Source organism: Tinamus guttatus, unplaced genomic scaffold (assembly GCF_059628265.1).
Source record: "Tinamus guttatus ecotype Peru unplaced genomic scaffold, ASM5962826v1 Tinamus_guttatus_pri_ptg000307l, whole genome shotgun sequence".
In the NCBI taxonomy this organism is placed as follows: domain Eukaryota; kingdom Metazoa; phylum Chordata; class Aves; order Tinamiformes; family Tinamidae; genus Tinamus; species Tinamus guttatus.
Window position 1 is genome coordinate 5,814,921 of NW_028288841.1, and position 237,874 is coordinate 6,052,794.

General features: G+C 44.8%; 6 protein-coding genes across 11 annotated transcripts; 1 reads left to right on the forward strand and 5 right to left on the reverse strand.

Annotated features, from left to right (window-relative positions):
• Positions 1 to 6,715: 6,715 nt before the first annotated feature.
• EOGT (EGF domain specific O-linked N-acetylglucosamine transferase) lies at positions 6,716 to 23,108 on the reverse strand. Its single transcript, XM_010212781.2, has 15 exons — positions 22,867 to 23,108; positions 22,068 to 22,168; positions 21,398 to 21,506; positions 21,212 to 21,306; positions 20,033 to 20,137; positions 18,708 to 18,814; positions 16,846 to 16,949; positions 14,785 to 14,877; positions 13,975 to 14,046; positions 12,948 to 13,034; positions 11,796 to 11,864; positions 10,333 to 10,394; positions 8,635 to 8,754; positions 7,510 to 7,612; positions 6,716 to 7,140 (listed from the first exon to the last, which is right to left on the reverse strand). Exons 1-15 carry the CDS (start codon positions 23,074 to 23,076, stop codon positions 6,994 to 6,996), a joined length of 1,584 nt encoding a protein of 527 aa, XP_010211083.1. The 5' UTR covers positions 23,077 to 23,108; the 3' UTR covers positions 6,716 to 6,993.
• Positions 23,109 to 27,759: 4,651 nt separating this feature from the next.
• Positions 27,760 to 42,644, reverse strand: TMF1 (TATA element modulatory factor 1). Of its 2 annotated transcripts, XM_010212785.2 has the most exons (17): positions 42,486 to 42,644; positions 38,928 to 40,171; positions 37,205 to 37,308; positions 36,360 to 36,486; positions 35,636 to 35,741; positions 34,969 to 35,111; positions 34,156 to 34,322; positions 33,857 to 34,013; positions 33,259 to 33,351; positions 32,259 to 32,415; positions 31,340 to 31,532; positions 30,959 to 31,028; positions 30,783 to 30,875; positions 30,103 to 30,213; positions 29,443 to 29,589; positions 28,928 to 29,053; positions 27,760 to 28,126 (listed from the first exon to the last, which is right to left on the reverse strand). In XM_010212785.2, exons 1-17 carry the CDS (start codon positions 42,625 to 42,627, stop codon positions 27,983 to 27,985), a joined length of 3,324 nt encoding a protein of 1,107 aa, XP_010211087.2. In that variant the 5' UTR covers positions 42,628 to 42,644; the 3' UTR covers positions 27,760 to 27,982. The 2 variants fall into 2 exon arrangements, with proteins under 2 accessions (XP_010211087.2, XP_088384431.1); XM_088528305.1 differs by lacking the exon at positions 29,443 to 29,589.
• Positions 42,645 to 43,339: 695 nt separating this feature from the next.
• On the reverse strand, positions 43,340 to 56,434 carry UBA3 (ubiquitin like modifier activating enzyme 3). 4 transcript variants are annotated; one of them, XM_010212780.2, is made up of 18 exons: positions 56,368 to 56,434; positions 56,195 to 56,236; positions 53,546 to 53,666; positions 52,462 to 52,542; positions 50,913 to 50,995; positions 50,343 to 50,423; positions 49,703 to 49,746; positions 49,359 to 49,423; positions 48,455 to 48,610; positions 48,214 to 48,316; positions 47,478 to 47,591; positions 46,429 to 46,482; positions 45,903 to 45,939; positions 45,742 to 45,823; positions 44,768 to 44,868; positions 44,595 to 44,658; positions 44,435 to 44,489; positions 43,340 to 43,840 (listed from the first exon to the last, which is right to left on the reverse strand). In XM_010212780.2, the coding sequence occupies exons 1-18, from the start codon at positions 56,385 to 56,387 to the stop codon at positions 43,752 to 43,754; spliced, it is 1,392 nt and encodes a 463-aa protein (XP_010211082.1). In that variant the 5' UTR covers positions 56,388 to 56,434; the 3' UTR covers positions 43,340 to 43,751. The 4 variants fall into 4 exon arrangements, with proteins under 4 accessions (XP_010211082.1, XP_010211081.1, XP_010211080.1 ...); XM_010212779.2 differs by having other exon boundaries at positions 56,357 to 56,382; XM_010212778.2 differs by lacking the exon at positions 56,195 to 56,236 and having other exon boundaries at positions 56,368 to 56,418.
• Positions 56,435 to 57,285: 851 nt separating this feature from the next.
• On the forward strand, positions 57,286 to 66,642 carry ARL6IP5 (ARF like GTPase 6 interacting protein 5). The gene is made up of 3 exons (XM_010212784.2): positions 57,286 to 57,494; positions 64,295 to 64,512; positions 64,882 to 66,642. Exons 1-3 carry the CDS (start codon positions 57,319 to 57,321, stop codon positions 65,052 to 65,054), a joined length of 567 nt encoding a protein of 188 aa, XP_010211086.2. The 5' UTR covers positions 57,286 to 57,318; the 3' UTR covers positions 65,055 to 66,642.
• Positions 66,643 to 69,059: 2,417 nt separating this feature from the next.
• On the reverse strand, positions 69,060 to 75,040 carry LMOD3 (leiomodin 3). 2 transcript variants are annotated; one of them, XM_010212776.2, is made up of 3 exons: positions 74,700 to 75,040; positions 72,101 to 73,492; positions 69,060 to 69,132 (listed from the first exon to the last, which is right to left on the reverse strand). In XM_010212776.2, the coding sequence occupies exons 1-3, from the start codon at positions 74,988 to 74,990 to the stop codon at positions 69,106 to 69,108; spliced, it is 1,710 nt and encodes a 569-aa protein (XP_010211078.2). In that variant the 5' UTR covers positions 74,991 to 75,040; the 3' UTR covers positions 69,060 to 69,105. The 2 variants fall into 2 exon arrangements, 1 of the variants encoding a protein (XP_010211078.2); XR_015913588.1 differs by lacking the exons at positions 72,101 to 73,492; positions 74,700 to 75,040 and adding an exon at positions 69,763 to 69,804.
• Positions 75,041 to 84,500: 9,460 nt separating this feature from the next.
• Positions 84,501 to 158,468, reverse strand: FRMD4B (FERM domain containing 4B). The gene is made up of 23 exons (XM_088528306.1): positions 158,307 to 158,468; positions 141,882 to 141,947; positions 141,280 to 141,374; positions 139,298 to 139,390; positions 133,380 to 133,464; positions 121,986 to 122,042; positions 120,960 to 120,982; positions 108,962 to 109,045; positions 107,787 to 107,852; positions 106,660 to 106,717; positions 105,618 to 105,704; positions 99,196 to 99,272; positions 98,637 to 98,775; positions 97,964 to 98,105; positions 96,968 to 97,101; positions 96,761 to 96,880; positions 95,318 to 95,546; positions 92,007 to 92,063; positions 90,551 to 90,698; positions 89,255 to 89,380; positions 87,558 to 88,363; positions 86,254 to 86,386; positions 84,501 to 85,385 (listed from the first exon to the last, which is right to left on the reverse strand). The coding sequence occupies exons 1-23, from the start codon at positions 158,466 to 158,468 to the stop codon at positions 85,274 to 85,276; spliced, it is 3,099 nt and encodes a 1,032-aa protein (XP_088384432.1). The 3' UTR covers positions 84,501 to 85,273.
• Between the last annotated feature and the right edge of the window lie 79,406 nt (positions 158,469 to 237,874).

Sequence of the window (237,874 nt, forward strand, 5' to 3'; positions counted from 1 at the left end):
CCACGAGGGGCTGGGCGCCGAACACGCGGCGCAGGCGATGAGTGTCCTCTGAGCTGTGGTTTGGTAAATAGTTTCTCCTGCGTTAGGGGTCATGATGTCTTCAGCTCTGGCTGTCACGTGTGGTTCCCCAAGAGCCCATATGGGCACATTTGCCCAGGTGCTCATGGAGAAAAGGAAAAAGCAGGTTTGGGTAAGGTACACACTGCAGGGCCTCAGGAATGGTTTTGTGTGGGTGCTGCTTGCTGAAGGTACCAAAAAGTGAAGGGTCACCTTAGCTGCAAAGAGGGAGGGAAACTACCAAGATTTAGTGCATGAAGGGCATTAAAATGAAAGCTGAGGAGAAGGTGAAGAGGGACTTGGGCCAGGCAGGCAGCACTGGGCATGCAAGCGATGCCCAGAGATCTTGTGGGGAAAGGTTGGGACAGGAGTAAGAGCTGCCCTGAGGAAACAGCAGTTTGGGATCCAAAACCCTGTTTGAAAACCCAGCAGTTCCACCCGTAACAAAGCCCAGTCGGAGCAGGCTGGCAGAAGGAGCACACGCGATACCAATACGCACTGGTTCACTGCAGCATCCCACAAGGAGTGGGACGGCACACACCTAGGGAAACAATGTGTTTCTGTAGAGGAAAACTTCACCTCTTTCTGCAAGCTAATGTGAAAAATAACAGGAAAGGCAGCTCTGAAACATAGGATCCTTGAAAAGGTCTTGGGCAAAGTAACTAGCAAGAATCTGTTGATGACCCTAAACATTCCAGAGAGATGGAGCATTGCCATGGCTCAAACACCAGGAAGAAACAGACATGGCTGGTTTGCAAGAGACCTGCATCACCGTTCAATTAACTGGAACCAGAGAGGTTCAGGAAGTCTGCATGACCAGACATATAGAATTAAAAAAGAGAAGCACACCCAGGGAATGACACAGCTCTGCTCACCTGGAGGCATGAGTTCATTAATTCACTGAAAACTATTTCCAGTAATAATAAATAGTGAGAAAGGACAAAAAGAACTGGAGCTATGTAGAGTGATCCTGGCCAAAACCTTTCTCTGGAAAGTATCAGCCGGAAAAATAGCAGGCAAGAACAGTGCTGTTATAAAAATGATGTTCATCTGCACCTTCCTGTCTGACAGACACCAAAGCCCAAAGCAGGACAACACCAGAAGGAAAGGACCAGGTCTGGCTGGCTCCAAGAGGAGATGAGCAACAGTGGGAAGACACGGGCACCTTCCCAAGTCAGAGAAACTTGGGCATCACTTCTTAAGGAGGGACAAAACGGAAGAGGACTGAGAAAATTAAATGCCAGCAAGTAGAAGTGCAGTGGGAAGATGCTGTGGGGGAACAAGGAAGCCTGCGGTGAACACGCAGCATTGACCCCATGAGGGGTCCGTGCCCACGGCTGGGTTTGCACAAGAACTCCACGAGATCCAGCATTTTGGGGGTCTTATCCCTCTTCCCGCCAGAGCGGTGCCCAAGGGGCTCTCCGAGGAGCCGAGCGCTCGGCACCGTTATCGCTGCCCTGCGGCGCAGCGCCCGCCTCCCCAAGGAAGGTGCTCAACAAACTGCTCTATTAAATGAAGAATAAATGATGCAGCTACCAGAAGAGCATGGGCTGCATAAATACAATGCTGGAGAGCTGTTAAGAAGTAAATACGAGAACAAATAAACACAGTCTTATCAGGAGGGGACTAACCACAGAAAGCCTTAAAAATTAGCGAAACTGATGTCGTTGCACAAAGCCGATATTTAAAAAAAACACATTAAATGACCAGAAAGCTGACAATCCTAGTCTTTCTCATAAGTCCCTTAATGCTAGGAGAAAATATTATGGTTATTAAGCAGTAATTCCAAAGCATTCAGAAATGTTTTCTTTGCAGCACTCATTGCAAGGGCTAATAACCCCCCAATTTATTCTTAGGACTGGGTGCTAAAACCATTGCATAGATGACATCCAAGCCACTTTAGCATGCAAGGGCATCAGGAGGAGGTTTGCAGCATCTGAACTCCTTTTGATTTACTTAAATTAATTACAGAGACCTTTTGTCACGGCAAAGCAGCACCACGAACAGCTTCGACCCCTTCTGGGGTTACCGTGTCCCAAGGAGACGTGTCCCAGGAAAGGAACATTTCCTGGGAACACAGGGCCGAGGAACAGGACCCCAGGTCAGGCCCTTCCTGCTGCAGAGCCGCCGGCACAGCCGAGCTGCGAGGAGGAAGCCAAGGCTCCCTAAATAATGAATTGAGAGGCATCGAAACCCACGTGCGCAGCAGGACGGAGGGGGAAGGCCCACTGTTTTAGACTACGTAGGGTCACAATAAATAAAGCATGAGGAAAGGCTGAATATTTTACCAGGTGTAAGGATGTCTAGCCGAAGAAAATGTCCTCTGCTTCCCGCTCCCCACCCGCTCCAACCTGGAAAGAGCCAAGGGCTCTGGCAGCCCCTGTGTGTTTTTGTGCTCATTTTCACCTGGAATGGGGCATCTTGGCTTACAGGGGCATCCTGCCTTTTGTGGTGCCTATGAAGCTACTTAACTGTATTAACTTTCAAAACTTACTATTTTCCAAAGATGCTGAAACCAGTAGGTCACGCAGGAGGCAGAGAAATCAACTCCATCAGCTTCAGCCAACAACCGCATCCCTCCTGGGGCAGCCGAGGCCCCGGGTCGGCTCGCAGGTTTTCAAAGCTGCATAGGAAGAAGGTAAATCACCCACTTTGCTCTTAATGCAGCTTCTCCACTGCCTTTGGGATAAGGTTGGTATAGGGTTAATCCACAAAGCTAATCTACTCTGAGATCTTTTTTTTCCAAAAAAAAGAGAGGCATTCACAAGATTTTTTAAAAACAAACGATACTGTTCTTCAGTATTTTCTAAATGTCAGTGGTCGGCATTTCCAGCAACACCAGATGTGCATGCACACACACAGCCTCCCCAGTGAACTAAATGGGAGAAGTAATTAGGTAGTGGAAGGTGCTTAATGCACTGCATGACTGGGGTAGATTGTTGCATTAGTGAAAATCAGGCCTTTGCAGCAGAGCAGGAATTATTTTAACTGCAAAAAAAGGGATGGCTCTGCTCAAGGTGTTCCTTCACAAGGAAACAAGAAGCAACATTTTGCTGCAAATGATGAACATTTGAAATTGAAGCTATTTCCCTGCACCAATTAAGTTGCTGAACTGGAAGCTACTCAGAAAATATTCGGATGTTACAGAATCTGAGTAACCTTCCACTAAAACCTAAAGCTTTCCTGGGTTATTTTTTTTCCAAGTATTTCCTTCTACAGACAGGAAGGGGATAAAGAATAAAAATCATCATCTACAGGAGCTGCTGCTTTACTGGGCTCCTCTGCGAGCTGCTTCTTTGCACCTCAAGTTACGTTTGCCTCGAGTAGCCAAGGGACAACATTTGACAGGGCACTAGTGCCACCTACTGCCCTATGGTAAAACAGGAGGAAACACTCTGGCCTTACACCAAGGCTGAACTAAATCTCATGTCCTGCTAAATTATCGAATATAAAAATCCTCAGGAATCCCTAAACTCAGCTTCCAATCTAGAACAGTGGGATTGAGCTGATCTTGTTGCCATCCTCTCCCTGTGCCCAGCTCAGATCCGGAGGAATCGGGAAGGCTCTTTCTATTCCCCACCTCCACCTGGTCGACACTTCTTGCCGATGATGACGACGTCACTTTCTCTGCCTTCGGCTTTGGCTTTTTTCCCCGTTAGATTTCAACATACTTCACTGTATTACAAAAACAACCAGTTCTTTAGACACAAAGAAGCCCATTCCGTGAGAAAGGTGTGTTCAAATGCATAGCAATGAGAGCTCAACATCAGCACTAACACTTCAAATTGAAACATTTCTTCAGGGTTGAAATCAAATAAAATGATCCCCTCACACTTTGCCCCTCTGAGCAGATAAAAAGCTCTCAAGGAGAATGTTTCCTTCACTTTCTCTCCTGCTTAAAAATAAAGAAAAGATTAAGAGACATTCTAAACCCTCAGTTATCTCATTAATGATACAACCACTAAGATTAACAGCAAGAATTAAACAACTTCATTATTATTTAATTGGCTTTTAAAATGTATTGCCTTAATATTTATAACTGTGCTCTTAAGATGAATAACTCTGATTTGCCACCTTCCCCACCACAAACCATTTCTCACACTTACCCAACTTCCTCAGAACCACATGAACAAAAATTTAAAACACCAGCACACCTTTCAACACTTTTGAAGTAAAAAGGAAAGAGACAGTGCACATCCACTTGTTATTTCTTTTATTTCAAAAACAGGTTTCAGTTTAAATTGTACATGAACCACAAGCAATCCTGGAAGTACTCAGAATTGGCAACATTCATCAAGTGTCAGCTAAACTGATTGTGCTGATGCCAATGTGCCATTTGAACACAGACTCTAGACTTAAAGCAGTGAGAAGGAACCACCACAACCCTGGAGAGACAAAAGTCAGAAGCAGCAAGGAACAAAATTCCCACAGTCTAGTAGGAAAATGCAATCCAAGGCTCTACCATACCTAAAGCAACAGTGGCCTGGAAATCCTCATGGATTCCATCAAATTCTGATTCTGAGATGACCCAGGCCCTCTTGAAAAGGTCATGTGAACGGAACCTTTGCTGCTGCCAAGTCCTCTCTGGGGATCTGGGGCAAAATTCCTCCAGCCCAACCAAATGTCTTCCTACTGCCAAGATACTTGTGTAACTATTTGTAAAGCGAATTAACCAAAATACTCTTTTCATCCCAGTAACTCTTCAGCCTTTATGGGTTAGTATATGTTAGTGATCAAATATTGACATTGTACTCGAGTTTGCTCAAATGGGAGAGTGTTGGCAGAATATTTTGCCCCTGGATTAAGTCCCCGCAGCCTCTCACCCAGGTATTCAGGCACAGCCTAACACAGCCTGAAAGAGAAACTCCTCAGCAGCAAGGGGGATGCTCCTGCTGCAAAGATTCACCATGTGCTTGCATTCATCCTGGCTTCAACAGCATCACCTGCAGCGTGGACACATAAATATGCAGACACATTTTCCTCAAAACTCAACAGATTTTAAAATGCCAGGTAACAGCCTTCAGTGCAAGATGACAGCATGATCCATGAATGATTCCCAAATAAATTAATTTGAATGTCAGTTTGGACAGCTGAACATCACGTTGTCATGGCAGAAAGACAGACATGACACTATGCAATTAGGAGTATTTAGAATATTTGCCTCTAAAACCTGGCAAATGACGATCAAAAATTCTACAATATATTTTGTCCTAAGAAGTTCTTTATCAAATATATCTGTGTGCAATTCATAATTAAACGTCTTCTTTATTTGGAATTATTTCTTTCAAACTCAGATACTTTACTGACTTAAGTTTATACATTTTTTCATTAAAAATCCCACAAGGTTAAAAAAAATAAAATAAAAAAGACAAAACACACACACACGAACAAGTACAGAAAACCGCATTTCTCAAAGAAAGCATTTTTTTCATGTCAAGAAGTGCAATTTTGCTTCCATGATTCTTTAAAGCGAAACACTTTTACCATCAGTTATGCAATGCACTAAGCTAAGAATTGCACCAAATAGATCCTGCGTGTCAGCTCTATTCGACTTTTCCTATGCACTGCTTAAGGTCATGGGAGATCTATATGCAAGTCGCACTTACAATAACTCATCTTTACCAGTGTAGGCAGGTCAGTAAATATACCTACAATCTGTGAAATTGCCTATGACTGCTAGAGAATGGAAGTCAATAATATCTACAATCATACCAGTGAAGTGTTTACGTTTACTGTAACACTGTCTTGCTTTTGCATACACACACTGGCTTTGCTTCCAGTCACTGAAACTGGGTATGATTATGCTGCAAGTGTCAGGGGAATACATAGCCAAAAAATCCATAGCATAACACAGAACTCTTGCTTTTTATCTCATTGAACTTGATTTTTCCACACATCCTTCTGGTCCCATTTAAGACAACAGAACTACTGCTGTTTGTTTCACTATCACCAGGATGTCAGCTCTGCAGGGAAATTTTATAGAGAACTCAGCTTTGGCTTGATATTGTCTTTACTGAAGAGAGTGAGCTATGCTGCTGGTTTCAGAAAGATTTTCAGAAGGTTAATACTGAGATTAGGCTTTTAATGTTACATTTAAACAACTTTTAAAAGGAGAAGAGGGAAAGAGTCGTAAGGTTCAATTTTTTAAAGGTGAAAACGTAAGACATGCTGCTCTCTACCTCAAAAACACTTCTAAATTTGAAATAGGAGGCTGTAGTGTCTCCGTGTTAAATGACAAAAGTTAAAGCTCGCTTAAACACTTCCTTCTTAAAACCACTGTTTTATGAAGCAAATCTTCGAATCTAGCAGTGACATAGGGCCAAGCACTGCAGGATGGTGATGGGAAGGAACCAATGGGCCATACTGAAACTATTGGGTCACGTAACCTGACCACAAATGATACACTGGCCAGGGCCTCTTAACAGCAAGCCAAGTCCCCTGCAGATTTTTACTTGCAGGTTTAGTATTATAGTATAAAACCTTATAGCTCTTAAAAAGACGAGCTGAAGAACTCTGTGCCAGGATTATGTAATTCTCACGGAGACTATACTGAGAAATCAATCTGTACTACGGCATCCTCCGGTATTTCCCCACCTTGCATAAAAAGTGTAAGTCACTGCAAGATGAATACCTACCCCCAAATAAACATTACATGAAATGCATGGACTATGTTTGTATGAAGCAGTAGTTCAGAATTTGGGATGCAAAAATACAGTGCAGAAAAAAATCCTGATAGCTTTTACATATGGAAAACTCCTAAAATTAAAGGAGAGGAATATAAAGATACAGTACGGTGTTATGAACTGGTTTGACAAGTTAAAAACAGATTGTTTCCCTCCTAGAGGTTTACATGTTTCATACCAGCATTTTGCTTGATGTTGTTACAATATTTTTATGTAACATTATTTAAAATAATATTTCAGTCTAAAGTCTGATCTAGAATTCATCATGTTTTACCCTAAACGGCCACTTGGAATGCTGTGAAACATGATTTGCAGCCAGAAGCACTAAGTACATAAATTCTTCCACATCAAAGGAGTAGTTTGTAAATTTTGGATGTTCTCCCAGCGTTGGGTGGTGCCCCTAAAACAAAAACAACAACAAAAAAGCATAAAAGCATTTAGACAACAAAAATTCAGCACATCTTCCATAAAAAGTAGTAAGTTTTAACTTATATCTTATCCACTGATGTGCTCTGAGGCAAGAAAAACAAGGAAACTGCACAATGATGTTAGAGAGAGCTTGGATTAACAGTCCAATAATTTATTTTCTCTTCTTCTCTTGGCCAATAATATCCAAAGATTTCTTAATCTAACAAGGAAGTTGATTTCAAATAAAGACAGAAAATCATATTTCAAAGATCAGAACACAGGTAAAGCAAGCTAACTTTAAACAAATGAAGTTATAATAGGAAAATCATCCCCACCCTTCCACCAGTGCAGCTATCATTACCTGATCTTGAGGGAATACTTTATTCTTTTTTTGCCAAGTGATGTAGTGAATGCCTCTCAGCCTTGCTAAATCCAGGTAACAACGCTCATCTTCACAATTATATCTAGGGACAGGCAGAAGATCATATTTAATCACAGAAATTATGCTGAAGTCCATCAGGCAGAAAGAGGGGAGGAGGAAGGGAGGAAAAACAACATTTTTAAATTTAATTAGACATTTGTTATCCAGTTCTAAGGCAGTGAAACTATGGACCAGGTTCAGCTCTGCTGAAAGACAAGAATAAGGGCTGTCCATCTGTTCTTGAAGTGTGGTCGAACAGGCAATTTGAGACACGTGTGCAGGTCTGTCACACCCCTGTTCAGCTGCAGCAGCTTAGGGACACAGTAAATCCCTCAGTTTCTGTGCAGTTCTCATCTGGAGACAGGGGGAAATGCTCTCAGACAGGCCTATCCTCTAAAGCACCAGCTCCACAGCCTTGCCCCACTGCAGGGACTTTAAGCAGAGTCTTAAAGCAGGGACTTTAAACTGCCCAAGGGGAGGATTCAGTGCTCTTCTGGCAAGTGTAAGGCATTTTTGTTCAGTTCTATAGAACTAGATTATCTATTAGCAACACTTCATGACAAAATGCATTTAAATAAAGCTACTGGAGAAGTTTAAGGAAGGTAGAAAATGCCCAGCTGAGCTGGGCTGGGCAGCTGCTGCTTGTGTCCTGCACAAGGAAAACTATGGGAAAGAGGATATAAATAACCTTTTGGGAGAATCTTTAACAGCCTAGACAAACATTTGTTGTAATCAATTCATCTAGATTACCAGAGTACCATTAGTAGAGGTCAGTGCCCCCACGCAGAATGAGTCTCTTTCTATCATATTCCTCAAGCAATTACTTGCCAGGCTGCCTCTTGCTTATACCACGACATTGTAGGAAACCAAAGGCCAAGGCTGCATGATAATCACATTTTGTATGTTGTGATGAAAGCTGCCTTACTTTGCCCAAAAATGAAGCCTAGAGGAGGATGCTACAGAAACATTCACAAATACCAGCAAAGGAGAGTACTTCTTTGGCACACACGAACAGACACTAGCAGTTATGTTTATAATAAGGAGAGGAGATAAAAGCAGACTTACAGTTCAAAAACAACAGCCCAGTCTGGTAGAAAAAGCAAATGGGTAAGTCCAGCTCCATGCATCCCAATGAATATATCAGAATTGTGCGTAATTCTCAATTGCTCTGAAAATTCAAGCTCCCTGCAGACGACATAATGCAGAGCGGTGATCTGGCATGCCTATCCATCTCGGCACAAATTAGTTACATGTAGAAAGCACTAAATTAACTTAAGGGAATTCTGAAAGAGGGAATTGATTTTTAAAGGAACCGTACTAAAAAATCAAAATGCTGCAACCAGCAATAACTCAGCATGGAATTAAATGAAATGAAGACAGATTTCAGAACTTCATATTAACAGGAGTTTGCTCCAAAAATTTGATTTTCTTTGGTTAAGTCATTCTACGTTTTTGTAAACATTTTTTTTTACTTGCTATTTTTTAAAAAATAGACATCCTTTAAAAAAGGCAAAGAAACCTAAAGCATTTTGAATTAATTGCAGAAATACACAGCTCCCTCATAAAAGTGCAGATACCCAACCTGAACTTATACACAGGGAATCAAGCAGAAATAAGGAGACCAGACTGTGTTTCAGCTCCCAAAACTTCTTCAGCTTCACCCCGTCACTTCTCTCCTACCTTTTAACTGCAAGTTCCACATCAAGTGTTTTTAAAGCTAAAGGTGTTCCCTGAGCACATGACGAAAAGAATGGACTGAAAGTATTTAGTCATAAGGGGAAGAAAATGAAATGAATTGCAGTAGGCTTTAATCTTGTAAAAACAGTTCATAACAATACAAAGAGATAGTAACTTTCTGAAAGCTCTGCAGAGAAAAAAGCTCAACCAGCTTAAATTGCAACAAGAAAGCTTAGAGTGTTTAAGCTGCAGCAGGGGCAGACATCAGAGAAGGCCCCACTATGAGGACAGTGATGCAGCAGGAGAGCTGAGGCAATCTCCAGTGCTGAACAGTACTACAAATGGTTTGGAAAAGCACCAATAATTGCAGAGTACCACGGCTCCTGCTTTCAAACAGTGGGATGGTCCTCTCCTGAGTATCTAGCCTCTTTCCTAATGGCTGCTTAAGTGCTATCTTAAGTGATGGAAGCAGAAACAACACTTGACACCCACCCTGTCTCAGCTTTGGTCGATACTGAGCTCTCAGCACTGCTTCAGCTCCCTGCTCTTCCTGCATTACGGTCCATGACAGAGCCAGGGATGGGAAACTGCTGCCATTGACACAGTCACATACCACCTGGGAGTGTTTTCTATTGGCACAGTGCCTACCTCAGCTGGACATAATAAATTGACCTCAGTGGTGTCTCCAGGGACAAATAAGTTATGAATTATTTTTCACTACTAAGCTAATAGTCATAAAATAAGACATCAGCATCACACAACATAAATTCTTGTTGACCCACGGGAGAGCAATAGCAAATCCACAAAAGTGATGGGAACATGCTGTGTCTGAGAGAGAGGAGTAAACACCGAAAGGAAAGAAATTCCAAAACTTGCTCATATAATAGTTTTAACATGAGCCTAACTGTAGAAATTCATTCCTAAGTAATTAACCACTGGATGGGAATCCTAAACTATTAACTATAGTCTTCCTTGCCTTAGCAGTTCTTGTATTTCACAAGCTGCATGTAGCTTCATCTGCCAACGGCTCAGCACCAGCCACAGGCAGCATGAAACCACACCAGCTTTCTCTACCAAAATACCTACTTGTACTTGTAGTCTACCACTCGGACCTCCAACGTCGATACTGTTTTCAAAGCATTCACAAGCTAAGGAGGAAAATAAAAAGGACTATGATTTAATGCTTTGCTTCAGTTGATTCCTCCCCACACTGCTGACCATTTTACACACTCCTTCCTCACCAGGGAATTACACAGAGAAGAAAAGAACAGATTGTCACTGCCATATAAAGGAGCTATGTCCCTAGTCTCTCTGTGACCCTAATGCCAGCATGCAGGATTCTGGGTTAAACCTGTTTTCTAATACTGAGATCCTTCTCCATACTTTACTCCTGGCAGAGCAGTCACAGCAGAAGGGACTTGGTTCTCCTGCACCATCACAGACCACACTGCTACCTTTTACATGGCCTAAACCTAAGCCACCAAAACTAGCAGGAATTTTGCCAAAAATAAAAGGTGCATATGACATTTCGGGCTTGTTTTCAAAAGAAGAATATTCCAATATTTAAAAAAAAAAAAAAAAAACAAAAAAACAAATTGGTAGCTAGATTAATTTTCAAGAACACCTTACCAGGCCAGATTCCAACTCACATGAGAAGTGAAACCAACATTTGCCATCAGACTTCTACCAGAAAAGGCTTTTTTGCAAGACTCCTATTCACAGCCAGCAGGAGAGGGAAAGAAATCAACGTATTTTCCTCTATAAAAGCATTGTCAAGAGAAGATCAACTTCTCATTTCCTGTCATGTGCTAATTATCTAAAAACAACTAGATGTAGCAGTGCAGGCAGGCACTGTGGACTGTCTAGCAAATCAGGCACTGGTGATCTCGGCTCTATCTATTCTGCCACTGAGATACTGCATCAAACAAGCTTCAGTTCCTCCTACATAAAATGGAAATAATAACGTCTATCCGTTTTTTGTCAGGCAGTAACAACTAGGAATGAAGAGAAGTATAAAAACATTCAATGTTATCATTTTATCACAAAGGCAGCTTCACCGTGAGACCATCAAGGTGTACGATTTGAAAATGTGGATCAACATGAAAATTCATTAAGTTTTGAATGTTCGTACTCAGATTCAACTGCCTATGTATTTTGTTCTGCAGGCATGACAAAGCTTTTCATTAGAGCCTCCAACAATGGGGCTTCTAGAAATCAGAGAGAATAATATGAGAGCCAAATAATTTAATTTTATTAGAAGGTTCTACAATATCTTTTTGTTAAGAGGAAATACTTTTAGTATTACACCTGTAGTCTGCCACCGAATATCTACAAAAGGCAGCAAGGTTCAGTGCCTGGTGTACAGAAACAAAGACTGCCCACATGACATATTGGAAAAAATTTAGTACTGCACATATTCACATTTGTTTAGTACTGCACAATTCAAAATTTGTCAGTGGGCGGATGTCTTGGATTGCTGAAAACCAAATCAATGAGGAAAATTCAGCTTCTGGTTAATTTACTTGTTTCAAAAATATGAAGGACCACACCTCATTCTGGTTTAATATTTTCCGGTAATCTGTACTGCGTGCAAGTATTGTGACTCGAATTTTCCCATCCTAAAAAAGGAAAGAAACAGCAATAAATTAGCTGTGAGGCAGACCTTACTAAAAGAAAAAAACTTCCATGTTTATTTTAGCAATTATCTGGGCAGCTAAGTATGTTCCCTCCCCATATAACAGATGATGTAACCACCTTAAAATTCATACTGAATTTCCCAATAGATTAAATTGTCAAAAACTTTGTGAAAGTCCTGCTATTAACAAAGAATAGAATGCTTTCCAAATGATTTATTTTTATTCAGTACAAACGAGTCTTTATATTACACATTATTTGGCAGTTCTTGAAAGCAGGGAAGATGCTTTCTGGATGGTTTGTGCACAGAATCCTTAAAAAAACCACCTCTACAGCAGTTCCTCCTTTTACCTCTTCAAATTAATTGGACTCACAGGGGTAAATGCTCCAAGTGAAATAAAAAGATTTAACTGCATGACTCCCATTAGTGTCAGCAGGAGAAGTGTGACTAAATGCTTGTGCAGCATGTGTCCCTCAGCAATATGTAGGCTATTCTCCAGCAAACACTTCAAGAAGCCCCATACTGCTGCATCCATCAACGCAGACATTGCAACAGTTTGCAAAAAACACCAGTGTGTACAACAAAGCAGCCCAGGGTCGGACACACGGTAGCAGGAAGGGACTGGGAGGACCAGCTCCAATCATTCCCTTCTCTACCTGAGCTCTGCAGTAGCTGTGAGGGTTGGTAAATAGGACACATGCAGAGAGGAAGCCCACTGCTTTGTAGGATCCTCTTATGTATCCAGTTTAACTAGAAAGAATCTAAAAGCCCTGGGAACACAGGAAGGGATGTGGAAGAACAGCTCCCTAGGGTTCAAAGGAGAATGTCCTAAAGTCTGTCCTACAGAGATTACACGTGGGGTCAACTTCTACACACGTACATAAAATCTGCTGAAGGCCTTTATGGAACTGATGGGTTTATCGGAAGAAAATCTTGAGCACCCTAACAAAGGACAAGAAATGTAATATTTGCTCTTATTTCCCACTGGGTCCAGTTATTTGCAGCTTCTTTTTATCCAGATAAGAACTGCAAGCTCCACACCAGTTTTATCTTTCTTTTACCATACCTTAGGTCCTTCTTGTGTGATATTTAATCTGTGTAACACATGCTGAGAGAATGCTCTAAACAGCCCTGTGCCATGACAGCCAGAGATCTGAAATTAGAAAAGCAATTAATAATACAAAAGTTACTTTGCTCAGCACACCTCACTTTGTGATCAGTCTCTCACCATTCATGCAGAACAAAACCCCACTATCTTGCACTGCATTAAGCACGTCACTATTCAGTGCAACACAAGCAGCACTTTCATTTGGAAGGAAGTAGGACTCGCTCTGCAGCCTCAAGCTAACGCCCCAGGAATGAAAGCTTTTGCAGGAAGGCAGTGCCCAGCAGCAAAAACACTCTCACAAAGCTTCTTAGTGACAGCAGAATGGGCAATTCTGCCTTTCAAGGGGTTGCCCTCCATCCCCACAAGCCATAACCCCAAGCTCTGGCTTCCAAACTTCTCTTCTGCAGAGTCTGACTTCCCCAAGCCTGGGCTCCTTCCCTTCTCAGGCTCCCATCACACACCCTCAGCCACGAGACCCTGCTCCATCAATCCCAGGAAAATGCCACAAAGGAAGCAAATTAAGGAAGTATGGTCCAAGTTATCACATGAATGCAGGGCAGTAATCACCCACATTCAGAATTTATTCTCCATGGAATATGCAAAGTGACAGTCCCAAGATAAAAGCCCACATAAAAGCTGCTTCCTTGGCTTCCAGCAACAATGCCAATTTACAAGCTTTTGTGCTCTGCAAGTACACCAGTAAATTCACAGTACCTCCCATTTAAGAGAAATAATCTGCTTCTCATGAGCTGCAAAGTAGAAGCCTGTACACGAGCACTTACCACCAACCAGTTTAAGTACAATGATCAAGTGCCCTTTGAAATCCTAATCCTTAAAATCATTTCATTTGGAGTTGCACAGTGCTTCCAATACAGAATATTTCAAAATAACTCACTTAAATGCTTGGGAGATTCATTAGTTAAGATTTTATAACGTCATACACACACCCCCCAGCAAACACACTGGATGGATAAAAAGCACTCACCAAGGGTGTGTTATAGAACAAGCCATATCGCATTCGAGGCAGTAATGAGAAGACTGCTTCTTTAAAGCACACCTGCAAAGGAAGATCACAAGGAGTTACACTGCACTGCTACCTTCTCACATCCCCTGCTCATTCCCTGCAATTACTGCTTATAATGAGGTAGCAATTAGGTGCTCCTGTCAAGAACAACCTCACTTCCCTATCAACTGTGCAAATGAAGAGAACAAAGACAATTCCGGTCCCAAAAGAGTTCTCAAGACGCTGCATATACAAAAGAGGAAAGTGGAGGCACCAAAAAACAGCAGAGCAGACATTACCTAAGTAGGAGAAAATCAGGTAAATAGTAGAGAGCATTTAAGAGAGAGTTTAAAGGATTTATGCGATTTGAGTGAGCTCTGAATGAATGCATATATAATAAAAATATCAGTTTATCATAAACAGTAGGCATATTAACATTTATAGGGGAAGAGATATACCTCCACCACAATTGGGTAATTTAGAATAACAGCATTTGAAAACCCTTAGCTTCAGAGGGTGCTGCCAAAGTGAAACTAATACATAAACACCACCTTTCAGAAGACACAAAATTTTGTCTATCTACACAACGTGTAGACAAACCAGAGAAACAGGCAACTGCAGCTACCACTATGTGTCTCTGGTTTGTAAGATAATGTATAAATATCACCTAAATTAAACGTACACTTAAAATATGAATGCCTTCCTCTGGAACACCCATATCAAAGTGGCTTGAGAAGCAGTCACACTTACTGTGTAGCCTCTATGAGTGAAAGCAAATATACAATTCCATACCCTTTTAGAGTCAAAAGTTTTCAAGTGTATTATTTCATAGTCAGTAAATGCCTTCCATGTCTCGCTGAACAAATCGCCATAGCCATAGGAGCTCTAGGAGAAGAAAAACATTTTGCATTATGATTACAGAAGTGCATATAAAAGTTTTCCTAATTATTTACAAGCCTGTATGACTTTTAACACACATCCTACATGCATATCCACACCAGCCTTAAAACTGCCTTCCACAGAAGGCAGACATTACAGAATGTCTAACCTACTGATTACATGGGTGGTTAACTCAAATCACCTGGCATGTTAATTAGTTTTCAAGAAAACAGTTCTACAAACCAGCAACCTAGACAAATCCTTCGGCAACAGATCACAGTCTGAGAGCTGGGAGCAAGGATTACCTACTACTTATGTCAGAGACAACAGATGTATGTCAAATTTGAAGTAAGTGAAAGGTGAGGAGGGTAGATGGCATGAACCTAGACTCCTGAAACTAACAACCACCTGGGCATCCAAGTGCAGCAGTAATGTTTGAAAATAAAAACACACAATCAGCCCATTTCACGTTTGCCTCTATTTATTTGCATATAACATGTATCACAGGTTGAAGATAAATTTCCCTGTTAATTCTTTCATCAGATCAGATGTCTAGCATTACTTGAAGTTTCTCTAATGGACAGAATAAGAAAGTCCCCTATAGCAGCAGGGATCTGTGCTACCTTTTGGCTTTTCAGTCATTCTTGCCTTCAGGTCCATAACAGTTCCTGCACATCTGAGGGCTAAAGAGTCACTACATCTTACTCTATGAATGCAGTTAAATATGACCTCACTAACTCCGGTGCGGATTTCTGCTTAAATGTTCCTTTCGGTTTGGATCTGCATCATCCTCCCCGGAAAGTTACATGGAAACATTCTCAAAAATACATCTCTAAATGACCACAGAAGAGAGCAGACAGGTAATAAATCGAAAAGAATCTAAAGGTTGCCAGATTTATTTAAGATTAAGTGGTGCTTTCTCTCCCTCTTCTGCCATTAAGTTTTAATGAATTTCATAATCCATACCACTTTCTGGCAGCCTGTCTTATGACAACTGCTCCTCCAGATTAGAAGTAGAGAGCTGATCTTCAAAGCTGGAAGTACTGCTTTCTAACCCTGTGTCCTCTCCTTAAAAGTGCTTTATAAACATTATTTTCCTGCATTCACAGAGGCATTCTGCAAATCAACGCCCAGTGGATTTCCCACTCATTTTCTGCTTTGTTTAACCTACATCTGAGGGCATTACTGTTTAATAAGAACAGTGTGCCAATTTTACAGTAGATAGAGAATATGCCCAAATCCAATTACATCAGAGAAAAAAAAAAAAAAGAGAGAGAGAGAGAGAATGACGAATAAATTCAAGTCTATCTTTGATAAGTGTGGAGACAGCTTATCAGCAGTTACTTGGTGCCATCATCTGGCTGTTCACGGCAACAAATTTAAGCAGAAGGAACAGTTAGATACTTTTAAAGCTGCTGAATTATAGCACTGCTGATTGCAACACTTAAGAGTTATTTGATTTGATGATGTCATATAAGGAGTTACTTTTCAAAGTAATTTACAGTGATACTTAACACATGTTCTTTTTAGAAGGCCACTAGTGCTGGATTAACTACATAATATCTGGTAGTTTGTTTATCTGGCAAGAGATTTGTTTCAGCTTTCAATATACAAGGGAACTAGAAAAACTGTTTTCTTCTAGCTATAAGGTTGATTTCTCATTAAATAGCAAGGAATTAATATTGGTAGTTCTCTGGTAAATATTAGCTGTTGGAGCAGTGAATACACAAAGTATTACAAAGCAAATTACAGAGCAAAATAATAGGCAGACTTGGGACAACAGCATAGTCAAAAGGTATGTTAGTTTTGGACTGCGTTTTAAATTTTACACGACACACTACAAGCTTAAATAAAAAATGAAATCAGCAGCCCATGGGAAAATTTAAATTTAAATCACTTATTAAAAGCTTCAAGGTCTCTATAAATTTGAACTATAACCCATTACAAAGTATGACAAATGCACTACAGACTTACTGTATCCCACATGACTATTTTGACATCAGTACTGAAGGAATTATTGATATGCTGCGTAATATAAAGATTGACAAAGTCACAGAAGTGATGGTACATATTAACACCTGAGAAAGAGAAAGAATTGTTAGCAGGATATTCATTCTCTCCTTCATTCACCCATTATTCACTCCATTTATTCCACTTTATGGATTTTTCCTTAGCAGTGAATAAATTCTGTCTATATATAAATGCACACACACTTATAAAAATAAAGCACATATTTATATGAACATACACATACATATGTATAAATAAAGTCTGCATTTCTCACTAGCTTTCCTTTGCTTCTAACTGAAAGTTTCTCGTGTACTCCAGAAAACCAAACATTTAAAAAGGAGGACATCCAGGTAAGAAATCTGCAGGAAAGCACACTTCAAGAAAAGTTCAGAGAAATCAGTGCTCATAAAGGTGGCAGGAAAAAAAAAATCTTTTACTTGCTCCTTCTCATTACAGTGTGCAACTGCTTTCTGCAGTGTATGAAAGTAACTGCTGCACTAACAGTAACTACGTAGACATACAGAAAACATTAAAAGGGTTTTTGGCCATGCTCTTCATTTTGTTTTGTTTTTGTAAGCATTCAGAGCAGCTCTGTCTGGAGGACTTCAAGACAGAACTTGTATTAACACCCAAGCCAAAGCCCAAGTAATTCATCAGCTTCTCTCTCAGAGCACTCTTGCTGATTCCTGGTTTCTTAAATTAATACCTAAGATCAGGGCACATAGAAAGCTACAATAGCTAAAGGAAGTAAGGTAATCCAGTGTCTTTGCTAGTGCAGACTAGACACTAGCTTCTAAACTTCTCCTGAACAGCAATTTCCTTCTCTCTTGTAAAACAAAGTCAAGTGGAGAGGGACAGTTTTGTCTCCTGGACACAGCTACTACCCCACTCAAAGGGTACAAGGTGACAACAGGGCAAAATGCTCAGGTGCCTTGCTGCAAAAACAAGACATTGGCCCACAGGGGAAGAAGAGCGACCCCGCTGGAATGCGCCATGCGGCCAAAATACAGCAAATACCTAGTTTAAACCATAGCCCACCCCACCACAGCTTGTTTTTAATGTCTACATCCTGAAAATCCTTCACTAACATTTGTTTTCAAAACACACCATGAGCAAAAAGGCCGATGAATTTAAAGAACGTCAGATAGATATCACTGGATGCTTCACCTTCCTAAAGATCTTTTGGTGCTACTCCTCACATGAATTTTGGAATACTGTAGACCAGCAATCACCACAGCTCTCTGTAATAAAATAACCAATTTCTCCCTGCATGGACTTTTTAACCTGAATTTGAAGGTTTATGATTAAAACAGCATTATCAGGTTTTTTAATCCACTAACATTTTGTCTTTGAACACCACTTCCTCTTCCCTATCATTCAATATGTGTAGAAACCTCATTTACCTAACAGACACTGCAAGACATGTATATGCACATACCTCGTGTTTATGCAACAGATAGGAAAACTGAAAACTATCATCCAGAAACAGAGCCAAAAATCAAAGACTCTGTAAAGAATAGTCTTTGACTTTGTGCCAAAGGCTTTGTCAAAACACAGTCAGGAGTCAAAGACTCTGTGCAGATGTGTGGCAGGAAATCTCTCTGATTTTTTTAAATTTGTAAGAAAATGTAAGGTTTTAAAATTAAATTTGTGAGATCATTAATAGAACTACAGAAAAACAGGAATAGAATTGTCACACCTTTTTCAAAAGAAAAAATACAAGTAAATCTGACAGTCACAAAGGTATAACATAGTTGAGTACGATGGATACGGGCTCTCTTCATTGCAGTATTACAGGACAAGTCTACAGTAAAAACACCAGTTACCTGCATCTAATTTCATGAAGTATGTTGGCTTCTCAATAACGATATCACATTTGCCATCTTCTATGGGCCTGAAGTTTAATGGGGTAAATGTCTGGAGTTCTGCAAACCTAGGAATATTCAACCACAGAGAAGATGTTTTGTCGTTAACATACTTAAGACCACGTACCTCATATCTAAGATGAGACAAATGGTCACCCACTGCATTTGATTTAACAAGGTTGCTGAAGTCTGATAAAGTCTGACGACTAAAATTGTTTGTAATTGTAATGGAAAGTTCTCAGGTTATGAGCTCCAAGAGGTTAAACACTGCCTTTGATCTCAGCAGGGAAGTGCATCTTTGATCTACAAATCAAAGTAGTTGAGATCTAACAAAGAGCCTTAGAGCCCAGATCTGTGGGTCTATCCAACCTGACCTGCATTGCCAGCGATGCTTCAGCAAGATCTTCATATTTTGGTCAGAATAATGAATTCAGATGAGATATTTATACTGGGAACTAAGAAGGGATGAGCATCTAAGAGGACAATAAGCGTAGGGAAGAAATAAGTCGTGTCTTGCTCTGCAGTTATTCTTAACTTAAAGTGACCATTAATGCAAAATGAGAAGAATAACTGGAAACATGAGAAAAGTATAAAATGGAAGGGGGGAAAAAAAAATAAAAAAGACTTCATATAGGAAGTGATGATGGCTCCAGTTCCTTCATGCTTCATCCGTTAACTGCAATGCTACTTTGAAGTACTAACATTCAACCCTGAGAGGAAACCACGTAGCACAAAGCATCCTCTGCTGTTCCTGCTCAGCCTGCAGACTGCTGCCTGCTCCTTACCCCAACACAGGCTCCCTGGGCAGGGCACATGAATACGCAGAGCAGGCTCTGCACTGGCCCCAGCACCACGAGGATGGTGTCCACGAGGGCACAAACACAAACTTCAGGGCATTTAATAACAAAGGGGGATCGTCTCAGTCCACTGGCAGGGTAGGCACAGAGCCAGCATCATCTCCAGAAAACATCTGAATGTGAGACCTTCAGGTTAAAAGACACATCCAAAGCTTCTGTCTCTGTAAATTAGTCAGGAATGACACAATTCCATTCGGCATAGTTCAGAACAGCACTCTGAATAGATTCCCCTAGTAACTACATCTATTATGAACTCTTAAATTGACCTTAGAAAGGAGCAACTATTTCCCCATTATGAAATACCCAGCACAGACTGTTAGTGCCAATAGGAGGCAAAAACTAAAGACGGAAACAAAAAGTTGAAAAAAAATCCCCCACAAACTAAAAGAACTTGGAATCAGCCAAGCAGCCATGACAAGGGACTCTTACCAGGACTGCAGAGGGCTCTTGCGCTGACCCTCAGCCAAAAATGCTTGAACATCAAGGGTGCAATGACCTCCAATTTCTCCTTTCTGAAAAAAGTCTTCTTTGAATCTAATATAAATTAATAAAAACCTATCAGATTTTGTGCAATCGTATTGGAAATGCTTAAATACTTAAATGTTTAATTACTTAAAACTTGGGTATTTTTTTTTAGCATAATTGCAACATTTTCCACTACTTCTCAAATAAAGATAACAGTGCCCTCAGAGCTTGAAATATTAACCAAGAAGATAACATTACTCTGCCAGAACATTTTAAGTACCATTTTCATGTATCCAAATGAATAATTTAATGAGATTTTGCTTCATGATTACTTACAGGGATATCTATTTTTTTCAACAATCTCTCAGTGAATTTCACCTCAGATTTTATAATCCATTTAGTCACTCAATAATTTTATAAATATTGGAAGAATGAGGTCTAAGAACAGGTTTCACAAAGTTAGTTTAACAACCAAAGGTGCTGTCTAAATTAGCTCTTAGGATAGGCTGAGGAGACGACAACCCATTCTGAGGGGTCCTGCTGTCACAGTCATGAAACAGCTTTTTCGAGTCAGATTCCCTGACATTAACTTCAAAGATAAGATAGAAGGAAAGAGGGATGATGCCATCCCCTTTTCAGAGAGTAGTCCAATGCATAGCATTTTAATCTGGGATACAAGAGATGCCAATTTAGAGTCTTCTTCAGACTTACTGTATCTGAGAATGCAATTCCTGTTTCATGTATCAAGGCACAATAACCAGTCCATTAAAACCTATCAGAGGGAATGTCTTCTTAGCATGACATTTTTCATGTCATTCTTTCCCTGTCATCTGACCAAGGAAGGATATCTCTGAAAATACAGAAAATCTACCTCTCTACTCTCCACTCAGAAGAGGGAAGAATCACTGCAAGAAACTGAGAGCTTAGCATGCCAAGAACCTAAATACCCAGTAGTGCTGAGAGAGGCAACCAGCAATCATCAGAAACTAGGATCTTCACAGGACTTCAGTGACAAGCCTTTGATCAACTGCAAATCCCACGGCAAAAAGCACACCAGCTGTACGTATGGATTTGTTAAACAAATTTGGAAGCGTTTCTCCCTGCCTTATTTTGGTTTTACTGTAACATAAGCAAATCAGAGACCTGTCATGGTTTCTCTTTGCAGTTCTTAAGTCAATGTACAAGTTTGTTGCTCTGCAGTGCTGAAGGTACTGAGAACAGGTCAAAGATGAATCTCCCTGTTAACAGAAGAGCAAGCAAGACTTGATCAATAACAAGAATGATGTTTAGAAGCAAGTGAAAGCTGTATTACCTATCAAAAACACCCACCATTGCTGCAGGCTTGCAATGGGTTTTCATTTCGTTCAGCCTCTCGCGAACATAACCAAAGTCAGCTTGTTTCCAGAATATCTGTTGGGCTGTGTCAATGTCACTTGCCCTGATGGATGAAGGGGAGAGGAAAATTGAGGGCTTTTTGCTCAGCTCTAGTAATAACTTAAGCAGATAATATTTTTGTTCCACCAGAAGTGGAACAAAAAGGCCAGCCAGTTACTTTACTGGCATTCGACATGCAAAACAGGAAGCAACTTATCAGCTGCATTTAAGAAAAGACTCCAATGACAGTTTAAAGCTATTCTCCCCTAAAAGGGTATAAAAATCTTTTCTAACATTTTCTCCTCTGTTTTTAAAGCTAAGAAAGGAACTCCAGAGTTATTTTAGGAGTCTGAATTCAAGACTAAACCAGAATAAAGAAAACACTGTAGCCTGATGCATTTCAAACAGTGTTTTCTTCCTTAAAATGCTTAATTTTTATAATGCCAAAAGAAATATGCATGGACACACACACATACAGGCACATCACACCACCAAGAATCATAACCATCCTTTATCACAGTAACCATCCAAATATCACAGTAATGGTAACTGCAAAGCTGATAGAAAACTGAGCACTATACATTTTATGACCTAGTGCACGTTATAAATTTTAGATGGAACTTACCATCCAGTTTCAACATAATCACACACTGGGTAACTGAACCTGTAATCCGATTTGCAGGACTTCTCATAACCCCAGCAGGATTTTAGTTTCTTCAAGTATTTCTGTAACACAAAATTCACTGAGTATGGCTCCTGACCAGGTTATGCTGCAGCAAAATTTAAATTACTTCAGGTAATTGTTAGTTTATACACTACATTTTGATAGTGCATTGAATATACATGGAATAGAAGGCTTTCTGTTTGGTGTCTTTTCAAATCGTTTCAGAAAGAAGGCTTGAATTTGTTAGGCACGGGCATATATCCAAAATAGGATATACGTACACAGAAATATTATTCTTGTCTTTAATATATCCTGTTCAATTTTCCTGACTCAATGTGTAGCATCCCAAAATTTTCACCCTGCTGAGAGCTGCAGATAATGAACAAACCTTAAAGGCAGCACAGTGCACAGGGCAAGATCGTTTCACTGGTTTCCCTCTACTCTTGGCGCTTGAGCAAAGGTGCTCCAGCACCCTGAGAGCCACAGGCCTAGAAATTACTAACTCTGCTCAGATCAGACATCTTCCACATGTGCAAAAGTGCCATTCAGAATATGAGGATCACTTCTGCTCTGTAGCAATTAAAGGAGAAAAAGAAGAAGCTTGCAAAAGCTTGCATTGTTTCATAAATCTAGCTTGTTATTCTTAAAACTAAGAAAAAAAACTCATTAGCATCTTTAATTACTAAAACTCCAAGTATAAACCACCCCAGACTACTTCTGAATGAAAACATAAAAAAGCAAAAACAAAAAGCAAACCTACTTTGTATGGGCAATGAGGGTCCTGCTTACAGGTGCTGGCAACGTGCTGATTGTTGTGCAGAAAGTAAGGAATATGCTCCTCTGGCAAGTTGATAGTTTTGTAGCTATCCAACGGCTGTTCCACGATGTTTTTGAATTCGGCAAGATTGTCATCTTGGGAATTTGCCAGGATTTCTTGCAGTAGCAATCCAAAAGCAAGCAGCATTAACATGGCAACCTGCAAATTCTGTACTTATTAAAAAAAAAAAGAGAGAGAAAGAAAAAAGAAAAAGCTTAGCACACGTGTGCTGTAGCACATTTCAAGCATACTGGGTAACATTCAGCCAAATTAAGTCACGTACTCAAAGAATTCACATCCGATTTTTATTTTTCCTGATACAGAATAAACTTCCGCCGGGAGAGCGGCCTCAGGAATCTCCGTGAGCCGTTAGCCGCTCTATCCCGCGCGCAGCCAGGCCCACGAGGGGGTGTTGACTTTGACTGGATCCCACGGGATGCCTGGGAGGGTAAATCTGGAAACCGAGCAGACAGTACGTAACAGGCAGAGGGCAGGAAGAATGTTTCAAGCATTCAGCCGGGAGGGAATCAGAAGTATTTTTAAAGTATTCTGGGAAACAGTAAGAAATTTGACGTTTATATAGAGGCACATGTGTGTATGTGCATGCATTTTAATTTACATTACAGCATATAATATATAAACATGAAGATATAAAACACACATACGCATATAAAAAGCTGTATGGGAAAAAAACCTTCTCCACTTCACAAGAAATTAACCATAAGTCGAAGGGAAAATCATGCAATTGTGAATAAGCAGCCAAAGCGAAACGCGCCAGCAAGGCAGGAGCGAGCACCGCGTTAAAGAAAAGTTTTGATGGGTGAGTTGCATGCAGTAAGTTAGCTATAGACATCTCTATATATGTGCATATACACACATATATGCATGTGTATATACGTGCACCATATAAGGACACATAAACACCATATATAGACATATAGATACATGCATACACACCAAATGCAGACGACATATACACGCACGCTGCCCCTCCATACACACCATTCGTGCTCTGCACGCAGCAGCCCCCGGCCATACCTGCGCGGCGGCTCCGCCGGCGCCTCCGAGCGGCACCTGCGCGCCGGGCCGGGCCGGGCCGGGCCGGGCCGGGCGGCTCCGCAGCCGGGGCAGGGCGGGCCCGGCGCCGCCGCCTCAGAGGCGCAGGCCGCGGGGCGCCCGGCCGCGCATGGCAGCGGCGGCGGCTCCGGCCGTTACGGGGGCGGCGCCGGCTCCCCGCGCCTGAGGCGGCCGGGAGCGCCCGCACCGCGAGGAGGGAGGGAGGGAAGAAGAGAGGGAAGGAGGGCGGCGCCGCAGCCACCTGAAGGCGGTGGCGACCCGCAGCAGCAGGAGGAGAAGGAGGAGGCGGCCGGAAGCCCCGCGGCGCGGGGGGAGCGGGACAGCCGCCGCTCCGGGCGGTTCTTCCTCCCGCCGCCCTGAGGAGGAGGCGGCGGCGGCGGCTGCGCGCCCGCCGCGGTGCTGCCAGGATGCGCGGGGGGAAAAACCAGCGGAAAAGGCAAATCGAGGCCCTTTCCTCCCGGCGCTGGCAGGAAGCGGCGCCGCTTAGCGCCATTGTTCGCTTTCCTTGGCCCCCGCCGCCTCAGGGCCCGCTAGGAGGGAAGGGATGATTACCAGGGGCGGAATGTCCGGTCTCCCTCGGGAAAGCTGCAGGGATCAGGGCTCTCCCTGCTCCCACACATACATGAGTGGCTGAACAGGCCTTCATCGCACCGCAGTGACATAAGGATACCAGATACAGCTATTCTACAAATAAAGGAAACCTGCTTTAATCCCATTACTGCAGGGAACTTACGACTAAATCGAGCCCCTGCAATTAAACACCCACAAAATATGCAGCGTAACTTCAGTTAGATTTTAAGTATATTCATACAGCCAACAGCCCTTCCCAACCACAGCAAGGCTAAGTTTACACACAAAAGCACAACAAAACACCCTCCAATGATCTCCTGATCTGTGTTAAAAGAAAAGCAGAGCACACTATTAGCATAAAAGTTTATTTTACCCTGACCCATGCTTTATACAGTTTATACACATTTTACAACTAGAAACACCAAGGATTCCATTTTCACTGTGCAATAATCCATTTTGCTTCATATTCAACTAGCTAAAGCCCTTAGCAAAACATACTTACACAAATTGTAACAAACCTGTCTAACAAGACCAAAAAAAAAATCGATAAAAACTGTTCCTTTCATGTGCAGTTATGTGGGATTTTGAACTCTGGCTCCTTTGATCATAAAGCAGCCAACCCAATACCCAAAGAAGTGAGCGTGCAAGTAGCCCAACTCATCCAAAACCCATCAACATTAATGGCAGATTTTCATTTCCCACCATCTTCCCTAGAATATAGAATATGCCTCATTTGACCAAGACACTTGGAGTAGGCCTTAAAATGATATTTCTTCCTATTTTTAGGAAGAAATTTGCCTCTGCAAAGGAAGGCAAATAGGAAGCTATTTGCCTCTGCAGTGAAAATAAGGTATAAATTAGGTGCTTGAAACGAGAGAGTATTTTAAAATAATAAATCCAAGTGGAAGTGGGCATCACTTTTCTGAGTTAAACCCTTCCCTTCTGCACCTATCACTTTTCTAGGCCATTTCAGTAACAGCAAAGAACTTAAAGTGTCCTACACATGTTAATGTTTCTTCAAAACAAGCATACCAGAAGTATAATGAAAGATAATCAAAACAGAGAATAATTAGAAGTCTAGGCTACTTTCCAACAGCTACTTTGTTTTCTAAGGCTTTGATGATTAAGATGCAATAAGCCACTTGATTCTGATGCACTAGTAAAAAGGCTGCACTGAAAGGGAATAAAGAATTGAAAAATAGTCAATTTATGTATCTACATCTTCTTCTTCAGTGTTTAAAAATCTATTATATCCAACAAGTGCTTTTATATCTAAAACGGTTAATGCAGTTTCTAATTTACCTAAGCTCTTCCTGAAAAACCAAATACATTTGCATAAATTGAAAACTGTGTCTCTATCAGCCTTTCAAAAAGTGCCTACGCATACACCTGAAACACCATCTTCAGAAACCACTGGCAGTATTATATTTAAATAAAAGTTTCCTTATTTTTTTTTGTAATCTTCCCTTTTTCTTTCAAGATTGTATTTTTTTCCACAAACCAACAAAACAAACCAAAACCTACAGTGAAGAACAATTTATTGATTCACTGCAATAGAAAACTGCTTAACTTTTTTCCAAAAAAATAAACTATTTGGCACCCTAAAATTCAACCTTCCTAAAATGTTGCTTTATTAAAAATTAATTTCTAACACCTGCATGTCATAATCTAGCCTGTTTTAATTCAAAACTATTAAGTTCCAACAAGTAGAGCTTACTTTGTTTTGCACATTTTTTAAACTTAAAGCAAACAAGAAAACTTCAATATGAAAGGGTTAATTTTTAGTCTTTGAGAAAAAAAAATTTCAGCTTAGTTTCCAAAATGAAACTAAAATTCTTTCCTACCTTCCAATAGAGGAAAAAAAAAAAGAGAGAGAGAGAGAGAGAAGGGAAAGAAAAAAGCCTGTATTTTAGTATTTAATAAAGCAATTAAAATTTCTGATACAGACTGGGAGTTAAGACTATTTTTAGTGTTCTTATTCTATTGTTTTACTGAAATACTCAAAGTATTTGTCTGAATCTGACATTACCTTGCCTGTGAAACTCCAGACATTAACCTTTCTAACAAGCAGAGATAAACTCCTCACCTATACAGAAACGTGGTATTAGGTTTTCCTGTGTTCCCATTCTTCCTCTCTTTCAATCCACTGAACACCAGGCAGGAACAGAGTTCTCTAACACAAACTACACTGCACACAGATGCAAAAGAAACCTCTCTCAATGGAGATAATGGTACGATAAGCAAAAAATTTCAACTACAAAATATTTCATGTCTACCAGTCTACCGCTGCTAAAATTCCAAGATGTAGTGAAATCTTCGTGGTCTGGAATGCCGAGAGGAAGAAGCAAGCTGCTTCCTCTGATTCTCAGCATTCCCAAGGGTCCAATTCAAAAGCTTCCTCTAACATGACCCAAAACGTAGCTGAATGTCAAGCTATGTGGATGATCTTTGACCAATACCTTACTTTAGGAACAGCATGAGAAATACTTAGCAGCCACTGGAGACCAGCTTGAGAGCTATATTAAGTCACAGTACATTTTTCAGAAGTCTATAAATCTTTTTCTTTACAAGGAATGACTTACAGGACAGCAGAAGCAATTATTTAATTTCAAAAAAATTGAATTTTTCTACATTCTTTTCACCTACTGCTTTAACTACTCTATCTGACCCTAGAACAAACATTGAAGAGTTCATAAACACATTTAGTGTTACAAGCAGGCCTGCTGTTTCTAGACAACTCATGAGACAATATGCAAGATGAAGCTGTAATTATAAACTTTCAGCTCACAGTCTCACATTGCTTCAAGGACCTGGTGTCAAACAGTCATTATACTAATGTAAGTTGGTGTAAGAAGAGAGAATTATCATCCTAACATGTTCAGAACTTGAAAGTACAAATCTGAGATTTTCCCTTCATAAAAATATCTACTAATTAGGCTTCAGACAGAAAGCTACTGCTATTTTCTGTTATTGAAAATTATTTGATAAGATTTTAGAAAAAAAACATTCAAAACATTTTAAAAAAGACTTCTAATGTCATTTTTATGAATAAAGAGATTATAAATCAAGGGCTGCTTAATAAAACTCATGCCTTCCAATGCTGTCTCATAAGGTAACATTCAACCATCCACTCTGCTGCTGTTTACGAGTAAAATGGTCCACTGTTTAGTAAAAACTTAAATAACTGGATGATTTTAAAAAGAAAACTTTTAAATATTGCACAAATAATTTAACCGCAGACAGTACAAGACACTGTAAAGCACTGATTTTTGTCAACGTATGAACTCTATAATATATAGTCACATTTTCTATAATACAATCATCATCTTTACAAGATATTTAAATTCAGCATTTACATAAACAACTATCTTTACAGTTTATCATATAATAAAGTTAAGAGTTCCATCAGGGGTTAATTTTGTCTTTGTTTTAAAAGTTCATCTATCTGAGTCTTGTACATGTTTTTCACATCTTCAAGATCTAGTCGGAGTTCTTCAGCCTCCTCTGCTTTCTCTCCATACATCTGAAGAATTGTATTGTACCTTTGATCCAAATCCTGCAACAACATGCAGTCTGTTATTTGACTGTTACTTTCAATTTAGGACAACATATTATACCACTAAGGGAAATAAGCAGAGCATTATTTTATCAAAGTAAAAAGTTCCATAAGAAAACACACAGAAATGCTAAAAATACTTTATGCTTTGACTCTCTGAATACAGCTAATTTATGAACAGGAAGAGACTCCAAAGGCAAAGATCCTTGACTAAACCAATGCTCCTTTCAAACAGCCTACTGAAGTGCTTTGGAGTTCAACTGCTAGAGCCATTAAGAAATGTGTTAGCAAATTGCACAGAGTTTTATTACGGGAAGAAACGCAGTTTGTGAAATGTTTCGCTTGGAAGTATTACACTCTGTACTTATAGAGCAAAGATAATTTCCAAAACTAGTTCCAGTATGTTATTTGTAACTTAAGCATTCAGAGGATTAAAACTTATTTGTCCTATTATCTTTACACTTGCACAGACACTCAGCTTCTGTGAGCTCTCAATAAATCTGTCACATGTATCAAGATATCTGCTTTACTGAAGAGACAAGCCTTCCAGCCCATTCTTTTCATTTAAACAAACACAAAAGTGTGTTCTCCCTGATTTAGTGTGCAATCCTATGTACAGCACAAATTCTTATATTTTGAACTGACTAGGCAGTTATGGAGTAGGCATCCTATTCTGTTATGTATATTTAGAAAAAAGATGCTTGATCATTTATAATGAGGGACACATTTCAATATAATCCTAAACTGATAAAGATGATATTAAGCATGTCCACTTTACACCAAATTTATGATGGTGATTACCTTTAACTGTGTACGTAATTTTGGTATTTCCTTCACTTTCTCTTCAAGTTCATCATTCTGATTTGTTAATTTAACAAGCTCTTCTGCCATTATTGATCGTGTTCTTTCAAGGTTTCCAATTTCCAGCTAAGGTAAACACATAAAATAATTAGGAGTAGGAAAGAATCTACCATACTTGTAATCTAAAGATAAACATATTTTGATACACTACTTAAAGACAAAAGCCTTTCATAGACCAGACTACAAGACAGCATCCAATTTCTCAATTGTGATCAGTGTTTTTTAGGCAAGTTAAACATGCTCTTTCCTACACACTGCTCCAGCAGCTATCTTAATTAGCTACCTTAATTAGTAGAAATGTCATGGAAAGGGAAGAGTGAATGCACAGCACAGTGAAGAACGGTGACCAGACATGGACCGGGCTTTTAAAATTTTTTAAAAAAGAGAAAAACCGATTGCATTAATCATTCCACTGTCAAGTCCTGCATTCAGTTACATCTGAGTGACTACAGTACCTGAAGATGCGAAATCTCTCCTTCTCTTAGTTTTAACTGTGACTGAAGGTTTTCAATTATACTTGAACCCGCTCCCATCCTTATAGCATCATAAAGATTGCTCCCACTAGTAGATATTGGTCCAAATGAGTGATCATGAGGATCATCCTACAAACAAAAGTTAAAGAACCTTAAGATTAGACAAAAACCAAAACAACACTCTACACTTTGAAATTGTCACATCATATACACGACTAATACTTAGTTTGGGCACTGATAAGCCTACCTACAGGAAAGCAGCAGAAGCAAAAGACTTTTCACAGATCACAACAGTCAATGGCACTGCCTAGGGAGTGGGGGTGTGCATTAAACCAGGACTGCTGGTAAAAAACAAAAAGTCAAGTTGATTTGACATCCTCTGATCTATCAGTGTTACTTCATTCTGCTAGCTAAAATCAGTCATATGAATTTAGCACTTTGTACATATTATGATGCAGTAAACACTGTAGGTTTATGCTATCTTATACAAATGCTCTATAATCATAGATATCTTGTAAGCTTTGGATGTCTCTGCACAGGAATTAACTAGTCTAAAACCAATATGCCCTTGAAAGGGTTTTCTTTTCTAACTGAAGAAACCTCCTTGAAAAGAAAGTAGCCTATCAAAAAAGCTGAAAATACCTGTGAGAGGAAGGATGTCTGAAGACCTGCCATGTCAACTCCACTTATGGAACTAGAGCGTGAAATACTTGGAGTACTTGGAACAGTTTCAACTGTAAATGACTTCCGATCCTTCAAAAAAAAAATCACCAATTAGAGCAGTAAAGAAAAAAGTTTATTGTAGGTGGTGAAGAAAAAGACAATATCCTTCACTACCACTAAGTACAGAACATAGTCTTATAAGTAGCATCTTTTCCCCGCCTAAATTACATGCAAGTTCATACAATAAAGAATTACTTATACTACCAATAACCTAGCGAGCCTGCATTGAACGCAGTAGATTTTTCAGGAAACAAAGAAAAAGAAGTTGCAAACTATGCCAAAGGAGACGCCTACATAGTGCTGCATGCCTGCATGTTAGGAAGGATGTCCTAATGGAAGGATGCCTCTTTCTGACGGCATGTTAATTAAAACTTTTTTTAAAAAAGTGTTATGAATTCAGCTTCAAAATTTCTCTCATTTTACTGAAAGTAAAAAGCAGTCACAATAAAGAAAGAAATCCCTAACATCTAGGTTATACAGATATATCTACTGTATTGTTCCAAGCCTGTTTTACTCTTCCGAAAGTTCTAGGTACCTAGAATCTAGGTAGAATCACCATAGCACCAATAAGATTAAACAGAAACATCAGGTGTTGGTACCTTCTCCTTTGCTGCTTCTTGCACAAAAATTGCCTTCTTTCTTTCCTGTTCAACTTTCATTTTCTCCATTTCTAACTGAGTAGCTAACAGCATCTACAGAAACAAACACAGTTTGTTAAGTACATGTCAGTCCAGGCTGCAATGCTAGCATAGTCTAAAACTGAAGTAGAAAATACCTTTTCCCTTCTTGCCTCCTCAAGGGTTTTTGCATACTCAACTTTGAGACCTTCTAGTTCAACCTCATATCTATATCGAGGAAAGAAAGAAAAGTCAACACATAGCTTTTATTATTTTAGGTTCATGTACTTTTAAAATAAAGTGAGCTGCAATATGTGAAAATAATATGAAAGTAACATGCTTCAGACAACCTTGAGTATAAGTTTTGTTAAGTTGGGCAGCTATATGAATTGTTGTCCACATTTTGAATGTTGATATTACTGCACAAAAAGTCTCCCAATTTGAGGCCAAAGAAACTTGCTGACATTGGTTTTGTGAGATGGCATATTCTGTTTTACTACAATTCTAGAGGAACACCCTTAACCAAGAACTCAACTCACCTACTGTTCTCATTTTCCATTTTCTTCAGTCTGTTTCTCTCCCCTTCTAGTTGAGCCTGGAGACGAGCATTTTCTTGCCTTAAAAGACTATTCTGAGATTCAGTAGAAGACATCTGAACTTTAGTAGAAAGAAGTTCTTCTGTTGCAGCCCGTTCTCTTTCGGCAGCTGCTGCCAAAAGGGCTTGAGATTCACCTTAAACCAAGTAAGGAAAAACACAGACTTTACTTTTTGACCAAAAATCTTTAACTCAGATCAATTATTCACTCATCAAAATGAAATTCGGGCATTCTTGTGAGCCATGTAAGATGCAATTGATTTTTTTCTTGATTTGGAAAAAAAGATTCTGTTTTCTGTTGCAAAGGAAATGAAATATTTTCTTCCACATAGTGGTACAAAGCAACGCAGAATGAGGAGACTTCACATTATAAGAATGTGATATATAACAATGGAGAACAGAACAGAACAAAGGTGGAACCTTCTTTGGCTCCACCTTTTTAATTTTTTTTTTTATTCATTTAAAATAATAGATTGCTACTGGGTCAACATATTTCATTGCCTATGAAATTACAAGTAAACTATTACACTTCAACTTTTACAACAAGGAATCTAAGCGCCAAGTTTGACAACAGAAAGTGCAGATTTATTACTAGCATATCGGGGACCAATCTTTTAAATGCTGTAAGGAAACATAAGCTTTACCATCTCTGCTCTGTGTTTTAAAGAGAATCAATGAATTACCTGTTCAAAAACCATGGCAGAATACCCAAAGTACAAAGGTTCCTCTAGCACAAAAGCATTTTGGGCTCACCTCTCTTGACTGCCAGCTATACCCTTTGGACAAATAACTACCACTATTTCATGTCTTAAAACAAGAGTCCCACAGTTTGGTAAAAGATAAATAAATGAATAAAACCTTACCAAGTCTGTCAGAAAGATTCTTTTCCAATTTTTCCCACGAGGAGGTTTGCGCTCCCAGCGTGGCTTGCAAATTTTCTATCTGCCGGAGCAGCGGCCGTGTAGCAGATGTAACACTTTGACTCAGTTCTTGGTTCCGACTCTCCTCTTCTTGCAGTCTCTAAAATCACAAATGAAATATGATTAGACTTTAAAAACCATATGATGAATTAAAATGTTACCACAGAATTTAGCCATTTGCTTTATATTTTAACAACCTCTGTGTTCAAACCAGTGGTAAAGCACAACATCCCAAAATATAACATTTTTAGATATATCAGAGTAACAGATGAAAGCGTTACATTTCAGAAGAAGGAGGGAAATGTATCCGATATCACTGTTCAGTGCTGATGAAGTTTTCCAGATTAAGCAAATTTAATCCTGACTTTGCAAGTTATCAGTTCATCGCTAACTGTTCACTAAAGATTAAAATAAGCCTAATAGTGTCCCTAAACTGGAGGACTTCTCTTGGTGATGTTTTCCTCCCAACACAACATTCAAGTGTTATCTTCTTCACTTCCAATCCCAGACAAACTCTTCTGTGCTCTAACATGTTCTCCTTTTCAGCTTACTTTTCCTTCTGGACACCAGGCAAAGCATTTTGCCAACTGGTTATTCTCTGGACTCTAATATCAAAAGAGACTAAAAGCTAAAGAAACATTCAAATCAAAGAAATTTTAAAGGATTATCACGATACTAATGGTTTCACTTTCTCTCATACTACAAGGACAGCAATACGTTTAAAAAGCACCGTGAAAATTCTGATTTTATATTCAATATGTAATTTTTTAAAAAAAATATTCTTTCCACACCACACATATATCAAAGGTAACAAGTAGATAAAAACAACCCCCCTCAAAACCCCACACTTTATCTTTTGGATTATTAAATTCAAGCTCACATTTTATAACAATTTTTTGACATTCTCCTTGCAGTTATGAGCTGGTATGATCTGCTACAGTACCTGTTGTAGTTCACTGATTTCCTGACGTAAGTAGTCCTCTCTTCTTGCTGCCTGTTGTTCTGCACGTTGCAGAGCTAGCCTCAGATCTGCCACCTAAATAAATAAGGCAGATTTTTAGCAAGATATGAGCATCAATTACAGTATCATCAGTAGATGGTACATTTCAAGAGACTTACACCATTTTTAAACTCCATTAGACAGGATAGACTTGTTAGAAGTTGAAGGCTTAGTTTGCAGACATAGTTTTGCACACATAGAGTAATTTTTCCATCACTGGACAACATTTTCCAAGTCTATTTTTTTCAAAATATGCATCATAACACTATTAACATATAGTCTGACAAGAGTCGTTTTATTTAGACAAGCAAAATTAAAAAAAAAAGATTCAAAATACATTTTTAATGTTTAGTACAACTACCACTAGAGAACAAATTAATTAACAGAAAAAAAATCCATTGGGTATTGCTAACTAAAACAAGATGGAACTAAAACAAGTCCCATCTTATGCTGAATTTGATTCATTGAGGCAGATGGACACACCATCAAAGCACATTCATCTGTTCAAACAGAAAGCTTTATTCACCACATTCAGACCCACCTGAATTGCCAAAGTTTCTTGTTGCTGCCGTGCCTCATCCTGGGCCTTCTCCAAAGCTAAACCAAGTTCTTCCTTTGCCTTCATTTCCCGACTTAGGGCTGCCTCTTGTGCCTCACTGTCCTTTGTGGCATTAGCTTTATGAAGATCTGCAAGTTCCCTGGGGAGTAAAAAAAATGCAATGCTTCTTACAGTTTATATAGTATTAATAACAACTTTGTGACATCTTGCAAGCACTGCATGAGGAATAGATACAACAGCTGAAGGTGCACTTGAAGACAAGCACACACACATCTTCTTACTTGTAAGCACTGTCAAGTGCTGCCTGGACACTTCTGTTTCTTTCTTCAAGATCTTCCACCTCTGCCTGGAGCTTATTAAGATCCTTTTCTTGTCGCTCTACAACACTGTTCAGTTGTTTAATACTGTCTCGATGCTGCTTCTCAAGATCCTCTTTGCCATCAAGTACCTATTAGAACACAAAAAAAGAAGTGTCAAACTAACCACAGTATTTGGGGTAGTCCACACCATCTGAGCAAGGACAATGCTAACTGTGATAGCTGATTCATGATGATGTTACACAAAAATCACTAACCGATTCTACACTTTCCCAAAACAGAGAGTTTTTGCTACCCCATCCCCTCCAAGGAGGAATAACACCTGATTTCACATATTTCCTCATGCAGATACTGCTCCTTGCAAGATCTTGATTCAACTTACTCAGCCAGCAAAAATCCTGCCCAAAATTTTCTGGGATGGATTTTGATTATTTGAGTTAGTGAGTTGAATTGAATGTGGTCAGCCCATTGCCTAGCACAAGTACAAGTGAACACCAGTGCAACTGCAAACAAGCAGCAGGATAAGATGGGGCTGCAGTTCTGGAAGGAGAAAGCTGTTAGTTTGGCTCAGTCAACGCTAAGGTAACTTAAAAATCAGTCTAAACTGCTTTGAAATTGCTCTCTGGGAAAAGGCACCTGGAAATCGTATCCCCAAAATTCTGAGAATCTCAATTTGAAGTCTCCAAACAACAACAAAAAGAAGTTATGCTATCTAAAACCTCCTCCAAAAAACTGCTCTGCAGCTAATCTACAATGTTTTTTAAGAAAAAATCTCACCTGTTTTAAATTCTGCAATTCCTCTTCCAGTTCCTTAATCCTTTTGTTCTGTTTTGTGTTAGTATTTTCTCTCTCTTTCTCCTTTGCTCTTAGCTTCTTAATAATGTTGGAATTGTGCAGCTGCTGTTTAGAAAGCTTTTCTCCTATAAAGAAAATGCACATAAGGTTAGTGCATCCTAGCTATCACTAATACAGCTAACCTTGAAATGACCTCACTACATTAAATTATTACAAGATAAGCCATGAAAGGCTTCGAAAGTGAAAAAATTTAGTTCACCGTAGCATCAGAAAAAGCATGTTATGTCAATTCATTTAGTAATTATATTTTACTTCCAAAATTAAACAGTAGTAAGGGAGATACTGTAGAAGTGCCCTGAATAATACTCGTCCCATTTCATCTAAATGGTGCCTAGATAACTGCATCGTATCCTGGTTTTAATTTACGGCAGTTTTAATAAACGCTGTAGAAAATACACCTCTAGCCATCTACGTTTGACTAATTCTTCCTGACCAGCTTTGCTGTAAATAGAAATTTAAACATTATCTAATATGTCTTAATTAATGTATTTTTCTCCACATAAAGAAGGCTTAATATGTGAAGAAAGTACTTTTCAGCAAACTTATTCTACAAACTTTTTTTTTTATAATTAAAATCTTTAATTCCCACCTTCTTCCATTAATCCTTTGATTTGCTCATCTTTTTCTTTCAGTAATTCAGCTGTTTCATTACAATTAAGTCTAGTAGCCAATTCTTCTTTAACATTCTTTACTTCCTGAATAACAGAACAAAATATTTATGACTATTTTTTCATATAGACACACATAAAACTACGTATATGCATACATCAATAAATACTAGGTTACACTGATCACCTTTTCATTTGCCCTCCTCCCCATAAAAGCTGTTATTAGAGCCAAAGAAAAATTTAGCTCCGCAAACTTTGCTGTTGCCGAGTCCTTTGTTCATCCCACACAAACCCTCCCTCAGCACTTAGCTCTCCGACCAGTGAATCATCCAAAGAAACCATCCCATTCCTTGCCTTGCCACCTCACTACATCCTGCAGCCATTTCTGTCCCTCAAGCCAAAATGAACACATATGTGGACACAGAGTAAAAGAGATCAGAGGATTTTTTTTCCTCTTAAAGAGACTGAGTACCTGTAACTTGAGTAATTTCCTCACTCAATTCATGACGTGGCTGAAGAATACACGGCAACGCAAGGAAGTAATAAGCAGCTTGGGGAGTCAGATCAGCTTGTGTCAGTTTACAGTTCCTTGAAAGAGCTACCTGCAAATCTCTTGTCTTTTCCTAGCTTAGTTTTCATGCGTTTCCCCCAAGAAATTCCACTTTCATCTGACATGAACATTAATGCACTGAAAAATTTGTTTACCTTTTTTGCTGCATCCCTTTCTTTGCATGCAAGCTGGAGCTTCTTTTCAGCATCTGCTATTCGCTGAGTGAACTCCTCTTTAAGGGATGAAATGCTATTGCTCTCTTCCTTCATTCTAAGGATTTCACTAATGCAAAATTAACATTTCAGAACAGCTTCATGGTTTATCTGGCATTTTAAACAGCTTGTAATAGATTGCCTTAAATGCTTTTAAAATAAATGAGTATTTTTATATGCTAAATCACAAATTCTAAATATTAGAAGTCCATATTAAAAGAATCAAAGCTCCTCATTATTTCAACAATTTACCTGTGAAAATAATGAAATGCTAAATCTACCAAAAATATTCTACCAATTATTCAAGTTCTTTCAAATTAACCTATATCATATCAAGGGCAAAATTCTTCTCCCCCTCCCTCTAAAAACACCATTTTATCATACTTTCAGAGCCTACTACAATTAAAATACAAAGACCTGCTTGTCAGAAAATTACTTTGTAAATTAAGTTCATCTGTCTGTATCAGAGAACAGTTTCCCTTAAGAGACCATTTCCAGTGTTACAACAAAGATTATATATAAATTAACACTGCAACTCTGTTTCTCACTCTTACTGCTTACTCAATGAAACCTCTCAACAATCTTCCAAAGAAAGATTCAGGCCCAAAGAAATAATGCCATTAAAAAAAATAATAATAATAGTGGCACACACAACATTTACTTCTATTTTTCCCAAATGGCAAACATGCTTTGCAAGTTTTGTTCTGGTTATAAAAAGTACTTATGTTTCCATACTTTCTGCCATTTCTGTTATGGTCACACCCAATACATATTTTTTTCATACTTACTCTTTAAGGTTATCATAAGCTTCCTCCAGCCGTGCCTTTTCTTTACTAGTACTCAATAACTGTGTTTCCCTCTTCTCTAGTTTCTCAGTCAATGAATCAATCACCTGGAGGTTTTTAACAGATATAACGATTAGATGAAATTAAATGGACAAGACAATTAAATCACAAGAGAGGAAGACTTTTCCTCTCTCCCCACCTCCCCTCCCCACAATTTCTTCCCCAAACTATTTTAGAGCTGAAGCTCTTCACTTTTTTAGTGAATTAAAATCAGTGAAGTACACCATATTTCTGCTGTAATACTTTAGAAGTAAACAATATCTGAAAATAAAGTATCAGCTTTCTAGGGCTTTAAGAAGAAATCCTACTAAGTAAGCACACATGGCTCCGCTGAATTCCTTGACACAAATCAATGGCTATATTCAATCATAAGGGTTTTAAACATAGCCTATAAAATGATAATTAACATTAAGACTTTCTTTGGTTCTTCATACCACTCTTTACAGAGTCAAATAGTTTATGTTGCAGGAGGTTTCTTCTGTGACATGTTAGCAGAAAGCAGATCACCAGTGAAAGAGGAAAGTAAACTTTCAGGCATGGTCGGGAACACTTAACTTACATCAGTCAACATGATCTCTTCATATCAAATTTTGAGGAGCATACAGAAACAAAGCAAACATAGAAATACACACACATTAAACATTCTGTAAACATGTAGCTCAAAAATGGCCACTGCTGTAGTCTGTTATCACTATCTACAATGTTAAAAAATCTACTTATAATAGTCCATTACCATGCAGATCCTAAGGAATTTACATTGACATTCTGTATAATTCACACAAAAATAAATGATTTCCTTAAAACACAAATTAAATTGGGGATTTTATGAATTCTCATAAGCAATTGCTTTCTCCTGCTAGTATCAGTAACAGAATCACTACTTCAAATATTCCTACAGGGCAGGCCCAACCTTAGGGCCCAGCTATATCACATACTATACAAACATCTTATAAGCAAAACAAACAAAGCAGAACATGTCACAGAAGCTCAGTTTAAGACAAATAGGAAAGTGATAGAACAAAAAGAAGTTCACACAATACTGGCAGAATCGGGGCGGGGGGGTGGAACTTCCTCAAAAGTGTTCAGCACTCTCTGCACTGGGGCATCCTTCCCCTCACCACATTTCTGGCCTTGCCATCTATTTGAACCAACCACCCACAATTCATTTCAACTATTCTCCACGCTTCTCGCTATGCTTCCTCACTTCATTAAAAAGCATGGCATACCTCCTCTTTCAAAGGAAGGTTTCTTCTAATAACAAGCATTAAATCACCTAGAAAAGAGGACTTGTTTGCATTAAGCTAATACTGTTTTATATGTTCTCTCCAATGAACAAAATAACCATTTTAGCATGATTAAAAAAAACCTCTTATTTCAAAAGATGACTCCTAAAATTCTAGCTATTACAAGGCCCGTAGTGTATGCAAACACACAAGCGCAGAAAATATTTGCAAGACCTTACAAATGCACAGTCAAACCTTGAGTTTGTAAGCCTGTGGGGGGGAAAAAAAGGGGACTCAAGTGTTCTTCCACTGCAGAACACTAAAGACATTACTATTATTATTTTAAACAAAGGAAGTTAATTCAGCATCAATTTATTCAAGCAAGGTGAAGTTAACCCCTCATGAGCTAATCCCTATGTAATTGCCTAACATTTTACAGTTACCTTTTTAAGCTCTTGCTTTTCAGAGTTGTCTTCTTCAAGCAGGTTTTCTACAACATCCTGCTGCAGCACAGTCTCCTCTTGCAAAGCCTGTTCTTCTTCAGCTTGCACAGTAGCAACCAAAACATCTGGCTGCTCAGAATTAACAGGGGTTGCACTTCTTCCACTTTCTTCCATCTCAGCTTCTTCAGCATGTAAAACAGGCATGTCATTCAATTCTTCACATTTACTTTTTACAGGATCAATCATTTCTGTCTTTGGCGCAGGAGGAATGACAGTGACAGATGCTGAAGCACAAGCCTTGCCTGATAATTCATCATCTGAATTTATTTCACTTACACTTCTGCTATCCAAAGATTGTACACTAAATGAATCAATTCTTTCAAAAGCATCAGAGGAGCCACAGCTTTCAGTCAGTTTTTGAAAGTCATCCAAACGGTTATAATCGGCACAGGCAGATGTAGATAAAAGCTGAAACGATGTCTGCATTAGATGAAGACTGGATTTTGAATCTGCAGTTTCTTGTCTTGAGCTTGCTGAGCTCTCACTTATTACACTTTCATGGTCCAGAACTTCAATATCGCTAGTTGTGGATGTCCCTGAGGAGAAGGTGCTGATTGGAGGTGAAGGTGTATTGCTTTGCCGGTCCTCAGTTTTTTGTTCCTTTGTTTCCAAGCCCATGTCTTTTGTACCTGTATTAAGGGATGGTGAAGTGCTATCCAGCGCACCTCCTGCTCCATGACTTCCAGCACTGGATTTCTCACCAACAGCCTCTTCCGGTACTTTCAGATTTAGAGCAGATACCTTTTTATCAGTAACTTCATTTGTGCTTGCTTCATGTTTGGCATTAGACTTTAGCACAGAATTTTCTTCTGATTTCTCCTCGGGAATCTCAAAGTTTTTCAAGTCCACTAGGTCAGCTACAGAGGAATCTTTCACACCTGCCTCTGTTGTCACTGGTGCTTCCAGCTGACTGGGGTGTATAGACTCCTTTGAAGTGCTTTTCACTTCCTCTTTGGGTCGCTGGGATTTGGCTGGAGGTTTGGACACCACTGGATTTTTCTGTATACTCTGAACATCAGTTGGAGAGAGAAAGGCACTGAAGAAGTTTTCAGATTCATCTACTACAGTTCTTCTTACTGGCTTGGTGATTGCTGTCGGAGATATCGTCTGAGTCTGTGGCTCTGTATTGGAATTTAAACCCCAGGAAGACGTATCCCATCCTCCACTTATAAGAGAATTTGTTCCTAAAACAAGAAAGACATGCCAACAACACTTAAAATGTGTTATTTTCAATATTTGTCTTTTCAGATGCAGCATTTCAGAAGAAAAGCATTCAATACCACATAACTTAAGTAAATACTAGCACAATCAAGTAGTGCATCTGTTTTGTAACTATTTTGTTACAATGTTTAGAATGATTTTTAGACAAAGCAAAACAAGTTTCTTAAGAGACATGAAATAGTTCAGGCACAAGATGGACAAAAACAACTTCAGAAAACAGGAATATCTGAATGAAAACAATTTCCTTCCGGGTAAACACTAACTTATGCAGAGGCAAAAAGGAACCATAAACAAATTACACCAGAAATTCCAAGACTGACGATTGCAGAAAAAAGATGCACAGAAGTTTCCAGGAAGCTGAAATTAGCCAATGCACCATTTTGAAAGCCAGTTCTGACAAGAAGCCTATTCAGACACAAAAAAAGGAAACACATTTTGTTTGCCAAAGGAACACCAGGGAGGGAATGTGGAGTCCTGCTTCCTGTACTGATCGGAGGCCAGTCAAAACAATCTCACAAAATGATTGAGGTTGGAAGAGACCTCTAGAGATGATCTAGTTTGACCCCTCTGCTCAAGCAGGGACAAGTTTAGAAATAAAAAAAATATAAACATTAGAAAGGTAGGAAAGGCTTAAAAGTTATATGGCAGTACTGAACAGAGAAGAGAAAACAAACAAACAGACAACCCCTATACACTATTACTGAACGCAAGGAAAGAAAAAAAAAAGAGAGAAAAGAAATCTTTAAATATTTGCAAAATTTGGACCATACTAAAACCCTTACAACTTCTGACAATCTTCCAAATGCCAACTGCAGTATCATTTTCCCCAGGCCATAGAAGAAACAGTTCTACTGCTGTTCATGTTTTTCCTCAAACAGCAACAGGGTAAAAATTGACATTCTGAATTTTAATTTGCTGTCACGTCTGGTTTGCAGCAGCAAAACTAAGACGATAATGTCACTTCTCCCCTGTGGGAAAACACTGAACTGAGAAGCTCTGAAGCCACCCTAAAGCTCTGTTAACACTTAGTTACTGTTACATATTTCTTGCAAGCTTTCCAAAACATGTCAGCAGCACAAGGATAACAAGAATTACAGCATCAATTTCAGTCACTCCCTAACACTGTAGCCACAGAGTAAGAAAGATTAATCAGTCTGGTATTCAAAAATAACTGCCAAATTGATTTTGGCAAACATAACTATTTCAGGCTACTTAAAAACAAGATTATTTTACACAGTATCTGTTTGTTCATATTAACACATCACTACAAAATCCCTAAGTTATAACACAACAACTACCACTCTAAGAAAGCATGAATACCTATCTGACTCAAAAACTGAAAAGGAGATAAGTACTACAGCAAATTTATTACAAACTTCTCCCTGATTCAATAGCTCAGAAAAAGATAACTTGAGGAAAGCGTAATACTCAGAAAATATTCTGGTTTCTTTTAAAGTAACCAAACCATTTCCACCTGAGAAATAGAAGTGGTCTGGTCTTTGCCACATTATTATGAATTCTACTGCAAGCACTCAGAGATACAAGTAAATCTAAAAGTGATTTCGACAATTTTAAAATATTAGGAAACTAAAGGCTATATATCCTTCTATACAAGATTCCTGTAATTTAACAAGGTGCCAGACAACATAAGCGACCAAAGTCCCCTTGCTCTATTAAGTAAGGAAGACCCGCAACTGAGCCCACCCTTTTGCTAAGGAACTGACCTAGAAAACACTTTCCCTTGATGCAGGACTTGATTCTTGAGTCTCTGCTGGGACCCCCCGAAATGCTCCTCCTTTTGCTAACATACAAAGTTCTCTTGTCACTAAGGGCACTGACACCAGGTGACCTCATTTCTCTGCCTTTTTCTTGTCCATTCCTACCTTAAAGGCAGTTATTAATAACAGGAAAGCTCGTATTAAATTGCGGGGGGCGGACTTCTTTTTGCTAGATGATCCCAGAACAGCAATTCCGGCTTAACTTCTCTCCCAAGTTCCACGCTGACAAACCACCCACAGGGAGGAGATGCTTTTCCCCACTTACATGCTCCTTTTGGGTTAAAGGTCGACACCACAAGAAGCAGAAGCCTCTGGCTCAACCCACCTGGCAGCAAAAGGCTCCTTTGGGTGTTTTCCCCCCCTTTTTCCCATTTTAATTAACTAGACTGCCTTATTTCCTCGCGGCCCAAGGCAGCTCCGAGGGGCGATAACCACCCCCAAATCACCACACGCAGACGGCGGGAAGAGGGAGGGCAAGGCAGGCCGCGCCCGCTCCTACCGTCGCCGTAGTCGGGGATGACGGCGTCGGCCCAGGGCCCCTCCTCGGCCTGGATGTCGAGCACCCTGTCGATGGACTTCTGCGCCTGCGACAGCGCCTGCTTGGCGAAGCTCGAGAGCTGCGACGCGTTGAACCAGCTCATGGCCGCCCGCAGGCCTCGGCTCCGCGGCGCGCGGCCACGCGCCCGCGCGCATGCGCCGCGCTCCACGTCGCCCGCGGCGCCGCGCGCAGCCGCGGAACCGCCCCTTCCGGGCACGCGGAGGGGCTTCCGCCTCGGTAGCCGTCATGGCGGGGCACCGCTTCCGCCTCGGTAGCCGTCATGGCGGTGGGGCTCCCGTCTCGTTGTACGCCACGGTTTTCCCGTCACATTCGGAAACGACAAATTCGGTTCCCGTTTTTTAATGCTGCTTCAGCTGGCGGTTACAAAAGTAACACACAAGCATAGAGCCCCCAATAACTAAAAATCTTCATTTTAAGTCCCCTCACAGGAGAGTGTAGTATTTCCAACACTTCTACACACTTGTGAATTCCCCACCAACATGCCACAAACTAAGTTATTTTTACGTTATTTTTATTATTATTTATTTATTTATTTATTAATAAATAGCTTAACAGCACCAATGATACCTGAACATAACCTGCAATTCTATGCATGGCTGTCGTTCGCAGTTTGCAAATATACATGAGCGGGTCTTCATGTACAGTAGTTTTGTCTTTTTTTTTTTTTTTTTTTTTTTTTTGTATTTTCTTGTAAACAAAGCAATCTCTTCCCTATTTAACACCCTTTTAAAGACTGATCAAATAAAAGTAAACAGTGCTTAATCTACTGACCCTGTTTGGTTTTAAGGTGACTCTGTGAATGTACAGGAGTGCTAAAAAATCAAATCTAGATCACTGTGGTTCCTTTTAAAGGGTATCCTCTTTGCTTGCATGCATGTCTCCAAATTCAATACGAAAACAAGTCTTTTGGCCACCTTAAAATTTCCATGTGTGTGAATGTGTTAACATTTTGACAACAAAAACTGGAAAAGTGTATTCCTATACACCAGAGTTCTGTACATTAATAAGCATTTATACAAATATAATCCACCAAATATTGGCTTCTACGTACAATTCTGAAATATGGTGATTCATCTGGATTATCTAACCTTCAACAATGCTAGTACTAAAATGGACATTTCAGGTTACTCTTAACACACACACTGTGCATTTGTTTTACAAGGTGGATAGAGATTTATCTGCATAAGTAGTATACTTATGTATGAATTAAGCAGTAAAGTGAAGTTTGAACAGCATAGTTTGTGGTGTAGTAACATCAGCAACCGCAAGTTCCTGGCCATCCACAAGCCCCAGTTCTGAAACAGAAATAAAAGTTCAACTACAGCAACCCATGATTAAAAGAAAAAATAAGCATATCAATCACTAATGATGTTATATGTCATATGTATGAACATCAATTATGTTTCATTATTAAAATCAATTACCAGACTGCTTTTTCATAAAGGTTTTCTTCACCAGAAGACATTCATATTTCAACAATTCAATGCTCATGCCCAAACAAACTAAGAAAGCTATATTGCATGATAAAATTTTTGCTACTGCAAAATTTTGAAAAGGTCATTCTGGCCTCTGAAGTTTGCTTTCCTGCCACAGAAATGAATGATATAAGAGATATTTGTCCTCCTCTTAAGTTTCTCTTTCAGAATAATTCTATTTTCAAACCTAGTTTGCAGAGGAATGGTGATCAGTGACATCACATAAATAATTATTTTTCCCCACATACCTCAATAGCTAAATATGTACTGCATTTTTTTCATTTATACACAATTTTACTCTTCTATAGGGGCAAAATAAAGCTAAATATGACATAAAGAGGCAAAAACTGAAAAAACAGATCTTTCTGTTTAGCGGAGGACATTGAAAACCTGCATGTGACAAGTGGATTATACCTTTCAGTGTCTTGGAAAGATTCGGCCTTGTTCGTTCTTCAATTGAAGCTACAGTCTAGAGCAAAAAGAAAACAGAGCATTCCATTTCAAATCAAGTCAGGAAACTTTTTTTTTTTTTTTTAATAAGAGTATTAAACAAAATTAAGCAAGTTCAGAGTACCTGTAGGTAAAGTGTTTTATTCCCCCCATACATAGTTGCTGTGATTGCTGGAGATTTCATTTGCCTATATTTAAAACACATTAAAAAAAAAGATATAAATGAATTTAGAAACATCTTTTTTGAGACACTAAACTAATAAAAACATCAAGTAATTCAGATTAGTTCACACTTACAGTGAAGCATTATTTGTCAAGTAATCCAAGATCTCCTGCAATTTAGCTGATGGGGAAATTTCTATGTTTTGGGGAAGCTGGCTGCAGGCTGGACAGTTCTCCTACAAAAAAGCAGCACAGTAGTGAAGGTTATGTAAAGTATGCTTTTTAAACTGCTAATAAAGTTCTTGCAAGTATTTGCCTTTAAAAAAAATCTGCAGAACGGTTAAAACTGCTGCAAAAATTTTATGGACAATTGCAGTTCCCAGTGAAGTTGTTCATTCTTTGACTAACTGGCTGCCAGTATCAGCTCTGTATTTATGAACTACAGATTTCACTTGCACTCAGAGAAGAGTACTGCAAAATTGGAAACCACTGTCATCACAACCTCTTTCTGCTTCTGCATTTTATTCTGTAAAATGCATTTCCTTATGTTACAGGTAAATCTTTTTGATTCCCTTTCCCCAAAATTGAGTATCCTTTCCCTCCATATCTAGCCCAAGAAAAGGAACAATGTTTAAATATCAGTGTTCTAGAAGCAGTCAGTCAGCACTAGCTGTCTCAAAAACCTCCCCACATCAAGAGCTACTTTCTAAATACAAGAAACGGGTTCCACACACAAAACATTACATACGCCCTTAAGCATTCTATATAATTTGGGGGGAGAGGGCGGGGCAAAACTGATGGTCAGAAGAATAGATTTTAGCACAGTCTCAAGGGCATCAAAAGCTTTCCTTAAATAAGATATCTTGATCTGGAGGTTTATCTTGTCCAGTTATGATGAGTCCTGGATAGGCCCTCACCGTCATCACTGTTAGACCTCATCCACACAAGTTCAAAGGAGTAGCTTGACAACTTTCTGCTTTTAAAATTTAAGAAGTATTTAAACATAGTGCCAGAAAGGTTGGATTCTGGGTTTCAGAAATACGCAGAAACTGCAGTAAGTACATTCAACATCAAGAAAACCAACCCTGCAAAACTTAAGTGGTACCAACCTTTCGTTCAGCTTCAAATGTGTATGTGTATAATCCATCCACATCATTGAACACCAAGTAGTTGTTAAGAGGAATGTATGCACTGTAAGGACAAACACATTAGTGCCAATACAACTCATTGTGTTGGAAATCATGTGTTTTATTGATAAGAAATGAAATACCTTGTGGCTATTTTAAAAACTTCTGTGGCGCAGACAGCTGGAAGGAGGAAAACAAAACAACAAAAAAACACAATTATGTTGCTTTTCTGTCTCAGAACATATAGATATTAGTGCATAAGTTTATATCAAAGAAGTAAAAGCATTTTAAATACAGCAGTTTGGAAAGAGAAAAATAAACAAATACCTAAGGTAGCTGGTATTACTATGAATTAATACAAAAGACTCATCACAAATCCAAGACCATGTTAATCATATATATTGCATTTCCACTTAGTATTTTTTCAGTCACAAATGCAGTTGCACACTGCCTCAGTCACACATGAGTTTAAAATTCATGCAGTCACAACCGCATGCAATTTCTCCATGGAAGACAGAAATGAGACAGTAAGAATAAATTAGACTCACTTAAAATGTACTATTTGCCCCTGCAAGGTCTTCAATTCCAACTATTGCCTCATGAAAATCTAAAATCTATATACCGGAGGTGACATGAGTTAGAAAGCATATTGTGGTTCTTTCAGCATACCTGCAATTACTGCATTCGTAGAAGCTACCGCTGGAATAATTCGTTTAACAACGCCTGTAGAAAAAAAAACATTTAACTTTATCTTTTCCAGGACCTACGCTACGAGATGACTTTCAGCCAGAATAATTACAGAAGGCTGCACTCTAAGCTACTTTAAACACTCTCCTAGAACTTTGCTAATTACAAAGTAAAATGCCATGCTTCCAAGAACTTTGGAAGACATAAAGCAAGTTGAGGTATCATGCAAGGTATCACGCAAAGAGAACCAGCAAATCCAATACAAAAACAAGTTTTCTGTATTTCACCTAAGTTACTTTAAAACTTAATTCTATTCCCAGCTAACTGGAGAAATGTATAAAGAGGCTTGCTTTTGGTATTCCTTGTCCAAAAAGAGGCTTGCTAAACTGAATTGGCACCTTCATCCTGTTGTTTTTACTGAACCCTTCCAGGCAAACAGGACAGTACCTATGTGGATGAAACGCAAGTTCCTATGTCTAAAGTTAGTGACATCAGCAACAAGGAGGATTCACTCCTTTCTCAGGCCTGCCAAAAAGACAGTGACTTCCTAGGAAGTCTTAAGTTCCTTTGGCTTCTCAGTATTACTGCATTCCTTCAGACCCAATAAAGCTATGCACACCAGTATAAAAACTTTAACATCTTCAGCTTCCTTCTGCTGAACACTTTATTATGAAGCCATCTATAAATACTGAAAACTGTGCACTTTTGTATGAACTCTTTGAGAGAGCAAAAGCAGTCACAGTAAAAGCAAACTGTGGAGCTGCTCCAGGTTAAAACTAACAAGAACAACATTCAGTTTTGTCCTACACAAGCTCCCCAACCTGATTCATTAAGAATGCCTAAACATCTGACACATTGTGAAACACCTCGTGGGGGCAGAGGAAAAAAAGCTACTTGTTTTTCTTTTAAGTTGTCTAGCGAAAAGGCACTACTTCTTTCTCAGCAGAGCTGCCAGTTTAGTCATAGTAAGTACAAAGAATGTCAATTCAGTCTGCAAATTGCTACAAACAGTGAAATGCTCATCCACTTACCTTGGGTGAGTCTATATGTAACACCTTTAATATTAAATTGCGATGCTCTTTCTAAAGACTTCTGGTAAATCCACTGTATATGTTCAGGGTCATCCCCATCCAAAGGCACATCTTCTATGGGAAAGTTAATTTACAAGTAAGTAACAGTTGCAGTAGTTCCTCAGAAGCACAATGCCTTTTTTTTTAATTTTGGGCTATAAATAATTCTTTTGTTTTAAATATGGTAAAAATGAATATCCCATTTAACTATTAAAACTTGACCCTTTTGCACTTAAAGAAAAAAACATCAATATATGATTTCTACATAAATCTTAAATTCTAAAACACTATAATCTTAAATCTATAAATCTATATTTATCTATATCTATCTATAAAACTATATAGACATCTATAGACATCTATCTATCTATAAATCTTAAATTCTAAAACATATTCTAAATAAATATATACGTTATCCTAACTCTGTAGCTTTATAGAGGGGTTATGGTTTACATTTTGGCTCAGGAAATACTGTGTAGTGAGAGAAAGATAAATATACAAATATGTGACTCTAAGGCCAGCCTGAGGAGACAGAAGCAACTACCAACCCAGAGGCTTCAATTCAGTATATGACAATGAGCCACAAAAGTTTAATCAAAGGTAAGAGGATTGTTTGATTAAACAGGAGTGTACGCCTAAGTTGAAACAAATTGACATGATAAATGTTAATTAACCACTAAAGCAATAGACTAATTACCTCCAAAAGGTTGTTCCTTTGGCCACTGCAATATCCTGACATACTCAATACAATGCTCTGGTAGTCTGGGCATAGATGCAATAGTACACATGGGAAAATTGACCTGGTGGGGGAAGAAAAGAAACACAAAACAAGCAAAAAAAAAAAAAAAAAAAAAGCATTTAGTACAGTTCTAGGAAGAGAAAGAAGCAAATCAGAGTGGAATATAAAAACAAAAGGAAATATCAAAAGTTTTAATTACCTGAGGTGGATAGAGTTCAAGTGTGCATTCAACACATGCCGTCATACCAGGAATAATCACACGAGCATTTCCTTTAAAACCTTCTGTCCCTCCATCTATTAAAGGTATGATGGAACTTGGATCCAGGACACCATCTTCATAATGTAAAAATGACATCTAACAAAAAAAGATATTTTTGTTTGCTTGTTTTATTTTTTTGGTGCAAGTTATAGGAATCAAAAATAAATCATCTTAGAAATTTTATTCTTAATGGTACCCCAAAGATCTCACGCTTAAGATACAGGGTATTTTAAGGATACATAACATATATATAACACTTCTTATTTGTCAGTGCAAGAAAACTTCAGCTACCATCTCCTCCCTCTCTCCTCCCTCCCAATTAAAAGCTGTTATTTCCTCATAATATACTGGAGTAATTGCTTGGTTTCTTTGGAGGTTTTTTTTTTTTGTAATGTTGGTAAACAGTCAAGATTACTACTTTTTAAAACAAATCCACAATGTTGAAATTACAATATATAGCATGCTATTCCCTTGTAGCAGCAGGATTCCAGAAGGCAATACTGACAATTTGCAGCAAGGCAGTTCTGCCTGGCTGCAAGGAAAAAGCACTTTTTAAAATGGGAGCACCCAGACAGGTTGTGGAACCTCCATTCTTAGTAATTTTAGAAACTGACCTCACAGGGACATGAACATGTGCTCTGAAATTAGCCCTGCAGGACACTGAACAAACATAAAAATAGCATGCAATTTATTCTCTTTTTCAAAAGGCAGGGAAAAAATATAGAAAGTTGTGAATTTCAACATCTCTCATTTCATTTTGATTTTACATTTTGCACAAAACTGTTTAATTTTTGTTAACTATATTCAAGAAATAACCAGGCTTTAAAAAGATTGAAGACTTTACCAGCATGCCATTTATCCATCTTCTTGCAATTATAGAGTCCAGCCCACAAACAATAATATGAAATTCTAGGAAAAAAAATGTTATTTAAAGTCTATATTAATGCATATTTCTTAAGACAACCAACATATTCTGTCCATAGATTTTTTCACAGGAACTCACTGTAGTTCAACCATCTCCCCTTGGTTATCTATAAGACAGTTGCATTTAAGCCTTCTCTATTTGTTTACTATATTTCCAGTATACTGTAGAAGACTAAAAATCTAACTAGCAGAAAAAAAACACCAAGCAACAACTGCAACACTCTAGAAGTACAAGCGGGTGCTTTGCAAACAGACACCACTTACGTCGGTAGAAGCTTTCATCCATGTCTTGAATCTTTTTAAAGTATCTGAATGCACACATAACTAAGGAATACATTTAAAACAGCTGAGTTCACTATTTGCTGACCTGAAGGCAAAAGATTGTATAATTTACCACTGTAATTTTAATATTTTTTTTCTAAAATAACGTTGTCAGAAGACTCAAAATTTCCATAGCTGAAGCTGCATGATCTAATGCAACAAGCAAACGGACATGCCGAAGAAACCTCGGCAGAAAACCACTTTGGGAGCTCAGAACGTGTTCTCACAAAGCTCTTTATCAGCAGTGCTTTATGCTTTTAATCTAATGTATCTTATCACTATGTACTCAAGACACTCTGGTGAATAAACCAGACAATTAGGATACTTTACTCAAATAAAGCGGACTCAGTGGAAACACAAGTAATGATTTCTTAAAGCTTAGGTTTCTTTCCAGATGTACATTTCCTGTAACTCCATTCTGAGAAACAGTTCTCAATCATCAACTGAATCAAACTGTTTTTTTTACTGTATAAAAGAAAAAAAATAAAACTGCAACAAAACATTTTAGGTAGTCCTACTATCTACAGACTTTTCTGGGCTTTAGGAGGCCTTCCAAGGCTACTACTACTCTATAAAAGGATACGCTACAACAGCACAGTTAGGAATGCGGCTATTAAGGAATTCTGCTGCAACTTCTGCTTTAGGTCGTCCAACATCCTTGGGTCTGGAGAAAAAAAAAGGCAATTTCAAAACCATAATCTTAGTAACATTCGCTGTCTGGAGAATCTATGTCTTACAAATACTGAATTAAGTAACTAGTAGTCTCAGCAGGGCAATTTACTGATATGAATGATACTAAGATATTCTCTCAAAACATCAGATATGACAAGCCCAGAGTTACGCAACTGAAAGGAAAGGGTATCAGAGAAACTAAAAACTCAATCTGTGTGTATTACGACATTCTCTCTTTGTTATTAACTCTATTTGAACAGTAAGAAATGTATGTAAATTTTCTCAAGGATCAAACCATGAAACCACAGATCTCAAAACAGAAACAACTAACATGTAACATTCAGTTAAATGTGATTACTATTCTGATATGAAAGTTTAGAAATCTTTATGACATTTTGTTCAACGACATAACAACTGTATGCATACATTTTGTTTAGTTTTGTGTAAAAATGAAGTCACATCACAAATATGATCCACTTACCGAAACAGAAATTGTCGATTAAGATTAGAAACATCTATAGTATCCATATCAATGACATGGATCTGTCTAAAACCGGACAATGCCTGTGGAAAGAGATGCTGTCTCACTTAACAGCAAATAAAATGTTCACAGTACTTCTAAATTCATTGTAAATGCTGAAGAGCATTTTCTTTGGGAGAAGACCACAAAAAGAAAAATTTGCTCTTTACTCCATCTGCAAGTAGACATGCTTTTATTAGTTTCTTAAATTGTTGGGAGCACTAATGCTGATATTTGGATAGGTGGAATTAGTAACATTTCAACAGTTAAAGAAAGCACCCTACTGAATGCAATATTGCTTTAGCCTACAATATCATAGCACAGGGAGGGCAACATTGGGCTTATTTCAAATACAGACTGTTTTCTCTTAAAACTAGAGTAAATCGAAAGTTTTATCAGAAAAAAAAAAAGCAAGACCTGAAGAAATACCATGGGCATTCCTGTTTCCAGAGGGCAGGAACAGGCAAACCAGTTTAATTTTCCCAAAGTTTTGTATTTGCTGAGCATCCACAGCTTTCAGAGTTGAGATAAATGGCAGTGGCATTTCCACCCTTAAATCACAGTTCAAAATGTGACAGTATTCCTTACTGTATTCATTGCTGAGACAGAATGTAAACAAAGAAAGTCACCTCACTGTCTAAGAACACGCAGAATCTCCGGTAGAAGTTCTACCTGATGTCTGTCCACAGACAGTTCATCATTAGACCGGGCAAACAACAACATTAAAGCAAAATTATGGGTCTGAACTGATGAAGTCACAACATCTTTCACGTACAAAGGAATAAACTCAATTTTGGTTAGACAGAATTGAATACTGTAATAAAAAACAGATGGAAATGTTTTGTGGCATCCCGCAGTGCTTTTTATCTGCACTCAAAGGGAGTATTCAGTCTTTGGAGATAATTTCAATTTAATGGATCTTGAGGAATCAGAAAACCTGAAATCCACTGCTCAGGAAAGCAAAACAGACTTTGATGACTATTAATCCTTTTTGTTTTTTTTTTTTTGTTGTTGTTGTTTTGTTTTTTTTTTGTAGTGGTAATCGCTATCTTTCTCACTTGAAATTATGACTTTTCATATGAAAGCATCATTGTCTTCCAAACAGCACTTATCCCCGTAGTTATGTGCAGAATTTATTCTTAAATTTACTCCTTTCCTTAGAATTTCACAGCTAAAGAAAATTCCCTAACCGGACTATATTTGAGGTTGCAAGTGAATTTTTGTCTATACTTCACAGTCTCATGCTGTTCTTCATGATGAGCTTTGAGATGGCTAAAAGATAATACACAACATAGCCAACTATCATCTTGCAAGCTTATTAGCATAGTGCATTCTCCAATATATACGCAGTTTGTCTGTATAGTCACATATTTTATAAATTTTGATTACACACTAGAAACAAAACAGTGATATAGAGTCAAAGTAGTCAAACCAGTGAAGTAGAAAGGATGTTTTTCTCAGAAAAAATATAAGAAATATAAGAAACAAAAGATGAAAACCAAGTAATTACCAGATTTTTCAGGAGTTCGCATCCTAATCCTCCTGCTCCAATAACCAGTACTTTACATGTGTTTAACAAAAACTCTAGAGCCTGCAGAAAACAACAAAACAGGAAAATTAATACTCTGAATAGTAAAAGTATGATTTGTCCTTTGCTTCATAAAACTTACAGGAACATATTTACAAGGCTTAACTGTCTAATAATCTTCGCATTAAATAAATAAAATTGCTTGTACTTGCAAGAGTAATTAGATGCTGGCCTTCAATCAGTTGCTTAGTTATGCAGTTCCCATAACCCAACTTAAGAAAAGGAAGATCTTTGTTGATATTTTATTTATATAAATTTTTACCATGAAAACACCAAGGTCTCCCTTTATCATTATAATTCGGTTTAAAAAGAGTCTGTTTCTCTCTCCAAAAATTTAGTTGATGTATAATACAAATAAAAGTGTAAACAGACAAAAAAAACCATTGCCAATCAGAAAAAACTTAAAATTCTTAATCAGATAACTTCCTTCTGCAAACAGTTCTACTTGATCTCAACCTCGAATTCGTAAATATCAGAACAGGGCATTAAAAAGTTAACAGAAAGTTAAGAGTAAAGTATCTTCAACTGTAAACTCTGCAACAACAACAACAACAACAAAAGAGCAAAGCAGAAGAAATGATTATAAACACTAAATTTTGCTTTATGCTACTAAACACCCTTGCAAATTCTGTAGGCATTCATATTAGGCATACTATAGACTTAATTCCTTCTCTACATATAAGAAATACCTTATTGCGTCCAGTTTCTCCAAAATTGAGAGAAATGTTGCTATTTTTAACATGGACACACAAGACAGCATAACACGTGTGCAGTGCAGATATATGATGAGAGAGAGCTTGTAGATGACAGCACACAATTAAGAGATACAAGCTTATACACCGAGTACAATATGTTCTTCCAGAATATAAATGTTCAATTGACTAAAACATATGCTTTTCATGCAGTTTTAGTAATCATACATTGCTGATGGTCAATTAATGAAACTGTTTACATTAGCTTGCAACACACGCTATAATTTTTTTTATTTAAAATAAGTGTTTCTCACTTGAGTGCCTGGCTCGAAATCAGGATGTGTGAATGGTCCAGATCGCTCGAGGAACTTCTTTACATGGTTCCAGCGACCTTCCCAGTCTCCAGTGTCCCCACACCCACCATCAACAGCCATTCTGCACAGAACATAGTAAATTCAGCTGCAAAATCGTAGAGAAAAAGCCACACCTCTAAAACTTACTTTTATCTTCATATATAATGTTAAAAATACTTTGACTATTCCTGCAAAAGCATCTGCATATTCTTTATGCATGTTTATGTGCATGAACATATGCATGAGTGGGATTTCTTTGTGCAGCTAGAAAGCAGTAGTATAAACACACGGAGAAAACAAAAACTGGCACTTCAATAGGTTCCTCTGATTTAGTTGTGACTGGCAAAAGTTGACCTGAAGTGGAAAAAAAGGGTCTATTTCCTTTACTTTAATTTCCCTCATATTTAAAAAGGGCACAGAAAAGAGGTTGTTCCTTTAGAGGCTGCTGGTTTGTTTCCTTCAGCGTCAAGGCTTGTATTCCTTTTCTGACAGACTTTAGAGAGTTCACAGTTCTTATTTACGTAACTGCAATTCTGAAGCACTGAACAAACAATATGTCCCAATGCTGAATATTCTCAATCTCCAAAGCACATCTAAAGGAGGGTTAACAAAAAGAAAAAAAAAAACTTGAATGCGCTTTACCCTCAGTAAAGAGCATTTACCCTTAGTACCATTTAGTTTAGAAACTCAAGTTTACAGTCATCTCCCGAGTCTGTCAGTGCTCGTAATCTGAATTACATTTGTAATTATCTTCTTCTATATTGTAAATACATGCTTTTTCATCAGATATTCCACTTCCTTTTTTTCCTCCTTTGCAGGTCACTTTTAATAGTTTGTAACTATATACTGTCAAGAAACTTACTGAAATAGTTCAAAACTAGCTAACTCACTCATAAATTTTTCTAACGTCAAGATCATCAATAGCAATTCCTCTTTAAGACTTCCCTTTTCAAACAGGAGTTGCACTCAGTAGAAATGATAAAGTTTTCTGTTAATAAAAAACCTAAGCTCATTATAAAAGACCTTTGGAATCCTGAGTATGAAAGACTGATAAGATCACTGATAAGAAGTTTTATATACTTCCTCCTATGAGAAATAATAAGAATGCTTTATGTCAATAATTCTTGTTGAGTTCAAATTTATTGTTACTTCCCCTTGTTTCATCTCAAAATAGAAAGCAAATCTAGTTAAAACTACAAGATGGTTCTCAGGGAACTCAGACAATGAGCAGCAAAGTGTATCCTTATTGACTGTGATGTACAGGCAGTAATTTTGTAAAAGATGGTCAAAAACAGGCAATAACTTCACTGAAGATATAAACTGCATCAAAATCTGCCTGTATTTTGATTGCAGACTGAATGCATTCCTGGCTAGCTGTTGACTTTAGATAAGTTAACAGTTCAACAAAATCTAAAAAGTTTCTTTGAATTCATACAGGCTCTCTTGACCTCGGGCTTCAACTTTTGTATCTCTTCCAGTTTTTACAATTTCTATCAAAAATAATTATTTTACAAAGGTGTATAACCTCCCTCCTCCGAACCTTGAAGTTGGATGCTATATACAGTTTCAGTATGTGTAAGCATCAAAAAATGGCTTATGCAAACAAAATGGATCAAAATACTTAAAAGTAATTGCTTCTATGGATTGTATTAGCCTTTGTAAATTGTTCTGGAAACAAGCTCAGAAGCTATTTTTGGTGATGCTCTGAACCATCTTTTTCTGCTTTTATACAGACTATAAACAGCCATTGATCAGCAGCACCCTTTCTCCGTTCAGATCAGTATTTTTCTTTTCATATGTAAGTCAGTAAGATTTAGTTTACTTTTGTAATTATTCCATAGATTAGATTTTATAAGGTTGGATAATTTGGAGATCTGAAAAAACATCAATACTTCAACCTGAGACTTCATGTTTCGCTTTAGAGATGACTTTTAAAGTGTTTCATTTGGAATATTGACACAGTTTTACCTGGCACTTGTATTATATGGCTTTAACAGAAACCTTACTTATTTTCTTATTTTGATTTTAAAATGAAAACTTTCTGAACGCTGGCTTAGCAGAGCCCTTACACAGGTTCAGACCCTCGAAGCTTTTCCTGGCCCTTCACATCTCCAAAGCTCCATGCTTTTGAGGGACTCGGCATGCACCCCTCACCCCAACATGCCCAAGGGGGTTTTGTGACCCTCAGCCCAATCCTGCTTGGTGATTTGGGGGAAGAGGGCCACAGGTAGGGTAGGGAAGCGTTACGGGAGCACAACAGGTTAAAGAATTTAGCGTGTTATCAGTGCTATTATTTTTCTAAGGGTGTTAGGACAGACGCGCAGAATCTAGGGGCACAACAAGCGCAAGCAGTGGCCCCGCAGCCCGGATTTTGGAACCTCCAGCTCCTGCCAGCCAAGCTGCAAGCCCCGAGCTCCCTCCCCGCTCCGCTCGGGCCGAGACCCTCGTCCCTCTCCCCGGCAGCTCCCTCGTCCCCGGGCCTCGTCCCTCGGTTCGCAGCGGGGGCCGGTCCAGGCCCGGCGCCGCCTCCCTCCATCCCGCCCCGCACGTCGCTGCGGGGGCTGCGGCCTCGCCGTGACCTACGGGCCGCCCCGCGCGCCCGCAGCTAACCCATCCGCCAGCAGCTCCTCTAGCCTCCTTCTTTTCTTCTCCCTAAAAGAGAGAGAATAAAAGAAGGGTCAGTCCCGCGCCACAGACGCCGGGGAGGAGGGAGAGGGGCCCCAGGGCCCGCCCGGGGAGTGGGGCGAGGGCCGCGGCCGAGCGCGCACATACAGGGCACTTACGGTTCCTCACCATCCGCCATAGCTCCCTCTGCTTCCCACAATGCACCTCTGTGGGCGGTGGTTGGCTGGGGCGGCACCATAGAGGTGGCGGGAGGGGGGGCGCAGAGCGGCGCTCGCGGGGGTAATCTCCATGGCAACTGGAGGGATAATCTCCATGGCAACCCAAGGGCTGCAGCTGCTGCTTCCCCCCGTTCCCCCACCCCGGGGCCGCCATCACGTTCAAGGCCGGGTCCCTCGAGGGCCAGAGCCGCAACGGCCACTGCAGGGACCCCTGGGTGCGGGGATCCCGTGAACACACACACACCGGGGCCCCTCTGCGCTTCCCTGTGAGCCCACAGAGCCATTGATGTTGCCCAAGCCTCTCGCGAGGGCAAGGGACAAGCCCTGTGTGCAATGGGCTCCAAGCGCCTCTCACTGTCCCACAGCCGGGAGGCCGCTACCCAGAGGCCGAGTGTTCAAGTGCTTTCCGATAAGGAAGTGTCGCAGGTTCTTAATGATTGCGGGTTCAGGGCGCTCAGGCTCCCCAAACCCCATCTTGAGCGCTGAGGCAGAGGCAGCCACTGTGTGACTTGCCACCACCAGCCTCCATTTTGTGCCAGGACTCTGCATACTGCCACACAACCGGGCACAGGCACCTGGTGCCAGCATCAGTGCCCAGACCAGCCACAAAACAGGGGCCGAAATTAGCGCAGCAACTGGAAATAGCAGGGCACAGCCTTCAACAACCCCTCCCCTGCATCCAGCACAGCATTTCCTCTCCATCCGCCGCTTTAATCCCGCAGATTAGGGGACTAGGACGGACGCGCCCGCCCGCGCCGCTGCGCCCGCCGCCGCCGCCGCCAACCAGCGAGCCGCTCCGGGGCGGCGCCGCGGCCGCGCTCTTAGTGCGTGCGCGGCGCCGCCGCAGCCGCAGCCGCAGCCGCGGCGGGGAAGGTGGCGGCGGTGGCGGCCATGGAGGTGCAGGTGGCGCCGCTGCGGGCCTGGGACGACTTCTTCCCCGGCTCGGACCGCTTCGCGCGGCCCGACTTCAAGGACATCTCCAAATGGAACAACAGGGTGGTCAGCAACCTCCTCTACTACCAGACCAACTACCTGATGGTGGCCGCCACCGTCGTCTCCATCGTGGGGTCAGTGGAGCCGCGGGCGCTGAGGGGAAGCGGGGACTTCGCGGGGTCTCGAAGGGACCTCGTGGGGTTTAAGGGCGATGGGGTGTCCAAGGGGACCTCGCGGGGGGTCTAAGGAGGATGGCGGGTTCGGGGGAGGGGGCTTTTCCCCATCCTCCTCACGGGGAGTGTGCTGAGAGCAACACCCTGCTTGTGCTTTTATTTATTTATTTATTCTTTCCCTCTTCCCCCCCTCCCCCTTCCTGTTTCTGGATTACTGAGCATATCTACCAGGCTTTAGGGTATTTTTTTTTGTTTATTTTTGTTTGTTTGTTTTTCGGGGTGGGGGGAGGGAGATGCTAACAGATCCGACAACAATCTTCCCTTAAGGCTGCTCGGGAGGGCTGCAGATACGGAGGGTTTTGCTTTGCTTGGCTATTGTTACTGTTTATTTCCATCGATTCTTTTCATCAATTCCGAAGGGAAGGCGTAGGCGGTGGCGGGATGTCGCTGCCTTCTGAGAAGCTAAAGAGCATCATCCTCCGCAGGGGCCTGACGCTCCCTGCTTAAACCTGCCGCTGGGCACGCGGAGACAGACTGCGCTCCGAATCAAAACAGGGGCGTTTTGATCTTATAGCTTTTTAGTTACCTAAAGCAGACAGTCAGCTTCTTTTACTCCTGTCCTAACTTATGCTGGAGAGCCTTAAGTATAAAATATATTAGGAAACCTACTCATGCTGGTATTTTTCTTTCACCAGGCCCAGTTTTCCTGAAGAGAATTGGGAAATAGCTTTTTAACCTCCTTTTGAATTACTTCAGCTACATGAATTGACTTTTATTTATTTATTTACTTATTTATTCTGACCCAGCATCTTAAGCAAGAGATGCAGCAGAGGTTGTGATGATTAAGTTTTTAATATGGGTGTAGGAATACATTTCCTTTGCTCTCCACAATGGGCAAACGCTTAAATTGGAGGATTGCCCAGGCACTGGGCTGAAGTGGCTTTGGCAGCAGAGTGTCTTGTCTGTTGCAAAGGCTTAAAATGCTTCTTCTAAATCAGATTTTTTGTTGTTTTTATTAAGCAAGTTGTATCTAGTTGGGGTTTTTGAAGTGATTAACCCAGGCTCTCAGTTAAGATACCTTAGGTTGCAGAGAGTTTTGGACTATGTTTTGTGAAAGGCCCCCTAAATACTGCATTTTCTTCCTGTTTTTGGTGGAGTATTGTGTACTCAACTTGTTAGACTGGCAAAAAGTGACTTCTCTTGGCATTCCTGTGCTGCTGTGGTTAAATTCCTGTGTTCATCAGCCCTCGTTTAGCAGCGTGGTGTTGTGCCAGGTCTAAATGACTAGGCAAATCAAAGTGGAAAGGAAAGCAAGGAAAAAGAGAGATGGGGAGGAGGAGGGAGGAGAGTTTTGATATCCCTGGCTGGAAAACTGAAATGGCAACAACTCTTAATTTCCTAAATCCCTTTCCCCTTCTGTGCTCTCACTTCTCCTGTTCAGATCAAGTGTGATGCCTCTGCCACCTACTTCAGATTCAATATTTCTATCTCGCTTGGAGCGAGGGAGGGAAAGGAAGGAGGAAGGGACTCATAGATCACAATATGAGAGCAACTAGTTCTTCCTTTTGAGTGGTGACCCACCGAGCTAAAAATTCTGGACAAGGACAGATGGATTGGGATTTTAATGTTTTGTTTTATTTTATTTTTATTGTACCTCTTGTAGACCTTGATCTATGGCAAATTTGGTTCTTCTAACCTTGAGGGAAAAGGGAAAGGGTGAGGAACCCTGAAGGCATCAGTGTAACTCTTCATTTGAGGAAAAACTATCCACGTCTAGTAAACAGTTTCCACTTGGCAACTTTGTAGCTTTGTGAGAAAGGCAAAGAAAGTTCTCCCGGTAAATTTATATTGATGACTAAGTGGCAATCTTGTTTCATTCTGTCCTGCACAGGAATCCCCTAGTGATACGTGATGAATCATGGCTTTTTAGGAACTCCAGAGCACCATGCAGGCCTGGGGGCAGGACTGTGCAAACAGCCAATGCAGGGGTCATTCTGTGATCAAAACTAAACTCAGCTCACAACCAACTCTACCTGCTCCTACACCATCTAATCAGAAAGCCAGGTGTGCAATGCAGAGACAACAACACTTAAGCTATAGTTTCCATTTACCCCCTCTTGTACACACAAAAAAGCAGACTCTCCAGCCTGTCACCATTTCTTTACAGGGTATGGAGTAACCTTACCATGCACGTAGTGGCATCTACTGGGTGGTTCCCTTGTCCCCTCCTCCAGCCACTTTCTCTGATAGCTACTGTTATATGTAAATGATGTTCAGTGCTTGGCCATCACGTATCTTGTTTTCAGCCTACGGAAGGAAGCAGGGAATAATAATACTGTGAACAAGGAACTAAAACTATCTAATGAGTGCTAATCTACTTAAAAAGGCTAGTGACAGCAGCCTGGTCTCCTTGCTTCCTAAAAAAAAAAAAAAAAAAAAAAAAAATGTTAAGAATGAGTAAGGACTTGTGTGCTCAATTTTGCTGTGGCTCTTTTGCAACTGAAGGAAAAAAAAAATCCTGAATAAAACTGTGTCCCTTCTACCAGATGTAGCGACACTGGGCATTGCAGCCCCTTCTTGAGGGCAGAGCCTTGTCATTGTAAGTGATTTACTGTTTTCTCTGGTTTTAATATTATTATTATTTATTAAAAGCAGTGCCTCCTGCACTGTTCTCCCTACCTAAAACAACCAGTGTATTTAACAGGTGTCATTTGTCTTTGCTCTCACCCACTCTTAAGCAACTTCTCTGTCTTGATGTTCAGACTACTTGAATTCATGTTTTTATGCTGTTATTGCCAGGTGGTTGCCAGAGATTAGTTTTAATCTGATAGTATGCAAAAAGTGTGATGGATTCCAGAGTGCCTCATACGAGAGACTCCTCATCCTCATGTGACTTAGCACCGCTCAGCAGCCCCAACTCCCCCCTGCCCTGAACATCTGCTGCCCTCCCTGCCAGCAGCCAGCAAGGGGCTGTCTCCCCACACCTCCACTTTAGCTGACTGACTTGCTGTGGAGAGTCCCCTTGCCACATCAGAGACTCCAGGACAGCAAAACGCTTAGTTTTCCTAATGCCTAATGAAAGACTACGAAGGAGTTAGCAATGCACAGTGCTCCAAAACATATGTTGCATACTATAGAACTGGCAATTTGGCAGAAAGGCATCTGGCTCCTGTTCTCAAAGCAACACAAATGAAAGGCAGTAAGTAAAGAAGCATTGCTAACTATTTAGATGCTGACGTCTATCACCTGGCTATGACCAGACTTGTTACAATGTGCATTCATATTATTTACAGCTATATCGCCTCACTGGAGTGAGGACAAAACTTTGATACACAACTTGTTCTGTACTGCAATGTCACTAAGTTAATTAATGAACTTAAACTTAAATAATCACACTGAGCCGATCTTCCAAAGTGGAAATATTTAAGGATGTGTATAACTTGTTCTTGCTTTGTACATAGACTGTCCCTTTTCTCAGCTCATGTTGCCAGAAACTTTTTGTCTTGCCCCATTTTCCTATGCTATAGTCATATCTTCTTAAAATAAAACAACAATCTCTTCTGCTATGTATGCACACTTATATGCAGATCTACAAAATAATCTACCACAAACAGTGTGGTAAGTCACTAAAAATCTAGGTTTGGGAATTTTCCTCTAAGCTGTTCTGTGAAACATGTAGGGTAGAGTCTGGCAATGTGAATCTGTGTGTGAGGCACTAACTCGTCTCAAAATATTTTTGCTGGTCAGAGGTATCTGCTTAGCTGCCAGTGCTTCCTCCCACACAGCTACGCTCCGAGCTGCAGGGATCTCTGCTCTTCTTGGATACTGCCCCAACAAATACTGGGAGCCACACTGCACAGGACAGTGTCTGTGACCCTGCTGGCCTTCATCAGCCTGAAGCCAGGCAAATTGCTTTCCTGTTGTTATATATTTTTTTTTCTCTCTTTTCTTTGTATGGAAGCAGATGCTGAGGCAAGTGCAGTCTCTGAAGGGCGGCAGCAGCAAACTGCAAGTGGCTGCTGTAGCCCTGAGAAAAAGCTGTAGGTGATGGTCCCCCCTAATCAGTGTGTCCTAGCTGTAGTGCAGGCTGCAGCATCCTATTTTGGTTGTTTCTGCTTACCCCAGAGAGCAATGCAGCATCCAGAAAGGCTGTGCCATCTGTTCTGGGCTCTTGTCACCTCTACATGGAGTTTAGTCCTGCTGTTTTGGCTTCTTTTAGGGTAGCAAGAACCAGTTGTCCGTCTTCCAACTTCCCTTTGGGCTTTTTTCCCTTCATGTCATCTGAGCAGCATGAACTCAAGTTACCACAACACTGCCATGCTTCTAGGTCTGTGTGTTACTTATTTAAATACTTGAGAGGTCCAATAAATCCTTCCTAAAGAAAATTACATTTAGAGAGTAGCTTGTAACATAATTAATGGCTGGTCACTTACTTTGTCTCTGCAGCTTTGAAAGACTTCCATCCTTCTTGTTTGAGCATGAACGTAACTTATGCTTTTTATCTGGATATAAATATCAGTATTAATAGTTCATTTATAAGGTGATTTCTAGGACTTCTTGTGCAGCACTGCTTTCCCCAGACACTGATATTCTGAAGTAATTTGCTTCTGTTTTTTCTTTCTAGTGCTTAGCTATTGTGCTGCTGCCAGCTGATCTGGCTAAATGGATAATGAAGGTTTTGCCTTCCTTTCAAATGCCATTGGCAGAGAAGAAGTTCTTATAGAGTAATATTTGTTTAAATCTTTGGTGGCACTGTGAATTACACTGCATCTGTGGGCAATTCAAGAAGCAAAGGAGAGCCTGGCATATGAAACACTATCCAGTTACTGTATTCAGGAGCCCTTGAGTCTGTGGACACATGGCTAATAATCCAAATACCAATTCCCAGTGGCAACTGCTATCCCCATCTGTTCTCATGTGGTTCTGAATAACCTCATTTCATACTTACGTTCACTGTTTCTTTGTATGCGTTGGAATGCAGCCCACTTCAGAAAACATGTAATTCAATTAACTTTACCCGGGAAAGTGGAATCCTTTGAATTTGTGTGTGTGTGGGAGGAGTGTGTTGTAGTTTCCCCTATGGGTCCCTTACAGCCAGCCAGCAGTGCAGAACCTGTGACCATAGAGCAGATCAGTCTCCAGCCCTTTGATTTCAAACCCAGGAATGTTGCACTTCTCCATCAGATTCTGAATTCTGCAGTAGAGAATGGGTGGAGAAGACAGAACTTGGAGAGGAAAACATGGCAGAGGGGAACTTTGCCCTACCCTTCATTCCATCCAGGATGATCTTGTCGGATCTGGGGCATGAGAAACGGAGCTGCTGCAAGTTGTCTGAGTTTGGCTACTTCTATTCAAAACTAGCTGGGAAGTGGAGATGACTCCTGTCTCAATCTTGTACATGTGGTAGTATTTAGATACACCGGACACCAGTGTAGTCCAGTCATGGGTCACCTCTTCCTGCTGCAGGGGAGTGTGGATGAAACCAGCTTCTTTCCAGAGCAAAGCTGTTCACTTTTTCCAGCCTGGAAACTTAAGATTGACAGTTCAGAGCTAAATATAACCTGGCTGGCGGCAGGGAGTGACTCAGATGCGACGAGCAGGGCTGCCCTATCACCATTTCCCCAAGGCCGTCCTGGCGCTCCAGCATGAGTAGCAGAAGCAGGTGGGGATCCAGCTTGAATTTTAATCTATTTCCATCCTGTTGTCCTGTCTTCTGTTGGCACAACCAACTTAACGAATCAAGAGGCCGTCTCTATTTTAAAATAATTCTCTCCCTTCTCTGGGAGAGCACTTTCTGGCAGGGCTGGTGTCTGCTTACCAGCCCAAGTACAGATTTCATCTGCTTCTGCAGGATGTCAAGCAGAGACCACAAACCATAGCATCCTTTTCAGCAGTGTTGCAGAGCAATGACTCATTTTTATCTGCTAGCTTTGGAAAAGACCAGTTCTAAAGCCTAAAAGAGTAAATCTTGATGACATTTGGCTTTGTCTGAGCAGCATCATACCGCTGTGATAGTTGCAGCATCTCAGAGCATAACTGCAACAATATGGTTAGATCAGCACACATACAAGTGCATAAATCCATTCTCATGAAATCACAAGGCTTATTAATATATAACTGAAATAGCAGAGCCTGGGTTTTGTGCAAAGTATGTGAACGAGCTAAGAGAAGTCACAGCTGAAAACTAAGGACAAAACAACCTCTGAAATACTTGGGAAAGTGCTTTGAGCATGTGAAGTTCTTACCCTGGTCCAAAAAAAGGGACACATGCTGCTGATAGTCCAAAGCTATTCCCACCCAGTGGCTGGGTTTACTTGGTAACTCTCACAGCAACCACAGAACACAAACCTCAGCAGTGGCCCTCTTGCCAAGCCTGGCTCTTCTCGTGCTTCCTGTGAGATATTTACCCTGTTCCCCCTAATCCTTGAGCAGGGTATAAAGAGGTATAGACACTGAAGAGGAAGCACTCGGAACAGCAAAGTGGAAGTTAAAGAAATAAGAGGTGAAAGTCCATGTTCTAACCCTTGTTCTCAATCATTATCTCCTGGAATTATAATTGTTGGGAAAACCTTCCCTACCCTCTGCTGTTGGGATTTGCCAACTCTGGGTCAGAAGTCAAGCGAGTGCATTGAACAGAAGCAAGCGTTCTGGTGGCAAAGGTGCTACAGGAACTCATCCCAAGCTATGCTCACAGAGAAAACAAATAACCAAGCTACTCAAACATACCTTTTTTTTTGTTTGTTTCCTCTTTCTCTCTCCAGATTCCTGAGCCCCCTGAACATGCTTATTGGTGGCACTGTGGTGGTGCTGGTGTTCATGGGCTTCGTGTGGATGTCGCACAACAAGGACATACTCCGCAAGCTGAAGAAGCAGTACCCAACCACCTTTGTAGTCGCCATTATGCTGTCCAGCTACTTCCTGATCTCCTATCTGGGAGATGTCATGGTGTTCATGTTTGGGATCACTCTTCCTCTGCTCCGTAAGTGCTTTTAGCTTCTCTGCAGGGGCTGGGGAGCAGGAGACTTGAGCCTTCCCAAGCCTGAAAAGTCTAAATTTGCTCTTGGTTTTACTGTCTCCTTACCTAAATTTCCCCCACCACCACCAAAAAATGGGGGAGAGGAGAAGGGAAAGGGAAAACACAGAACAGCACAAACTATTTTAAATGATAGAACGGTTTCAGAGATAAGTAAAGAATATTAAACGGGTACTTACAGTTATTTAAGTCATCTTTTGGACTTCAGCTTCTTCAAATTACGTTGTAGCCTTTGAAATTGTCTTAAGGTGGATGCTGTAAGAATTACATACTCATTGAGCATTAACAATTAAATGGTGCTTTTCTATTATGCAGTGATGTTTGTCCATGCTTCCCTGAGGCTCCGGAACATAAAGAACAAACTGGAGAACAAAATGGAAGGAATTGGTTTGAAGAAGACCCCTATGGGCATCATACTGGATGCTCTAGAACAACAGGAGGAAAGCATCAACAAACTGGCTGACTACATATCTAAAGTGAAGGAATAAACAACTGTAACATGGCATTTTTTCCTGTTGCAGGAGTGTAGTTGCTATTTACTATTGTTCACGCTTGCTTTCAGTTGGTGTACAAAGCAGGGAATGCACATGTGGCACAGATTAATACTTGCAGGATACAGGTATTCAGGGCTCCTCTAAGAATAAGGAGAGTAACTTTTCTATTGTATAGCAAAATGTTTTGGTGTTTACACAAATACATACTAACTTAAACCTATTTGCTTGTCTCTTCTTGCTGGGGGGGAAGGGGCAAGAGATGGAATCCCTGTGGAACGCAGTCTTTCCAAATGTCTTTGTAGTAGACTTGTCTGTTAATAAGAGGAATGTCCCTTTTGTTCCCATGCTCTGCAATGACAGTTCAGCCAGTTTATTATGCCATGCAGCACCTTTAAGCTGGCAAACCCCAAGGGGAGCTGGAATGTATCAAGTGTAGGCATCTCTTGCATCCCTAAAACCCCTAACTGAAGCAGTCTGGAGCGGGATCACAGTGTTAGCTCTAGTGGCAGATGGTGAAACTGCAACTCCTCTCTTGCAATGGTTATAGGCTCTTGATCTCTCACCTCACATTCCTCCTTTAGCAGACTGAAACAGTCTACATAGATTTAAGCATGAACAGAAATGGTAACACACATCTATCATTTCCAGTAAAAGGCACCTTTTTCTCTGAAATCTTGATCCTGTTGATATCTGTAGAAAATGTTTTTGTTCACAGGAGAGCCAGAACTTCTTCTCAGACACCTAAACTACAGCTGAACACAGGAAGAAAGAGCATTTGCAGATAAACTAGACTAGCTATGACTCTACCCTATTGATGTTTTTTAACCACTGCTACTTTAGGACTTAGCTTGTTCTGCTTTAGTCTCTAAGGCTGTTTTGTAGATGAAGGTGTATGTGTGTGTGGTGACTTTGTGCATGGGTCTCTTTTTCATGTTAACCAGAATGCAAAGATGCAAGCTAAAAAATACATCTTGCCCTCTCTTTCTGGCACTCTTCAAAGGAAGAAACTGGATTTCAGGTTTACAAGTAAAAGCAATAAATCTCAAGATAAAATTTTGGAAAACCATTCCCAATTTATTAAGATATCTCTGCTTGCAACAATTCTTGAAAGTGGTTTAGGGGATTTTTTTAAAAAATATATATATTTTAACTGCCAGCTTTGATGGAATTGCCTTGATAATAGGTACCAAAAATAAGTGGGGAAATCTCCAGATGACACTCCATTTCAAATATCCTTGCATTTCTTTTTTCTAATAATAGTAGTTTAATAAATGATAAAGCAAATCTCCTTAAATTTGAGGCTTTTATGCAACTTACCCATGTTGTTTTCATAATGAATTGTGTAGAAATTTGAAAATGTCATTCCATTTAAATGTTATAATGTGATCAGTATTTATTGAAAGTGTCTGTGTATATTCCAGCTAAAGATTCAATTCTTCACTTGTAGCGCATGGTCTTTGTTTTATGAAAACTGTTACCACACCTAGAGAAGGTAAGGTAGTAGCCTATTACTCGATCATACTGTTGAATTTTAAAAACTGCACAGTTATGAAGAAAAATAAACTGTAATGGTGATTACTGAGTGCATTTGTTTCAGGTCATGAGAACAGACCATACCCTGATGTTTGCATGTTCAGTTCCTACTGCTGGTACAGGTGTCTATGGTGTTGATAGAGGTACAGTCATGCTGCAGCTGCTGGCACAAGGTTATGGTTGTGGTGAACCCCTGGTCGAGTGCTCCGAGTTCTGCATGCCATAATTTTGGTGAATGAGAGGCCTCTGTGCTGCAGGAAAGTTACTGCAGAACGTCTGCATCCTCACAAAGGCTTCTCCTCAGCAGCAGAGTATTCGAGCACTGTCTCAGTCTTACATAACAAGGATTTTATTTTAACTAAGGTATTGTTAAGTGCCTTAGAGGTATTTCTCCCTACTTCAGGATTACTGAGAGCCATGGTTTGAATGCAGCTATGACAGTAGCTTTGTGTTGCAGTCAAGCTGCCCGTGTGGTCTCTAGGCCAGGCTCTTTTTGTCCTCTGATTAAGTTCCTGCTCAACAAGACTCTGTATCGAACTAGAGCTTAGCACGGCCTGCTCTAAACACCCTCCAGATACTGGTCAGGGCTGAAGGCTCCGAACAGGCACCGCTTGGGGTGGAGCCGTGATTTGTTCTGAGCTGCCTGATTTAGAAATTCTCAAGCATTGCTTGATTTTCACTTCCACTTCCTTGTCCCACCTGCTACTTCTCCGCTATGCACAGAAGCCAGGAGGGAGAGAGTGCTCTGGCAGTGCCCTGCAGAACTGCCTTTTTGCATTCCGTTCAGACAGAAGCAGCCTAAACCCCAGGTTACTTCCTCTTCTCAAAGGGAGCAGACTGTCCTGTCTTTACAGAAGAGGCCTGTGAGAAGCAGAGGTGAAGTAAAAACACGACTTCCTTTTCACTCTCCCCCTTATACAACACTGTCATGTCTTAAAAATTGCTTGTCGAGTTTTAAACAACTCATCAACCAGGTTGCTGCATGGAAGTGCAGCAGAGAAGGAGCTTTTAGAAGTTTGGAGGCAGATGTTCTAGTGAGGGATTTGAAAGAAAACAGCTTAACAGACACAGAAAGGCCAAGGATAAAAGCTTGAGCTAAAGATAGCAGAGAGGTCTGATAAAACAAGAATGAAAGCAATATAGTGATACCAAGAATGCTGGGGCGGGAAGAGGAGTGCACAATGCACCCTTGGTCCTAAACACGACTGAGCTTTAGCTGCTAGAGGAAGGCAGCTGAGAGGGGTGGAAGGAACAACAAGGAATCACCCACCTGAAGGCAACACACTGAAGAGCTGAGCATGTTAAGAGCACGTGTCAGCTACAAGGTGGCAGGGGATACGCTAAAGGAAAGGCTTTGCTGTGAGAAGGAAGAACACAGAAAATGACATGGTTAGGAGACTACGCAACACAGCTTTAAATTACTAAAAAAAAATAGATCTTCTGCACATGTATTCCTCAGGGATGTCACTTTTCTATAGCTGCTTTAGAAGGGAGGCTTGCAACAAGAATATTAAGGCAATTAAAAATGAAAAAACCCCACAATACTAAGCAAAACCAAAGCTACATGGAAGGACTGCAGCTGGTTAAGCCACCATCTCCAGCCCTTCTCCCACCATGGCTGGGGGCAAGACGTGCTCTTGGCATCCCCCCTGGGAGGAATACTCAGTTCCTCAAGCTCATGACAGGAAAGGGCAGGAGGCCAGTTAGGAAGCCGTGCAGAGAGTGAGGTGCAATAGCACTGAGGTGCCTGCAGTGCAGAGTGGGGAAGAGGATTAAGGGTTACATCAGACAGAGATGCATCAGGAGAAATGAAAATTACAGCTCTCAACAGATCATCTTTCGTACACTGACTGAGTACAATACCAGCTAGAATATGTTCTGCAGTATACATAGCTTGAAACCATCAGGCCTTTGCATTCCACATCCCATGCCTTGAAGTGTTCTCCTTGGCTCTACAGACAGCAGTTCTGCTGTGTAGACCTATCAGCCATAGAAGTGCTGCACACATCTTACATAGAGAACTTTTATTTCATTTCTGTTTCCTCAGCCTTAAAAATAAAGCTGTTTACACAGAAACCAAATGCGTTTCTCATGGACAGGAGAGTAAAGCAAGGAGCATGTTGTGAAAAGCAGGATAAGATAAAGCACAACATGTTCCTGGAAAGAAAATGTGAACATAGGAGGACAACATGGAAGAGTTGTTTACTGACAAACCACACAGATTTAAGGTTATCGATGCCTCTGAGAAAATAACTCCCACAGCAAACTGGAGCCTCCGGTCCATGGGGCAGACGGACGGCACCGTGATTGTGCAGTAGCTGGTGGAAACCCTTAACATCGACTTCTGTTCCAGCCTTTTTCATCACGCTTACAAAAGTGCCTTTTGCAAGCTTTGTTCCCAAAGAGTCACATACACCACCTGGCTGCTGAAGAAGACATCTGGTGAAAAAATTGTCAGCAAAACTCGCACAGTCCTTATTCCAAGGTGTTTTCTTCAGGTCCGTCTGGTCTGTTACTCCAACTGCTTTGGCAATGGCACCTAGACAAGAAAGATAAAGAAATATTACAAGGAGGAAATTTCCCAGTCTTATTTCCGTACCAGCTTAGGCTAACATAAACCTCCTGCAATATGGTCAAAAATAAAACAGTTAAGACCCTGAAGGATATCAGGTCAGGAATTTACTTTTGTTTCTATTTCCACGCTCAATATTTGCAGGTTAAAGGATTTGGTTGAATGAAAAAAAGATATCAGTAAGTGCATAGCATTTTATCTTCCTACAAGGTATAATAACAACTGTTGAGAATTGCCCCATTAAAAACAGCTCATGAATCCACCTTTTTATCCTATAGCCTCATCGCTATGTCAGGATTGCTAACCAGGGGCACCCAGGCTGACAGGGTTTGCAGGGATCTGCCCGGAGGCTGCCAGGAAGCTCTTTACAAAACTTTGCATTTTCTGTAACAGAAAAGGCCCAAAACCTCGTACTGAGCAGTCCCATGGGGAACAGCTGTGAGCCATACCCAAGGACACAGAGTTTAAGCTTACTCTGTTTTTTAGATGCGCTGCCTCCCACCCTTTTATCTTCTCCAAATGTCCGTGAACCTCAACAAGCACAAGTGCAAAGTACCAGCTTCTTTATCTCATGAAGAAGTAAATAAATCCAAGCACCTGGCTGACCTCAGGGATTAACAGAGACCAACTGCAAGTGGGCTGAGCCCTGCAGGCTGCCTATGGACACGGCTCCCTGCAAACCCTCATCCCTGACCAGCCGAGTCGCAGAGACCTGGGATTTGCCTGGAAACACCTTCTGCTGCTTCCAGGCAGGAGCCACTGGAAAAGAGAAACGATCACAGCAACAAACCTGACTGTTATTTATAAAATCCTGCTGGGGTTTTGAGGAGGAGTTAACAAATGGGGACCAGCTGGGATTAGCAACACTGCTCGGTGGCACCTGCTAGCACAGGTTTCCTAATCCTCACCTTGCAAAGGGCTGTGCTCTGCCCGAAGGCAAGAACAGCATCATCTTCCCTTTTCCTGGGAGAAGGGTAGAGGAAAAGAAATAACGCAGCAGCAGTGAGGTTTTCATGGGTGGGAAAGTCCTCTACCCCAATGTGCAAATGCAAACACCTTTTTGGGGTGATCTAGCCAAAAAGCAGCCTTTTGGTTATACATATACAAAAGCAGCTCTTTTTCAGACCCAAAATACAAAATACAAACTGAGGTCTAGAAAGACAGGAAACTGCTCAGAGGCTAGGTCCTGGCTAGCATGCAATTGTTCCTGCCATTAAAAACCCAGACAAAAGAAAAAAAAAAAAAGTGATTGGGGGAAGATGGTGGGGTTAAATCCACACAGGGAGGCAGAGGTCCCTGCGGGAGCTGTCCCTTTAAAAGTTACAGGACAAATTTCTCTCTCCAAAATTACAGAGCAGATAATTACCTGTTTTTAGATATAAATGAAAGCAAAATGTGACTCATCATGCAAAAAAGTCAGTATGAAAATGTGAATTATGAAACACAATTTGACCATTTCTATTTATACAAAGGATCTCCTGCCTTCTTTCTCTAGTGTGAGCAACACAACCAGCTATATTGACACCACCCACTTCCAACACATCCATTGGCTTTTTGTATTCCTTGGAGAATGGCACAAGGCAAGGAAATAAAACATTTTAAAAAAGCAAAAGATTACATATGATGGACAACATTTTGAAAAGTGTCTTGTGAGCATCTTAGGGCTGCATTTGAGATGTTATGAGCTCTTTCACTGAAACATTTACATGTAAGGGAATGTAAAGACATCCTTTGCTCCATCTTTGCTGCTGATGAATCTACTTGTTTCCTCATTAGCTATAAAATTTTGGTTTTGATTTAGAAAAGAGAACTCCAAAAATCTGGTAGCAGAGAGTGTCCCTAAATAAGGCAGTCCTTCTTATGGCCTCATGAAGCCAGAGGCAGATGTACAGATTGGGCATCACGACTAGATTCCAGTGCAGCTCTGGTAAGTTTGGCCCTTGATCCTCCTTGCATATTTTTATCAGCTTATCAACAATCGTTTAAACCTGATCATGGAAAACAAGAACAAAATTTACACCTTCTAAAGCAGATTAATGTATTAGAGGAACAACTATTTTAGTTGAAATATTTTAAGGCAATTGCAAAAACATGATACATGGTCAGGTAGTCAAGAAAACACATCTTTTACGTATCCTATAGGTAGAAGTCAAAAGGCAATTCATAGGCTCAAACACATGGAACAAAATATTGCAGCAAGGGTTTTTGCTGCATCACCGCTATAGCCCCTCATAAAAAAAATAACTCCTTATAAAGTATATTTTCCTCACACTACAGCTTAATTTCATATCAAAAATCCTTCTTACTTCCCTAAAGTCTTTCCTCAGGTTTGCCACAGCATTTTTAGGGTGCCAGAGCTGCACAGTGCTGGCCAGGATTCCCACCAAGGGTCCTGGGAGCCCCAGGAGCCGGGGCCTGGTTGTTATCTAACAGGCCAGGAGACAGCAGAAAAGTGCTACCAAAATGAGAATGCCATCACCCTGCAGACGTTTGGATGATCAGACTCTTTATTAAGGTCTGAAGTGTGGTGTAAGAATTATTAGTAAAATAGTTCCTGCTGCCCTCCTGCAACAGATATTATCATAAAATTTTCATATCATGATAATGACTAGACCATCACTGCTATTAACACTGGATTTCTGTCTACCCCTCGAGTGGATTTCTTTTCCTTCACCTCCATGAGTGTGGTGCAGAAGAGGTTGAAGTTTCCCTCTGGCTCCTCATCATCTGCTTCACTGATCTCTCTAAGCGGAGTTTTTCGTTCACCTCAGGATGGTGGGGCCATGCAGAAGGCCTCAGTGCCAGGACAGGGGGTCACCTCCTGAAGTCATTAGCACCCAATGGGTTCCACGTTTTGGAGGTGGTCATGGGCTGGTGTGGAGCTGGGTGCCTCAGCACGGTGAAACCCCCCAAACCCGCCGCTCTCCACACCTACCGGCTTCAGATAAGCCACGTTGCTCTGCCGGATGTCGTTGAGGAGCTGATCCCTCGGGGTGATTTCGACCAACGGGGGCGGCCTCCTCCGGGGAATTGGTTTGAGGGTTTTGATGACGTCCTTGAGGTTGGTTTTCTCTGCGGGCTCCACGTACTCGGGCACAGCGGGCTTGCGCTGCGTCTTCTTGAGCTTGATGACGCGGAAGGAGACGGGCTGTGTGGCGGGCGGCTGCGCGGGCGCCGGCGGCCTCGCGCTCTCCCTCCTCTTGCTCGGCGGCATGGCGGGGGGAGCGGGTGGCTTGGGCGCTGGTGGAGGCTCCTGTGGCATTGCCTGTGGCACGGGCCCCCCCAGCATCTCCCACATGCCCGGCGGCAGCCCCAGTCCGTTCTCCAGCATGGCTATGAGCTCCCGCTGCTCCTTCATCTGCTGCTGACGCTGCTCCTGCTGCCTCTTCTGCCGCTGCTTGTCCAGGTTCCTGCTCAGCAGGTTGGTGACCACCATGCGGGGCCCCGGCAGCTCGAAGTGGTAGCCCATCTTGAGCAGCGTGGGGTTGGCCTTCAGCAGCCGCGCGATCTCCATCTCAGCCTGGTGGCCCAGCAGGCTGCGCTGGTTGTGGAAGCGCAGCTCCGTGAGGCTCTCGTTGTACTGCAGGCACCTCATGATGGCCACGATGCCCTTGCCCGAGATGAAGTTGGAGTCAATGTTCAAAGTGGCGATGCTCCGGTTTTCACGCAGCATGTTGGCCAGCGCGAAGGCAACGTTGTCGTCGGCGCCCACGTTGGCCAGACTGAACGTCTTGACATTCTTGTTCTTCTTCATGGCATTTACAAAGTCTATCAGCATTTCTTTGGGGATGTTTTCGATGTTGTTCAGGTTGACTTCTTTCACGTCCGGATTGTTTTTACGAACTTTCTCCAAACTCTCTTCTAAATTGGTTTGATTTCCTGAGGGTCTGGCACTCAACTTTATGAAGCTGGCATCCAGTGCCAACTTTTTGGGTATGTTTAATTTTGATACTTTCTTTTCATTTTCCTCTTGCTTTTCAGTGAGCTCCCCTGAGTCTGTACCTGACTCCTTACTTATCTGATCTCTGTGACTGTTTTCATTGGTGTCAGTCTCTGTTGTTTGCAATTCTTTCTCATCATGCTCTTCCCTCTCCTCCTCCTCCTCCTCCTCTTCCTCATATTCCTCTTCTCCTTCTTCTTCTTCTTCCTCCTCCTCTTCCTCTACCTCCTTATCACTTGCGTCTTTGCTTGTTTCTGCAGTCGGCGCTAGTGAGTTGGACACGTGCTCATTTTGGTAATGTCTCTCCTTCTCCACCTCAGGCCACCTCCTGCTCTCAGCGCTGTCGGCGTCGCCTGCATCTCCTCCTGCCTCTTCTGCAGCGGTTCTCTGGGGAAGGCAAAAACCCAGAGCTGACACAACTGTATATTTGCTTTACGTGAAAGTCAGACTCTTAGATACCTCTACATCCCAACACAAAGGAATATTTCACCTAAAGCACCATGTCGACGCTGCCCCGCAAAGTTGGCTTCTTTATTTTGTGTAAGTTTTGTTGTTTCCCTGAAGAGAGAGGAAGCTTGCTTTGTATTCCACAAGCACCAGGACTGGATGGGGCCCGTGTCCATGGCCTCAGGAAGACCGTGGAGGGGATGCTGGACTGCCAGTGAATAGTACTAGGGCTCTGAGTGCCTCTCTAGAGCATCACATTTAAGGAGAAATTGCTAAAGATGAAGCAAAATATGAGCCCAATTTGCATGTATGTCTGGAGTTGGTCTATCTGGGGAAGGTGGACATTTCTACAACGGGACAATTAGGCATTTTTGGCGGTGAACTCCCCATCACTAAGAAATGCTGTGCTAATGCAGATCAAAACATTTTCCTGTAACTAGTTACATTAGGGCACTTTCATGGCCTGTGTTTCACAGAAAGTCAGATAAAATGGTCATAATACCACTCTTGCCCCTAGAGCAAAGAGTTCTAATAGCTTTTTTTTTTTTTGTAAAATTCTAAGCATGACCTTAGCTGGAAGACATAAGGGCACTGGCATAATTTAAGAACAGCACTGAAAAAGGCTGAGCTCGTCCCTGGAGTTTGACACTTGGTCAGCAGTGAATGTTGCACGCCATAAAAACATGGGCTTTTTTTTAACAGTGTGACATTAATTTCCATTAATTATTACATTCACTTTTTGCTTATTAAAGCAAATTTTCTAGGGAAAAGCGGACTAGCACTACTAAATCTGCAAAAAGTCAAGCAGATCTGAGCTGCTCTTGCTGAAGCAATTTTATGACAATCTCTCAGTCATTTGCTCTGGTGAAAGAAAACGAGGATTTACTTATGTGAGAAAAAATATAACAAAAGATTTAGAAAATAATCATAATAAAAGAATGCTGGTAACAGCCCGAGCTGGATCCTGTCACTACTGGTCTTTTAGGGAAGATTTAAGTTCATAGTTTGTGCTGTACGTAAGAACCAGAAATAGAGGTAGGAGATATCGTTAAAGCTATTTAACAGAAGCAAAATCTCTAGCACTGCACTCTCAAAATACAGCCTTCAGCAGACGCCTCATAGATATTTGTGGTTTTTTGCTCTTTACCTCTGAGGGCAGGAGGGTGACGGGAACTCTCTCGTCCTCGAGCATGCGCCGGGACGCCTTCTGCCAGTACAGGTAGTCGACGAGAGAACGGTGGTCGAAGCTCCCAGTCGGTGCTTTCTCGGTCTGGTCTTTCTGTATCATCCCGACGGGGACCTGGGGGTCCGGAGCCATCACTTCCATTTCACACTGTAGCTCCTTGAGCTCTTCGGGAGAGAGATTCGCCAGGATTTCGTCCTCGTCGATGTCCTCGGGACATACCTCCTCCTCGGAGTTTTGGCTGGGTTCAGACATGCTCTCCTTCCTCTACTATCAGTTTAAATCTAACGAAGAAGAACAATTTAAAAGCAGGTTTTCCCACTAGCAGCAGTTCACTCAGTTAAATCGACAACTTAATGTTTTGGTCATGAGCTGCGGCGGCTCCCGATCTCAGTGTGGGAGACGGGCAGGGAGACCAAGTCTATATTAAGCCGCACTTGGCTGGATAAAGAGAATTTATGGAGATGCTGCCATGCTCCATTTTCAGCAACTTGTCAGCTGTGCAAACTCCTCTGACATTTCAGTGCAGCTGGTGCGTCCCCATTGAGTAACGCAGAAGATGGCCCTTTTCTAGAGGATTCCCGTGGCCTCATGCCTTGCGTGCTTCGCCCTAGGCACGAACCACCTTGGGTCCATCCGGGGAAACCAACAGCACCTGCGACGCTTGTGGCGTGGAATATTATACTGCAAGAGGAGTCGGCACAAGGTCTGTGTATCGATGTCGCAAAATGGCTTTAACGGTGATTTTTGGGCAGCTCTGTTGACAGTGTGTGATTTTCCTCTGGTTTTATGGCCCTCAGTGAGTTAAAGCCTAGCTGAATACTGAAGGTGGGTTTGATTTGAGTTTATCTGTCCCACAGCTTATCGAGCTCCCCAAACGTGAGCTCTTGTTTAAGAAAAAACATCCAAGATGTGAAAAGGCAGGTGAAAAGTCAGTACGAAGAATGATCTGTGCTCAGTGCAAGAGACCCCTGGTGTGTGGTGGGGCCTGAAGGATGACAGGGGCTCTGAGAAGCACTACCTAGCATGAAGCAGGGCTTGCTGCATGATCACAGGGCAGCTCGTGCCACAAAGCTAGGACAGATGCCTCCTGCATTTGCTGTAGCACTTCTCACCACCAGCTCAATGGCCCCACCAGGCAGGGATCTCAATCACGGCAGGCTTCCAAGTACGTGTTGTCCCTGCTCCTTAGGTGCAAGGGAATATTTGATTCTTTTTTTCCCCCCTTCTATTTCACAGTGTGCTGAAGGTCTGAAGATGTCTCTGCCACCTCACGCTGCAGCTGACCCAGCAGTGCCTGGAGCCCTGATCAACGCACTGCCCGGGAGCAACGTTGATACCTTCTGTCCATCTTGGCCATGGCAAATGGAGGTGAAACCAGCCCAAGGTCTGGGAGGGAGCAGGGTCCTTGGTAACGCTGTTTTTAGTGGAGATCCCTGTTGGGCTTGGTCGGTCATGCACGATCGGATTCTGCCTCCAGGGAGATAACACCAGGACAGCGACAAGGATTTGTGGGCATTTTGCTCCACGCCTATTTTTAGTATTTCAACCCCATATTAATGGGCCAGGGTCTTTGGGCTCCTCATCCTAGCAAAGGTCTTCAAGGACTCCAGATAAATGAATAGTTTCTACCTGAAGTCACTAATATGAGACTCTGTTAATAGATTCAGACTTGCATAAATACCTCTGGTTGGACTCTACCATGTACATGATCTGCATCCTCAACAGGTCATAGCTGGCACTTCATCTGAGATTCATCTTTTTCCTACTTGTTATCTTTTTAAAGAATTAGTGAGTACAAACATACCCATTATTATGTATATTCACGTGCTCTATTCATAGAACTGATAGAACTATAGAAATTATTTTAAATTGTTTTTCTTTTTTAAGTCTCTGTTCTAGATTAAAAGGTCTTCTTTCCTTAAAATATTCGTATGCTGCTAAATTTACGAGACAAACCAGCAGGCTGCATCATTGACATTTGTGTTCATGGCTGTTTTGTAAAAGCTAAGCAGCATGAGCTGGTAATTTCTCTACTACAGCACAGCTTCAGTATGACACAGTTTGAACTGTTCATTTGATTAGGAAGATTTTGCTTTGTTATTTCAGATATTCTTTACAGAGGGTATCAAATCAAATCCTCACCTTGCAATTGTGAATGCATTTTCCATAGCAGAAAAAAATGCACATAATAGACCGTGAAACCAAGTTCCACCAAAAATTATGCTATATCCCTCATTGCAGTCTAAATCATGCTCTGCTGGAGTCTTCCAGCAGCAAAACAGCCTCCACATGATGGTTGTCTCTGCTCAGTTTAGTAACAACAAGAATTACAGTGTTCGGAGCCCTATTATCCTCTATTAAAATGCGGTAAACCCAAGGTCTTCATTTAACTAATGTTGTTACATGGAAATTAAGAGGGCAGAAAATTGAGAACAAAATAAATGGCAGAGGAAAAGATAGCAAAAAAAAAAAAAAAAAAAAAAAAAAGGCAAGTCAAAAGAGTAATGCCTCTTTTTGACCCTTCAATATTTCAAGGGACACCCTTATTTTATTTCATGCAGTAGCAAGCACAACAGCAGACCCACACATCAATCTGTCTGGTCTAGCAACTTTAACCCCCAGCAATTGCTGTCCATAATAGAGTCCATAAATGGTTTCCTGATGTTATCAAATAAATCAATGCTCTTCTGTGGCTGGTATGTTATTCTCCCAGATGATGCTGTTTGGGTCATCGAAACTGTCTATTCAGTGGTTACGAATCGCTTGCTGATTTCTTGACAGTAAATAAAGCCCCTGGCCACCTTCTTATATTTCCGTGATCTTCAGCCAGGCCATCTTGGGCTGTGATCTTGTTAGAGCTCCTAAGTTAAGCAGGGTCAAACTCATGAAGTCCTTCGGGAGGGAAAATAGGGATACTGAGAAAACTACCAGGGCTTAAAAAGTCAGGTTTTCTTCTAAGTAGAGATATATCTCTTGTTCTATATTGCAATTAGGAAATACTACACTTCTGGGAGTGTTATCTTTTATGTCAGACGCAAAACGAAGGCCTGACCCGTGACACCTCTCCCAATTACACGGGTGCTAATCCCAGAGCATCACAAGGTGGGTATCACATTTTGCCTACTTTAGGTCTCCTCCATAAATTAGTTCGAGAACAGGATTCACTTCCTTTTCTAACACGTTGCTTAATGCAACTGGAAACGGGTGCACTGGAACCAGGCACGTTACGGGGACAAACGACACCCTCCATGCTGAACACACATGTGGCCAAATCTAAAGGTCTTCTCCAAGGAAAAACTCCCACCTTCTTCCCAGTAACCTTTGCAAGGATTTGTCTCAGAGTTTTCTAAAATAATCACTAATTCTGTCTTCTCTCTTCAGACAAAGTGGTTTGCATGGCCGGTCCTCCACCAGTTGTGGGGACCTTAGAGAAGTCAAAGCTCTCGTGTGGCATCCCCCGAGCGGCAGGAGCGATCACGGGGCTGCTCCGTGCGGGCCGGAGCCTGCGCCCGTCTTGGCACGGGAACGGGCAGACTGAGACCGCAGGCGCCGTCAGCGTCGAAATCAGCATTTATTTTAGGTCTCTGTTTTATTTTGTTTTGTTCATTATTCCTTGGTATCAGGCAACCTTTTGAACATGGTCTTCAGATGGGAACAAAAACTCAGAAATTTGGACCGCCCGGGTCCAGCTGTGGTATCTGTACAAAATCATTCCTGTGGGTAGGAGCTCACCATTCACGCTAAGTAAGTAGTTAACAAGTGCTAAATAAAAGCTCTACACAAAAAAGTCTTGCCTTTAATAGTGAAGAATTTGCATTTATTGCTGTTTCTAAGGCAAGCGCTTATGTGTGAATGAACCTTTCTATGAAAGCCGGCAGAGTTGAGAGTAGGGCTGCTTTTTTTAATTAATTTTTCTCATCTGTGCATTTCCTTCAAAAATTCCAACCCATCTGTCTTGAAGGCAAAAGGGCTGACAGGTTTTAAAGTCAAATATCAAGAGGGGTAGGCTCTGGTGTCACTTTGACTCTAAGCAGGCCATCAAAACATGCTTCAAGTGCCTAAAATGTGTTCTATTTTTAAGGTAATTGATGGGGCACAGGCTGATGCCAAATACTTCACAGCAGTATCTATAGCTTTCATTTTTTTTGCTGACAAAACCCACACATTTGTTTTCCTTTATTACCAATCTATGCCATCTCCAAGTGCCAAGGCATTAACTGGAATGAGTCCGAAAATGCGCCCATGTAACATAACCTTGCATCACTTTCCAGTTACTTGCAAACTTCATGGCACAGGCTAAAATTGACAAACAGTAGCATAGAGCAAGTATGTCCTGCAATCCCTGTAACGCAATAGAGGGATTATAAAGGGTCAGATGATGGTCCTCTTAATAATCATAACACTAAGTAACGATAGCAATCGGAGAGAGACACCCTGTGGGAAAACATATATATATTTATATATATATCACCCTGTCCTGCAGTCGCTAAATCACTGCATGTCACTGAGACAGTCTAGAGCTTTCCTGGTGCTCACACAGGAGCAAACGGGGCTGCACCACGACTCATCTGCATGAGACCCGCGTGAGCCGGGTTGGGCCCCACAGGCTAAAGAACAGATCTGTTTTCTGTTTGTTCTTGTTTTTCTTTTCAATTGTCTTTTTAGAGAAGTCTAAGAACACACTGGAGAGAGGAGAGAAAATGTTAGGCTGTGGCAAGGCAATGCAAAATAAGGCAGCAAGAAAAGGCACAGGGAAGTCAAAGGCATATGTCTTGCTTTATGTTGAGTATGGTTAAGATGGTTAACTGATGGGTTTTTAAACCATCTAAATGGCTTTAAACCATTTTTAAAATCCATGATTCTTGGGAGCAGTCTGAACGTTGGTGGCTGCTGTGGGGGACCGAGGGCAGCAGACGAAGCCCCTGGTGCCCTGGGTAGTCCCGGACAGTCAGTGACCTCCTCGGAGCCAGGCGGGCCCCACGTCTCGCCCCGGGGGTCGCGTGTTGGGGCCACACGCGTTTGCGAGGAGCCTCCCCGCTCTCCCTTCCCGCCCCCGGCACCCCCGGCCTCTCGGGCACGCGAGGCCTCTCGTGGCGGCGCTCACCACAGCGAAGGGCTCTGCGGCGCCAGGAGAGCTCCCAGGCCTGATTCACCGTGCGGGCGCAGGCAAAATGCCGACACAGTCCGTGCTACTTGTCTCCTACTGCCTTGAGATATTACATACCCACCTCCTGTGTTTTACTGGACATCTGTAAAGCATTTCAAAATACCTGAACATTTTCATCTCCACGGCTCATATTCCAAAATACAGAGATAAGAGCTTACAAATAAATGAAAACAAACCTGTGATGAGTGAAAATGGGTCTGTGGGAGACTTCAAACGATTCCTTTATTTTACAGGAAAGAGCTGATTCAAGACCCTCAGTAGGGAATATTGAACATGTCACCACCATTGCCCAGACCTAGCTGTGGACCAACCCGGAACTTTTCATTTGCCTTAGAGCAGAAGGTGCCTCCTGGCTGGGCATGGGACGGAACATTCAAGCCCCAAAATGTGGGTTTGCAACCCAAGCTGGAGCTTTCCAAAGGCAGGTTGCAGCATGGTTTCGATAGCAGTTTCACCCCTTGCCACCAAACAGCGGGTAAGGTAGTAGCTGTCAGAGGTGCTCTCAGCCGCCTCTCTGCTCTCTGGGTTTGCACGGCAGCGTCTCAAGCACAGCAAAAGTCTCCTGCTGAAATCAATAGCTAGAAATAAATTTTAAAGTGTCCCCTTCGTTCGTCATCCAAATTCACAGGTTCCCTCCAAACGCTGCAGGCCAGTACTAGTGAATCAGAACTGATACAGCACAAGGCTAAGGGCTCTTTGGGGAGTGACATTCATCATCATAACCCCGCAAATGAACAATCCCCTCCATGTTTGTGGCAAGCACTCCTAATTCGACGTGACAGACAGAAAATAATGAAGCCAAAGGATTAGTCACAAGTGAAAATTGCTTCCCTCTGGGAACCATCACTCGCAGCATTAAACATGGGGGTGCCTCTTTATAACGCTCAAACCCAGCAAAAGCTGAATGCGGCGCCGCTGGAACGCGGCCGCTGGGGCTGACACAGGCAGGGCCTGTGCGCGGGGCTCGTCCTGCCCTCACCCTCCCCGGGGACAGGTGGCCGCAGCCCCGGCTCCAGTTACGGCCGTCCGGCCCCGCTGGCTGCAGGGTTTCCTTGCTCCGTGTCTCCTCGATGACACTCTAACGATTAAATGTAAATTGAGGCTCCTGCTCTTGCCTCAGAGACGGGCAGGAGACGCCCAGGGAGACGGGGCGCATCGCTCCGCGGCCAAGGGCTCGCTGAAGGATTTACGGCAGCTCCCTCCGCGAGGGAAGGGTTTGGAAAATAAAGCTGGATGGGCGGCAAAGGAGATCGTCTGGGGATCCGGTTACTCTCCTGCTGAGGCCTTGACATCCCTCCCTGTGCTCTGTCCTCCTGTGCTGCCAGCACCAACCCCTGCCTGCTCTGTCCCTTTTCCCAAGCAGGACGTGTTGCGCCATATCAGAAACAGATAATCTGACCTATTAAATTAATAGCCAATAATAACTTTTTTAAAACAAAATTTTATAAAAAATTAGAAGTTTTTCTATCTGCTTTACCCTGACGGTCTTCAACGTTTGTGTCAAGCCCTAGTAAAACTGAAGCCCTCAGCTTCTTGCTTTCGAAATGAATTAAATATTTAGAAACCTGCAGAGGGCATTAAGGAGTAGTGTAGGGAATGGAAATCCTCCCAGGAGAGGCCCCGGCTCCTCCGGCAGGCGGCGGGCCCGGCCGGGCGAGCAGCTCTCCTGCACCGAGCACCGGGGCCGGGAGATGGAGCAAAGCGCAGCCCCGGGGCCGCTCCTGCCGCGGGGCCACCGCCTGCAAAGCGCCGCCCGCCGCCCGCACGGAGGGCCCCCGAAACCACCGGGGTGATAAAGCCAAGCTCAGCGAGAGCCTGCGAGTAACATCACGTCCTGGTCGTGTTGGCCACCCCATTGCACAGAACAGGTGAGCTTTAAAGCTCTGTGAACTTCCGAGGTCCTGCAGTGAAACATGTCGAAAATAATCCTGAATTCAAGCAGGTTCTGCTTCACAAAGCAGAACTAATGGCATAAAAAAATCAGGCAGCAATTAAAAATACCAAACATTGCTAGATTTAGCACAGTGCCCAACAACTTTTTGATGATTCCTGGTGAGGATTATTCCTCCTTCTTCAGCCCTCACCATTTATAAAGCAGAGCTCAAATGCTCCCCTTTGCATGGTTCTGTGCAGGTTTCCATCTCCTTTCCACGCTCTCATCTCTCCAGCAGCATCTTCCACTTTCTGAAATAAATGCAACCCTGAGGACCTGCAGCTGTTTCACCTTTGCTGCATGATGGGCATATCCTGGCTTTGTTCAGTATCCTGTTAAATAAGGACTTCTAAGTATTCCTTCAAACTGCAAAGGGCAGAAGGGATCTGACCAGAACACAGGAGCTCCTCAGTGGTGCTGGTTGGTCACTAGGTGTCCTCACGATTCCTGATGACGAAAGGCTGAAGGGAAAAGATGTTTATATAGCTGAAAATAGAGATGAAGTGGCAATTCAGACAAGCCAGGGAATTTGTATTTCAGCTCGGAACAAATATGCTAGTAATGACAACCATGTCGTTATTCCCTTTTCGGCTGCATTGTGTAGGCCTGGTCTCCCCGAAGACCAAAATATCACCCCGAAACACAGTGCAATAAAGAAAGAAACTCGAGATTTACAAAAACCACCATTAAGCAAAATCTTAGCCCTTTGGTGCTCCAGGGATTGTGTAATGCAATGAGCACTCAAGAGCAGAGCAGGCAGGACAGGAATTGCTGGAAATGGGCAGCTCTTGGCAAAGGAGTAGCACGGCCAGGCCCCCAGCTCGGACACGGGTTTTGCACCATTCCTCTCTCCTTCCCTGCTAGATGAGCAATTGGTTTGATGTCCAATATCCCCAAACTGAGCAAGTTGGCCTCAACATCCCCCCCAGATTCCCATGCTCTCAGCCTGATCATCCCAGATTATGCTGGGGACATCAGAGCTCCTCCAGAGCCTGGCTTGATGCCGGCATCAGCCCAGACAGATGTGTTGGACTGAGCTGCATCCTGAGCAAGAATGGAAGAGCCAGTACAAAACCCGACGGACAGCACGTTAAAACAAGGGAATGGAAACGATGCTTTAAATGGGAGCGGGGTCTCCTCACACATCTCATCTCCTTTCCCAAATGAAACTATTGACAAAAGCAGCTGTGAGCATGCGCCGATATCGCTAGTTCTCTGCAAGGTGCTGGACTTTGCACCACACAACGTCCCATGAAACCCGCCAACATTCCCGGCCGGCAGCAGGGCGCACGGAGGCCCTGCTGAGCGAGCCCAGCACCCGGCAGGCAGACAGGCAGGAAGAGAGGGAGTGCTTGGAGCAGATCCTTCTGGCTGGCACTTCCACCCGCAGTGTAGAAACAAGCACAAAACACAGCACTGCCGTGGGTGCCACAAATCGCTGGGAATGAGAAACAGCCGGGAAGAGAATGATCCCGAGTGACCTGGGCTGCGTGGCCACGAGGGCCAAACAGGGTTGCAGAGCTGGGCTGCTCCTCAGGACGGGCTGCGGGCACGAGCTTGGAAGGACCCGTGGGCCGGCGTGGAGGCACAAGGGGCCCTCCCGGCTCGGCCCCTGGCCCGTGTGGGAAGACAGGAGACAGCGGAGCTGCACGTGGGGCCTCGGTGCTGACTGGGGAGACCAACCCACCCTCAGCCATCGCTCCGCTCCGCAGTCGCTCCTGCTCCATCACCGAGACCCTCCATCCAGCGGGCGAGGGCAAGGGCTTTCCATAGAGCCGAGCAGTGTCACACACGGCTCCCTTCCAAACACCCAGAGAGAAACAGCAGGAATACCGAGAGGCTTTGGATAGCACACTTTGTAGTTTATTGACCTATACAAAATAATAGGTCTAAAAAATTCAGAAGTAGTAAAAGAATAGGCAAAAAGAGCTTTCGCATTTCTAAAAGGCTATACAAATATGCCAAAAAAAAAAGAAATAAGTTATTTTTTTATTTTGCTTTTGTTCGTTTAATTCCAAATCGCGGCCCTAATAATACAAACGACTAAGTACCAGCTTAACAATTGTGTCCTTCTGTATATATTACATGCTCTAGAATATTGGTAAAAAATGTCAAAAAAGGTTTATCAGAAACTTTTCTATTCACAATATGAACAAGGAGTAGCTAACCCTTTGTATAAAAGAAAAAAAGAGAGCACCATTTTATGGAATCTTGAAGCACGTTACAGCTGAGAAACGAGAGATAATTTACAGTATGCAGCAACTTGCTGCAAGTTACACAAGACAACCCATGCTAATTTGTTCCTACAGATGGATGATATGAGGTAGGTTTCTCTCTCCTAGGCCAAAACTGCAGTCGCACTATTTTGTTTCTCGAAACGAATGGTTTTGTGAAAATGCTGTTTTGTCCCTTAGTGACTTTGCAATGCACCTGGCAGCTCAGCCGGCTCGGGTACAGCTCTAATGCCCTTAATTTTAAGGCACCCGCTTGGTCGGTTGGTTCCGTTTGCCTCCACCTGACAATACTGGCCATTACAATCAAACTGTTGGGTGTGTGATCGCTAGAGCGCTCCATTCCCATCCTCAACTCACTATGGCAGAGCAAAATGCAACTGTTACCCAATTAATAGCTCATTGTGCACCCAGCGTGGACATCTGCACAATGATATTGTACCATGGAAAGTTCACTCAATGCGAGGTTATTAATTACACTTTATCACGGAAGAGAGTTCAAAGTTTACTGCTTCTGTTTCCAAAAATCCACAACCACCTATAGTTTTACATGACATTTTGTGACAGCAAATACCTTTCTTTCCAGAACTTGCTTGTGGTGCTAACAAACACTCTTAACAAAATACCCCAAATATGGATAATCTCATTCAAACCTCCATAAAAAAAAAAAAATCCAGCCTTCCTTCAAGTAATGATCCAATACTGATTAAGTCCTTTGCCTCGTTCACACATACAGTATCTATCCTTCATAGGCTTATGAAAGTCCTTCCAGGTCATCATAAGCCATGGGAGAAGAAACTTTCATTTCCTCTTCTTTCAGACATGGAAATTGTGCTCCTAAAATTCCTGGTTTTCCATAAGAGTTTCCTTTTCACATTTTTTTGAGGTTTGCCTTCAACATCTTCCAATCTTCCCAAAAGTGCTTGCTAAGTACAAATACTTCAACCAAGTGCTGCATCTTGTCATAGATTAACTTGTGGCTTGCCCTTGCTCACGCTGGCCATCTGGATTCAGAAAGAAACACCACTGTGGGTAAGACTTGCTAGTTTTTGCTGTAGTCCCTCTTAATGCTGAATTTCCATCTTCCCCAGCCAAACAGAACGCTTCCTGCTAGCTTGATTTGGAAGCTCCACCCGAGATCCTCTTCGAGGAGCAGCATTTTGTGCAAGGCACGCAAGGGTACGAACGCAGGGCTGCGAGCGGTCTACACGAGAGTCCCAGGCTTTGAATCCTCGTGCCAAAACAACCTCTGCTCGTTGCTGTGCAGGTCGTCTCCCGGGCGGCTCTCTGCGTCGCCACCCAGCTCGGCACAAGCTCTGCAAAAGAGAGAGGGCATCAGCGCCGAGACGGAGCCCAGGGGATTCCCAGGCTCCTGCCTACTGGAGAGGCCGAGTCCCATCCCACCGTGTCCCGTCCCGTGTCCCGTCCCATTCGTGTGCAATCCACACGAATCCCAAACTTGAGAGTTTGACCCCAGGGTAATGCAGATCCCCAAACAACCCCAGGCTTTGTGCTCTAGTTCCTCAGAGCAACCGGATCCCAGGAGCTTGGTGCTGTTAAGACTGCAGAATGTATCACATTAAGACAAAACAGAAGAGATAAATGAGGTATTCAGAATACGGAAAATTAATAGCTAAAATACCTCATATAGATAGAGCTGTCGAAATAAGCAGACCTTTTCGAAGCCTAATTATAGCAAGTTAAGAAATTAGTAGGAATGCTGTTTTAAAACACTGTTACTGTCACTGCAATAGAGAAAGCCTGAGGTGTGTAGTCAGAAAATTCTCCTAGAATCTAGGAGAAGCTTTCATATTCTTTCCTTACACTTTATTTTAAAACAAATAGGTGACAATCGCCAGCGTGGCGGAGGCACAGGGTGCAGGCCGCTGTGTCCCCAGCACAGAAAGCCACTGTGCTCACTGCAAACAGGTGGCGTCGGAGGGGGGACAGAAAACCCCAAATAGAAGAAACAAGAGGAAACGACCATGCAGCAGAGGACATCAGCCTTCACCATGCTCCTTTCCCCCTTCCCTGAATGCTGTTGGCACAACCAGGCTGCCCTGCTCTCTTCATGCTGGTTTTATTGCTCTTCATACCGGCCCTCCGAACCCCGGGCTTTCCTCAGAAGGTTTTATGGTTTATAAAGGGCGAGGAGGGGCAGGAATCCTGACACCCCCCACTCACCTGCTCTGCAAAGGAAGGCTGCTGTAAACGTTCCCATAACAGCTGGCGTAGGAGGAATGAGACAACGTGTCGTAGTCGGAGAGCCCCAGCGCGAGCGGGTTCCGCCAGTTCCCTGCAGTGTTTGCAGAAGATGCTACAATTAAAAAAAAAAAGCACCACCAAATTAGATCCTTCTCCAGCTAAACCAGCTGAAGGAAGAGGATGGTTCTCATTAGTGATCTCTACAGGTTTCTGCAGGGGACAAGAGCAGAAAACATAAACACAAAATATGATTTATAAGCACCGGGAGGAGCAAAGCACTGAGTGTGCAGTATTTTTGCATTATGCAATATCTCTTTAAAAAGACTTTATGGCCCATTCAGGGATGCTTATTTTGGAAACCACCAGAGTAACCGCATGTACACCACAAAGTCTTGCACACTGCTTGTATTTGCTAAACACGCCTGCTTGAAACCTATACGACCCTTACATTTGCATTTACAAAGAGCAAAACAGATAACATGAGAAGGCAACAAGTAGCCTAGAGTGCTCTGCGTACAGCTCCCATCTCAGACTCCTCTTGGCAATGAGCTCTGCCCCAACTGCAGAGCAAAGAAGTCCTCTGCTCCTGACCGCAGCACCAGGCTGGTGGCCCATGGTCTGACAGCTTCTCTTCCCCTGAGGTCCCTCAGCTGAAAAGTTGCTGTTGGCTCCCACTCAACAATTCCTGGGAATTCTGTATTGCTCTTGAAAAGTCTTTAGACTGTGCAGGGGCTTGGGCTATCAGCACATGGACCTACTTGATCCCCAGGCAGGTGATAGCCCTGATAGATCATAAAAACAGTGCGGTATTTCTACTGTAGTTTCTACTGAAGGGCATCAGGTACACTCTCAGTAAAGCATGAAAACAAACCAGACTATAAAGAGTATCTGGTTGTGTTAGTTGCCACGGGGTTTGCAGAAAATGCTCCTCTCCGAGTCTGTGACCTTTGAACATGCTGTGTGCACGACCTGTACGTGGGTGAGTGCTCGGGACGCTTCTCCCTGAAGCTCAGGGTGCAGTAGGAGCTCTGCAGTGCCAACCAGGTCAGGGACAATTCTGAGCTCTGGGCTGCCACCTCACCCAGCGAGGGGGACTTTGTTGCCTCCAGCAGGTAGATCTGCAGAGAGGCTCTCCTCCAAACACCCACAACAGAAATCCCAGCTGAGTGCACGTCTACCTTTCAGGACGGAGCTCTAGCATCAGGTAGGCTCCGCTGACTTCACTGAGAAAGAAGAAAGGATGCACAGAAGGAACACACAAAACAGAGCAAATCAGGCCTTACCTGAGGAAAAAGAAGAAACCCGACTGCTAGGAGAGCAGGGAACTTGCAGAGCAGCAAAGCCCAAACTCCTCTGGGACCCTCTGTCAGACTCAAAGCCTGCCTGCAGGCCGTGACCCTGTTCCTTTTGACTGGAGGCACGTTGGTACCAACCGCGGAGATGCTCTGCAACTAAGGCCTTGTGAATGTTTTTGGTTATATGCTCTGTTTTAGCAACTTGCTTCCTCGGAAGCCGTAGGGTTGCATACGGGTTGTGCGGTACTCGGTCCACCTCGTCCTCGTGGTAAGACCTGAATTCCCTGTAACGGTCATATCCATAATGTGCCGACGAGCGATAGGAAGGATTGACACTGTACTGTCCCTCGGTATCGCTCTCGTAAACATACCCTCCGTTGTAATAAACATCAGGTTCAGTGTAAGGGCAATATCCAGAAATATAGTAGCTGGAGGAAGGCTGTTCCTGACTTTTGTGGTAGACACCATTCCGGACATCCTTCTGGGCAAGATTTGGCATACTTCCTGAACTTGCAGCAGAAATATTTTGTTTCTTGGACCGCCTTCGACCCCTGGTCCTGTTGTCAAGTGTCTGTGTAGTGTAGTACGTGCTGGGAGTAGGTGTCACGCAGTAATATTCTGTGCTGGACTGGCTAGTGTAGGATGACCCATCATCCAGGATTTCCGTGCTGCTGCTTCGCTGCGATTTTGAGAGGGAGAAGGCTGGTTTTTCGCCAGGGGGGTCGGACAGCAGGTGGGTTTGGGACTCCAGACTTCCACTGCGCTGCCTGCAATGGTGGGGGGAGGCGTCTGGCCTGAAACGACACGGGTGTAGCAGGTTAAAACAGTCCCATGCACACGTGCAAAGCGTGCGTGTGCACGGAGAGTTTGCTCCCCAAGCAAAGCACAACACACATGCGGTGTTGCCATTAGATAAAAGTATCCACATTGCAAGAAATTCAGCTTGGTTGAATTTTACACTTGCTGCAACAGTAGGAGATTTCCCAAATAAAAAACTATCATGATGACCAAGTCAATCTGTGATGGTAAAAGAATCTAAAATCACATTTTAGCAATGATTTACTACAAGGGATCTCCCTGACTTTAAGAATGATGTAGGTATCCAAGCAAGGAGCAAAACATAGGAAGCTGGGTTTCCTGTGGCTCTGTGTCTCATGGTTGGATTACTCCAACTAAGTAAAGCGTGAGCCCTTTATAATATTATAACATCTATAGCAGCTTTCCTCCCCTGGATGGATTCTTGACTGCCTGATAAGGCAGTTGAACTTGTACGTATCCGAATAAGTATGGGGACTGACTTGGATCTCCTCTATCTCTCCTCTTATTTTTCAGAGGCCTTATAGGAACTTCATCCATAGAAGATGCTGGTCATCTCGTGAGCAAGTTTTGGGGTTATTTTTGTAGAAGCGGGGAGGGTGGAGTGGGGACAGAGACCACTGATGGTGTTTGGACTTGTGCACATGCTCTCCCTTGCCTGTCACAAAGCTGGTGCAAGACTGTGCCAGCAGACAGTGGCTGATTGACATTACCCTGTGCTTCAGATATCCCAGGCAGAGCTTTTGAGAGGCTGACCCTGCTACACGGAGATGCACAGCACAGGACCCCTCCTCCTCCTCCCCACACCCTTCATTTTTGTTGTTTGGCAGCCCAAGGCGGACACGGGGCCCCAACCCAAGCGTCCTTACTGCAGGTGGCTGCTGCTGTAGGCGTTGCGGGTGAGCACGGGGGTGCTGGGCATGCTCCTGCCGCCGGGCGCCTGCGGCGGCCGCTCCAGCGCGCGGTAGGGGCTGCTGTGAGTCGAGAGCGGGTCCCTGCGGGGAGAGCGGGGACACCCGCGGGGTTAACGCAGCGCACACGGACACCACCCCAGGCCTCGAGAAAGACACAAAAACCAAAGGCAGAAACAGACGGGGAAAGAGGAACTGAATACACTGCCCATGTAAACCACGGTATTTTTGAAACAAGAAGAAATTAACCCTTCTGGTAGTTCAAGAGGATGGCAGAGCAGAAAAGGTCCTCACAGCCTGATCTGTAGGCTAAAGGATGAAGTGGAAGAGTCAGAAAAGGTAACAGACACAATTCAAAAATAAACCACAGATAATATATAATTGAACTATAATTCAATTTCTGGGCTGAATGCCGAGGATTATCTTGAGGGACTGCTGAGAAAAATGCAAAGGCCCATGACATTGCCCAAAATGTCAATACTTTTTAAGCCTGCCTTCAAAGGCCTGATCTTGCACTTCATGAAAGATACATTTCAAGAGACACTGAGATCAGCAGGAATCTTTACACTGAGAACAACTAGCACTAAATCAGGCCCATATGATATGTTCATTCTTCAGTAGATCTTCTGCTAACCACATGCTCTCCAGAACTGCTCTTTGAGCACAGGAAAAGTCCTGTCCTGTGGGTTACCAGGCACTTCAGCCACTTACTGCAGCTGGTGCTAATGAGGGCAGTTGGCCAAACCCCAGTAACTCTATTCTGACACGGAGAAATTGCCGTCCAGGCTTATGTGAATTCTGTCTGCTTTGACAATGCACCCACTGGAGTAGTGATGCAATCAGCAGGGATGGATATGGTTCAGTGTTACCTAAAGCAATTAAAGTCACCAGGAAAATTACAGGCTGTTTAATTAATACTGAAAACAAACCACAAAAATGCAGGGAAAGGGTTCAAGTACCAGTACCATGAGTAATTCTTTAAAGGCAACCCTTGATACTAAATTTCTCACTTATCCCACACTTCTTCACACAGCCTACACTACTCTGCTTTCACAGAGACCCAAAGTCTACCTGTGCTCCTGTATCAGCTGTAATCCTAAGGAGAAAACTGAGCCACTTCCACAAAATTCTTTCTCAGAGAGGAGTGCAAAGGCAGCAGGCTCCTCTGGAGCACTCGTCACAATGCTGGACATGGACAAAGCCAAGCTCATGCCAACTGTGCAGAGAGCACAGGGACACTAAGACATACGGTACCTGGTGTGTCTGGTTTCGAAGAGCTGCTCATTTATGGATGATTTTCTGAGATGAATTCTCTCCACCCCGAGGGACTTGGGTGGAGGGAGCCTTGGGGAGAGCTGTGCAGAGCTGCTTCTTTGTGCTGGCACAGAAAGAGATTCACTGCCTGTTAGAAAGGAACATGTATTTTGTTAGCAAAGTCTTACCCATTTTTGCCCCTGTGTGCAAACCCATGGCCTCTGAGCAGAAATGTGCTGCACTGTGAAGAGAAGGACAAAAGCTCTGACTCCAGAGAGGTTCTCCTGAGATGCCTGCGCCAAGATCTCCTCCAAGCAGAAGCGGCATCGTGGAGGCTCACGCAGATTTGAGCAGGATTAACTGCTGCAGAGATTTCTGCTCGGAGCTTTGCCAGATCACCAAGCGGAACTTCCTTGGGAAAGCACCTGTTTGCAGCTCCATCCCTCCCAGAGCTGAGCAGGCACAGGCAGCTTCTGCAAAAGCCAATTCCCTTCCCTCACCGTGCAGCACTTCAGTTGAAAATGACATTTTAAGAATCAGTTCTGAAATACAACCTTTGCTTATAAGCAAAGACTCTGACAGACAAATTTGGCTGAAAGCAACAGTGAAGTGGTCGGTTTAATCCTTGTTCTAACTTTGCTTAGGGCACAATCCAGATCCTATCAAAGTCGACAGGAAACTCCAGCAAATACAAATAATGCAGGCCAAGCACCACAGAGAATGTGTTCACAAGGCAAAGCCCTGGCATTTCTACTTGCACCAGTGAAAAACAGCTCTATCTCCATTTTAAAGGGTCAGACGGTTTATACAAGTCTAAAACTGGGACAAAGCAAGATCAGAATCAGGCCCTAACTGAAAAGTGAGTAATAATTTAGTTAATGTTTGTCCCCAAATGATGATTAGCCAGTGAAGGGAGAGGCAAGCCAAGTCCTTTCCACCTTGAAGAACAGGGCGTGCGTGTGTGTGCCCGTGGGTGTGCGACATGAGTAAGCGGAGCAAACACCGACCCAGGCAAGACGCAGCTCACTGGGGAACAGACGAATGCAAACACATCATGAATGTCTCTGCGTATCCTCATTTTTATAAGTTTTAGTAAGAGCGAGGACAGATGGGTCAGGCATTTCCTGTCATCTTGTAACTCTCCAGCCCTTTATTTACCTCTGCTCAGGTACCAGAGACAAACTACTCGCAAAGGCTCAGTGTGCTCATCTCAAGTTAATCACATTAAAGCTATCCATCTCCTCTGAAGAAGGCCCAAATCAGCTGATGAAGCAGAAGCTTTCAATAACTAACCCATTACAAAGACAGGTTTGTATCTAAGCTCTCTCTTTTTTTTTTCCTCTCTGCTATAAAACAATTAGTCACGAAAGACACACCAAAAGGCTAAAGGATATTAACTCAAAATAATACATCTGCACAGATGCACTCCATAAAACGAAAAGGATAACGAACATACCCTCATCGTAGGTTGTTGTATCAGACAAGGAGCTGCTTTCAGATGGAATTATATCATCTGCAAAAGAAAACAAAGGCTTTAAACATAGAAGACTCATCACTAACTCCCAAATATCACACAGAGTTTATTTTCTAAAACTTAGAGACAGCAGATACTCGAAATGCCCCAAGCTGAATGCTGTGGCCCTGGCCAGCCTGCTGGGCAGCGCTGTGGGGCCTGTTTGTTTCCGCGGCAGCTCAGCAGGCTACCTGCATATCAAAGCTGCCTCCACCATCAAAGGAGGCTTTTCAGCTGCACTGGGAGTGAGGCCAATATTCCCAAAGGTGTTTTCCACCCAACTTCCAAGAGATCTCACAGGGAGTTTGCGTGCTTCAGTAGGAATTAGGAGCCTATGCAGACAGGCGGATCTTGGCTGCATCTAACCTCCTCAGGTAGGCCTGAAATCCCACCAGGTAGGTACTAAATGCCTTTTGAAATTTGGCAATAAACTCTTTTTTCTTTTTTTCTTTTTTTTTTTGTATGTTTTATCAGCATACAAATTCTGTTTCAACTAAATTAATATAAATCTGGAATAATTCCACTGATTTCAATCAAGTTATTCCAAACTCCAGCAACACAGACAGTGGTATCTGTTAGATAGATATTGAATTTTTTTCCCTTTCTTTTATATTTATTTGTAGGGCTTTTTGTAAGTGTCTGTCCTTTCACCTTGACATTGAAAGTTACCACTTATGCTCAGGAATGACCTGTCCTTGCAAAGGTTTGGAAGACCAGAGGAAGAGAAACGAGGCTGGTGACAAACAGGAATGCCACAGTTAGAGGGAATTTACCTGGAGCAAAATCTTCTAGGCAGTTACTAGCAAGAAGCTGATGGGATAAAAAGTCTATAGGAACTTCCACCTATGAGAGAGAAAAGCTACCAAAGAGAGTGGCAGCCGCCGCCGCTTGATTTTCCCTCAGTCATGATGCACATGCACAACACACTGCTGCTCCTTGCTGTGGTGCTTTTTTGCAAGGAAAGTTCTGGTTACAAGAATTCGTCAAATAAAGAAGTTCTTCAAGAAGAAGGTAACACCACGGCTGGCCCCTGCCCCAGGGGCGCCTGTCAGACCATGCACGATGGGCTGCAGCTCCACTTGCAGCCTGACACTGGGGGAAAGAAGTTTCTGGGGAGCTTATTCACCTGAATTTGATCAAGTGATGGAAGAATATGGAACTGGTCTTACTGTTCTCCATGTTCCCTCCATGTTCTTCCAGGGAAGAAGAAAACTACCTAAATAGAAAAGAATAAAACACCCCAGCCTACAGCTACACTGATGGATTCACAGGGGCTCTGCCCTGCATGGGTGCTCCAAACTGAAATGCTAAATCTGTGCAATTTCCATTGCGCGATTGGCAAAGAAAGCCTTTGAGGTGCAGAGGATACGAGGCAAAGCAGGAGAGGAATATGGAAAGCAGGAGAGAGCCCAGTGTGTGCTTCATCTCCCATGCCCCGAGGGCTGGGATGGAAACAGCCATAGCTTGATAAATCAGTGTTACTATTTCACATGTCATTTCCAACAAGCCATTGCCCAAGTTCACAGCTGCAGCTGCCTCCCCACTGCTCAGCTTTCTGAAACCCTCCTCCCCAAGCCTGTGAGCACAGGCAGCTCTGGTCAAAGGACTACAAGGAAAAGCAGTTGTCAAAGCAGGTGACAGCTCTGCTTTGGGATGTATTAACAAATATACAGGAGTCGGAAGGTGGAAGGGAATGCAGCTAAATATACGCTCCCTTGCAGGCCTTACCAACAGCCAGAGACCCTCCTGAGACACAGAGCCCAGCACCTCCTGGCTCTGCACCCTTCTCAGAAAGCAAACAAGGATGTCATGAATCAGATGGTGCAAACTGATGGGCCAAGTGGTACTTGCACAAGGACTGACGATTGCAAACCCAACTCCCAAGTTCCTTGTTTTGCACAATGGCACAAAAACCTCTGTGCAAACAGATTGTACAGACCGTGTCTCACGGGTTCTTACTACTTATTGTCCTTCAGTAACTTCCTGTGCTGTTGCTGCACAGCCTAGGGACTGCAGGCACTCCCACGACTAATGCCTGGATTGGTGAGCAAGAGGCTGGAAACACATTTGTTTTCCTCATCTCTGTCAATCAGCAGCTAGCTAGGCCACGTTAAAGAGCAATTATCAATGGTTTAGAATAAGCACTTTGTGACAGTGGATAGTCCCGTGTCGCTGCATTTTATGCTTGATGAGAAGTCAAACCCAATGCTGAAAGGGAAGTGGACACGGGTTTCCCAACAGATACACAGATCGTGCACAGAAAATATCGGCAAGAGCTCTCAGCTCAAAGCCCAAGAGGTAGAACAAATGCTCCATCCCACAAGGGTCACTGAGACGGTGTCAGTAAACACTGCAGAAAAATCTTGCATCTTCTTTCCCACTTGGCAGTTCCCAGGAAAACCCCTCCAACCACCTCATGGAAGAGCATTTCCTCTAGGCCGGAGGATGCAAAAAGAAATCAGTTAACAATTATCCATATATATTTTCCCTGAGTGGGGAAAGTAAAACATGTTCTGAAACCATTAAGCTCAACAGAAACTAGGAGAGCATGCAACACCTGTGGATTTTTACTATTCCCAAATTCCTTCACTCAGTTTGGATACTAGCAAGTTTCTGGGCTTTATCCTATGAAGAAACAGTCACACTTCCCTCGGGAAAAGCACTTTTTCAGAATGGAAGGCCCAGGCTCTTTTCATTGCAATCATCACCGGCAAAAACATATAGCAAAAAATCTGTATGCCACAGTTTGCATTCCTCATGTCTTGACCTTTTCTAATGTCTTCTTGGAAATAAGTAATTTCCAATCACGAAAAAGTCTTTGATCCTTATTTCCTTGATCTTATAGAAAAACTCATGCATTCTACTTTTGTTTGGACTGCAGCATTGTGGAAGGAAAGCTCTTGCATGTGACAGGCTAGGAATACAATCACATTCAATACGCTAGGAATTAAGATACCACACCAGTTTCGACTGAGATGCTGCTGCCAATCTTTCTATGTGTGGCATTCTTTGGCCAGCACCTGATGCTGCAACATGTCTGCACTTGTTTCTAAAGCTCTAGACTATTCTGCCCACAGCCTATAAACAGTGCACTTCTTGTGTCAGATGCAGCAATTGCACCTTTTTCTTATTTAACTGCCACAGAAGAGATAAAAATCATATAGAGGAGGTATAAACAAAACTTGTAAGTGAACCAAATAACTTTCTTTTTTTGTTCTTTTTTTCAACTGAGTATGGGGAATTCTCTTGTTTACCTGGCAGAGTAAAAGTTGATTTCTGGGTTGGTTTCTTGCCACACTTGATTCTATATTCATTTATGGAATTTTCTATCTCTTGGAGCTTTTTTACAGCATCAGCATATTCTTGCTTTCTTTTCTTCTTTACATTTTTGCACAGGTCTGGCTCACTGGCAAGTTTCTTTGCAGCTTCCACCAACTTTTGCTGTATGATGAAATTGCTCTCCAATTCCTGCAGAGCGGGATCCTGCAAATTCATGAGATCAGTTACTTGCTTGTACTGAAGGTAGAAATAATCTAAGGTCATTGAAAGACTTATCTCTGTGATAAGGAAATGAAATCTTTAGAAATTCCAAAGTTTATACACAAACTCAGATCATGATATGAAATCCTTAGGTCTCATTTCTACAACACCCACATTATTATGAGATCTTCTGAGAAATGTCCAAAGCTCTTGAGCTGTGTGACATAAGTTAGACATCTAAATTCCAGCTTAGGTCCATCTGTTAAACAAGACACGTGGCAGGCTGCTAAACCTGCTCCAAGTCAAAGTCTGAAAATGTCTGTTGGAAATCTTTCTTTACTTTCCAAAAATAAAATGAAAATTGAAATCATCATAGTTACATAACAGGGAGCTGGACTTTAATTGTTTGTAAACAGTTTTGAGTTGCTCAAATAAAAGGCACTGCAGAGGTGATAAGCAATGCACTCATGTCTTGTCAGTAGGATTGTTTTCAGGAGCATTTAGCAGTTGCTGCAGTGAGTTCTGGTAGAAGACAGCCTGCCACTTACTTAACACTTGGATAACAGAGCTAGTGAACAGATCTCCTAAGGAATGAGAGGGAATGGGATGTGTCCAGACACTGCATATGTCTGAATTAGCCTATCTCCTGAGCCAGTCCCTGCCAGAGAACATCCCATTAGCTTCTTGAGCAAGAGAGCTTTTACTTAGGTGGAACTTGAATTAACCAGAGATAAATCTCCTCCTACCGTCACGTGGAGTTATCTCCTGTGCTCATGGAGAGATGGTTTTGTAAGGGAACAGCACACCCAGGCCACATACTTGGATCAAGCACGACCTCAACACTCCACAAATCAGCATTTTAGAAGAAAAACAAGCTCATAAGCCCTATGTTGCCAAACTGCATTATAAACCTGCCTTTCTCTAATTAGCAGCAAAATTTCCATTAACACTCGAGTGGCAGAGTCAAATCAAGGGGTCAAGTGGAGGGATATTTGGGCTTTTTGATACAGTCATCTTCCTGGTGTATTCAAAGAGAGCACAGCTGAACGAAGGATGGTACTCTACGTTTCCCTGCGTATGCATGCGACTGTCCTAGCTGCCTCTTAGATAAAATCAGAGATCCAAACAATCAGGAAAGAGTTTATTTAGAAGTGGCTTTGGTCATGGGTCTGGCTACCCCACCTTCAATGAAAGAAAACATCAAGTGCAGTACCCACCTCTTCGCTAGGGAGCAGGTTGTCATCCAGTTTGAATGCAGTGCCCATACGTCTCCTGACCTGGGGAGGCTCCTCTCCAGCACTCAGAGGATACTCCTTTGGCATCTTGCCTGTCAGCTCCTGGGGAATAGACCAGGCTCTAGGTGATGGTCTGGAAGGAGAAGGGCTCTAACCCACCTCCACCATAGCGCACGGTGCAGGTCTTACCGCCTCTCGCAGGCAAATTTTCTTCAGCTCCTCAACTTTCTCAAGCAGCTTTTCTTGAAGGAGTTTTTCTTTCTTCTTTAGTTCCATAATTTTCTCCTTCTTTTGTTCTTCACTGACCTCTGAATCCTGAGAACCTGCAAAATACACTGTTATTAGACAATTTGCAGGTAAAAGTCATTTTGTTTCTTCTTGCAAGGAAGAACTGGCCAGGTAGGCTATTTTTCCAAAGGAGTCTAACGTAACAAAACTGCATGTCATTCAAAATGCACCATCCAACTCCTGTGCCATCCAGCAAGCAAGGTTTTATAAAGACTGCACTTATTCAATACCCTGGGAATAAAAACAGGCACTTAAATCTCAAGCATAAGACCTCAAAACCCATTATACAGAATATAAAGCAAATCATTAGGCATGATGATCTTCATATATATGAACTAATAGCTTTGATTTTGCATTCCATGCAGACACAGAGGCTCCTCACTTAACTATAGCCATGTCTATGTGGCAAGCTAAGCTTTTATTTTCTCCTAGGCTTCCTTCATAGTCAAGGTAGAGATCTAAAGTCCCCTCCAGATCTGAATTTTATTTGGAAGCATTTCTCCTTCTCTGCCCGTTACTTAGGGAGCTCAGGGCAATTCAATGCCTAGCACAGGAGGTTAAAGTCAGCTAGCATCAGATTTCCCTTGGACTTTGATGAGACTTGAACTTAATTCAAGGATTGATGATTCCATAAATTGGTATCAAATTAATCATGGATCAAAAGTATACGGATGCCTGTCTTTAATATCATTTCACCTCCTTATTTAGGCTTTGGGGAGATGGGAGGGAGGGGTATCAGCAGTTATATAACTGTTATTATTATTTCAGGTATGTAACTAAGTCAAGCTGTCACATATAACGCGGAATTTATGGTCAGCTGGCCTTGTTTTCCCCTTTAACACACACAAGCCCTGCTGTACTGACAGTTCACTACCTTGCATTTACATGTAATATTACCTGATGAGATTAAACTGCCGTTGCTGGCCATAATAAGCTGGTTTTTGGCCTCCATAGTTACTAGTTTTGAAACTTTTGGTGTTCCCATCTCTGTCAGATCCATGGCGATATCATCCAGACTTCTGGCTGAAGGAATTTTTGCCTGAAGGAGTTAAAAATAAATAAATAAATCCATCATCATCAAGTTACCTCTAATTAGCTTCAGACCACAGGGTCACAGAGATGACATTTCACACCTCATCTCCCAGTAAATTAAGGGCTAAAGCAACCCCATGGCACAGCAGCTTACTGTGCACTTCACTGCTCTGACATTCCTTCCTCGTCCCGCTCCCGCCTCCACAGCCTGAATCATCCCCAAACTCAAAATCTCCTCCTTATTCACACTGTGTTCAAAATTCAAATGAGAAAGAGACAAAAGTAAAAGCAGATTAAACACTGCAACATGGGAATTCCCTTTTCTGTGATTACATTTCCATGCCACTTAATTGGAGGCAGGCTAAAAAGAATCGAATAACAAATACTGTAGCTAATAGACTGCTCAAAAAGCTGAGAGAAAAAAAAAAAGCAATTTGTATTTTCTCTCTTGAGACTAGTTTACTTCTGGAGCAAGGTACACCGGACGATACATAGGAAATGTGCTGAGACTTATGCCTACAGTAAAAATATAACTTACTTTGCTTTGTTTTCTGTCCAAGTAAAACTGGTGTTGACTGATTGCCATTACCCAGATGGATTTGATCAGGGAAGTGTTTGCGTACCAGGTTTGCACTACCAGTCCGCTCTGTCCAAAGGTCCTTCTTGACACTGAAATTCTAAAGAGGTGGCGAGAAATGCAATCTCACGATGTGCCTTTGAAGTCTCAAGTCCCAAATACCTTTCTCCTAGCCAGGCAGGGCTCTCTGCCTGTATTTTAGAGATCTGGAAACTCAAGGAAAAGCTCTTTACTCCTGCCCACCAGCCGGTGCTCCTGCCTCTCCTCCCCGGGGCTCTCGGAACGTCACCTCCCCGCTGCTCCTTAGGGCTGTCATCTCCCTGAGCAGTATCCCCGAATCCAGCACCCACAGCCCTGCCCCGGCCCCGCTGGAGGCAGGAGAGGCTCCGTGTCCCGGAGCAAGAGCGACCTCCCGGATCTACGTCAGACCCGGAGCAATGAGGAAACCTCCCTTCTCCGTGAGCTAACCTGAAATGACTAATCCCGGTCTGCGGGACTGGTCTTACCCCACTGGTCTTACCTGCGGGGATCGTGCACTTCCACAGCAAATTTCTTTTCACGGAAATAGAGATTTTCCAATTGCTTCCATTGGAATAGCTAGGAGAATCAGAGGGGAGAAACAAAATGTTGTCACTCCACAAATCACCAGCTTATCTCCCCCAGGTTACACAATCTGGGCAAATTGCAGTTCCTCTAAATCTGCAGCTATGGCAGAGGCTCCTCAGTGACAACAACCCAAAGATCAATAAAAACAAGCATATAAACATAACCACATTAGCTACTCCTCAAGCAAATCCCCACTCCTGCAGGCAACGCGTTGCGAATAGTGGATTTTGCCTGTGAAAACATCTGCCCCCATCAACAGGACATTTAATTTCACTCCTAGATGTTTGTATCTCATATATCTGCTTGGGAGCAGGACCGAAGTCCTCTTGGCACTCACTAAATGCAGTTGAGGAAACGAGCCTGCGGCAGCGACGCCCCGCAGCAGTTCCGTGAAAATCCCATTTTTTCCCGGCAGGACAGAGCTCGGGGCCACCGAACGGGTTGCGCGCGGGGAACCTCAAGTTCCCTAAAACTGTGAGTTACACCAAGCTGTGCTCAAAACGCTCTTTGAGTGGCTCATAAATAAAACATAACCCAGTTCATATGTACGTGGGAAAAAAAAAAATCCAGCACTGCTCTTTCCATGACCTTTCCTGCTGGTTAGACAGACCTTCCCTTTCCAGCGCAGGAATTTAGGATTAGATGCTGCTCTACAAGAAATGCCATTTACCTAAAACAACTAAACCAGCAAGTAATTGAAAAAGAAAAAAGAAAAAAATAGACCATGGAGGCTTGTTTAACTGTGCTGCTTAAGTAAACTTCAGTTTGCATTGAAAGTATTGAATGCTAGAAGTGACTTGCCTGCCCAGACCGCTTCCCTGAGCGCCCTTTGGGGCGGACTCAAGTCATGTAGCCAGGGGAACTTCCACACCTGGCAGCCCCTCACGCAGACCCTGATCCTGGTCCGGATCCTGATGTCTCCCCTTTCTGCCCCAACTCGCCTCTATCGCTTTTCCAATATTCATCTTTACAGCACGGAGACTTACCTGCCTGCAAAGCGCCCCGTCCTTCCCTTCACTGGCTTCCTAATTCCCGAGGCGAAGGCGCAGGAGCGGCGGCGCCAAGGACGGAAAGGGCGACCTGCCCCCCATGGCTCCCGTGGCCGGCTCCCGCAGCCGGATCCCGCGGCCGCTTCCCGCCTCCGGCTCCCATGGACGGCGCCCGGCCCCGGCTCCGGTTTCGCCTCCCGCCGCTGACACCCGTCTGACATCACCCGCGCTGCCGCAGCGACGCCTCCCCGTTCCACCCTCTCCCCAGAGGGAGGAAACCCAGGAACGACAGGGAAAAAAAAAAAGAAAAAATCGGGAAAAAAAGAGAAAAAACAGCAACACTCTCCAACGGGCAGGCAGGAGAGGCTCCGGGGCCTCGGAAGCGCGGCAGGTTTTCCCAGCTAAGCTCTTGGGAATCGGCTCATCTGGCAAAGGCTTCCTGCAGGCGGGAGTAACACCTGCCTGCAGTTACTTTTCTCCCTGAAGACGGATGACTGAGCAGTTTCGGAATAAGCCGTACACAGGCAATGTTCATACGGACACAGTCAGAAATCACCACCACCACAAGCGTTAATGAGTTTCTGCCTAACATCTCTGGGTTTTCCTCTGCAAGTAGAAAAGAGGCCTCCCTAGTATAAACACGGGGAAAAATATAATAAATTTAAAAATCACAGTAAATGAATTGAAGTTCTATAAACTCCTTCAAGCAATATTTTCTCAATTGTGGTCAAAGGGAGACACTCGGAAAATTGTGAGTGTTTACAGGCAGTTTACTCACAAAATTGTGAGTGTTTACAGGCAGAGCTTTCCTACTCCCTCAAGCCTGGCTAACTCTGCATAGACACGTTCTAAATCATTCTTCATTTCAATTGCACCAACATTACACATGTAGCAAATGACAAAAGAGCTGTAAAAAGAATCTGGAAACTTAGAACTGGTTTTTGAGGGCAGGATGTGCAATTAGGAATAATTAGCAGGTTTTGAGGAAGTTTTGCAATATATATGTTCTCTTCACCCAGATGATTAGGTGCACCTGAGCTAATGAATGTTTTCTTAATAGACTTCCCATCCATTTAGATTGTCAGATCCTTAAATGTTCATGAAAGACTCCCCATTCAGCACATGTCCGACCCTACACAGAATTTGGCCTGGTCAAGGTTTGCTCCCTGTTTTTCTTGGAAAAGGCAGAGGTGCAAAGCTGGCTGATTATGTGTCATTAATCAGGCACCTCCACGCATTAAGCAGGTTTCCAGCACCCTGCCGCAGCTTTCCAGTGCGTCACGTCCAGGTTCCCCGTGTTTCTGCTGCCATCCTGCTCTAGCTCCGTAAAACATCAGGCTGGGAACATCAGGTTTCTTGGAGGACCCTGCAAGGGCAGAACCTGCAACCAAAGCCCTGTGACTCACTGGGACCAGCAGTCTAAAAAAGAAAAGCCCTCTTCTTGCATCACATCATCTTCGTAACGCGTTACGGTCCTTCCTTGCCAGGTTCTCACTAGTGTAGTCATCAATAAGTGCAGAGATACCGCAGCAACGAACAACCAAATTGCCATGAAACGTGGCCCTTATTTTTGTCCCCAGACAAGGGATGTTCAAACAACTTTCTGCACATCTGGAAGGAGCTGAATTTCAGAGCAGCTTGTAGCAGCTCTGTGTTTACTTTAACTAATTATGCGAGCCTAGTATCGTAAGCCTAAATCACTGGCTTCTACTCGGTGAGAAATAAACACAGTAAAAGAAATCTTTGCATAATTAGATCAGCCTGCTGAGAGCCCCGTCCAAATGCTATTGTGCTCGGAACAATTCAGCGAGGCAAGACAGAAAATTTACATTAAGAAAATGTTCTGCAAGGGAAACTTCCAGCATCTGCATTTAGACGGAGTCCGCTGAATTAAAAGATATAAATATCCATTTCAAAATGAGCGTGCTCTAACAAAAACATTTCTGAGAACAGAACGTATTCAGGGCGACCAGCATCGGAGCTGAAATTTCTTGTAGATTTGAAACAATACCACAGCGAGATTATTTTTTTCCTTTTCAGACGTTATAGTTCGTTTGTCACCAGGGAGTCGCCGCAGAAGGACAATGCAGTGTGAGAAAAGCAAAGCCGGTCGCAGAGTGAGCGATCTGCCTGCAGACGGTTGCCCTTCCCGGGGGTGCCGGCGCATGCGGGCCGCGCGGCGCTGAGCTGCTTTCGGGATGCGTGTGGCGCAGAGGGGACAATGCGGTCTTTGTGTCCCGGCCCCGAGAAGAACACGGGCAGACGCAGAAGGGAGGCCCAAGCGGCTGGAAGCGGCACATAAAGCTCTGGGCACAGGGAGCTGTTTTGTGCATCCCCTAATTGAGTGGGCCCAAAGGTCCCTGTGCGGCCGCTCACAGCCCCCACACGGCAGCTCCTCCCGGCCCAACGTGCGGTTCTGCTCACGGGTGGCTGGTGCTTAGGGCATAACCCAGGCAGGGCTGGGTGACAGCATCCCAAGGTGGCTCCGTCCAGCTCTGCCCTCCAAGTCATTTCCTGGGACGGCCTTTCCAACCTGGACTTCATGCTGTCGGCAACAGCAAAATCTTGGGATACCCACTGTGCTCCAAGGCTCCTATTTAGATCTGTTTGCTTAAAGACATACCTGAGTAAAGCCAGAAGATTCTGTTTTTTCAAGACATTGGTTATATTTGTTGGGAATTGATATTGCACTAACGGGTGCATTTAATTATTTTTATAAATATATATTTACTTACAGAGTTAGTCCCTTACAGGTGTCTGCCATTAACATGCTGAACAATATTAAAAAAATGCCGCTGACAGCCCTGAACATTGCACGTGAGACAAGGGGTGTCACACAGAGAAGAGACACCGACTGTGCAATGTCTCACCTCAAAACTCAGCAGCTTTCCAGCTATTTTTTTCCCAGTCAGAGACCCCTCGAATCTCTCCAGTTGGGAAAGCCCAGCTTGTTCTTGTCTAGATTTGGACTCAGCCTTTCCCTTTTATTCAGTCAATCAGAGGCACTTAAACATCGCTACGTGGAGCACAATAAGGATTCCCTTTCCCAGATGGCTCAGGATAAACAGAATAGCACTTCTGATCCACAGTATAAACAGGGGGATGACACTCACAGATTTGGGCAAGCTATACAGCCTTGCCTCTTTGGATACATTCATAAATACGAACAAACAACAACACTGCTTAAAAGTGAACTTCTGCCTGCCCTGGCCCAGGCAGCGAGGCTACAGCTACACGGACATAAAGAGCAGGTCTCAGCATCTTTAGTCACAATCTGAGGCTGTCCATGGTCTTCTCTCTAGACCGAGCATTTTCTTTCCTCCTGGAAGCCAATCTAATTCCAGTTACTTCCATAAATCCTGTTGGAAGTGCACTTGGTTTCAAACATTCTCTGTTCAAAGGATCTCTTTGCATATTGTAAAAAGCACATGTAAAAAGTAGCCAGTGCTCAGAAAAAGTTCAGATGCTCAGGTAATTTTTTCTCCTCCTCCCATTTTTACCCATAAAAACACTAGGGACATTTCTATTCTGGGTGCTTCTATCAGCATATTAACATTAAACCTTCCCGCTGCATTGAAGCTCCTCTCCTTCATGTCCCACTTTGATCACTAATCTCAGTTGTATAATTACAACGACAATAAAGCAGACAGCTATTACCATCGAAACACTTTGGCTGCAGAAGTGACCTTTGGAGGCTTTTTAATTTTATCTTTTTGAGCACAACCCCTGTTGTGTTCAAAGGCAATGCCTCATAAGTAACTGTAGCAGGGTGTGACTTGGTATCTTGACCCTGTTGACGTATAAAAAGAATTTCTTAATCTTCTGGTTGATGTTGTAAACTAAAAATCTCACAAGCATAAAATAAGTGCTTGGCGCAGCAATACTCCTAGCCAGGCAGAGTGTATTTTCTTGGAGAGAGTTGCTGGTCACAGCTGGTTGTCTTGACTAGAGAATGATCCGTGTTTGACCCTAATGGGAAATCTTGTAGTGTCTAAATACAGGAAAGTGCTCAGCAGCTGGAGGAGCTGCTTGTTGCTCTCCATTGAGGATCAATGATTAACTTAACTGGGCTTCCAGGGCTTCTCTCGTGTCACTGTCATTTTGGAACATGCCTGGTAAGGAAGACCTGGGGCTAAATTAAGTGCCTAATTTAACAAAGCAAAGGAAGGACTTAAAAGTTCAACCTTAGACACACAGATATATAAATACACCAAAGGAAACCAAGTCATAGCCTGTGGGGAAAATGAGAACAAGATCAAGTTGGGAGCTTGGAGGAGAATTACTCTTAACAAGGAAGTTTTGTTAAGCCGTGTTTTTTGGCACTAATGCGCTAAATATTATTTTGCAAATGTAAAATTCCATGGCAGGAAGCACATGTTTCATGTGAACTCCTGCCCAAGTCATTCCCAGGAAAGGACATCAACAAAAGCCCCTGTCTCCATCTCTTCACAGCTTAAGTGTTCCAGGGAAGACACGACCAGAAAGAAACCAGGCACGTCCAACCCAGCAGCGTCGTTCCTGCACGTGAAGTGCTGGCTCTTCTCCACAAGCAAATCTGTTAACTGACTCTTCAAAATCTTGCAGGGCTTAGTCCTGCCTGAATGAGACTTATTCAGCTACAGATCTGGATGAGTTCCCAACACCTCATGAGCCTGGGCTGCATGATGGATTTCCAAGACTGCCTGCAGAAGAGCTTGCTAGGGCTCGCTGATAGATGATTTTGAGGGAGCCAGCACTGGAATATAGTACCCTCTGCCCTGTTTTAATGGCAACTGAGGGTTTTGGCAGAGTTCCCTCTGCAGGAGACATGTTGCAGAAAAGGTGGATGGACGCAGAAAAGAATGGCCTCAGTCCTTGGCATCTTCACCCGATCCTCCCCCAGCCCCTCCTTAAAATGCCATGTATTAAGGAAATGGAGTTGCCTGAAAAGCTTTGCAGACAGATCTGCTCGTATTTCATGGATATCAGTCGATCTTTTTATCATTTCATACCCAAAATACACCTATGAATGCCAGCTGAAACACTGCTCAAGTACAAGGCTTTTGTTTGGGATTTGCAGGAACCCAATTGCTTCATACTTTGTAGCTATCCCTGGAGGCTGCCAAAATTCCTGAAGAGACTATCCTGAAACTACCCAACTCAGACACATGAGCTAAATCTCCCTAAAGGAATTTCTGGTATCTATAAGAGAGGAGGATTTTACCACATTCATGTTAGCAGAATTCTCCTTCTGCCCCTAATACTTTTACAGTTGCTCAACAAGCTAATAAGCCATAGTTTATAAAAGTATGTTTTAAAATGCAATACCCCCCGTCCAAAACAAAGAAACAAACAACCCCAAACTTACTTTTCTGGGCTTGACCTTGTCTTGCAAGTCGTACTGGCCTATTCCTTTATAGCTTATCCCAAGCCACCAAGGGATTCCTTGCTTATCCTGAGAAATGAAAGACTACATGAACCAAGATCTAATTCAGAATTAATCAGTTCAAAGGTTGCACCTTCTTTCATTCTATGCAAGTATGAGTAGATCAAATTTTTTTTTTTACTTTTTTTTTTGTAAATTCCCCACATATTGACATGATGTGGATTGCTAAGATAAGCACTGAAAATTTCTTCTATTGCTTTCTTGGTCAGAGGTAAGAAGTCAGCCAGTAGTTTTGCAAAGAGAATGAAAAGCATCAGTGCTGCTGAAGGAAATGGTCATGACTCATTGTTGAACTAACGAGGAGGTAAGAAGATGGGACAAGGAAAGATCTGACAAATGACTGTATCCACTCAATTCAGGTATGAGAGAGCAGCAGAACAGTTCATGGCAGCTGCTTCTCAGATACTATTGCCATGACCATGAGCCAAAGCAATGAGATCAGCTCTGCAGAGCTTTTCTGCACAAAATGCTTTTGCACAGGTTCTGCTTTGCAATTGCAATAAATGCCATATTTCCGTTACTCTCTGAAAATACTTCTTAGCTGTACAGCATTCCTCCCCACACATATTCATACACTAATCACCTGCCACTTAGAAGCAGTCTTCTCTACTTTGTATTTATTTTCTCTAGTCTTGATTAGCAATGTCCCTGGAGAAGATATTAACTGCTTACAATCTAGAAGTGATATCCAGTTTAATTAAGTTGATATGAATTTTGCTCCTGATAGGATTACAGAAGGTTTTAGTAAAAATTCCTTTCTGTCATCCGTGACACATAATTCTTTGCTGCTCTCTGAAAAAAATGTTTCAAAGAAGACTGAAGAGGAGGGGAAATAAAGCATAAAGCTTGAAAAATGTGGGGTTTCATGCTGATAGATGGGTCTTGAATCATCCAACTAGTCCTTCAGGAATATAATCACATGTAATAAGCTAAGCAATCACATTATCTGTGGACATCTACTAACCTTTACTCCATAGTAATGGACTCCATATGTTGGCAAAGCTTCCACCACTTTCATATACCTGTAGACAGATTTATTGTGTATCAGTTGAGATTCTCTGGAGGGAACATCTATTAACATATTTTTTTCACACATATGTGAATCAAGACATTTATCATTTGCATGCTTCCAATGACTTAATGATTTAAAGGCCTATGTTTTCAGAAAAATCTCAGTGTCCAGGCCTGGGCGAAGACGTGACATTTTGGCCCGAATGAGGTGAATGGAGAATTTCCCATGCAACAAGACATTTGATTTTCATATTGGAAGCTCAGAGAAGAGAACCAAGAGGAAAACTTCTGAACGTGTGAGCCTTCTAGGAAACACGGGAGGGAAGGACTTGCCTATAGTTATTTCATTATGGTGCTTTGGTTGAAATAGATATTGTCCAAAGGAAATGTGCAGTTGCACAGGGGTCTCATGAGACAATTCAGTGAATCACTGAGCAGATAATTTATTCTCTGCTCCCTTTGAAAGGAGTCCCTGAATTATATAGAGAAGTGCAACTAATGAGCTATGAGAGAAAAACTGCAAGTTGTCTATATCCGACAATCATGTAAATCAGCCTCAACTTCTTGGTTGTAACAGCACACTGCACATGTCTGTAGGAGTACAATACAAATCATAACAATAATAATAATAATAATAAAATAAAAAAGAACATCCTCCATGGGCTCTGTATTCACCCTGGAAGACCTTTATCACGTGAAAACCAAAATGTGAACTTCTCCACAAGCATGCATTTCTTTTCCTTCCAGAACTTAAGTTGATACCTAACCCTTAGCATTCAAGAATAAAAGTAACATCTAGCAAGTAGAGCATGGAGAAGACTCTTCCAGTAAACTAAGACTATAATTATCTATTTTATGTCTGAGGTATTTTGAATGAGAAAATACTGTCTTAAAGGGATACCTGGAAAATGTGATGTCTGGAATAATTTAACTTTAAAAGTCAGTTCACTAGAATTTCTACAGATATAAATGGCAGAGTTCACAAGCAACAACCACCAAAACAGCATGCACTACCACTTTCCAAAAAAAGGAAGAAAAGTAAAAATACTATTTGCATGTGTTAATAAGCACCATACTCACTGAACAATGGCTTGTCCTCTGGTCAGGCCTTTAATTTGTGTATAGTGTTCGATTACTCTATCCTCACTGCAAAATAAGCACAGAAAACAATTTAGAGGCTAATGACCCTTTCCGAGTGTGATAGCATTTGTTGAAATTCAGATGCCTACTCAGCATGCAGAGAAGTGTCCCTCTGCACATTTCTCACTCCAGTTTACACTCTGTTTCTTAATGATTTGTTTCCCACCCTTCATTAAGCAGAATGGACCTGTCTAATCCTCACCATAGCATGCAGCCTTCCAGAGCCTAATTAACCATTTCAGAGCAGCCAGCTTGGCTGCAGATGCTGCTGCTGAACACTGGTGCTAATTGCATACATTCATTTTCAGGTTCTAAAGAACCAAGACTTCAAAAGATGGCTAATGCTGCATATATATGACAAAAGTTGAAACCAAAATGCTTTTGTTCTAGTGTACTTTTTCCCATCAGACATTTAAAAGATGAAGAACTGCAGATTTAACAGCAAAAACTTCTTCATATTTTTCCCCTCCAACATTTTGTTCTACTGGAATGTGAAATAAAATATGTGTTCAGCGTCAGACCCTTGGAAGACAAAAAAAAAAATTAACAGTATTTAGTTTGAAAAAGCAAGGCATAAGAAAAAGTACTAGCATATTTAAAAATACATTAACTATATATCAATCCTCAATGAAACAAATGAGCAAGTCAAACTTGTACAAAGGGCCATCCAGTACAAGCAAACAAATTGTTGATTCATCACAAGTGTTGTGCTTCTTACAGCAGATTTGAGCACAAAACTGGACCTGCCTCTCTGTTTTGGAGCCTACGCTGTCGGACAGCTGAAAAGTAATGTGCTCTTTGTAAAACTCAGACTTGGCTGGAGTTTAGGATTTGACTTTCCATTGCGTGCTACCCTCAAATTCTGATCCAGAAATTTCTGACCCACCAATTCAGTGTCATCAAACTTTCAGTAAGGGAATTGCCCTTGATCTGGGTGTCACTGTAACCTGCTACAAGTTTGAAATGTTTGAACAAGAGCAATTAACTCAATTAACTCCATGTCCTACACCATGTAGGCAAAAATCTTTTAAAGCAGTTTTCTAAACTCTTAAAACATGAGCTTGCTATGGTTATCTACAGCAAAGATCTACATTTTAAATTAGGTAACAGCTCACCAGTACGCAAGCGATGGGTGCTCCTGCAGTGTCTTCGTGGGAAAGACAGGAAGCGTCTTCAAGTCTTTGCGAGTGTTTTCATCACTAAAACCGAAGATGACACAGTTACTGCTGCTGAATCATAGATGCCATCATGAGTTTCAATAAAAGGAAAGCGCTGTTAGATATTTGCTACTCAAGAACATGTTACCTTGCCCCATATCTGGCCGTCCTAGCAACATAACACTATTGCCCTCACATGACGGTGATGTGGACCGGTGTTGTAACTCGCTGCAGAGAAGCGCAACTGTCGGGGCAGCAAGGCCACTGTATCGATATTTATTCTGCACACACTCACTCTGTTTGCTGAGTACAGAGTAGGTCCTGAACAGCTGCCGAAGGGGAGCCTTCACCCAAAGGCAAGGCTCGTGCTGCTATTTTTGTTCTATCATTAGTCAAAATCCTTTCGGCCACACAATAAATTTTGTGAAGCAGAGTGGTATTTGTTAGATCTCAGAGTTTAAACACAACCTGATTGAAAACCAACTAGTTCAGTTAATATACTTGGAAGTATTTTCTCTCATCAGAGTTTTCCTGGCCCCCTCATTCTACAGAAAGCTCAAATATTTTGCACTATGAACCCAGTCTGGAATCAAAAAAAAAAAAAAAAAAAAGTATGGGAATTTGTCTCAAGATTAACAAGAATATTTAAAGTAGCTTTTTATAGGCATCAATAAATGGTTAATATTTTCTCTTCATATACTTCATTAATCAGCTGAAACTTGCACGCTTCACTTCTGCGAGATTTCTGCGTGCCTTCGCAGCGCTGGGAACAAGCACCAACATGAATTTTCAAGGTAAAGAACACATCAAATCTGTTAACATCTGCCCTGGCTTCTGAAGCCAGGCTTTCCTTGGAGGTTTTCCTGCTACAAAGCTGCTTTCTAGTGTGAATCCACCACTGCAGACTTCATCTGGGGTAGGGTCCGGCTCTGACCTCCAAAGCGCCTTGGCATGAGCGCCCTGGGCATCAGTAGAGTAGATCTATGAGCAAAGGTGGATGGGCAACACGGTGGGGGTGGCACCAGAAGGACACCGAGCCACTGAAACGCTCCCATCTCAGTGGGCAACACAGTCAACTGAAGCTCTTTGAGAACACGGGCTAACAGCCCTGCAAGCCTCTTCCCCCAGCCCCACAATAAGCCTCAGCTCTGCCTAAGAGGGACCACCTCTGGGGCCGAGGAAACAGTTCAATCAAGGGCTGATTTATCCCGCAGGCTCTTTGATGAGGTTGCCAAGAAGGGGGTCAATTAGCGAGGCCTGGCTGCTGCTCCCGAGCGTGGCGAGGGCTCCATGGCCGGGCTGGCCCGTGCCCAGCCACCACCATGGGGACAGCTGTGGAGAAAACCAGGCTCTCCTCTCAGCTCAGCGCTGCCAGCGCACACGTCCTATTCACCCCTGACAGCCCATTGAGGGGATGAAAAGGCTGTGTAAGGAAGCCTGGAAATGTCCCCCGAGCACATCCCTGCTGGGGCCTCAGGAGCCGGAGTCCCGCAGAACGAATCCCAAGGCCCTCAGCCCTGCTCTGGTCTCAGGGCTGGCCCTGCTCGAGGCAGGGGGTTGCACTGGACACCGTGTGAGGTTCCTGCCACTTCAGTTATTGAATCACAGGATAATTCATCATTCAAATAAAAGAGTCCTCCTGTTTTTAAGCCTGATGCATAACTGCAGTGGCTGCTTTAATGATCAGGGTTGGCAGGGAAATGTAGGGAAGAAATTAAAAGGTTTTGGAATGAAACAATAACAAAAAAAGCTCAGTTTTACCAAACAAAAGAGCTATTCCTCTAAATATAGACTCTAACCCAGGACATTCATCATCACAAGCTTAGCAGCTGCTCTCTAACCCCCTGTGTAGAAACCTCACTGCCAACGAACAGCGCAGCGTCACAGCACGGGCCGCAGCACCTCGAGGCGGCCCGGTGCCAGCGCGGGGCTCGGGCAGAGGCAGCTGCCCCCGGCCACGTGTCCCCCAGAGCGTCCCCTCCCCTGCCAGAGTGGGACAGGGCCCCCGAGCCGTCCCTGCCGCAGCTGGTGGGGACGGGCAGAGCTTGCCTTCGCCCATGGTGGTACAGGGAGATACCCCCCAGAAGGGAGATAACGCAGAAATGCCACAAACCCACAAACGCAGACAGCTGCTTCCTTCCCTGCATGAAGTACCATATTTCACGTGACCCAAGGCCTCCCGCTGCCCAACAGGACTTCCAGACATCCCGGGCTACTCATTCCAGCCACCTACGTTTGGAAATGTTGGCCCTACTACATACAGCTGGCTTTCCACTATTGCTCTAAGGTCTCTCATGTTCAGACCTGGCTGAGCAGTAAGCTATTTTATCATCAAATGCCAAATACGGGGGCTAGTTAAGTGCATGGGATGACTGCTGAAGAAGCAATTTATCACTGTGGAAATGTCCACCACCTCACCCACTTCCCCAAGAAGACTTGTGGGCTCAGCCTTGTGACACCTAGGGCTGCAATCACTCCTATGCTATGACTGCAAGCCAGTCCCAGCAATGCCTTCCACAGGATGCAGGTTTCCTACCAGCCTCCTGTGGAATCGAAGCGCTGACCTAGAACAACAGGTTCTGGGGCAGCTCTTTGGCCAGCCAAGCTGCACCTCCTCTGTTCTCCTGCCAGCCTACTCACCCACCCAACTACCTGTAATAACAGAGGGCGCATTTCTTGCAAAAGGCCAAGGGGACCCAATCTCATAACCTGCATCCTGTCCTGTCACCCTGCAACTCTGCTGGAGGGAGCATTGCTCCCAACCAAAATGGGCAATTACATGCAAGGTCTGAAAGTCTCCACCTGGCCATATGAGAATTTTATTTGTTCCTGTGTAAGATAAGATTTAGTGTGATGCAAACTTAGGAAAGCTTTGTAAAAGACTCAGGAGAAACAGGGCATAGCCCTTTGCAGGGTGAATGCCTTCTGCTGAATCCAGCAGTCCTGCCCATCACGTGCCTGCAGGTTAGCACTTGGGATGCTTCACAGCTTCACGGTGGGAGAAGCATCGAATGGTCCTCTTTACCCTTCAGCAGCGTTCATTATCACTTCATCTGCACAGAGAAAGAGCAGTTCCTCCCTGACCCTGGGGCTCCCTTTCCCAAGCCCTCAGAGACCCGACTCTCCCCCGAGGTGACAAGTCCAGACGGCAGCAGCAACACTTTGAATTATGACCTGTTCCTGTTTGGTTTCACGGTGTCCAGGAGCCGATACAGAAACACAAGGCAGAGGCCCCTTGCTCGAGATATCCCAGCGCCTGGGCCACGTCTCTGCTATCTCCCACCCAAAGCCACACGTGCTGCGCTGGGTAGGATCACGAGAATAAAAGCCTGTTCTCATCAGAGCAGACGTGCGCTCAGCTGTCAGGCCCGAGGCCCTCTCGCATTTCATCTGACCTCCGGAACAGAGGGGCTTCTTGCCGGGTGGTTCCTGGCACACGGCCAGCACATAAACTTCAACTGCCCAGAGTCAACAGGGCTGAACATTTTTGGCAAAAGGTTTGTTTACTTCCCAGGAGGAGAATATAAGAAAACACTCATCTGAAGTATTTTTCCACTATGGAGAGGAACTAAAGAAAATGAGCACACGCACCCTTTCATTTCCATTCTATGCTTTTACCTGGGATTTTTCTCTGCAGCAGATATTTCATTGAACATTCACTGATTTGGGCAAAGTAAATGAAAAACTACTTCAGATCCTGCTCATGTAGAATTTTAGCTTGTATTCTTGGTATTTTCTATACTTAGTTTTCTGTCACAATCTGAACCTAGGGCAAGATGCTGTAACCCCCACCAGCTCATCAGTCCCAGAGGGGCTAATCTACAAAGACTGAAGGGCAGCTTGTCTTTAAAACAACCAACAGCAAGATTTAACCACAGACCATACTATGAGTATAAATTCTCACAAGCTACCAGCTCTAGCAGCAAACTAGTACCAAACCTGCATCCTTCTCACAGCTCAATGATGCTCTCATGAAGTTTTAGGTGTCTAAGGAAAAGATTTTTTTTTTTCTTACTAAAACCTCAACAAGAAATCTGCCAAGGAACACAGCCGGACAATAATTGCATGCTCTAGTTAAAGTACACTTCTTAAAATCTAAAAAAAAAAAAAAGGGAGAGAGAAAAACTTACATATTTATATTTCCAGAGAGTGATCTTCACAGCCTGTAATTGCAGCAAGCACTGCTCCTGCTAGCCGGATTTGCAGAGGTGACAGATTAGTGCTAATTAGAGCCATTTGCAATGGGTGCCCAGGCTCTTTCTTGTGCCCATTACGTCAAAAAAAAAAAAAAAACCCAGTCTATTCCTTTTGCAAATGCAGTAACTCAAGGTAAGAGCTTCCATGCAATAAGATGTGGTTAATGAGATTAGAATGAAATGTGTAGAGCAACAGACACACCCCGAGCAGCAAAAACGCTTGACTGCAGCATAAACCTTCTCACCCCACATCTTTGTGAATATTAACTACTCGACAAGGACAGGACTTCGAGGACTTTACCTGACTACAGCGATGGTGGGCGAGTCCCCAGCACTGCGGGACTGTTCGGGCAGCCTTTTACAAGGTGGGATTTTATCACTGGGGAAAGTTCACTGTATAGTGATTTTTCTCTAATCTTGGAGCTTCTTGTCTGCTCATAACCACTTATTTTTATTTTGTTGGGTAATCATTACAGTGAGGTTATTATTGGACTTTTCTGAGTGTGACCACTTTATATTCACAGCTTATCTGTATAATAATTTAGGCACACAACAAGCAAAATTTAGAGTGCTCTTGTCTTAAGAAAATATTGACTAACCTCTCAAGTTACAGTGAAAGGTATTTTTCATGGACACCACAAATCAAGATCCACTTTAGAGAACCATGGGTGAAACATAAAAGGAATATGGAGCTTCACATCTAAAGCACCGTTTAGTATTATCACATCTCAGGAAAAGATGCTACAAAATCTTTCCATTATGCTCTGTTGTCTTATTCTGTTACAGATGTTTACTGCTAGCAGGAAATGAATAAATAACCAAACCAGTACACAGACAAACCAGCCGCTTGGAATCCAGCCATCTAGTTTCTCAGATGGCTGGTCAAGGTACTTGGTCAACACCAGGGTTGGCCCTGGTTCTTGACAACCACCACTGAACTCGCTCATGGGGGCAATAGTGGCAGCGGGTGCGTTTCCTGCAGAGTTTTGTTTTGCTTTTAAAGAAACGGCAGGGCAGAGCAGGCTGCTGCACTCGCCTGGAGGCTGGTCTCGCTCTTCGAGGTCCTACAAAGAGCAGGTGTTAGGAGGAAGCAGCAAAGCAGTAGAGGGGAAAATGAGTGGGGTTAAAAGTGCAAGGGAGAAAGAGGGGAAGGAAGAGAGAATGAGGAAGGTAAAGAAGGAGAAAGTGGATTGATTTAGCTGCTTTTGAGCAAGTCAGAGCAGCAGGAGCTTGGCAGCCGGATTATGAAATACACTCGCTGACAAATCCTCTTTTGTGACAAATGGCAGACGTTCCCCATCATTTCCCAACCTTTCTGTTCATGGTCTGCTGGCACACTCAAGGACGGGTTTTCCTATTGAAGGAAGACCAGCATCCAGAAAGACAACATCCAGGGCACCCCCAGCAGCACCACGAGGGCTGCAGACCCGCGGGACAAGGCAGAGCTGAACCTTAAACTCGTGGTCAGCGGGGAGCTGCCTTCAGGGGACAACTCCAAATTTTGCCACTCAAATACCAGATGCCAGGAGGTTGCTCAGAAAGGCATCTGAAGGAGCATTTCTAAGAGGCTTCCGAATCCAAGCGTGGGAATGAACAAGATAAGCAAGGCAGCTGGCTTGCCCAACGTCACGCGGGAGGGGAGCATTTTGGGTTTGTAGCACACAGCCACGCTCCAGGTGCCCTGCTTGTTCAGGGGGTTCTACCCTGTGCCTGAGGAATTCACAGGCACAAAACGTGGCTGGGCTGGCAAACACTTTGCTGGAGTTAGCACAGGCTGGGTCACAGCTCTGGATCTAGAGGGCTCCTTTCCAGCCCCAGCCCTGTTCCCATCAGCATTAGGAGAACGTCTCAACCTCCTGAGCCGTGCTGGGCTTCCTCAGAGGGCAGCAGCACCTACCAGGCTCACGGGTGTTTGGTGACTCCTCGTGTGGATGCTTGTTGGATTAGCACAGCAGCAGAGCAATATTTCTAGTGTCAGCTGTACCAATGCACCTCTCCATCCTCGGACACAAGGAGAGATGAGACCCACGTACTTCCAGTGCTATTCCCGGCGGGCAAGGCAGCGTATTCCCCCTTTGCAGTCAGGCAGCAGAGTGCTGAGAAAGCCCTTCTCTGTGGCTAGAGAAATGTGGTGGCCTGGAGCAGAGTTCCCCTGCCCTACGCGCTCACTTGGTCTTTGCTGACTCTCTCACAGATCTAATGTGTTTTTTCCATATTGGCAGAGCTGTCCAGACACACTGATAGGATGTGTTAGAAATATTTCGCTATCGGACCAGACAGGAAGCAGAAGGGCTCTGCTTTACCTGGGGATTTACTGCAGAGCAAAAGATGACTATACACAGTTGATACAATGCTCGAAGGATCCCAAACTCTTGCCCTGCACAAGAGACTGTTATTTCTAACATTCATGCTTTCTTCCTGTTCGCACAAAAGTCAGATTAGCCATATTAGTTGTGGGTCTTTAATGTGTCTGAGTGCAGCAGCAAAGTTTAGAGCTTGTTATCATAGTCCTCTACACTGATACAAAAACACATGCAACCACAAGAAAAATAAAGTATCTGAATAACGATAAAAGGCCTGATAAATCCACAAGATGAAAAACAGAGGCTGCGAAGTTATCCTTCTCTTTCCCCAAAAGTGCAAAATACACTCTGCAAGACAGATCCTAACTATGCAAGGGGAGGAAAATCAAAGGGAATTTCCTTTCTTTTTTAAATGAGGATGATGTTTGGAGTTGGACTAGAGACCTAATGCCTGTGACATTAGTGGTGACACAGAGCACATGCAAAAGCCCTCCCCAGAGCTGCCTTGTTCCTGCTAAAGCACTGCTTGCTTGAGTTACACACGCCTTAAAGAGAGGAAAGATTTTAAAAAGAAAGAAGATAAAAGGGGGAAAAAAAAAAAAGAGAGAGAAACTGCAGTTGAGGGATATTTACGTATGACAATGCATAACGATCCCTTTTGCTGCCCCTGTAGGGCTTTATACTTACATTATGCATCTGAAACCCTTTAGAAATGTGCATCACTTGCTAACTGTCATAATTACAATTAGCCAAAATGTCATATTACCATATGCATATAGTAAATCCCATGAGGTCAGATTATTAAAATACTCAAAGCATCTTCTCTTTTCTTCATCCAAGTTTGTTTTACCCACAGTGATTCCACCTAATTCAGGCTAATTCAGCTGCTCCACAGTAAGCATACTTACACAAATTCCCCAGGAGCCCTTACAGGACTGCTTTAAAAGAGAGAAGTGTAAAAATACTGAGATGACATCATCACAGAGATGATGTCTGCTTTATTTTGCTATTCTGCCCTGAAAGATGCTAACCTTCAAGTCAGACACAGGGTGTGAAAGAGGGACTTAACATTAAGTTTAGCAGAAAATTGAGGACCTGACTTTTTTTTTTTTTTTGGAATTGCATCCGACTTACAAAATGATTTTCAACTTTTTATTAAAAAAAAAAAAAAAAAAAAAAAAAAAAAAAAAACCACCGAGGAGCACCCCTCACCTCACACACTTGTTAATAAGTCTTTGCTCAACTTGTTTGCAATTAATTATTTGTTGCGGGGGAGTGAGTTTAGTGAAGCCCGTGGCTGGGTTTGATGCAGACGGGGTTAATGGTCCGTGAGCCAGTGCCCAAGTGTTTAAGGCAGCAGCGTGCAGAGCTGCCCTGAGAGGCAAGGCCGGCGGCTCGGCGGAGCACGCGCGGCCGTGCTGGGGAAGGCCCCTGCAAGCAGCACCGTGCAGAAACGCATCCGCAGGCAAGGGAAAAGCAACCACTGGAAAAGGAAAAACACCTCGAGCCGGCAGCACGCGTGAGGTGGTTCCGTTCGCGTGGCCTGGGCCCCGCTGGTGCCTTCGGAGGCCGCGGCAGGATGTGAATCAAAGGGGTGAACAGGAGCGACCGGGAGAGCTGTTCCGAAGGGGTGTTTGCGGCCTGCCCACATCCCAGACACGGCCACGCCTGGCGTTTGGTCCGATCCACGTGGAAAGACGCCCCAAGCAGCCTGGGCTCCCGAGGGGAGCCCTTGGCCAGGACCTGGCCTAGCCTTTGGGCGAGGAGCCAGCGAGCAGGCGCTCCGGTATCGGACAAGGATCGGCTCGGAAGCCCCTCGTTCCCTAGCACGGCTGGCATGGGGGTTAACACGTCCGTTTCTGCCAAGGGATTCCCCTTGTCTGGCAAAATAATCATCTTCCCCAGTAAACGCTACCAAAAATCCAACACTGGAGTGCTCACGCTCTTAATTAGGAGCAAATTGCTGATATTAAACTCTCCACAGCTAGTCCAAGCAAATTCTATTTTCCCCTCAATAACGTTTGCAAATTTAGGAGCTCCTGAACCAATTACCCTCTAGCTGCAAGGGTATCTTCCACACAAACCACTTCCTTGTACAAACTCTATTTATCACTCTTGTAATGATAAACCCCAGTCTCTCATACGTGTCAGCTATCAGGAATTCATTATTCTGTCTGTGTTATGTTATACCAGTCGGGAGTTATCTTTGCAGCCCACAGGCTAGAATCCAAACCCAATGTGTCAGCTATTTAAAGAAAAAGGAAGCCCTCCCTCCAGTAATTTAATTAACTTTCAGGCATCACGGCTGAGTTTCAGTGCGGGAAATGTTACTGTGGAAAATATGATCCAAGATTATCAGTCAGAAAATAAATTTAAGAACAAAGTTCCTTTCCTGCTATAATCCATGCACCTAATCTGATTTTAATAAACCTTTTCTTAACGCTAGAAGCACAAGATTTACGACTGTCAGTCTCCGTGTCAGTGGCATCCCATCTCTTTCATTGAGCTACAAAGCAAAATAATGCTATATACTACTGCACGTCTACTGTGGTAGATGCTCAGGCTATAGACTGAATACAATTAAATCATTAATTTTTGAAGGATGCCAGAAATAATACCAGACTGAACTCTTATTTTGCTTATCTGTCAAGATATTAGCCTTCTTAAGAATGAAAATGAAAAGATAGACCTAAAATAAATCACACTTTTTTTTTCTCCCAGAAGTTAGACCATGCCAGAAGCTGCAACTCAAACTGCAAGAATCTTTAAAGACCCTTTAGAGAGCTCAAGAAATTACCAATATAACTATGATAGGAGCTTTTTTTTTCCTGTACATTTTATAAACAGTGTATTAATTCATCTAAGGACAACATAAATTCAAAACTACCACTAATATTAATAGCTCGTGCTTTGTGTAAAAGCTGTTTTGCAAGGGCTGGGGAAGGCCGACAGGAATTCAACTCGAAACGAGGCAGCCCATCAGCGAAAGGCACCGGTCAGGCCCGGAGAGCAAACGTGAGCAGAACGTAACTTCCCTTCCTCGAGGGGGACGTGCCAAGCCACGTCCCAGGGAGGCCGAGGGCTGCAGCACCCGGACCGACTTTCTGTGAATATTGGACACTTTTTTTCTGGAGGAAACCCCTGCACTTATCAACCCCAGGCTGCTGCAAGCAGAGGATGTGTCTCGCGGGGTATCACCATGGCACCTTCTTGCAGAACTCTCTGGTCTAAGTATCCTGGCCAGGACCACGGGCTCAGTAAACAGGAAAGGGAAGCGGGAGGTCGGGGGCGGATGTGCCACCGCGGCGGGAGCTGCGCTGACCACGGTGCGTTGCCGTCCTCGCTGTTAGCTCCTCGTGTGGCCAGCAGCAATTCCAGCTTGCAAAGCAAGAAAGGCACCTACCCAACCAGACACGCTGTAGGTATCGTATTCAAGCATGCACGTAGAGGCTTCAAAGTGCCAAAGTGGGATCTGGGTGTTTCGTCTCGCTCGCTAACCCCTCTTGCTGAACAGGGGGCCTGTTCTTGCCCTGGCAGCCCCGGCCAAGCCCCACAGCCCAGCTGGATTTCACCTGCAGAGGCCAAAGCCCAGGGGTCCTGGTGCTGTCAGTGCTACCAGCCGTGACCTCCGTGGCGCAGAAATCAGGAGGTTTTACTTTCCCCAACTGCCCATGTGTCAGGTTTGCTTGCTGAAAATAAACAGATTTCGAAAGAATGTGCTCGCCCACTCAGCACGGGACAGGGTGGCTCTTTCTGGGAAGATTGCTGCCCTTTTCCACTGCGGAGCTAGCTGGGGATTTGAACAGTGGATTGGGGAAAGGGATTACTAGAGCTACAGGGTTTTACTGTGTCCATACCCTGGTATGGAGCTGGGTTTTCCCACCTGAAGGCAGCAGCTGCTCTGCATCATTTGCAGAATGTGTCCCCCCAGAAAGCTCCCTGTTAGATATGTGAAAAAGTGCAGGAGTCCCCGGCTTTGTCCAGACTGGCCCATTTTCAACTCGCAGAAAGCTAATCTCTAGGACTTCAGGCAATTCCTGTATTTGCTGGGAGCTCATTCGGCACTAATCCTATATAAAAAGTTAACAAACGCGTTCTCATGTCAGCAGAAATGGCGCAACAGCCGCATTCCAGAAAGTGATTCAAAATGGGATTTCCAAACGATAGCGTACGGTGAAGACACCGAACCCGAGACAGCACAACAGGGCACAGCCTCACGCACAAGCAGCAGAGCCCCTTCGAGAACAAGCCCTTATCGGGGCGAGCGTGGCAGGGCAGACTGGCCATGAGTATCTGTGCAAGACAGGCCTGCAATTAGGCTGGTTGCTTTATTGCTGGTGGCCCAAACAACGTCAGGCAATTGGTACAAACTAATTACTTCATTTCTGGTGTGCTCCAGAGCAGCTGGCTGTGCTCACTTGGTGTGGGGACACGATATCCCTGCTCCTGCAGTTGTTGCAGCTAAGCTCTGCTGCGGAGGCAACTGTTAGGGGAGGAGAAGCACTTGGAGAAGGAAATCACTTTTGTGGCACAGCATTCTCCCCTCCAGTTCTCTTTAAATACTTTGGAAGCTAATCACAAGCAATCTTGTCAGCCGAGGTATGCAAAATAACCATGTACACATATCTTGCACGTGTGAGGCAATACTTCAAACCCTGTTCATTGCAAGTGATGGGGAGCCGGGGTTAAGTTTAAACCACATGAGGAAGGTTTAAACCGCAAAGGTAGTTTTTAACCTGAACCTCTTCTCTTAGGAACTTGTACCAAGCTAAGGAGCACGTGCCACCGGCTGCTGCAGCTTAGCAAATTGCTTCTTGACAAGTGAGCTGCAGTAATTTGAGGTCTGTGGCTACCTGTCCATAAACTGAATTAAGCTTATGGAATGGCCGCAAAATCAGCACGTTTCTTAAAAGCTGCCGCAGCCAACGCGTAGAGACACCGCTCTTCCTCTACAGAAACTCAGCAAGCAGTAAAATATTAACACGACCAACGCTGACCCTTTAAATTTCTATTTGCTTAGCAAGCTGTTCCTAACTGAAGGTCTCTTGCCTCGGCTCCTGCAAGCCACCTCCCATCCCGCCGGGACCGCTTCCATGGGCGGAAAGCGGCTTCCCAGCTCCTACATGGCTGATGAAGCAGCTTCAGGCGGCGGGAGCCCGCGGCCCCGGTGACACCCCAGCTAGGGCACAAGGGCACCTCAAGCGCGGCCACGGGACCCTGCACGGCAGCTGCGGGACAGCAGAGCAGGCTGGAGGGCTGCGGAAACGGGGCTCTTGCCAAGGGAATTGCACCCCGCCAGACCGGGAAGGTTCCATCCAGCCTGGATTTCACTTTCTTCCCCTGCCACTCTAGGCTGGCACTTCCCCCCACCCATTTTTCCGATTGTTCGGAACACAATGGAAAGCCAGCAAACACATCCATCATGCACGGCGCGATTAGAAAGGAAAATGTTATTACCTGGAATAGTCGCCTTTAGCTTCCTACAATTGAAAAAAAAAACAGTGACAGAGTTAGACCAGGCTCCCTTTAAAAGTCCCAGAGCTTTCCCAGCATTGTTCACCGCCCCCTCCCACTGCTCCTTGGCCAGATCCCGACTCCGGCCACCCCCCTGCGCGTTCAGGACGGATTCTGGCCCTTGGTGCTTCCAGCTGTAGATTATCCCCCTGCAGCACATTTAAGCCAGCGTCCACAGTGGGGACCTATTCCTCATTCCAATGCAATATCACTTTTGCTGCAGGAGAAGGGAACTACCAGGCTCTCCCCAGGCAGCAAATGCAGCGAAACGTTGGCTTTATGAGCAGCAGCGGAGGGGAGCCGGGCTCGCTCCGGATGCAAACGGTCTGGACACGAAACCACCGCAGCTTTGCCGGAGCCTTTGCTCCACTTGGGAGTGCTGGGGGGTAGACAACAGCACCGTGTATAAGGTCGGGTTCTATTTCATAGCAAGTAGCAATAACTAGGGCTTACGTCTAACAACAACAACAACAAGGGATTAACGAGAAGAAAAATTAACATAATCTATTTTACTGTATCAGAGGAATAAAAACACAGGCTCTGAAAGAAAATCTTCCTGGGGATAATACAGTAAATTTTAGCTACAGTACTATTCTCTTTTCTTTCTCTCAAATCTTGAGAATATATTTAAATTAGAAAATTAAGTGACAATTTGCAGAGAAATCTCCTGAAATCAATTACTGCCCTTGAGGAGTCTCTCTCCTCCTTTCCCTCCTTCAAATCCAAATTGCTCAAACATAAATTTCTCTTGCAAGTCAAGAACAAGAGCTCCCAACATACAGTTTTTTTCTTTTTATTAAGCCTGCAGAAGCTATAAACAGGGGGTTACCTTAGCAGAGGAGGGAAAAAGAGTACCCCCAAGCCTGGCTAAAGCAGCCAGCAAGCGCAGCCGCTGCCACGCGCCCAGGCTGCAGGGCTGGCGCGAGCTGCACGCGCCTGGCGAGGAGCCGCCGCGGGCACCGGCCTTACCTGCAGAATCAGGGCTGCCAACTTGAAGACGGTCTCGCTCTCCACCTCGATGTGGCCCTGCGGACGCACGGAGGAGAGCGTGAGGCGCGCGTGGCCGCGAGGGGACGCGGCACGGGGCTGCGGGGGCGGCTGTCACCGCGCCGCCCGACCGTACCACGGCGCGGGGGACAAGGGTGGCGGCGCCGGGGACGTCCGAGGAACTTGTGGCGCTGCTGTTGGGGACAGCCAGCAGCGGGGAAGTGCCCTGCGCCCCCGCAGGCCACGGGGCTGCGAGTGGATGTCGCGGGGACAAGGTGAGTCCCCCCGGCCGCCCCACGCGCTCGCGGCGTCTGCGGGATCCCGGCGCCGCGCGCTGCCCCGGTGCGATCCTCTCCCCTTGGTGGACGCTTGGTACGCGCACAGCGTCCCACCCCCTGCTCCTGCCATCCTCCCGCTCTTGTCACCGCACGCTCTCTGTACAGCCCTGCTTCACGGGACGTGCCTAGCGCCCCACAACGCGCTGAAAGCCTCCCCTGAGCCACGCGGGGTTGAACTGGAGGCATTTGCAGCTAAAACACAGCACTCCTCGGTGCAGGGACCGCGGTTCCTAGCTTTGGCGGTGGTATGCATCCCATGGTGCCAGATAAATAATATTTATTCATTACAAAGGCAGGAATCTCCTCTCCCTTTGCACACACATGGCCAGGCTTTACAGCACCTCTGAAATCTCCCCCGTGACCCCACTCTGGAAGGGAGCGCCTCGAGTTATGTGCAGCTCAGGGATCCAGGTCACATCCAGCTGCTGCTAAACACTAAAGCATCAGAACTTTCTTACTTGCAGCCTTAAGTGGGGCCTTTCAAAACTAGTCTCCCAAGAGCAACCACCTCAGGCTTTGTTATATACCAGGGTCAGCAGCAAGGCTAGAAGAGCAAAGCAGATGCAGCTACAGGTGCATTCCCAGGGTGACAAAGCCACTCTGTCCCTCCCATCCTGCAAATAGCACCTAAAGGGCAGGACCAACACAGGAACGGTGCTGTGAATTCTCATGTATTTGTTTGTGCCTTGCTGCCAGCTACATGGGAAGATTCTGAACACGTTGCCCGTCTCCTGCCAACCAGGTCCTAGCACATCCTTCTGTCACCAAGGTGCTCCTGGTGGAATGAGAGGACGAAGCTGAGTGAAAAGCAATGCCACAAGGGGCTAGTGCGAAGAGCCGAGGGGACTGCAGGCACACGCAGCAAGATGACATATTTAGATATATTGGACACACCTGGAGCTCGGCTGCTTTACCACAGCTGCAGGTCTGGCCCACAGAGACCAAATTCAACAGCGAACAAACAAACAATTCCCTTTTCCATGGCAAGGAAGGTTTTTCTGCCAGCTTGGTCCCTACGGAAGCATTCCAGCGGCGGCACTCCCGCAGGCTGCTCCGCAGGGGCAGACTCCATGGAATTCCCCCTTCCCGGCAGGTGTGGCAGCAGCTACGCAGGAGCAGCCTCCCAGGGCGACACAGGCCTATTTTATTAGTGGGGAGGGAGGGGAGCAGCGCTGCACAAATGAGGAAGAAAAAGAGCTTCAGCTTCTCCCTTCCTTCAGGTCTCTTTAATGTTGCTCCTTAAGAAAGAAGCAGTGGGTGCAGCCCAGCAATTCTTCACATAGGTGCAACTTGAAGTCACCTTGTTACTTCCAGCTCCGGACTGGGCTTTGTAATGCAGGTCTGAGCTGCCCTTTTTTAGCTTAAAATGCATCTACGGAGCAGTTGCTGAGGTGCTCCCAGGGCCCCCTCTGCCTGAGGTCGAGCATTCCCGGCCCGAGGAAACACCCTGGCCCTGCACCTCTGCTCAGCTGGAAGGACGGGCTCTCCCTTAGCAGAGCTGTGCTAGGGCCATAGAAGCATGGAAAACAGGGCCAGGAGGGACCTGAAACGCTCATCAAGGCCATCTCCCTGCCCCGAGGCAGAGCTAACTACAGCAGTGAGCCCAGCACAGCCAGGGAGGAGAGATTTAACTACCCGGACGCATCTCCACATCAAAGGGCACCCCTCCTTGTTGCAGGGCCAAGGCAGACGCGAGCGGCACCGCGTCCCTGACGCCCTCCCGCCGGAGCCGATGGGGCAGCTGAATTAATAACCGGCCTTCTCGGCACCTTGGTCTTCAAAGCACATCATGAGCATTAACGATTATCTACAGGAATTACAAGGGTGATCTTCAGCATTTTGTTTCCTTAGTCCTAAATGCAAGTTTTAAGAACGTATGGTCACTTTACCAGGCTCCAAGGCACTGCCCTGCATGTTAAAAGTGACTGCTCAAAGCACTGCAGCTCCTTCAGTCTCAAAACCCTACCTGAACCTGGGGACTGCCGTTTTTAGGTGCCGAGGTTTCAGCCTTTGCTTCCCAGAAAAGGTTTTTCCTATAACCGTGTCCTTGGTTTTAGCTTCTGCTTAGCAGCTGTATTTAGGAAAGAGCTCAGAGGAAACAGCAATGCTCCCTAACTCCCTTCAAGCAAGACACTAGTGGTATCTTTACAGGGAATGTCCCTGTCTCTTCTCAGGCCAGGACCGCATGCCACAAAGTAGAAACTTGCTGATCACAAAACACTCGTGCACATTCACCAACATAATCCTGCAAGTGTCAGTCCTGTGCAAAATGCCCTCTGGCAGGTCATGAGCATCCCCAGAGAGCAGATGGGAGCTTCTTGCAAGTCAAAATTACATATCACAGCAGGCAGAAGCAAAGCCAGGGCGGGAGAGGGAGAGGAACAGGCTGCACCAGCTGCACCGCAGCCCATGCGATGAGCGCCCACAGCCTCAGCGCCTGCACACAGCCCAGCTCATGGGCTCACAAGCCCAACAACAAGCCCAACCACTCCACGCAGCAGCATTTTTTTGTTATTCTTTTTATTTTTCTGCTCATACAGCAAAGGCCTGAAGGCAATGGAGCATACGCAGCAGGAAAGGATTAGGTTCGATGTTTAAACGAGCTACCCTACTCTATCATTAAGGCAGGAGTTTTTATTAGCAGTTATTATCACTACTGTTTTAGCACAGTGTCTCTCGAGTGAAAGCTCCGGGGTCTCCGCAGCTGGAGAACCCCAGCACTGAAGGGTCACCGAGCCCATGGCCCCGCTCCAGGGTGGTCCCACGGAGCCTGGATGGACCCTGCTTCCCTGGCATCACGTATCACTGTATTACAAGAGCAGGGGAAGCTCTGCACAAGGAAAGCGCTCCAGAGAATCCCTGCCTTCCTGAGGCTCAAAAGCGAAGAAGAGGCAGACACAGGGAGCTGAAGGGGCAGCCTCGAGGTCGTGCTGAGGAGCAGGGACAGGAGTTGAAGCAGGGGCTCCCAAAAGTCCCATTCAGCCTTTCTGCAGCACACACTACAGCTACACAAGTCTCTTGGACAATTCCCTCCGAGGCTGGGATTATTCCCCATCATAATATAACATTATTTGCCATCCAGTGCTCCAATTAGCCCTCGCATTAATGTAATACAGTCCCGGGTCGTTAAGGGGTTGGGAGAGCCTTTGACTTCACACAGATCCACACAGAAATACGTGTCATTCCGAAAGGGAGCACAGGGCCACAATTCCATCCACTCATCCAACCAACAGTTTGTCCCCCTGTCCCTGAGGCTGGTGAGCAAGGTTCTCTCTTTTAGCAAAAAGGTTTTTTTAACAAAAAAGATTAAATTTCAAAAATAGATGGGGAAAATGGCTGCAAAATGACTCATTTGCAACGGCTGCAAGTGCCAGGGTAATTTAAGCACAGGCTTCATCAAGCAGGCAGGGGCCTGGGAGCCAGGTCAGCCCAGTGCTCTCAGGGCCACATGTTGATTGTGGAGATGGACCCTCTTCCCAGATTCATCCCATGTGGGAGCAAGGTCACTAGCAATAGGTTAAGTAGATGGATGTAATCCAGCTCGTGTTATCCGGGTCTTATACGTTTTAGATGTAAATATCTAAAGCAAGCAAAAGGAGTACCTCCAGGGAAGGGATGAAACTGCTATTTTTCAGTTAGAGTTTGCATAGGGACCAGTCATTTTAACCAACAAGATAAATTCATCTCCTTGTGGTGGCTTTCTTGGTTCAGGTGGCCTTTGTCACACCAAAAATGTCAGAATAATAAAAGCAGATATCTAAAGTCAGGGGCAATTACACTACAGCAGCAACTCCAGTCTCTGGTGCCCAAGGGGAAAACCTGGTCCCCAATTCAGACAGTGCCTCAGGTGTTTTGCTGCCCAGAGACAAACTTCTGAATGTGATAAAAATCACAAGGCTTGGTCATAACTGCAATTGCAAACCTTCATAAGACCCAGCATCAACATCGGCATTTACCGCCATAGAGAAAAAAGTCCAAAATCTTAATGAAAAGGCAGATCAAGAATGAAGATAGTCAGATGAGCATTAACTGTGCTAAGCAAGTCTTTAGACTGTAAACTCAGATTAAAGCAGATTAAAAATACACTAAAGCAACATTCCAGAGCTGTCATCTTTAACTCTTTAGAGCCAGGGCAAGAAAATAAACTGGCATGATTTCTTCAGTGCAGATACAGACCATGGAGATCCACTGAAGACTGCCAAAAAAATTAAACAGAAAAATTGAGAATTAGGATACTTAAGTCCCTCTTCTCTCAAATGAACTCCTTTAAAAATCTACTAATAACTAAAGATGCCTGCAAACAATATGCCTCTTTGTGCAGACTGGCTGAATACTCGCTCTCAGGACTGCCACAGTATTGAATGTAATTGCCTGTGATTACTGGAAGCTGATTAAAACGCTGACAGAAAGGGTGCAATTAGGAAGGCAGAGGGGAAGGAGGGAACCCGGCGCGTCCGAGGTGTGCAGACCAAGGCAGGCAAAGAGCTGGGAGCGCGCCCAGCGCCAGGGCGAAGGCAGCAGCGCTCCCGGGCCCTCGCCGCCGCCGCTTCCCGGGATCAGCGCCCGCAGGACGGAGCTGAGGGCTGGAGCAGGGGCTGTCCCGGCGCGCGGAGCCCCGCACGGCGGTGGCGGCGGCTCGGGCTGAGCCGGGAGGAGCGGGATGTGACATAACCGAGGAGCTGGGGAGTATCTAGGTCAGGCCAATTCAGCAGCTCGCTTTCAGCACGGCTGGGCTGGGTGATTACCCGGAGGAGAACAAGGGCAGCAAAGGAACCACCCTCTGGCTTAAAAGCAATCCCAACAGAGCTCCTTGGGATCGCAGGTGCTCACGCAGCCCCAGCTACCTGCACCCGGTTCACACTGCTCAGCAAAGCTCCAGTATCAGGTGCCCCATCCTCTCTGCAGCCCACCAAGCTCCAACCTTTGCCAATGAGCTCCGATAGGACCAAGGTACTTCCCAAGGACAAGATTCCCAGGCTGAGGAAAATCTCAGCAAAGCCTCCATCCACAGCAGGTTAAGGAGGCAAAGCACCATGCAGAAAGAGCAGGAGATGCAGAAAACATAGACTAGGAACAAATTAAAGGGCAGCTCCTCTGACCCTCCCCAGAAAGGCACTTGAGGGTTGCAGGCAGATTGCATTTCCCCCTGCTACAGAGAGCAGCCTGGATTACATTTAGACAGCCCAATGTATCCTTCCCTTCATCCTCTTACTCCTCCTTGACCGTGCCACATTACCCAGCTCTTTACTGCAAAGCCTTTTCCATGGCACTCCTGGGTGAGGAGGTTATCTCTGCCCCCAGCAAGTTATCAGTCCACACAGGAATGGGGCAGGCAGACAGGTGGGCAGAGCCCCTGTTGGGGCCACGGTGCCCAAGCCTGGTGGCCCCTGAGATCCCTTGCCACACAGGAGGGATGGGAGCCCGAGCCCACATGCAGTGGCCCATCCAGAGCATTGGGAACTTTAGCCCTTTCTTGGCAGGAATTGCTTCTTCCCAACTCAGTGGCTTGGGTCAGTCCAGCCCTTTCCTATTACAGCAGCATGGTGAAATACTCAAACATCAACCACACAAGGCTGAGCTGTCGGAGCATCTTTACTCCATGGCCAGAAGATGAAAGTCAAGACTCTGGGCATCACAATAACTGCCAGCAGGTAGAGCAAGGAGGGGGACACGGGGCAAGAGATGTAGAGTTGGTCTGAGCTTCACACCTCACAACATGTATTTCTCATAAGCAATAGGACAATCCAGCAGGAACACAACATGCACCTACCCCAGACATTCAGGGCTGGGAGCCTTGGACCCACTTCAACCTCTCTTAGACACTGCAGAGTCCTTTGAATACATCTGCACTGTGGCTAAGTCCCCACCAAGTCATTGGCCTGAGATCTCATGGGGGTAATGACGAGTGGGGAGCCCCAGGAGGTCTGTCAGCTCATGTTAGTGTGAAGATCTTGCCTCCTACCAGCGGGCAAGGTAACACACATTTAGCCCACACGCTAACTCTGCTCCATCCTTTTCAATCCACTGCCATGTTGCAGGAGAGCTTGGGTGGAGCTGGCTGCCAGCAGCTGCAGCAGGAGCAGAAGACAACAGATTCCATGGAGCAGAAGTGCTGCAAAAGCCGGCAGGTCCTGCCAATCCTCATGCTGGCCTTCACACGTGTGATCTTCCAGAGCAAAATGACAGATACAGGCAATGGACAGAGGATATTTTAACAGTTTTGGAGAGAATCGGACTACACCGTGTTACAAAGCTGTATGGGAACACTGCCCTCGCTCTAGGGATGTGGGAGAATTAGGAAATATCTGTTATAAAGCTTTCGAGAGCTTTTTAATAAATGACCACTTTGCTCTCCATGAGCTGGAGGGCAGCCAGACTTTATACTCACACCAGGGGTCTGTTTCAACAGCTCCTCTTGGTAAGCACAAGTCTCCAGGCTGCCAAGGGCTCACAAGAATCACTGTTCATGAAGCCAACGCAGTTACAGACTCCACTGAAAACTTCAATTTCCTTTTCTTTTTCTTTTAAGCAATTCTTGCAAGTCCTTAAAACACATGGGAAATTAAATAAATAAATCCCCTGACACCCAAATTTAGAGAGGAAAAGGGGAACACAGCCAACTTGACCAAGATCTTAGTTTACAGAATGTATTTTAAGGACTGGCAAAGAGTCAACCATATGGCTGCAAAGCTATATGGAGGTTAGATCTAATGTATAATAAACTTGACAGTGTTTCACTAGCCAAGTAGGGTGTTATTTTTCCAAACTTGGCTGTTTTGAAAGAAGAAAAGACTAATCTATCTTTTCAAATTTATCATCAACATGTGTGACCAGCTCCTATGCGCCTCCTTAAACATAGCCCAGTTATGGTCAAGGGCTTGTGCAATAACACACTGAACATGTTACAAGGCTTCCCTATCCTCCTGCAAACACGTCAACTTGAGATACTTCTTTTACCTGCAATTAAGAGCTAGGCTTTCACTGTTTAAAGTCCAGCTGGGTAGTGGATTGCGGCAGGCATCACTACAAATCCCAAGATCTAGGCACGCGCTGGCGATGAGGAAACCCTGTGTGCCAGAGCTTTGCTCAGGCTCCTCCGAGCTGAAAGGCAGTGGCCAGATCCAGCTCCTGTGGGAGGAAGCACCTCGAGGGCACGGGCAGCAAACACGGAGCGGGTCATGCTGGCAAATGCAGGGGCTCAGCGCGGCAGCAGCTCTGTCCTCAACTGTAACACTGATAAAACACGATTCACAAAAGGAAAAACAGCCTCGAGCCTCCGTGTTTAGGGAGACTGAGACGTTATTGTGCCTGTCTGGCCTCCAAAGCCAGGGGGAACCCGGCACCTCGGCTGCAGGGAGGAGCTGCTGCACTGCGGCTCCAAGGGGATGAGGTGCTGGAGAGCTGCTGGGCACTGCACAGCACCAAGTCCATTTTCTCCATTTCCTGAATTTTAATTCAACTTTTTATTGCATTATTTATCACTCCAAATTTATGATACTTAATAATTAATAGAGACTAATATAATTACTAAAATAATCAATAATTGATAGACTATATTACTTATTCTGAATTTTTACTCAGCTGGGAGCAAAGGACTCTCTAGAGCAATGAGAGCAAGAAAGAAAATGCAGCGCAGGCTGCGTTTCGCTAGGGAGATACCACTGCCTTTGAACACAGTCACTTTTCTTCCCTGGCCGGACACTTCCTTGCACACAGCAGGACTGCACGACCCTGCATCTCAAAATATTGCTTGCAAGTTCATCATGCCAATTCTGAGCACTGCTTCGTCCATGCGCCAGGCCCCTGTACCATCCTGGGAACAGACTGTTGTGAAAACCTGGAGAACAGCTTTGGGAAAGACAACAACGTGATGGGCTTTAAGCAATCTTACCCATGTGGGTCCTCTCACACCCTATATTGCGGCACTTACCCTTCAAGCCACATTCCTGTCCCACATGGTGCCACACAGATCCAGGTCAGGATAGGGCCCTTTGCATTGAGTTTGTCAAGGAGACGGTGCCTGCATGGGCGTTAAGGAGCGTCCCACATCTACTGCTGGGGCACAGGCTGCTCCTTCTTAACATGCTGGGATTTGCTCACCCCAGGAATAAAGCAGAGAAAGAAAAGAAGAGAAAAAGAAAAAAGGAAAGAAAAAGAAAAGAAAGCAGGAGAGGCAGGCCGAAGCTCCCTGAGCTGGATTAACAACTGAGAAGTGCCAGGGGACATTCCTCATCTCGTTAGCGAGCACCAGGCAGTTGCTTCACCAGAGCAAGGAATCTGTTTGCATTGGGAGGCCGATACTCCCCTTCCTGCAGGCAGTGCCTCCTTGCCCTGCAGCACAACGGAGCGTCTGCGCGGATCCATCCGAGCTGCCTGGGTGCCTCCCTGCCAGGATCCACGAGCTTCAGCACGAGAACGGGAATCTAGAGGGAGATGGAGCTTTCCCAAGGGGATGAAAATATTCGAAAACAACCTAATTTGCAGGCTAAAACCCACTTCTGCTGTAAGGCAGAAGGGTTAAGTCTCACTCAAGGTTCCACCCTCACAACTGACTCAGCTTTCCATTTCTCTATATTTCTCTAGTAAATTAATTGCTTAATGACTACTGGTTATTAGTAAGTTGCAAGGATCTGGACGGAGCGCCGCAGAGGGGCTCTTGCAGGCTTGCTGACAAGCTAACCCTCCCACCCCAGGCAAAGGGCTCCGGCCCTGCCGTGCCAGGCGCTGCAGAGCTCCCGGCCGAGGGCAGCACAATGTGTTAGAGGAAACTTCTTGAGGGGAGACCAAGGCCGCCTTCAAACTCCCACAAGTTTGCTAGGGTAATTTAGCCAGGTATCTAAATGCCTTGTCCTCCTCACAAGATTAGCAACTAGGGAACAAAGCCTGTAAAACTTGACATTAAGGGCAGTTTAACACAAAGCAGCCAGACAGGAACAGGGTGGAGGCGGCAGGGACATGGCTTCTCCTCTCCCTTTTGCACCAGAGTCATAAAAACGTCAGGAGAAGAGCAGAGAGGCCAGCTGGAGGCCTGTAACTTCTGCAACTGCCTTTTCCGAGTCGTCAGATCCACACAGAAAACCTTCTGAGGGTGCCACGATCCAGTCACGAAGAGGAGCAGGAGGGGGATGCTGGCACACACGGACTGCCTGCTTTTATTGCCTGCTTAATTCCTCCACAGGGATCCTCCTCTCAGCATTAAAGCCCATTCCCAGCCCTGCGCCTTCCCTAGAAACCAGATGACAGGAGCTCTCTCCCTCTCTGCTTCGGGCATTCCTGCTTCCAGAAACAGGGAAGCGGCACTTTCTGTGTTACTAGCAATTAGAGCACACACCTAGCAAGTGACAGCGGGGAGAAAAAAGCAGCAGCCTTTGTTCCAGCCTCCTCCAGCTCCCGAAGCTCCGAGGGAAATACATGGATGCTGCAGCCTGCTGATGGCAGCACCTAGCGCGCGCCGGGCGCTTCACGTATCAGCACTTCACGTATCATCAGCACTTCATTTCAATAATATGAAGTTATGCGGTTTGAATAATATTTATCTGGGCCAGATGCGGCTCTCTCTCCTCACCGTCTGGATGACGCACATGTATATGATGAGTGAGGGTGTTTTCTCTCTTGTATACCTTTTTGTTCTTATATGTACACAAGAATAATTACGCTCGCATCCAAATGTTTTGATATGGAACTAGTATTTATTTCAATAGCAGATTAGGTTTGGACAGCAGTGGTATTTTTTGCATTCCATGACTAAAACCAGTCCCATTTTCCAATGGGAAAATTATTTGCTTTTTCTTACTAGTGAAACTTATCCAGCATTCCCAGAAAGGATCTCTAGAAGTTGCCAAGACCCTTTACTTAAAAAGGCAAATATGCCAACTGGAGATTTGCTTCATTAATCTTAACCAGTGAGGCCTTCAAGCATTTTTATAACATAAACATTTTGTAAAATGGCACCCATTGCCTTGATGCTTCCAGACACCAATTCCCATACAAATGACAGCTACAACTTTGCCTTCAACTACTCTCATATCTAAGGCTTCTGATCCATCCTTAACTTGGCAGAGTTTGGATACTGCATGAGAATCCTCTAAATATGAAACATAAGGTAGAAAAACTCACAGCTAGCGAAAGACTTCGGCCCATACACTACACTGCAGCTAACAGTAAATGACTGTTTTCCAAGAAAAGGCGGTGAATGAGTGATCTTCATACACTGCTTGAACCATGAGTAACGAAAGCGCCAGCTGCCCAAGTTGGATGTTAACAGGGAAACGGCAGAGACACGAGGCACAGGGAGAACAAAGGTCACAAACGCAGCCGCTGTCGCACCCAAGGTTTGTGACATGGCACAAGGGCTCCTGCAAACCCAGTCAGCAGGGGACCAAGCTTGCACACAAAACTGGGGCCACCACATCCTGAAGTAACTTTAAAATACACGGCACCACCTTAACCGTTTTCAGAAAACAGAAAAGGCTTTTTAGCCAGAGAGAAGAGATGGAAACTAGTTTAATTTCTATCCTGATTACTATTTTATTCACTTCAGTACTTTACTACTTCACTGGCTTAAATTAAGCCAGGAAATCAGAGGAACGGGAACAAAGTTCACAGTATAGGAGCTACAGCATTTACAGCCTTTCTTGCTCTTCAGCTAAGTTTGACTTGAGATCAGTAAAGAGATGCTCTCCTTGAACACTTACTCTGAAGTGTGCAAGAAGAATGTGTCACTCCAACAGAGCCCATCTGCAAGGCCTCAACTCAGATTTCCAACAGCTCTAAAGCTTAAGTATATTTGAAACTTATTCTAGCCTGGTGAGCAGGCCAGGGGGCTGTGGAAACAGGAGCAGGAAACCATCACCTTTGTCCATTTGCTTAAAGCATCAGGGTTTAAACGGAGGAGGAAATTATGGCAAGATTTTGAGGATTTGGTATGATTTGGAAGTTAGATTGAGCTCATATCTAGTTTGCAGAACTGCTGGGGTGACAGAAGCAGCAATAACAAGGCAATGCACAACAAGAAGTCCCAAGGGACACCGAATCTTACCTTGTGCACACAAGACTTTGCATTCAGAAAGAACAGCTCTACCGTTGTTTTGTCCTTGAGAAAGGAAATGCTTTCAATGTAGAACCTGGAAAAGCAAAAAAAAACAATGTTACTTTCTTGAACACATTTCATCTTCCTCCCAAATCATTCTGATTTCCTCAACATTTTGTTCCCTAGTGATACAAATGGTACAGAGGAACTATGAGTTACAGCACTTAATTTCCTGCTTATTAGGAGGGAACAAGCAGAAAATCCTGGGCCAACAGCACACAGGGGAAGACAAACTCCTTGTTCAGTAGAGCATTGATGCTTGACGACTCTCCATCTCTCGAAACCCTGCAAAATTTCGAAGGAGCAAAACCCATCACTCCTAGGCGGACAAGAAAACACAGGATTGGGAAAGGCAACTGAAAAGGGCGAGTTGGGTCTCAGCAGAACCGCCCCGGAGCACTGCCCAGGCAGAACCTGCCCGCGAGCTGCGGCAGCCCCCTCGGGCAGGCGGTGATGAGCAGGTCTGACCAACATCTGCTGGGGTCACATTGGTAGCCTGATTCTGCCTCTACGCGAGGAGAAAGGGTAGATCTAACACCCCCCTGGACACTCGTTTTAGCTTTTTAACTCATAGAGGTTTATTTAGCCTTAATGGCAAGGCACTGGCAGGGGGCCATGCCTCCAAGCTCCAGTCCTCTCTGAAGAGAAATCCAGGGCACCTGGGAAGGCAGCAGCATTACCCAGGGATATTCTGAGGAGAAATCTGGAGCCATCACCTGCTCCGTACCTGCAAGCCCCGAGCTTGCCACCACATCCCAAATTAGCAGCTAATCCCACTGCAACCTACTAGTCTAAGACATTCCAGGCAAAACTTGCTACCAGAAGAATAAGTCTACAGGACAGCACAAATAGGTGACGTGTTGCAAAGGCACTGCCAACTACATTAATTCAACTGCTGGCTACTTTAGCCTAGCCAAGGTTAGCAGATGGGCCCCAGTTTGTTATGAGCCTGTCTAAAGGACCATGAGCACAGCTGGCACTCTGCAAACCCCACACAACTTGTCTGTGCTTCTCAACAACTCGCTTGAGGCATTAAACTAAGCACAGAGATAGAGTAAAAGGTGCAGGGAAAACACGTCTCTAATTTGTGAAACAGGGAACTGCCAAGTGAGTTTAAAGAGACAAATTTGTGTGAACAGGGTCCTGTCAGTGCTCCTTTAGGTGTATAAAGGCAGGATTCATTTTCAACAGCCAGCTCCTTAAGGCTGGCAAATGTTGGATCCAGACTTTCCCACGCAGTGCCAGAAAGGAAGGAATATCCTCTCTTCCTGAGCCAAGTGAAAACGAGGGACAACCACCAGCCTGGCAGCAGGGACCAAACCAGGGCTGCTCCCCTGCTCACCTTTGAGAGCAGGAGGGTTGGATGGAGCACGGAGGCCCTGAGCCCTCCCACAGCCCCAGCGCCCCTGCAGCAGCCACAGGGCTCTCGGGATAGGTGATTTCCAAGACATGGGAAAGAGGCCGGAGCACGTGGTTGGAGGCAGCAGAGCCAATGTCTGCTGCACCTGCCAGGCGCTTACACAATATTTATGCTGCAGCTTGAGACAAACATACATTAAATAGTAATTGCTTTAATATTTCACATTCCTGCAGCACATGACAACAAATTAATTTTAAAGCACTGCACAGAATGCCTCTGCAGGACAGGGAGACAATGATTTATCCCATTTTATAGGTATGCAGCCTGGCCCAGGAGGAGACCCAAGCCCAGTATCCTGCCGAGGGCTCTGCACGGCTGGTTTGTGTTTGTTTCCATGACTCACCTTTCCGAGCAAGGAGAGCTGCAGGAGCCATGAGCATTTCCATCCCCCTTGGATCATATCAAATATCATCTTTTCAACGGCTCTGCTAACCTCCACTTTACAGATGCTATAATGTTTCTCTCCAGAAGTGCAGAGCTTCAGCAGTTAAGAGCCTCAGCCGACACACACTCTGTCCTGACCTGCAGCCAGAGCAGCACTTAAAGGCTGGTGCCCTCCTTAACCTGCTAGAGCCTCGCTCTCTCCACTGGTCTGAAAACCTAATTTTCCTCAACTAAGGGCTTTGCTGGCAGTTTCTTTCAGTTAAGGATGCCAGAAGTGACATAGCTTCCCTTATAAGCAGGGCAGTACTTGGCCCCTCTCCAGAGCAGGTTCCCTGGATCACAGATGTTTAGGGCACCATAAAGCCCTAACGCTGCATCCTACACAACACTGAGCATCTGAGGTGTCTGCCGGCCTCAGTGGAGCCGCCTTGTGCTCAAGAACCTTCCCCCATTAATTCTCGAGTAAGAAGAGAGAGTTTCACAGATGCTCAAGTGGCAAAGGCACCATTTTTCTAACCTCAAACTACCATAAACTGCTGGGGTGACTCAGTGCAGCCATCAGGTGGAAGCGCTATGGCAGGATAACTAGAGCACTCAGGCCCCCAAACCTCATCCGAAGCACGCTCATCCAAGAAACCAGAGAAATAAAGAAGTGGATATCACCAAATGGAGACGTGCTGTGCTATTTCTGACAGACAGCAGCCCTCGCTGCCTCCCACACAGAAGCAATGCCTCTGATAACGTGGGAGAGGACATCAGGGAGGCATTGCCCTCCCCCAGCCAGGTCAACGGGTTTTAGTTCTTTGGTGGTACAAGTTGCACAGCTTTATCACCATGGTACAGACAGGCAACACTGGACCGCAGAGATAAGGATGTTCCGGGGACGGCAGGCATGGTTGGCAGCAGTGTAAAGCACATGTTGTGTTTCATTCCTGGTGCTGTCATCATCTTAAACTGGAATGATGCTTTTGGAAGTCCAAAACCAGCATCAGCCAGCCCTTCACCAGCTGCTTGTACCACAAAAACTCATGTAACAGGACTAATTTTATGCCAGCTGAAGAAAAGCAACTGACACCTGTAAGAATTTCTCCTGTGCTTCGTTACTGAGCTGTGAACCACAGAGGGGCATAAGGAGGTGCCTGGGGATTTCCAGTACTTCTGATGGAAAGTGGTCATTACAGTACGGAAAAGTGCTGAGAACTGAGGCTCTGCTGTGTTTGCCACTGCCTATGAAGACGGTGGCTTCTCATCCCTTCTTGCTACTCTTGTATCTGAGATGAAAACTGTGAAACAGTATTTGCCCTAAACAGTTGCATCTACTTCAAATAACACATTAATGAAGGAAAAAGTTTTGAAGTATATAAACCATGTACATGTTTTCTGCTTTCTCAGCAAGAGTCACTTGCTTTCAAGCAACGAAGCGACAGCACAAGTAACTTTTTCCTCTAAACTTCAAGTTCCAACTCCCTTGAAGTAAAAAGAAACAAAGAGGGTTTTCTGTATAGAAATAGCCCAAACTGCATATTTTTAATTAAAAAAAGAATTATTTCAGTGACACCAATGACTAAATTCAGGTTTTTTTTTTTTTTGAAGAATCACTTTCCTTGAAATTTTGTTGCAGAAAATATAGTTGAAGATGGTTTTATAAATAGGGTCAATACTTGGTATTAAATTGGTGCTTTTCATTTTCAAAATGCTGTGCACTCACTCTAAAAAGGCATTAAGCATCCTGCAAATAGCAGGAGTTAAGTAATCCTGACACAGGAGACCCATCCAAAGAGCTAGACTGAGGCCAAATTAACATTTGTTTGCCAAAAGTTCATTAACCTACAACTCCCAGCCAGAGGAATATTAAGCTCAAATTCTGCTATTACATTCACTTTCCTTCTTGGAATATTCCATTCAGCTCCATGACCTTGTTTCACATACCTAGCCGGGTGGAGTCAAGACCAGATGAGTCAATGCACAGCAGAACTGCTAAATCAGACATTTGCTGGAGAAAGAACTATGAACACTGATGACTACACCTATATTCAAGGGCAAGGGCCTTCCATGCAATGGTACAGTAAAGGCTAGAGCATGAAGCTGCTTTCTAGGCAGCAAGGCCAATTGTGGGTGCTGCAGATGGAGGCTCAGAAGGGCTGTCGTGCCCCTTTCTCTGGTGCTGCCCATCGCTGAAGGGCACCACAGCTCCCGGGACAAGTGGGGGGCCACCCTGCAGCATCATCTGCCACTGCCACTTTATCTTCAAGGCTGGAGACTTCCCACCCAGGGGACTTAAAGCTGCCTCCTGCCCATCTTCTCCTCCCGCCTGGTGGCCACGGAGGTGCTGCCTCTGCCGAGGAAGCAGTGACCTTCATCCCTTCCCTACTCTTCCATCTGGGCTCGGGGCACCAAGTGGTGCTCTGCACATTTCAGCTGATCACCTGAGAGTCTAATTAAACAAATAGACTATAACAGGGCCCATGTGTTTGCAAGAGATAAGTGTCTTCACCCAAGGCACACGCTGAGGAAGAAAGGCTTGGAGTCACTTACTTGTCCAAGAGCTCGTGACAAAAGAGAAAGCTGCTGATTTTGAAGAGGCATTTCTGCAGCAATATCCATTTCCTACGGATCACATAGCTTTTCACTGCTAATTATTTCTACTTCCTCCTGCTTTTGCCCTGCACAGGCTTCTAACTCTCTGCCCACTTGCTTGGCTCCTAATTGCTTGTTTTGGATCCCAAGACCCTGGGGTAGTCAGCCTTAAAATTAACTTCTAGAAGCAGATTTTTCTTTTCCAAGCCCACTCTTTAGACATTAACTCTTGCTCTGCTCTCTGCATGCCCTGTGTTGGAAAGGACTATTTCGCATACAAAAGTGGTGGAAGCCAAAATCATGACCCAGCATCACTGGGCCCAACCAAACAACAGCTCAAGTCCAGCTGCCTTTGCAGCTTTCTTAGGGTCTTTGCTCTTGAGATGGTCTTGGCAACAGTTTAACCCCTGGCAAAAGCCACTGCAGTCAAGGCCCGTGTTATCTGGGGGATGATCCTCAGAAGGAGCAGAGTTCTTCAGCCTTCCCACATTGTCACTGCACGTAAGGAGGGGACAGTCTCACAGCGGGAACATGGCAGAAAGCAGTAGGTAGAACACACAAAGGGCCCATATCCAGTTTCATTTCTAGTTAACACATGAATACTGGATTTTTTAGTGCATTTTTTTCCTTCTGTGGGAAGGAGTAGGAGGGAGAAAGAAGCTCCGAGCTCCACCACAAACAAAGGGGAATTCAGCAAACAGCGAGTGCTGTTTTTTGGAAGCATTCCCTTATGATTAGGGTGCAGAGGACGTGGCAAGGTGCTGGTGCCAAACTACCAAACTACATCAAAGGCTCTGCTTTGGAGGTGCTTAAACACACAATGCATAGATTTATCCAGCTATGAAAAGGGAATGAGGTCAGTTTGCTCTCCTTTTCCTGATAGACTCTAAAGAAAACAAGCTCCATCAATAAGAATACCACACTTAATCTTTTTTATTTTGCCAGCACAGCTCTGCCAGGTAAGGGCCTGCAAAATTATCCTAACCAAGAGAACTTTGACAGCAAAACCCCTAAGGTAACACAATGACAAAAATCAGCACTTTGCCAGAGAGATTTTTCTCTCTTGGGGAATGATTTAAGCCATGTGAGCAGAGAATCTATCAGCAATCCTGCCTGAGCACAGACTAACCTTAAGTAAACTTGGAAACAAGAAAAAGTAAGTATAACTGTTTAAACAAACTCTAATTCAATACTTTTAAAGAAAATTCAAGCAAACAAGACAAAGTAGCTTTTAAATAAAGTAAAAAAATAATAGCAGCAATGCTCTAATAATTTTTAGAAAGTAGCAACTTCTAAGCTATGTTTTTTCATATTCATAAATACAGAAGAGAACAGCACTTATCCAGGACTTAATCACCTTCTAAAAATAACTTACTGCTTTGACTTATTTTCTTTATCAAATCAGTAATCAGTTACTTTAAACAAAAAGCTGTGGTGATAAATAACCCAAACTGGCAAAGTTTTCTCTGTGGAAACAATTACTCACCTAACTGCAAAGAACAAAGTAGCTGGACCTGGTTTCTTGGGCAAGTCATGATCCAAGACTCTGTGGTCCAGCTGCAGCCAGACACTCTGACCTCTGCAGGAACAAATTGGGGAGTCTATTAAGAAATGGGAAGAGGAAACACACAGATATTTTTCTTTTCTAGTGCTTGTGTTTACTCCTAGTGCTGCTTTAAAAAAGTACAAATCTCATTTCTGACAGAGGCAGGCAAACTTGTGATCAAATGTTTCCTCTTGCCCTAAATTTTGCATTTTGACACAATTCATTCTTAGATGGGCTTTGTAGATGTGTTTTCAGCTTCTGCACAGAACTTAAAGGATGGAGCTCAGAAAAAAAATAAAGAATATTGAAAGGCCTTCCTTGACTATAAACAGGGGCACTTCCATCCACTTCCAAGCAGCCACCCCAACTTGTTGCAAGCAAGGAGCAAAGGCTGGAAGTTTGTACCTCAAAGACTGATCTGATGCTCCCTTCTGTCCACATCAGACTGTGCAGCTTTCTGCTGTCACATCCTAGACTGTCATGTTCTTAGTAACTATCAGGTCCTAAAGCCAGACACTGCAGGGGGCCTGGCTGCAGGCAAACCCATCCAGCGAGGCAGGTGTATCCAGCACAGCTCCCTCGGCAGAGTCCAAAGGAAAAGAGGAATCTCCCAAGTCCCTCCCAGTAGCCCTTTGGGTCCTGGGGTGGTAGGGAACACTGGCAGCTCTGGGAGAGGCCGAGCCAAGATTGGCAGCCCATGGAGCATGGGTGCCCTCCAGAGGCAGCAGGGTGGCACCAGGGCCATCCCCAGCCCAGGCACCCATGGGTGCTTCCGAGCCCCCAGGATTTTGGGAAGCCCTGGCAGCACCCTGAGGAAGCTCAGGGAGAAGGGGCAACAACAATCAGAAAGGTCCAGAAGAATTTCATGGCAGTTCTTCTGGAGAAGAAAAAGCCAAGTGTAAATAGCAACCTTAAGGATTAATTTGTTGATAAAAATGCTTTTATCCAGGTTTTCTAAGAGCAGAGAACAAGGATATGGAAAATATATGCTAAGAGGAGAATAGCCTAAAAGTAACACACTATTCCAGGAGGGCTCTAGAGACAAGTGGCTCCTAACACCACTGCAAAAACCAGCAAGGGGCTTCTGCACCAACGCTCCTCTCCAGCAGGCAATAAGTGCACTGCAGGGTGACCTGAACCACGCTCTGAGGGGACTTGCATCCAAAGACAGCATAAAAAGGGGCAAATTTATAGCACCAGCCTAATGCTAAGGAGTTCTGCTCCGGCGGTCTGGGGGAGCTGCAGAGTCAGACCTCTCACAGGGCGAAGCATCTGAGTGCCAAGCCAGGCACATGGGGCAAAGCAACAGCCAAGATCGTGATTAACCCTGGCCATGTCGTAACTCGATGGGCAACAACCTCCTCAGCTGCTCCACCTGCAGCAGCAGTGACATGGCAATTGGAAAGGGAGGGTTGTGCTTTTAAAACTGGGTGCTGCTTTTACAGCTCTTTTGGGTAGTCTGCAAAAGAGCCTGGAAAGTAATGGAGAAGCTACAGGAAACCTGTTTAAGGGGTTGTCTAACTTCTTGCTTTGCTGTTGTTAAGGAAGTTAGTATTTAAAAGGTTCATCAATAATGGATTTGAGACTAATGGGCAAAGTGATTCATTTCAAAAATTTATGCAAATCCTCTTTTTGTTGTTATTAAAAGCACAGACTAGGAAAGCTGGGGGCATTTGCTTGGAAAATAGTTGCTATTTTTTTTTTTTTTTTAAACCTTGCGAGACAAACACAAATAAACAGAAAAAGCTCCAGGAAGATATACTAGAAATATTTTCTGATCTGTTTTGTGCCTTTGCCTTTCCTCAACCAAACAACCATCTTTTAAGATAAGTCTTATTTGCATTACACTGAGCTGTCAGTGTCTGGGAGAGTTTCACACTGCAATAATCTTACAGCTGTTTAAAATCAATCAACATACTCACGTGTCATCTATAAATGTTATTCCAAAATACTCCTTTTCTTTCAGGTTAAAATGTGAGGCCACCAGATCCAGTAACTCTCGAGACAAAAGCTTGGGCTATTGAAAGAATCAGAATAATTTAAATCATTTCAGTGTAGTTTTTATAATAAAAGTTCCTGTTGAAAACACCGATATCAAAGTGATTATAGTCAAGCAGGTAAAAGCCTTGTTGTGTGATACTCCAGTGGTTGCATAGAGCATGGGGCACAGAGTGGCAACCAGGCAGGTTTTGAAGATCTCCAGAGAAGGAGACTCCACAAACTCTCTGGCAGCCTGTTCAGGGTTTCTACAGCTTACAACAAGAGGGATTTCTCAGCTGAGAGAATACTGCATCCTAGACAAACTAATGCATGTAGAAGTCTGTGGGACTTCAGAGTTCAGACTTTGCCCTTCAATAAATGGGACTCATGTGCTGCTTAAAACTTCATCTATGGCCATAGCTCTACTGACTGGTCCTAATCCCTAGAAGGGACACAGTTATGAGCAGCATTGGCCAGAACTGGTTGAAAACCAGCCTGCCCTGCACCAAACCCCACTCCTCATCCCTGAAAGAGCAGCCTTTACCTGGACCAGCAGTTCCAACGTCCTGTCATCGAGGAGCTGAACCTGGCAGTGCCTGCCCTCGGTCATCTGAAAAGAGAGGGACAGCAGCGTGAAGACAGGGAACAGGGAAGATCAGCCCGTGCTGCTTTAAAGTTTTAAGCAGCTCTTGTTTGCACAGGACCACGTGTGGCTCAGCAGCAAGGACAGCAGCGGCGAGTGTTTAATCTGCCCCGATAACCGCATCGACTCCGCACAAAAGCCAACGTCCTTCTCCAAGGACTTGGCACAGGGAGCTGCTTCAGTGCTCCACTCCCAGCGGCTTCAGCCTGTAATTAAGGGTGCTTAGCAGCTCTCGGATCAGATACAAGCGACATCAATGCTATTGGAGAGCTACAGTTTGAGCTGGAGTTTAATTGGAGGATAAACCAGTCTTGCTAGTACTATTAGTCCTAAGTGGCAGCACTCGCCTTTCATTCCAGTGTTGCGCAGAGACAAGAAGGACCTAAGAAGTTGCCATTTCCATCTCCCCAACCATTCCTGCAGACAAGTCAGCCTAATGTTTGGGCTGCTGACAGGTCCTGATCTTCTAGGCTGGGTCTCTACTGGCACATTAGATAACTTCTCACAAGTATTAGAAGTCGCTTTCTTGATAGGATTTTTATATATGTGTCTGCACACACCAAGACAGATGCTTGAAGTGAGTGATTAGAAAGAGGATGAGATTTGCAGCTTCCGATACAGCTGGACTGCCTGGGTTCCATTTCGTGCCACATCCATCTACTGAGGCCGATTTATCTTCCCCTCTGCAAGAGCAGGACACCTCAGAAATAGCTGCACATTATGTCCTTCAGTATCTGCCCTGTGGAACATAATACATTTCCATGAAAGCTTTTGTATTATTTAAAATCTGCTCCAACCCTGGGTTCCGTGCTGGCTTTGGCAGAGGGCTGGCTCTGCAGCTCTGCGAAGGCAAGAGGTGCTCGAGGAGACCGGGCTCTCGTACCCATCCTGCCAGGCTGGCAGTAACTCTCTCCCTGATAGCACAAGCACCTCGTGAACCCTGAGCGCTGAACGGCAGCAAAGGGGGCTTAGATGGGGGCTCCCCAAGGAGCTGGGCAGCACCGAGCGCTTTCCCATCTCCGTGGCGGTAGCAAGGACAGGGCCCAGCTCTACTGCAGCTGGTGGAGCAACAGCCAGGGGAGCATCCAGCCCCAAAAAACTTCCCTGCCCCTGGAATATGGGCAGACACCTCCCGGCATCGCCCCAGCGGCAGCGCTGTGGTCCCCAGTGCCAGGGCGCTGCCTATTCCTGGCTCTGACACTGCCACCACTCCTGTCTGCTCCAATAGCCTCTTCAAATCATTCTCCATCTGTTGCTCTGAGATAGCACCAGGGCTGCCGTTATTTCATTGCGAGATGCTTTAGCTTTCACCCAGCAAAAGCACATCAATCACATCTTGCTTAATTGCCACACTTGTCTATTGTGGAGTAAAAGAGATTTCTATTATAAAAAAAGAAAACAGCACACACGCACACACCACATTTTGCTAAGGCGAAAGAAGGGTTGCAGGGAAGATTAAAATGTAAAAGAAATACCAGCCACAATGTGTGCTTCTATTGAGCTATCCAAGGTAATCTGCAAATGTTTTACAGGTGAAGTACTTAAACCTCACGCCACCCATGAAGGCAGGGAAGGTGCAGCTATCCCCGATTTTATAGATAAGGACATTTCAGGGCAGTGGCTCCGGCTCTGCCCTGAGTACTCCAGCTGCAGAACCTCGTGCTCACTGTGGGGCTGCTCTGAAACCAAAGCAGGGCTTGTGCTGCTGAGCTCATCACAATAGCCTGCACAGCACACGAGAAAACAGTCCTCATTTTCCTCCAGGAATGAATTAAAAATAGTAAAAAAAACCAAAAAACCTTAAACTAACACAACCGCCAGCATTAACCTTTGCAGCAGCATCTTTCTGCAGATAACGTTTCCCCGCGTGGTCTCGCCCGCATCCCTGAAGGCAGAGGGGACGGTGCCGCCGCGTCGGGTGCCCAGCTCTGCAGCAGGGGGTTCGAGACCCAAACCAGAACGGGGCCACCCGGGCCAGCCCGGCCTGGTCTGCCGTGCACCCACCTGCCAAGCGCTGCTCCTGCCCGTGAAACCGCCAGGATTTGGCTGTGCAGCCTCAAAAACGCCGGGCTCCTTGTCCAAGGGCTGCGCCGCAGGAGCCCCGGCGGATGCATTTTCATCCTTAGCTGCGTAGGGCTCACTAATGCAGACAATATCATTGATTTTCTATTTAGCTGAAACAATCAATCACAAGAGGAGCACAGCTGTCTGGCTCAGCTATGAGGTAAGTAATACGAGCAGCCTTGATATATAAATATATATGTACAGACCATCCATGTTTTCAGCTCATTCTCATTGATTTTGCATTCTCTGTGCAAATGAACAATTTAGTTGTATTTTTGCAACGTGAACTCATTGCTAGCCTTTTTAGCAGTGATTTTTTTAAAAGCCTAATAATATTTAGCTAAAGCAACAGCATAAAATTCATTAAATACTCTCATCTCATTCTGCATAGGAAATGAGTGGAGCAACATAACGCAGAGCCTAATTTTTTTGGCTAAGCCGTAGCAAGATGCTGCATTCTCATGGTTCCCAAGTCATCTGTATGCTCTACGCACAAGTAACCAGCATAAACCAGCCTTATGCAATGAGAAAATATAGAGAGGAATGAAAAGCAGAGGAAAACAGCATCCCATGCACTGTGCTGATGTTACTGCGGCTCCGCAGGCCTCCCGACGCACAGGGAAAGGAGGGAGCTTCCAACAAGGAGGGGATTTGTGGGGCTTGTCCATAGGGGAGGAACAGAGGGAAGAAGGAACACAGTTCCTGCAGAAAGCAAGTGTGTGAAAACTAAAGTGTAAGGCGAGTTTCTCATTCTTACAGCAGGCTAAAATATTCAGCAAGGTTTCAGTGTAGCTGGGAATGCCGATGAAATAACAGGAAAAAGGCAAAGTTTGGGGCTGACCAGGTCCGGAGCAGCTGCACTGATCTAGGTTGTGATTCCTTCAGTGCTGTTCACTGAGCAGCACTCAGGGAAAACAGAAGAAAATGGCAGTTTTCCCTTCATCTTGTAGTGACACAAAAATTAAGACAAATTCTCCACATAAAGCTACAGCAGCAGATTTTCTAAAACGCCATTTTCTTAAAAGCCTCCTTCTTGGCTACATAAACCAATTCCCTGTGATATCCTGAGCCTGAATGTTTATTTGGAGAGAAAAAAAGAAAAACAAAAAAACTGCAGGATATTTATGCTATTTCTCTTCAGCAGTAACATCCTCCCCATCTGAAGCCAGTTGTTACACACAGTATTTTTAGACATCCACGTGTGTCATCAACTCAGGAAAAAATAAGAAGAGTAGTAACTTGACAGTGTGTAAACAGGAAATCTTCAAAAAATTTTTTTAAAAAGAGCCAAAAAAGGAGGCTGAGAGAATTGCATGTCTCCTGAAGCATGGCTTAGGAATGGGAAAATATGAAGGGTTCAGGTCAGAATCAAAAGCAGATGTGTTGCACACCCTGCAGACCAGCTGTCCTCTCTTCCAATTTGTCCTTCCAGAACAGGACAAATTACAGACACATCCCGTGGCCATGTTAGCCATATCTGCCACCAGCTCCTATTTTTGTGGCTTGTTTTAAAATGGTCTGGAGTCTTCTCTACTGGGGAAAGAGAAAAAAAGCCCTCCAACAACCCCATGACTAAATAGAGGATTTTAGAGAAACTTCATGTAATTCTGGGGACAAATGGGTTTACTAAAACCCAGGCCAATACCCCCTGCCCTGGGCTTGAGGGTCACCAATTCCACATGGCACCACGTCTGTCACCCCCTGCACGTCAGGTCCTGCAGAGCCCTGCACGTAGCCTGTCCATTGCCACCCACAGAGGCATCCACAGGGTCCCCTCCAGCTCCAGCAGCCAACAGCAAAGAGGTTTTTTCACTCAAACTATTCACATACAACAAACGCTTTCAAGTTTGAGGCTGAAATTTTTATACCAAATATCTCATTGAAATAGGAAGCTTCTTCCCTGGCTTCTCTTCCTCTCTGGATAAATCCTGTTGCTCAGACACATTCATAAGCAAGTGCCCACGGCAGGTTTCCAGGGAAATATCCAAGTGCAACACAGGGGATTTGGTCCCAGCTGCACAGCCTCATACGTGTTATTTCCATGAGCAACTCCCTGGGTAACTGCATGAAGCTGAACTTCTCTGCCCAGGTGGAGAAGGTCCAGAGATGTTCTACACACAGAAAAGAAACAGCAGAGCCACAGGCTGGTGAGCAGTCAAGGGGACCCATTTTCACTTAAATAAACAGCCAGTGCACAAAGACCGATACATATATTTAAGGAGAGAAAGCAGAGGTTGCAGTGTGCTATTATGGCACAACTATAAAAATGGGATCAATTATTCCTGAAAAAGGCACACACTCTTATGGTGCCTAAACTAGCCAAAGAGCTGAGGGAAAAAAGGGCTATAAAGAGGAAAGAGCAGCAATATCCCCACTCTCTTGCATGATGAAAAACATCTGCCAGGAAATGTTGTCCCTCTGTTACAGTTTGAACTTCCACCAGGAAAGGCTGTAGCCTGTGGGAGCAGAGGGAAAGAGGGCAGAAATCCCAGTCGCTTGATTTTTATGCTAGTGATTCATGTGAACCCCAAGAAGAATCAGTGCTGTCCTTAAATGAGGATTTCATCTCCAAATTCCTACCTGAGCTGCAGTTAACTAGCTATAAACCTAAACCAGTAATTTCCTGTAAGGGGATTTTCCCAAACCTCTCCTCTGTAACTCATAAGGCTGTAAAGATTTTTAAGATTTTAGAGCTTGCTGTTGAAGCCTGTAAATGGGCCTCAGGTTTCCATGAGTGTTTGGAGGGGTTTTCAGTCATAAGGGTGCTTGGGCAGCGATGCTCAGCTGCGCAGACCAGCACTGCCTTCCCAACTGCCCCACGGCGGCCGGCTTGGGTCTGGCCTTGAACATGCACCAGCTGCTTAAGAAATGAAGATGCAGGTCTGTAACGCAATATGGAGCTGCCCTAATGTGCCTGGGCGCATCCCACCTAAGAGCTGCGCTGACCAGCCCTGCTGGATGGAAGGAGCCTGTGTGCAAGAAAAAAAAAAGCTGTAAAAAAGTTATAATGCTTTAAATGAGCTCAGAGTTTCCTAGAGTGTCTTCTGAGAGTGCAAAGCCGAGCCATGATCCAACGCTCAGGAAACCACTCAAAGCTTTATGAAATAACCCCTGAAATAACAAACAAGAGTTTGGTTTTATATCAGCATTTCCATAGAAACTTTTTAATGGATCCTAATACGTCTACAAAAAAGCCTTGAAAAACTACTACTACTGAGGCGTTTGCAGCCCGCTGACACACAAGGGACCACCAGGAGGTCCTCCCGAGGGCATGGACGGGCAGGGGGAGTTTGGGAACCCTCCTCGGGGGCCAGGGAGGGGTGTGAAGCCAAGGCCCTGGTGCTGCCCCTCCGCACAGGGCTCGGCAGCCTGGCGCCGACCCGGGCGCCAGCGGCCTCGGGGCGAGCAGGGCAGCTCTCCAGCCCTGCTGCTTCTCCTTGCTAATCCATAAGCCATAAAGGATCCTTCAGCTGAAGCCCTGGCTCCAATACAGTTAAATGAATTCTCTCATTAGCTTTAACAGGGCCAAGGTTTTGCCTTAAATCATTTGTTGTCTTGCTATTAACCTTAGCAGAAGCTGATACCTGTTCGGCATTAAACAGCTTGCAACGCAGCGAGGTGCCTGGCTGTTTCTCCCCCTTCGCACTACAGAAGCCCACCTTGCTGGACCCCTCTCACCTCCTCAGGGCAATTCCCTGTGCACATCCCATCTCAATTGTTCCTGGCAGTTCAGGAGGAGGCCTGGCAGAAAATCTCCCTTGCAGAACCCAGGGGTTTCCATGTGTTTCTTGTCTCAGGGAGCAGCTAGACCATGAATACCAGGGTCTAGTATTTGTTGAAGGCCTATCTTCAAATAGGACACGGGAGCAATGTTTTAGGACAAGAACATGTTGGAGAGAACTCACTTAAATGCAAGCTGGTACAAAATGCCCCTTTGCTGATTATTTTCCATCCACATCTTGGCTCTGTTGAAGTTTGGGAAAAGGACTAGAGAGAAAACATCCTGCCTGGGACTGGAGACCTAAAGGCTCCCTGGGTTGCACGTCACCTTCCTAATATAGTCCCCTGAACTGAAGATATGAGGAGAAAGTTGGCTCCTGCTGAGCATCAACTGACTTTCGCATAGGCCCCCCAGCTGAGCCCATAAAGAAGCTGGCAGAGCCACGGCCCGAGGGCTTCCCTCGCTGCAGGCAACTGTTTGCCCAGCGCCAAGTGCCAATGCACTTCCCATGCGGGTCTCCTTGTCCCCCGCCGCGTTTACTCCAGTGTTTCTCACTGCAGGGATCTCGGCCACTCTCACTTGTATTTTATTCATCACTTGTTGATTCCTGCAGGACACAGCCAAGGCTTGCTGTGGCCAGCAGGAGGTTTCCACTGGCTTGAGCCAGTTGAGAGGCTTTAAACCTCTTTCCCCTTCCCCAAAACGCTCAAATGCGAAAGGCATCAAAATGATGAAAAGTGACAAATGAAAAGCCAAGGAACAAATGAAACTAGTCATCTTTACAATGCTAACTGTAGTTCTCCAGCCCTGTGACGAAGCCTACTGTGCCAACAGCAAAACAGCAAAGGAGATGCTGTCCCTCAGCCTCCAGCATGAGCATATGAAGCACCCCCACAAGGCAAAACTGCAACTTGGTCCTTGCTGAGGACCAATGTTCCTGCCAGGAGTGTTTCCAAGAGAAGCTAAAACCCTCTTCCAGGGGAAGGGGTTAATGGTCTACTTGGAGGAGCAGCCCAGCACAGGGGCCTTCTCCTTGATTTACATAAAGGTCTCATTTTCAAAGCAAGTGTCTCAAACAGCTTATGTCATCCCACTGGTGTTGATGTTATCCTGGTTACAGATTTTCATTGTACTTAGAACAACAAAGGAATAAAGACTGGCAATTTATACACAGGTCCCAAAACTTACTTAGTCCTAAAAATCAGGAAAATGAATAGGAAGCAATCAGCGCAAATCTGCCCTAAATATCAAGTCAATGAAATACTCTGCAGAACATCTGCTTTCCTTGGCGGAACATAGCCAACAAATCAGTGCCTGTTAGACCTGCTTATCACACACGCCACGGAGACCCACAGGAACCGGGTCAGCACCACACGAGCTGGCGGCAGCGTCTGTTCCAGGGAAACCTCCTGGGACCTCGGGGCAAGGGGGAAAATCCAAACTGCCTTTAAATGCTTTAACTTCTTAAAAAAAACAAAATAGAACATATGCAAGGGGGAACTAAGAAGAACAAGACGACGCTGAACTGCTGGGCTCTCAGGAAGAGGTTGAGAAGAGCAGCCAGGCGGGGGCTGCGGACATGAGCCAGCACCTCACGGGCACCGAAACGCTCCGCACGGATTCGGGCTGCTCCACGCTCCGTTTTCGAATCCAAACAAGTGCTTCTCATCAAAGGCTCTTTCTGCCGGGCTGCTAACGAGCTCCGCGTGCCCTTCTGCCAACCTGCCCGGGGGGTGAGGGGGATCTCACGGATGAGACGCCGCAGTCACGGGCTGAAAGGAGCTTCTGTACCAGGCACCGACCGCCCTCACTCACCACTTCTGAATTTGCGCTTTGTTCACTTTAAATCATATCTCAGAGCCGCCTATAACGGTTATAGGTGAACACGTGTTTTCTCCGTGATCCCTAATTACTGACCTGGGCTCCAGCTGCAGCAGCAAAGTTGCCAGAGCCCGGCCTGCCTTTAGAGCTTTCCAAAAGCAGCCAAGCCAGCCCTTGTACAAAGGCAGGAAAAAACTGCTGTAAATGCAGAGAGCAAACAAGCAGCCCCTTATCGCCACGCTGGGGTACAGAAGATGCAAAGAAATGTTTCTGGATCAAGCTTTCAGGAAAGAAAAAACAAACAAAAAGTTTTGGTCTGCACCACGCAAGCAGCCCCAGAGCAAGCGCCCCCTTTGCTCTCCGCTCCGGGCACCCCGCTGCTGTCCCGGCGGCTCCAGGGCACAGCACAGCAGCAGGCAGCGCCAGGGCCCTGCAGAGCACTGCACACCCACCTACAGCCTCTTACCTCCACGCCACGTGCCACGGGGCTCGCGGGGACGGGAGGAACCCAGCGAGCGCGCAGCGCGCATGGACTAAGCCTTGGGATTCTCGGTACGTTTGAGCTGGGGAAGAAAGGAGGCGATCGGGGCCCTCTTCCGCTGCCATATAATCTCAAGGAAGTGACCTTAGCGTTTGTTGCTTTGATTACAGATTCGGAAACAAAAGCCCTTCCAGCATGAGTCAAGGGACACAAGATGTTGAAATGTGATTGCTGCAAACAGGGGGAGGGCAAAGCTGGGGCAGCATTGCCTTTTTTTTTTTTTTATTAACCTCTTTATTAAAAAAGAAGAGCCAAGTGAGAAAGCAATAGGAATGACTCAAAGGCATAAACCCAAGGCAGCTGCAGGGCAGCACCTCTCTGCAGGACCATGGGCTCCCCACCAACAACCACTTGCTTGTTCAGAGCTCTCAGGAGTCTCCAGCAATTCCTCATCCCGGTGCAGGGATGGAAAGGGCTTCTATGGCCCAATGCGATGCAGCTCTGGAATCTCAACCCGTCTTTGCTGCTCGGGCCACTGGATCTCGTGTCAGAGTGTCCCGAGGAGCCGCTGCCCTGCCGGGAGCCAAGGCAGGTTCCCAGGAGCAGCTCGGACGCTTCTCACCAGTAGAAACACCTCACAGAAGCGGGTACCATTTCAGGAGTATCAGTGTTATCCAGCTCAACAGGTTTCAGCAGATTACTCTCCACGAGCCAGCTAAAATCACACATGACAGCAGCAGCAACCAGCCTGTTTCCCAGCAGCTCCAGCAGCAGAAAGCAGCAACCGCTGCTGTGATGGGCACCGAGCAGGCACCTGCCCAGAGGAATGGGCATTCCCAGAGCCTGCCCTGCCCTGGCTAGGCCATCTCCCCTTGGAGAAAATCGGGATTGCAGATGGACAATAACACCCATTGCTCTGCACTCCTTCAGGAGCCAGGGCTGCTCTCTAGGGCAGCAGTCAGTAGAAATACAGGAAGAAATCATCTATCTGCTGTTCCCTTTGCAGTACTGCTTTTTTTTTTTTTTTTTTTGCAGGGCGGCGGGGGGGGGGGGGAACCTCAAGTTTTACTTAAAAACCATTTAACTCCACTCCCTGATTTCTCCCCTTCTAGCACATCCACCTACGAGGCCTCAGACACCTCTGGGGATTTGACTTTCCACCACGAGCGCATCAGAGAACACAAGTCTCACAGGTACCGCGCAAAGGCACCAGAGCTGAGCTCTCCTGCAGCTGAGAGGCTGCTCACAAGGAATACCAGGCTGCAAAGGGCTCAAATCCAGGCTAGACAGTCACAATGCTGCTGAGCAGGAGCAGGTGGGAGCTCTGAACACCAACCAGGGCAAATCCACCCTGGGATTAAACACGACTGGTCCCTGAGACAGGTACTGTCCTGCAGTCACTGATGCTGCAAACTGCTGAGAAATCACTCTAACCTGGAGAGCAAACTATGAAGACTTTACCACCCCAGCTTTCAACATCCATGTGTTACAAATTTTAATGCTAATAGGAAAACTAAGCTTAATATCTGGAATGAGCTAAGTGGGTCCTCACACTCGCTTTAATTAGGAAGGGCAAATCTCAGGGTCCCTTCCCAGGGGGATCAGCTCTCCTGACCCAGCTACGCTCCCATAAAGAAGATGGTTCCCTCACATCTGAGGCCAACAGCTGGAGCTTTCCAAACGTTCTGTATCAAAAACTTCATGATAAAAATCATGAGCTGGCCCAGTGCTGGTCCAGGTTCAGCCAGCTGCAAATCCACCCTGTACCAGAAAATTAAGGGGCAGCAGCTGCGATAATTTTAGAAAAGTATTTCAGAGCAAGAAACTTGTGTCTGTCTCCAAAATAAAGAATTCAAAGCCACAAAATAAGGCTGAAAACAGACAATGAGTCATTTTTCCTTAGAGTAATAACGTGAAGGTTACCTGGGTGGTGCCAACTTCTGCCCCGCTGAAACAACAACAGGGACAGGAATAGCTGACATGGAAAGAGGGAGAAGAGCACAGTGCCTTGGAGGAGCTGCCGCTTCCAAACACACACCCGTCTGGGCTGTGTAATTCAGCTCTACCCTGGGGCATAGAGAGTTTCTAGATGAAGGGAAGAAAAAAGGGAAAATAAAAAGATTATGGTTTGAAGGAACTATGGCATAGCCCTAAGGAATTCCAGCAGCTGGAAGCAGGGGGCTATGTGGATGGATAGTTCTTCAGTCTGTTGTTTCACAGGGAGCCCAAAACTGAAGAGATTCTGCAATTTGGAGGCCCTGACAGCTCTGGTGTTTGGGGTCACAGCATCATGACTCCCTGGCAAAGGCTTTAATCCTGCAGCAAATTCACCCTACAGCCCACCTGCTCCGGCTCAGGACTGCCGATATCGAGCAAGCTGCATCTGTTCAGCAGGACTTACTGCCACTTTCACTGAGTCCATTCGCTCGCATGCCCACTCAGTGCAGCCACGTTCCCAAAGGGTTTGTCCCCACACTAACATACTTGCTGTCCCAAAACAGCCGTGACAACCAGACAGGTCCAGCCCTCCAGACCTGCAGAGTCAGGCTCCAACACGATGGCCTGTACTTCTCACATTGGGAAATTCTCCTCCTGCCTTCTTTACCTGCTCTCCCAGCTCTGCTCCTTCAGGCCTTTGCCTTCATCTCAGCCACCAGCCAGCAAGTTGCTGGTTTGAGATAAGAACAGGCATGAAGCTCCCCTGGGCACCACGACCCATCTGCCCCAGCCTGTATGGCCTGGACAGCACCGACCCGGTCTCACGGGAGAGCTGAGGGTGCTCAGAGCCGCTCGCGGGCAGCGCTAGGACCACACGGAGCAACGCGACGCCTCGACCCGCGAGGCCACCCGCTCCACGTCACCTCCCGGCTGCCTCCAGGGTGGCACCGAGAGCTTGGAACGAGCCATAGGCCATGGAACATGCCTAGTGTAGAGCTTGGTATAGAACGCAGCACATACAAAAGGCTTCTGGTTACCTCGCCAGCAACAACTTGACAGTTCAAGTGAGAGACAGAGAGAAGCTATTGGGAAGGAAAAGTAAAAAGGAAAGAGGCATATTTGTATGGGAGGAGAGTTTAAGCTAATATATCCCAGTGCTGATAACTTCACCCTCTTTGCAGTCTGCGAATGAACCGGTCTCCATCTGTACGGAAGATAAGCAGAATTACTAATGACTAATTATGACTCAGAGGTTTTAAGAATAATGCAGACTGCTCAAGGATGGCCTGATTTTTAAGGACAGAAAACTGGGTGACAAAGATAGCACAGCATTATTCTAAGCACACAGGCAGTCCATCACTTAGTACAAAGCAGGGAGATGACAACACCAGCAAAGATGAGTGGCTGAAAGCTAGAGGCACAACAAGGCTAAGATTAATATGTGGAAAAAAAAAAAAAAAAAAAAAAAACAGCATTTGCCATCAAAAATGAAGTTGCCTTTTCACAAGCCTCTGGCCCAGTCCAAGCAAGTTCTTCAGGCTCTATCTGAGGCCGAAACAGTGGCTTAGACTAGTTTACACAGAAATACCGTTGCACAAGAGTTTGTTTTTGAAAAGCAGCGCCAGCTACATTTGAAATCTAACGTACTTTGCGAACTGTGTCAGATTGCAAAAATACACGTAGAAGCCAAGGCAAGTGGTGAATAGAAGGCCTGTTTCAAAACTGGCACTGGGACGCCCTGAAGGAAATGAGGCAGAGTTCAGAGTCTGAGTATGGAGCTCGTCTGCTAAGGAAGAGGGAGGAGCGGCACCTGAAAAAAAGTATTTTTGTTTAAATAAACTATATCATGAGCTCAAATGGAAATACGTCTGGCAGAGATACTTGGAAAGTTGATTTTGGAAGCTTGAATACATAAGGAAAGTTTAACTCTAAGCTGTCAGGGAGCAATGCCCAGAACAGGCTTTGCCAGGGCAAAATGCTCCTTCATCTAAAGCCCTGGGCACAGAGCAACCCCTACATCATGTTTGGAGGGACACGAGTCAAGACAAAACTGCACAAGATACGAGATGTCATGACATTAAACCAGCACCCTTCGAAAAGCAAAAATGGGTGTACGAGAGCAGTCAGAGCAAGGCTCTTCAGAGCAAGTTAACTGCTGGTGCCTGAGATTAAATCCTTGGAGCAGCCCAGACTCAGTGTCCCTTGAGCAGGAGGTTTCGAGCTCCCTTTGCAAATGCCTGACCCACACAGAGAGCCCCAGACGTTCCCGCTGAGCAGCGGCCTGTCCAACACCATCTGGACAGGAGTGACCACCCTTCCTCCCACTCTCCAGGGAGCCCAACCCTGCACCACCACCTCGCTTTCATCCTTCTGAAAAGAGAAGGAAAAATAGGAATCTTCAGGCTTTGGGAACAATATTTTTATTTTTTTTAAAAAAAGGTTAGGTGTGGTAGCAGAGGAAACACAGTCCTTGCTATCCAAACTAACTCCATTAACGCCATAGGAAACAGAAGTCACCCGCTTCCTCTCGCTCCTCCACCCCAGGTAGGCAGAGCGCACACGTGTCCTACAGGGCTTGGTGACTGGGCTGCATCAGCAAGTTTTGCACTGAGCCCAGAGGAAATGACCTTTACAAGGTTAAAAAGCACTTTGTCCAAAAAAGCACATGAATCAAATTTGCACATTTGCACCAGAAAGTGTCTGCTCATTAGCAGTGTAACTGGGGAGCGGACAGGGATGATCCCGCACTCTGCTTCAAGTCAGGCAGATATTAATCCTAAAATCTCATTTCTCCAAGGACCTGAGGCAGTTTGCCTTGTTCCTCCTTGCACGTAGCAATGAGCAGATGGACCGACATCCATGTCCAACATAGAAGCCTAAGCACCCAGTCAACCAGCTTTGAATTTATAAAAGCCACTTATACCAGACTTTGATGCAAGAAGTTTTCTTCATACTTACGGCATGGGGGTGAATAAGGAACAATACTGCTGTGGGATGTCGAGTGGGGAACACACACCCCAGTGCGGGACTCCAAAGGGCCGGTGTAACAGTAATCCCACAACATGGGATAAAGGTTCATCCTGAAAGTTTTAGCCTTTGACATTACTTATTAATTTCCTTTTTTTGAGGTAGCATAATGAGACAGGTGGCCTACAAAATCTGTATGGGGAGAACTCTGCCAAATACTTTATTTTAGAAGATGTATCTGGATACCAAAAGCTTCTGAATTTCTTCCTTGTGCATACCAGGAAGGTGCCTGGAAAGATGCTCCCAAAGCCCAACCAGCAATGCAGAGATCTATACCTGAAATCACCTCAACCCAGTAACATTCTCTTAGGAAACAGGTATCACTGCTTGGAGACTTCTACACTGAATTCTCACCCAAGATTTCTTCCAAGCCCTCATAGTACTATCTGGTACTGACTTGCAGAGACTCACTGCAGTTGCTTAGATTTAGAGGCTATTTCAGCAAGAGGCAGGACATGCCAGCAGCACTTGTGCTCCCAGGAACTCCTCTAAATAAATAGGCCTGGGCAAAACAGACATCCCTCCCCTTCTGGCAGCTGCCACCTGTAGCTGAGGCAGATCAGGACAAGGATCCTGGAGCAGCAACTGTCCTAGGGAAGCCCCTAACTTGGCTCGTCAGGCTTGGGCTGAGGTACCTGCACACAAGCGCTTCTGTGAACAGGTGACATGATAAATCCTTTATGCTGGCAGAGAGGATTTCAGGCTTTCTGGGCCAGAAGCCTCTGCCCATGTGACATCTCTGCACCTGACAACTTTTAAAGACACAGGTGAAGACCAGGTATGGTATTGGAAACTCCTCTGTGCCAGAACTCAGGGAAAGCTCAGCTCTCCCCAAGGCCAGCCCAGTAACAGCTAGCTATCTGGGTGCAGCTAGCACAGGGGTGCCAGATTGCACCCCTGCAATGTCAGCCTTGCAAGCATTTTATAAAAGACCAGCCTGGGGAAATAAAGTCCTGCTGACGTTCCTTCTACCATAATCATTTAGCAGTGGGGACAAGCGAGGGGAATAAAGAGGAGAGACATCTGCCGTGGTATCCAGCTCACCTGAAATAGCCACTGACCCAGGCTGAACCGCAGCGTGAGACCTGTCACCTCACCCTGTGTCGCTTACAAATAGCTCAGCATACAGTTCTTTGTTGCTTGCTGATTTTGTGAACCATACACACTGCAGGGTGTCACGATAGGAAACAAAAACGTAAATGTAGTCATTGGATATTTCCTATGCAAAATAGTAGTCTTTGCATCTGGCATAGGAACGTCAATGAGATTTAGAATAGAAAGATTCTGATGCAAGGAAAGCAAGAGGACTTTGTTAAGCACCTGTCCATATTCACACATTGATAGAAACATCAGGAAAAAAAAGCTGGTCTCATGCAGCTACCCCAGGTGCAAGACTTCTACTAGCAGAAGCTTCAAGAGATGAAGAGCATCCCTACACACTCTGAGACAGGGCAGGAGCTGTGATGAGAACAGGACACAGTTTCATATCCCAGCTCTGAGACTCGTCTCCCAAGCCCTGCAATACCCTCTGCCCTGGAGGACTAGCCCTGTGGAGAGCTCTGCCCTGCGAGTCTTGCTCTTGCATAGGCTCCATAGGTTGCAATGTTTAAAAAGAAAAAAGGAAAATACTATCTCATTCAACCTCTTACACTGTTCTGACATCCAGACTCATGACATTTAATGTTATATGCTCAGTCCTGCTTCCACTGGGATCACCTGGGACAGTGCCAATGTTTTCAACAGCAAAAAGCCAGGATTTCAGTGCAAAAAGCGATGCATTATGCAACCTGAGGAAGGGCTGCAGGGCAGCCCTTCAATCATCTCCCTTTAATACACCCCAAATTACCAGTAGGAAATTCCTGACATGAAAATCTAAGAGTTGCTTTGTCCCTGCAGCAGCAGGGTGACCCAGCACAGCCCAGCGCACACCAGGCAACAGGTAGCAGGAGTTTTCCTTACAGCTGCTGCCTGTGTGCGTTTGACAGGGGCCAAACCTGCTGCTGCTTCCTCAGAGCAGCCCAGACACGGATTAATTCATCAACAGCCATGTGAACACAGTAACTTCAGACAAAGGTACAGCCATGCTTTGCTTTGGAAAGTGAACAGACTCCCAAAACACCACCCCCAGTACAGGTGTAGCTTGGTTTTCTTTTTCAGGAGAGGAGGGGGTCAAGGCTGCACCTGAGGCTCTTTTGGGTCAGCGAGATGAAGGAGCAACAGTGTGAACATCTCCGTGCTCCCAACGGCACACGGACCACATCCCCAGAGCAATACACACACTATCAACACCCCAAGAATCACCTGTAGCTAGAAGGTCTACCACCCTAAAGCCCTTATCCCACTCCTGGGCACATCACAGTGCTAAACTCCTGTAGATCGCATTGGGATTATATAGGCACAGATGTTTTTAGTGTCTTTCACACAGAAATTGCACTCGAATGGGTATGGGGAGCTGGGTTGCTGCAGGCTGCATCCTTCTGTCCTGCAAGGTGCTGAGGAGAGGGGAGAAGCAGCTCTGATACTACCCAATGTCAGTCTAAGAAACCTTTACACAGTCTAGGAAACCTTCAGTCTAGGAAACCAGCATGACTGAGCACATCACAGGCTTACAGGTGAGGGGAAGAATATAGACATAAGAACCCCAACAAAAACCATCTAAAAAACAAACTGATCCAATAAGACAATAATTGTAACTACACTGCTGTGTTTTGCCTGCAAAAACGAGCCACACAGAGCTGTCTCAGGACAGATTTTCACCTGCTCTCTGGCAGGGATCACTTTGCACTGCAAAGTGTTATCCTGTTGCAATCAGCTACTCCTCAGGAAACACAAACAGCAGAAAAACGACAGCCTCGCTCTGCATCGCAGCTTTTTACACCAGCTGAGGGCCGAGTTAAACCCCACGACACAAAGTGCAAGCGGCTCCGGCAGCAGCAAAACTCACTCTTGAAGGACCGTGACATGAGGGAGAGTCAGCTACAGAAACACACCCAGGTAACCCACACGAAACACTTGATATAGGAAAACTCTCCCCCAAAACAGTGAATTTAAGCTGACATGCCGTGCTGGGTAACTGTTTGTAACAGAAGCACTGAATTCAGCAGTCCAGTTGGCAAACCTGCCCATAAGGGTAGGACAGGGGCTGTGGGCTCATTGCAGCTGCGCTCACCGGTGCTCCCAGGAAATCAGATGAGGGAATTCCCAGGTCTGCCAGACAACATGCTACCTCGTAAAAGCAGAAACAGGAAAAAAGCGTCGCCGCGGGGGTGTTTACCTGGTAGACGTCCCTGAGGCCGCACCAGGCGCGCAGCGCGAGGCGGCAGGCGCGGGCCCGCTCCGCGTACCAGCGGCGCAGCGCTGCCACGGCCACGCTGCACGCGAGGCGGCTGCCGCCCAGGAGCAGGTCCTCCACGCCGCACGTGAACGCCGACGCCATGGCCCGCGGGAGCCCCGCGCGCTGCCTCGCGCCGCTCACGGGCCTCGCATGAGGGCGGCGGCGCCGCTGCTTTATAGGGCAGCGCGCGGGGCCGCGGCGCGGCGCGAAGCGCCAGGGTCAGCCCTTCCAACAAGCTCCTCTTTCACGGCGCTTCCTGGGCAGGCTCCCAGGCCTGCCCCGGCGCTGCTGGAAGCCAGGCGGGCGGCTGCAGCAGCTCAGCCCCGCCGGCACCTCACACAGCAGCCTTGTCCTCCTTAGCGGCTTATATAAATCTCTGTTAAGCTCCGGCGGCTGCCCCCGTGTTTTCCAATTAAAGTTTAACCCTTTTGCCTTGTGTCCTGGCGAGAGTCCTGTTGATATCCTTGCGGGAAAGTGCAGAAACTGCTCCCGAGGATTAATCTCGGACGCTCTTCAGTAAGTCGGCAGGCACCTCGCACGAACCCTCGGTGCTATTCGCCGCCAGCGCCTCGTTATCTGCTGCGCAGGGAACGAAGCTGCCGTCAGCCACTGCTGCTCAAATTACCCCCTAAAAATAATCCTATTCCAAAAAGCACTTTCGGGAGCTGCAAACAAACAAAAGCAACACAAAGCCCAACAAGCTGAGCGGCTGCAGGGGGGATAGAGGCGCTAGCTCCCCTCTACGCCTGCTGCTCGCTCGCCGCCTCTCGTGCGCGCTGGCCGCGCCGTTCACCTGCTGGGGGCCGTTCCGACCCGCCGCGGAGCTAACGCGGTGCTACCAGCGCGGAGCCACTGCAGCCCTTCCTGGACAGACCGCAGCAAACACGGCTGAGGGAACAGCCCCGGAGACCCCCACTCGCCTCCAAGAGGATCAAATTAAGCATCTTGACACCCCTCTGGGGCTTAAACCGTTCATACCAGCAAACCACACCTTTCGCTGGCGAGCTCTCTCCCATTAAAAGCCAAGGGGAACTGCTCCGAGGGGTGGTCAAAAAGCTGTTAATCTTTAAGCACCCTCACAGGATCTGGCAGCTCCTAAGCTTTTGGGGACAGCATCCGAGAGGGGTTACAGGTGCCACCAGCAGCAGTGTGCTGAAGAAATTACTCAAAGAGAGGATTTTTTGGACAAAGCCCTCAGTGGGATAAATCTCTCTGGAAAAGTGATTTCCTTTGTGCGAAGAAATAAGTGAAGTGGGGGCGAGGACAGCTTGGATAAAGACTGCCCCAGAGAGCTAAATCTCCCAGTTTGATCATTAGAGCTGTCATGTTGTTACTAAAAATCCATAAAATATTTTTTTGTCATTCACAGCCATGACAGAAGTTCTGATTTTTATAGAAAAATAGGGAGCTTTTTGGCAACAGGTAAGTGGGAACAAAAGTAGCTTGTTTATGGGGAAAGCTTCTGCCAGCACAAGTCAACACCCTGTTTAGGGGCACACAGAACAGCAAAAGACACTCTTGGCCCCTGCCAGATCTTGGTGTCACTCAGGACCTGATCTGATTTTAAAGTACTTGCCCGTGGGCTTACACCAAGGGTGCTCACAAAACACCTTTGGCTGCGCACTGATCAAGCCATGCTCCTGTTGAGAGCATGCTGCTGCCCTGCCTTAGCCAGGGTGATGCAACTCCACAGGCAGACGAGTCCTTCCTCTGGACCTGCGAGTCTCCCAGTGCTACTCTTTTGCTCTTACAGATAACGAAGTAAGAGCAGCTCTGCTCACTTGGGCTCTGGCATTGATTGCCCATGCAGCCACAGGGAAGTTCAGGTCTCAGCGACTTGCTTTGACATGGGGAAGATGATGACAACTAATTCCAAAGTTCTCTGAAGCTGTTTAAAGTTGCACCTTCCAACCTTAGGACAGAAAGAGGAGATCAGAAACATCACAGTTTCTCCTTAGCTTCTCAGCAGAAAAGGGGACATGTGTGGCTTGCAAAAGGCAAAGCAGAGGTGCTCACAGTGCCTAGGCTGTCAGGAACCCAGTAAGAGCCTGGAGGCTTCAGCAGCTCCACATGCCCCACTGGGTGCCAGTGCAGGTGGAGTTACTATTTGTCAACACAAGGCTGCAAAGACCTAGGCTCTACAGTTAGTGTAGAGCATCTACATAACTACCCATAGGTTTTATCCTTGCTTCAAGTGCCACCTTAGAGCTCATAACCATGAAGGCTACCATTCTTTCTCCTCAACAAACATTACCTATTATCATCATTCAGGCTTTACAGGACTTGAATCAACACCCACACGAATGCAGAGTGAGAAAACCTTCAGCTGTCCAATGGGAGAAACCAGTGACAAGTGTCTACAGAAAGTTATTCCGATAGTCTTAGCCAGCAGCAGGGAGGGGCTCCGCAGCAGAAAGAGCCATTCCCTCGGATAACCCTGCTGCAGAGAGGAGCCAGCCGGAAACATCTCCAGTGGCATCTGTGCCTTGTGCCAACCGTATCCAACTCGGAATTTTCTCTTTTTAAGTCTCTATTTTTAATTTCAGTCATTTTCAAGTTCCATTTCTAAAAGAAAAGAAAAGGCACTTTGTAGTTAAAGGAACTAGCACAGGGAACAGCCCCATTCAGGAGAAAAATAACTCCACCAACCCTACTACGAGTAGTTTAAATGAGTCTATTTTATGCTGTTGTCTTTAAAGCCTTGTTTTTCTTATCAGTTATTAACAGTCAAAGTCAAGGATGAGGATTGTCCCCCTTTTAAACAGCACAAAGGATTTTTCTTTAGAAAATTAGTGGTATTTTTCTGCTGAATTTACACACTTTGCATGGTTTCTCTTCAAGCTACTGTGGACCTGAGTGCCCATCTCATAGTTTCATTTCAAAAGCAGATCTACATGTGCTCAGACCTTCCCTGCTCGGCTTTAACAATCACTTTACCATCGATATTTCCATTATCTATTGGGAACTTCTTTAAATAGCAAAATTATTGTCCTGTGAGTCTGCTAGGGCAGGCCAAGACCCTTTCTCGCACCCTAACACAGGGTGCAGGGACCTCCTGAACAAAAGCTTCACTGGTGCCTTCTCATTTCTTCTTCACAGCAGGTGATAATAAGAGCTAAAGGGGGATCTTGACTTAGCCTCTCCTGAGGGACACGAGCACCAGCGCCCCGATGGCACCGCGGTGCCCAGAGCAGGGAGCTGCCCCTTGCTACCCTGCGCCAGGAGCTCCGCTCAGGGGCAGCGAAACCCCGACCTATCTGTGCCCCGGGGCCAGGCGGGCTCAGCGCAGTCGTGAAGCGGAGCCACCTCCTCCTTTGAAAAAGATAAAGGGACTTCAGCAGCTGCAGGGCTGGAAGGCAGTTCAAGGTATCTTGATTTTTATTGCTCTGCCTTTGAATTATTTTTTCCTACCTTAAACGCAGCTAGAGAAGGAAACACAGTGCAATGAATAAGGCAGAACATTAAAGGCTACCAAGCCCCAGCCGATCAGACTGCAGAATGCATAAATCTAGAAATCACTGTTCTTCCACAAAATATTGAATAAAAAAGGATCAAAGAATAACTGGCAACTAGGAAGCAAAATCCTTTGAGCCTTGGACATGGCACTGAACACTCCCAGGACCAAAAGAAGAACAAAGAAAGTTAAGAAGTTCAATGCAATTTAGAGCAAATATTTGGTGTTTTATATGGGGCTGCTGAAGTGCTTATTCAAATCAGTCTTAGGCTTTTATTAACTTCCACTTTCAGAACCTTATGGAAAGCAAGTTGATTAGAAATACGTAAATAATATTCAGGCTCCTTAGCACCATAATAGAGATCACAAAATTCAGCAGGGAAATAGCAATAGGATACCCAAAAGGCTTTCAAAGTTTGTAGTAACCAGATCTCTATTCCATGAAGAGGAGGAGAAGGGAAAAGAGAAAAAAAGATATCTAAAGAAAGGACTTTGTAGATATATCCACCACTTCCAAGGGAACAGATGAGACTATGAATCTATTTGATCTACAGCTGTATGAACAACTGAGCATTCATGTCTACTGGGTCAGAGCCTGCCCACTAGGAACCTAATGAGAACATCGCTAAAGCAGAACACTTCATGGTTCGTACAGATTCATGCTTCTCTTTATATCATTGTTTCTATTTCTAGAATAATAAACATTAAAACAAAACGAAGATTCACTGCTAAAATAATAAGAAAGGATGAACTCAAGTAGCTTCTCAGGCTATCTTGCATGCTGTGTTATTCTATGCTCAAAGGCATGAAATAAAACAGTAATGCATTTAGTTTTATTTTAGTTTTTTCTAGAAGCAGCTTGTATTAACTTCACATGGATGCAGAATTCACCTGCATGTGAGACTGCAGGACAAGAGCATCAGTTTTCCTTCGTATCTACCAAGTTTGCCCTTACAGACAATTATTGGATATATACCAAAAATGATGCACACAAAATACCTACTGGCAGGTAATGAAATTAAAGCTCTGGCCTTTTTCAGTCTCCAAACCTTCTCATCAGGAAACAGTGAATCAGTATACAGATGTGCAAAACTCCTAATTATATGGGATAGCAGATGTCTCATAACAGGTGCTTGAAAACACACTTCAATCCTTAATTAGTCTTTTCTTAATATCAGTTAAACCTGAATTTCCACTGAAAACTCACTGCAGTCCTACATGAATCTCCAGTTCATGCAGGTATATTTCTATGTTTCTCCTTTCTACACAAATCCACATTCCATTTTCACCAGATTTTCCCCCTTCGCTCCCATTACAAGCTAATTGGCCACAGTTATACTATTTTAAAATATATATCATTATTCCAAACATGCCCAGCAAAAGTACTGATTTATAGGAGTTTTCATAAGTGTAAACAAGATTACTTGCAAACTAGGACTTTTCAGAGGATGCTGGAGCTGCATATTTCCTGTCATGTAACAAACCTGTCAAGCTGTGAACATCAATATAATTAACCCCAAATAAAGATGAAGCGACTTTTCAGAAATCATTTTTGTTGCACTTTGGCCCTTAATTACCAATTTAATAAAGATAAAGTGAAATACAGTCATCAGCTGCCCTCTTTGATGTTGTCACCTCTCTGTACATAAGATGCTTAACAAGCAGCACTGGAGCACAGGACAGATGCTGTGATGCAGCCTCCCCTGGTTTAGAGGCTGCAGAGCAAGAACCAGCTTCTGGTTAGGGGTGTTTGCAAACAAGTTCTGTCCTTACAGACTACTGAAGAAAATTCACAAGATCTTCTTAAGTGACCTACTGAAATCCTTTATATTGGCATGAATTCTAGGGACCTCTCAGAAATGAGTCTGCAAGTTCAGAGCTTTATCTACCACCAAACCTTTGTTGAAAAGTCAAACGAAACCTGCCTGGAAGAGCCCTGCCATTTCCCAAAGTATCTAATGGGGGTACATGCCACAGCTGAGTTGTGTGTGTTGAAATAGAATTCCCTATAGGCACCTCCCCACCTGGGCAATTGAAATCCCAGCTTTTGCCCAATCTTTCCCCACACAAACTAACCAACTAAAACAGCTACCCTGCAGATGATGTGGGTTCCAGCAGGGAGGCTCCTCGCCTCTCGGAGCACCACAGCACACACAAGCCCATCTAGCAGCAGCCTTGCACGCTCCGCTGTGAAGTGCTGCCTTTCCTCCTCCTCTAGCAATATAAACATAATGCAGGAACAAATAAACACATTTTTAAAGACCAGCTGCTGTGGCAGAAACATGAGTTCCCCACGATCTGTATCTCACACTAAACTAATTGCCATTTTTATGTCAGAAATGAAGTGCCGCTGCCTTTTAACTTTGCTCCTAGCTGGATTCCTCAAAGAGCCGACTTTCCTACTCACTGTGCCTAGCCCAGCAAAATGAGGTCAGGTGCAGAGGAGCAGCAGATGCTCCAGTTTCACAAATTAGTTAAACTTCTGCTGGTGCACTAGTGAGATTCATTACCCCATTTTTATAAAGCACAGCATAGCTTCTCCCATGGCTCGCAGCCAGATGAGGTACAACTTGGCACAGCTTCCCCGACTTCAAGGAATTTTTATCTCCATATACATAGACTCAGCTGAGGATACAGTTCAAGGCTATGTGCAATTTGGCAGCATACAACTCCCCATACAGGTCACCATTCAATGTACAGAGATACACAAATACCCATTAAGCCATGCAGTGATTTTTCTTTGCTGCTGGACCTCTACAGTTGTGGGAACACCCTGCCCTGCTCCCCAGCGAAGCCAGGCCCGGCCGTGTCCGTCACCTCCGCACTGGCACTTCTGGGCAGGCCTGTTGGGAGGGGACACCAGGGTGACACGGGAAGCCCTTCTGCTCTCAGCGTTACTCCCGCCGGCAGCCGGAGGAAGCGTGAGGCGGAAACCTGGCACATCCAAAGCCGCAACACCCACGGCTGGCAGCAGGGTCTCGAGCAAGTGTCACCAGAGCCGCTCTGCCCTGTAAGGCCTTCACTCCACAGCCCTCTTTGGGAACAGGGGTTGATGCTGCTTTTCAGCCTGGCTTCATCTGCCAAAGGAAGCAATTCCTGCTGAGCCACTTTGCTGCAAGGCAAAGCCCCCTCAAGAGGGACCTTCATCCCTGCAGGAAGGAGCAGGGGCAGTGGCTACCTCAGGAAGCTGCAGGAGAAGCAGCTTTTTCTCCCCGAGCTTTTCATACTGAGGAGCCTGCACAGCAGCAAGACCAAGGCTCACTGCAGAGCAAAGGCACGGACAGCTCTTGCAGAGCCACCAAGGCACTGGTGCAGGCCACGCACACAGCAGCAGGGAGGATGGGGTGGAACGATGCTTCCCCTGCCCTGTGCCTGCTGTCCTAGGGGTCTCGAGCCCCTCACTGCCCCCAGCCACCCAGGGAACATTCAAGTGCCCAGAGCACTTTCAGCATCACAGTTCTGGAGCCAAAGCCAGCCCCATCACCCAAGTAGAGCCCTGAAGCATTTGGGGGTCTAACCCCAGGAGTGGCAGAGTTGACATGTCACAGATCCACCCTTGCCAGCTGGGGTGACACACACAGCAGTGCCACTTGTCACACTTCCCAGGCTCCCGCCAGCAGCTCCAAGGCCTCCATGTTGGCAACAGGTCACCCGGGCAGACACCCTGGTGCCTTTGCCAACAGGGTGTCTGCCCGGCCTCCCTCGCACACGGTGGCTTCAGTCCAACATTGCTCCCGGCATTGCCTGCTCCTACTGCAGCAGCAGAGCTTCGGAGGCAGCAGGAAATATTACAGGGAGCCTGGAGAAGTCAGGTAATTATGGTTGGATGAAGTATTTCACAGCACACAAATACGTGAGGAGTGTGAAGAGCCAGGGTTGCCCCAGCTTTATGATTGCTTTATAGCCTCATTAATCTATGGCAAATGAGCTGGGATTACTATACAGTCTAAATACTGGGCAGGGATCTACAATGCTGTAAGATGAAGCATAAATGACAGTGAAATTGGGGTGTTTTGCATGATGTGCACAGTCACGAACACAAAAATAACCACCAAATGTAGGAGATACTTGTCAAGAAACTGATAAGGAGTGACAATAAATGATATCTAGCTATAATTATACCCTGAGCACTTTCCTTCTCTCAGGCTGACAAACCTGTGGTTCTGCAGCCTCCAGGAAAGCCGTGACTCAGAGCAGAGCTCTGCCCTTGACTGGGCTCTACGGGCAATGCCCAGCGCAGGACAGTGCACATCCCAGGAAGGGCCTACCCGGCCCTGCACAGCAGCTAAATGACAGTGCAGGGGACAGCACCCTGCAAGCAACAGGCTGAGGGACATCCTGGATGCCTGTGCCCTCCCCACATCCAATTCTGCATCAAAACCAGCAGAGCAGCTCATTTCTTACTGCATCTGTTTAATACTCTGCACACTGGAGTACCATTATCAAGAAACTTGTAGGCAAAAATCCAGTATTTAATACTACCTAGGCAGTTTTCACAGCTGGAGAATCAAAAATTAGGGAGGGAAGAGGAAGACAACCTCACTAGTAAAGAGGAGAGAAAAGATGCTTTCATAAATGTACATAATTTGCCAGGAGTCTCAGTGCTAAGGAATAATGATTTCCAAGGCTTTTGCAGCTGTGATTCTTGAGCTAAGAAGCAGAAAAATTTCAAATAGTTGTTACTAAGAAATTAGCACCTCATTTTATTAATGAAGTGTTTGGACAAGGGATGTTTGCCAGCTCTAGGCAAATAAAAGGGCAATAATCATCTAGGATTAGAGAGGCAGCAAATCAGTATGTTTCGGTATTAGAGCAAGTTTGAGCAAGTTAGCTCAGCGCTGAGTCTTGAAAGGTGGCCCTGGTGCCACCTGAGTGCCTGACCCCAGGAAAGGGCAGCAGCACACGGGGTTTCACATCCCTTTTACCAGGGCACCAGGTGTTGCTATGAGCAGGAGGGAGGCCAGGCTTCCAAAACACTCCAATGCACAAGCTGGAAAGCGAAGTGAGCATCCAAGAAGCGCAAGGTCACGAGGAGCAGAGAGTAACTGCAGCAAAGAAGGAGAAAGAGCACCATTGAGGGGATGCTGCTGGCCTCTCGCAGCCTCCAAAACAAACAGGGCACTAAGGGCTGAATCCAAAGCCCATTGAAAACCATGGAGTGCCTCCAACTAATTTCAATAGGCTTACATGGAGACTGGGCAGCTTTTTCCTTTCCAGGGGCTCTCAAAGGAGTCAGATCACTCTGTGGGTCTCCGGAGAGCCAGGCAGCTGCCGGCCCTGCTGTGTGAGCAGCCTTGCCATGCACTGACTCCAAAGCCGGTGCTTCGCTGCCACATCCTGCTGCCGCTCCGCAGCTCGGCTCCGCTCCTCCTGTTCCCGATGAACAGCGGGCATTTGGCAAGCATTAGCCATGCAGCTCAAATCCACCATCATAAAATAAAGATCGATCTATAATAACAGAGCTTTTCCTATGCAGCCTCTGGGAATACCGAATCAGACGGGGACATGAATTGAGACACAGGTACCCAGGTCCCACAGGGTATCCCGGTACAGAAAGCCCAAGTCAGAGCTCTGCTGCTTCATCATATGCTTCCTGGAACCACTGCACTTCCCCTGTCCTCTGCTCTCCCCACTCTGGAGAAGCTCTGGGTATTTGGAGAAATCCATGCTGGTGCTGTACAAATTTGTAGTTCCCCTTGCTGCAAAAGGCCAAGACAAGACACACCTTGGCACAAGCAAATCATGGCTCAGAGATTCTCTAAGTAGCAAGAGCAATGGGTCCAAGCCCAATTTTTCCTCCCTCCATAGAAAAAAGCACCAAGAGAAAGGACTGACGCTAGCAGCAGTTTTATCAGATGCCCCTGGGCGGGAACAGTGACATCAGGAAATGTCAAACAAACAATGAGAGAGGAAATCGAGATAGGAAATGAGGGGGGAAGCCAGGACCATGCTCAACTGCTGCCACTGCAGGAGCCGAGTCAGCTGCCAGCAGCGACAAGAAAGGAGGGCCTCAAGAAAAAAATAATAATGATAAAACTGACAGCAACTTATAAATGTAAAATTAAATCTAAGTTTATTATTAGTCACCTAGGCTGGCAAAGCAAGTACCACACACTCCATGGCAGCAGCCCTCCATCCTGGTCAGGCTTCTCACAGCTTCAGCATCTCTGCTCTGGTCAGGCTGTAACAACATTAACTCCCCGATGAGGGTCAAGCTAAGACCATTCCAATACTTTAAAATGTTATTGCTGTTATAATGGGCACAGATGAGAACTCAGTATTTGCTAACAATTATCCTATCCAATAACTTCACTCTCCCCCTCATACTTCAAATGGAAACAATGCAGTAACTGAGCAGTACCTGTTGGCAGCCAGACTTAAATAGATGGAGAGGAGGGGCTGAAACAGCTTCCTAAAATAAAATCTTTTTCCCTACCCTTTGGGATAAAAAGCAGGCTTTCAAACAACCCTTGCCATTATCAGAGCTGTGAATCAATCTGCATTTTGTGACCATAATTAATGGGTATTTGTTTTCATGGGCACAATTCTTTGCCTGCCAAGACTGCAAAAATTTTAATGCATTTTTCCCATCCTCCTTGGGGAGAATATGATGCAATTTGGGCCAGAGAAAGGAAGCCATTTGGAGCAGGAAGAGGATGCTTGGAAGCAGCTTGTATGCTCATATTAGCCTCTTTCTGTGGTCATAAGATCAAACTGACATTAAAAGACTCTACCATTCTCACCCAGGTTAACTGCTGACACTAAAGGCCCAAACCTCTTCCTTGGCCTTCTTGTTCCAAGAGGTTGCTCCGTCCGGCCTTCCTGCTCCTGCAGGACATTTCCCAGGAGCTCGGCTTTCATCCCACACACGGGGCTCGAAGGGAAGGGCAAGGGGGACGCGACGCCCTGGGAAACCGGAGCATCCTGCCCTTCCTAAGGTCTTAGACCAGGAGGGGTAGAACTTCCAGCTACAGCTCACTACACCTGGCTTGAGCCAGTTTCACTGCCTCTGCTCCCATATTCCTGGTTCCCACATTTCAAAAAACCTCACAAGGAAGAGAGGGCCAGACTTCCTTCTCGCCTTCTCCTTTTATGCAGCCGCTCTCCTGCATCCTAAGCATCTCTTTCATTCCCCAGGAAGAAAGAGAAGGAACAGAATGGGGAGAAGTAATTGGAAGAAGATTCAGGAAATGGCTAGGAGCTCTTGGATGAGGAAAACCTCAGGAACTATTCCCAGGGGACTAGGAAAAAGGGGGAAGCCAAGAGGGACTCTAGTTTTTCACAGGAGCATCTCAGGAGGGGCATGTTCCCAAAGCAGGGAAACAGAGGAACTAGCTCTCCCCTGCAGAGCCCTGGCCTCTGTTTTTGCCCCTTGTCAGACAGGCCAGATCCAGGGAGACTCCAACCTTCAGCAACAAGCTCCTTTGGGAAAGACATCACAGCACAAAACTCATTCATACAGTCTGTACAGAAATGGTAGGGGCAGGATAAAAAAGTCTGGTTGATGTCACATTTCCAAATCCTCTGGGAGTGAAGGTGGCTGCACATAGTATCTTTACCCCTCCCTCCTGCCAAATTCCTACATCACCTCCCAGAAGAGCACAGCAGTCACCGCAGCACCATCACGTTTCCGTACAGATGAACAACAGCCTCACACGAGGTCAAGCTGTACCGTGGCACCCTCTGCTTCCCAGACTGCTAGTTCCCAGCCACTGTCACTGGGATCTACTTCCATATCCCTTTCCACATCCTCTTGGATGGATAGGTAGTGCTACCACCAGAGCAAGGGACCTGTCACCTGCCGACTGCACATTTGGGATATACCCCACAAAAACCAGCGCAGCTCATTTATTTCAGATATGCAGGATAGGCCTGCAGTGCCAGCACTAGTGAATAGCCCTTGATGATGCTACACACCCTCAAAATACTGCAGGAGAAAGCACATTTTCCAGCTGTTTGCGCCTTATGCCAGAGCACATTTCTGTCAGCAATTTCCTTTCTAAATATTCTGAGGATTGCTGCAAGTTTTTCATAATGGTCATAATGCAGGAAAGGGAAGAAGAAAAGCAGTCAACACTTCTGTCTATCCATTGAAATTAAGGGGACTTGCATGAAAAGCGCAGATGAGAAAGTTCCGGGAATGAACGAAGGAGCTTCCAGCTTCCCGGGCCTGCAGGTGTCCAACAGGCCAGAGGCAACTGGGCCACGACAGACATGGCCAGGGGCCCTGTCCCCGTGCAGGGCAGGGGTGCCGCAGGGCTCGGGCCCTCGGCCAGGGCCTCTGTCCCCTGCTCGCGCTGCTCCCCCTCATGGGCACATGGGATATTGCCGGCTGCTTCATGAAGAGCTCCAGGAAACCCCAAACACGGACTCGCGCGAACGCGGGGCTGTGGGCGCTGCTCCCGGCACGGGGACAGGCCACACGGAGCCACTGTGTCCTCGGGGCCGCGCTGGGGTCCTGCCCGGGACAGGAGAGGATCGCGCCGATGGCCGAGCCCGAAGGCGCCCGGTGTCCGTGCACACACCAGCAGGAGAGGGTGCTTCCTCTCGGATGCCTCCTCCAGGGCACGGAACCACCAGGGTCTGCACCTGGAGCGGCTCTAGCACTGGTGAAACCTCAGGGTCCAACCAGGAGAGCCTCCCAAATCCCCTTCATCACAAGTCACTCCTGGTTTGAGCTCCCAGGAATGCCACTACTAACCACAGGAACACCCCCTTTAAACTATGAACGCAAGAGAAATATTCCTCTTATCGACACTCACTCTAGGTTCCTCACCAGCAATAAGTCCACGTTTCTCTTACCTGCGACTCGGTAGACAGACACCTCCTAGAGCCGAACCCGCACGACCTACTCCCTGCCACGCGCCATAGGAGCGGGCCCAGCGTTGCACCAAGCTGCTCCCCAAGCCTCAGCTTGTGCCTTCCCCACTGCCTCCGCTCCCTTCCACTGCCACCAGCCACCCAGCGAGGCACCGGGGAGGCAGGGGAATTCCTGAGGCTGGGAGGAGAAGGGGCAAAGCACCTCCCAGCAGGCCGGGGCAGGAGAGCGCCTGTCAGGAGGCTGAGGCAGCCAACAAACTGGTCGGGCCTGTTGCGGCCTCTGCCCAAAGCCAGCTCTGTGCAGGAGGGGCTCGAAGCGCCTTTGCTCCTGCCCTGGTTTGCAATGGGGAAGAGAGAGTGGTAGGATCCAAGAGTCAGGCCAAACTTAGCCTTTTTCAAAGGCTGTATTTGGTAGCTAAAGAACATAGGTTAGAATTTAGCTAATGCAAAGCACGACAGAACAAGCTCTTTCCTCACAGATTTTGCTTTATGGAAGTGCATTTCCCTTTCTATAGCTGTTCAGCATCACAAGTCACGTTCCTACTTCTCTCTTCCTTCTTCCCTCACAGAAACTATGAAGAATTAAGGCAGCCAGCATCACTTTACAAAAGACCAGCTACTGCCGCCTGTCTTCATGCAGAAGGAAAGAGAATCCATGGATGTTTCATTACAGCTTTGTTTGATCTAGAAGCACGATCTACTGTGGCTTTCTTATGCCTTTAATATTCAGTCCAATTCCCTCACTTGGAGTTCCAATAGCTGGTTTTTTGGTTGACTATTTGAATTGATATATGAGCAATACCTCTACACAGACAGGACTTAATTGCAGTGATCTTGAACTTGATCTCCCCACCTGCTAAGCAAAAGGTTGATCCCTCTCTGGCCTGGCTGCATTTTGGTGCCAGCAAGCACAGGAGGTGGCAGCCTGGGACAGCAGCAGTTCCCTCTGACTCCAGCAGAAGCAAAATCAGTTCCTATCAGCTCAAAACTCTCAGACCTCAGGTCAGTTTGCCCAATATAATGAGCTCCTGGTGGGAAGCCAAGCTGCTAGAGGCCTCAGTCTGCATTATCAGCTCCCTGCGGGTGCTGCTTGGCTGTGCTGAGCTGAGCTGTGGTGGCCTCACCACTGCAGCAGCACCAGAGCCGATGGAGCACACGGAGCCGCTTCACCACAGGCAACTTCAGCACAGCTGTGTAACCAGCTCACCTGGCTCCATGAGGCAGGAGGCCTGGCCTGGAGATCTGGAGTTTCAGAATTTAACTTGTACACTGGGCTTAGTGCATGTGTGCTCACATGTCTGGAACACTTTGGACTACTTTGCTGAGAAGCCTTTATAAATTTTTATCTTTAGTTCTGGTGCAGTCTCCTGCCTCTGCTTAAATCTCCCTTTAATAGCCTTCCGCTTTGCACTACCATGTATGATTTCATCCTTCTAATCATTTCATTCCTCCTTCTATTCCAGTCCTTTCTGGGATGCTGCAGCAGAGACAAAGTCAGTTTTGCCTGGAAGAGTCTCTCACATTTGTATGGGGTGCAGCTCTTCAAAACAAGCTCTCTGTCCCGGCCTGCTAGGAGACAGCTCAGCCTGCAGATTAAACTGGGTGTAAAGACACTGCTGCCAAATTAAGCTGTGGCCTTGCTCCCTGATAATGTTTCTGGTGCTCCCTTTTCCAGCAGCTGTTATTACTGCCTGCCTTCCTGCATTAGAGATGCAAAACCCACCTTGCTTAAAATACCTTTTAAGTTCAGCTCTGCATAAATCTTCCCTGCAGTAGATTAATGAATGAACTGTTTCCAAGGTACAGAAATATACATTACCTAATTACAGGAGTCAGGCTGAAGCAGATCCTTGAAACAAACACATCCTGAGTAAGCTCTTTAGCCCAATCCTTCCCCTCTTCCCCCCAGGAACACTTGCCAAGCAGTTCCTCCAAGCAGAGGACAACTTCGTTGCTGCAGGACCGGTCTTTCCAAGGCGCACAGCTCTGCAGCCTGTTTGATCCCCACTCTCATTCAGAAAGTCTTTCCAAGTTGCCTCCCAGGTGAATTTTGCTGCATTTCTGCACCTAAACACCTGCTCTTCAGAGAGCAGCTCTACCCGTTAAAACCACCCAGGACCCAGCTGTGATTTCTCAGCCTCTCCAGCTTTTCTCTGGAGCAGCAAGGGCCTCCCAGCCGCACAGCACCATGCACAGCTGACCTTCCACTGCTGCAGAGCCCAAAAGCTGCCTTTCTCTAAGAAATGAAGAATTTGGCCTTTCACCCAACCTGGTGCTCCTCCTGCAGGACCAGACCACTGTAGGGTAGCCACTCACACCAAAAAGCATAAGACAGGGGCAAAAAATAGTTTCACTCCAAGTGGAAATGCATAGGCTTGATCCAGCACAGCAGACTTGTACTTCTCTCAGAACCAGTGAGGCTCTTCAGGCATGAAGTTTAAATCAGGCTGTGCTTAATGTACACTAATTGGTTAATGTCTGGATTGCAACAAGTGGCACTGGTTTAACCCCAGATTAAAGGATGACACTGCTCAGTTTTAGGAGGCTCTTGGAGCATCCCCTGCCATCCTGGCTCTGGCCACCAGGCCCAGAGGACACTAGAGGGCAGCCGGGATGAAACTCGGCTCCTGCTGCCCCAAACTCTGGGCAAGCAAAGGGCCTCCCCAGCCCAACAGGCCTCCGATTTCACATGCCCGTTTCCGCAGGCAGAACCCACTGCATTTGCCCAGCACCCATTTTCCATGGAGCGACACTGTATGCAGTGTGCACACTGCAAAACTACTGTCTGTTCACCTAAACTGCATGAGTGAATCTGCCAAAGCGATGGCATCAGCAGGGAAAACAGAGAGCTGCCTTTTCCCTGTGCATGGCCCAGGCAGAGCAGCTTGAGCTCTCTGTGGAGAGCACTGGTGCCCTGACTGCTCAGACCCCATCCCCAGCTCAGGCATTCAGCTGCAATCTGACATTTTCCCTCTCAAAAGCACTAGTGGTTGGCGTACAACATAGAGAACACTTCCACTGAAACCTCCCCACGACCAAGAGCAGAAGCAGCCAGTCAGATACCCACAGAGACAAACCCAGGAGTTCTTAAAAAGAGCAAGTCATAATTTTGTTAATTTATGCCAGGCAAAAATAAATCAAAGCAGCAGTGCCAGAACAACAAGCATACTGCCCTCTCCTTGCAAAAGTCCCTGTCACAACAACAACCCAGACCAAGCTTCTGAGCTCCCTCCTTCGCACCAGCTTGAAGCTGCAAGACCTCAGCCCATTGCTACAGAATTTACTGAATATTTTAAGTATTTATTTTCTTGGTAAAATCTCACCAGGTTGTAATTGCCTTTGTCTGGCAGTAGCATAATTATACACTATGCTGTGAGGAAATACACTGCCTTAAAATCACTGTTCTGCTAAATTCTCACAAGGTTTGAATAACCTCCAACAGAACTGGTTTGCTTTTATCAATAAGCAGTTAACCAGATCAAGACAGGTTCCAGGGAAGTTTCCAGGTGCTCCGTTTTTTTTGCTAGTCTCCCATTTTTGTGAAGGACTAACCACCCAACCAAGGCACTGAAGTCACTTGGCATCTTTCCACACAGAATTAGCCCCTCAGAGCAGAGGACAGGCCTGCAGCAGCCAAACCCAGCACAGCTCCACAGACTGCCCCAGCAGACCTAAATCGCCTGGCTTAATTCTGTGCCAATTGATTGATAGACCCAATCCAGTTTTCACAGCCAAACAGTTGTCTAAGAAAATAAATGCCTCAGACTGGTTTCTACAGCATTTTTTAGTGTTGGCAAACTCAATTTTTTCATAAAAATATTTTTAGCTCATCCCTTAATAGATAGCTATCTGAAAGAGGAGAGCAAAGGTCACACAGCTCTTACTAGAGAGTTAGCCCAGAGCAAGTTCACTTTGCAAAACATTCACTGTGGAAGGCAGCAGCTGAAGCCCCGTTTTAGACACCTGCAGTAGCTTCAATACTTGAACAGAATAAAAAAATAGTCCTCTTTTGGGGTTGCCTATTATTTTAGTTCTCTTGGCACACAATTTTTCAGACAGCTTAAAAATAAAAAAGCCAATTTGAAGGCCATGATAACACTTTATAAGCAATACTTCTGTGGCTTTTTATTTTATTCTTAAACCTCAGTAATTTGGCAGTGCATATTGATTTTGGAAATGGTCAAAGCAAGTAGGAAGTATGCAGTGACAGCCAGGAATAACTGCTGAGAAAGAAGACTAAGCAAAAAAATATATATTCCTCTCACTAAGTTACAGAAAGATCAGAGAAAGTCCATCATTTCCCTTGCTTGAAAACAATGGCAAGTTTCCCATCAGTTTAAAGAAAAACAAGCTTTATGCCTTGAAAGTCTGGCTACAAAAAGAAAACCCAACCATATTATCTAGAGACCTGAAGATTACTGGAGGTTATTCCAAAGCCAGAAATTCACATAAAATGCACCTTTTGTTTGACCAAAAACATTGCATGACAGCAATCCTTTACATGACCTTAAGCTTCGCAGTTTTCATGTCCAGCATAAAAGTACTGGGAATTTCCACAGCAGGGCCTGAGACCCGGCTGCCCTTTGAGTCTGCTGGGCTGAATTTGCACCCAAGCAGCCCCAGGTTCCTGCAGGTTCCTCCCTTTTGCTTTTGGGGACTCACAGCAGGGAAGGACCATGCGTGTCCAGGGGGGAAGCACCAAGGCTCTATTGGGTAATGCAGATCTTCTCTGAAACACCTCGGCTTCTGCATGGACCTTCCAGGAAGCTGCCCCAGGGTTAACAACTCCATGGGTTCTCCCCAACCTCCCAGCTAGAGCCCCAAGACACCACAAGCTTCTGCCCAACGCGTGGAAACCTGCTGGTCCTCTCCTTGGAGCAGGGCCGGATTCTAGTCTCTGAAAACCAGAGCAGAGAGGGAACAGAGCAAGCAGAAGGAATTAGTGCTAGAAATTAATTAACACCATGCCCAAATCCCAGTTTATTCATTCCATCCCACAGGGGAAAATATTCTCCTTCTCAAAGCAGCAGAGAAAACCCAGGCAAACCTAATAAAAAGACAGGGTGAGTTTGAGAGTTTTTTTTAACTAATTCTCCCTTTTTGTTTCCACATTATTCTAATTAAAGGATTGTGATTGTAGTAAATGCCCAGTCTTGCACTCACATTAATTTACTGGGCTCTACCAAGCAACAGGGATCTTGGTTTAAGTTCCTGAGCACAACTGCTGAAGAGACTGTTTTGATACATGGCACAATATAAAGTTTTTGCCATGTTAACTCAGGAGAGAAAAGCACCTTCCTGCAGAGCCATAACTGCACCACATTCCTCATGGAGCCTTATGTTCCCTAACTTGTCTTCCAGCCAAGCACACACCAATTGCACAGCAATAGCGATGCACACAAGAAAGCTCTCACTTTATCCTGGTATATGACATATCCAGAAGGAAAGAGATTTTTCATTTAAGAAAAAAACAAATGGAAAAAAATGTGTACTGAAGATACAGTTGATCAAAAGGAGCCTCCTGCAGCAGCTGGGGGAAGGAGGAGGGCACAACATAGGGATGAGCTCACATCCACCCGCACAGAGCCCATTGGCATCCCTGGAAGATGCCGAGCATCAGCTGGGGCTCCCCTCCCCAGGCAGCACCCGGGTGCCAGCTCAGAGCACCCTTCTCACCACTGGCCCCTGTTTCAGACACCTACACGGGTGCAGCAGCAGGAGGAGGAGCACAGCCCTGGCCTCCTGCACTGCCCAAGGCAGCAGAAGGAGCTCGGGGCTCTGCAATCGTGTGTTTTCAAGCACTTATCTTCCTCCAGAAGGGAAGCACTTAACTTGGACAGCAAGGATGCCAACCTTGGGAAACCTCCTGCCAGGAAAGGCAGGCTCCTATTTATGAGCTGCTAACTTTCCACAGAAATTAGGTGGTTATCTTGAGAAGGGCTGAGGAAGACAAGAGCCTGGCAGGCTCCCTGCAGAAGTGCTGTGCTCACAGTCCCCTCTCCCAGCCTGCCGGGTCAACAGCAACTAGTCTGTTAAAAAAAAAAAAAAAAAAAAAACGGGTCTCAAGTGACTTCAGATTCTTACTTGCCACTGAGCCCCTGCTTATCCCTCTTCTTGCTCTGTTTTGTCAAGTCTCCCTCTTCTAAAGGGACACGTCACTGTTCCTGTTAGCAGTGACTGCCACAAAGCATGAAAGGAGGCAGCTTGCTAAAGCCTCAGGAGAGAGGGAGGGCACCGAGAGCCCTTCCTGGGCACTGGGGCCACTGCAGGGCAGGCAGCACATGGGAAGGGCAGCTGGGCCCCTGCCCACTGCAGACCAGCGCTGATCAGCAAGGGCCATTTAGCAAGCCAAGATCCAAGGCAGCCCAAGTCCCTTCTCCAACATCCCCAGGTGTTCACTTCAGCTGAGATGACCAGTTCTTCCCCCCTTTCATTTGGGAAGGGCCAAGCACCAGGCTAGGCTACATCGACACGTCCACAGCAGCTGGCTGATACCAAATTGAAGTGGCTTCTATAATTAGCACTCTGAAGTGGTCTCTGAACTGAACCACATTTCTGAACAGCTCTTCGCAAGTGTCTTATCCCCACACAGCTACTCTGAGATTCAGCCTCAAAAACTCATTCCCCCAACACACACACTGGTTTTCTTCTCTAGAAGGTGGCAACCTGAAAGTGAGACAGCACCAAACACTAGTCCCAAGGATACCCTGAAGATCTTCCAAACCCGCTTGGACGCAGCCCTGTGCCACGTGCTCTAGGTGACCCTGCGTGTGCAGGGGGGTTGGACTAGATGACCTCTGGAGGTCCCTTCCAACCTCAACGCTTCTACGATTCTATGATCAGTCAGGAGTTCAGCTTCCTTTGCCAAGCATGTATTAAGAACTTAGCTTTTTCTTTTGCAGATGGCAAAAACTGCAGACACCCAGAGAAAACAGACACAAAACAACTTAAGCTGATAGAAAGGGTGGGAAGAGGAAGTGAACAGAGCACCACATTATTTAATCACATTCCTTACAAATGCAAATACTGCCAATTCTGTGAAATGGGGTAAAAGCTACTCCTCTCAGGTAGGACAATTCACCCAATTACAGGAATTTGCCCTCAGAGCTCTTTCCCTAGCTGTACCAATGCCTGCCCTTCAGGATCATGAAGGGCCTTTAATAGATAACATTTACACTTTCAGAAACTCCCCTTGATTAAGTCACCCACAGGGAATCACATAATTATGGGATGAAAGATAGAGCTTTGTCTGGATTAAGAAAACAGAAAAAAAAGCCAGAGAAACCTTATAGAATTAATATCACTTGGTCTTCTTTCCATTTACCTTTTGGGGTTCAATATCTTCAAGATTTCCTCAACAATCATGAAAAATACAAGCCTATTAGAAGAAAGAGCATCTATTGAAATACCAAGACTCCAAGAGTTTGGTATTTAAAATACAAGAAAAAGGCAAAATGAGAGGACAAGTCTGAGCTGGAAACATGATGCAGATTTATCACTGCCCTGTCATTACTGGGGAGGGTTGGAGCTTCAACAGCATCTAAAAGCCCTGCAAAGGGCAGTAAGGCTGGGTAGGATCCATTCTTAGGGCACAGAGCAGCCTCTAAATGACAGGGGTGGGACAAGAGCTTCCTCTCAGGCTGGCTGTTCTGTGTGGAGCAGCAACCATCAGCTGGCTCCCGTCCCTTAAAATCACTTCCATCTGCCTTCGCCCGGATGGATAGCCCAGCTCCTGGCGTAAACAAGGCAATCCCAGCCAGGCAGCTCCTCGCCCCACACCCCACAGCACTTTCCCTGCTGGGAAGGGCACTTTCCAACATCCTTCCTAGCTTTGCAGACAAACTTCCCTGCTCCTGCCTCACTTCCCACAGCCTGGGAGAAAGGTAGGGGCAGCTCCCACCAAAAACACCCTGGTAACAGGGGAGGAAGGTTCAGGATAACTTCCCTCCTAGGAAGGAATAAAGTATTCAAAAAAAAAAATCTCCCTCCTGCACTTCCAGATGCATCAGGGGCTGACACCACGTCAAAGCATCTGTAGATCACCCGCCTGCCGCTCTCCCCAAGCCAACTCAGCAGCATTTGATCTACAACAAGCCTCAAAAGCAGTTTTAACCCTTTCTGCAAATACACATGTGCTCATTTTCAGCATGTGAAAGTCTATGTTTTCAAATCTATATTTCAAGCCAAAATAGAAAGCACTTCTTCCTACAAAGCTGGGGCATAAGGATTTTTCAGCACTAGAAAGTCTTTATGGAGCCCATTCCCTTCTCATGGACAGGGGAACTGAAGCACATACCAGGGAAGAACCTCCTCTAACTTGATGCAAGAAAGTAGATTTTCAAGCAGGGAACAGCAAGTCTCAGCTCGGGGCCCCACCGACAGAGGCAGAATCCCTCCTCCAAGCAACTCCAATGACACTGAAATGGGAAGTTTTAGAAAAAAGAAGTCCTGCAGTAATCTGCTTTTACTGCCCCCCTCCTCTTTTTTGTTGTTGTTACTAAATGCTCCATATCCTCTTAGGAAAAGATTTCAGGTTCAGGCTGTAGAATCCAACTGCTTCCTCCCTCAGACACGCAGCAAACGACGGAGCTGCGAGAGCTGAGGCTCCTGGCAGCGAATCCATCACCTTGTACCAGCTCAGTGCATCCTCTTGGAAAGAGGGATCCTTCCTCTCCCTTCGGGCAGGAACTTCACATCCCAGGTGCATTTCCTTAATCTTTAGGGAAACATCAGGGAGTTTTCACATCCATGTTTTTTCAGTTGTTCTTAGCAGCTGTCCCAAATAACAAAATGGTACTTAAACAAGATACAAACACACACTTCATGTACTAATTAACCATCTCAGTGAAATCAGCATGCCTTAAGGCCTTAAGCAAGGCTGATACATGCTGTTTTACCAGACTTTCTTCTTCCAAGGGGTCCTTATCCCTATACTCACATTTAGTTCCCTGCTGGGGAGCCATTCTCAAGATCAAGACAGGATCAGCCCACACTTCACACTGGCCTCAAAAGCAGAACCCTCTGCCGCCAGCAACAGCCCTGCAGTGCCAGAGGGGTGAAAGTCCGTTCAGAGAGAAGGATAAACAGGAGAGTTGGAAGAGGTGAATCCCCCAGTCCCATCCTAGGTAAGAAGGGCCTGTTTTTTGAAGCATCATAGTTTCTACTGATCCAGGTTTAAAACAGAAAATTGTTTACTCTCTAAGAGACAGCAAGATCTGCTGCCCAGGGAGAATGACTTTACTTTCCTGCTAAATCCTGCTTTTATTCCACTTTATCCAGCTGTCATCTTCTCTTGCAAGAGGTATTTACTCATCTTAAACGAAGAAAAAAGGTGAGGAGGGAAAGGGTAGAAACAGAAAACCTTTCTCAAAATGAGTTGTGCTTATCCTGCCCCCTCATTCTGGTTTGCAGCATTTACTGCACCACAGCATCTGTGCAGCAGATACCAGAGCCAAGCTCTTTTGCCAGGGCTTCACAGAAACCTTTAATACCAATGGCAGAAATCTTCAAATTCAGTCACGAGCCCTGCAGGTGCATGGGATATTTCCCCAACCAAGATAAGGCCATGAGATTCAAGGTACCTGTTCTGATTCATATCTTTTGGCAATTCAGCATGAGATGCCACTTTTGATACCCACTCACACAAGACTTATGACTTCCAAAGCATTTCCAGCGATTTTTCCAGCACCCATAAAGGCAATCATCACTGCATTTCCAGGAGACCCAAACCAGCTTCTACATCCTGAGCTGGCAGAAGCCACCAGGCTGTCAGCCCTGTACCTTCCCACCCTCAGGAGCTCTGCCCTTGCTTGCACCAACTCTCCTCTTTCCCCCACCACCCACAAGCGCTGCTTCCCCGCATGCTTCCCATATCCCTTGCTTTGCTCTGGAGGTTTTTCCAGAGCTGTCATCTCCAGAGCTGTCAGGTACCCACAGGGACCATGGAGGCTCCCCCTTCCCAGCAGGCAGGCAGTAGGTGACAGTGCTGCCCCGGGGGTCTGTCACACACATCAGGGCACAGGGTGCTCCCCGGCAAGGGCTCAGGCTGCACCACGCGGCCACGGAGGCTGCAGCTCCAGGGACCGACCGCAGCCTGCGCAAACCCCCGGAAGGCCGAGTCGGAGCAGCCCATCCCGCTCTGCGGCACGGGACTGAATCCAGCTCCAGGAGCTGGGGCCGTCACCACCAGAGCAGGGCACAGGGCTCTGCCCAGCACAGGTGCAAGGATGAGCAGAGCCCGGTGAGCTCAGCGCACCTACCGGGGAGCCCCACAGGGCTCAGCGATGGGGCTGGGGCAGCTGCAGGCAGCACTGGGCCTTGCCTTCCTGCCAGGAGCCGAAGGCAGCCCCAGGGCTGATTCCTGCCAGTGCAGAGTGACCTCTGCTCCTTGCTGGATTTAGAGGAAACCAGGGGCTCCCCCTGCTCAGGGCCCTGTCCACACTCCTCCACCTCCCTACCCCCATTCCTCTCCAGGAAGACCACCAAGAGCAGCACCCCAGCCCTCTCCTCCTGTGCCCATCTGCAAATACATCTGTTTTCGCCAGGACACATCTGTTAAAGCATCAGGACACCAAAATCCCAAGCCACTAATCAGTGTCTGGTGCTGGCTAGAGAGCCCCATGCAAGCAGCCATCTGCAGAGCTGCTCCCGCACTCACCCCGCTGCTGTCTGCTTGGGAGCTTTTCCTTCCTCGAGAGGATCGCAGCAACAAAGAGGGAGCATAAAGAGAGAGGTGGGAGGACTGCAGCAGCACGAGGGAGATGAGGAGCCGGGGACTCCTTTTCTTTGATGTTCTGGTGATCACGTCACAGCAATTACTATGCTGAAGACTGTGCTCTATCACTGGTAAATAAATCATGTGAGGAAATTAATTGCACCACAAGTCACTGCAGGTAAAAATGATAACAGAGAAGTCAAAGCATTTCAGACACAGAGGGTGAACTTCAAAATAGTAGTGGAAAAATATAGACTAATGTATACTTTGGAACATTTCTCCAGGAACCATAAAAGCCTAGGCCTGCGCAGGAGATTTCAGATCCATCCACAGTGCTCTGGGAAATAAAGCCAGCAATTAATCTTATATATCCTATTGGAGACAGGAAAATGATGAAGAGCCAGAGAGAACATTCCTGTGGGGAAGAGCCTGGCGCTTGGGTTTCTGGAGATGCCCTGTCTGTCACAGCATTAAGTAGTGACAGACTAATTAGTTTGCTTAGGGAGATCTCCATATTCCACCATCTCTTCTCATTTCCCTTCCCACTACAGCTAATGAATGATCTAACATAGCACAATTAGATGGAATCCCATGCCCACTACCTTTCCCAGGGCATTCCAAGGTAAAGGGGCAGCCCAAGCACAAGGTCCCCATCACTTCACTGAAATACTGCACACATGAGCAGACAGAGCTGTGCAAAGGCCAAGAGACTGGCCCACGATCACAAGAGAGGCTGTGCTGAGGCTAGAGCAGCTGAGGCTCTAGAGGCACAGCCACACTGTGAAAGGAGACTGCACTAAATGCACTAAGCAAATGAAAGATGCACTAAAACCTCCTAGCTTGTGTCAAAGGCAGAACGGGAGCCCTCAGGACTCCCTGCATGTCCCTGCTCCCATGCCAGGGGTCTCACCTGCACCCAGCTGCAGCTCTGGGGACAGCACGGGGCAGGAAACAGACAAGGAAGGGGGCGAGGGGAGGACGTGGCTCCGCCAACGCGCAGACCGCAGGGCTATCTCCTCCCGGGTTCCCCTGCTGCCTCCCAGGCAGCCTCATTCCCTTAGCTGCTGGCCCTGAGAGCCACCTCATCCCACCAGCCCATCCCTCTGCTCCAGACATCCTCTCCAAACACCTGCTCTGCAGTTCAGAACATCCTTAAACTCTTCCATCAGCTCATTATTTGGCTATAACCCACCTTGGATCTAAAGTGTTTATACAGTATTACTTGCAAGATTTAGCTCAAAAATGATTAATTTGCTTCTCTGATTTTTGGCTTCACTTTGATTTCAAGGCTGTAACAGGAAAAAAAAAATCTAATTTTCAGTATTTTATGGACCTTACCTTGAAGCAAAGGACCTATGAATTTGATAGACTTGTTCATAACCTTGAAGTGGATGAGTTTTCTTCATTAAAGCCAGTTCCACTATTACTCCTCATATCATTTGTTTAAGCTCATCCAGTGCTGGTGGAAGCACATGGTCTGCAGTCCTGCATGGGGACAGTCCCCAGTGTGTGGGCCCGAATCCTCCTTCGAACACCTCTCATAGGGGTTTAACTGCCTGCAGCTGCTTTTAAACACAGGTTGTTGAAAAGATGATTGTCAGACAGAAAGTCTGGGGCCTAATCCTAGCTCAAAGGTGACACTTACACATTTGCTTTTGGAGGGTGGAAACCAAGACTAGATTGGCCTCTCAGGTGTCCTGCCTGCAGCAGCTGCCTGTATGGGAGAGAAAGGCTCTGGAAATTTGCCCTTTTCTCTCCACCACCCACTTGAGAGCAACAGCATCCACAGGCCAGCCCCAGACAAGTACCTGCCTGTTGGCTTGACGCCAGCACAGGAATTGCTCCTCCTCGCTCTTCTCAGCCACTCACATTCACCCTGTGCAGCACCGACTGCTCCAAAACCCTTTGGATCCGCAGCGCTCGGTGCCAGGGGGCTGCGCCCGTCTCACACGGCCACCTTCTCCCTGCGGGCCGGGAACAGGGGCCAGGAGGGTCCCTTGCAGAGAGCAGGGGGTCTGCAAGGGGAGGCAGCCACCCAGTGCCACCCCACTATTGTGCGGCTATCACCACACAGGCTCAAGTGAAGGGGGAAGTGCTGCACCCCCGGGCAACCCCCTTTTCTCCAGAATTTATCATCTTGCCATATTAATTCTAAGCAGACCAAAAAAGGGGGCAGAGCATGTGTTCTTGCTAACATAATAGTTAGGTGAGTAATCCAAGCCTGCCTGAAAAAAAATTGTCAAAATAAGCAACAGAAGACAAAGTTCATGCAGCAGAGCTGTGAATGGATGTTTGCTTTCTAAGAAGGCATGAGTGGTTTTATAGTGGCAAATTCTTTTCTTTAAAAGAACCTTTATATCTTTCATCCCAAATGTGTCTTGCTGCCTCTCTCCTCCCTCCCCAGCTGCTGTTTTAAACCAGCCCCTTCCCACCCAAAACCTGCTTAATCCCAAATAACTGCCGTAGTGAAGAAGCTGAGAGATGGCCAGGGTTGCTTTGACAAGCACAGAGAAGCACGTGCTTCCTGCACCGCCATCTCCACATCAGGCTTCCCTTCCACTCGGGCACACTCCTGCCCCCCACAAACCAACACATGAAACAAAATTCCTCTGAAGCAGAGACATGGAGACTATTTGGCCTTTTTCAGAGCAAGGTCTAAACAAAACTGTTTTTCAAGGACTCTGAGAAATTTGGGTGCTTCTGCACAAGCCAGGTTCTGACCTGGAACTGGAAGTTGAGAAAATACCTCCCTGGGAAAATTCATCCTACTCAAAGCAACAGTGCAGGACCTTTTAACGCAGTTCCTGAAGCAGCTTGCATGGGCTGCCACTGGCAACAGCGTTAAACTGATTGATCCAGAGCATTTCTGCAAGCTTCCCTTGGGACTTTGCATTCTGTAAAGTTTCCATCACCTGTGCAGCCGCCAAACTGAAAGGACGCAGAAGTTTCAGTGTAGTGAGAAGAGCAGAATAGGGCTCTCTACAGCATACAAGTGCTACCAGTTTCTCAAACCTCCCAGGCGACTGCACAAGGGTGATGCCCTTGCTGCTCATTCAAATAAACCCTCTGCTTTTATTATCTAGGGATAGAGAGTAAACTGCTTTGGGACAAGGGCGTCTTTAGCAGAAAGTGCCTCAGTTGCACCCCATGGGAAAGTCATCTAGCTCCACTTGCTGTCTGTAAAGCTCCCTGGTCCCACAAACCCAGGCAATGGGGGGAAACATTCACTTCAGAGCCCTGGAGCTCCCTGCCCCAGCTCTCACCAACTTACCTACTTGTCCTCTGACTACCCCATGCCTTTAGTTTTCTATCCTGTGGATTTTCAGTTACAGAGTGCAGATAGAACGTGCAAGAATTCATTAGTTTGCAGTGGCAGCCTCCATTCACCCTTTCTGGCCAATGGCCAACTCCATCCTGATGAAGCAACGGCCTTATCAACCCTCCCAAGACAAAACTAAAGCACAATTCTGACCAAAGGACAGCCCCCCTTTCCAATTACCCTTGCAGTTGATAAAGAAAGTCTTGACAGGCCGTTTTAGGAACAACACGAATTTAGTTGAGATCAGTGTTTAATTATCTGTTGTTGCACAATAATCTCACATTTTCCAGCTCTGACTTAACAAGGAGCCTTCAGCAATCCAAGACCCAACTCTGGTGAGATGACAGTTTGACCGAACATTATCAGAGGAGGAAATGGGCTTTTCCACGAGAGCAGTTCCACTCTGTGCTGAGTAACCAGGGCGAGGAGCTTCACGCGCTGCTCCGTGTGCGAGGCTGGTTTGGAAAGCACCGGGTGGGTGCTCTGCCTTGCAACCGTGTCCTGCACATGCGGCCGCAGCGCAGAGCAGCACCGAGCTCCTCGCGCTGCAGGGGCAAGGCAAAGGAGCCCAGTACCAGAAGTGCGAATTGTTCTCGGTTACATTTTGGCAACAACGGTTAGAAACCACCGCAGGCAACTGACACGCGAGGTTCCTAACCGGCTTTAGCAGCTTTCTGGAGGCAGCTGCCTGTGCTAGCAACCCTTCCTCCAAATGCAAACACTGACTTTTTTCTTAAACCCATATTCCCTATAGGCTAGCAGCTAATTTATGGCAATTCATTAGGCTACTGTAATGCAAACAGCAGCCGCTCAGGCCCTACCTTTCCTACAGGTAATCCCAGAAACACCACCCCTCCCTGGCAAAAAGGCCATTAAGGAGGTTTTTACCAGCCCTTGAGAGATCATAAGGCAGATGCTGCCAAACAGGTTCACTTGGTTTTTACCAATTTCAGCAGCAATTCCTCTCTCCTAAGCCCCCCTGGATGTCAGGCACTTGCACAGACAGATTAAAGCAAACGAAGGGGTTTATTGCAAGCCTGCAGGCAGGCTGCGCTGCTTGGGACACAGCTTGCAGCAAGGCCAGGGCACAGCTCTGTGCCCTGCTCTTCCTACGCTTTGCAGGTTACCCCATTCTGCCCAAGTGCCCTGGCCCTCCAAACACTCACCCAAGGCTCCTTCTGCCTTCACAGCTCTAACAGATTGACGAGTACGCAGAAAGCACTCCCCTGTGAAGGTCTCCTTCCCAGCACAGGCAGATACCAGCGCATTCCTGCCCACATCACACACGCTCCGGATTCAAGCTCCACTTGTGGGAATAGCAAGAGTAGCTGCCCAAATCATCACGTTTCCACTAAAACTAGCAAGGCACAGCCTGACTTCTAATAAATATTGTTACACCTTTAGAGGGATACACTTATCACAGTATGGGATTACATTGTACTCCATTATTTAGTTTTAGACAAGGGGGAAAACAACCCATTCCACATTGCTGTATTCATGTCAGGAGCTCTATGGTTCTAGCAAGTTAAAAAGGGCATCCTGCTTGTGAAGGGACTGGGCTTTATGACAGGGAAGCTGCTGCTAATGACTCACTTCATGGGCACATACCTGGCATCACCAGCTGTATCACCACCTCATCTCCAGAGCAAAAATTTCAGCTACAAGGTTGTTGCTAACCTGTAATATCAGTACTGAAAAGTTTATTGGGTGGTGGTAGGTTTAATTAATTTGCCCTTCTGTCTTGCCCCAGCCTCCCCTTGGACATACACCACATATGTAACTTCAGAGCAAACACTTTCTTGAAACAGCTACAGCCCAAAGTGAGGATGGAGCATGGCATCAGGCTGTTTTAAGCCATCAGCAATCACAGGAAAAGAGAAAACAACTGAAATCTACAGCTGCTTGTTCAGACTAGTATTTTAATCCCCGAGCCAGTCACTAGGGGTGAGATAAAGTTGAGAAACTGCACAAAGTCCCAGACAATCCACCCCCATGGATCCCCTTCAGTGTGTCTGGTCCCAAACTTAATCTGTTCTCAAACCACAGCTTACCTTGTGCACATTCCTGCTAAATTTCCCAAACCAGCTTTCTGGTGCCTGGCTGAGACTTATCTGAGGAATTCCTTAACATGGAGCAAATCCAAATCAGGCCTATACCTATTCTCGCAGATTTCAGGGCTATCACCCCTTGTTGCACCACGTTGAAGAGTTCTCCTGCCTCAGTGTTTGCGCTCATCAAATACCTGCCATTGGGTTTCCTTGCACTACCCTACACAAATCCTCTCTTGTTTTGAGATTCGTTCACAGACCTTGTCTGTGTTGCAAAGAGGCATCATTTGCTCCAAACTGCAGCCTTCAAAATAAAGCAGTTTATTGCAGAACTTACCACACTAGTTGCAAGAACCACTTGGATCAGAAAGAATTAAAACAAGGGATTATGTCCAGCAGGTATTTCCAAGTGAAAAGGGCTGTGGCACAAGCCCTGCAGCAGGGCCAGATGTGTGGTCTGAAACTAGAAGTCCCAACAGCCTGAGGTGACAGGCACTGCTGCTGAAAACTGCTCTTAAATCTGTCACAGCCCCAGAGGGAAGCAAGCTACACAGGTGTTTGGCTTCATCCCTGACAGATTTCCCAGTCAAACAAAAGCTCCTCCACCAAAACTCTTTTATATGTTTCCAGAAACATCAGATCCGAGGCTGTTTAGGGAAGAGCACTGCTTAGAGCGTTATCAGAAATCTTTTCCTGTGCAGCAGGAATTTCCACTCCCGCCTGCTCCCGGGGGCACAGCCAGCCTGAAATCTCCCCCGCCCCAACCCCGAGCACTGCCAACATTAAAAGGCTTCAGTTCCTAGGAGTGGGAAGCGCTCCAAGCAACACCTGGGGACAACGTGCAGGCAGAAATGCACCCTCCTCGCCTCCCAGCACTCCTGCAGCCCTTCCCATGGCACCTCCAAATCTCTGCCCCGGCATTATGTTCATGCAGAACAGTGCTATCAGACACATTTAAGTATATGAAGGCAGGCAGGCACAAGTAATAAGTGCTGAGCACAATCTGCTTTAACCACAGTATGATTTTTAGCATCCTGACGAAGCAACAGTGACAACATTGTACAAAGTGCAATATACTCATATATGGCAGGTTTTAGAAACGCATGCCATGCTATCTTGCATGAACCTCAAAAACAAACAGAAACCCCATTTCACCCCTATTCTCCCAGGTCTGTTGCATTAAAAAAATCCACACGCAGCTCAAGCTTTAGTAGGAAACATAAGCCACTGGAAGAGAGGCAACAGTCAGTATCACCTTTAGGTGGATGTTGCTTTAGGTCTGCAAAGGTTTCTCCAAGTGGAAAAGAAAATTCATACACCCAGTCCTATTTTTCTCCCTTTCTGATTTCAAGGAAGTAAGTAAGAATTGCTATAAGAAAGGAACTGGGATCTTCCCTTTTGCTACAACATCTGGCTGTTCTTATGGCTGTAGGCTACAAAATCACAGGGATAAATAAAGGAAGCTCCTATCTAAAAATCCCTGGGTGTCAAGGCCAGGTCTGACTTCATAGCACTTAGGCGCATTGCATAACTAAGTCATATGTGTCTCTTACCTTCCTCCTTGCCTGGGTTCCCATCTACCTTTGTCACGTGTTCAAGACATTAAGGGCTTCATCACTAACATGTATCCACTGTCTACGATCAGCTGTTATGACACAGGCTGAAACACTAAGCTTTAGTCCATTAGGCACTCTAAACAATTTTTAATTTGCCTTAAAAGACTGGATTGCAATGAAAAAGCAATTAAACATTTATCTAATTTCATTCCCCAAAGCACAAATCCACACCTACAGCCCTTGCTCCTTTGTGAAGCACATCTAAAACCTCATTATAAGATTTGCACTGAAATTCAGATGAGAGGCGGCCAACACCACAGCCCTCCCTCGACCCAGGCAGCCAGTGCGTCCGTTCACATAGCTCAGGTCTCAGCCGAGAAACGCACCACGTGTCCCAGAGCTGTTTTGGTGCTTTTGCACACATTATAAGGCAAAGGAAGTAAACAGTCTTATTTTACTGAGGTAACTGCCAGAAAGTGTGAAATGTGTCCGCAGATGACTTCTAAAAGAACTATATTCACTTACTATGACAATAGTCTACTATTGTCTGTATTGTAAGTACAGATCTTACTATGAAATCAAGGATGAAGTTTCCACTTACCTGAGATCACAAGGCAAAACTTGTCAATGACAAATAGTTGGCCCATTCATTCCCCTCGACATTTCCTTACTTGGCACCCAGAAACAGTTTCCTGTTTCTCCAGATGTAGGCCCACCCATGGTAGCTTTTACTCGATATTCATTTTTCCACATTTTATTTTGGGAGAAGAGGACTTCAGAATGCTGCCAGGGATAAAAGCCAAACAAACAAGTGCAGCTCTGCAGAGGAAGCATCAAGGGAAAGCAGACAGCCTGCCTCAAAGAACAACCACACACCCTGTGCTGGGAGCCAGAGCAATGGACAGAAGGGCAAACAGGGAGTCTTATTCCAAGGGCCACTAAGGTTTCCTGCCACCGTGTTTTAATCAAGAGCAAAGAGGGCCTTCACATGCATTTGAATAACCACCCATCCAGGCTGCTGTGCAGTCCAGACTCCCCCTAGGTAACAGGGGAGGTTTGCAGGGATGGGAAGAGGTGCAGCCTGCCCAAACACGCACAGGGTGCTGCAGCGGGTGGAACTTCTGGAAGACGAGATATTAACACGTTGCTGGCAATGTGTTCTGCCACTGGGCACCAAAGCTAATAGTACCAACTGAAAAACAAATAAATAAACTACAGATATCCCTAGATAGCATTAAGTAGTGTACTAGGTAAGGGCAAATCTTGCTGTAACAGTAGAAACAATACAGTGGTCATTAAAATTTTTTAAAATAAACAAGTTTCATAAGGAGAAGGTGGGATCTTCTCACAGCAGTAACTCCCACTACACACATGCACTCCCTCCTTGCTGCCTGCACCTGCTATTAGACAGACATGGGAAAGCACGTTGCTTTTTCTCTTTTCCCCCTCAAAAATCATTTTAAGTGACAAACTTAAACAGGTTAATGTTGAACCTTTCTATCAGAATAAAAAGCTATACAGAGCCTGCTAGTATTCCCTATATGGCTCAAGTAACAAGGACCCATTTACTTATTAGATTTCAGCTTCAGTTCAGCTCCTGTTTCACTGCAGACTTATTAGATGATTCCTCTCGGTGGCTTCCAACAGAGACTCATATCCAGCTCTTATGACAATTTGCAAGGCTTGAAGGTGCAAAGACTGAAACACAGAAAGCAATTCAAGCTTTTGCCAAGAGAGGCAGCTCGTACGGTTGGCATTACAAAACGCTGCCGGATAAAGCACGGAGCCCTTTCATCTGGGCCAGGTAACACAGCAGCCTCAAAGCTGCCGAACAGGCACCTCCCAGAGCTCCCCAATTACAAAATAAAGCTGCACTGTAGAATTAATAAGGAATTTCCACCAAATTTTCCCCCTCTGCATAAGAACATAGACTATTAAATCAGAGATACAACTGATTTTCAACACAGAGACAATAATTTACAAAATTCAGCTATTTACGCTGATGCAAAAAGAACATTTTGGAGCACAGAAGAAAAAAGCAGAGCCCAAGCATTCAAAAAATCTCATGCATTTGCTATACTTCATATACAACTCTTCCTCCCTGTAGGAGATCCCACTGACAAGGATGTTTATAATAAAATACCAGTTAAATTTTAATAGCTAAACATTAGCTTCTACTAATTCTGTGCTAAGCTTTTTTGACCTTGTGGGGAGGAACAAATCCTTTAAAAAATTGTTCTGTTTTATTGTACTTTTTTTGTGAAGAATATTGTATTGATTAGAAAGGCTCAAGCTGCAATTCTTCCTTTTAAAACTCCCTTGCTTTACCATTCTTCTCCACATACAGTTTTTACATGTTGGTGTTGTCACTTTACTGACATTACTACAATTTTGGTTGCTTTAAATCTGCTTTGTAACCAGGCTCTGCTCTCAGGTACCTTCCTGCAAACAAGGGTGCTTCCTTTGTATTAGGCCCAAGAACCAACTCAGTGTAGATGTAGAGCTCAAGATGCTTTAATTGCACAGAGATCTGCAGTAGGGGGTTGCAGTTTGTTTTGTAAACTAGGAATAGAAGCTTGAACTAGAAGAGAGAGGAAATGCCTTGCACCACCAGAGGAAAAGCAAGAAGAAAACTCATTACACCACTGCAATTACCTCTGTGCACTGGGGAACAACTTTTGGGGAGATTTCTGACTCTCTGGATACACATTTTTCATCATTATTGCCTTTGGGGACAAACAGCAGGCAGACCATGCTAAGGCCTGTAGCCTTAGCATTGCCCCCCGCCCCACCTTACTCCTTTTCCTTTGAGATTTCAGATTTTCCCTTCCAAGAAGGGCTTTCTTCCCTGCTTGGAAGCAGTCTTTCTTGCACAACAGCTACTGAACACAAATACATCTGCTTTCCATAACATCCAAGCAGTACTGTTAAGATGGATGCAGTAACCACGTCCCTGTAACCTACACATTTAGCACAGTGATGTCTCCTGAGCTATTATGTCACATAATATACATCAATACGTCATGATCTCAGCCTACAGCCAGGTTACAGATGGCAGAGATTGTATGTGCAGGTGCCCAGCCCCAGCACAGCCAGAAGATGACTCCTCTTCCTAGCAGCTCTCCAGTTCCTTTTGGTTTTCTGGCCCCCTTCCTCCCTAGCAACGTGGCTGCTTCCTGCTCTAAAATAACCTAACATCCTTCTACTGCATCTACCATGTCCCAACTTCCCATTACTTGAGCCTTAAACTGGCAAAGAAACAGCAAATCAAGCACTGCCATATGTAACTACTCAGCAAAGCCCAGCTACAGAGCAATAACCTCCCCGCTGTTTTCTCTGGGCCAGGGCAGGCTGACTCAAGTGAAAACATTTCCCAAAAATCTCCATCAATTGTTTTATTACTTTCAGGCTTGTTTCTAAAACAGACAAATAATAGTCTGTCCCTTAAGGCTTTCTAGGACTTGTTGGGAAAGAAGGAAAAAGGATGCACAACTTCATTTTTGTCACTGAGGCTATTTAATCTATTTAAAAATAATCAAAACACTCAAACTGTTTCCTAATGCTCTCATGCTTCATTAAAAGGGGGAAAAGAATCAGCCAGGTCATTCATAAATCAAGCTAATACACAGAAGAACTGGTATTTCAATAAAACTCTGCAATTCCACAGCTTTAAAAGTATACCAAGTATTACAAGGAAATACTTAAGTAATACTCCAAGTGAAATTCTGGCCTCAAGACCCCCATTAACTTCAAGAGAGTCAAGATTTCATCACAGACATTACATCTTTTGCCACTGGTTGACTATTAGTTCTTTTTTCAGGATAGAAAAAAACTCATTCATTTCCACCATGCTGGTGGAAAGAGGATAAATCTACAAAAAAATCATTTCTACACTGTATAGCAACAATAACTGAACTTGCAGAAAGAATGTGTCTGGATTTCTACTTTGTTTCTTCTTTCAAGTAAATATATTTTCTAATGTAACAAAAATAAAGAGATTTGTTTTTGAAAACTCTCTTACACTACAATCTAAAAAAATAATTAAATGGAGGAAGTACATTTCAAGAGTTTGTATAGGAAAACTGTATGGCTAGATTTAAATATATAGATAAGGAAAAGGTTTTGCATATCTACCTCCCACTAGAAAGGTGCAGTCACACAGTTTGACCAGGTAGTGGCAGTTTAACTAATCACTGCCAGTCACTGAAGCTGCACTCCATGATCTTGTGCAAACTCTTAAGACCAAAGCTATAGTCAAGCAATTCTTTGCACAAAGTAACCGGACCTTAAAGCAATCTCATAACCATACCCAAAGCATTCCCAGCTTAAAACTGGAAGCATTTAGTAGTGATCTCCAAATAAAGCAACTATCAAGTAAAATACATCCTTTCCTGACTTCTAAGATAACCTGATAAACAAGCTAAGCAAAAAAACAAAGATCTAACTGAAATTACAGCTTCTGCGTATTTGATGTGCAGTCTGTTTCCCCAAAATTGCTAGACTCCTAAAAAACTATGTTTTGGTGGTTTGTTGAGTTACTTTAAAAAGCAAAGCAAAAGGCCCTGATTTCTTTCTATAAGCTATACCATTTAGCCACAGAATCATTCGCAACTGCTGAAAGCCCTCATGCTACACAAGTAGGGGCACAAAGAAGGCTTAATGTTTTGAAATGGCTGGAATCAAACAATAGAAGCTTTGCCTTTGGCCTTTCATCACTGTATTGGAAGTAAATTGTTTATCCTGTTAAAAGGAAAAACAGTATACACGCTCTAAGCCAGCCAAGGCATTATTACTATAACTAAAATTTGCCATACAATACAGACAGCAAGCTGCACATCACCAGAATGCAACTCATTTATCAATAATGCCCAGCGACCTACTTATTGCACTCAACTCTTGATTTAATCATATTCTGGGCAAATAATTTTAAGTATTGACCAATCTGGTAGCATATGGCATGCACTGTTTTATCTGAAGCCCGATTACAAGCGCAGAGGTGCCGAGGCCCTGCCTTCCCTTCAATCAGCCCTTCCCGTGGTGACCCTAACAGCTTGATCATTCTTTATCTGTCATGCAGTTCCACGTGCTCCACAGCTGTCCTCAGCTGGGCAGGAAACCTAAACAAAAAACTCAGCTGCTTTAGGAAAACTCCATTTTTGCAGGCAGCTCTTCACACACACTGTGTAACCAGCTCCCATGACAAACACAAAGAATCCATGATTCTTTACCCCAGTTCCTCCCCATCTTTTTTGCTAATCCTTGTATTCATATTACTGATGAAACACTGCATCCCAGGAAAGAAAAAAACACAAATACTGTGTAGCCAATTTGTATGGAAAGACCGGTTAAATACAGACATCTCATTAACCTTCTAACCTGTTTATCCCTGAGCTGCACATTATACTACCACTTCCCCATGCATTTAGTATATCAGTCCACCATTTCCATGGAAGGTGCAACAAAGCAGGGACATAGTCCTTGAAATCTTGAGTACTCCATTTATTCAGTTCTTGCACTCACTTGGCAAATACACACTTTTAATCCAGCTTTGCCATTGCTATTCCTGCCTATGGGTTTAAACCAGACACCACATTTTTTGTTGCCTGCAGGGAATATGGGCAAAAAGGGCCACTCCTCCTGCAGGCCCTTTCCCCCTCCAACATCTACCCACCAAGCCTGGCACCGACCCCACGTGCAGCACAGGAACTATCAGCACCATTAGTGCCATCTCAGCCTGCCCGCTTTGCTTGCCCACATTCACGAGACCGAAACAAGTAACCAGTGCCAAGAGCAAGTCCTAGGTGATGCGCTTAGGGCTGGGCTGTTGTCTTCACTATCACAAGACCTAGGAAAGACTCGCCAGTGCCCAGAGCTGCAAAATTCATGCCCTTCTCTCTGGGAAACCACATTGCAATTTCATTTCACTGGCCAGAAAATACTCCACCTTAGCTAGTATAAAAGTAGCAAACTCATAGTAAACCACAAAAGTCACGTGTAGGTTACATTTCAGGAATTCATTCACTCTTGTAATGCTTGCAAAATTATAGGATTCTAAGGCTTGTCTGTGGGTTGAAAAGTTCCTATACAACCACTGTCTTCTGAGGAAGATTACATGTATATTTCTAATGGACTGAAACACACTTTTAGTAAGCTTTTTTTGCCACATTCAATACATCAGTAGCAAACTAGAAATATTGTCTGACATAGCTGCACCAAAGACCAACGAAATCAACAAGATGAATCTGTGTAAGATAGAGCAAAGCTTGAAATCCACTCAGCTGCAGGGAATATAAATCTTTCCAAGGCAAATACGAAAAACTTTGGCAGAAGAAGAATAAGGCAGCTTCAAGATGATAATTAAAAAACTGAGAACACTGAAAGAAAAATACCTTTTTTCCTCTATATGTATATGAACCAAGCATAACTAAAGCACTGCAGTTTTCCTGAGCCTGCAGACACAGCTCTCCAGCCAGCATACCTGCAGCTGCTCAGAGATTTCCCAAGTTGAAGCCAAGTAAAAATTGATTAAAGACTTGATTATTTCATTGCTGCTATTGGGAATCCTTCAAAAGTAATGGGGAATACACTCCACTTCTTTTTGCTCCCCACCTGAAAAAGCACCTCTAAATAAAGAGCTACCCTCTAAAAGAAAAACTATGCTCCCAAAGAGGAGAAAAAGAGGAGAGAAGATAAAGAGTAGCTGCTAACAGAGACACAAGGATGTTTTTAAGGTGGTCTAACAGAAAAACAAGATTCTATAGAAAACAAAGTCTGGATTCTTTCAAAGACACTGGTCTAACATGCTCCTACCATGATATTCTGCTAAATCTCACCCTGCTACTCAAATACATCTCAGCCACCTTCCACGGCCACGATGCTCATTTAACCACAGACTTAATCCCACACATGCAAAGGGGTGAGCAGCGAGGTCACAACCAAAGCACTATGTTGTCTCACATCACAAATAATTGGATGTCAGGGTTAAAAAGCCTAGTTTATAAACACATCATGTTTAGCACACCAGCTTTAATTTACAGACTGGTATTTAAGCTAACTAGTACAAACTACTGCAGAGATCTTCAAAAATCTCATCCTGGTACCTGGCAGGCTCACAAGGAAGCCCGTTTCAATTTAAGTCTGTATTTTCCCAAATAGGTAGGTCTGGATTTAAAATTTCTGTAGGGGAAAGAAGGGGATGGCTTTGGGTGAGTGAAAAGATGTGCCAGAGGAGCAGAGCCACAGAGAGCCTGCAACTAACAACGGGTGGAGGAAGAGAAGGGCAAGAGGAAGCCAGCTGCAAACAATACAGGGGAAAAGGCTATTCCAGGAGAGCCAGAGGAAGCGAGTGCAGCCAGGAAGGCAAACAAGTGTAACAAAAGCAAGGGAAGTGCCTCGGGTTTCCTCGGAGAGGCCTTGGGAAGCACCTTCACCGCAGCACGCTCCCAGCTACAGCAGCGTCCAACTTCTGGGTAAAGAAACGGCTTGCAAGGACCAAAAGCGAGTAAATATTTGCTATCGACCAAAGCAAGAGCAAAATCCCATTAACACCACCAAGCTCTTTTTTTTTTTTTTTTTCTCCCGCCTTCATTGAATTGCAGTTGCATTGAGTTGAAATCTCCCAAAGCTTTACTTTCTTCCACGAGCCGTTACTCGGCCAAGACAAAAACAATAAAAATAATAACAGCAAGAACAGAAAGATAAACAAAGGCACGTTGCGACCACCGCCGAACTTCAGCGGAGCCGCCGCGGGCGAGCGAGGAGCCCTCCGCGCGCGGCGGCCCCGGGCGCAGCCTCAGCGGGCGCCGCGGGCTCGCGGGGCCGGCGCGGAGCCCCGCGGGCGCCGCTCCCCTCACGTTTGAACGGCGGCCACGCCCTCCTGTCAACCGCCGCAACGGCCGCGCGACCCGCAACGGCCGCGCCTCCTCCCCCCCCCGCCGCCACAACGGTCACCCCGTGACGGTCCCCAACGGCCGCGGGTTGAGGGAAGCGGCGCGGGGTGACAATGGGGCGGCAGAACGGGGCTGGCGCCGCCGCCGCCCGCCCTTACCTTGCCCGGGGCTGCGTCCTGCGGCGCCTCGGCGCTGCCTCGGAGGCGCTCAGCACACGGGCGCTGCCGGCGGAGCCCGCCCGCCGCCGCCGCGCATCGCGCCGCCGCGCTCGCGTCCAACCCCGGCGCGCTCGGGCTGCCCAGCCTCCCGCGGCCGCCGCGCCGAGCCGCGCCCGGGGGCAGGGCCCTGGCGCCGCGGGCTGGGCGGGAAGGAGCCGCCGCCCGTGGGGGGAGCGCGGCCCCCGCTCCGCTGAAGCGGGGGAGAGAGGAAGAGCGACCTCCCCGCCGGCTACTTGGGCAGCTGGGGGAGAGGCTAGCGCTGCTGCGAAGGGCTCTTATGGCCGCTGCCCCCAGGCTACAGGTGCACCCGCAACGAGCCCACGCAGGTGGGCATGATGTGAGGTAATTGCCCTCTTTCTCCCCAGGCAGCCCAGATGGATGAAGGAAAAGGGGCAGCTGCTCCCCCTTACCCCAAATTAAGGTATCCTCACCTCCAAGTTCAGCTAGAGCTGGCCTGGCCCCTTTGCTGTCCATGAGCAGCTAAGTGGCACCCGTGCTGGCAATTCTGTTTACTGTAATATGGGCACAACATCTTAGGTTAATATACACAGATTTACACAGGACAACGGGAAGGGAGGTGGATTTGCCTCGATCCAGCTAAATCTGATCCCAAGAGCCCTCCTTTGTCACCACAGCCTTGTGAAACAGCAGAACCATACAAGGAGTTCAAGAACATCCACACATTACATATGCACCTTCTAGGTACCGTATGGCTGTCCCAAGCACAGAAATGAATAGTGCATCCTGGCTGTCTTTTGGGGGCTCCCAGGTAAAAAGTGGGTGATGGCAAGCAGCGCTAGAAATCAGACTTCCCATCCAAACTAAGCAGCAGTGAGCAATGCATTCCACAAAAGAAATATTTGCAGCAAAGATGTAACGTGTTTTTTGAGGAAATTCACTTTAATACTTTGTCATGAAGCAGTATGATGTTTTTTCTTCCAGGTATTTCCAACATGGTTATTTTTTTCCTTAGAGTTTCTTCACTTTGAATCAAGAAACCCAACCCTATTAGCCCCAGCAATATCAAGTCTTCTCATTTATCAGCTCTACAGCACCAAACTACCTGGTGCTTTTCTATAACCAGAAAAAGAGAGTTACTTACACACTATACCTATGTACACATCTCCATCCACATTCAGGGAATTCCATGGCCATACTGAATTCATCCGTTTACCAGGGATCCAGTATGTTCATGCTTTCCTGTATCTTCTGTAACATGCTAATGCTACTCACCCACCCCCTGTTCTTTCCTCTCATTTCTACTCATATGTGAGGCTTCCTTGCCTAGATTTTGCTACTGTTTGACTTGAGTTTTTCCTTCCCTTGCTGTTCCCCTGGAGCTTCTTCTCTGGGATTTGCAAGTGCTCCCAACTGCAGCTTCCATTCCCATGAAGGTGGCAAAATCTGTGTCTCCTGCTCCAGGTCGCTTCAGGTCAAGGGTGATGCAATGTTGTAATTTTGATGTGTGGTTTTTGCACATGACTTTCCAACTTTCTTCTATATATTCTGCATCTTGAAGATGCTTTGTGCCTGTGTTGCCTCATGAGTGCCTTGGGCAGACATTTGACAACAGCAAAGATTATTTGTTCCAGAAAACTGCCAAAAAGGTGATTGTAGTTAGTCTACTTCTATCAGTAGTCTCATCCTTGGCTAATTCCAGCTATCATCTGTAGCTATGCCCTTGTGGACTCCACGCTGCAAAATACGAACCGCTACAGTACAATTTCTCTTAAAAGACTGGTCCAGGTCATGAGAAGTTCTTATACTATTATTCAAGCAGTTAAAACTCACATCTTCCTGCATGCGCTACTTCATTAGGGGAAATTACATTGACAGATATGTTGATGTGATGTATGCATCCATTTAGCTTCTGCAAATAATCTTAAATCAAAGTCTAGAGACAGAGCAGCGAGCTTCCTTTGAGCAGAAAAGGTCAGCCAATATTTATAGCAGCTGAAAAGAGTGCTCTTTATCTGTTTTATAGCTGCATTATTAGAAAATCAGGAGCTTGCAAAAAACACTGTGGTTGCAACTGAACCAAATAGGTACAGAGAGTGAGTGATAGCAGTGCACACCAGCAGAGAAGACCTTCTGATGTGATGAATGGAAACAGGGACAAATTTTCAAGCCTTATTCTTCTGTATCTGCTGGCTTTGCAGTTAGCCTCGAGGTACCAGCCTAGACCAGGACCCTGCTGTGGTAAAAGCCCATTAGGTCCAGCTCTAAAATCAATGGAGCGAGCCAGGCACCCCAGGGACTCAGGCAGGTGGGCGCTCAAAAAACAGACTAGGGGAAGCTCAGACCTTGCTCGTAGCTCAGGCTGCGTGCCCCACTGAGAAGGCTCAGACTAGGCAAGTTACATCCTCTTTCTAATCCACAATGAGTTTTTAGAATTATCAATAAAATCCTTTGGCCTCCTGTGGCTGAAAGCTGCTTGCAGAACTCAGGCAAAATTCTAGAAACAAAATGTACAAAGCATTGTACATTAGAGCACCCGGTTCCTAGGGGCTTGGTAGTCTGAAATAGTAAGAAAATCTGCATTCTTAGCCCCCGCCCCCAGCCCAACATTCCTTTTTTGTATATTACATAAGCAAAATATCTGAAGTTTATTGGCAGGAAAGTCAAGCCAGGTTAAAAATCTATTGGGAACAGTCACTGAATTTGTGCTTCTTTCCTCATGTAAAAGGTAGATTCTGGCACTGACCGCAGTTCTTTGCAAACTCTGTTTGTCGCAAAGAACAAATATTAATGTTTAAAAACGTGCTTTGTCTGTCTGCTGAAATCTGCCACTGATGTTAATCTGTACAAATTGCAAGAGCGGATAACATTTATTATTTAGGATGAGCAGTACAATGCCAGGCTAAATGGACTTGAGTCTAGCCCATTGCAGCAGCCTTCTGGGAGACCCCAATAAAGACAAACTGTTTATGTAGTTTGGCACGGCCGTTTTATGCACAGATCCTAAAGGAAGCCTCACCCGAGTGATGGTGAGGCACAGACCTGCTGTTTCCTTCATGCTCTGTGCACAGCCAATCTTAATCCATTTTTTTGTTTGTTTATTTTTTTGCAGTTTAGAGTGAGACCAAAAAGATCCTCTTCCAGATGCTCCTGGAGCAGCCCAAAGATTATTCCTCTGGCAATACGCTACGTCCCGTGGCTGGAGGTTTCGTCCCCCAGCTCAGCTGGCAGAATGGAGCATGCTATCACACACAGTGTGCCAGCTTAGCTCAAAACAATTTGTTGCTGATTTCAGCTGAACTGCTGCTTTGCGCTAAATCAGAGACGACGGCTCCCGTGTTCGAGCCACATACCTGTAGCAGAGCATGAACATCCAGAAGAGAACAACAGTAAACAGCTTGGACAAGATTCATACTCAAAACTCCACCACCTGCTTGCAAAGAGAATATGCACACAAACCTCTATGGTGTGGGCACACAGTGTGTCAGAAACAATCTGGGATAGACTTTAGTCAACTTCGAATTCCCACAGCCCCCCGCAAGCTCCAGAACTTCCATGAGCCACCTGTTCTATTTCAAAACTACAGCAGGAATGCAAAAGCTGCTTGGTTGTGAGAGCAATGTGGATGATCCTGCCTAAGTTTTGGCCCTTGCAGAAAAGAAATCTGCTGAACTGGATAGAAAATCTTTACCATAAACATTCCTTTTGTGCCTATACAGACTGAGTTTCCTCTGTTTGTTGTTGTTGTTGTTGTTTTTGGTGCGTGTATATTATATGTATATTACACACCTTTTGTAACACTAGGTTTCTATTTGGAAAGAGGAACAGTGTCTCCTAGACATGGAAGAGCTGCCCTTCAAGCAGTTATGTAGATTCAGCTTGGCCAACAACCTGGTCACTCTGAGTGCAGCCTTCTTGTATAAGAAGAGGACAGTGAAGGCCACTTCTACCTTCTTTTTTCCTTCCTTTGCTTCTCCCAAATAGCTTGGGGTCTGTTCCTTATCACAATAACATTAACATCATTTGGTGTGGCGGTGTTTTGAATGGAGGCTGAGGGGTTGTTGGCTTTTCTTTATCTGTTTTCAAATTCGTATCAAAAATGCTGTGCAAGCTGCATGACCACCTTTTGTGTTTTTAGAAAAGGAAATGAGGTAAATAAAATGCAGAACGATAGAGTAAAATGATGTAATTCTTTCTAACTGCCAAAACACACAAACTATAGTTATAAAATACAACATCAGATCTCAATCCTGAGACACATTTAGAAAAGGCAATTTCTGGATGCAGGTTTCCAGTCCAAGATCCAAATTCAGTAAGTACTCCCATATATGGTGTGTATAAACTCAGCTGTCGGCAGGGCTTCTGGGACACGAGTGAACTCCTGGGGCAGGCAGCCTGCATGGGCCAGGCAAGTTTAGGGAGCTTTGTGGGCTGAGGTATCTTCATCCTTGCCCTACTACACAGCTCCCTTTGGTTTTGGGTGTAGGTCCCTGTGTATTGTCCAGAATAAGTGACCATTTCCTGATTATCTCATTTCATAGAACCATAGAATCATAGGATGCTTAAGGTTGGAAGGGACCTCTAGAGATCGTCTAGTCCAACCCCCCTGCACACGCAGGGTCACCTAGAGCATGTGGCACAGGGCTGCGTCCAAGTGGGTTTTGAAGATCTCCAGAGAAGGAGACTCCACAACCTCTCTGGGCAGCCTGTTCCAATGCTCTGTCACCCTCACTGTTAAGAAATTTTTCCTTAAGTTCCTGTGGAATTTCTGGTACTTCAGTTTCTGGTCGTTTCCTCTAGTTCTGTTGGTGGCCACCACTGAAAAGAGACCAGCACCGTCCTCTGCACTCCCTCCCTTGAGGTACTTATAGACACTGATTAGATCCCCTCTCAGCCTTCTCTTCTCCAGGCTGAACAGGCCCAGCTTCCTCAGCCTCTCCTCATAGGGCAGATGTTCCAGGCCCCTGATCATCCTTGTGGTCCTGTGCTGGACTCTCTCCAGCAGCTCCACATCCCTCTTGTACTGTGGAGCCCAGAACTGGACACAGTACTCCAGATGTGGCCTCACCAGGGCTGAGTAGAGGGGCAGAATGACCTCCCTTGACCTGCTGGAGAGGCCCTTCTTAACGCACCCCAGGATCCCATTGGCCTTCTTGGCCACAAGAGCACACTGCTGCCTCATGGTCAGCTTGTCGTCCACCACGACACCCAGGTCTTTCTCTGCAGAGCTGCCCTCCAGATTCTACGATAATGAGACTATCCTTACGTCACAATGGGCATCTCGTTAAATCACAGTGGGCCCCCTCACAATGGGCCTCTATTTACGTCATAATGGGCCTGTTGTTACATCACAATAGGCCGCTTCACAATGGGCCTCTCCTTACATCATAATGGGCATCTCTTTAAATCACAATGGGCCGCCTCATAATGGTCCTCTATTTACATCATAATGGGTCTCTCGTTATCTCATAATGAGCCTCCATATACATCACAATGGTCCTCTCGTTACATCACAATGGGCATCTCTCTAAACCACAATGGGCCGCCTCACAATGGGCCTCTCATTACATTACAATGGATCACCTCACAATGGGCCTCTATTTACATCATAATGGGCCTGTTGTTACATCACAATGGGCTGCCTCATAATGGTCCTCTATTTACATCATAATGGGTCTCTCCTTACCTCATAATGGGCCTCTATATACATCACAATAGGCCTCTCGTTACATCACAATGGGCTGCCTCACAATGGGCCTCTCATTACATCATAATGGGTCTCTCCTTACGTTACAATAGGCCTCTCCTTACATCACAATGTGCCGCCTCACAATGGGCCTCTCGTTACATCACAACGGGCCTCTCCTTACATCATAACAGGCCGCCTCACAATGGGTGTCTCATTACATCATAATGGGCCTCTCGTTACCTCATAATAGGCCTCTCATTATATCATAATGGGCCTCTCCTTACATCACAATGGGCCACCTCACAATGGGCCTCTCCTTACATCACAATGGGCATCTTTTTAAATCACCATGGCCCGCCTCACAATGGGCCTCTCATTACATCATAATGGGCCTCTCCTTACATCACAATGAGCCTGTTGTACATCACAATGGGCTGCCTCACAATGGACCTCTCCTTACATCATAATGGGCCGCCTCACAATGGGCCTCTCATTACCTCACAATGGGCCTCTCATTACATCACAATGGGCATCTCTTTAAATCACCATGGGCCGCCTCATAATGGTCCTCTATTTATATCATAGTGGGCCTGTTGCTACATCACAATGAGCTGCCTCATAATGTGCCTCTATATACATCATAATGGGCCTCTCGTTACATCATAATGGGCCTCTCGTTACATCACAATGAGCCTGTAGTTACATCACAATGCACCGCCTCACAATGGGCCCCTCGTTTCAAATTGGTTCACTTAACACAGTGTTAAAGAAGAAAGGGAATGTGTTCAGCATTAGTAATCACACATGAGAGGAACTGCCTGCCTCAGCATTACTACTGGTAATTTTCTCTTTTCTACGCATACAAGTGCCTGATTAAGCCAGTTTTGGACAGTTTGGCCACAAAGCAGTTAAGAAAGCGGTAGTCAAAGTGTTCCCTGACGGCAGCTCCCGACAGACCACCCCAAGTTCAAGGGCCTAAGATGAACATGAGTAAAGCTCAGGTTCCATTATCGTTCTCCCTGCATCTCCATATTTTGGGTTTGTAATCACCTGTTTGACATCCTCTGCCATATCTATGTGGTCTACGTAGATCATTAGTGCTGTAGATAAGATAGTATCTCCTACAGACTTAACAGATCAGCTCAGCGACTCTAGACAGAGTCCCCGGCAAGAATTTATCAAATTTGAGCTTGGTATTATCCTAATCTTTCTAGTATTCCTAAATAAGAGGTTGTATAGGGCAAGAAATACAGGACTGGTTCTGAATATGCTCTCAGAGACTTTCCTCTTATTTACGCTCAGTAATAAGGGCAGGAAATAAGTTGGAGATGTGTATTATCACTAAAACTCAGTTCTTACAGAAATGGTGGTTATTCTAGTGGTTGATAGCACAATCTACTGGGCTTTTCTTGTATTTCATGTCCTGTCTAATTATTAACCAAACCTATTGTTGCTTCCATAGAAATAAAGGCTAAATTACAAGAGCCTGGAGGAGCTCATTACAACTATTTGTGCTGACTACCTTGCACTTCCCATGACATAATTTTATCCAGTGATTATTGCATCAATTCATAACCTCCAAACTTCTGTTGAATGTCTTTCCAAAAGGCTCATGCTCTCATGTTTCATGTTTGAATACATATTTAGAAAACAGAACTCAATCATTTTCCTCATTTCTTCCTGAAGGCATATTGGCCCCTGAAGTTTCAAATAAGCTTTGCATCCCCAGTATTTCAGAATATTATCCAAACGGAATTCTGGCCTCCAAGAAATGAGGGATCGTTAGTCCTGAACAGCCTCAGAAGTGGGAAGCAGGTAGAGCACTGGTTTGCAGGAGAGTCAGCACTCGTGCAATACAAACAAGGACAGCCAGCACGTGCGTGCCCTGCATTAGTAGCACATCTGCAGGGCTCCCTTGTGCCTGTTCCAGCTGCATGCCAGATACTATTTAAGCCTCAGTCCTACCATAAAATAAATGCTCTTAGCAACTTAAAACTCATAGTTTCTCTCTTTCTGAGGAACGCTTTGTGATTGAGCCCTGCACTGGGCACTGTGTCCAAGTCTGTTCACCACTTCAGCGTCCTGTGACTTGTTTGCTCATGAAACAAGGTCTGCCAAGCTTATTTCTGGTGCACCAGGAAAAGGACTGCTTTACTTCTACACTTAATCGTATCTTCATACACCAGAACTTGAAGCTAATTTGCTTTTATCTCTGAGCCCATATGACAGCCATAAACCAGAAGCACATCTACTCTGCTAACGGTCAGGCACAGCTCAATGGCTACATACAGACTTGATGTGAGGATTTTTTGTTTTGCCTTTCCATCAACCAATATACAGAGACACATTAAGATGGAAAATAGCATGACACTAGAGATATTTGTCTGGCTAAAAATACTACAAGAGGGTCAACAGACATAATTCGGGCAGACAGACTCCTATTTGTGCATTAGAAGAGCTGAAACTGTTTCAAAGGGTACATTTTTGTTATGGTGGTGTCAAGGAGGAATAATGACATTTAGGCCATGATATTTTTTCTGTGTCTTCACTAATGCAGCCTAGATCAGACTCTGACCTTGAGCACTCTGAAATTAACTTGTTGACCTTCTATTAGTGCTCTCAGCCTTCAGAGTGCTCTTCGTGTGTTCTCTGTAATGACAACTAGTGAATGAGTGAACTATGCAATTACATTTATGAACAGCCTTAGCCTATATATCAGGAGACAGAGCCTACAAACATGTCCATCATGAGGCTCTCTGTGATTCAAGGGAGAAGGTCATGTAGCTCTGTGAAGTTAAATCAATATGTTAAGTGTTCTCAAAAATCTGTTAAGAATGATGATTTCAAAGCTCATCTTCTAAGCTACAGCGTAGCAACATACCTGCTGTATGATTCAAACCCTATGTATGTAACCCACACAACTTTAGTGCAAGTACTTTAGTTCAAAGCTACCACTAAAAATGAAGCTGCAAGATAAGATAGGCACCATGATGCCTTCAAACATTGCATCAGCAAAACACTCAAAACCTAACTTCCATAACACAATGACAAAAATGATCCAGAAAGTTGGAATAGAAGGTTAGAAAAATATGTTCCATGGAGGAATTAGGTACAGCAGATCTTACCATGAGCAAAGAGACTACCAGGAAGGTCCAGCTGCTCCCTAAGGGAAGAGGAGGCAAGGGCAGTAACTTGGCCAACAGTGCAGAGGCTGCACTTTCCAAGACCCCTTTTCCAGGCCACACAGAGATGGTGACCAGTTTCAACCAGGATTTCAAAACATCAAAGTAATTTCTAGGTGAGGAGGGAAGTCTAAGCCCAAAAGTCAACCCACAAGTTATGGCTAAGATCATCAGGGTCCATGATTGGGTAGAGCTGAGCTAAAGATCAGTAAGCAGTTGACTGCAGGTAATGCAACTGTTCACAGAGACTGAGGGCATTAGAATCAGACTACTCAAATTTGGAGATGTCCATTTTTTATCTCTCCTTGCAAGTGAAAACCAATAATCAGTAGAGTTCATAAGCAGAAGAAAGAGGGTCTTCAGCTTCACAAAGATTGGCACGGAGCCCCGAATGCAGATGACTTTTATATCCAGAAGAAGAGCAGCATTTTCATCTCTTTCTATGGTAGAAACAGATAAAATAAATCTGATTAAACAAAAAGATTGTGCATTCAGAAATTATCTATGAGCACAGGCTCTATTAAAACCCAGGGTAACTAGGATCCTACAGATGCTTTTGAAATCCCACCCTGCTTATTTAGAAAAGACCAGCCATTGATTGAAGAACTGGTCTGTGAAAGCATCTCACAGCAGCAAGCCTTTAATTACCACATGGTAATCACCACAGTGATTAAGTTGTCCTTAAGCCTATGATAGTTTCCCTCTAAACTATCTATATCAAGCCTGTAGAGAACTTAGTTCAGAAGATAAAGAGTGTGGTGTCAACTCACTGCCCTTTGTATCAGAGGCATAGATGTATTAAACAGTTTTAAATCAGATTTCTTTCTTATGCATACTTAACATGCAACAGCTTAGAAGAAGATGATGATTTCATGGAAAAGGATTAGAACAGTTTGAGTCCTGTTTAATGAATGCCTTCTTAGATTTACATTTTCTGCTTTCTTAAACTTTAATGGATTCCCAGCTCTGGTGTTCTTCACATGTAGCCATTTACTTAAATTGCTGATTTAAACCTTGCAACCTGTAGGGTTTTTATTGTTAATAATCATACACTTTTCGGACATAGAAATTGTACTATTTTAATCTTAGCTGTGAGATCATTTGTAGTCACTGAAGCAAGCAGATAATCCACAAGAGCCTATGCTTAAAATTGTAGTTAAAGTCAGTGCAACCACTGCAGATGGCTCTACATCAAGAATAATCTCTGTGTGGGTTTCATCCATTGCCACAACAGCGCAGAGACAGAGCATCCATTCTCTTAGGAGCCTACGGGCCACATGAGGCTAAAAGAGGCATAAATAAATAAATAAATACAATAAATTGGATGCCCAGCCTGCCAGCGGATTAAGTCAAGAAGGAATATTAAGTTGTTTGGATTCCCATTTAAAAATAAATAAATAGAATCTCCCAGTCAATCTGCTTAATGTCAGTCAAATTCTAAGCAGATAAGTAGTGACTTAACCACATGAGGAAGATTTCTTCATATGATGCAGAAGTCATGTCATACTTGGAAGATGACAAGCAAATTCTTTAATTTCTTATACTTCCATAGGCCAGCAATGCATACACTAGAAGGGGCAGGTGCTATTTTATTTTATTTTATTTTGTTTTATTTTTCTATTTGGGATAATGTGAGTGCTTTCTGAAAGGAGAAGGTGCTGTAAAAGGTTCCACAAGGGCACACCATTTAAGGCAGGAGGGAAAAGCTGAATGTTGGATATATTCAGCTGGTCATTCAGCATTGCTCCTGCCTGGGAAATCATTCTTCACAGCTCCTTGAATTTCACATCTTCACTGGCTCCACGAGTGCCAGCAGAACCAATATGTAAAACTGTTAAGCGCCACAACCACCATGCAGTTTTGATGCGTTGTATTTTATGGGGTTGATTTATTTCTCCATTTCCTACAGACTTATTGAGTTTAAATTGGCTTGCACAGTTGTGCTTCCCCAGCTGCTTAGCAGATTCTATGGGAGGTGATTTTTCACTTTGCGTTGGGATGTCAAGAACCTCCCCTGCACCTGCACCCATCCTGCCTTAACCCCTGCTGTCCCAGGGAGCTCCTGCTCCTGATTCCTTCCAGGACTAGGCATCTCCTGCCTCTTGCCATGGCAGACAAAATTAACACTGCAGTACCCTTTTCTCTTTAGTTTTACCCTCTATCTCCTCCCCTCCCTCCTGAAATTAATAAGCGGTGAGCCTGGAGTGGAAACTTTGTAAAGGTTCTTACAGTTCTGTTTCTTAGGACACAATCTTTCGCATTTTGTAACAGAAGCTTAATTTTTTTTTTCATTGCTGTTGACAACTCTATCCATAAAATCAAACCACTGCAAATGTATTGTTCAGTACAATTTTCCTTTGTTGATGATGGCTGATGATACACAAAGATGATATAAAGTACGACTCAGTCCAATTAATAAAATTATTTAAATAATCTTTGATCCTGATTTAGAAGCTCTCCTGTCTCCTTTTGTTTTATTTCCCCATTTGTCCTCCTCTCTTCTGGCTGCGACCATCTCACTTCCCCCACGTCCCTTGATCTTGGTTAATGTAATTGAAACCACCCCCAAATTCCAGCTTGCTTTCCTCCTTCAATTGCCATTTCCATCTTATCTTAAAGCCTTTTAATTCCAATGTTGTTTCCTCACTCTCTCCTCCTCTAATTCATTTAGCACAAAGCTGCAGTGCAGTGGGTCCTTGCCCACCGTTCACAGTTAGCCATGTGGCTAGCGAAGCTGGCTTTGCGTCCTCACACTTGTAGCCAAGAGACACCTCTGCTCCATTGCCAGCTTTAACCCCAGGGGGATCTCATTTCTTAAACCCCCTCCTTTTTTTTTTTTTTTTTTTTTTTTCCTGGGATAAATTGAGTTCTCACTAAGGGCTCTCCTAAGGCTCGCTAAGAGCCCTCATTGACAGAAATAGAAATCTTACTCAAATATGAAAGAATTATGTAGAACCAGAGCTGTTTAACTTAGAGAAGAGCAGAGGCGCACCTAGAAGAGTACCTGAAGTATCATACTGACTGCCTGCTGAAGGACCCAAATCAGTGCTGCCCCAATGGCACTTATCAGCGTTTCTGCATCACGGACAGTAGCTAGATGTCGAGTGTTAGTTATTTTTCATGCTTTTTCAGTTACTGGAAATCTTTTGTGCCCTCACATTTCAAATTTTTCTCTCTAGAAGGTGGTGACCCAACTCTAAAGCTGGCAAAAGTGCCCCGGTCCGAGCGTGCAGCCGGCAGCAGCCTGCAGCGGAGCCGCGCGCGATGCCCTGTCCCTTCTGCCAGGCCTGTTTGCTGCTCCGTCACGTGCAAGTGTCAGAGCATCTGCTGGGGAGCGAAGCACAGAGCGCTCCTGTAGCCACGGCCACCCTGCACTCCTGGTGCTGTGCCGAGTGCAGGAGAGGGCGAAGGGCAATGCAAAAAAGCCCATCGTCATGAATATGCATTTAGATTTTTTAAGCATTGGACTGTATTTTGGCTTTTGTGTTCACTGCGGGTTTAATGCGCTAGCAAATGAGTTGCTGCTGAACTTGGGAGAAAGAGAACCCTCTGAGGTGAACTCAGATTTGTTGTTATTTTTTAGGCTTGTTTTACCATTGAACCTAGGAGCTGTGCCCGTGAGAGGACAGCGCTGGGTGCTGTAGGCACAGAACAGACACAGCCCCTGCTCCAAGGAGCTTCCATACTAATGTGAGAGACAAGCAGCAGCTGGGGAACCCAAGGGAAAGGAGAAGCTGCAACGCTGGCAGTGCTGTCAATGTGATCAGGATGTTCGCAGCATGCAGCTTGTCTGTCCTTATGACTTCCAGCAGTCAAGGAGAACTTGGAAAAGTGACCAGGCAGTTTGTGGGGAGGGATTTCTTCCAAAGGACAGCATGGAAGTGGGAAACACGTAGAAGACTGAAAGAAGACAGAAGATGTAGAGGACAGAAAAAAAGCTCAGAGATGATAGTTTGAAGAGCTAAGTGGGTTGCTAAAGCTACATCAAGAGCTAACGAAGAGTGTTGCCTTTTGGATCTCGAATGAGAAGTAGTGGCTGGGGCTAGACCATTGGACCAACTACAAGAGAAACTGGGGGTTTGTTCTGCCAGTTAGGGTGCAGGTTTGCTCCCACTGTCCAAGTATCCAGTCAGAAAGGCACAAAATTTGAACTACAAATGTCAAATACCTGTACTGAATCATTCAACAGGAAATTGCAAATTATTCTTGCAAAAATCATTTGGCAATGTTTGAACAATCACTATGTTGCATTTGGATAAGTCAACCTGTTCTCAGGTGATTTGCAGGCAGAAATTAATAAATTATTTACTGTGATTTTTTTCCCAGGTGAATTAACAGCTATTTTGCTGAATACTCAGACCGCTGATTTTTGTTTAACATCCTAGCAAAAGAAATATGATTCAGAGTTAACACAGCTAGGAAATGTGTTCTATGATGAATCACTTTCATTGAAAATTATGTGATATGTCTTCAATTACAGAGTCTTTAGTGAATGAAGAACTTTTGCTTCTATAGAAGTGCAAACATCAGGAAGTGTATTTGGCCTCAGTGTTGTGTTTATGAGCTTAGCAAACCAGGGAACAATTTCCTTTTTTTGTAACAAAAAAACTTGTTCCTGAAAAAATTCAATTATTTCCAATGTCTTGAAGGCAGTAAGGAAATAACAAAGAGCAGGACACAAACTTGTGCAAGGTGGAGATTTCCATCAAGGAGACAGGATTCCCTGGATGACCTCGGACATGATTTGTGGCTAGCTGAACAAACACACTGCGAGGCATCGTGAAGGCTCTCGACTTGCATGCCTGAGCAGCTGAAGTTGGCCCTTTCTCCCCACCCTGGCTCTCCACTGTACTTCATACGTGTTTAATTTCAAAGGTCCTCCGGGCTCTGCCCTCCGGCACCATGACTAAAACGAAATGTTCTGGTTGGGCACTGAGCAGAGCGCGATGGCCGGGGACAGGGCTCGGAGACCTGGGGGCTGCGCTGCCGGGAGAGCCTCCCCGGCTGCCACTGCTCCGGCATGAATAACACACGAAGCTAATTAACAGTAGACTCAAATAATTAACATCTGTGACGCCAGACAGCTTTGCCTCGGGACCACTCAGAAACAAATCCACAGCTGAGTGGTGCGGTGTGTAGGTGCACGACAAATGCTCATTTCGAATGATTAAACCGTCTTTGAGGCTGGAGTTATTACTTCTCAGGTACTTTAAGTCGATATTACTGTGCATGGATATTTCTTTCACCAGCAAAGGCCAGCGGGATTTTTTTTAACATAAGTTCCTAGACTCCAGTGCAGTCAAGATGGCAGAAACCTCTTCATTTCTTCCTATTATTGATTGTGACAAAAGACACCAAATAAAAGGCTATTTCTGCCTATGGGACTTCTGCCTACGCTAATGCACATCCCTCCTGCCCAAGGCAAATACTCAGTGAGGGAAGGCAATTAAAGGGCACATTGCACCGTGTGGAGGTATGAGCTAAGTGTTTGCCTTAACAAAACGAATGGCTCGCTAGCACGACCCTGGAATGCCGACCGAGGGCTGCGAAGTGTTAAGGTCACGTTATGGTTTAAATGGAGAAATTCCTTCCCTGCCGTACAGAGCCAGTGGGTTTTACTCATGTCAAACAGTAACCGGGGGGAAAAAGCTGTGATTGCTGCTGAAAAGCCCAGCCCAGGTTATCAGTGGCCACCCCAGCATATTGTTGGTCTCTCACTCCTACACACTTGAATGCCTCGGCAGATGGGGCCTTAAACACTTATGACTTTTATGGTGTCATGCTTCACTGAGAAATTTAAATAAATTATAACCTTGTAAGACAGAGAATGTTTAGTTTTGATGTTAGATAAAATCTAGTTATGTCCTTAAAGCTTTATTAATCTAAACAGCTACCCTGCCTGTCGATGGTGGGTGCAGCAGACGTGGAAGGTCAGCGCTGAGGATTCAGCCCTGCATTGCACTACTTATCCTCAGGTTGCCTGGGCTCTGCATGTGCACAGGGGGTCTTCATGTAGCAGAATAAGACTGAGATGAAGTTGGGGTTACCTGCTCCTCATTGGCATGGCTAATGAGGACCTACTGCTTCAGCAATTTATCATTTACCCAGAGCTGAGCTAGCTGAACCCAAACAAGCTGGGAACTCTCTAACTGCAAGGACCTGCCCTTGTCTTAGCAAATAGGCAGCCTAGAAAGCAAGCAAAGGGACAGGACTATGTTCAGCACAGAGCATCTCCAAAGATTAATGGTGTTCAAAACACATTTTGTCTTGGTATTGTGGTATGAATAGACCAAATTTTCCAGAGATGCCCGTGAGGATGCAGCTGGCTCCAGGCCCTGCTTGCCAGACGCTGCTGGAAGCAGGCAGGGATGTGGCTCATGCCACAAGCTCTTCCCCAGAGGCAGGGGGGCTCTGGCATCCCTGGGCAAGAGCATCCCGAGGCTGCACCAGCTGCTCTGCACAGAGCTGCAGGATGGAGGACGAACTCTCCAGAGGCCCAGACGTGGCGGCCTGGCCCTCCAGAAGGGTGAAGGGACACACTGATGGCTTTCGCAAAGGCAGGGCTCCGTGTTTCCACATCCGTGAGGCGGTAAATGAGAGCAGGGCTGGCTAAGTGGCACTTGCCAAGAGCCAGAGATGGCTTTGGAGTGTAGATCCTACAGCTGTTGAAGGGAGCGTTGCCTTCCGGATTCCCTCGGGATCCACTAAAATGTACAGATTTCCCCAAGGGCAGTGGGACGTGGCGCTTGTCTGGGTTCATTTGTCATTTCTCATTTATCTAAAAGCTGGGGCTACCCACCCCAGGGATGGGACTGACCATGTGAACCGCAGAAGATCACACAGCTACTGAGCCCTGCTGGAGCCAGCAGGACTGATAAATAAGGCCTCTAAATCTTAACTACCCAGCGGCGCTATTGAAGTACAAATTGCTCTTTGCATGCTCCATGATCATATAATGCAGGAAAGTTCATTTTCATTAGTTTGCAAATGGCTTATATTATAAGACTAGACAAATAGATATGCTTATCTCCAACATACTGAACACTTGGAATATTTGCATATTTAGGTAATGACAATATTTTTTTGTGCTGTAGCTTTGCTTGTAGTCACAGATTCATAACACTTCAAGGCTTTATTGTCCCCCAAAATGTGATGTGCTTCATTTTTTTCCAAGTTATGAGCATGTATCCATAATTCATTAAGCAAACCTACCAACACATTCCCCATCTCATAATCACTATCTCTGTATGACCTTTTTGGTCTCATTAATGCAACATATTTAGGAAATCATTAACAGCGATTGCATTACTGAGAGAGGAGCTCTGTAATTAGTTGAAAGACTGCTTAGAAGTGGTGATGTTGGAATCTGCTAAGTTTGGAGAGGGAAAGTTGTCAGGAAAACTAAGCTCAGAGAAGAGTCGTGGGTCCGTGACTGTCAGCCGGGTGCATTAAGACATTGCTGCACATCACAGGGTTTAAGAGCCACGACATGCCAATAGGTGGGCAGAGGGATGCATGCCACTTCTGACATTTAATCTGTCCAGAAAAGACCCGGTGCTTGTGCTGAGGTCTTCATTTTCAGAGCTCATCTCAATGGCACTGATTTTCCCTATTGCATTTTTATATACTTCACCTTGCTCAGCTTTAAATGCACAAGAAAGCATAGGTTTTATTGGCCCATATAGCTTTGATTTTCTCTGCGTTTCTAAAGCTAACCAGCAACCTGTTAGTCTTATAGAAATAAATATTTCTGGTGTTCTGATAAATGATACTAGTGGTGCAGAAAAAGCCATCCATTCTAATTCACAGACGGTCCCTGTTTCGATCAAATTTTATTACTTTTACAGCATTCCATCTTCATCTCAAATCACTTAGTGGCAATTTAATCAATACATCAACATCTTGCACAATTCCTTCCACTTAATGAATAGCTTGCATCAAAAGTGGTTACTATGTTGTGTTCTGAGAATCAAGCAAATAATTAAATCAAAGACCTACTGATGGAAATATTTCTGAAAGAACCACATTGTTTTGCTCATGATTTATCTGCATTTTCTGGCCTCAGTTTGCATGTGACACTGAACTTTTAATAATCTTTCAAATCTTTTCCAGACATTAATTCCCAGAACACCATGAAGGGGAAAGGTGAGCATTACTGCTATTTCTCAGAGCACATAAACTGAGCAGAGATGAAAGTCAGCATTTTCCAGCATGGTCACTATTTTTGATTTCTTAATTTTAAGACAGTAGAATCTCATTTATAATAGTGACGAACACATTTAATTCCATCTGAAATCAACAGAAACTCTGGCTGCTCATCATGGTTGAAATTAAGGTTGTAACTGGCTCAGTATCTAAAATCAAGAGATTATTTTGAAAAAAAATGACATGCCTAGGCCCCAGCTCTAAGGTGAAATCAGCTCTGGACTCCAAAAAAGCAACTTTTTTTTTTTTTTTTTTGTATCAACACAATATCATGCTTCCTCTTCACCAATTAGTATTTGAGAAGACTGAGCACAAGCAACCTGCTGTACAGTCAATGGAAAGGTCCTTCCATTTGGAGGGCAACTCTCATTACAATAATGCCTCGTTTAGATTACATATACCCATAAAAAACATATTCTGATAGAGTGATTTAGCAGTAAAAAAAGCCCAAGAAGCACCTTATCAAGGGAGTTATTCATCATTATGAGTTATGCAGTACCTCCATATCTGCCTCCAGTAACACATCGTTCTAAATGCTCTGGATCACTGACGGGACTGCGACTTATCCTACATTTAAAAGAGGGGCAGAAAAGCAAAGCAGGTTAGTCTTTCACTGGGACTTCATGAAACTGTCACTGACTTAATGAAATTGCCATTTTTTCGTGGACTTCAAAGGAAGATGGGCTGGGGCCAGCTGTCTAGTTACCATCAATTTACAATAATCCCATTCTTCTTATTATCAGATTTTCTCCTGTGTTTTCAGAAGTGAGCAAGAATTCTTTTGAGAACAGGTCACTTGCTTGAAGCAATTTCCTTTGGCATTTTAGTCCATTTTTCTTTTCAGCCTCAAGGAAGAGACCGACAGCAGGGGTATGTTCTGCTGTACGACATAGGTTTTAACCTATCAGACTATGCAGCATAAGAAAGCTTAGCAATAACCCTACCATGTGATGTGCAGACAACCTCCAGCTGTGATGGCATGTGCTATATTATAATTGTTTTCTGTTTTGACATATTATGTATAGCAAGACACTGCCTGTCGCAGAAGGCACTGATATTGCCATAATATGCTTAAATTGTTTTATGAGAACAACACGGCTCCTGGGGCAGGGGATGATCTGTTGGTGTATTTGGTGCTCTGTTTTTGACAGGCCTTTTTTTGACTTCTTTTGTCTAATTTTGTATTTCTCATTTAACTCTGTCAGCAGAGGAGCAGGAATGGCATGTGTTAGCCTATTGCCTTGGGCTTCTTCGCCACCAACGATCATCTCTCACGCAGCATCAGATGGCACAGATGCTGCACTGGTGCTGATGGGAGTTTTTGGCAGCTGAATGATTTTCAGCAAAAAGCTTTGCTTTCTCAGAACATTTTGATGAAAGTTCGGAAGCTGGAACTGAGCTGATAAAAATAGTCTGTCAAAATGGGGATTTTACTATAAGAAAACTTGCAGAAGATTTTCCTTTGGCAGAAAGTTGAGGGCTTTTAAAATAAAAAGCACACCCTCACCACCAGTATTAACGCCTGCATTTGATTCCAAAATGCACCAATAGGCCCACTGTAGCATGAGCTCTTCATGGTTTTACTCTCCTGTGAAGCCACTGTCCCACCAGAGCCTTCCTGCCACTGCATTTACACATCAACTTAGTCTTCTTTTAGTTAAAATTGTTTTGACTTGTCATTTTGTTGTTTCAAATACTGTTTTCCCATCGACCTGCACTTTCTCTAAGGAAAACCTGTGGACTCTTTAACCCTGTCCTGGGATCAAATCACGACCTGCAGGTAGGTTGCAGAGTGCAGGATTTGCAGCTTGTTGGATGCAACATTAAGCCAGTGCTTCTGCAATGCAAGCCAGGGCACCACTCAGCATCAGCTGAAATCAGCAGAGTGACTGACAGCAGGAAAATGGCATTTTCAGTTTACAAGATTATTTCCAACCTTGTCAAATGAAACCAACAAAGCAGAAAGGATTATGAAAAGCTGTAATGCTGAGATTCATAACACAAAAGATTATGTATGACCAACCCATTTTGGCTATGTATTATTCATTGCTACTACATTATTCTAACTTTCTGGCTTTTGGGCAAGTTCTCCATGTAAAGTGCTAGAGTAGAAGAGGATTTTATTCTTCCCAAGCTTTGCTATGTGAAAATAGTATCATTTGAAAGAATCCTGCATAATAAGACAACCCAGATGAAAAATGAGCAAGCTTGTCATGATGGAGTCAGTGCATTGCTTTCTATATGAAAAGCAATCAAGTAGTTAATTTTAAAGTAGATTGCCCTTGTTTCTCACGATGAGGCATTTTGGACATTTGTGTTGGCAGGTTTCCGATTAAATGTGAATATTTTGGTGGCACTTGAGGGTAAACCAAGCCAGGTGTTTGAAGGGATACGTAGATCTAATTTCTGCTAACGTGCATGGTCCTTTTTCCCTCTGGGCATCAGAGCGGAGGAAATCCATTAGATTTTTGCGTGCAATAAGCCTCCCTTCCAGACAGCAGCTCTTGATACTGCCAGAGGCAGTATATAATGCGCATCATAGGTACCAAGCAGAAAGGTTATCTGCTTTGACCGTAATCTTTTTATTGCACAAAAGCAGATCCTTAACCACTTTGCAGGGAGTTTCAGTGCAGCAAAAGCCTTCCTCTTGGCTGGAGGGCCTGAGCTCCCATGAGGAGCCCTTGAGAAAAGCTCCTTTCTGCTCTTATGGAGCAGTGTGTGATACCAGAGAGGAATCTGAGCCAGGGATCTGAACAGCAGGAGAATAAGAGTAGATGAGGAAGGGTAGCAATAAGATCGAGGGTGACTATAGGCTTCTCCTTCAGAGAACAAAACTGAATTTGACCTCAAATCTGTAATTCTTGGGAAGGAGCAAACCAAAGAGAGCTGGTAATGTGCAAGCTGCACAAACCCTCGTGTTTGCCTCGTTTTCACCTGGGTCTCCGAGACAGACAGAAGCTCTGAGAGTCATGTATGAAAGACAAAGATATAAACTCCCTTACCTCTAATGTTGTGCCTCAGAAAACTCATCCTTTGATCCTAGCTTATACCTAGCAAGGTGAGCCCCTTTTAGTTGCTTTTTTATTTTGAGATGTAAAAACGACTGAAGTTTTAAATACATTTTCTCAAGACATCAGGAAATACCTGTCCAGCTTTTTATTTTGATGTAAGCCAAGAGGATACTTTTCAAACGCAGCACAAAGAAGCACAAGTAATAATTTTCACTCACGTGAACTATCTAGTTTATCTACTGAGGCCTAACGGAGGTGGTGCAGCAGCCGAAGATGCAAGGACAGAAACTCACATTGCAGCTTTGCTTGGATGGATGTCACTCAAGATCAGGGTTTGGCTGGGCAGATATGTAAGGTTACCTCCCCAGACTCATGTGCCTCCCTAGCACACATCTCTCTTTTACGGATGGGAATCTAAGGCTCCGAAGTATCATGTTCATTATCTTCTGTGTCTCCAGCCAAACTAAGGCTTGAGCCCTTCAGGGTTCAAAATTTGAACCTGGTGCACAGTTGGCCTCTATCTCTCTCTGTCCTTTACAGAATAACCCAGAAAGTTGAAACAACCAGAGAAGCTCTGGTTCATTATTGTCACTAGTTGCTACAGGAGATTTCAGAACTTTCTTTGCCTGCCAGGGGTGCAACTGCAGCCCTTTTTAATGTGCTGGAGGGATACATAAAGGATTTGATTTTCCAAACAAAATCTGGGGCTTAAAATATGCTCTTATGCAGATTAGAGCACTTCTTTCTGATTTAGCAAGGATCCCTTAAAATGCTGGGTGGAACCACAGAGTATTTTTCCTTCAGCTTCATCTGCCAAGATGAATTAGGGACCAGCTAGAGGCTGGCCTGGTGGGAATTGGTACCGCTTTAGAAATTCAATTTCCCTCCTGAACTGAACAATGGAGGATGTTCCAAGCCTGTGTTGGCCAGTTCTACTATTAACAGGAAATCTGTGAAATGGTGGAGGAGAAAGTAGCATCAAATGTAGCTATCAGACATTTCCTGCCTTGCCGTGCTGAGGTCCAGGGGCTCCTGTTCACTTGGGCTCAATTTTTGCTCTCCCAGGGACAGCAGACCCTTGAGGCTGGAGCTGTTGTGGTGGCCAGGACAGGACAGGGGGCAGAGCCTTTGTGTCCTGGCATCGACCCTTGGACAGAGCCAGGAGCCCTTCTGCTCTCCTGCTGGGTCCTGGAAACTCCCCCAAAAGCATACACGAAGGAGGAATAAGTAATTCATGACTTCTTTTAAAGTTTTGCTTTTTTCTGCTATGATATATCTGTCAATTCTTCTTAAGGACATCATCAGTCCTCCAGACTCCAGCAAAGGTTTTTTGTGCACTCTACGAAACCACAAATCTTGTAACAGTTAATGACTGCGCATATTTTAGACCCTAAGAAAGAATCATAGAATCATAGAATCATAGAATCATAGAATGCTTAGGGTTGGAAGGGACCTCTAGAGATCATCTAGTCCAACCCCCTGCACACGCAGGGTCACCTAGAGCACGTGGCACAGGGCTGCGTCCAAGTGGGTTTTGAAGATCTCCAGAGAAGGAGACTCCACAACCTCTCTGGGCAGCCTGTTCCAGTGCTCTGTCACCCTCACTGTTAAGAAATTTTTCCTTAAGTTCCTATGGAATTTTTGATGTTTCAGTTTCCGGCCATTTCCTCTAGTCCTATCAGTGGCCACCACTGAAAAGAGACCATCCCCGTCCTCTGCACTCCCTCCCTTGAGGTAATGTAAATGTAAAGAAATTTTTCCTTAAGTTCCTATGGAATTTTTGATGTTTCAGTTTCCGGTCATTTTCTCTAGTCCTATCAGTGGCCACCACTGAAAAGAGACCATCCCCGTCCTCTGCACTCCCTCCCTTGAGGTAATGTAAATGTAAAGATCCCAATGTTTTAGGGTAAATAAATAATTTATCCAAATTTTTAGTTTCTTCTTGAAGACAACTGCTCATTTTCACTTTTGGTGCTGGCTCACAGGTAAGATCCTATTCTAGCAAAAGGCAGAAAGAAATGTTGCTGGAGGAAATGAGTAGGCACTTTCAGTCCTAAAGAGACTGAAGCTCTTACTGTGGTTAAAAGAAGTGGTGTTGCAAAGAGAAGACCAGATCTCACCTCACCTTTTATGCTACTATTAAGTGGCATAGAACAGCACCAGTTATCCTTGGGGAATTTTAAAATGAGCTAATTATTACCTACAGAAGAGGGGAAAGGAAAGAGAGAGACAAATAAGATGAGAATAAACTAAAGAAAGGAGCACAGCTACACATATGTTTCTGGTTATAAGTAATTTATAGCCTTAAATTGAATTTTCATTTTATAAAACTTCTGTCTGACTTATTTTAGTGTGTCAGATCTTTTTTCTTCCAAGGAACCCTATTTTATCAATGCTGTGTGAGGTAATACAAGTTCTTTTGGCACAACTACACCGTGATGAAATAGCAAACATTGCATTATGAGCCCCGGTAATAGAGGAAAAACATCTTTCTATTGTGCAAGCAGACAGTAATATAACCCAGAATTGCCCCTTAGGAATAAATCTCATACTTACAACAAAAAGTGTTGTGAAAGTCTTTGTTCTGATCCCTTGGGATTTTACAAATTGTCACACAATCTATGTAGATCAGCCATTCCTTCTGGTAAGCAGACTTGGCTTTTCTGTGAAAGTTGGCATAATAAAAATATTAAGAGGTGCTTTTGAAGAGCCGGGGGAATGCAAACTGTGTTTCTTTTGCTAAGAAGCAAGTACAGGTCTGAACTATCTTCACAAGCACCAGCTCCCTGGCTAAATACCGTGACAGTCTCTAATTGACTTCAGATAGACCTAGAGGAGTCTGGAGAAGCCTCTAAATACCTATATAGATTTAGAAAATGTATATTCTCAGTTTGCTCTGTCCTTTTATGATTTTTACATGGGCTCAGCATCCCAGCTACCTTTTGCTGAGATAAATACCAGCATCTCATACATTTGGAAGCTTTGCTATAGTATTACTTGGCACGTATTTAATGATCCCTATCTGGTTAAGTCTTCTCTCTTCTTGGGTGGAGAACAGCAGGGATGTTACTGATGATGCCTGTAATTGTTTCGTAGTATTTAACCATGGGCTTTACATTTATTCCATGTAAAGTGCCTGCTTGTGACCACTGCTGGAATCAGTGGAGCTATGTATGTCCCCCATGGGGAAACAGTGCCTTTTGACTGCGTTTCCTAAAGGTATTTATTACACAATCGGACTAGCAGGAGCCCGATGGACATAAAACTGAGCAAGCGGCATCGCTGCGTTGTAATAATCCAAAGTCACTGCCTGCTAATCCTTAGCAAAGCAATCTCTGGCTATATTATACTTTTCCAAATGAGATAGAAAACATGATTTACTTTGATGGGTTTCTCATAACAATGACCTATACCTTACAAATGTTTTAATATATTAAATTTAGCCGAATGCATCTAAATCCAACCAACAACACCTATTTGAGGTAAAACAGCAGGAGACAAAAGGAGAATGAAAATGGCAGGATTTTTATTTTCATTCTAGCTACGTTAATCTCTGACATCAAGTTGCTGAACTTCCCCTTTGTGTGCGAGCCCTGGTAGCGACTGTCATTTCTGCTACCTTCTTAGTGCTGCCTCTCCAGTGTCATTAGCATTCCCCTCCTGCCTCGGCACCAAAGGGGAGCTGTAATTAAAATTCACTGTGACAGTGCATGTCAAATGCAGAGGGTCCCTCTTACACAAAACCTTTGCTAAGCTCCTCTTCATTTTGCGGTTGCATCCGTCGTGCGTGTTGCTTTCTAAGAACAGATTAGCAGGAGCGGCTCAGGCCTTTGTGATATGCTGTGCTAGATTTATTTAGATCATTCGTGCCCATTAAATATCCTAGGCTTATTGGTTGTCTCTTGCTTATAAAAACAAAGCAAATAATCCATTAATTATTTCACTGCAGAGCCTGGATATACTGCTTATACTAAGCATGACAGAGCGCAGGCAGCTCTTCAGGAGCTCACCCACCGTGGGAGCCTCTCTGGAGCCAGAGCAGGAAATCATAGGAATATTCTGAGGGAACCAGTTCAGAGCTTCTTCAGGTGCAATTTCTCTCCCAGTTTTGGATAGATGATCAAAAAAATGTGACATATAGGGTAATGCTTCAGCTAGGAGGCCTCGAGATGAAGCCTGCTTTGCAAGGAGGGCTCAGTGAAGTGGGCTGAGGAATCCTGCAGGACAGGCAGCTCATCACGGTGACAGGAAAAGAAGGGCTGGGGGAGGCCCCATGTCACCAGTTCTGCTCTCTGCTGACCCCCCTGGTCAGGAAAAAAATCTGGGGGAAACACTCAGCTTCTGACCTGCGCACGTTCCCACGGCACAGCTTCTTCTGTGGGGAAAGAGCACAAGCAGAGATGATAATACTCCATGGAAAAAAAGGGGCAGGTGCCATCAAAATGCTTGCCCTGCTCCTGCAGCCTCTGGGAGAAAGGAGCACTTGCGCTTAAGCTACTCATTTTGCTTGGGAACTACTTATATTAAAGTCATTAACGTGCAGCTGAGATTCTTATCGTGCTCCAGGACTTGCACTTTGCCTTGGAGCTCTCTCTGCTGTAATCACTGATTGCTCCAGCTTTGGTATGAAAGTCGTGGCACAATGTGATGTTACCCCTGCAGGCACACGGCTTTTAGATGGAAGATGGTTTTAAGGACCCTGGAATAAACACCCACAAAAGAACAGGACAGCAATCAAAAAGCCCTTAGGCAACCCCAAACTCATCTCATATGGAGAGCAAAATGCCCGGTGGGGTGAGGAGAACTTCAGGATGTAGCAGCTCCAGCCCCATCACTAGAGATGAGGCTGTTGCCTCATTGGGGCAGATTAACACTGCTGGAGCAGGGGTGGGATAATCAAGACCAGAGAGGCCCTGGAAGCTGGAGAGATGTTGATCTAATGGTGTGATCATGCAGGTAATGAGAACAAGCTGGGCCTCCTCCCGGGGTATTTCAGGGGGGCCAGGCAGAGGCTGAGGCTGATGGTTGGTTACCTTGGTTAGTCTGAGCAGAGGAGCCCTGAAGAGGGTGGCTCCAGCAGCACCGCATGGAGCTCCCTGTGCTGCCTCTGAGGGTGAGTCGGGCAGGGAGAGCCGGGCTCCCACCTCAGCACTGCAGGAGGTGCTGGGCAGTGAGCCAGGCCCTCAGCAGCACGGGGAGCGCTGGCTCAACTGTGGAAAGGAGGCTGTGAACGAAGTGCTGCTGCTTCCTGTTCTCCAGCTTTCGGGTCCATTCACTGTGTGAGCTCCCTAGAATGCAGAGGAGTTTTGCCATGTAGTCATAGTGTAAAATGTAGCCTCACTTCTGAGGTTTGCAAGTGTTTTGGTAGCTGAGATTGCTGCATGCAGAGTAAGCCCTGCTGTGAGTTTCCTTTTGCCCTTCATATTTGGTTCTGGGCTGCACTGAAAGTGATGAAAATGAATCCATGGGTTTGTTGAGAGGGTCTTCAGTGCCCCCTGCCCCAGCCAGCTGGGTGCTCTGGGCAGGCTCTGCACTTCTGTGTGTTCTGTGTGTCCTCCTGCCTGGGCTGCAGTGGGGATGGCAGGTACCCTGTAGAGCCAATACCTGCTGTGTTTCCTTTGCTCTGGCTCCTTCTGAGCATTCCTGTGGCTCTTCCAGTGTGTGGCTGTGTACTTCACAACCGCTGTCACCCTCTGCACTTCAGCTGCTCCCCTTCTCTCCATGCCTTTCCTTATGAAGACTAGAGTGTTGTGTTCCTCACAACCTTCCCGCTTTCTTTCCAGGTGGCTTGGTACAAAGCCTCCTCCTCTCCTCTGGCCAGTGACCCTCTGAGCCAGAGGGGAGCACGTTGGAGAGTGTCCAGCCCTTGCTGAGGACTTCCTTAATCATAAGAAATCATGTCAGCTTGCTCCTTGCTGCTTCTCATAATGTGACCAAGCATCATTCTACAGGCACTAAAACTCAGTGTCGGCAGCACCAAACTTGTATATTTTACACACCCAGGCTTGAAAATAAGTGTATGTGCACCCTTATGCTCTGAATGGAATAATACATACCAGCTGTTTTTTAAAATCTAGCTGGATTTAGACATTATTAAGATGTAAGCCAAATTCAGGAAATTACCTTGCTAACAGCTCATTGAATATTTCCATATATGGTGCTTATTACTGTTATTACAAATGAATTCATGGGAAATGTAATTAAGTTCTCAAAAAGAAACAAATGTTTTTATCTATTGAGTGTACTGGCCAAGTTTACTTTTGGTGTATTTCCTCATCATATAAAGGTTTTTCAGTGCATTATTCTTCTCTGAGTAATCTTGTTACTAAATTAAGCCTTAGGGTCAACATCCACTCACTAGGTACTATATAAAATATTGACAACTTCAGTGTATTGCACCTGTGGCCAAGGACACTTTAAATATTTAAGACCCTATTCTCAAATAACACTTGCATAAAGATTACCTTTGTTTTCCCCATGTACTTCTTCCATATTTTGGTATGAATGTGTCCAAATATATTTGTCCAGCATGTGTGCTGGTAATCTGAAGACCTTCCCTCTGCCTGTGCTTAGCTGCCGCAACAGGCTGGTGTGACACAGTGCTTAAATATTTAAGTAATGGCAAATATGGGTGGCAAGTGAGACTCATTGGTTACCTTTGATCCAGTGGCACTTTAAGCCACAAGGAATTATGCAAGGGAGTGTGGATATATCTTGATAAAGTATCAATTTTTTTTTCTGCTTGTTTAGGCAAGGAGGGGGCACAGAAGTAAAATTAGAGGAGCCATTTATTGGGGAAGAGAGTATTAAAATGTGAGCAAAAGTGACGTGTCTTCTGTCTGGTGCTCCCTGGAATGGTGTTTGAGCTTGTAATATCTTTGGAGAGGGCAAGAGGTGAATCTGATTTAGGAAGGGATCAAAATACTATGCATGGAAGATACTCTTCCAAAAACCCATTTTGTTCGGCAGCTGTCTATTCATTCAATAATTGCAGGCTAAAGCTCCAGTGCTGAAAGATGCCCTATGCAGGGCAAGGGGCTTGCTGCCCTCAGCCCAACCCTGCACTGGTACGTGGCTGAGGTCTCACAGATCTGTTTGCTGGGATGGAATTTAGTTAAAACATGTGTCTGTGATAAAGATTATGCTCTGGATAATTCTGTTATTGCCTGTAAATGCAGGTTTGTGTATATTGGTGTTTATGCTGGGAGAGAGGCTTGTGATAAGACTAAATAGCATTGATGCTGCTTCTGGCAGCTTTGAAAGCATCTCGGAACTGATGCAGAAATGGTCTGCTTGGTAAGCAGTCCTACTCGATCACTGCTGTGGCATCCATTTGCTTCTAGGGAGCCTCAGACTGGAGAGTGCTATGCCTGCTCTTTAGAAATTAAGATGATTTAGGAGCCTTATCCCGAAAATCTTGACTCTTCTTAAGCCCTCCTACTCTGGTGAAGGTGTGCAGTGTGCTGATGGAGAGCAACAGAATGAAGGAAAGGGCTGTTTGCAGAGGACCTGCCACCTCTCCAGAGCACCCTAGCAGCACCCTGGAAAGAGCTGAGAGCAAAATCACTGGGTGCACCCAAACTGCTGAGGCAGGAGCTTGCTCTCCCTCTGCCTGGAGCTTGTGCTGTCCCTTGGAACTGGAAATGCCACGGGGTGGCAGCAACCTCTCTGATACCAACATAGCAAGTTATGCTATAAGGGACTGGGGTGATACAGGAGCTTCAGAGCAACCTCCCCTGTGAGCCTGTGCAGCCCTTCTGGCATAGGATTGCTGCTAGAACTCACCCTGACTCCTAAAATGTAGCTTAGGTGATGACATCAAATAGGTTATTGGCCTTAAAGTATTATTTGGAAGATCCTTTTAAGGATGCTAGACAACAAGACTGAGCTTGGAGTTATGCTATAGGAAGTGGGATCTGCTGACTGATCACAGGGTATGTGAGGCTGCTCTTGGGGTTTCAGTGGCAGTTGGTAATTTCCAGTAGATGTTCAAAGGCTTCATCTCATTAGTCTTTCTGAAACAGCCATATGTTTCTACCTCATTTATTATTTACAACCAAAGTGTTGCTTTATGTGATGAGGACTTTACGCTGCCAGTTATTGACTTTGTGAAAGTTATATGGCTGTTTTCAGTGAGGGCTGCAGCTTTCTCCAGAACATGATCCAGCTCAGATCAGTGGATGTTAAATCAGTCCAGGGGTTAGAGAATCAACCCAGCCAGTTTCTCATAGAAAATGAGCTTCTCTTCTAACACTTCTGAAAACCTTAAGTTCTTGCTGTCATAGACTGTGTGTGTGTGGGAGGGGGAGGCAATGCCCTCTTTGAATTAGAAGTGAATAGATGGCAACACCTCTGATTAGAAAGTGGAATATATCAAGCCAAAAGCCTTTTTTTAAGGATACAGCCAAAATATTTACATCTACATAGCAAGACCCTTCTGCTTCTCCACTCTAGGACTGGCCTGACTTAGCCATGGTAGTGACTGAATTGCCTGCAAATAGTTTTTGATGTATCCTGAAAGCTGCTTGCTCCCAGTCTGCTTTATAGCTGAGACTTGGTTAGCACTGAAAGGCCCTTTGAGCAGGCAGAAATATGAAGGGAAGGGTGTGAGGTAACATGTAATGGGTACTTTCCCAAATGTGAAATCCCTTGGATCCTGTGTTAGAGCCGTTCCAGCACCGCTGGAAGTGCTGCAGGCTCCCAGGGAATGTTTAGGCAGCAGCTCCATCTGCTGTGGATGCAGCCGAATGGCAGCGGTGAGATGCTCTGCTGCTCTCCCAATTTAATGCAACTAAAAATCAGATTTAAATAACTCTCTCATCTCCCACTAAGGTTTGGGGTTAAACCTGAATATTAGGGTTTAGGCACTTACTATAAAGCAAGACATAATCATGCAGATCTTAAAGAAAGCTGAACTTGTTGGAAAAACTTGTGTATTCCTTTGTCATTTTAGCAGCAATAGACTAATCTTGTGCTCTGAGTTAACTAAGAACTTAATCTGTCTGCTAAAATAGGAACTGTCAAGTTTCTACAGACCCTCTAGGGTACTTCTACCAGAAAGTGGTAAAGGGAAACACGTCTTCCCTAACTAGAGAAGTCAGAAAAAACCCTCTTATTTAACCTTAGAAAATGAGGAAGTTCAGACATGACCTCTAGATCCGAAAGCTCATACAGACCAGACCTGCTTTGGATGATGGCCCTAATAACAGGGCCTTTAAATGGCAGACTGACACTGTTCTGTGCTGAAAGCTGTTTGGCAACCACAGCTGCCCTTTTCCACCCTGTAACTGGTAAAACTGTTTTCATGCAAAAGAATGGAAAATTGCTCAATGTGCTGAAGGCTTGATCCAAAGCATATTGGCTTCAAAGCCTGACCCAGACCTCCGGCTTCAGAGGAATTTGGAGTAGACTCATTGCAAGGAACCTTCACTTTGAACACTGGAAAACAAATTCATTTTTCAATAAATATCTACCAATTACCTAAAAAAAATGGGTACTGAGTCCTGAACTAATAGCAACAACTGAAAATGGTGAAGAAATGATGTTCTTATCTGGACAGGGGATTTACACCAAGTGAGGTGCAAAACAAAAGCCACATACTGCATGTGTCATAAACCCTCAGCAAGATTAAATAACGAGCTGAGGAGAAGGGTGGCTGGTTCTGGGCTCCAAGAGACAGCACACAGTGCTTGGAGAAGGCTGTGATGGACCAGGAAAACCCCAAATTGTCCCAAATGCCACTGCTAGGAGAGCACAAAGGCCCTTGACTTTGGGTGTATGCTGTAAAATAATTTAGCCTACTGAGTTGGGGATTGCAGTAAGCCATCTGTACCACTTTGGCAAGGCATTTTTCAAAGCTGTTGAGACAAAGATTTATGAATTGTTATTAACTGCATTGCAAACAGGGACTGGTGCAAAAAGATTTACTTAAAATTTTAACTTCTGCCTTAATCCTGTGCTTTGGAAAGCCTTATTGATGTCAGAGAGGATTTTCCCTTTGTTAACCCTCATTCCCACCTGTTTTCCAACAGAGGCCGGGTGACCTTCCTGGAAGTGGGACTTTGACTTATCTTCTAAGTTTGCAGTACATAGAACAGGGCTCTTGCAGAAAATCTTGAGTTCATGTTTTGTATATTTACTCAGGGCCAAGCGAAGGAAGAAGCTCAGATCTTGGCCTGCAGTTACATCAGCTTATTCAGCTTCAGCAGCCAGAGCACGTGGCTATTAGTAATCTAGTGAAAAATGTATCAACACTTGCTTAAAAATAAACAGCCCACTCAAAAAAAGGAAGTTACAATAAATAAACTGCAGGAGAGGTAGCAATAAAAAAATGTAGATGGAGTCATAATTGCCCTTAGGAATAAATGTCTTAAAAGCAGGAGGCACTGAATATTTTCCTCCCTCCATCTTGCTACTGAAATTTCCCCAACTGGAAGAGAGCAAGTGCTCCCAAGCCTGTGTGCTGCAGGAGAAGGCATCACTGTATTTAGAGGCACTCCAGGGCGTCTGCCCACACAACTTCCTTTCTTCAAGTCATGCTGTTGAGGGAAATTTTTTTTCCTTTTACTTGCTCAACAGGGCATGGTGAGCTCATAAGCAGGAGGCTTCGACTTTCAAATCTGACCTCGTCCGAGACCTGATTTCCCTCTTTATTTATATTTTCTTCAGCAGCTTCCATGAACTGAGCTGCATTCTGTTAAACTAATCCTCACCAGCTTTCCCTCCTACTTGTCTGGAGAAGCTGTTCTGAACGGCTCTGACCAGCCTATGAGTAATCCCACAGAATTACCAGAATCCCAGATAATCTGGCGTTCACCTGGTGGGACTGCAGAAAGCAGAGGATGGAAGGGGATGATGCTTATACTTTTTCATCATTTTTTATGATTTTTACTCAAAAAACCCCTCTAAAATACCAAGGTAAAAGCAAGAGAGCTCCCATTCCTTAGTGTCACCATTGCTGGAAGAGAAGATGTCTCCCTATTGCTAGGGGAGGTGGTGGCTCAGAGGCTCTGCAGGCCCCAGTGGAACCATGGCAAGTACCAGCTCTGTCCTGACAGATCTTCATACAAATCCCTAGGAGGGATGCTATCAACTGCAATATCCCACCGCATCTTGCAGAGCGATCATCCTCCCACACATATTGATGTTGTTCTCCAGGAGGAGTACATTTTTATTGTGTGGGTAAAGTTAGATGAAAATAATGAGTCAATGGCCTCACATTTTTTTAAACAGATGGTTGAGTTTTCACTTGTGACTTCAGTCAGCTTCTGTGCTTGGGTGCCTATGTGCTTGAGACTGAAAGCTTGCTAGAGCACCTGTAGAGAAGCCATAGGTTTAAAGTGACTTTGAATAAAGATCAAGGAGTAATGACATCTTGGTGCAGAAAGCCTTCCTTTAGTGAGATCAGTAACGAGGCTTCTCAAGGAGGAGGGTGGATGGGAAGTGTCCGGTGATGGTGGTTCAAGGGACTCCTCAATGAAGAATAATTGTGCTGAGACTTGGGCATCCTGACTGGAATCATGCCCAGATGGGCAGCTATGTCCCCGGGGACAAGAAAAGGAAAGTATTGGAGAGGCAACATTGCATCTTTTGGAGAGGTACTAATGTTAGGTTTTCTTGTCCATCTTCATCTCTTTCGAACAGCAGTACTCTTACTCATGTTGACTAGTGCTTTCTTGAGGAAATAATCCCAGTGACTTCATTAGGACTGCACAAATATTCACCATGAGTAAACAGCTGGGACGTGCAGGAGGGAACATATGAAAATGTTGGTTGGACTAGATGATCTCTAGAGGTCCTTTCCAACCTTAACAATTCTATGATTCTATAAGATATTCAGAGTCCATAGTTTGCAAGTCCATGGGTAATGCTAGGGATACATATGTATTAATGCAAATTTCAAGGTAAATGTCCTTAAGGTTGTGCTGCAATTCTGCCCAGCTGAACATGATCACAGATGAACATGATCTTAGTAATCCAGGTTGGAAGGATTTCTTTTCCTCCATTCTAACCGAGTTGTCTTCCTGCTACTGTCTGGGTTGTACTGGCTGAGCTAGATGTTAGAAGTGGAAGCACCTAAATGAGCAAAAAATACCCCAAACAGTTTCCGCAGGTCTTGTGGTATCTGAATTCATGCTAGGAAGTTTTCATACTGACAGCAGCTTGAGGGCTCCCCTCACTGATAATGTCTGGATGACAAGCGTGGCAAGCAGCACCTTGGTAATGATGCCAAAGTAGTTCTGAGCAAGAAAAAATTACCTACAGTGCATGAAGACTAGAAAAATCATCAACCATGTTGGAATAATTAGCTTTCCCACCTGTACGATGATTCTAGTGAGTGTATTTGTGGCTTTCTGAGGTAGCCATGTAGTAAAAGTCATGAAAGAGCTGTGTGGCATCCTGCACCCATGTGGTAGGAAGGCTCCATGGGCTGTAGAGGACTTCAGGGCAGAGATGTTGAGCTGCCCCTGACATGTCTCCATGTTGTGCACACCACAAAAGCAGTTTTGGAGCTTCTCCTGCACCCAGTTTGCAGATATTAAAATAATTCCCACTTCTGCTGTGGCTGGAGATGGTCCAGATAAGCCAGAAGTGAGGGAAAGGAAAAATCTTGTGATGGGAATGGAAAAATCCTGCCTCCTTTGCCTCCTCCAGAGGAGCCTGGAGGCGGGGAGGGTGTTTGGAGTGGCATTTCTCCACACTGCCGGTCCCATGCAGCTCGCGTAGGAAGTTTCTCACTCTTAGAGGCTGCAGGGGGGTGTTTCTTCCCCTTGGGTGACCTAATTTTGGTGAGCGAAGAACCATTTGGAAAGACTTTCTGACCCGTGCTCAAGCCAGCAGGAACCAGAGCCCGGGCCCAGGGCTCTTCCCTGGCTCGCCGGTTGCCAGCGGGTGCAGATACAACATGAGAATGTTGCTAGAAGAAATAGGTCCTCAGAACATAAAGCAGCCTAAAGCAAGCTTCAGACCCCACTGTGGGTAACTGTACAGCTTACTGGATTTTAGTAGAGTGTTCCAAAAGCAAGCAGCATTTTTGTCCAAGGCACATGATTCTCCTTGGAAAAAAAAAGAAGAATGTTTACAGAATAGAGCTGCATTGCCTCATCAGTCAATGCATCCTTGATACTTTCATTTATGTGGTTTCTTATTCAACATGTGTTTGAATCATATGACTTCCACTCCTTTATAAGAATATATCTACTGGGAGCATTTTTAAGAGTGAAATGTTGGTCAGGTGCACACCAGACATGCAATAATTCTCTTTTTCCTGTTCCCGAGGCCAGTTCTCTGGAATTCCCCTCAGCTGCTTTCTCATTTTTAATGTTCCCTTTCCAGCAGAGGACAATATTCCTTCTCACTGGCCAAGGAATATATTGAGGTACTGCCACAGACTAGTGCTTAACAAATCTGATCCACCTACAGCACAAGTCAGTGTCCTCTGCTTTCCCTAACGAGTCTTTCGGTGCTTGCTGTATTTTTCCAGCTGGTCCTTTCTGGCTTGTGGTACTAGAGAGCTCTCCTCAAGCCTTGGATGGATCAAAGACTTGATGGCAGCAGAGGGTGCTACCGAACTGAGGGTTCTTTAGGGAGGTTTTCCATTCATCTTTGTTGAAATAAGAAAAGAAGCAAAATTTGAATAGATAAGTCAGGAACATGCAACTGTAAGTGGTAATGAGGACAGAGAACAGACCTGGGTTGTCCCCTTCTCCAGCTGTGTGGTAACTTCTCTGCATGAGGCCATCCCTGCTGCTCAACACGGGTTCCCTGCTGCTGTTTGATTTGATATTCGGTGTGTTTTGTCTGTGGGTTCTTGTAATGCACCTACATGGGGATGGGAGGAAGCAGGAAATGCTGAAATGTGAACGGTGCCGTTATCTGCAGTGAAGTATTACCTAACGTGAGTGCAGAGGAGACCAGAAACACAGGCACTGCACAGTTTTAAGTCACTTGTCTCCATACCATAATAATGGAATTGCTTCTAATGACAGGAGAAAAAAAAAAAAAAACAGAACAAAAAAGAAACGGTTCTTTTGTTTTCCCACTTATTTCTTTGCTTATATTATATCTAAATATTGTCACGAGCATGGTAGATGTGCAAGAATGATGAATCAACACAAAGAATAAGTGTGGGGGTGGTGTGATGCTTAGCAGGAGCAGCTTGATACTTGGTGCCTTCAGCAAGATATGTGGCATGAGATGTTTAGAAATTCTACTGAAATATTGTATCTAAAATATATTATCTTGCATGTTTGCTCCAGCGGGCTAAATGTGGAGCATTTTTGGCCTTTCTGTGCATTGACATCACAGGTCAGCATAGCTGCTGGCATTGGTGCCTGTGTCACATGAACTGTATGAAAACAGGGCAACATCTGGCAGTGAACTCTTCAGGCCCCCGATCAGAAAGTTGAGTGTAAAGAGGAAATGTGGTGGTTTTGTTGTCTCCTGAGTGCTTTGAAAAACACAGACGCTCAAGAACAAAACTATTTCTTAATGAGGTCTACACAATCTTTCCAGCATTAGCAGCTTGCAGTGAGCTCAGACAGCATCTCCTGGGAGTGCTGATGGGGTTTCTAACGCAGCCCAAGTCAGCAAAGGCACGACCCGGCCGCGGAAATCCAGGCAAAACCTGCCGTGCTTGCAAGAGGAGTCAAGGGCCCTGAGAGCTGCCAGGCAGGAAAATGCTGAAGCTCATGCAAATTTTAAGTTCAAACTTAGTCACGCAATTGAAACCAAAAGGAATAGAGCCTGCTTGTAAGAGGACATATCCTTTTCTTTGCCTTTGGATGTGCTGATGGATTTTGGTGCTAATGTGACAGCCAGGTTTGAATCCTGTTTTCTCACCATTAATGAAGCAGGATCTGCAGCGCTAGCTGGGCCTGCACCTTCCCAGTCATTACAAGGTGCTATGATTGCATATTTACATTTGCTGATGATGCCGATGCTTTTAAGAGGAAGGTATAGAGGTCTTTACGTAACTTTCAGCTGGAACAAGATGTCACCAACACCCCCCTCTGCCTGTGCAGCAATTCTGATTGCTGGCAGCACTTATTAATAGACTTGCTAACATCAATGAAAGCTTTAGGAACACTTAAGAGGTGCAGAAGCACCAGTGACTACATCTCTTGCCATGTTCTCTGACAATATTCAGTCACCTTTTTTTTTTTTTTTTTTTTTGGCTTTTTAAAGTAGCACCCAACAGTCCTGATGGCTCTGATGTGTGCACCAGCATAATTTGGGGCCAAAGTCTCTCCCATGACAGTACAGAGTGTGCTTTTTAAATTCCTTTTTTGCCAGAGTAATGGCATTAGCTCCTGAGAGAGCAGACAGTGGGAGCTCCAGTTCCTTGGAGGGAAGGCAACTCATTTCAGCCGCATCCAAAAGCTTCTGTGCCAAACTGAGGCCATTTGAAGTGATTTGAATATCCTGTTCTCCTACACTGCATTATCAGGCAGGGTGTGGAAGGTTAAGCCACATGTATATTCCTGTATTCTAGTCCATTTGCTGTGCAAAATTTGGTCCAGACTGTGCTACTAGTTCTGAAGCTTGCCATGGAACAGAACAAGGTTGGTATCAGGGCTTCTCCCAGGACTGCCAAAATAAACTCTCTGAAACCAGCAGTAATGGTTAAAGCTATTTTGCAGCGGGGTTGTATGCATACAAAGAAAGATTCCAGTTGAACCCTGGAGTTATGCAGAGGGAAGGGGCTGCTCCTCTGTGCGGCAGTACGAGATCTTTCCTGGCAACTTCAGCACCTGGAAATTGGGTCTGCAATGAACGCCCGGGGCTGGTGAATCAGGCACCTTCCTCCACAAACAGCCCGTGGGGCTGGCACGAAGTCACGGTCAGCGTGTCACTGGGAGGGACAGGGCCTGCAGCCTGCTTTCCTTTTTTCTTTCCTTTTGTTTTGCCTATTTTTTTTCTTTTCTTTTCCTTTTTTTTTTTTTTTTTGCCTTTAGTGAAAAACCCTCTAAATTATTCATCCTGGGTAGACAGAGGCAGTGACACAGCTTCTTGTCAGATGAAATGGCAACCTGCTGAGACAAAAAGAAAAAAATGTATTAAATCCCCATTATTTTTTCCTGCAGTAGACATGCATTATGAGAAAGGCACCTATTCATTACCCAGAGCTCTGAGAAATACTTTTTTTTCCTTTTTTTTATACAGACAATTTTGATCTCAACTGTCCATGATTTTGACCCATTTTGCTACCAATTATTTCTGTATAATATGGATTTAAAATCCTTACCACGCTTCTGCTAGCTAAGGGCATCAATTTGCCACATCCACAAGTGTGAAAGATAACACAGATTCAACAAATTGCCCTTACCTTTTAATTCCTCCTTTTTAAAAACACACACAACCCTCAGCAAGCCCTTGGTACTAGAGAGGCTTTAAAAATTATTAAAAATTTTTTTCTGCTTCTCTTGCTGCTTCATTGGGATTTGAATACCAAACTTTTAGGTGGTGACATAGAAAGATGTAGAAATACTGAACATGAGATAAACCAAAAGGGATTTTAACTTCCAGTGGAGAAGGCTCCTCCTGGGGTATTTTGGGAGGGTTTGTGTTTCATGGCACTTGTGCGAAGGCTGGGTGGGAATCAGAAATGAGGGTGGGTCGTCCTGTGCTTTTGGTGACTAACTACACATACTCATGGTTTTGATGTATAATCTTCAGCTCTTTTAAAAACGTCTTGTTTCTCAGCGTCAGAAAAACGCTTGGAGCAAAACTCTTCTCAAAGACAGATGCAGCACCCAAAGCATTTGCAAGACTGCATCAAAATAGAAAACTGCAGAAAGTTTTCACCGAAAAATCTGTGCTCCTCCATCCCAAACTGTTATTGGACTGTGAGGAAATGAAACAAACACCTGCCCCTTAAATTGCAAGACTCCACGTGTTGTGCAAAATGGCCTGGGGCTTTGGTCTCATCTTTTCTAACTGGATTTTCAGGGACTGATTTAGACCTATATGTTGCTGATGCTGCCAAGCCACAGTATCTTGGGCAAGGCGAGGAGGTGGCTGACAGGATCTGGGACTTGGGGGGATGCAAGGGGGCTGATACTTAATGTCAGGATGTTAAAACCAGTTAACCCTGATCTGCTCAGCTGGCAATGCCCTAGATGACAGGGAAGCAGCAAAAGTGAGGGATTAACCTGCTTTATGTGTGCGCATTTTGGCCTTTGCACCAGCTTAACTAACTGGGTTTGTAACCCTGGGCTGGCCCTTACAGACTTTGTTCCATGTGATTTTTCTGATTTTAAATGGTTCTTCACAGTCTTGGATTTGTCTTTCTCAGAGTGGCAATTCTTCAAGTCATGTTAGTTTAGGAGAGCCTTAGCTTTTGTTTGCAGAAAAGGTCGACCTCCTCCTCCTCCGCTTCTGAGTGCACCAGAAGAGCCAGGATAAGAGGGTGGCAGGTTGCGAGATGGTTTTATTGGGATTTGTTAGATCCTCCTCCCTCGACCACAGAAGAATGCCAGAGTCCTTGGTCCTCCCTGCGACTCCTTTGCCTTGGAGCAGGGATGATCATCTGCATTTTGTCACCGTGATGGGTGGTTGTGACTCCCTGTCACTCTCTTTCGGCATCTAGGAATGTCTGCCTCGCACTGCTAGCTCAGGCTCTGATGTGGGAATCATGAAAGCTCTTCTGATGAGAAAACAGAAGGAAAGGCCTATTCCTGATCAAAGATTTTATTTTTTTCCCTAAAGCAAAGTCATGATGACATTGCTATTGCAGCTCCTGTTTGCGCTGTTGCTAACCAGTATCATGAGTTAGTGTCTGGAAAGAGGAACATGTGAAAATCAAAACAAGGATATTGAACAACAGAGATTCTCTAGTTCCCCATTGAATTCTTCCACTTCCTATCCCTTTAGTGAGGAAAAACATGGCATAGGTGAAGACAAGAATGACTAGAAATCAGTCTGTGATTCATTGAAGTAATACAGTTCACTGGGAGCACCAGCTGTGGAACTAATCATCTACAATTTTGTTGATAAAACCATGTTGGAAACGAACATTTAAGACTTCAAATGTCCAAAACTAAGGAAATAATCTCAGAAAATATACTTAAAAATAGAAAATATCCTTTAAAATATGAACACAGCTTATTTCTCTTGAGATCTTCTCATATCCAGCATGCAAGCTAACAGAGCGAAGTGGTTATCTGGCTGCTGCTTCCCATGCCATGTTGGAGATATGCCACAGGCCAGTCCTGTGGCAATTGGGCCAAATGGTGACTCCTTCATAACCTGTAAGTGATCTATGCACAGCACAGCTTCCTTGGAGGGCTGTGTGTAAATTCACCCGGGTTTGATCCCTCTCAGTTGTCCATCCCAAACGGAAGCAGCATTTCTGCTGAAGCTTTGGGGATGGGAGATTTTAGCTGCACATCCCCAGTTGGCTGGGCAAAGAAAGAGGACAGAGACGTTCGCCGTCATGTGTGCCTGTGCCTCCCATCATCTCTCCTTGCGTGCTGGAAGACTGAACTTAAATACCACCTTTCTTTATTCAATGCTGAAAATTTTTAAACAAGTCTTCTGCTTGCACAGAGATACAGAGCGATAATGACTCGCTGTGTTTTAGTCTGCAGGGTAAATTGTGTTCTCTTCTTGGATTTCATGGTGTATCATGCTGAGCATGAATACAAGGGTCTGAGAACTTTCTTCAAAATTAAGTCACATGTCTTTCCCTTTTTGAATAGCAGCATTGACTGCTTCCTTCTCCCTTCAGATGAATGCACAAACGGTTGTTGGGGGAATTCTTGCAAACTGGGAAATCTGCTGCGTTGTGTCACAATTTTAGGCCTAACAGAGAAAATAAACTATTTTGCTATGGCCTGATGCAAACCAGAGATCCCTAGACTGAGGAGGAGAAGCGATTTAAAATAGTACGTGTACGCCAGAGGAAGAAAAATACAAATTACAAGTGAAGATACTGCAGATGAAGGAAATGCAAAGAGCAGACATGGAAATGTGTGACTGCAGCATGTTCCCATCTCCTAGGCATCGTCGCTGAAATCGCGGGAAGTGCTGGGGCAGAGCGAGGAGCAGGGGGGGCTCCTGATAAACCGCAGTCCTTGGGGCTTGTCCAAGAAATATGCAGGGCTGGTGTTTCTGTTATTGGTCCAGCTCTGATACAGCAAACAGAAGCCTGCTTGACTTCTTCCCTGACCCCTTTGCCATCTGCTCTCAGGATTTGTTTTTCCTAGTGGCTTCTAGCACTGGATAGGTGTGTACTGCTAAAGCATGTCACGGAAATGGAGAATTTGGATTGGGAAAGGGGCCTTTCGGGAGAGTTTAAAGGACTCGGTCTACTGGGTTTATCAAAAAGACCTGGCTATAAGCTTGATGAATAAGTGCTTTCACAGTAGAAAATAACAGTCCCTTACTGGTGTAACTGCTCTAGCACAGAAGCTGTAAAAAGCAGAAGAAAGTTTAACCAAAAAGCAGGCTGAAAGTTCAACCCTAACTGAAATGAGGGAGCAGACATGCATCTATCTGTGAAGGTGATCAAACGTGGAAATGAACTGCCAAAGGCAGACGTGCATTTTCCTTTGCTTAATCCAGATGTGGGCTAGCTCACGGATACATTGCAGCCAATGCAAATGTCTGCACGGTCTGTAACTCTGAGTACATGAGTGGTCACTGACAAGACCCAATTTTAGCTGGTACAAGGAGTTTGCGACTTGCTCATAGGCCATTGCCACCACCGGAGGGACAAGGTTGCAGAAATCCTTCATGTTAGTAGGGTCATGCCCATAATACAAACAGCAGATTGAAGTCCAGGTTCTGCCGCCGAGTTGATGTTTGACTAATAACCTCTCTGCGTTCTGCTCCTCGCTTTCTTAGGTGAACAGTCGTGCTTACCTGCCTTCTTAAAGCCGTCTGAGATCCAGGCCTGGAAAACACTCCACTGTGAATAGATAGGCAGAAATCTTAACCATGTGCCTGTAGATTATTCACCTTGTCTTTGCTTTCATCTACTCTGCATTTTATATTTTAGTTCTAAATTTATTGTCTTTATGGCAATCTAAGTGCAGTACTGTTGAACTCACCTTTGAGCATCGTGTTTGTTTTGGGGTGTGCTTATGTATAAACATCCTGCTTGGGCACAGTGGAAGTGTTGTTCCTTACTGCTGAAAGAGAAACTCCCAAAACCTTATAAAACCAAATGGCCTCTGCTTTTCTGAGGAGGGGGCTCTGTGTGATCCAGTATGGAGACCGCCATTAGCCAGGCTCAATGAGAAATCGCCTCTGCTTGAGCAGAGCTTGCCAGCTTTGCATCACTCCAGAGAAGAGGGATGAAGGAATGGAATAAAAGTTCTGTGAAGTGACAAAAAGGAGCCCAACTTTCAGTCCTTCCGTGAGCCTTGCACACAAGCACTCCTCAGGCTGCAATATCTCAAGTAGAGCAGCACCACCTCGGACATGGATTGGCATCATCCATCTTAGCTCTTTATGAGTGGTACTGTAATGAAAGCAGAGCTGAAAGCTCATAAACTGTTTATGTGGAGTAGCAGCAGAAAACAACTCACATTTACACTGGAAAAATAAGTAAACTCTTTGCAAACTGAAGGGCCCTGCTGCAAGAACTGCACCTAATGCAAGGAGTCAGAGTGGCTCAGGCTGTAAATATCTTTCAGTGGTGTTTTTTTTTTAATATATATTGTTATTATTTTTATTTTTTGCCAAAAGCATTGTTAGCAAGCCTCCTGTGAAGCTATTCCAGCCATCTGCCCATGTGGGCTCAAAAGAACATTCTTCAGGGCCTTATCCAAGTTGTTGTGTCTGATTCATTAAAGTAATTACTCCTGCTGCTGAAGTCATTGCACAGAGCTTGGCAGCTGAGTAATAACCTGGGATCTAATGCTTAAATTCTTGCTTGGTTTTAGTTCATCAAAACCTTTATTTCCTGAGACGAGCAGAGCCTCTTCTTCTCCAGGTGCCAGCAGGGAAAATCTGGGTTCCCTCCTGGGCTGCAGCTCTGACTGTGCAAAGGACAATGGAAAAGCCTTGTCATATCTGCTGGAATTGGTGATGGGACATCAATAGAGCAGCAGCACTGTGATTTTAGCAGCACCACTTGCTGCTCTTGATGACTCTGGAGTTATCACGAGGCATCAGAGTAATCCCAACATCCTTGTCCACATCTTGGGTCAAGACTGAGTCTTGGGTCTTTGGCTTGTGTTTTGACTTCTGTTTAGGGAATCCAGAACACCAGGGTAGCGTCATGGGTTAAATGTTGTAATTCCTCTCCGAGCTGGAAGTTTCCCATGGCCCTGGTGTCGCAGAAGGTGAGAGGACAGGACACGGCCGAGGAAGGCTGCTTGCTGCTGGATTGGGAAGGGGAGAAACCCAACAGCGCTCGTGCCAGCGCTGCCGCTTTCCCTGAGAGCGTGTGGAGGGGCTGGCCAGGACAAGCTCCCCTGCCCTCCACGTGGCTGCG

Coding starts and splice junctions, on each gene's coding strand:
- EOGT (XM_010212781.2), bottom strand. CDS start 23,076: ATGTTAATGCTGCTTGCTTTTGGATTGCTACTGCAAGAAATCCTGGCA. Junction 13,035..13,974: donor TGTTCTATAACACACCCTTG/GTGAGTGCTTTT, acceptor TTCTAATTTCAG/ATCTCTGGCTGTCATGGCAC. Junction 7,613..8,634: donor TGGGCTGTTGTTTTTGAACT/GTAAGTCTGCTT, acceptor GCCTGTCCCTAG/ATATAATTGTGAAGATGAGC.
- TMF1 (XM_010212785.2), bottom strand. CDS start 42,627: ATGAGCTGGTTCAACGCGTCGCAGCTCTCGAGCTTCGCCAAGCAGGCG. Junction 31,533..32,258: donor GAATCTTTCTGACAGACTTG/GTAAGGTTTTAT, acceptor ACTTGGTTTAAG/GTGAATCTCAAGCCCTTTTG. Junction 28,127..28,927: donor AATTACGTACACAGTTAAAG/GTAATCACCATC, acceptor ATGTTGTTGCAG/GATTTGGATCAAAGGTACAA.
- LMOD3 (XM_010212776.2), bottom strand. CDS start 74,990: ATGTCTGAACCCAGCCAAAACTCCGAGGAGGAGGTATGTCCCGAGGAC. Junction 73,493..74,699: donor TCACCCTCCTGCCCTCAGAG/GTAAAGAGCAAA, acceptor TGCCTTCCCCAG/AGAACCGCTGCAGAAGAGGC. Junction 69,133..72,100: donor ACGTGGCTTATCTGAAGCCG/GTAGGTGTGGAG, acceptor TTTCTTGTCTAG/GTGCCATTGCCAAAGCAGTT.
- UBA3 (XM_010212780.2), bottom strand. CDS start 56,387: ATGGCGGATGGTGAGGAACC. Junction 49,747..50,342: donor CCTAACTGTGCTGTTGTAGC/GTATCCTTTTAT, acceptor GTGTGCATTCAG/ATACTTTAAAAAGATTCAAG. Junction 47,592..48,213: donor AAAGGAACAACCTTTTGGAG/GTAATTAGTCTA, acceptor ACTTTCCCATAG/AAGATGTGCCTTTGGATGGG.
- FRMD4B (XM_088528306.1), bottom strand. CDS start 158,468: ATGGCGTCGGCGTTCACGTGCGGCGTGGAGGACCTGCTCCTGGGCGGC. Junction 90,699..92,006: donor TACAACAACCTACGATGAGG/GTATGTTCGTTA, acceptor CCTTTCTAACAG/GCAGTGAATCTCTTTCTGTG. Junction 88,364..89,254: donor TACAGCAGCAGCCACCTGCA/GTAAGGACGCTT, acceptor GTGTCGTTTCAG/GCCAGACGCCTCCCCCCACC.
- ARL6IP5 (XM_010212784.2), top strand. CDS start 57,319: ATGGAGGTGCAGGTGGCGCCGCTGCGGGCCTGGGACGACTTCTTCCCC. Junction 57,495..64,294: donor ACCGTCGTCTCCATCGTGGG/GTCAGTGGAGCC, acceptor TTCTCTCTCCAG/ATTCCTGAGCCCCCTGAACA. Junction 64,513..64,881: donor GATCACTCTTCCTCTGCTCC/GTAAGTGCTTTT, acceptor TCTATTATGCAG/TGATGTTTGTCCATGCTTCC.